Source organism: Opisthocomus hoazin, chromosome 7, assembly GCF_030867145.1.
Source record: "Opisthocomus hoazin isolate bOpiHoa1 chromosome 7, bOpiHoa1.hap1, whole genome shotgun sequence".
Classification (NCBI taxonomy): Eukaryota; Metazoa; Chordata; class Aves; order Opisthocomiformes; family Opisthocomidae; genus Opisthocomus; species Opisthocomus hoazin.
The window spans coordinates 59033157-59321514 of NC_134420.1; the positions used below are offsets into that span (position 1 = coordinate 59033157).

At 38.9% G+C, this 288358-nt stretch overlaps 1 long non-coding RNA gene across 2 annotated transcripts; it reads left to right on the forward strand.

Annotated features, from left to right (window-relative positions):
• Positions 1-57557: 57557 nt before the first annotated feature.
• On the forward strand, positions 57558-237162 carry LOC142361975 (uncharacterized). 2 transcript variants are annotated; one of them, XR_012764570.1, is made up of 15 exons: positions 57558-57746; positions 65051-65116; positions 65840-65925; positions 93538-93717; positions 128852-129003; positions 144241-144323; positions 144822-144888; positions 159663-159777; positions 194718-195518; positions 195901-196014; positions 200777-200993; positions 202909-204557; positions 204986-205143; positions 225556-225613; positions 228371-237162. It is a non-coding gene; the product is annotated as an uncharacterized LOC142361975 (long non-coding RNA). The 2 variants fall into 2 exon arrangements; XR_012764569.1 differs by having other exon boundaries at positions 194718-196014.
• Positions 237163-288358: the final 51196 nt, after the last annotated feature.

The window sequence follows — 288358 nt, forward strand, 5'->3', positions numbered from 1 at the left end:
ATCCAGCTCTCGCAAGCTGATGTAAGGATCTACAGCTTCACCAGTGATACACCTAGATCAAGCTGCTTCTGAGTTAAATGTTAATATGGCTGTACTACACACAGGAACAGTGTTAATTTAACATAGGTGACCCAAAAAATAGCTCTGCACAGGAATGAATTAACAATCACAACTGTAAATTTGTTTTGTTTTGCTTTTTATAGAGAGACGCCAAAGGTGGATATTACTTACCTGTTAATGAATCCAGCTGTTTATCCAACAGCTCTATTACATATTGTACAAAATGGGAAAGCAACATCCCTTATTTATGCCTTATTTAATCTACCCTCAGCCTTTTAGGGCCTTAGGGGAGAACTGGTGAGATATGTATTAGACGCTCCAGAAAGATGCATTTCTGAGCTGGAGGCAGAAGTCAGGTTTCCTCAATGTGTGGGTTAGCAGTTACTGCATCTACACATCAGTAGGGAAAGTGGCACCAGACTAGCAAAGTACTTCAAGATCTGCTTACCTCGAGCACACACGCAGACTAATTGATTTAACTGAGATTACATACAGGTTTAAAGTTAGTCATATGCTTTGCTGGATTTGGCTTTAATCCCATGGCCTGAAATCTACAGAAGCTTTACAGTGAACTTGAAGACCACTGGACTGAGCTTCCTAGAAAGGCCCCTTCTGCATCAAGGAAACAGGTTTTTTTTGTTTATTTAGTGTTTTCTTTTTGTTGCTGTTGTTTTTGGATTTTTTTTTAATAAAGGCTTCTGAGGGCTGGAATGCTTGACAGGGGAACGACTGACCTGTACTTTTAACTTTCACTGACTAACCCCATCCTGAGCCTTTCCCATCTTGCTCAGAGTATCCTTCACCTGGTCCCAGGTGGCTTCTTGAATCTTACTTGGCATCTAACTTAAAGCACATTTTAGTCAGTGAAATTATTGTGAGTGGTTTACTGTGAATGCTACTTATTCAGAAGCTGAAATGTATGCTGTTTCATTTTGATAGCAATTAGCATCTTGAAAGAGGGGTAGCTTACTGTCAACATAAAGTTGGCAATTTTATTGCTGAAGCATTAATTCTAATGGATAGCAAAAAACTAGGGTAAAGCAGTTTCAGGCATTCCACCTGCTCAAGTCTAATGCCAATTTTTGTGACATAATCATCACATCTTCTCAATTATAGAGAAGAAACAAAACAACAAAACTATTTCTTCAATGTTACATATTTCTGAGGATTTTGTTACACAGAGTTATTTTTCTCTTTGAATTTTTTACATTGTCATCTCCTGTTACATTCATGGCCTGGAAAAGCTCTTGTATTTCACTTTGAAAAAAGAAGCCCAGAAAAATGTAATGAAATTATTATATCAACATTTTTGTAGTCGTGGAAGTTGATGGCATTTCGCCTAGAGGGAACATAAAAAGTTTAGTTTTTCTTCAGCATTACTTCTACTTCCCTTGATATAGTATTTTTCTGAGCCCACTATTATATAGTATTATTCTGAGCTTTTCCTGACATGCCCGGACTGCACTAGCATTATATAAAAACAATGCAATTTTGGGGATCCAAACAAATAGAAGAGAATTGAGCCGTGAGATACCTAAAACTACAGCTTCTCTAAGGGACCACTTGACCTCATATAAGGTGGAGAATATGGCTGACTCACATAAAAATAATGATTAATTTGCTTCTCAGTATGATGTGCATTGCTCCTAGTTATGAATGTCATACTTTGTTCTGAAAAATAAGTCTAAAACCTTTGGCTCCTCATCCTTTACCAGAATGCTGAAACAGTGCAATTGGCCCCAACATTCAGGCCTCTCTCACTCTGCTGATTCACCTGTCACAATTTTCAGGATCTCTACTTCCTTTACAGAACTTTTCCCATGAGGAGAAAAATCTCCAGAAATCTCCACTGCTTGAAAATCAAACAAATCTTGATGTGTCTGCTGTTTGCTTCGGATTAGGTTTGTGGCAATGTAAATAGAGCAAGGAACACTCCTTCTGTCCATAAAAATTGTGCTGTTTCTTCTTAGGTCCACAGCATTCAGGAAATTACAAACCACCGTTTGATGTCTTAGAGCAGCGAAAACTCACCTGAAGTGTGTTCATCCTGAAGATTGTTTCAAAACAAAATGTGTTCCTTCCTTTTCCCTTTCATTATTTCTCGATTTTCCCTTCCCTTCCTTTCATGGTAATACAACTCACCAGTTCACCCAGTTCTGGAGAGTTTTGCAGATAATTTACTCTTAATTGTGAAGGTATAATTAGAGCAATCACTTGGAAGATGCTTGAAATGCTAGATATGCTTAGCTATTTTTTTGGTCTCAATAGAGGAAAGATGAGGCCTGCAGTTTTCCTCTTTGTTTGGTGGGTGGGATAGCAAACTCAGAATGCAAGAGATTCTCAATTGATACTACACTGGAAAAGCTCTGTATTTTGAGTGTTGTAGCACTGTCATGCAAGATTATGTGAAGAATTAAAAAACATAGACCTGTGTGTTAGGAAGTCAGTAGTTACACTTAGGAGTCCCGTTTTTCTTTCTAGTAGCCGTACACACAGCAAATACCTCAGTGATGTTGTTCCACTTTATCTGCTATCTAGCAATATTCTTTTTGCTGGTATTCCCATTTATTCAAGTGATTCTTTTTTGCATTGCACCTGTTGGTATCCAAGCAACTGGGGCAGTGCCAATGCACGTCCTGGTATGTGTGCAGTCTGCTACTGCATTTGTATTATTCGCTGAGCTTTACTAAAAAAAAAAAAAAAAAATCTAACTGCAAATTAAGAGTTTCTGCTTATTTTAGAACATTAAACATTTAGAGTTGCCTTACTGTGGCAATTTGGGAAACAACTAAGGTGGATTCAAGCCAATAAGACTGCGATGCCCATTCCATACAGCTCTAAGTTTAAGTCAATCCGTCTAAGATTTCCCATTTTTAGTGGAATAATAGCAGCCCACCACCAATCCCCGATGTCATTGGTACATCTGGTCAATGAGATGGAGTATCTGACATTTTCCCCACATGTGTTCTTACTGCCATCTCTTCTGCATGTTCCCTTCCATGGAATGTTCTGGGTACCAGCATCAGTCAGTGAGCAGGTCTGGATGATGAAGTGTTCACTTCACTGCAATCGCCATACTGTAAATGCTGGTGTAATTGTAAAACAACTATGGGTGACCTGTCTGACTGCTGAGAAATTTTGTTTGTGTTTGATATTTAGTCATTTGTAACAGCACCAGTGCAAAGCCAACATGAAAGTGAGAGGAAAAAAATATATTTAAGTAGCTGTTGTCTCTTTGAAGCCAACAGTATCTGTTTGGCTTTGCTTGTTGACTCCTTGCAGTTCATGGGAGTGCAGCTATCTCACAGAGTTTACACTGATTGGAAATTATGAACATTTCATCAACACAGAGGTCTGACTGAATGAAGATTTAAGGGTGTTATTTTTGTGTTTTGTTTTAGAGGAGGTATGGGACTATACAAAAGCTAAAGTATCCAGCCTTCAACCCTAGTGCCACTTTGCCACTTCCTGACATGCTCCTGGGTGTAATTTTATTAAGGCATGTAGACATGCAAGAGCATGACCCTTAACATGATGCCATCTTGGGACGTTCTAATCTAAGGCTAGCAAACAGAGCGGGCCTTAACCGGGGTCCTGCAGGGAGGCTCTAAACCACTCCATGGCTCCAACGAGGGCAGCCACGTTAACGGTAAAGCCGCCAGAGCCTTGGGGAGCTGGGGGTCTCGAACCACTCGTTTCCTTTGCCTGCTCATTCCCTCCCACCCGTGTGACAAGGAGGGAGGATGCACAAGCTCCTGCAGTGCTGGCAACTAGCACAATATGTATCTGTTGTTTGGTGTGAGTGAGCAGAAAGATTCACCGTAAAGCTGAACGAGGCTGCGTGATGTTTGATGCCTGCCAGCGTGAACATTTAAAAGACCTTTAAGTTACAGCACTGCTCCAGGCAGCAAACAATATGGAAACATTAGTGACCATGACTCTCACCTGGGGCTGGCGGAAGGAAAGATTGGTCCTTCTGCGTTACCACAGAAAGCTTCTCCTCTTAGCTAGCTTGCTCATTTATAACTGGGGTTGGAAAGTGCGAACCAAAATGAAACCTGCATTAAAAGAATTTTGTGGGCTGTACAAATCATAAGGGTAACTACTTCACAAAATACTGTCAACTGAGGCATATATTTAAAAGGTTAGATAAAATATCTCCTACCCATTTTTTTCCAGTTCTTTTCTTTTTATAGTCCACTGCAAAACAACAATAGATAAAAAGGCTGTATATAATGCATGTATATTTTGTTAGTTTTTTTTTTTTTACCTTTCCCAAAGGAGTCTCTGTGCTTCCCACACTAATTGTAGGTTTTTCTGAAAATGCAGCATGAATCATTTATAAATAAAGAGACTTTAAAATCCCTAAAAGACTCCCTGAGGTATTCAGTATTTCAGCATAAAATAACTGTTAAATGGAGTTATTCTGAATTAGCTTTTACTGGAAAGTGGTGAAAATAAAGTTTTCTTTTCACTGTGAATGTGCAATAATTCTTTTACACAGCTACCCAGGGTAATTGACAAGCGATTTTCATAATTCAGGTTTTAGCAAAGAAATCATCTGAAGTGGCTAACATTAAATGAACGGAGCTGCTATTAAAACATAGCTTTCAAGAAAAACTGCATGAGATGTCAGAACCAGGGGCTCTGTGTTGAGACCTTAAAACATAATTCGGTCTATAAAATACACAGACATTCAAGCTCCACAACAAATTCATACATACACCCTCCTCACACGTGCATGCACACACATACACACACTTAAAAATAATAAAGAATTTTTCATCTTTCTCTTAAAATCCTGTTATTATTTTAGTGCACAGGTAACCCTAGAAAGACAAGGCACTCAGAAAAGGAACTGATTTGCATGACTTCTTTGGACTTCATAACCTTGACTGTCCATACCCACTGTACAATCAGAGGTCACATTTGATCTCCCTGTGTAAAATTATGCACAGGAAGCTTCCTCAACACTTTGTAGTTGATTGACAAATTGGTCTGTCACTCAAATGCTCCTTCAACTTATCGTGAACAGTAAAGGAAATTATCTGTTCTGTGCATATGTGAGAAAAAGCCTGTTCATTAACCTCTAGTCTGCTGAAGCTGTGGAACATATAATGCTTCAAGGAATATGTACTCTATATGAAAAGTGTGCAAAAGATACAGGTGTGTGTATATATATATTTTTGTTTGTATACTTGTGTCTGTAAGATACATAAAAATGCATGTCCATAGTAGAGCAGTCTGCATGATACGTATATATTGCATATATACATATATATGTACATTTTGCACCAGTTTCTACAGCAAACTTTAGGCACTCTTTTTCATGAGTTTTGTACATGCATGGTAACTACAGATAGGTAAACACCTCTGACATGCTTCCTACAAGTATTTGGTATAGCGTGCTTCATAATCTAAGATGCCTGTGACTACGATCCCTCAGATATTCTGCCTACACGGTAGCTCTCAGGTGCCAGGTTATTTACAAACATCAATGTATCACAAGTGCAAGGATTTAAAAGCAACTGACAATAAAGGTAGGGCCTAATTCCGTTCGAATGTTAAGCAGAGGCAACTTGGATAATTTAGTGGAGCTGTGCCTGTTTATCTCCGCAGAAAATTCAGTTTTACATACCATGGAATACTCATCTGGCACCCAGTTGCTTCAGCTTGGGGAAATTCTTGCTCATCATGTATTTATATGTGTCTCTTTTGTACCCCTTGCTAACTACTAGTCAGTGTAGTTTTATTTATCTATCTGATCTAGGTGATAAAAATTAATGTCTCTAGGCATTTGTCACCAAGTACTCTATGCGTTCTGAACCTCAACTGTGAGATCTACATAAAAAATCTGAAGCTACAAGATAATGACCCTTGTGTGCCTTGTTGGCTTTTTTTTATCTCCACTGTAAGCCCCGCTTATTGGTACCAGAGAGCAATCCTGAAGCAAACTCTCCTATTTCAAACTTTGTGAAAGTCCTCATCAGGGCTCTGACTTGCCAGCTTCTGACCCACCTCTGGCAGCTCGGCAACATACTAAGTCAAACCTGGACAGAATGCGTCTCTTCTTTCTTGACAGGATTAGAGAGATTTTGGGCAAAGTGTTTGCCTCAAATCTAGGTTGTTAAGTGACATAGACTTAAAAAAAAAAAAAAAGCAATTGGTCTCAACATAATTTTTTTTTTCCAGTACAAAACTTTTTGCTTTTACTATTCAAAATGTTTTCTTTGACAGTGGCTGAGTAGCTTGAAGTCTTTGAAACACTGAGCTTTCTATAAAATCCAAATAATTCTCTGTAAATCAAAGTACTTGGCATGCTTGCTGCAAAGCCTGAAGCTTTTTTTTTTAAGGTAATCTCTAGAAAGTAGTTTGTACTCATGTTTTCACAGTGATTAAATATGCAAAGTAATTTTCATGATTATCACCCCGTTCTGAACCAAATCAGATGCGGCTATGCTTCTCTTTGTACAAAGCCAGTTATTGGATCAGATTCCAAAACAAATCCCCTGAATTTGGCGGATCATCATTTTAAAAGGGGGCTTGTTAAGGTAATGATTAAATTAAACCACCCCTTTAAGAATATTTAGATCTGGTCCGCCAAGCGGAACGGTCTAATGGTTTTTAAATTAGAAGCTTCGAATGCTAGTGAATTTCTTTTGTGGGTCAAGTGGGTATTAACAAATGCTAAGACTGTTCTCTCTTTTGTCATCACCTTGAAATCTGCAAAGAAAAGGGAAGAGTGGGAAAGACACAAGGAGAGAAGCAGTGTTAGTATTTAACATCAGCTCTTTTTAACCAAGGGCAGCCTCAGATTTACAAGGTTGGATAGGAGAACATATGAGATGATGTTGCTAATAATCTCTTTATACCTCGCTCTTGAGAGAGAGACTGAAGCCTGAATCCTCAAGGAAGTGCAGAACCCAAGTGCATTCAATTCTGGCAGTCTTAAGCTATTGCAGAGGTGTAATAGCCTGCTAACCACAGAAGCATGGATAACAACCCGTACCTGTGGTTTCCAGATTTCTTAACCCTGTCAATTTTGAATGTGCATTTTAGCCTCAGGTGCTGGGAGTTTGTGGCTGGGAGAGACAGCTGTTTGCTTTTGTGGAGAGGATGGCTGGGTTCTTTCCAGCACCAAAGACTTCAGTTCCTCTTTCGGATATCCTAGGCAAACTGTGTTTGTCACTAGTACTTTTCATCCCACAGTACTAGCTGATACTGGAGTTCTGTAAATATTGGATTTATGGGGCAGCACAATCTCCCTGGTGGGAAGAAATTCACATTGAAATATAAATCTGTCAAGTCGGGTCAAGTCACAGCTAACAATACACCAATGCTGCTGTGCTGTGCTTAGTCCCTGTTCCTTTTCAGTCATACATAAGTTTCTGAAAATGGTACCTCTTGAGCCAAATTTTTCCTGTACTGAGATGGTTTAAAAGCAAATGTTGGAGAGGTGGGGGCAGAGGTGGAATTTGAGCTACTCTGAGGAGAGTGAGGAGAGACAGAGCTTTCTGCTTATTCAGACAAAATCCTTGTGACCATTTTGTTTATAAATGGCCTTCTAAGCAAAATGGATAGCAGTGGAAAGCAGTGGAAGTGGCTTAGGCTACCGAAACAACCATATCGGGAGAGGTGCACTTCTGCAGGTGAAAAAGTCAGTTTTCAGTTCACTGCATTATGACCCTTTAGAAATTGCATGCTTTGGACAGGTAGTTCGGTACAGTTTGTGTCGGGCTTTTTGCTAAGCTTGTAAATTGTGCACTGAAGGAGAGGCAGGCTCTGTGTGTGTGTGCCTATGTGCTAAGGGGAGGGAGAGAGGGTAGGCTAACTTTGCTGTGAAATGAATGATTTTCTGACCTGACAAAGTGGTTAGGGGAGATGGCTTACTGTGTTGAGTCCTGGGTTCATTATTTTCAAAGCAATTAAGTAGGGTGATCGGGTAAAGACTGATCAGTATGATGTAGGATTTATAGAAAAAAATATCACTTTGATGAATCTAACATACTGGGTTCATTCTGTTTCCTACAGCTGTCTTACCAACCCGCAACAGTTCCAGTGAGGTGCTGATAAGCAGTTTTGAATTATGAAAAAAGTAATTAGGGGAATGTTACTGTTTAACACCCGAGAATAAAAAAAAATCATAATCAGCCTTGATAAACAACCTTAACTCTGCCCCATGCACATAGACATGGCAGTACAACATTTTCTGGTTCACAGTGCTGGTTTTAAACACGGGTTTGCATTCTTGCGAATTGTGGACAGTTCTCTATAACCTTTCATACACTGTGCAGTAGTTTGCAATAAAGCAAACAAAACGTTTGGATGCATATCGCACTGAAGATGATGCTGAAGGACTAGGAGACAGTTATGGTATGTTCTTCTGTTTAATTCTCCTCATCTATAAAGCTATCGCTGATCACAGCCAGATTTCTCTCACATAAAAACAGTAAGAAGTTCCAAAGAAGCAGCACTGGAAATAATTAACAGTACACAAAACTGAAAAAGTAAAGACTGTAGTTTAGAAAGAAACAAAGACAAGATTATGATAGATATACAAGAAGTATGGTTACATATATTAAGTTGGGCTCCCCTCTTTACCCTTTTAAATAATAGAGGAGCCAGTAAGGCTGATCAGATTCTATTTAGCATATGAGATTGCATAATACATAAAAAGCCTTTGGCTCACATTGCCACTTGTAATTATTTTGGTCAAGAAACCATTACAGTGCAAAATATTAAATGAAAATTTAAGTTGTTAATAATATTAAATTTCACTTACGCTTTTTTGGAAGTGGAAAATTTCCCTCTCACTTAAAAGCTTTTTTACTATAGTTTCAAAATTGGTCTCAGCAAGAATATTCCTCATAAACCATAGAAAGGTTGCAATGGGATGGACTCAAACCATCGTACCCTGAAGCCTAATCTAACAACATAGTGACCAGGTTATAATGAAATTCCTTCACAAGGAGGCCCAATTCATAATTAATGCAAGGTCACAGCAGGTTTTTTGTTCTTTCCTCGAAAGCACAGGGCATTGGTGATTTTATGGTCTGTTTGGACTGTTCCCTTATTCCCAACTATATTTTCCCTAAAATACAAGTTTTATCAAAATTATCTCCCAACATGTTTGGTGAATAAAACCGTGAAGCCGATCTGCTTTGTACAATATCATCATGGGCTCAGTTAGATTCAGAAAGAATCTGAAGTGAAGTTCATTTTCAGATAACAGTTTTCCCAAAGTCCATGCCCACCTTGACCCCCTCTCCTTTTTAACTTGCAGTTTATTGTAGAGACTATCTGTGAGCAATCACTGAGCCTGGATCCTCATTCCTGCCTTCACCAAAGTAAAGGTGCGATTGAATCTTGCATTTTGGTTGGCGCTGAAAGCTTAAAATTAACTCATCAGTAGGTCCCTATTTTCTAAGGGCAGAGAAGATGGTGTATTTCTTAACTACGTCTTGCAAGCTCCCAAGGAAAAGGGCTGCATATTCTGTCAGGCAGAAGAGGGTGTTTTCGACAGTGCAACTTTAGAAGTGCATGCAAGTATTATCTCTATTTCTAGCAAAAGAAAATGAGAATGAATAAAGCATATTGGTCTGAAATATTTTCATCTTCTCTCCAGTGCTCTGGCCTTAAACCTGAGAACCGTCTTCTCTAGAAGTAGACACTGTAAAGTGAAGTTCTGCCTCATAACACCTTTCAGAGCCTGCGGTTTTGAATAGGTTGCTGTTGCTTCATGGCAGTCATGGACAAAGCTATCCAAAGGACAACACTTGTTCCCAAAACTGCAGGCATGAAATCTGTGGCCAGAATTATTTACAGGCTGAAATGTCTAGCATAAGGATAGAAACCAGGTTGAGAGTCTGTTTTAAATTCAGTTACATTATATCTTAAACAGTTTTCATAATGAAAGTGCATGATAGCACAAAGAAATAAAATGGATATAAACCCCATGTAACAATTTTTGGCTTATTCCATGTTTTGACAATTTGAGGTTTGAATGTGAATATTTTTAGGGCACCAACATCTCACCTGGCATCTAACTTTCTCTGCTGAGGTGTAAAGTCAAAACTCTGTTTTTGAGTTATCTGCAGAGGGGACCTTGACTGCATATTGTGCCCTTGATCCCTGTATAAACAGGCTATTGTTGTCAGTATGAGTTTCATGTGCAGATTAGAGCTGTATAAGCTCTTCACAACAAAATGTGAAGTTATGCAAAAGCCTCTAGTAGTTTGGAGGTTGAATGTGGAAATAAACCCAGAAGAATTATGTGTAAAACTTGTCTGACTAACCAACTTTTCAAAGAAAAACCCAAACTTGTTCCTATCGACAAATGGGATTTTTTTTTTTTTTTTAATACTCAATGCCATAGTTTTGCCATTTGGTTTAAGTTGGTCTCATGGAAGGCATGTGTATTAAATAAAACACAGTCGGAAGCAATGCCCATACTTCTGAATTTCCCCAACCTTCAGATGTGCAGTAGATAGAACCTGCATGTTTTGGATCAAATTTTGAACCCCGGAAAATGGGGGGATAAGAAGAAGAAGGAATCACATGGACCAAATGATCAATTTGAGTCATGGATTGCAAACATTCTTCACCCTCAACTTAACGGGCTGGAGTCAGGTATTTCTTTGTCCTGGTCAGCCCCTACCTGGATCAGAGCCTGGGGAATATAAAGCGTATGGTTGGAAACTGCAGGTTGGTCTAAGAACCGAAACTGGTAGCCGTTGCAGTGCTCAGTCAAAGTCATAAACCTAAAGGTACAGATCTGTTGTGACAGATGAGAAAAATATCTTTTCCCCTAAATCTTTGCAAATTAGGGACTCTCTTTGTGCAACATTTTTAGTGACTTCTGAGATGCGTGAATTTTGCCTAAAGTGATGGATTCCTGATGTTTGTGGGTGAATTCTCTGAACAGGGAAGGCAGAACTACACACTATGGACTCCTATCAGGAGAGTTGTTTTCCCCTATCACTAAAGTAATGTGACTTTTTTTAAAATTCTAAAGATATATTTACCTGCTCAGACAGAAATAGCTGCCTTTAGAACAGTTCTAGTCTATTAGTAAATAAAGTACATTTTAAAAAAAATTTATAAATATGTATTTAACCAAAGCAGTCATTCTAGTCTCTTAGATAATTAACATGCATCGGAGAACTTTTCATTAAAGACTTCTGCCTCTCTTCTTTTTACTTTAAAAAGCAAAGAAGTTAAGTGCAAAAAAATAATATTAAAAAAAAGAATTCAACCCACTGAATAATGATAGGCTTGGGACATAAACCATAAAAAAAACAGGACACTGAAACTTCATTAAAACTTGAGGCTGGAGAACTTGTTCTATGAAGCTGATTTTCTTTTTTCTTCTTCTCCTTGACAGCTAGAATTAAAGGACAAAGTATCAGCTTAAATTTAAACTTCCTGGCTTTTGTCCATTTGTGTTGCAGCCTTAATCAGCAAGAAATAGTTCTGTTAAGCGTCATATTATTTTTGGTCCGTGGGAGGGATGTTCAAGGCGAATAAAAGGGCACAAAGCTTTAGGCAGGATGTTGCCGGAAAGGAGCTGAAGACCACATCTGTCCCCTCAGAAAAGTTATTGGCATAGGGGTACTGCCACACAAAGCTGGGGCTATTCTAGGAGCTGATGTCAGCAGCACCTAGGCTTCTCCAGGTCAACTTGGCTTTCTGTTTACCACCAGCCAACTTACAACTCTCATTTTGGGCCCAAAATATCTGCTTTGGTTTTCTCAGCTGCGGGTTGGCATTTTCTTAGGCTATGATCATCTGATGGTAGGACTTCGTGCTCTTGGACAGAGAGCCAAAGGAACAAAGGAGCTCTGATCCTAAATGGCACTTTCCAGTTACTCCATAAATGAATGCTTAGTGACTGTGCTTCTTGAGGAAAGTGGTGCTTTGAAGTTTGGCATGTTATTTGGAAGAAATATTTCTCAAAATCTTTGCTTGAAATAGAAATGTTTGTGCTTATATTAAAGAAGAAATGAGGAAAACTAAATAATACAGTAGAAGGAGGTCTGATTGAAGTTACAAATACTAACATATTTTTTATTTTTTTGTCCTGGATCAGATCTATCCAATTTATTAAGTAAATTATGGAGAGATCTGTAACAATGTTCAGTGCATCACAACCAAGTAAAGATTTATAAAATCTGTAGAATTCTTAGATAAAGTGTTTTAGTGTTTGATAACAAACTCAGACTAATAATGAATGATTCGCAAACATCTTCATACCACAGGGCATGTTTGAAAGCTCTCTAAAATCAATAGACAGAATCCAACTGATTTCAGCAGATTTTGCACCATGCTCTTGCTAAATCATAAGATTCACTCAGAATTTACTCTGCATGCTGAAAAATACATAGCTTTTTTTGTTTCCCTGGGCACACAACAATAATATGATTTTATTCCGTTACATTACTGAGAGAGTGATACACTCACTGAAAGATGAATTCTGATCTCTTAAAGGTGCATTAAGCCAGGAAGTCTTTTGCATTTTCATACTTACATGTGGGGAAGTGCTTTCTACTTCATATGGAATATTAACATCATGGCACTGAAATTTAGAGTAAATATACTTCCTGCTGTACCAGGACCCTTATGAAAGCCACAGCTTAAATATGAGAAATAAATACTCTTCAGTTTTACAAGAGCATTATGCCTCTCTGCTCTGGATTTTTTGTAAAACCCAGGACAGTGTAAGAAGAACCAGTAATAGGGAGGTAGGATTCCATAGCATTATATCAGAGAACAAATGCACACAGATCTTTATTAAAGGCCAAGGACGTTCGTTTGACTTTTTAGTTTGTTTTATTATAGGGATGCCATTCATGCTTCTATAATTAAACTTGTTTCAGCGCCTCCATTATAAACTCTTTTTTTTCCTGCTGAAGCAAATGCTGGCATGCTCCATCTGTTTCAGTGTCCTGGAGTGTCTTGTTTTTACGTTGCTTTTTTGAGGGGGTAGTTAATTGGCTTTTTTTCTTCATTTTGGAAAGGTTTAGGCTGAAGTCTAAGAATGAAAACTGTGTAAACTGCTTGCTAGCTCCAAAACTCTGCTTGGTCCTGAGGAATTTTAGCTGAATCTCTGAAGGTGTCACCATTCTTCATTCTTCATTCTTATGACAGAAAGTGTGGAAGTTTAATAGAATCCTAGACTTGGAATTAGAAAACCCAGCATCTATTTTTAGTTCTAGCAGAGATTGTCTTGCTGCTCTTCAGCACTGTTAAGCTCAGCAGGAGTTTCTTCAGCAGCTTCCTTCTGTGTCTTGATGCTGTGACTCACAAGCTCTGGTGATACTTGCTGAGGGGCCTGAAGAAGTCTCCAATGCCATAGCAGAGAAAGCTGAAAACTGAATGGGCAGTGTGCCTACTCCACAACCACCACAGATCCCAGTCTGCATGAGTCTCCATAAAGCAGAGGCTGAAGAACAGACGCTTTACTTGGTAAGGACGGTAGGCAGCTGGAAACCATAACTTTGGCACTTGCCCTAAATCACCAGAGCTTGTCAGGCAGTGCCCTCAGTATCTTAGCCTGTAAAAATACTGTTTTGCACATTTCTTTTGTCTGTTCTCCCTCCCTAGATGCCTTTTCAATTTAAAGCAGGAACTGGAAGTATGTGCACATGTGTGTGAATGAGTGGAGAGGAGTTATCTTTAGTTTCTCATATTTCTTACCAAGGTAAAAGATGGCTGTCAAGCTTGGAGAGACTACATCTGTTCTATACGTGGTTTACCTGATCCACGAATGTTTTGCGTGGAGTCTGGCCTTAAAGCTTTTCAGGTATGTAAACCCCATTCTTAACTACATAAACACTTTTGAGCTCCTTCCACCAAGCTTGAAAATTAGTCCTTGGACCACACCAACATATTTTCCGTGTGTCACTCCCCTGAGTCTTAAAGTCTTGGATGCCTGGCGTACAGATGCAGGCAGGCACTCCGTGCATGTTAGGAAGGATCAATACGCAGTCAGTGCCTATTCAGGCATGTGCACCCACCTGAGGCCCATGTCCTAGAGTCACACTGTATTGTTACATTACTGTGTTCAGTGGTTTGTGTTTCATTTTTAAAATGAGAGAGGAGTAGGGAATAAGAGATGCAGAGACTAATATCTCATTTTTGTGGTTCCCAGAGCTTTTACCTGTTCACACAGGTTTCAAAAAAGGAGTCTTTCTACTTTGGACTCATCCTAATGTGCTATTTGGTCATACAAGCAGAATACTTTTGAGAATTTTTTCTTGCATTCAATGGTTTGGAGCAATGGCAATATACAGTATTCTTGTGCAGATAATACTTAGTGGCAAACTAGAATAGATCTGTCAACCAGAAAACTGGTCATAACTTCTGCTGCAGAAAAAAAAAGCCAAAATGACCTTTCATATACCAGTTATCAGGCTTGAGATCTGATTTGTCTTATCATGTTTGAGATATGATTAAATTTCCAGATTATCTTACTTGTACTGAGTAAGCACACTGTTCCACTGCCAGTCTAGGCTAGTTTTCTCTCCAGCTTGTTTTTCACCATTTCATCGGACGCTATTTTTATAGATTTCTCTCTTCAGTAAAAGTCCTTGCTTTCACTAATATAACATTAATTTGTGATTGATCATTTCTGAGGTGGAGAGATAAGGTTGAAGCATATATTGGCATCCTGATGTCTTGAGCTGGTCACCGCCAGCTCTTGATCAGCAGCCAACTTTTCAATTACGAGGTGAGAGTGAGTGATCTGTGCTGGTTTTGCCATTTATCTGATCTCTAAGGAGTGACACATTTTGCCTTACTGAAAACACCTCCAAAGACTTGCAGTTCAAGTGCATTTTGATCAGTGGCTGATCTCTGCCTCGTGTCTTAAAAGCTCACTGTAGTTCTCAGCACCGTTCAAAATGCTTGGGTGTTGTCCTGGTTTCGGCTGTTGGATGTTGTCCGCCTTTCAGCTGGGATAGAGTTAATTTTCCTCCCAGTAGCTGTTGTGTTTCGGATTTAATATGAGAAGAATGTTGACAACACTGATGTTTTCAGTTGTTCCTATGAAATCAAGGACTTTTTTCCAGTTTCCTATATTCAGCTAATGAGCAGGTGTGCAGGAGCTGGGAGGGAGCACAGCCAGGCAGCTAGCCCAGGCTGGCCAAGGGAACTGTTCCATACCACAGATATCATGCTCAGTTTATGAATGGGGGCTGGCCGGGGGGGGCAGGAATCTGCTCTTCTCTTTGCCATGAATTTGAATCCTCTCTTGTCCAGGAGTTCAAACTTTTCCAAGAGTTTGGTCTTTTTCAGGAATTTCATGAAATTTGGGACTTCCAGGTTCTGCTATTGCTTCTCAGGGACTGGCTGCAAGTCAGTTGTTGGGTGGTGAGAAAATCATATTGTATACAATTTGTTTTCATATTCATCATTAGTATTAGTATTTACTTTATTGCCTTATGAAACTGTTTTTATCTCAACCCACGAGTTTTACCTTTGTCTATTTCTCCTCCCCCACTGAGGGGCAAGTGGAAGGGTGAGTGAGCGGCTGTCTAGTGCTTAGTTGCCAGCTGCTGGGTTAAACTGTGGCAGAGGTGAAGGTAGGAAACACTGAAAATTATCAGAGTAGTAATGATGATAATACCAGAAAAAGATAGACTGGTGAAGCAGCTACGATATTATAATCCAAAAAAATGTCACGGGTAATTTTCTTCTCATAACCTGAGGACAAAAACTTTATTACTTTTTGAACTCCAATATTGCACCAATTAAATTATAGCTTAAGAACTAAGGTTTCCAGTCCACTTTTCATTTGAAAGTGTATCTCCTATTCTTGTTCCCAGATGTCCCATAAGAACAACTTTTTATTCTTCCTTTTTTTTATCTTTGTATTTCCTGTAATTAAAAAGCATGAAGGAATATTAAGTTATGAAACTTTTCCAGTGTGCTTTCAGTATTGCAAAAGCACATACTTAAAATAATACTATTTTCTCATACAGGAAATAATATATATTGAAAAAGAAAGAAACGAAATTTCAAGCTCTTTTCTTTTTTCCTGCTGCATTTAACTTTTCTACCTCACAGCTCAGATTGCTTTTTTTAATCAAAGCAGTAATGGAAGAACAGTCCTTACACTCAATTGCAATCACATTTAATCATATTTAATATCCTTATTTCTCAGCTGATCAGACTTTAAAAATTTGATTGCTTTAGTTTGATTTAAAACTTAAGGTAAGTCAAACCCAATAAAAAAGTGTATTTTTGTTGTTAGTGTGTTCTAATTGTGTGGTTTCTTACGGTGCTTGAGCTTTTGGCTGTTGTGTTACAGAACAGAGATTTCTGAGCACCTTCTCAGTGGAAATGGGCAGAGATTAAAATAGTATAACTCTAGCCAAACATACTACAGTTTTTCATAAGAAAAAAAAGAATTGATTTGAGGATGCATTAGTCTTTGTCCTACAAGAGACAACCTCTGATTCAGTGTGAATGTATTGTATTATTGCATTGTCCTCTTCTGTTGTTTTCCCTGAACTTGTTTCAGGACAACATCCAATGGGATGAAATTCTGAGTTCTTTTACTCACTGATAAAGCCAGAATAATTCCAACTGACACTGAAGTATCCCATGTCTGTCTGCAGTTTTCATTTGCAGGCTGTAGCTGAAGTGATGACTCTTGTCAGGTCTTTTGACTACACTAAAGTCCATTTTATTTGCTGCAGCTACCTTCTAATTTCCAGAACATAATCTAACACACAAAATGCTTTCTTCGTACTTGTATTAATGTAAAGGTAAACTGTTGTCATGGTTTAACCCAGTAGCTGGCAACTAGTACCACACAGCTGCCCATTTGCTCCTCCCTGCTGCAGCGGGATGGGGAGGAAAATAAACAAAAGGTAAATCTGATGGGTTGAGATAAAGACAGTTTAATAAGACAACAGAGGTAATAATAATAATAATACTAAAATGCAAAACAAGCTATACAACTTTTCTCACCACCCAACGACCAATTGTGCAGCCAGTCCTCGAGCAGCAATCATGGATTTCTCAGAAGTCATGGATTTCACAGCATTTGCAGATTTTGACAAACTCGCAAGTTTTGCAGAATCCACCAAAAAACGCCAAACTCATGGGGAAAAGATTGTACTCATGGAAAGAAAGGACCGAGCTCACAGAAAAGGGAGTTCTTGCCCCCTGACCAGTCCCCATTTATAAACTGAGCATGAAGTCTATGTTATGGAATATGGTTCCATTGGCCAGATTGCTTAGCTACCTGGCTATGCTCCATCCCAGCTCCTGCACGCCTGCTCACTAGCCAAACCAGGGAAACTGAAAAAAGTCCTCAATTTCTTATCAACAGCTAAGAACATCAGTGCACTATCAACATTCTTTTTATGCTAGATCCAAAACACAGCAGCTACGGGAAGGAAAATTAACTGTGTCCCAACTGAAAGCAGGACAACTGTGTACTCAACATGTCAGACTTACTTTTGATGAACAGTATGTGTGTTCATTTATTCTTGACTGGGTTATGCCCTTCATGTGGGAGCACGCTAGTTGAAAGCCCTGATCATGACCACCAATCATAATGGTGAAACAAGCTCAAAGACTACGTGCTTTAAGAACAAAACTTTAGAGACCCATTTGCCCTGTGGTGAGGTGAGTGTAGATAAATACTCCCTTGAAATCTCCCAAGTGCTTATACTACCTGCAGTCTTAATTCCATGAGAATGAATAGAACAATTATGCTTTTGTACACACTGAGACGCAGAATATGTTAAAACTTGATCCTCCCAGTCCAGCAACATACATAAAATTTGCTAAGGCACAGAACTGAATGAAAATAATGAAATGTTCCATTCCTTGTTAATATGATACACGTGTGTTTTGAGTGGGTGAGAAGGCACAGAGCAGGAAAGAGCAGGCTTGTGCCAAAGTTCAGGGTCAAGTCACTATGGAGTTTTAGCACAATCTCAGAGACTGATCTTTGGATTTCTGGAGCTGTTAGACCATGACAGTTTGACAGGCTTATGTAAACTGTAGGAAAGTTCCTTCTGAGATACAGCTTAACAACAATGAGCGGTAATCAAAAAGGCCTGCATGTTGTCTGTGTTGGCATCATGGATCAGAGTCTTATACGAAAAGACTATAATTTCACTAACTTAGCATGAAGGTGAATTTATAAAATGATGGACACTGTTTGGGAATCTGGTATGCCTCAGACTTTAGCTTTGTAACTTCAGGGTCACATTAACATAGTTTTATGATTACTTTCTTTAGTGCAGACCCGTTATCTGGAGAGCAGATATTTTCTTCTGTGAAATTCATTAGACGTGGAAAATCAAAAAACAACAAAAAAGCGAGTGTGGAGCTCTGCTTGGCAGGGAATGCCGTCCTTATTGCGCATTCCTGGTTGCTGCTGATGTATGTCTACCTAGTCATGCCACAGCACCTATGAAACAAGGCGAAAAGTGTACCATGCTAGAGAGGAAAAGTTCATTGCGAGTATGCAATGTGACTGTACTCCACTAGCTTTCACTAAGTCCCCTGTGTTCATAGTTTGGCCATTTGTGGGGTATTACTCACACTGTAATTAAAAAAAACCCTAAACTAGTACATAACCTTATGTCTTGGTTACGTTCCAGTTATCTGGTAGCACTCTGCTTTACATTGTTCGGCCTGTTGTTTCACTCTGATGCTGTGTCCGAGTTCATTTTAATAGCCAAAATTATTGTGTGAAGTTGCTTCATAGTTTCTATATGCCTCTCAAGAGGTGGATGAGTTTTGAAGGTAATGTGAAATGATTATCTCATAGCTTGTAATGTAGTTTGGGACAGAAGGCACTGCGTTGATATAAGATGATGATTTAAGGCTTTGCAGAAGCTGAGTAACAGTTACCATGCATTTTTCCTCTAAATACTGCTAATTCAACTTAATAGGCAAATCATGTTTTCTCTCTGCTTTCCTGATCATCCTCCATTAACCTGCAGTCTTTGATAAATATGCATTGCCTCACAGTGTTGCATAAACACTTTTTAGATGGCAAATAGAGAGTAAACAAAACCCAAGTTAAAATGATATTAAAGACTTTGATGGCTTATTAATCATTTATACAAAGCTTATTAATCAAATGGATACTTTAAAACAAAATGCTTTCTTCCAAAACCAGAGAACAGAGGTGATGCTGGCCTTATCTCTCTTAGGAGGTGAAAGCTGGCAGGACCCAGTTCTCCATCATCCCTAATCCACTTTTAAAAGTTCAGAATCTGGAAACAGAAGTACATGCCCATACTAATGCATTTGCTTTGTCTACAAGTGAGTCTTTGATTCAATGGCTTTGTGTGCTCCTGGTGAAAAGTTTACCATGCACAAAGCCTGTCTGTTTCCTCCATCACAGTTTTCTTCCCCTTTCCTTGGACCTTCATTTACGGTTAAGTTTGTCTATGTCTCTGTCACATCTCTTCAGAGCCTTCTGAATAAATGAGTAGTGTTAACTTTGCTTTGTATACCCAAAACCTGATTGAACTGAAAAACACAAAGAACCTCCAAACCCAGATGAGGTCTCCTCTGCTAGAGGTTTCAGCACCCCAAATGAGAGCATAGCAATAGCAATGGCTGGTTCACTACTCATGACAGTTGAGTGAGTGCCAGGTTGGCACACAAAAATGAGCCTGGAGGCTGGGGAGAAACCACTGATGGCAGGACTACTCCTGATAGAGAAGGTGACTTCTATCCCAGCTTATTGAAAGTCTTTGGGGAAAGGTGGAAATAAGCAGCCAGGATTGTGAGGAGAATAAAACCGGTAGACTTTTTACAATTAATCTTAAAAGGTGAATTGTCTACTATTTGTGAAGCAATACTTGACATGCTGGTTACTATTCTACTTCTGAGCTTCCACAGCTAGAAGCTCTGGTTTAACATCTCTGTGCAGTTGGGCTAGAGTGGTGTGGAATCACAGTGTAATTCTGAGCTCCTAAATCGGAGCTATAGTAAGAAGTAGGCGCTCTTACTCAAGTTGTTCTGATTAATGTATTCTTAAAGTTACAGGGGAAATTCTGGGTCATTTGAAGTCAATAGCAAATTTACGTTGATTTTGTAAGGGCCAGGATTTTACCTGTAATTTAAACAAGGGAGAGCATCTTTTGGCACATGCTAAACTTGTCATGTTGAAGCATAATTTCTTCTTAAGTGTTTAACTTGCCTGGGTGAACATGAGTTAAAGGATACACAGCCTGGTTAACATTTAAACATGTTAGCTGGACCATGTTAAAATTCACTCTTTAATTCCTAGTCTAGACAAAGTCACACTCAATGAGAGAGGGAAGAAGCTGTCTACAATCTGGGTGATTAATGGGCTGAAAGCAGATGTGAGATGTAAAAGGGTTTGTAAGCTTCCTCTACTACCTGGAGGTAAAGTTTTGCTGTCACAGGCAAGAGAACGGGATAAATTTCAAAGGCGGCTGAAACTGCAGCCAAAATGCATTAAATGATTACACGGCCAGAACTGACTTTGATCACACCTCAAAAGTAAAACAAACACAACCATGAAGAAGAAAGATTTTTTTACCCCAGAATAGCTGAAAAGGATGAATTCATTAAAGAAAAAAAAAGCACTCCAGGGCAGTGGTACCAGAAATGACTCGGTGTCTTAAATCCGTCATCCCCACTGTAAGAGTGAAAGTAACTCTGCTTAGGGCACTGGTATAACCCTGCAGTTTCACTTAATCCCCAGGGAGAAAAGGGGATTGCTATGAACCTTTGCATACATGTAATCTATCCAGAAGCAAGTGTGGTATAGGTGTTGCATTTTGTGCAGCCTGGTATGTATGTAATCTAACACAGAAGTCAAGAAATAACTGGAGATCAGTGCCAATGGAAAAAAGAAGAAATCTACAGAAAATTAAATAATACCAATTTATGTGGAAAAACATCTGTGCATCACAGAGCTGCAGAACTTGGTGCCATCATCTCCATTTTAAAGGCAGAAAACTAGAGAATCACAGAATCACAGCATCACAGAATGGTAGGGGTTGGAAGGGACCTCTGTGGGTCATCTAGTTCAACCCTCCTGCCAAAGCAGAGTCACCTACAGTAGGCTGTACAGGACCGCGTCCAGGCAGCTCTTGAATATCTCCAGAGAAGGAGACTCCACAACCTCCCTGGGCAGCCTGTTCCAGTGCTCCGTCACCCTCAGAGGGAAGAAGTTCTTCCTCAAGTTCAGACAGAACTTCCTGTGCCTCAGTTTGTGCCCATTGCCCCTTGTCCTGTCACTGGGCACCACTGAAAAGAGCTTGGCCCCATCCTCCTGACACCCACCCTTCAGATATTTGTAAGTATATATTAGGTACCCTCACAGCCTTCTCTTCAGGCTGAACAGGCCCAGCTCCCTCAGCCTCTCCTCGTAAGAGAGATGTTCCAGTCCCCTCACCATCCTTGTAGCCCTCCGCTGTACTCTGAAGGGAGATGTGAAATGGTTTATTCTAGTCATCCAGGCTGTGAAAGGTAAAAATCCCAGAACTCAGTTTCAATGTACTGCTGTCTAATAAATACCTACTAGGAAAGAGAGAGGAAAAGTATATTCATATATATTCTAGTTTGGACTCAAAGGAGCAGGCAGCATGATGAAGAAAGTAAGTTCTCAATTTGTGGTTGGAGTTTAGTGAAGATAATTTTGCAATTTAGGAAGGCAAAATAGCTTGCCTGCTTGTTTAGGTAGTTTAATTCCCAAGATCAGAGAATGGCCCGTCCAGAAACCAAGTCAGATTCTAGATCACTTCAGTTTTAAAATCTTGCTCTGTATAGTTTGTTATAGGAAGTAGTCAAGATTTTTTGGTATTTATAGTTTAGAACAGATGTTTCTGTTCAAGCCCACATCTGATAATATTTGGCGCTTTACACTTCCAAACCTTTGCAGGTATTAAGTAACTTTATAATATAATTGTGAGACATGCAAAAGACTGCAGTCTCTGCCCTGCTTTTCCTGAGTATTGAATTTGCTGTGTCCTCTATCTTGCGTAGTTTTTCTCATCTGTAGATTGAAGAAAATTCTACCAAGAAAGAAGGTGGGATCTCCAGGTTTCTTTGCTCTTCTCTCTGGAGGCTACATCATTTTGTGCATCACACACAGTCTCAGACCCTCAATTTACCCATGTTCAGAAAGGTGGGGTGACATCTTTGCTCTTGCTAAAAATATCTGAGAGCTAAGGCTGCAATGTTTCTTTTAAAATGCCCAGTATTACTTAGGGATGATTTATAATTTATGCTACGTATCTTCATGTGATTGTGTGGGGAAAGAGGTCCTCTAAAATCTTTGTAAGAAAAAGTAGAAACAAATTCAGCTTACACCAGCAATTCCCTGGAAAGCTATGCTAGTTAAGATTGTTATTTATTTGTTTATTTATTTGTGATATTGTTAGTAAAATCTCTAAGAAAATAAATAATACGCCAGCAAAAACCTTCTATCTGGATATTTAACTGTGCACAAACTAGGAACTTTTTTCTGGCATGCTAGAACCGGGAAAACTTTTGTGGTGAAGACTAGGTCTACAAACACATTTTAAGTAATTCCAACCGCTGTAAGTGTATCTAATTTGAAAAAGATTGCTCTGATAATATGTTAAGAAATAAACATAAAACAAACTGATCCTGTAAAAAAAACAATTTTTTTTTTTTTTTTTTTACTTAAAAGAAAAATTCTGATGTCAAAGTAGCACTAGACAAAGGTTTCAATAAGCAATACAAGTATTACTGACTTTTTTTGCATTTTTACATTTTAAGGAAAAATACCACATAATTACTGTCACACTTTTACCAGTACCTTCTTCAACTTTGATGATAGTAAGTCATATGACAACCTCAGTTCTTATGTCAAAGACAAGGATGATGTCTTCATTCACTTCTAATATAATAAACTGGAGAATCCATTTTAGTCAGGGAAGAGGGGATGTTGGTAAAGTTATGAGCTTTCTGCACCTTTTAAAATGAAATATTTAAACAAGTGGAACCTTACGTGGTTGATGCATTAAGCTGACATAGGATGTAAATCAAACAACACCTAAATGTCCTTTAACAAAGTCAATTATATTATGTAAGCATAACAGAGATGGAACTCCTTTATCCTGTGCATCTGTCATTTTTTTCCATTGAGATAAAAAACCTTTCCACAGATGCAGAGTATCATTTATAACTGCTCAGCATTGTGCTGTAAACTTAAAAGAAATTAAACAAAAATGTATTCTTTATTAATATTACTGAAAAATGCTGTTCCATAATCTAAACATCTACTGGAAACATCTACTCAGTTCCTGAAATCATCTCTATTAGATTATGTAGATACCATCTATGAAAATACTTCTAAACTTAATCTGTCAAGACTTCAAAGAGTCTATAAGCAAATACTTAGATTTGCATTAGATTTTTGACTTTGAAATCCATTATTGTAAGTTCCTTGCTGACTTTGATGTGCTGCCTTTCCACCTCCTCACTGAGAAAGGAGGTGTAAAGGCAGCACATTAGTTTATAGATGTTCACAGACTGTTTTTCGGATAAGGCTATTTAAATCTCTTTTGAAGGTCAATCCCAGCTCTTATCATTCAAGAAGTAATAATAACAGAGAGAGTCTGCCTAGAGTAAGGACTGCTTTAAAACACAAAATAGCATGGGTGGAATGAACTTACTTAACTCTTGACCTAGCACAATATCAGCATTCTAGTGTTTTGCTGTGACAATGCCCTGCTAAGGCATAGTGTGAAATTTCAATATAGGTGTATGGAATTAAATGATTAAGGAGAACAAGAGGGTGCAGCTGTTTACAGCTGGTTTATTTTTTTCTTTGATTTCCTTGATTTCTTTGTTTTTGTTTGTTGCAATTAATAATGCGTTGATTAACCATTAAAATACTGCTTGAAACATACAGCAATATACCCCATGTTGAAACACAGGGCGAGAATTTCCTTTATGCATAGTCCAACATTTTCAAACCTGGCTGACTAAAGTTGGACTTTGAAAATAATCTGGAAGCAACTTGCTTGCTTTTCTTGGGCCTGATTTTTCTCTTCACCTGTCCCCTCTACTTATTATGGAAGTAGGCCTGTTTTTGATGTTTTCTGCCCTGCTGGTATGGACACCACATCACTAGAAGTGATATAAGTCAATCTTGAATCATTTTGCAATATTATTGTTTTTCTTCTTATCATTGTTTTCCCCTGATCAAGAAAAATGAGAAAGATCTATTTTTCTTGTTTTAAGAAACAGTCTTTGTCCAAAGTCTGTTTCTAGTCATTTTGTTTAGGTTCATTTTGATTTCAGTGATTGTCTGCCATATGTAGCAGTCGTATCTAGACAAAAGATTTTGGAAGTTGTTTCTTCCACATAAGGAACCTTATTCTCAGAGGATGAAGCCTTACTTCTGAATGCAAAATTTGGCAAAGCAAGCAGCAGAAAACACAGAAAAGACTGAATTTATTAAATAAAGTAGTGAACAATATCTACCAGTTTTTTTTTTTTTCTTTTGTGGGTTTCGGATGAAGTTTGGTAGCGGTCATGGTGTTACATGTTCTGCTAGTTGAGTGCTGACAACTCTAACTTTGCGATAAGTAGACTATTTGCACGTGGTTTATGAGTAGGAACAGTTAGTTTTGAAATTAACCTTGTCCAGATGCATTTTTGTCTGGTTTCAGCAGCGCTTTCTGTACTGCTAATGAACGAATAGAGAGGAGCTACAGAAGGTCAATGCAGTGCAGTCATTGTGTAAGAAGCCTTGTCTCTGGTGTTCTAATGAGACAGAAGAGCTGTGCTCCAACAAAACAGTGCTATCATAATGACATCCAATAAGTAACAGAAGTGACCAGTATCACAGAAATTTGCAGGAGAATACGCAAACTTGCAGGGATCCAAACCACACCTACAAAATGAACAGGAACAGACTGATTTCAGAAATTTTATGCTGGCATGTTTGCCATTGTGTTTGGAAGTGCTATGCATGCTTCTGTGTCAGTTTTCCTGTGATCAGGAAAATACAGCTATGTATTGTGCTTCACAAGGTTTCTGGAGAACGTAACTTTAGAATGGGCTATTTTATTTGTAAAGGGATCTTCTTGCCCAAACTCTTTGCAAAATATCACAAACTATTGTAAGAAAACTGGTCATTTTAAAGCTTATATTTAAATAATGGTAACAGTGAGAAAAGTCAGATATGTCGTTCATCAACCCACTTACATGCAAGCAGCACCAAAAAGTGCAGTTTCAGCATATTACATTTGTGCTACAATCCCTTATGTGTTTTCTCACATAAACAGTGTCAGAACCCAGCTTTGCTTCTGTTGATTTTAGGTGCTTATCAAGTCCACATTTTGAATGATTCTTGTGCTTCTCCCCAAATCAGCAGAGGCATGGAAGATTTGTCACACACTTTTCTGCAGATGGGAAGTGATGCACAGAGATTAAATGATTTAGTGTTTCACAGTCACTATGTCAGTGCAAGCACTTGGGATCACCATTCCTAAGGTCTAGCTAAGTTTATATCATTGCAGTAGCCTTTCTTTCTTGGTCTAGAGCCTACTTCATGGCTTATGCAGCCGGAAGAGGAAAATTTACATGTATGAGCCACTCTTCAGCATGTAGCTGTAAGGACTGCAACAGTTGTTGTGGAATGCTTTGAAAGAATTTTCTTTAGAGGTAGTGCTCTGGTGATTTTTGTCAGTACAATAAGTGTATTGCTCTGAGTGCTGTAACTTCACAGGCAGGTTGGAGCATTTGTGCCACAGTCTGTACTGTGGAAGGCTGGAGGAAAGCAACAGTTTGTGGGTAGAAAAGCTACTAAGCCCTCTGCACACCGGGAAACCGTTTTTTATGCTGAACTTTCCAATCTGGCCTAGAAATAAAAGCAATCCTAATGTAGGTCAGGAGGAAAAGAAGTAGTTTAGGCCTCTTACCCTAAGCTTACATGCTGTAGTAGGGATCATTTGCGTCACTGATGTCAAACACTAGATTTAGATAGTTAAATCTTTAACTCCTGTAGCGATGATGAGGCATATCCAGGATCTACTTGAAGAAGTATAAGCTTATATTTCTTCAATGCAAATGAAAAGGAAGTATGCCTTAAAGTCTTAAGACACTGGCTGAATCTGACTTAGGAACTTCAGTGTGTATATATATAAGGATCAAAGTAAAATTTCTTTTACAAATACTTTTCTAAAGATTCATGATTTTAAGACTCCAGGGTTATTTCTTTAAAACCTTTGTATGTATCATATTCCTTCACTTCTTACTTAAAACAAACCCAAACAAAAAAACCCCAAACAATAAACCTCAAAACCACCCAGCAGGATCATTGCAGAGGATCTCAGATTCCACTTGTCTATGATGTAGTTCTGCTTGGGGTCCAGTTTTCCTGTTTTCCTGCTGACCTGAGAACAGCAATGTATTTCCTGTCTGCCTGAAGATCACTGGAGAAGTGCCAGTCATAATCTTCCACTTTATTGATTCTGGTCAGCAGCTATTGACAACTTTAAAAAGATTATGTTTTAATTGGGGATCAGATAGATGGCATTTTAAGGTATTTAATTTCACTTTGTAACTCACTATAGATTATCTGAGTGGTTCCACAACTCAAAGAGGATAAAGATGAATGTGTTGTCCTTTTCTTTAGGTGACCTCAAGTGCAAATGCAGCTCAGGCTAAAGTGACTGAAAATCTTTTTCTATCACTGGGCTGAAAAGGTTGAATGTGAATTCATTAGTGTTATCTTTGTTTAAGGTACAATGTCTACACCTCACCAAGCTCACATCTTCAGTGGTTGTGCTTGTTCTCATGTGGTTTAAGGGAGAAATAGACTGGTGAGGTAAATGAAGAAAAATCAAGACAAAGACTTAGAATTCTCGTTGTCTCAAAACTTGTATGTTCACTTCCATCTCTACAAAGTGGTTGTGCAGCAGTGCCATCAAAAAGATTGGATGGAGGTCCCTAATTTTATGCTGATTTCTTCTTCTTCTTCTTGCAAAGGAGGTTCAAGGCAGTGCTGGAAAAATAGGCTTCTAAATTTGTTTTCTGCATGTTCAAAGGAATGAAGATACTCTTACAAAGAAAAGCAATTCAAGAGACAAGCAATCAAACACAAATATTGAATTCTGAGATCTACACATCTCCATGTAGCTCAGCCTGAACAGCCAAAGTCTGATCATTCTGCATTCAGAATTGACTGGTGGACTGTCTGAAGGTTCCTTTAAGAAATCTAGATCCATCTCACCGGGAGATGCTTAATAACACATACTGATGAAGTTCAGAACCTAGTGTCCTGAGTATGCTGGATGCACTAAGGATTGTAATTTCAAATTTACTGGGCCAAAAATTGGAGGACATTTTTCCCAAAGACACCTTTTTTTTCTGTCCAGGCTTGATTTGAGGACTCTGACAAACTGATCAGATTTTCCAACCTTCAGCTAAGTATTGCAGAGAAATTTATCGTCTTGCATGTGACAGATCTGATGTGTCTCAAAGGTATCACATTCACTACACAATAACACCTAGCATATTGTTGATGATTTCTGTGAAGTACTCTATGTAGGAATATTACATTTTTAGTTCAGATAAAAGGATGAAAGACTCTCTGTTGCTTAATTTCATCATCCAAGAACATGGTAACCACTGTACATAGCAAACTAGAGCTCACTGAAGAATTACAGAAAAAAGTTTGTTTGTTCTGCACAGTGGTTGTAATACACATTTGTATGCAGGTAGGCAACTATTGCATAGAGTTAGTATTCCTGACACATCAGTAGGTAAAAGGAAGACCCAGTCTGTGTGATAGGATGAGGATCTTAAAGATCCCTCTTAAAGGGTGATGTGAATGATTGGAATATAGAGACATGAATGTCTGAAATATTTACTCTCTTGATAGTCCTTATATATTTTCAAAATGTGTGTAATAAGTGCCATATGCACATTGTGCTTTATCATCCCACTTCTTCCAAGGCACCAAATGCAAGTCACTAAATTTCTTCTCTGTCTCCTAGACCTTGCAAGCCAGCAGACTCCCTGAGTTGCGTGTATAGAGAAATAAAGTGCGATCTGGATATCTAAAAGAGACCATTGAATTGCACGTGAAAGGTCTCTAATTCCTTCCTCTGACTATAGAATCACCTCAGTTTTGGACAGCTACAATTATGAGATGCATCCCACATTCTTTTATCTGAGGGTGCCTACCATGGTTAGACTTTGGCCTCAGCAACACAAGAGAAGTCATTTATTGTCTCTGCAATGCTTCCACATGCCCTGCCATTTCTCCCTCTGCTCCTGTTGCAGATCCTTAGGACCTCACAGGGAGGAATGTATTCCTCCTCACACAGTTCCTGTGAGATGGGGGAGCACTGTTATCCTTACATTACTGCTGGAGACTTGAAGCATGGACTGATAGGCAATATGTCCAACCTTATAGTGGAAGTCAGCAAGACAGAAGGGATCTGAGAGCCAGGATCGCATCCTGACAATAAGATAATTTCTTTTCCTCAATACCAGTCAAACTAAATAGCAAATGTAAGGAAATCTGGGATGACAATGACTTCTGTAGATTTTGCAGAAGTGGTGAGCCTAAAAGTTAAAAATAAGATGTCCCTGACTCTGGATTCAAGATTTTGTGGTGCTGGCATAGTAGCAGGTCTTTGTTTTCCTTGTTGTCTCAAGGAGCTGGCTGAATCAGCATGAGTTTATAAAGCCTTACAGAAATATATAGAAAAACTGTTTCGGTCCTGTGGCTTCCTGAATGACTCCCTACTCCTAGTTTATTTCATTTTTTTTATGTACAGACCTTCCCTCTTCTTGCTGGATGTCAGAGAGGGTGCAGGCTGTCTATTTGGCAGCAGTGTTCGGATGGTCTACTGAAGGGTGACACGGATATGACGGAGGGAGAAGGAGGCTGTAGTAATCAAAGGGAGAGATGAATGTGCTGCAGAACTTAAACTACCCACTAAGGACAGCCTCCCAGAAATACCAAGAAATCCAGTGTGAAGCAACTACTTTTGTACAGAGAATTTAACTGAAATAACCTCCAAGCCCATGTTGAGAAGGCAGTATTAATTGGCTCTGCCAAACTCAAATGGTGAACAGCAATTTATATTTCATGCACTAACTCTCATATGGGCCAAGAACCAAAGAAAACAGGCTTTCCTGTAGCTAAGGATGAAGATGGTACTTTTTCTCTTTACATCAGATGTTACATATCCCAGAGCTATTTCCTTGCATTTGAAAAGACTTTATTTGTGGCTGAGGTCAGACTGACAGACTCCAGGGAAACAGCATCAAACTGTGCCCATACATTTTATTCTCAGAAAGTGAGTGACTACATTCCAGGAAGGTTTGGCTGGTGCTTTTATTGTTGTCAATCCTTAAAAACAATTATTAATACCATAATTAAGTGACTGAATTTTAGTCATTGCCCATGGTTTCTGTTTTCACAAAACGGCTCCGAGGAGGAATAACTGCTCCATCCTGAACCATTTCTTTGGCCTGGTCTGAATTCAGGATAGTCCTTCACATCTCCATGTGAAAGCCAGCCTCCTGGTCTTTCCCAGCCTCAGGCTCAGCCAGCATTATATTCATTTGCTTTTAGTGGTCAGCAAGCTCAACGAAAATCTGTGCTCAGCTGCTCCCTGCTGTTTAATGGGCTGATTCAACATCAGAGAGGGAGAGGTCTCATGCATTTTCCTCAATTTTATCCTTCTTGTTCCTGATTCATTCATTCAGCTACGTTAGTGATAGGAACTGTGGGACTCCACGTATATAGATGCAATCCCAGCAGACACTGATATTTGAAGCACTGTGTTCTATAGACCTGCTTTGAGCAAGGTTAGTCAACTCAGCACTTAAGAAGCTGGCAGCCATCTGGAGCCCAGCCTACACCAGAGTTCAAAATTGTTTCCTTCACTGTTGGTAGCAACAATGAGGATGGGGGGTTTGGTTGAAAGCTTTCTTAGAATCAGATTTGCAGAAGAGGAGTATTCACTGCAGGCTGAAGTCACGAGGTAACCCCAGATCATAGAGGTTCATGGACACTGTGCCCTGTAGTACAACCTCTGCTTAGAGGCATCATTAGACTCCTGATAATTAGTAAGTCATTAGGTTTTGACTACACTTAAAGGTTAAAAGGAGAATCTTTGGTGATAGATATTTTGTAATTTTCTTTCTATTGTGTTCTTATGTATTCTCTTTGTACTAAGTGGTTCTGGTGTCCACCTCTCACGCGCAAGCTGAAACCAGCTCACATCATTGAAAATCTTCTCTGAAAAACAAATCAAAAGTTATCTCAGCTTATCTTAAATTGAGGCCACATTTAAAAAATGTTGCGGTAGGCAAAGTTTAACACCAGCAACTTTAATTTTTGATCAGAGCCTTGGAGATGTGTATTTGATAGCAAGCTAGAGAGCTGTACTAAAGCACTGCAACACTGCACTGCAAAAGTGCAAGATGAATATCTAAGGCTTGATGAGATAATGTGGAGCATGTCATTTCCTGGAGTCAATATTTGCTGTAATGACTCCAATATGATCTTGCTTGATTAAGTGTTGTTCAATGACTTCTGTCATGTCCACCTGTCTATCCACAGACTAGTCAAAACTGTCTTGCTGCATTTGGAACAAACCTTAAACAATCCATTTCGGGCTCAAGACAAAGACAAAGTGTGTCACCCCAAGTACTCCCAAAGAACTACGCTAATATTCCTAGGACACTTTTTGTAACAGGTAAAGTTCTGTAGCAGTATAACTATAAAAACAGAAATAATTTGCAACATACTTTACACTTCGGGGGTAGAATTCTCACATAGTGAGCTCTGAAAAGCACGTGCGGAATCTTCTGTCTGCTTCTGACTTTTAAAATGAGCAAAATTCAGTAACAATTCTCCTTCAAAGTGTTGAAAGTATTTCAGTTCATTCCATGCTTGTAGGACAAAGAGAAGATTAAAAAAAAAAAAAAAAAAAGAAGAAAACCCCACAACACTATGATGCCGTGTAGTGGAATGAGTGGAGTGGAGGATTATGAGGGATGGTCTGTATGAGAGCAGGCTTTCCAGGCCTGCCGTGCGAACAGAAGGGCAAATCATGATTTGTCTGTAACCCTTTCGAACTGCCATTCCTGATATAGTCTACAGCCTCCCTGAAAGCTTTGGCATTTGTGGAACCAGCTCTGTGTCCTATCCATTCAGCAGCCTGTCACAGGCAGTATCAGAAGATACTCTTGTGTCCCAGGAGTTCTTTTTGCTTCTGCAATAACTAGAACATGTCAGAGTTGCTCTGGATGGCTGCATGAAAGCTTGACCCTGCCCACAGTTACCAGCAGATCTTTGCAGAAAACATCCTAAGGGTGGTGTGCCTACAGCTTGTCATATTAGAGAGAAAACATTCCTCTCAGCCCTGTGTGAGGGATCTGTATTTTCATTCATCCTGCCTAGACTTGGGGGTTTTACATGAAATTGTTTGAGGCTGCAATTAAACACAGAAGCTAAATGCTTGGCTTCATTTTCAGATTTTTACTCAGTAACAGAGTATTTTACCTGCAGATAGCAGCAAACTCCTATGCATTGCAGAATGATATCTTAGCCATGGGGAAGTACCTATTTATTTTTTAATAAAATAAAAAAAAGAAAAGCAGTATTTCTCCACCTAATTGATGAATCGTGGCACATTTACTTTGTTAACAGGTTTTAGATCATATGATATCACACAACCTGATACCGCTGCATGCACTTGCTGTAATAGCTGCTTGTACTATACTAAATACTTCTAAAAATGTGTAAGAGGAAAGGCTGTAAGTGTTGCGACTCGCACTTTACTTTAACCAAGTCTGAGATAAGAGACGAGTCTACCAAAAAAGTAGTTTCCATTTTGTCATAGAGTATAAATTGATGTCTTAAATGGATACAGAAAAAAAACATTTTTGAAATGGGGACCATCTGCAGGTTTCGTCCCTTAGATATCAATAGAGAATAGTATCTACAATCCAAGATGCTATTGCAGCAAGGGGCTGTAGAGAGGGCTGAGTGGGATGACAAAAAACTTGTCTGTTACAGTAACCTCCCCACAAAGCACAGACATCTTTTGCTTAGCTTGCTGAATTGTTGCTTTTAGTCACATTTTAATTTTTTTTATATTTTTAATTTCATTTTTCTGACAGAAATTACATTGTTAATATTATACAAAGTGGACCTGTTCATACACATTATCCGTTTACTTTGATCTGACTTACTTGGTACTGAAAGAGTTTTCTGAACCCTTGAAGAAATTGAATGTATAATGAGTGTGAAGGAACAGAAAGAAACTGTGTAGCTATACAATACTTTGGTCCATGAGACCTGGGTTCTCAAATATGACACACTTATGGTATGGATTTTTGACTTTTTTTTTTTTGACCTCCAACTGCCTAATAACAATCGCCTTGGACAGTCACAGCAAATAGTGTTTTATGGCACAGTATAGTATTCTCATTCTTATTGGCTGCCAATATTTAGATTGCAGTCACTCCAGAAAATATATAGGCAGGTGCCACACAAATACATTCCTCCACTCTCTGACATGACTTTGAATTAGGAAGAGCTGGATGATCACAGAAATCCCTTTGTCTTCTCTGGTGACTGTTCTTTTTAGCATCCGTGGCATGGGGTTGAGTGGTACATTTTTCAGAGCATGGTCCACAGGCACACACTGGAGGTTGGTCATCCAGTTTTAGCCTCCATACATGAAAAGGGGATTTTCAAAGCTGAAGGTGGGCAGGGCTCTGACTCTAAAATCGTGCTGCAAGTCTCGGGTGCTCAAGGGCTCAGGCAAGCAGCAAGTCAATGAAAGCTTCAGCACAGCCATGCCCTTGAATGAGGTTGGTTTTCAGTAGCTATTCTGCTCCCTTTTTTATACTACAGGTGCACTTCACATATAAGTCAGAAATGAGAGTTCAGTTTGAAACAGAACTCCATGAGTTCACACATTTTCACTGTTTTCACTTCCTGCTTTTTGGAGCTGTATATATTAGAAAATCCTGTACGTGTGAAAAGTGGATGAATAAAAGATTTTTCATGTTTGCATTTCCTATGTCCTGCTTTTTATAAATTTAAGAGCTTGGCTTTGCATTAAGAAATTATCTTGGGGCATAGATCTTCCGTTGGTAAACTGTCATAGTTCCAGTGAAGTCAGTGGGGCCGAGGACCTACCTGACTTTGCAATCAAGCAATCAAATAACCATTTCCTGTTGTGGATGATCTATTCGGTAAATAAGGAGGGTTTCACCTTACCAGAAATAGTTTCATCCTTTTCCTTTGAATTTTTGAACTTAATACTATAAGACTAATCAATAAATTACTTGATCAGTTGCCCACCCACACAGAAATGTGCTTAATGCTTTCTGTAAGTTTGTAACAACCCTTTGGCACCAGATGTGGAAGTTCTGGGAACCATCTGAAATGAAAGGACTGAAAATGTTGCCCTAATGATAAATGCACTGCTTCTAAGTGAAACGAACTTGGACCAGTGCACATTGCCAGGTCACGCTTTAAAACCTAGCATCAACAAAGGTGCCTCTTTGGCAAATTTTCTAATTTAATCAATTGTTTATATTTCTTTTCGGAGCTGTTGGTCTTGGTATCAAGGAATCCTTCTTTGAAGGGTACTTTTTTTCTGTTTTCAAAGTAGATTATTACATCCATTTCTAGCCAGCAGAGTTTGGACTTGTAGCCAGAGCCTGGCTAGAAGAGATGCTCTCAACCCACAGCATCACAGAATCACAGAATGGTAGGGGTTGGAAGGGACCTCTGTGGGTCATCTAGTCAAACCTTCCTGCTGAAGAAGGGTCACCTACAGCAGGCTGCAGAGGACCTTGTCCAGGCGGGTCTTAAATATCTCCAGAGAAGATCTCAACCCATATTGCTTTGATATGTTGTTGAAAGATTGTATCCCTTGATAGGACCATTTCTACTTTATCTGTCTGCTTCAGTTATTTTTCACCTCCAATACCTTCTTTTTTTAACATTATGCTCCTTTCCATGTCTGAAAAAGAGAAGCTAATGAGAAGTAAAGAAATTCCATGGCCTATTTCTGTTGTTACTTCATTTATGCTCTGCAAGCTATTTAAGCCTGGTTTTTTTATACGTTTCTTCTTTCATTTTCAGGGCCCTGCACAGCTTCTCTCCAATCCATACCTACTCCTTTCCCTGTTTCTTACAGCCCTGCTAAGCTGTCCTAGTAGTCATTCGCATTATGAGCAAGCAAATAGTTGACACAATGTCTCCTCTTGCTGTGAGAGTCCAACAACTTCATTGTTGGATCAAGCTTATTGCCTGGTCCACCACTGAGTCTAAACTGTAAACAGCTGTGGATCTTTGTAGTCATTAACAGACTCCTCTCAAGTGGTGCATAAGCCTGAATTCACCAGGGAAATAGACTTGGCAACATGCCTAATGGTGATACTTGCAAGTTTTAGAATGGGGGAATCTGAAAATGGGCCAGCAACCCTGTTAAGCTTAATTTCATTATTTATTTTTCTTCTTAATGCTGTGTATTTCCTGGTTCAGTGAGTGCTGCTGGAAAAGCAAAGAATTCCAGTTTGTACCCATCACGTTACAATCCACAAAGAGACTGTAAGAGGGCAGCTGGCCACAGTGACCTTACCTGAGCAAAGTGTTTTCCTCTTGCTAACTCCTTGGAGGTCACTGGCTGTGGATGCAGGGGGTTTAATCCCTTTTCACAGCGATTCTCTCCTGTTGACAGGATTGAAGTAAAGAATGGTAATTGTTTTGATTTTACAGTATTAGCAAAGATAAAGTGGAAATGGCTTTTGCTTCATGCAAGATATTGAGCTGTCAGTAGCATGAACTCAAGACCACATGAAATTTTCACAGGAAAGTGGGGTGGGATGAACAGAGAGGTGGTGGAGTAAGAGGTCACTCGGTAATCTGGAACTGCTGACATGGCCTGGATGGGGCCTTGCAGAGACAAGGACATGTATCTCTTTTATTAGTTCACAAAGTGTCCTGAGTGCTGACCTGTTTGTTAGTCAGGATGTTCCAGCTCTCTTTTATACCTGAAATACCACCTTTACTAAAGGATGCCCACAAAACATGTCAAAGTGATGAACTTCTGTTTCCTGCAACCAAAACTTTTCATCAGAATATTCCCAACAAACCTGAGAGTCAGTGGGTATGAAACTGACCCTGGATTCCTTAAAGAATATATCTGGAATTTAATTTGCTGGAATTTAGAGAAGGATCTTATTCATTAGATGACCCAATCTATAACCTTACACTGCAGTTTTAATGGTCACAACGGATTTGTTTCTTGGCTGTCTCTGTGTTACATTACCTGCTGTGAGGATAAGTATGCCCACTTTCACTGCTGAACAGTTGCACTTTTATCAGAAAGGGGTTTACATAATTGCCCAGAATATATCATAAGCAATATAATGCAATAATTTATTAAAAAAAACAATTACCAAATAACACAAACTCTGATCTCTATTTTCTTTCCTTGTTTTTTATTCTTCCTGGTTCTTAACTCGTTATATATTGAAAAATCCAGTAAAATATTATCAATACACTGTGTCTTTAAATTTCCGGAAGTATCTATAAACACCCTTTCATGAGGTCAAGTTGTCAAAACCCAAGAGATAATCTTGTGGTAGCTGAAATATTGTTTAATGACATGCTAGCTGATGTTATAGGGTAGCTGTTTTCTCCATTAATATGTTACTGTCTCCTCCTGAGCTGTCTGCACCTGAATTCCAACACTCCCTGCATCTGTCTTAAATGATCGTGTTTAAAAGGGTAAAGAGTATTCCAATAAAATGCACTGAAACTGGAGAAACTGCCCTAGAGCTCTTACAGGTAGGATGCAATGCTGATATACAGTTAAGGTAATATCACCACCCTTCTGAGGTTTTATTTTATTTAAAAAAAAGTTGACAATTCAGGCAAGCTTTGTGCACTCTGTACAAGGACCATCAAAGAGTTTAGGAAATTTAAAAGTATATCCATTATTTGTACGTTTTTTAGTTTGTAAGAGCAGCTCCAAGCAGACTAGTATTAAGCATTTCACTCTGAGGGTGACGGAGCACTGGAACAGGCTGCCCAGGGAGGTTGTGGAGTCTCCTTCTCTGGAGATATTCAAGACCCGCCTGGACGAGGTCCTCTGCAGCCTGCTGTAGGTGACCCTGCTTTGGCAGGAGGGTTGGACTAGATGACCCACAGAGGTCCCTTCCAACCCCTACCATTCTGTGGTTCTGTGGTTCTGTGATTTTATTTTATTTATTTATTTTTTTAAGTGAGTTGATCTTCAAGGGTGTTACGTATCAGGTGAAGAAAGTTAAAAGGCAGCTTGGGATGATGCATTCTGGATTTGAGTGAGGCTCAGTTAGAAAATCTAAGGAACATGAGATTTGTTCCTGGGTCTCTGATTTGCTAAAACCTACTGTAGTAGCATTCTAGGGTCAGGAGGATATGCTTTAAGTCATCCTTTTGCAAGGAAGCATCTGTCTTTGCCCTTTCTTCCCTCCTGTTCTTTCTAAAAGTCGTTTACTTTCAGGCTTTTGAATCTTTGGTTTCCCACAGCAAGAAGTCTTAGAGGCCTATGCTGGTGCATTTCCAAAGCAGATGCCTGTGGAGCAAAGAATTGCAGCAGGGGAGCATCTGCTTCTCTCAGAAGAAGAAAGAGGTGAGGGTTCTCAAGAGTAGTTTTAGTTTTGAGTATTGGGCAATGACCCATCCTGCAGGGTGTAGAGCCCAGACGTAATGCATGGGAGGAGATCATGGGGATTGTTAGCAAGCCAATAGACTTTCTCTTCCTCAAATTGGGCACCAGCAGTTTGATTTATTCCAGCTGTGGCCAAAGCACCCAGTGGTTTCAGTGATATAGTGATTAACCCTTTGGGATGGTTATTTCAAGCACAATGCTTTTGTGTTAGGCATTGTGTTTGTATTGGGGTTTTTTATTGTGGTAATGTCTGGAGCTCCGTGTAAGGAACACAGAGGGTTGTCTGAACTTCAGCAATCTGAGACACTGGCCTTTGCTTTTCTTGCTCAGGGAAACTTTTGAGGGTGGATTTCTGGCTTGCTCACTCTTCAGTGTAAATCACCTCTGTATATCTCTAAAGTAAAATGGGGACAGAGCTGCTTGCACAGGGAAATAAAATAGTTTTCTCTGCACTTTTTTCTTGGGAGTATGCAAAAATCCCATGTGCATTTTTTTATGAATTGGACCCTTCTGTTTTACAGCTGGTAGTATTCATGCTTATTACAATGTGATATTATGGCCTTAGACACTTTTTATGGCCCTATAACATAGCACCCTAGAGAAAGATGCTTCACTAAGCAAGAACCAGTAAACTTGCTACAGAATCAGCGGAATACTTTTCAGAAAAGTGCATAAACTTCTGTTCTCAAACATTGTCATCCTTCACCTTAACAAGCACAGAGAAAGGTTCCACTGGTTTCTATGCCTTGTTAGGTCTATCATCTTTTTAATTAATAGTGTTTTTACGAAGCCGTCTGAACTGTGTCATTTCCATTATCAGAAAACCATTGCCATTAATGAATAATTTTCTTTTCTGATCCTTGATATCATGCTAGTTGATCTCCTGTTTCCATGCCGCCGAATGATAGCATCGTTTTCTGCCCACGATCAAATTTAATTTGGACTCTGATTATATTATGCTGTTGCGACTGAAGTGTCAATTTTTGTCAGGCAATTAGGAGCTATAACCTGTGAAGTTAAGTTTGATAGGCATTGTAATTGGATTGTTACAGTAATAGCTTGGAACATTCCCTTTTTTTCTTGCTTCTTTGATTCTTGATGCATACTTTAGTTGTGAGAACAAAGGCATTTTGTTATTATGCAACCGTAGGATGTTCAAGACAACAAGAGGGAGTTCAGGTTTTTCCACTTTCCCCAGATGGACTCAGTTTGGATTTAGTTTTGACCACAAATTATGCCAGGATTTAAAAAAAAAATTCAGGAGTGTGTGCGGGTCGGGGTAGTGTGTCAAGGAAACAGTGTAAAAGAGGGCTGTGGAACGAGAGCTGCTAGGATTATAATATAGAGGTATTCTTCAAATTAAAAGGTTAAAAGGGAAAAAAAAAAACACCGAACAATCCTCAGACTGGAAATGTGTGAGGTTACTTCGGCTACTCTCGCTCTTTTCAGTGGCCTGCATGGTTTATGTACTTTGCAAGTATTTAGGAACATAATTTAAAGTCACACCATGACCCAGATTTTCTCTTGGTGTAGATGAGGGCAGCTGTATTTAGATGAATCTGCAGAGCATTTGGCCACGTGGAAAATAATCACAACACAATAGCTAACATGTAATGGAGAACACTTTTTTTTTTATTGGATCCTTGCTGTCAGGCTGGAAGTTACCTGCTTTTCCGTTTTTTGGATTTTTTTCTCTGCAGACACAGTAGTTCACAGCCTGGCTGTTCATCAGAGAGTTCTGTTCTGAATGTCTTTAGGGCGTGCTCAGCCCCTCTCCTAACTTCATCTCCTGATCATCTCTAATCTCAGGCACAATGAATGTCCTTTTAAAAGGACAACGTAGAGAAGATAGTTTTTCCAGTGCTCGTTTCATTGGACGATTTTCATAAGCACTGCTATGTGACAAGCAAAAGGTAGAGGAAAACAAAGAAACTCCAGCTGCTGTGGAATATAAGGGAAAATCTCACATGCAACAGGGTTTATCTGGTGAAAAATGAAAATTAGTACCAGAGATGTTAGGTAAATGGTAAAGAGACATTAAACCTTTAAAATCAAGTACAGGAGGTTTTAAAAAGTTTCCTATGCTGGGCAAGGGATAGTCGTATCCTCAGAATTAGCAAATATTGACCAGGATTCCACCGTCCTCATGCAGCAGGAGTGATACCCACCTGCTTCCTACCACATAGCATCAGCCCTGCCTCTCATTGCATCCTTAGAGACGTGCTTTGTTCTGATAATTTTGTGATATCCAGTCATTTCATGATGTGGCTGGCAGGGTCTGCTCCTTCCTACTTCAGGCATGTGTTCACTTTTCTCTTCTGGCATTCTCAGCCTGTGGTCAGTGTTTGGTCAAGGAGTAATCTGGTGAACTTCCAGCATTCTTCGTTAACAGCCACCTGTGCCTAGCGGATCTGTCCCCTGCTCATCTCCCAAAAGTGCTCCTCCTCCTTCTGTTACTTCCCAAAACTAAGAGAGGGATTTTCTGTCAAGGCTAATGGATTGAGTATTCACATCCCGTTGCTTCAATAGTGTGCTCCCTCAGCAGCTCTGTTCTGGCTTGTAATTCCACTTTGCAGTATAAACTCACTATGTTCATTTCGTGTTTATACTCCTGTAGTGGTCTGCAAAATTCACCATGTCTGGTGCCGTTTCCTCAGTTTCTGCAGGGCTTAGGTGGACCAAGTGTTCTTGTGACTGCCCTCTCCTCTGCACTCTCTTGGGACACCAGGATATGCAGGCAGCAGAAAAAAATGGAAAGCAGCCATTACCAGACTCTGTAATCATCCAGTGGGACCCTACTAGTGGGACCATTTAATTTTGCTTATACTTTGTACTAATGCTAACATTTGCGTAGATGCTAAAATTCTGGACTTTTTTCAGAATCATGCTTTTTTTTACGTTTTTTTTTTTGGGGAGTCTTGTTATACGAAAGCTATTTACGACGAATTTTTCCACTTATACCATATTTTCTCCCCAGTCTCATTTATTTGAATATACGGAGTCTAAATATGGGGGCTAAGGTTCCTGACATCGCTCCCTTTAGTTTCATGGTATTGAAAACTAATACTAAGAACCTGAAAGGATGCATCAGGGCTGTTACTGAGGGAGTGGATTGCTGATGTGACAGAAACAGCTGCATATGAAAAGGTGATATATGGAATGGAAAGTAAGTTAGATGAATTTGAAGGTATTTGTAATCTATTCTTCAGCTGCATCAGAAGAGATGTCCTGAAATATGATAGAAGACAGCGGAGAGAGGTTGAAGGGTGAATGAAAGCTTTTGTTTCAAAAGGTAATAATAATAACTTATCTCCCTGCTTTTCTATTGCCGTACTTTCCTTTATTTTTTGTTTTTCTTCCTCCCTGGGAGATAAGGATGGGCTGCAGTTATACCTGAAAAAGGAGTGAAAGTCATGTAAATTTTTCTGTACATATGTTCTGTCTTCATAGACTTAGAATCTGATGAAAAAGAGCAATAGGAAGACAAATGGGCATGTAAAAATCCACCCCAGGCAGTAGATATATGCAACATTCTGGAATATGATAGTGAAAAAGAGTGTGTATTAAATTTGTACTTTTCAGTTGATGTGATGCAGGTGTAGCAATTACCACAGACCGATGTCATTAATTGTAATGTTCTGTAGGAGCAATCAATGAACTCTGTTTCCTGAAAACAGTTTCACCTTTGTGCTATCAGTACTATAATGAAGAGGGTGCAGTGTATACTTACAGAAGGAACTTAGAATCTATTAGCACCTGTGCTGAACAGTAAAGCTGCTGATACTTTGCATGCAAATTGTAGTCATCATCTGAGAAGAAGCAGAGTTCATAGGTTCAATATTCTCTCACTTTCAGTCTCCTATGTCAGCTATGTCTTAACCAGCTGGGGGCAGAATTACATTCTAGAAATTAGTGAGAAAAAAGGTTAAAATTGAAAATCTACTGTTTCTGCACCTAGCCTCACCATTTATCTGTTATAAGACAACATGTAAAATCGTAGCAAGTATAAATGATGTCTGATTTCACATTATATTTTTGAAGTGTCAGTGCTCAAGTAGGTTTACATTTGACAGGTGATTTAAATACTTCAGTACATTTCTATAGCCATAAGAAAAAAATCTTTATCAGGATAAAAACTTGATGAAACTATTCATTTGTGTACTAATGCAAGAAACATTACTGCTTTTTTTGACATGCAGATATATGGGGCACTATATTCAGCTTCATAATTTTTCTAAATATTTCATTGTTTGAGGATATTTCAATGACTGCTTATTTATGTTGTTTTTACTATATTTATCTTCTTTACCGATTCTTGAATGCTATGCTCTGAGTACATATCTGATTATGACTGGTACAATCTTTCCATCATGCTGAGATAGACATACCTGTATTTCTGTAACTCTTCTAATGAGTTTACTTTTGGTAAAAAACATGGGGGGTTTTTTCCTCATACCAAAATAACGTTTTTAGTGCCTACAGCAAATATATGGCTTCAGCCATCTCATAAGGCCCACCACCTTTACCTCCACTTCTGTCTCAAAAGAAGCAGTTGTCAAGGTCTCTACGTCCAGTTTTCGAACACTTGTGAAACTGTTCTTTGTGTAATCTTGTCTGAAATCATATTAAGATGTTGTGAACATTGTGACACAGAAAGGAGGTGTAGAAAAATTACTGCTGTAGACCAGTAGAGTAAAACTTTTAATGAAATAGAACTGAGAAAATCACACAGAGAAAAAAGAAAATAGCACTCCTATGGACCACAAACATTTTGCATCCCTGACTTACATTGGCAGTAGGTCCATGATAGTTTGCCTGTAGGATGATGCCATGAGTGTTTCACAAGTTAGATCAGTTTCATCTCCGGCTGTGTAGACTAACCAGGTTGAAAAGATGGGAGAAAATTCACCCTCAAGAGCATAATGACATATAAAGATACTGAAATAAGACAGTCAGTATAATAATGAAACTAGATTAAAATTCTGACTAGATTAAGACGGAGCTTCTTCCACATTGTTTATGAACATAGACTACCATATTTAAATCTTCATGTGAGGTCTTCCGAAATATGAGAATCTGGGCTTTTTCTTTAGACCAGTGGAGATAAGAACAATCCATGGAATTTGGATTGCCTTCAAACTTTCTCAAAATCCAGCAGTTTTCAAATATTTCTGAAAATTCAGGAATTTTCATTTGGGCTTGTATTTAGCTAAAAGTGTATCTCTTATACATCTATAAGAAACACAAAACGGAGAAGAATACTTCACATATACAACGACTGGTAGTCTCAAACAACTTTATCTCCTTGAGATTTTCAAGTCAAAGACAGACAACAGCACTATGACTGAACCACAGGATTTCTTAATGCTTGAGTAGAGTGGCTTTACCATATGAGGAAGGTTGTCCTGTCAAGATGTTAGTTTAGGTAATAAACAAAGGATTATCATTCTGGGCTCTCAAAATTCAAAATTGCTCTCAACATTGACCTGACTCTGCCTCAGTGTATGTTGAAGTAGGCCATCATGAGCACTTCTGGATAGTTCATTATCCCCCAGCTATTATCACTGCATACAGCTAAAAGTAAAAAAATATAGGATGTATTACTAATCAAAGAAATGGAAAATCACAGAAATCTTTCATCTTTACTGTAGTTGTGGCTATGTGCTTCCTAAAGGTCTGTGTTTTGAGCCTCGAGTGAAGGCAGACTGACTTGCACTGATCCAGGAGAAGACAACGATGTGAAGCAGGCCTCCATTAGGCCAGTGAATTGTCCATTTATTTCTCCACACAAGGAAACTGAGCCCATGAAATCTAAAGCAGCCAACCTGTTCTGCAGCTCAGGCATTACAAATAGTAATCTCACACCAAGTTTTCACTTCTTCTATAACTTTCTCTGTTTTCCTTTAGAGGAAACTAGGGCAGTGATTTAGGTCTTTCTCTCTTATCTCATCAGCTGTCTTCATGAAACCAGTAGGAATATAATTTTGGAGATTTTTAGCCCGCAAGTTCAAATTGGTTAATGGTTCAGTCTTTTGTTGAGAGGAAAGTAAAGAGGAGAAAAAAGAAAGATGGAGAGACAGACAAAATAGTTACATAAAGCTTATTTCCATAGCAAGCCAAGTTAAACTGTCTTTATCTAAAGGAATTGTAAGGCCTTGTTATATAACTCTTCAGCGTATTTGAAGAGGTGATAAACTGTTCCTAATTAAGCTTTCAGATACAGTCCCATTATAAGGCATTTTCCCCTCTCCAGCAGCTCTATAATAAATAAAATATTAAGAAGTTAAAAACCCCACCAAAACCCCCATAAAAATCCCTGTGCATTCACATTTTGAGGGTTAAAACTTACTGATAACCAGAGTACTTGAGGAAAATTGTAATTAAATTGAGTGAGTACTTTTTAAGATTAAAAGACTTAAAATAGCTTATTTTTAAAATATTTGCAATGTCTATTGTTCTTTTGTATCCATCTCTCTGTCCAAGAAAATCACATAATACCACGGAGTTTGAAACATAAGTAGATTTCAATAGTGACTGTGCAAGAGTCAGTTTTAGGGGCAGGAACAGTAAAATGTTTAAGGAACATCTCTATTTGAAAAAAATCAACTGATTTCTCTACCTGTGAAGATGGCAAGGAAGGAAAAAAAGCCCCAGAAAACAAAATACTTTCATTACCAAGCTCTGAAGTGCTCCAGGGTGTTTCTGAAGTCTCTTTTTAAAGCTCCCACTTCTCTTTAAGATTCCCCACAGAAAGCCATTTTCCAGGCAGAATCCAGAGGAATTAGAGAGCAGTGATTTCCTAACAAGGTGGCAGAGCTGGGGTGGGAACCCAGATGTGTGTGTCCTTCCTTGGCTGCTTTTGTTGGCAGCAGCTGAGGAAGCTGAACCACCTGTGTGATTCTCTGCAGACTGCATGCACTGCAATAGCCGAAACTCATGAATGTTCTTACTCTGCAGCGTTTTGTTGTGCCTTGTAAAAGCCGTGGTGAGTGGGTACCTCATTAATACTAAGGGATCCTGGGTTTTGTTTTGCAGCAGTCATCAGCTGTGACTTCCATTTAGGTAAGATGCTGACTTCCATGTGGTACTGTGCTGGTGTGATTTATTAGCTTTCACCCAGTCTTGCCTTAGTAATGGGAAAATTAAGCCCTTATGTGTTCTCACATATTTTCTTCTGTTCTCATTATGCCTTTTGCACTATCTCAATTTAATTTGTCTTGACTTACATTAAGGTTTTCTTCCAAAAGCCCTTTCCTATAGAGCAAAGCAATGAATTCAGCATGAGGAAGGCTAGCCATCATCTTTTCAATCAGAGAAATAGACCACAGAACAGGAACCCTTTAAAATGCTACTATCCATCTCTTTACCTGATTAGTATATAAAGAACATAGTACAAAAGTAAAAGCTGAAGAGTTAATCTGGTACATTAATCTCCTTTGTTACATTATATTAAGTAACCTCTTCCTCAAACAAATATACAATGCAGTACTACTAGTAAAATAAATTTCGCATCAGGATTTTGTAAGTATTGAAGTCCTCAGTTTTGTTTATTTAACTCCATGACAAAATTGCATCCCAAATATTACACAGACATCTGCTCTGAAACTTCCTCAGACTGGTGGGACTGGCGACTCCCTTTGCAGCCAAAACATTCAACAGAAAGATTCCTCAGTTTTCCCTCATCATGCACAATTATGAGTTTTGACTTCAAATACTTACATTCGTAATTACAGTATTCTGAAAAGATGTCCTAAATATATGTTTCCCAGCTTGACTTTGACTTCAAGTAAATTCTCTTGTCTGAGGTGCTTGGTAAAGTAAAACTGAATTAGTGAGAGTGCAATAAAGCAAGTTGCAGTGTTTAGACACAATAACCAAAAATAAAGTCTATTTAATCTTCCAAAGTAGGACAGCTTTTCAGTGTATTTGTCACTATGGAGATTTAACAGTTGATTCCAACTTGCATTTTAATAGCAAACTTACATAATTGTGAGTCCTGGTGTGGTACCGCTGAGCGTATTCAGGCTGGAATTACTAGTTAGACAGATCCTGCTTAGCCTTGTAGTTAAAACATGCTAACAGTTTACACATGTGCATGACAGTTGTTAAGAACCATCTTTATAATCACCTTTGGATTTCTCTTCCTCACTCAACACTATCTAAAAGAGAAAATCAGTATTAGTGGTCAAGGCTGGGGATTAAAAATCAAGATTCATGTTTTTTATTTTTTTTCATTTTTAGCTTGTTTTGCCAATAAGGATGAGCAGATATTCTTGCAACTTGTATTTTAAATCTATTATCTGTTTATTTGTTTGCCTGTTTATTTGTTGGTAGATAATATATTTTCCTGGATGTGTTTAAAGATGTTCATGTGGAAAAAAATTCTCAGAAGTATTTAAGAGATTGCTGAGTGCTCAAATCTGGGAAAGTAAATAAGACATTTTTTTGTCTTAACCAAAATTATTTGGTTTTGGCAGTATTATTTGCATATGCTCTCTTCGCTCCTATGTGCTTGCTTTGTAACCAGTTCTAGTAACTATGTTACTTGAGGCAAATGTTTTGCTTTAAATTGTCTCTGCCTTAGTTTCCCTGGCTGGGGAATATTTGAGAAAAAATCACCCACTTTTTAGGGTGTTGGAAGGCTTAATTAAGTGTTTATAAAATACTTCAAGACTTTTGCATGAAATGTGTTACGGATGTGTAATGTAACATTATTATTAATGTATATTGCAAATTATTTTTTATCTCTGGCAATTTTCCATTATCTTAGAAAATTAGTCTAATCTATAATATTGGCCAAATAGGCAGAATTGCTGCAATTCCTTTAGTAAAAGTTCAGTGATGGAGTCATGTTGACTTTTATCTTCAACTGTCTTCCCTTAGAGTCTCCCAGAGACACAGAACTTGAGCCATGCTTCTAATTGTTGGCTTCAGGCTAAAACTTTTGATCAGTTTATTTCTGCTACTTTGTGTTAAACTCACTGAATGAAAAGGCTTGATAACATTTTATACTGTCTAATTCCTTATTTTGGGGAATATGAAAGATGAATTTGACCTTCTGAATTTCTACTCTAAACTTGGTAGCAGGGAGCATCCTCATTCTTGTTTTCATTCATATTAATACTGCATCTATCTCTTTTGCCCTATAAAAAGCTATTAATATTGTTCTATTAACCTCTTTATAAGTAATAATGACCTTTCCCCTGAAAATACAATTATTGCAGTTTTTTCCCATAATAAATCTCATTTATTAGAAAGTTTGGCCTTGTGCACTTTGTTCTCTGCCATTTCTTTAAAAAAAAATCACGCTTTATTTTCAAATAAATACATTATTTTTATTCAGAAAAATATTCTATAATGCATGCACTTGGTCATAATTTGAGAAGAGGTAATGGCTGCTTGGTTCATCTATGCCTCTGCCTTCAGAAAGAAAAAGGTTGCAGTGACAGTGCTCTATATTGCTCCATCACCTGACTGTGGTCTGGCCGCTTGCAGCTGTAGTAACCTCTATTTCGCAAAGAATTGCCCACCAGGTCAGCCTGACTCTTGCTAATGTCCAGTCTGAATGGTCTGTGCCTGGTTAGGCTGATTCCTATTCCCTTTCTGCGGTGAGTGGTGATTTTTGAGGTGTTGCCTGACAAGCTTTCTGTATTTTGCCTGCGAGGAGGAAGGAGAAGAAATGCTGGACACCTCCCGTTGTGTGCGGCAGTGCAAACTTCTGGGGAGACAGAAGGGGGGGTAGGGGAAAAGCTCTTACTGCATTTCTGCTCTTTGAGCTAGTAGCTTAGTCAAGGGAGATGATGAAGAAACTTTTCTGTATTCTGAGGAATACAAAGGTAATGAAAGCATCTGTAATCTCTCCACATCCTCAGCGAAGCAGTGGCTGTGGTAGAGGGATTTTTCTTCACTCTGGTAAAGCAATGCTAGAAAGCTGTGCAGAAGAGCAGCATTCTTGTCCTGGTTCTCCTCCACTCGCCACTCTTCTCTTATTGGAGGAGTTTCCAGCTGCTTGAGGTCAGAGAGAGAAGGAAAGTTGTGGCGACTCCTTTCCCTGGCCATTTTCTTCCGTTATTATAAAGAATCCTTAACTAAGAAATGTGAAAATCCATATAGGTTTCCCTTTCTATGCAGGCAGAGAAACGTCTATAACCACACGCAGGGGAAGAATAGTTTTGTGGTTATATCTATAGGCTGGAAAAGGGAAGAAGTGGATTCAGAGTCTTGGTGTGTTGGTTTGTTTTTTTTGTAGGCACAGGTAAAAAAAAATGTTGTGGTTTTTTTTTCTGGACCCATCAAATTAGAATAAAAGTTTCTTAAAACACACACTGGAATAAAGGCAGCAGTTACAGACTGTAGATTAGAAATTAGAAAGTAAGGCTCAACTTTTTTAGGATTCTGTAAGAATGAAAATGGGTGTCAAATTCGTAACATGGACAGAGAGAATGTTCTTCTGTGTATTCTCCCTACCCATCTCCCAGATTAATCAGACATACTTCCAGGAAAGTTGACACTAATGATTCCAAACAACAGAAAAAGGACTTTGTACCATGTAGGTAGGTAGACATGAGCTGTACCATTTGCACAATTTTAAGATGAAGAATTATATTTTTAAACTTTGTTTTTCGAACATTTGTTTGAACAGCACTCTTCAGAAAACCGCATCTTCTTTACATTTCCTGGCTCTGTGACTCATCAAAATGAGCTGTGTTAGTCACATCAAATGATGTGTTTCATAGAAGAAGACAGGAAAAGCAGCACACTGAGTCATCGTCACAGGGAGGGTGGCTGCCAAGCCGCTATCAGACAACATACGGAAAAGCAAGCATATTAAATGGCTGGGGTCACAGAAACACAGCCTGGTGACAGGAAATCATTTACAACCAGGTGAACGTGAGCCTCCTCATCTTTTTAGTTTGTTTTTTTAAGGAAGTGAGAGATATGCTATCACGATGTTTACCTGCCTGTCAGCTTCTGTACCCCAGTAACTTTGTAAACCGTTGGCCACTTTCAGCCAGTTTTGTTGAAGTAGAGGTCTCAAAAGTATGAAGTTCTTAATGCATTTTCTAAAACTTATTGCTTTTATCAAGCAGGGATGTGTCTTTTGTCCCCTCCTGAGAGAAGGGCTGTAGTGCTGGCTCAGCCTTCTCCTGGCCACCATGAAAACTGCACTGGCCAGCCTGGCCGTGCTTATGTGGTTCTCAGTCGACCACAACACATCCTGCTCCTTGCTCTGCCATCACAGCAGGATCCGGATTATCCTTCTGGATTTGGGAGATGAAGAGGAAGAATGAGGTGGCAGCAAAGCCTTTACGTAGTGTGACACAAGACCTCATGATACACTCCAACAGAAAGAGGGGTGGAAATAGGGAATTGCAATATAAAGCCAGTGTAAACCTGGATTCGCTTCATGGAGTAACTCATTTATAAGACAAGATTCTGTGCTAGGTACTTTTTGGGAGCTTTTTTCCTAGTGAAAAACTTTCGGTTCTGTCTAGGTTCAGCAAATTACTGTAGTTTAATTTATAACCTAATCCTGCGTGCTCAGGTTATGGTCCTTGCTAGAGAGACTTCAATTTCTTCTTCAGCTCCCTTAGGAATGAAGGGGATGCAACTGTACTGTCTATCTGTCTGCCATCCCCAAAGTCAACTGAAAGCAAGGCCCAACTTTGACAAACTTGATTGAGGAGTGGAAGTTCCTATTTAAATTCCTGTAAGTTTAATGAAAATGAGTAAGTGGCGAGAAAAAATAGTTTATGCTAATTACCTCTCAGCAAGTCAATTAGTAGACGTGTACTGGCTAGCCAAAGAGTCTGCTTGTGATTCCAGACTAACTGTAGTAAGGATTATCTTTTCCTTGCTGGGGGGTTGCACAGGATGGGGAGAGAAGAGGGCTGGTAGATGAAGTGAGGTTATTTGGACAGGGGAAATGAAGGACAGAGGGTTAAATTTTTGTAAGACGTTGGGGTTTTATTTGTTCTGCTTCTGATGAAATAACCTGACTACTTTTTCAAAGCTTTGACAATATTTTTCATGAACACTTTAAAACTTGTAAAGGGAAAGAAAGATGACAAAATATTATTACAGCACACAATTCCCCCCCCGCCCCGATTCAGCTTTCACACTTGTTAACTATCCGGATTATTTTTTAGGCTGCTGACTTTCATAGAAGATTATCTTGTTTCTTATGCAGAAAGCAACAAATATACTTCACCTGCTTCTCCTTAATGATTTTTATTTTTTAGCAAACTCATGAACAAAGAGTTAAAATGTAGCATTTCCAGTATTTTAGCATGTTGAGGTGGATTTGATTTTCTCATTACTGTAAATTTGCACATTGCTTCAATAAGGCTGAGGAGAATCAAAGGCACAGGAGCACATAAACGCCATAACAATCTGGACTCCAAAAACATAGAAATATGAGCTGTCATGCAGAAGATCCACTGTTGGCATGACTGGGATGATTTTATTGGTGTTTTGCTACTGGTCTTCTGTATTCTTAGGGAAATACGTTTCATAGTTTTGAGGTTAGTACTTATAAATATGAGCACATTTATCTTTCGTTCTAACAGCACAGAGGATGGGAGGGATAGGTGTTGTATTCCAAAGATTTGAAGGAGATGGGAACGGTTTTGTTGCATCTGCAGATCCAGTTTGCAGGTACTGCTCTTTAACTGGTTTCTGTTCTAGGATGCATACAAGAGGAACCAGTAGCAGCTTCTGCCTGCCTACACAGAGGTCTGATATTTAGAGCTACTAGGATAGAAGGTCTGTGATTGCTCTACTTTCTTTGCAGGCTGGCTGATCTTACCTGAAGGGTGAAGCCTACCCTGGAAGACTTTATGAGAAAGGATAGCTCTCATCTCCTCTGATGAATATAAGAGGAAATACTGAGTGTAAAAGTCTTAAAAATTCTATAGAGGTGTAGGAGGTGGGGGAAAAGTAATGAGCACTGAGCCTCACAGTCCCTGAAGGAAGGACCTCCTGATATTGCTTTTGTTAGTGAGCTCAAAGGATTGCAAGGACTCTGGCTGTCTGAAGGTGAAGGTGGTGAGAAGACAGCACTGGCGTCCATGACATACATTTTTGAGCATAGTTCAAAGGTGCCTTTCCACTTATCTAACTTGGAGGTGTCAGGCAGCCTGAAGTCATGGAGAAGGAAACACCAACACTTTTTATCTTATACTAGTATGGTTCTATCATAATTAATTTATGTTTAAAAATTATTACAACTTTAAAACACACAGAACAAAAAAATACAAAACTCCTGTAACTCTCAGCTAGTAGTTTTGTGGGGTTTTTTTTAGTTTATGGCAAAGAACAAAAGACTATTAATTCATACTTTTTGAATGTTTGGAGTCAACACTACTGTAATTAGGTTCTGTTCTTGCCTTTTCTACAGATACCGCTATGTGTTGGTGGGATCAGCAAGGCAGTGTTTGTAACAGTGATGTTCTCTGAAACACTTTCAGTTGGTACAGCTGGTTGCTTTTTCTCATGGACCTAATTTCATTTGAGCTTTTTGTTTTGTTTCATTTTGGAAAGTCATGTTGTGACTCTAGGAAGGATCTACCTTTCAGTAATTTTCAAGAGAGCAAGCTTAATCAGGTTTGATATTGCCCTGTTCTGATACACACATGTGTGCACACACATCTGCGTCATTGATTTCAAAATGCTTCCCAAACCACTCATTGTGCCTGCAGACTCTGCTCATGGTGTCCCCTCTAGATTTTGGTATAAAATTCATATAAAAAGAGGTTACTATGTCACTAAGTGTTTCCCTGACAACCCTTGTTTTGAGTGTATGTGCAGTTGCTGCAGTAATGTCATTTGGTAACTGCTTTGGAGGGTAAAGCCTTCTCCTCCCCACAAATTTCTGACTGTAAGTCTACACAAAACTGTGACAATTCACCTTAAATATATTTGTTTTATTTCCAGCAGAACATTTGCATCCTGGCACACTTCCTGCCCTTGGAAAAGATGATTTCAGCACTTGTGAATATGTGCAGTATGACAGACCTCCTTAGACTTGCTCCTGCCCGTATTGAAAACTGAGCTCTGAATATTTCTCCGGGAACCTCAAACGTGGAGAGTTAGTACAGTGAGCAGAGAATGTCTTCCTGCCCCTGCAAGAAAAAAGGAGTTGACTGAGGCAGAGCCACTGTTAAAAGCTGAGAATCAGCTCTAGAAGGCTCAGAAGTGAAAGGGAGAAATGAAACCAAAGCCTCCTCCAGCATATCTCCTCCTAACTCTGTTCTCCCTTTTCAGTACCAAACGGTATTGTCTTAATCCGGGAATGTGATTTATTTGTGAAATATCTAGTGGGTGGCAGAGGTGGAGAGCAAAGCTGCGCAAAGCTCCCCAGAGCTGCTGACCGAGGTAAATACTGTGTCGTAACACATTTATCAAATAATAATGGAAACAGTGTAAAACATATAGGAGAGGGAGGGGGAAAACCCATTCACCTCTGGGAAGTTACTGAATATTTCAGCCAGTTTATAAAAGTGTGTGTACGTGTGTTTGGAAAGAGGGAGGCTTTCCTAGCTTCACCTCTGCCAATAAATCATTGGCCTGGGATGTCTGAGCAGACAAGTGAAATGGATGAGCGCATTACGGATCAAGGAGGTGGTACTCCTGCCTTGGTTAGTTTGAGAGAGACCACCCAGGCACTGTGGGACTAAGGTGAGACTGTAAGTTGTGTCTGTAGAGTTCTGAAAGGCTCATGCTGCTGCCTCTGACATGGTAGGAAGATGGGAAATAAAATTAACGGTATTTCTCAAACAGCAGACATGACTAGTCATTTATCTGAACTGGCTTTGTTGCTAATATTTTTTTTTTGCCTTTGACTGGATTGCCAGCAGAGATAAAATGAAAGAAAGAAAATAAAAAAAAATGCAAAGGTGTAACAGTTATGCCTATTTTGGAAATAAAGTGATGTTTAGGTGCAATTAAAAAGAAGAAAAAGTTCTTGATGATTTATTACATACATTTTTCACTGTTTGCCACTAGTGACTTTCAGAATACAGAAGCCGAAGTCTGATGCTTTCATTGACATTGGGAAGAATCTTGCATCAGACTGGTGTGTTGAAGTCAGTGGGAATTATTCATGGAAAGAGGTACCCTTTCCACATGGATAAGGCTTGCGGAATGTGGACGAGTGTTACCAAAAAACACCTAGTTAAAAGGAGCATGGCAGAGACAGTATCCTTATAAACATACGTATAGTTACATCTTTCGACTTGTAAGGGAGAAGGAGATATGAGTTTTGGAATTATCATCTTTCACAGGAAAACATCTTAGAGTGCAGCTGATCACCTTTTTATATTTACGCACGGCAATAGTGATTAAAGTCTTATCTGTCTATATGTAGTAAAGAAATAGATGTATTCTGGGTTGTAAGGAAAACCAGTAGGAATCAAAAGGCAAAATATGAAAGGTATCTCTACAGAAACATATCCTCTTTTTTTTTTTAAGAAAAAAAAGTCTTCAGATTTTTCTATTATATTCTAAGAATACGTAATTTTAAAAAAAATTAACTGAAGGAATGTTGGAACTTTATATTTACCAGAAATTTTTTTCTCTTGTAGTAGATAATCTTACATTGTTTTAAAATGATTTTAAAACTGTTGCTGCAAAAATGCATGTTTTAAAAAAAATGCTGTGTTTTCCACCCATGGAATGATTTTCTTCCTTGCTTGATCACCTCTAATAGCAATCCAACAGCCCTTGCAGTCAGATGCGGGGCTCTGCTGTGCTAGGTCAGCCGTTGATGTGCGTTGGAGATTGGGCCAGCAGCTCTAATGTGAAGCCTTGGGGCAGCTCACCCTTAACTCTAGTCAGGGGACCCCGTGACCACAGAGGGGTGATGCTGGTGGTTTACAGACACTCTGCCTCCCATAATCAATGTCCCAGCGGGGTGTCATCTGTGTTCCTGGCAATGGGATCTTTGTGGTGACGTAGGAGACTGAGATGCTGAGCACATGCCATAACTAAAGTTCCTGTATCGCATTTCTCAGGAACGGAGATGTTGACTCCCCATGTTCAGGCCAGATTTCAGCTTCAGCATTCATATTATGCCTACCTAAATCTCCCCTGAAGTTTTGATTCGATACAGTATCGTTCATTTGGTGCCTTAAATGGTACAGTGCAATGTGGCTGCCTGCACCATTGAACATCTGCTCTGCTTCAAACGTTGCTGAGTTTTCTCTGCGAGAGAAGAGATTATTTTATTTTTTTTTTAGTTTTAAGGGGAACTAACTCCACTGGAACTCCAGCTCTCCCTGGGCAGGGGCTAAACAATTGGTGTTTGTGCTAGAGAACAAACCTGCAAGAGGCTGGAAAGAATCCTTCTCCGCCCAAGGGCTTAAGGCACCCAAGCAACCGATCTACAGCTTGTATTATAAACTGTGGGCTATAGTTGCAGCTGTGATTCACAGCCCGTGGATCTGCCTCTGCTGTGTTCCCAGCCTGCTTAAAGCAATTTGCTGCATTCCCAGCATGTCCCAGCAGAAAGTGTTGCGCATCTGGCTGGGGGCTGTCTGGAGGCTGCTCCACAGTCTGATCAATTCACGTATACTGCCCAGAGCCTGGCCACTGGTGGAAAGACTCTTCCTTGTCTCAGGTCCATTCTCGGAGGAAAATGTTGTGTTATACAGGAATCTAGGTGCTCAGCTACTGTAGTGACTAATGCTCTAGCTATTAATAAAGAGCTAAATAAATGCTAGATATTGTTAAAGTACAAGGAAAATTTTGTATGTATAAGAAAATTTATACGGGGGTTTATTACTACTGGAACTATATGAATGTCACCTTAAGATTTCCACTGCTGATAATTACGCCCATTGCTTTAGGAGTTTAGCAGCGTAGCAACTGTACAATGGCAGAGCAGACAGCAAAGAGAGCCCAGAGACCTTCAAAGATGCTGGGTGGAGAGGGTGTAGGGGGGAGTACAGAACCGAGGAGGATCTGCGACTGTGGGAACACTCGTGACCTCTCTGTTCACCCACGCAGAGATTTCTCCAGCAAGGGTTCCTTCATAGAGGAGCCTTCTTGCTATGTGTGCCGGTGCCCTTTCTTTGCACCTCCTCAGCTCTTTATGTTGTGAGGCAACCTCAGTGCATGAAATGCATGCCTGATAATTTTGCAGTTAAACTAATATGTAAGAAATGTCGTGTTAAAAAAGGGCCAGAAAAGACCAATTTGTTGTTGAAAGCATTGTCTAATGCATATCGTTGAAAGAAATCTTGTACGCAGAGAAGAAGACAGGTTTCCTTGACGTAAAGAATAGGCCTCGATCCTGTAATTATTTTGGCAGGTGCTTAATTCCCAAAGTGTGAGTTATCCTACGAAATTCAATGCACACAGTGAAACAAAGGAGTGGGTAGGGAGGAGGAAGGGATTACTGATGTTGAGAGAAAGGCAAGAGGGGCTTTCTGAACAAATGGGACTGAAAGAGGGATTGAAGGAGGAGAGGAAGGGCGACTGGCAGATGAGAATAGGAAAGCAATTCAGATTTGAAGTTGAACCAGCATTTGCTGACAGGAATATGACACTAATGGAAAGGATTTGGGAAAAGAATAGTTATAAGCTAATAGATTTGTTCTCTTCAAAACATTCTGTATGCAGGTAATAACATGTAGACTTTGTTTGTAATAACTTAAAGTGACATCTTTTGGTTTCAAAGAGAATTCACAGTCAGAAACAAGGAATGCCACACTCACCTGTTTTTCTTCTTCCTCTTTTCTTCCTTTGTGAAATTTATTTCTGGAAGTCATTAAAATTCAGATCCCATCATTTGTAACAAATGATGTGAAGTGTTAGGTACAGTACTTGGAGTATATGTTTGTTAAAATGAAGGAAGAGCCTCTTCCAACACTTTGGGATTTTATGAATGATTTACATCTGGTGCTAAAGTTCATAAATGAAACGTGGGAGAACCAGATGCTTCATTTCTTGACTGCGTCGTGTCTGTACATACTGATGGTGAATTGAAAACAGGAATGTCTCATAAATCAAGAAAATCTATTTTTGTACTCTTGATTTCTATTCCGAACATCCATATAACACCCAAACAAATGTGGTAAAATTGGTTCCTGGAGAAACCCTTTATGTTTAGTAACAGTGTGGACATGTTAATAAAAAAAAAAAAAAAAAGGGAAGAAAAAAAAGGAATAGAAACCAATCTGCAGAATAAAAAATGCTCAGAATGAGCAACTGTTCCTGGAGATCAGCATCGAAGGCACTTCGTATAGCAAGAGAAAGACTGAATGGAACTGTGAGGCAAATTCTGGCCTTTGTACAAAGAGCTGAGGTGTGTCATAAGGTGACATTTCACCACTTTTGACACTGAGAAGGAAAAGACATTAAAAGCCAAATTCTTCCTTTGGTTATTACATGATAACTGAAGGCAGAATCTGGCCCATCGTTTGAACACGGTGTGGAGATTAAGGCTCATGAGCAGACATTTGCAGAGAGCTGAGTGAAACTCAGATTTTGTTTCATTTTTCATTAGTGTTCCAGAATTATGTTCTTTTCCTACTCTCCTTTCTTGCTGCCATCTCCTATTCACCTAAGAACTGTAAGCAATGCTTGTCATTAAGTTCAGGTGTGACTAAAACTTTTGTAGACAGGTTTTTAAATTATCATTTAATAAATTACAATGAAAGAAAAAGCAAAAGTCTATTTGTCTACAGGTTTGGGTTTTTACTAGAACTAATAGATTCAAGTTATCCTCCCTCACCCTTCCCACCTCCTTGACTTCATAATATGTGTTTATCCACACGTTAAATAATTATATTACAATTCCAAAACTACCTGTGAGAAATGGCAGGGTGGCAATAACAAGTGTGAATGAACAAGTTGTGCACGAAAGGGTTACCAAATAGCAGCTGATGCGTGGTAGCTGCCCATGTGAGTCCTCTTAGCCTCCAACAAGGTAAGGCACGGTAATCGGAGCAGTCTTAGCCCACGCTGCCGGTGTGCGAGGCCGACGTGACCCACCTTGCGTTTGCTGTGGGGGGATAGTGCGCATCCAGCAGTTCTTGCAGCTCAGCACAAACTTGTTACTCTGTGGTATCTTGTTGGTGTGTCTAAGCCCTGGTTGTGCTTCCCTTGCTAGTTCTGTTAACAATTGAAAACAAATGTTTATTTAAATTTATTTACACATCCTACACTGATTGAGTGTAGGTGTGCTGGCAGCAGGGAGACTTTAGGAGGGATTTCATAAAGGTGAAGGAAATGGCTCAGCAGCCAGGTTTCAAGGAGGCACCCCAAACGTGAGGAGCAACATGGGGCTGTGGAGGCACGTGTGCTGGTATCAGGGCAGGCACTGCTGGCAGCGCAGGTGGAGTTTGTGAGGCAGGGGAGCTGACCTCAGTCTTAAAGGTAGGTACGCAGGTTGTATAAACACACCATTAGCTCATGCATCTGCTACTCTGATGTTTCTCTCGTGGAAGCCAGGGGAAGTTTTGCCATTTATTTAAATGAGAACAAGATCAGGCCTTTCTGAGGGGAATATTCCCCCATTAGTGGGGGCATTGCACCCACTTTCAGGCTGAGGTGGAGTTATTAAACGTGACAGAAGTGCTCTGCACTCCTCTTAGTTACCCTCCTGCTCAAAATATGTCCCTAACTAATACAATTTGCTATATGTCATAAAACACAAAGGAAAGCACTTTTCACGCCAAATATCAGAAAAGCGCTCTCTTTTCTCAACTGCAGAAGTAACAGAAATGATGTGTTCATTTTAAATTCCATTCATGTAGGCCCTAATAAAAGCTATTATAAAATACAATTGTGTGGAGACAAAAAGAGAGATAATATCACTATAGCTCAATATAAAATTTAAGTAATTAAGACATGAAAACTATTACACAATTTACTATGAACGCAATGTGAATAATAAAATGTTTAACCATTTCGCTTCCAGGTTTTTTTTATTTTTCATAGTGCCTTTTGTAGATGTTTGAGGTTGAAATTTTGATAAAGATCTGAATTCCGTATTACTTCGGAAGATGAGCAGGATTGAGAAGTAAGCTAGCTGGGTTTTCCAAGTAAGTCTTGTGTATATTTTTAGATGTTGATGTAAATATGGCACTCTGCCACAGAATGGATTCTACATGAAGAATGTCAGTTTCAGGTGATTTTGACGGCGGCTGTAAATAAAACAGGACACGCTGAGTGAGCTGTGGAAGTATTTCAGCAGTGCAAGCTAAGCAGCTGCAGAATAGTTATGAAATTGTGTAGACAGACTGATGGATCCCAAGATTAAAACAACAGCGTCCGTAACGGTGCTGGGAAGAGAAGTATTTTTAAACAGGAGCTGCTTAAGCGCTGCATTTTTCTTTCACGTCATTCAGCACTGCGTCCTCTCTTCTGATGGCCTTCAACAACCCTGTTGGTAAACGGGTGGGAGAAAAGCTCGGTCTAGCCTTTCTCCAGCCGAGCGAGTATCATAGCTCAGTATCTTTGATAGACGCATTATTTTCCTGAGCGCCGACAGTCTCAGGCGTGTGCACCGGCACTGCCCGGTAACACGCAGCAGCCCCTGTTTCCCGACCCAGCCCGACCTTTTCACCTCGTCCCAGCCTGGCTGTGTGCGCGTTCGCTTCCTGGCTCGGACTCGCGGCGCACGGCTCGCCCCCGGGCCGCGCCCGGGCTCCCCGCGGACGCGCTTCCCGGCGCGGCGGGCCGGCCGCGCCCGCCGCTGGCTCGGCAGGGGGCACTCTTCCCCTTGGAGCCGGCCGCGCCGCTGTCCCCGCAGCGGCCGCGGCGACGAGGGCCGGCGCAGGCCCGGCGCGACCCGCCGCCGCCACCGGGGCCGCGGCCCGGGCCGCTCTGCGGAGCGTCCGGGGCTCCTCTGCCGCAGCCCCGGGCGGAGGACAGAAGCCAGGGCCTGCGGTGCGGAGCGTCTGTGGCGTCCGGGCAGCGTTTGCCCTCGGGACCCGGGTTTGCCCAAAGAGCTGCGCAGGGAGTGGAAAGGAAGCTGGGAGGCCGGTAAGGCACAGGCGAGGTCCGGTGCGTTGTCCAGGCTGGCGCTTTCGGAAAAGGCTCGCTGCTTTTGCTCAGTAAATTCGAGGAGGGCTGCTTTGCTGGGCCTTCAGAAGCTGAAGATCTGCAGTTCCATTTAAAGTGGTTTTGTAGCTCTCAGACGTTCATCAGCCAGACCTCAAACGCCTCAAACTGGGCGCCTTTGTTTGTAGAGTGTTAATCTTCACTGTGCCTTAAATTTCTTGGCTGTGAAATGGAAGCACCAAGACTTACACATTGTGGCTTCCAGGCATGTGATAAGGCATGAAAGTGTTTGTGATGTGCTTGGCAAAAAAAAATGGAATTGAGCATTGTGCTCAATTCGCTGTTATGATGAAGAATCTCTTTATGAAGTTCATCTCCTAGACCTTTGGGTTCTCTGTCTTTTCCTGTTGTTACGGCTTGTTTCAGGCTGGGCTGAATCCTCCCTGAAGCCCCAGACAATTAGAAATAGTAAGGAGCAAACATACATACATATGTGCGCATGTATGCATTTGTGGGTGTATATGTGTGCTGTATTGCGGTCATTTAAAAAAAAAAAAAGCTCTAAGTAGACCAGACTGGAGAGGCAAAGTCATAACAAACTGTAAATGAAGGAACGATAAATGGCACGCTCCAATTTTGGCCCATGAGATTTTTATCTAATTTGTATTTAGTTTTGTACATCATGATTTCTTCTTAAAATTGCTGAAAACTTTTCGCTAATAACATTTCATAAATCACTTAACTATTTACATACTTTAAGATCAATCATTAAAACAACTGAGAAGTAGATGTTACACAGATCACTCTCACAGACTTTGTAGAGGAAGAAGTTCCTTGCTTTCCCCAGTAACTCATCCCATACATAGTTTACTATTTGAGATATAAATTATTCATGAATAGTTTTTAGCAATCAGTGAATTAGCCACCTGCAATTAAAAAAAAAAATGACCTCCTCGTCTTGCATTTAATTTGACTAAAGTCAGTGTCATTGCTATATGATTGGGTCTCATCTATTTTTATCTGCTGTAGGAGCTCTTTTGATCCAAAATTGACAAAACCAATCCAGAAAGTTGAAAAAAAAACAGTCTTATACATGTATCTATATGTATATGTGATAAGACCAGGACTCAGCCCATTGTGTGAACTACATAGTTAAGAAGAAAGCCTGGCTCTTCACCCACGGCAAACTTTCTGGAGAACGCCACACAGAAAGAGAATGCAAGCCCTCGAGAAGAAAAGCAATCCTTTTGCAAAGGTACCAGGAATGACTAGAAAGCCAGATCATACTGACCAAGTATTCTGACACCTCTTTTTGGAAAAGCAATGTCATTTTACAGTAGATGAGGCTTCTGCCCTTTTACCAAATAGAAAAGGTTTACTTTTAGCATTTGACTTGAAAAGAAATTGAAAACACTCTTTGAAGATGTTTGTAAGACATTAACAATGGATCCTGCCAAATACCATGTTCTCCATTTTGCCAAGACTGCTGTGCTTTGCTGCCTCATTTTTTTTTCGTCAAACTCAAACTGCTGACAGAATGTCACTCTAATAGAAAACGACATCATTTGGAATAGTTATTAATGTAAAAGAAGACCATGTTAGAAAAGGGTTAGCCATCTAAATGGCCAGGTTCAACAAGACACAATTAGGGTTGCATTATCTCCCTCCCCGGAGCGCACATGTGTGAATTTATGAAGCTTAGAAGGGGGCTAATTTAGCCTTATGCATACCTTTTTTTCACTTGGTCATTCAAATAGTTAACACTTCTTTTTTTTTTTTTTTTTTTTTTTAATTAAAGCAGCTATGAAATCTTTATCTACCATAGCTTTGATTTCTTTGTGTCTTCATAGCTACTACAAATATTTATTTATTCGTATATATTGCATTGTGGAAAAGGTGTTACAAAAGGCTGTATGTTACCTTCTGTATTAGCTCGGGACAGGAGGTCACCCGACACCGTAGTGGATAGAGACGAGGAGTGTGCACTGTGAGACATCGAAGGCATTGTTTACAGAGGTGGAAGAACAGAAGGAGAATTTGTAGTAACAAAAACTGACGAGAACAAGATTTCATAGAGAAAGGACGGCCAGTTATGTGAAAAGCTGTTGAGATGTCCCAGGGAGGTGTAAGAAAATTCACAACCTGAAACTTGACTAGGAGAAGAATAGAAAAAACCTTTAAGAGAGGTTTAAGTGGAGTACGGACTGAAAATCTGATTGAATAGGTTCAAGAAGTAGGCTGCAAGAAATTAATTCAGCAGGAAATTGTAAATGATGTAGACAGACAGAAGTTCAATAAGCTTGGCAAGAGAGGCGAAAAGCAGGCTGGGTCCTGATGGCAGAGTACATAGGATGAAGCATGGACGTGCTAAAGGTAGAAGAGACTTCTGGCCATACGCTTCATCATAATTGCTATAAATCAGTGCAAGGGATTTTGGTAAAAGCTGATTATGCTCCCATCAAAAGTTCTCATCTTGGGACTCATTTATGCTCTGGCTTCTCCCTTAAAATTTCTCCTCTGGGAATTCTGTAACAAAATTTATCTTCATTTCCTATTAAGTTTATTAAATAAAACAATCAAAAAGTTTAATCTTATTTCTGTATAAAATAAAATCTTATTTTCCATCTATACTAATGAATTCTTAAAATGAACATTTTGTTAATTTTTATTATTTTTTGCTAAGCCCGTAAAGGCAAAACTTTTTTCCTCATTCATCATTTTTAAATGGTAAGTAGTATGGAATTGAATGTATTTAGAAGATAAAATGAAATTCAAATAAACCACAGCATAAAACATTCATCTCGTTATTCTCATGCATACACATCTCAGTTATGAAAAAGAGACTATTTCTATTAATATTCGTTTAACCACTCTTTGCTACCTTCGCCCTGTTGTGCTGGAATGGATGTCTGTATGATGGTAATCACGGGATGGTTTTGCGAACCTTACTGTGTAGGAAGAATGCACTTTTGGCCAGCAGCACTCTAGCTAGCTCCGCCTGGACAGCTCGCCCACTTTCAAGCCTGACAAAATGCCTTATGTTTTCTGTGTCCAGACAGTGTAAAACTTGAATCCAAGAGCTTGTGCTTTGTGTTTATAAGATAGTGGGCCAGCATTCAAGACAAGAATTTGCGTTACACATTCCCCAATGTGCTGTGTCAGTGCTAAGAGTCCTGAGCTGGTGCATCCTCTAATTATCTTGGGTTCTTGCAAAAGTCAGTCACAGAAGTGAAACTTGTGCAGACAACCCCCTCCTCACTTACTTTGCTCCATCTTATAAATGACACTAACTATCAGCTTTGCTTCCAGAGGTTTTCCAGACCGCTGCTGTTTGTTTTTGGTCTGCCTGTCTTTGTCAGTTATTTTTCTCTAAGTCGACATATTCAAAGCAGAGCCGAAGAATGCAAAGATTATCCACTTCCAAAATCTTCTCTCCATGGACAGACCCAAATAGCATCTGCTGATGAATGACAGCTTATTGTTCATTCTAGTTACAGTAACATGTAAATCTACTGACTGTGACTAGGGAAGCTGGGAGCTTGTTTGCCCTATAAACTTTCTCAAGTGCCTGCTGGGTGCACAGTGTTTCCCCAATCACCGTGCTTCACTAGCAATCTCTGAAAATGCAAACCAAACAAATAATTCTAGTGCTTGTAGCACAGAACAGGCAGGAAGGATATGTTTTAATGTAAATTGAGTTAAAAGTTCTCAGATTGAATTGCCTGAAGTGGTTAGGAGTTAGCTGATGGCGTGTAATAGCTGCTCAGTGTTTTTCTTGCTTCTTGGTGCAGACAGCATTGATTGGCCTGGCTGATTATAGCCCTCATGTCCAAGAGGTGCAAGTTGTTCTTAACACTAGAGGACTGGCTCTTGCGTGAACAGGCTTAATGCGTGGTAAGCGATACGGCGTGGGCATAAATTTTGTGTGCTTGAAACTGAAATGAACTTTGCTTGTATGACATATCCGTGTAGATATGGCCAGTAGCTGTTAGAGTCTGTTGTAGCTCATATTTATTGCTTGTAGTTAAAGTAAAAATCAGTGCCATGCGATTTTATTCAATTCAGGGGAAAAAACTAATTGTCCTTCTGCCAAAGTTTAAGTGCTACATTTTTTCATTAGAATTTAACAAATGTTCATCTTAAAATAGACTGACAATGGGTCATACTGTTCCACTTTATCTGTTATGAACTTAAAATTTATCAAAGCTAGCACTTGCTCTTCCCAGAGCAATTTCTATTTTCACTCCTGGATTTAACTATCAAATTCTCCTTTGAAACTACTGTTTAACAGCCACGAAATCCTAAACTGTTCAAAAAAGGTCACTGCAATGGTCTTCTACTTTCACCTGCTGTTCACAACATGTTACATAGATGCTTTGGGGCTTTATTATTGTTTATAAATCTTTACCTCTGATGCAGAACTGTCATCTTTTTAGGGACTATTCTTGAAGAAGATAGCTGCTACCTTGTCCAAGATCTGATACCCATCTTTATCTTGGCCAGCAATGACCATATAATGAATGTGTGTGAATCAAAGCTAGTTTGGAGTGTAAACTAAATCTTCCTTCTCTCTTTTGCATTCCACTTCATCACTTGCAGGCCCTCGTCTTGAATAGGGACTCTTCTTGCTGTCATAATGTAACTAATGGTAATACTTGCGGAGGTAGGTGCAATCCAGGATGAGAAAGGCTATCTTAATCTTGCCCTCTCATGGTAAAATATATTAAATCCAGGATTTAAAAAGTAGACTAAGCATTGATGGGATTAAACTTCTTACATATCTTTAAGGAAGGCACATTTATTCTTTAGTGTTTAGTGCTAAGTCCCATGTTGAACTGAATCCAAAACCGAGATGTAGATTCTGGCGTATCTAAAAATGTCGAACTGGATCTCTTGGTTCTTGCTTTGATGTGGCAGTATTCTTTTAGTGTCTGAACAACATCTTGGGTAGAGGTGAAAATGTAACACAGAACCTTTTAATTTCATTGTGTTATTTATAACAATTATCTAAGTCAGATTAGAAGTAAATGGCTACAAATCTTCTTGTGTGTGTGTATGCGTACCCAACAATTCCTAAATGCCACTAGGAAATTAGAGTAATTTTGATACTAAAATGATTACTACCACTTTTGTAATAAACTGATGCGACTTTAGAAGTCTGTCCCTGATATCTTTCATGATTTAGACATCACACAAGCTATAATTGTGCTATTAAAGGAAAGGGAGCTAATCTTTTTGCATTTGAAGTAAGCCCTCATCATCAGACCCGACAAAGCCAGACAGATCAAAAAAGAGTAAAAAAGAGCATTTAAGGAAATTAGTACAAGTGTCAGTTAAAAGGTAAAAATTAATGCACTTATTATTGAAATACAGTTGAAACCTACGTTCTTTTCATTTCTTTGATATTGCTAAAGCATAAAACATTCAATTAACTTTCCATTGTGTTTGGGGGGTAGTGGGGAAAGGCAGAGCATTGTCAGTGAAGTGTTAGGTGTGTAGGTGGTGTGTGCAAGGCAGAAATGATTAGATATGAGCAGAGGGTACAGCAAAGGCTTTTACCTTGCAGTCGACAAAGCCAGTCAACTCCTTTAGCGTGTTGCAGGACAATGTTCTTGCATGTATACTGCTTTTCCTACAGATACAGTCCTAAGCCTCTGAGAAGGTAGCATGCATTCCTTTCATCCTCACTCAGGGAGTGTTTCTTTTCCTGATTATTATTATCTGCATCGTTGAAACCTGCATGGTTGTGCACCTCTTTCCTAATAAAAAGTGAATACAGATAAATTGATAATATTTTGGACCATTGAATAATAGTACTTTGCAACATAAGTGAAACAGATACATTTAATTCATGCCATAAATATGAATTCCCATGGCTGTATTCTTTTATTCTTTGAAAGCTGTTACTAAGCGTGCTTATTTGTAAAAACTGATTTAAGATCTTTGAAAATATATCCTTGATTTACAACTGTTATATGTTGGCAACACTGAAGCTGCAAATAATTTGTAATAATGCAGTAGTTTTTCCCATCCTTTGTGCTCTTTAAAGTGAAAGCAGCAGCTTTTTTTTTAATTTCTTTTTTAATGAGAGCACTGTAATGATGTAAAATATATACAAGGAAAATTTTAAAAATCATACAAAACAGGAATGCCTCTGAACCCATTTGGCTGGCTTGTTAACAAATCCTTTCCAATATATTGATGAAGATGTTTTCTCTCTAATTCCACCATCCCTACATTTTATTTGAATTTCAGTAATATTAAGACGATGCCGTAATGTTCAACATGCTTTAATTAAAAGAAGTATTTGCTAATTGGCATAAAATATCTGTGTGATTATTTTTCCATATATTTACGATTTTGCAGTAAGAGAACAGCTGCTAAATATTTTCTTACATGCTGATTCCACTTAATCAACATTCTTCTTAATGGAGGCGACAAAAGTTAGAAATTGTGTTTTACAAATGTGTTCCATGAAAACATCAGCATGATGACAAAGTCATGCCCTTTGGGGTACAAATGAGCAGGTTTACCGCAAAACACGTCTATATATATAGGAGATAAATCTTAGTTTAAAAATCCTTTGCAATATTGAGCACCTTCCAAGCCAAATGTGTACTAGCACTTAAAGAAAATATTACCAGTTTTAACACCCAAACTCACTTGATGTTTTGATTATTATTCCTATTAATATGCACATGATAGAAGTTAATGCCATACTGACAGATTTAATGCTTTGTAAATGTGCTGAATTAAAGTAGAAAGGTAAAAGCAGCCATTACCCTAAGACCTAAAAGAGAAACGCTAATCAGCTGGCTTTTTTCCTCCTATCCTTTTTACAGATGGCTGGAAATGCAGGTTTTATTTAAAATGCAAGGCTGGAAAAAGCTTAGCCACAGGAAAAAGAAAAGGTCTTGACCCTTAAATATTGATTCTGTTCTATTGATTACAAGAGATGGGTGTGGAGAGACTTTTAAAAAATGTAATCCTAAAAAAGGCACAAAGCAGATTTAGGTAAAAATCAGCCTGAGCTTTGTTCGTTACAGGCCTAAAGAGTTACAGAATATAAGGCAAAGTGGAGGGAGATCAGGGCACGTGCGGACTTCAGAGCCAATTTTCAGGCCTCATAGACTCAGAATACAAAAGCTCTTGCCTCTCCTGGCAAGAGCGCTCTGCCAGTAGACTATGCCGTTACGGGATATCCAGCAAGGTCAGGATCTACATTTAGTGGTAAAGTCCCTGCTGTGGGCGAAGGGGCCTGTTGCCAAATCTTTCTTTCTTTTCAGACATGCTGAACAGCAGAGCAAGAAGAAAAAGAGCCCCCTGCAGTCACTGACAAATCAGGAGAAAAGGTAACAAACAAAGTTTAGAAGCTGCGTCTTGAACTGAACTTTGAAGTGGAAAACTGGAAGTTTCAGGGATGAACAGAAAGACTATTTAGCATGATGTTACCCAAGAGAGGCTTTATTGGAGGCCCTCAAAATCCTAGGGCAAGCAAGCCTATGTAGTACAACTTCTCTGAGAAGTGTCAAATCTACGTGAATCCTGAAGTGCCTGATTTACTGGAGTAAAAAAGGCTCTGTAATTCTCATTGTCAAAGAACTGAAGCTATTCTGTAGATTACTGGGAGGAAGAATGGCTCCCTTGCAATGTGCAAAGCCATAAAGAATTCGCTATAGATACATTGACGAATGGAAACATAAACACAGAAAAACGTGTAATCCAAGGCAGTAACATACATTTTAACCTAAACCACTGCTATATTCTCAGCGTGTCTACTTAGCATTTCCACACTGCGTAGCCTGGGCTGCTGACACGACTTTCCCCATTCTTTTGCCAAGAAAGCACAAAATGTGCTAGATTGTTTTTTTGCAGAAGTTTCTCATAGACTTGTGGAATTATGCAGATAGACTCTCTTAAAGACATTTAAAGTATACAGTATTTGATGAAGGACTTCTAATCAACAAAATCTGATTTGCGAAGTGGGCAGATGTTCTACGATCTGGTCTGGAGACTTGCTGTTCTCCTCTGCTGCATGTAGTATTCCCGTTATCTTTCATGGTGTTTCTTTGCAGGTGTGTCCTCACTGCACAAGCAAGCCTTCTGTTCACCAGTGATGCTGTTACTGACTAATCAGTCTGTCCAGAGAGGTTGCCATAAGGTATGTAGAGTCAGAAAAGTAAGGGTCAAACACTCTATTCAGGTGAGATGCAGCTAAAAATTGTGCATATAAAGTATGTCTCAGTTTTAGCAATCTGTGGTACCTTTTGGAAGGAATCATGAATCTGGACAGTCAGTATATCCAGGGTATGAACACACAGGAGCTAGGCATGAGTGATCTGAGACAGCATGGTGCTTTGCAGGGGGTGATTAAGTCCTGCTAAAAAACGTAGTTTCCAGAGGGTAACATGGTGTAACATGACTGTTGCTGTAAGTGACCGTCTTGTATATTTCTACACTTCATTCCAAAGTGCCATATAGAAAAATATCCTAAACTGTCATGCTAGGTGATCTGTTCTCATTACAGTGTGCCTTCACCATTGCTCTTCATTTTTGCTGTCTAAAGACAATCCTGGGTAATATGTTCTTAAATAAGTACTCGGTTAAGAACGGTCCCTGGATTTTAAAAGCCACATTTCTTTCCAAGTTATTTTCTTCTAGAAGTTTTTATTAGTTGCAATATCATCAGCTAATTCTGCAATCAGTGATCTGCTTCACAGTGCAGCTTTAGTGCTAACAAACATGCAAAAATAACTTGGTATAGAATCAAAGGTGGAATAAAAACATTTAGAGATTTTTTTTTTAACCCCGGTTTACTTCTGCTTAGTTTCTCCCCCATCAAAAGAAATCTGTGAAGTTTTAAAAGACTGACAATTTCTTTTGCATAACAATTCAGAAATAGGACTTCTTTTGTGTGTGCCTACTAAATTAGAACATCTGGGACAGTTGATTTCATCAATAATGAACTCCCTTTGCAGCAGTTAGCGACAAAAAATGTTTTTCAAGGGAAGTAAATATTTACCTACATATTTATAAACTTTCTCAGTGCTTTTTGTGAAACTCCTCAGCAGCTCCTGCAAAATAAAGTGGTAAATTAGAAAATGTACTACATAATAATGGATATTAATATTTTTCTGTTTTACCTGTCTTTTAAAGAACTAAGATGAGAAAAATGTAAAATTCATAATGTGAATTGGGGAGCTCCAGAACGCTTTTGCACTTTACTTGTGTGTTGAGCTTCGGCTGTCACTGTCTGATCCACAACGCAGCCTGGTCTCCGCAGCATACCCGGGAATCACATTTGCTTCAGGTGCAAAACACCCTAGCCTGAAGCTGGGAAGAAGCTCTCCTGCCCCGAGGTCGGGCTGGTTGGGCTGGGGGACAAGGTCGACCAGCGCCAGCTGTGAAGGTCAGCTCGGGCGAGGGGCTGCCAGGGCTGAGACCCGGGCTCCGCTGCCCCTCTGCCCTGCAGCTGGGCAATGAGATGGCTTCCTCGCTTCAGAAGGACGTCACAAAGATAAAATACATTAAACTAAGCGATGTACTTAGACATTACAGCTTTGGAGGAGGAACACGGGATCGTTTAAGCACCTTAGGAACAGAAGTCCATTAATACAGACTCAGCTTCGCTTTCTTTGAAGTAAACGTAAAAGGGGAAAAACGCCTTACCCTTCAAAAGAGAAAGGAGTATAAGGTAAGAAAATGAAAGGCTGCTATGATGGTGGCAAAGGCTAGCGCAGTATTATTGTAACACCGATGATTAGGAATTAGGGGAGGCCCTATAGCCTCATTATATATTACAAACAACAGTGGAGTTTTTAATGAAACCTTTTAATCTTCAGAGACAATTTATAGGCTTCCTGCTGCTGGGTTTCCAGCCACTCTCTCCTCATAATCTCCCCTGAAGCCTGGCCCTGGCCCTGGCTGTCTCCTCGCGGCTGTGTGGCACTGAGCGCAGCTGGCAGCGCCGGGGCTCAGATGCGATAGCGGCGGGCCCCTCTGCCCTGTCAGCGCCGCAGAACACCCCGTGTCTTCCTGCTGCCCATGGGGCTGGCTCCTGTGCAGAAGGGAAGTCAGAGCACATGCCCCAGCTCGCCATGTTGTGGCTGCGGGGCTCAGCTGGCATTTCAGGGTAAGCCCCGTTCCCTCCCCAAGAATAAACACTGTTTCTTAGCAGCTTGTTGATGTTCAAACGGACAGGGTACCTCAGCAAGGGCGTGGGCTCTCTCCTCCTGGTAATCTGCTGGGGGCAGCCTGGCCATTCCTGGCTGCCATGTTGTGGTGCAGGCAGCCTGTCGGGCCTCCAGCGCTGCCTGCAGGTTTTGCCTACCACTGCCCAGTCCTCAGTCACCTGCTCCCGCCCTTTTTTTCTTTTTTTTTTTTTTTTTTTTGAAATCACTTGAGGTTGAGATAGCTCCTCATGCTCTGGATACATGCAAGTTTCCAGACCTTTGCCTTAGTAAAGTCCCAGCACAAGGCACCTGGGCTTCTGTGAGTAAAGCCTGGAAGACGCAATCTACATTTAAAAATCAGTAGAGTAAATTGATGCCTGCAAAAATGCTGTATAAATCTATACCAAATAATAACAATAGAAAGCTATTAGTTTAGGCATATAGACTCCCTTACTGCTTTGCCACCATTATGTTAATAATGATGAGTGGAGTGGCAAGAAAAATGGAGCCATTTTTCCTACTGAAATGCACTGAAGGAGTTGATGCTTCTGTAGGAATGGAAAGAAACATAGTGACTTTTTCCTGGACAAAAATGGGCAGGGAGTGAAGCTGGCATTTACTATATAAAAATATTCTTCTAGTGAGGTTCATTATTTTCTGTTTCAGTAGGCAGGGAAGGAAGTTGTGTTTAGAGGGAAGACCAGTTAATTGGATATGTTTTTCACCTGCAAAAAGAGGTGGGGTGACTGCTTTAATGTCAACCCAGTCCTCACATTTTGGTTAAAAAAAAAAAAAGACTTCTAGCAAAGGAATACAAACTCAAGTTAATATTAAGTTGTGTTTTTTTTTTTTTCTCCAAGAGATAAAAATGAAGGCAGAGAAGGAAAGGAGAAACCAAAGGGGTACTCATGTCTGGAAAGTTATTTTGCAGCAAAGGGAAAGGTGCATGGAGGGTAAGTTGTGCAGAAGGACTAGGTGTCTCCTCCTTTCCAAGTGCATTCAGTGCTGTGTGCCCAAAGAAGTGTAAACAACAGAAGAAGAGGTATGTAACACCTTATGCTTTTATTAGACAGTTTTCTGCTAAAAAAAAAAAGTAGTACTGGTAGCCTCAGATGTCTGTGTCTTTTGTTTGTATTGGTGTTGTTTGAGGATACTGGCCTAAGGTTTCATAAAGTAGCCTTGGGCCTGTTATGCCACTTAGCTGCGTGGGCCAGAAGTTCAGGTTCCAGATATCCATATGTTTACAGGCATACAGCTGGATCTGTGTAAGGCAGACCCTTGCGTGCATCCTATATCCTGAAATCAGGACCAAGAGTTGTGTATTTGTATGTCTCATTACAATTTCAGGATTACAGAATGTATATTTTAAATATTTAAGTGTCACCCACAGGCTGCTCTATGTTTTCTGCTCACCCGTCCTGCCCAGCCTTAGAGACGCACTAATTTATGTCCTGATCCGTGTGCTGGGAATTAGTGTCATGGCACTGAGTAAGATTGTAAAGAAGGAAAATCTTCTTTTTTTTTAACCTGTGTATGTTGAACATACTTATCTTGTTGCATGAATATGGATGATAGTTTCCTATGAATATGGAAAAGACTGGGGAGGGATGGGTCAGTGTTTAACATTAACTGCTCTTAACATTTCCACCAAGTTGACCCTACCACAATGTGATGCATAGCAGGGGTCAGGCTTAGCTGATTTTCTGTAGAATGCCATTAGTAATTTTTTGCCACATATGTTTGCCCTAAAGCCTTGTTTGCCACCTATATAATTATTAGAAGACTCTTATAATTGTATTTGAAATTCTAAGTTGACACTTATGTCACAGTACCATGGCACAGTATTATGTTTAATTTCTCTTTTGTTCGTCTCATTTAATGTACTGAAGAATTATACTCAAAAGAAGATCCCACACACTTCTTTTCCTTACCATTACCAGCTACGGGTTCCTCCCCTACCTGCTAGAACCATCAATTTAATTAAAAAAAGAAAAGAAGAAAAAAGCATGTATAGGTTTGCATGCTCGACATATAAAGTGGGTAAACACCTCATATCATATGTTGTTTTCTGAAGCTGAAGTAATAAGGCATTTATATTTCCCTGATAATTCTAATAACCTCGTAGTATTACAGGATGATGATGCTAAATTAACCGTGACCTTGACATATTGCACAATCTGAGCTGTTTGGCCCATATTATGTTCAGTCGATCCTTGTGCAAAGCCAACTTTTTTTCAGTTAGCTTCCTCCTCCACCCTGGCAGACTTGATTGGGTGTCTCCTGCAGTGCTCCCTTTCATCTCAGAACTCACAGGTAAGGCTCCTTAGTATGAAGAGTCATGAGAAAGTGTTAAATAGCAGGTGACACCCGGGCTGCATGTTTATTCTCACTGGGCCAGTCTTGGAATGGAAACTCCTGGTGCAGCCATGAAGTGGTCATTTATGAATGGTTATAACAGGGTCATACTGCATGGAAATGGGATAGGATGATCATTTGGCCTCCTCAGCTGGTGGTGTTAGGTCTCCATATGGTTATACCTGATCTCTCGTGAAATCCTGGAAATTCACATCAGTGTTCAGTGTCAGTGGGGGGCGTGATCTGGATTCCTTTCAGATATGAATGTAGAGTGGAAAATATATTTGGATTTAACGGAGGAGGAATGCTGCAGTAATCTTTTGGTTTTGTGTTGAATTTTTAAAATTTTAGTATTTATTTTCAAGTTTTCTAGTGGGTTTTGGAATCAGGAGAATGTAATATGAAGTCACAAAGAGTAAGCACTATTCAGCCACTATAAAAGGAGTGGAAATGAACCTTTACTTATTAGTCACTTTCTACTTAGCCATATCTTTTCGAAGAGCTGAAAACTTTCATCCACCTGCTGTAATTACTATCTGGATTAACTGTTCCAGTTTGAATTAGTTTTGCTGTGGCAGCAATCCTGGTTTACTGTTGTTCTTCATCTGTCTTTAAATATTGAAGTTTTGCAACAAATTTGTCAACCAGTAGATATTTTACACTCTTTTTAGTGATTGAAAATTGATGTACTAACAATGTAAGCTGGTTTTCCAAAGATAGGTAAGCACAGGAAGTTCTGATTGGTTTATTGGGCTCATGTGGTTAAGGTGTGCCAATTTCTGTAGCCAAGAGCAATGCAAAGGAGGGGTTAGTAACAGATGTGTCTCTCTCTGCTTTCTAGCCTAACAAATGAGGTTTCCAGTTGTATTAAAGTAGCAGAGTTTTACAGAGGAGCTGGGTTGGAACTGAAATTTACAGATCCACAGTAGAATTGTTTGCCCCTGAGCAACAGTGGATGTAAATGGATACTTTTATGTGGCAGTGTCTTTGAAGTCAAGCCCACATGTTTGAACAGTTGCTTTTTGCAGGTTAAGCAGAAGTCCAGTTGTATTATATTTTTATCATTAAGCATTGTAGTAGTAGCAAGGTACTTAGCTCAGTACTGTAATTTTTTTTTTTTTTTTTTACTCTATGCACTTCCAAGATAATTCAATTAAGATAATTCTGTCATTGTGTTAATTACTGTGGACACTTATTGCATAATACAGAATACTTTGTGAGTAAAATAGCTCCATGCTCCTGTGACTATCCTCTCCTGTTTCATTTAGAGGTTATCAGTTACTACATGGTATGCAGAGTAGACATAACCACAGATGCTGTCCTGCAGAGTTTATAGTTTAAACATGCAAAACAGGTGAAGAGTAGGAAAACAGAGAGTTTCCCATGATCTAAAATAGTCAGAGATGATGTGCACAGCCTTCAGAATCTAGTCGCTGCTCCATCCATATTGCTGTTCCTTTGGAAGAGCAGTCTAGCATAGATTAAGATACTTACTCACACTCGCACAAAAGGGGGTTTGTTTTTTTTTTTAATTATTATTGTAAAGTAAATGTCAGCTATTCCATCTGCCCCTCAACATAACCGTCATTAATTAGCTGATTTCTTTTAGACGTTGCAGCAGAGGTGGATTTTTAAGGATAGATTTCAAAGAAGCAAGGACAATCGCCTGACAGCTCAGTTCAGGGAGGGCACTCCATGTGTGAGGGGCAGGGTGGAGCTGTGTGTGAGAGAAGCTGACAAACAGCAGAGAAGATTGTTATTGTTGGTGGATTAGAAGAAAGTGTGTGTGTGTGTATGTGTGTGTGAAAGAGAGAAAGAGAAATGCAATTAGAGACAAGAACAGACAAATAAAGAAGGGTGGAGTTTTGAAGAGCCTTGAAGCTGAGGACAAAAAGCATGAACTTGCTGTTGTGAAACCAGGAGGGATTGAAGAGAGGGATGAGTGATGTGGTCAGAGCAGACAAGGGATATAAACCTCAAGTGGAAAAAAATTTTTTAAAAAATGATGTGCTATCTCTTGATAAGCTCAGAAAGCGCAAATTGGCAGAACAAGAACAACCTCTGCTTCCAAAACCTTTTAGAAGCTGAAAAATTTGTGAGGAAGAAAAGAGAAGAAAGATGGTATCCAAAATAGCACGTTTTAAAAAAGGAAAAATCTGAGCAAGGGCATTTGCAGCGCTAAAGCAGAATGTTAATTGAAATCCTACTGTGCCAACAGGAACATTGGAAAGAGACCAGTCAGGATTAGACTAATTAAGATGTCTTTAAAAGAAAACAGAAAAAAAGTCTACTGAAAAAATGAACAGGTTGGATTGTCTTAAAGAGGAATTTACCAAATACACAGAGAATTCTTAAAGAATTTGTAAAATGTGTCCGTCTTGCGTAACATGAATCGAAGTAGACTGGAATGTTGACACAGTTAAAGATAAGTTGCCTTCTAAGGATCTTTAGGAGCTGATGTCGGGGAATGGGCTGAATAGTAGCAATTTGTCCCCTACATTTTTATTTCGAGGAGAGATGCTAATGGCCGCTTTAAGGAAGTAGGTGGCTTCTCTATAGCCTGTTGTAGTGGGTTTTTCTGACATAAAATACTAAAGACTCAGCACCCCCCACCCTTGTCTTCACTTGCTCACTTTTGGCTTTGTGTGCTTGACTGTGGAAAGGGGCAAATTCTTGAGCTGGTGAATGGAACTTCTTCTTTTACTGAGGTAAGGATAATGTCTAAGGTGACCTCATCACAAATGTGCTAGAGAGGAGATATCCTTCTTTCTGAGCTTTCACTACACAGTGCTCTTGGGCACCAGAATGCTTGCGTGGCACAAGAACACGAGCAGTAAAGACAGCAATAGCATTTCAACTTGTCTTTGCTAGGACTAGTGCAGTGTGGGGGACACAGATATGAGTCCGAGATCAGTGGTAGAAGCAGTGTTTTCCAGGCAGCTTCCACAACTGGAGTTGATGACCCATATCCAAATCTCCTGCAGCCCTTGGGAAGATAACCATTGCTCCTGACATTAGAGTGATAATGACATTTGACAGAAGAAACCACGAATATTTTAATCCTTTAAAAGGAGTGAGGAGTGTGTCTAGTGTTGAGTCAAGCTGTTTGAATTATGCAGTGTGAATAAGTGAGCCAATTTATTGGACCTTTTCCTTGTTCACAGATCACTCACAACCTCATCCTTCTTTCCATGGCCAGAGTTGCTTTTCTCAAGTGTTCTGCAAATAGTTTATACAAATGTCAGCCAATGGAACTTGTGATCTCTTTCATTCAACCAATATTAGCTGTTAGCCTTGCATAATTTTCCAAATTATTGCTTTTCTGTGGTTGGATGGCAGCACTTTTAAAGTGGGAAAAAAATGAAATAGTGACTCTTGGATAAATATACTTCTGTGCAAATACTGTTTTGTACAAAATTTCAAATATGTCTATTTGTGCAAAAAGCAACCATTATCTATATAATCGTATGAACAAATAAGCTCTTAGCTGACAGGTGGATTTTACTGAGGCTTGAGTTGTGTAATAGCCCAGCAGGAGCCTTCTCATGAGTGAGGGTCTCATGTTGCCCAGATCTGCTTGTGCTTAGCCCTGAAAAGGTCTCAGCTATTCAGAAGAGAACAGCAGCTAATGTACACTTTGTTCAGTGATAGTTTTAAAACCTGGCTGCACATTTTATTGTAGCTGAACAATTGCAAATTTGATGAAGAGTGAATATGAGAGGTATTAATATAGTTAAATCAAAGAGAATGGTAAGGAATTTTTCAGAGCCATGGTTTTATACTGCTCAACTTGCTTGAGTTTTGCACTGGTGTATATATTTATTTATTTACCAAAGCCACAGTCTTTCTACAAAAGTACTCTCTGTAATGACATTCTTGGGAGGTCTACAGCTTGTCTCGCATTTGTGCATTTATGAAGTCAACCCAAACATGTAAGTCTGTCAGTGTAAAATCTACATATTAGTATAGTACCTTTCTTAACATTGGATATGAAACTACACGTAATAGGAAAGCCAGAATCTTTCTAGAAAATAGCACAGACAGTAAGTCCCATTCTAAGCCATTTATCTAAGCAAAATGGAGTGTACAAGGTACTAAACTAGCCTGACAACCTGTATTTAGTATAATTTATTTGCTCTTTGGCAAGCTTTAACCATTTACTATTAACTATTGCAGAGGAAAGGTAAGGTTATTATTACCTCATAAAGTAAATAGTGATACTTAACAAAACAGAACATCTGCCCCCCTTATTAAAATATTTTGACATATTTAAACTGGTTAACATTTAATCTCATTTGTTAATTATGGGAAGCGATAGTATGTGTTCTGAAGACACAAAAATAAATATTTTTGTGATTAGGAAACTTGTTACACTCCAACAATAATTTTTTTCTCAGGGTTCTTTTCTTAATTTGAAAATAATGTAGACGTTACTTTGGCATTCTTGTAAATACTGAGGCTACTTGGAACTAAGCCTACTAGTTTTAGATGTCTTAAAAACCCAACCCTTATTTATCTTACTGGCATAGAAAAAAGGGAACAATTTTCCGTGTTTTGCAAAATAGGTTGATATATAGAAATCTAAGGGGATAGGCCACAGTGTTTTCCTGTCTTGAGAATATAATCTGAGTGCTTCACTACTGGATATTTAAAGACTTTTTTTTTTTTTAAAGAGAGTCTGAAAATGTCTTATCTGTATGTTTTAAGGGCTGCGGACAAAAATGGAAATCTAGCTCAGTAAAAGGAAATCATTAGTTTTTGGCCAGATCTGTTATTTTTTCCAGTCCACTATATGGCCACAAGACCACAAGCAGGTTGCCCCAAGAGGGCAAGCAGGAGCAGGCAGGCAAGAATAGCTAGACCTTCCCGGTCGGTGACTGTGAATTCACACTAGATAGAAATGACTCTCTAACTGTAGCTTCAGATGTGGCTTCCAGAAACTTGAGCTAGGCTGTGCTTTTGTAATTTAAGATGCTGTACCTTTTTGGCAAGTAACTCACTGCTCTACACTTTTTCTGCCTTTCTTTCCTGCGCCAAATGTTTTTCTTGTCTATGTAGAGAAGTTTTTAGCAGTAGGGTTTTTTCTCTTACTACATTTGCACAGTATCCAGAATAGGTCTGTTTCACAGCTGAAGGCTGTCAGTGTGGAACACAGACTCAAAAAAATTGGATGTGACTTTGTGTAAGTGGAACTAGTTTACTTTGCACCAGTTTCATTGTTACATGTGGTAGAATGTCCGAAATCTCTATGCTCAACAACTTTGTTTTATATAGCACTTTTTCTACAATGTGTCAAAAGCATTTTAAAGAACAATAGCTACTGAGTTGAATAATCAATTATAGATAATAATACAGTACAGTGCAGATAGCACAAAGTGTATAATTATAGTATTTGGTTCAGTTAGAAGTCAGTGGCAATTTAATGTTCGCATCATCAGTGGAAGTAGGAAGCCCACTGTAGATAAATGCTCAGCATAGAGTTAGTTGTGAACTCTGTCTGAGCTATTCACAATTGTCCCGTAAAACTTCAGCTGAAGCTGGATCTTTCTGTGTTTAATCCTGCCTCAAAGATTATCTAGAGCAGTTTAAGGTAATACAATTTTATCTGTTTTCAATTTAAGTATTGACTTTCTGGCCTCTCTGTGGGCTGTATCTGTATTTAAAATATCATCTAAGGTCTGTCTTTACGGCCTGGAGTATAATCTACATGGTAGACTTCACCAGTTCTTGTATAATATTCACAAGCAAATTGCATTTTTCTCAACACTTATTCTGTTCTTAGAAATTCATGAAAACAGCTTTTCCTTAGCAGTCCTCCCTACCCTTTTCTTTTAACCTGAAACTTACAACTAATCCCTAATACACATAAATTAGAATGCATAGCTTAGTTGTGACTAGTGATGTGATTTTCATGGCCTTGTTTGTACTTTAGCTGGTTAAGTAGAAGCCTTTAAATCTGCTTTCTGCTGCAAGGATTTTGGAAAGTGTGATTTTAAATTGTATCTCAGTGAATTGTAGAACATAGAAGCTGAAGACTCACGGTCCCTGAACATTTGAGCTAATAAATCTTGATTGCAAGACTACTGTGAGAAGAGGTCTGGAGAGTGTTTATATCTAGATTTAAATGAGTTTTTGTATGGTTTTATTCATTATTCTCTCCACACAATTAATAAGTTTTCAGACTATAATCTGAAAATCTTTATGTATGTTCTTCATGCTGTTCTGTTTTATTTATGTCTGTTCTGGTATTCCTTGCTGACAAGATCTTGTTACTAAAACCAGTAGGACCAATAGTCGTGGACAGGATTGGACTCATAAATTGTACATATTCCATTGTCTCAATCTCCAGATTAGTTCTCCAAGTCATGATCTCATCTTTGCCTGAATGAGGTTTTGAGTATTTCCTTCCTTGTTTTAGCCTGAAGCAATTGTGACACTCAGGATGCCAGGAGATCATATTCTAAAATATAAGACTTGATCCTTTTAATTATTTCCATTTATTCCACATACAGGTTTGGTTTTTTTAATTGAGGCCTCATGTAAGCGTAGAAGTATATATATTCTGTGAAGTTGTTTTCATTTTGTGGTTTCTTCACTTCTACGTAATTTTAAGCTGCTTTCTCTGTGTATAGATTTTTGAAACTGCTTTAAATGTGTCAAAGACATACCTCCTTTGTAAGAAGTGTATAGGTGAGCTCGTGTAATCGAATTTTAAGAGATAGGTCAGTTAAGAGCTTATCCTCTGTCGGCCATGTTGGAAGTGGTAGAAGAACAGAAGCTGGCCACTTAGTACAGCACATAGAACTGTGTAGCAGTTACTGCTGTATTGTGAGCTTCAAATCTAGACTTACAGATAATAAAAACTCCAAAATATTAACCCTTCCAATGCTTCCAGCCCATGACTCAATCTTTTCTCCCATTTATTTTTTTAGATTCTTTTTTTCCTCCCACACTTTGGTTTTACAAAAAAATAGACATTCCCATCCTAAGTAATTACCACCCTTCTTTTACAGCCTTACAGCTCCATAAGATGAGCTATTGTGCTAAATAATTAGCACATGCCATTCAGAATATTATAAGAATTATATGCAACATCAAGCAGGAACTATACACTGACACATGACCATATTTTCCATGAAGCTGCACTAAATAGAAATTAGGTATGAGCAACAGGTGCATTTAAAACAAATTAATTGTTAAGGGGGAAAAAAAGAACGAGAACAGTAAAGCGTTTCAAAGTTTGCAACAATTTGAACCATGACCTCTTTGAACATATCCTTTGTTCATTTGCATACACAAACATTAATCCTGTGCTTGAACACAAAAATGCATTTACATAAAAACTGCGTAGTGATTTATAATTCATTATGTAATTGTGGCTGAGATGTTATTGGAAACAAAGAAAACAACCATATTTAAATGCCAGGCTCTATGGGAATGTAATATATATCAACTTTTTAATAAGGGAGAAGAAATCTTTTCCTTCTAGCATGTCACTAATTAATACAGATTTTCTTTTTGATATGTATTTATTTTTCATGGAATTTTGTGCTCCGAGAAGAGCTATCCTACAATATACTGGAGACCCTGGAGATCGTATTCTCTGCTTAAATAGTGGGTAAAAGAATATCAAAAAATATATCCTTACACTGTCCAGCTAACATTCTACGTCCAGCCTATCAGAAGATTTCTGCAGGGTGTACATTACTTGTGGATCTGAGTTGAAGATGGGCACTAAGCCATGCAGTTTGGAGTAATTTTGGCATTTGGAAACTGAGAATTCAGTGCACTGAGGGGAGGTAAGGTGATCGTAAAGGTGTCTGGTGAATTCTGGCAGCAGATGAGCAAGGAGATTTTACCTTTCAGTTTTGGGATGAGATGCCAAAAGCACCAGTTTGATAGCATTGGAAATAGTAGGGTTTTTTGTTTGTTTGTTTGTTTTCTTATGAAATTAAGCTCTTTGTGTGTGTCCAGATCCTCTAGCCATTCCTGCCTGTACAGAGCGTACGACTTGGCTAAGGTAGTTTGAGCTGCATCCTGGGATCTCCAGAACACCCCTGTAGCAGAAATCGAGCTCCTAGTTTCCCCTTGGTGTTCCAAGCACAAGTTATTACTGCGAGGTGAGGAATGGCTTCAAAATGTCTCAGAGAAAGACCCTGGGCCTTATTTACTTGGAACTTATTCCTTGTGTTTTTCTCCCTCTTAAACAGCCTCCAGTCTCAATTTTTATCTAATGCTGGGTTATGTCATAGACTCCCTTTTGTTCTTCCAGTTGGCTGAGCATTTGTTCAATCTGTATTTGAATCAACTGTATTTTAATTGTTCTGCAGGCTTCAAGGCATACAGTCCCTTGAGAACACAGGAGGGAGAGACCTGAAGCCAGCTTGGTGTTCAGAGCCACTGCAAGACTTTCCAATTCTGTAGGCAAAATTTAAAGGGATAAGGAACCATAGTCCCAGCTGGGCTTTTTCTTTTGTCCGAAGGAGTAACAGTAAGAGGTAGAGCTGGGAGGAGAACTTGGGACAGTCACGCTGCTGCTGGAGAGGAGAGCACTGCAGCGGAGAGCGGATCTCAGCAGCAGCCTTTTCTCTTCCCTTACACTGCTCGTCCTGACCTTGGACATGTTTTGAGCCAGACCTCAGAGGTAACGGTCCTGGATTCCAGGGATCTGGCTAAAGCAAAACAAGGCAGACATAAGTCTCCATCAGTATCGTTTGTGCTCACAACTGTTTCTTGCAATCATTTATAAAGACAAGCTTGACCCCAGGATTGAAATGGTCTTTAGAAGTTCTGTGATTAAAATATTTAGGGAGCTGCTGAACCCTGATGATGTCCTTGTTGACCACGTACAAAACATAGTGGTATTAAAGGCTTGGTAAGTGACCAAATGTAGAAGAATTTCCACAGTGGTGCAATAAGATGCAGCAGTGACCAAAGAAAGACCCTGCCTTGAGTAATTCACTGTGTGAAGCAGATGGCTAATAAATAATATTTCAACCCAAATGACTAAAATTTGGCAAGATACTAGCTCTGCATGATGTCTTAGCTTAGATCACCAACCTCATCTCTAATTGTGGCTATAGGTGGTCTCTGAACTTGGCACTTTATGCATGTCAAAGGCTGCAGATTGTGGCCAGATTTGCATTCTCAGCAGCAGACTGCAGGCGCATAAGTTCTGTGGTGGAACAAACACATCATTCTTTAAACTATCCCACTGAACTATTAAGCTAGAAATGAGGTTTAAATAGTTCTAGGTATTTGGTGATGTGAATATCACTTCATAATTTTCTTTCGATAACACCTTTCTAGGCCTTCTAGAAAACTGAAATTTGTTTGATTACTAAAAGTTCATTTTGCACATATATTCTATTTAAATTTCCAAGGGGGCTGGGAGGAAACTGTATAGAAGGCAAATGAAACTAAATTATAATTTGTGGTTTGCTGCTTTTACATCTCGAGCCCGTGAAGTTTCAGATGGATTTATTGATACTTTGAAAAATACTTAAAAATAAATAATCAGCTGTCACTTTCCATATATGTGCTCTGTTTTCTTTTAACATTCTTATGTCAGATTCTGTAAACTCCAGCAAAAGTCTCTGTATGCTATCTACAGCTTGGCAGCTTTAATGACACACATTAACACTTTTGGCAAAAAATGTTTTGAAAGCCCCAATATAACAAATCCTTTGGATTTTTTGGAATAAAGTGTTTCAAGGTGACAAATTCCATGGAAAACGTTTTCCAGAGAGGTGGGCAAGCAGCTGCAGGCCAGCCTGCTTCTGCTCTGTGTAAAACTCCATGGTGAAAATATCTTTCAGTAGTAAGGAAGTCAATATAGTAAATCAATTTACTCTGTCTACATATAGAGTTACAGTCTTTCACAGCAGTATTTTTTAATGAATTTTTAATAGGGAATTACTGTTTTCTGTTTTTATCCCCCCTTCCCATCTTCCTTGTCTTTAACCTCCAAAAGGACATTGTTTATCTCTATAATAGAAAACTGGAATTCTGACCATGGTCATACTTGTGTGAAATTCCATAAATGACAGAAGAGCTTTTCTGGACCACTGGTTGTGTGCTTGAAATCAGTGCTGGAATTGTTAGTCACACAATAATAATAAGGATGCTGAAGAAGCCAGGTATATTGGAAAAAAATCAGATTTATAGATGACTCTTGGTTATGCTTGTGCTTGCTGCCAGATGATGTGTAGATCTGTGCTGAAGGACAACGGTTTGAAAATTCGGGTCAAAGTTTTTGCTTATGATTTACATTTATAAGACCAGTTTTGCTCACATACACATTTACAAATTCCTTTTTAAGTCACAACAGAGATTCCCATTGTGAAATCTATCTTTAATGTTGAATTAATATTAACTATGCTTAGTGTCAGAAAAAAAAATTTGAGAGGGCATGCCTTCTAGAACAATCTCTTCATTGTTTGTGACAGCTGAAAGCGTAAAGATACTTTTAAAATGTTAGTCTGTAACTGCAACAGTAGTTCCTGATGCTGTAATATAACATTAATAATTAAAAGAAAAATAACTACATAAAATTTTTAAATTCTTATCTCAAGTTACAACAAAATCTGTTATGTAGGAGGTTGTCTATAATGTAGCTATCTGGCCCAATATTCAAATAATTCTTTTTATTCTCCCAGTGTTCCTTGTCTTAAATGAAGTTAGTGGTCTTCAGCGACTTGTTCTGAGCCTAGCTGACCTGGCTGATAAGATTGCCATCTCTGCCTTTCCTCCGTCCATTTGCCATAGCTCGCACAACAGAAGTTACCACTACTTCAGTCCATTGCATAAATTTTTTTTTGTGTATTCCTCCCTAAACTGTATTAGACAAAATCAGCTGTGTTTTAAAAGCCCTAGTTCCTGTCATTTTGATAGGAGAGGAATTAGAGGGCAGATACATGTGCAGTTACGCTGGCCAATTTGAGGGAGTGCCAATCGCTCCTTATCTCAGCTGCACTGTGATGCAGCCATAACTGTAAAATTGCTCAGCTAGACAATACTGGCAAAAATCAGGAGTTTAACTCAAAATTCATGAGACTTATAAAACCCAGTACACTTGAAATTTTTTTTATTTGCCTTCTGCTTTTTGGAAAAGGGAGAGTTCACATTTCTAAACTTTCTTCAGTGATCCTGAGGGTTAGGAATTAGTTCCATTCTAAAATAAGCTGAGGTGCAATAGTTAATGATTTGATTCCAACTGCCATGAGTCAAACAAAAACATAATCAGGTTCTGAGAGCTGACATCAAATCACTCAGGTGTGCAGCATAGGGGGACAAAGCATTCAAGGTGAAATTCTGAGGTTGCTCTGTCCTGTTAAAAGATCTAGAATGATCTTGTGAGCTCCAAAAATTGCCGTTTCTTTGGGAGGAAGGTCTTTCCACAGGAGTCGTTATGGAATGAGGACTTCTGAGGACATCTTTGCAAGCCAGATGGTACCAAGGACAGAAAGAGCCCAGTGAGGGAAATGTTGTAGTATGCGGTGCAATGACAATTTAGCAGATTATAGTACAGCCTCAAGCTGCTAAAGTGATGCCTCTAAGGTGATCTAGGTTAGACTATTGTACAGAAGCAACATACTTCAAGTTATCCAGACTCCTTCTGGACTCTGATTGCCTCAGTCCCTGTGCTGGCTCAGCAGAGCTTTTGTGTACTACTTTAGCAGAATGAAAAAAAAAATAAGAGATGAGACAAAGGCAGCTGTGCTGAAATACTCGTAATTTTTGAGGTTGTTCATGTTTTTTTAAGGCCAGCATCTCTTTGTATGTGCATATGTAGTTATAGTCATGTTCTGAGACATATATATGACATAGGCCACCCCGAGGGAGATGTTTTCCCCTTAAGAAATTTCTCTTCAGAGAAAGAGAAGAAAGCGTGGACAGAGGCAGGGAACAGGTACTTAGAGGCAACAGCGAAACTTGTTGTGCTAAAATTGTGATTCTTCTCAAGGCTCCAGCAAAATCCATTCTCAGATCATGTTCTGCAGCCAAACTGCATCTCACACAAATATGTTTGGCTTTGTTTGTAAACTGCCATAAAAGCACTCTTAGTTGGGGCTGCCAATCATAACCAAAGGAAGTCTGCCTAACCAGCAGCGGCTGAACATCTCTTCTCAAGGGTCAGACTAGCTTTTCTGGGACCATGCTGTTTGAGGAATGAGATTCAATTTAAGTCTAATATATTTGGGAAAAACATGTGCCTCTGCAGGGCAATATAGATATACTGCAGACCACCTACTTGGGTCCTTTGCTAGTAACTTGCAGCTGCATAGCCCCACTTTTGGCCTAGTATTAAGGGAGGTGCTAAACAAAGATGGGTCAGATTTTAGAAGAAACTGAATTCATGGAGGTACCTGAAGTTTAAATGTGTGGGCCTCAGACAAAAGTAAGCTAGGAAAACTATAACAACTTCAGCATTTTTAAGAGCTATGACTCCTGTGTTGTTGGGGATTCATGTATGAAGTATTTTTCTCTGTGATTATATGGATCCATTTTGCAAAGTTTTGATCTGCAATGTAAAAATCTAGTGTAAAGGTGCAAGTCCCTAAGTATGGCTGAGTTCTTTTATGCAGTGCAGTTTATAACAACCACATCTGAATTCTTACCTTGGACTATTAGCTGCATGAGTGAAAAAGTTAGAATTAGAAATTAGATCTACTTTTGTGCCTGGATAATACAGAACAACTGTTGTTACAATTGCAGTCGATAATCCCAGTTATGTATGCTCCTGAAACCAATGACCAGTATGACAATTCAGATTTTCTTTTCACTTATTACATAGGCAGCTTACTTCTCTCTTTAATGCAGCTGATGGATATGGTAGTGAGAGAGACCAAGCCAAGGAGGAATGGTAATGACTACATACATTTGCTGTGCAGACAAGTGAAAATGAACAGCTTAGCCAAGAGACAATACCTGCTGTTCTGCTAAGACTTACCTAATTATCATTAAGCTTGTAGCAACCATATAAGTTGTAATATTTAAATGTAGTGATTTTGAGCTCTTTTAAAGAACTGTGTAGGAAAAGGAACAATTATGCCTAAGTTGAGCTGTATTAATGTGGTTGTTGAATACAGATTTTTTGGTTAGTGTCATACAGCTCCCATGAGAATCCTTGTATAAACTGGTGCTCAGAGGTCCTGAGTAGGTGTCTGAAGTGTCAAGCTGCATATGGATATGTCCATCTCACTTAAAATAAAGTCTGATATATTATGAAAGCTGTTATTTATTAGTGAAAATTTTGGTGCCATGTTTAAATATGCGTTGGACAGCTGAAAGCAGATCTTTGTAGAACAACATTTCTCCTGAAGTTGAAACTTCGTAGTGGAAGAGGCAAACTTTACACTGTATTTATAAACCTCTGAAAACAGTGTTTGAAAGGGAAATACTTCAGGGTGTTTACTACCATGACACTAACAGAAACTATATGATACATTTAATTGGAGAATTAATAAATATTGCCCTTTTTTGAAGAGATTCTGAAAGTCATGCACACAGTGAAATTAATTTGAACAAGAAGAGATGTAGAGGATGAATAGAGAGCTTTTATTTTCCACTGAAAATACAGAGAATGAAGAGAAAAGGCTATTAGTAAGTCTGTTTGTGTATGTGATATATAAACATGATAAGCAGAATGAATGCAATAATAAATGTATATTTACTGATACACATTCTTTCCTCTGAAGTGTTATTCAGTATGTAACGAGAGAGTTGGTGCATTTTGTAATAAATTCATGGTTGAAGTTAATTGTCTTGTATTTATAGCCCATAGAGGTGGTTCTCATTTTAGATTAGGACTTTCCTTGGTAATGTTCTAATAACCACAGGTTCCAAGAGTCTAAACTGAGACAAATACAGAAGAATTCAAAACAAAACATGCAGGGGTTCTACATAAAAGTCACTGAATGGAACAGACAAACTCCTTAAGACAGAAGAGAGGCACACACGTGTAGAAGGGAGGGATTGTACTTACTTTCAGCTACTTTTATTTTGCTTTATCCTTTTCCACTTCAGAATAGTGTATTCTGGGCATTTTGAATTTGCATTAATGTATGTATTATATATTATTAGTTCCTGATTCATGGTCCATTTAAACTTCAAGTGAGACAGAAAAATTGTAAAATAACATATTTTCTCTTTGCCAAGAAGAAATGTATTTCAGTGTAGGAATTACATGGTGACTGGAAGTTACATGCAGTCTCGTGAACTTGGGATGTGTCTGTTTTCTGCATCTCGTTTTTAAATGTAGTGTCTTCTCCAATATATTAAAATGGAACGTAGAAGGACATATGCCCTTGCTTGTGGAACTGACTCTGCCCTGGGCTTCTGCTTTGATTGCTTCTCACAATATGTTTCTTGCTCCATTCTGAAGAAATACAATGGATATTGCCCGACTGGCAGAATTCCAGTAGCTACATATGTGCTGGGCAGCCTTCTTCTGTCATCCAGCATACAGTTTTGCTTGTGGTCTGTGGGGAAATATTGCAATAAACTGATACAGTCTCATGGCTGAATTCCTATCATGCTACTCATTTTATTCAGGCAAAATGCCAACTTACTTGAGTGGGAATTATGCCTGAGTGGGAAATGAGTATAAGGACTTTAAGGTTTTGTGTTTGGAGAGTAGAACAAGGCATTAAGCCATAGAGATATACTTTGCTGTTCATTAAAGGAGGCTTTTTGATTTTTTATTTTTTTTTTTTTAGTGAAATTCCGGCACTATTCAAAAGGGAATGTAAGTAAATGACTAATTTTTTCATTGTTAATGATAATTTCTATGAATTACAATGGAAAGATCTCTCGGAGAATTACAAAAGAAAACCTGAATTGGAGAAAATCCCACTAATAATGTTGATATTGTCTTGAAAAAATTTCCTTTCCTTGAGCAATCCCAATTTTAAATTTATCCCTGTGAGGAAACCCATGTATCTAAGTTACACGCTGTTTAATTCTGTTTTATGCAAGCATAGTATGCTTTAGACTTTTTAATTTAAATATTTCAAAGAACCAATTTATGGCAGAGGTGTTACTTTCCTTCTTAAGTACATATTATGCATTTTTTATTACAATTTTGCTACAGCCAAATGTCTTAAAAGCCTGATTCACAAACCACTTCACTGCTCTTCAAGAATCAAAAACAAAGAGTATACACTCAGAACGTGACTTACCTTTTGAAATGTAGTATAGCCTTAGAAACTAGAGTAATTGAGACCTGGTTCTTTTTTTAGATTTTGGAGTATTTTGGCATTTGGTTTATTTGGTTTGATGATTATCATTTGATGTAGCGGTGGTTATTTTAAAATGCTGTCTCCATGACAGCCTAGTAAATGAACCTTTTGACTCATACACACTCTCTTTCTTTTAAAAATAAATCTTATTCAGAGGAAAAGCTTGCAAGTGAAAATATATAAAATTTCTTTTACTGTAGGAATATCCTGTGGCTTAACCCATGGTTACCGTTGAATAAAAGTGATTCTGACACTGCATATTTCCATGTGATTCAGGGAGAAAATTAATCCACTAAGTGATGGTCCCCAAAACTGACACACCTTAGGAAATAGAAATGTTTTTGAAGAAGAACTCCGAAGGTTCAGAGGAACATCCCAAGCTTGGCTGGTAACAGAGAGTGATTTGCTTTTCATGACTGAGCACTCATAGTTAGTTCTGGGAAAAGTTGGTCATACTGGATGGGACTGGCTCGAATCCTGATCTTCAGGTAATCAGCTCTGTTGTAGATTTGTTACCCAGCATGCCAGGCTGCGTGTTTCTAAATCTCTCTGGTCCAGTATCCTCTCTCTAACTGGCAGAAGCTGCATCAGTGGAGGTTATGGGGAACTCCAGGACAGCAGCGTAATCCAAAATTTGTTAGGCCCTGTGTAAACAGTAACATAAAATTTGTGTTTGGTGAACAGGAAACCTAAGCTGAACTTTGCCTTCAGGACATGCTAAATTAGCCATGTGCTCGTCTCCGCCAAGAAGTATAATCTGCTAATTGGCTCAGGTTAACTGAGTTATACTAACTTTATGTTTTGGACAAGGCCTTCCAGTTGGTTCATATCTGGTAGTATGATGAAGTATACTGATTGTTTTAATTGGATACTGAATATTTTCTCTGATGTTAAGTATATTTCTCTCCATATACATTTATAATTAACTTATTTTAATCCTGCCAAACTCCTGTTTTCAGAGGAGAGTGTTGGGATTTTTTTTTTCTGGCATGGAATTGCTGTTATCAGTTTAAAACTTGTTTTTTTTAGTTTAATTCCATTGAGCTTTGTTTTGCTTTTGTGTTATGGCAGAGAAATTTGAAACTGTAGAGTTATAATGGAAGGAAGAGGCTCCCCATTCTCCCATATATATGGCTGTGTAGTAGTTACTCCTTATGTCCAAGCCCAAATTATTTGAATATTTTTTACTAGAAGCAGTGGTCCATGTTCAAAGAAATTGTATTTTAGTTGGATTGTTTGAAAATCTTTACACTGTGTAATATAAATGGTGAACAGTTAATACTAATCAAGAATTATTAACTGAAATATCATCTCATTAGGCCTAAAAATGAATCAAAAATGTGTAAAAACAAAACTGTTTTACCCTCTCACATTATCACATTGCCCATTATTAATCAGACCAGGTGATGGCAGGTTTGTAATGAGTATCAATAAACATTACTATTTATAATGCAGCTGTAAGTAAAGACCTTAACCAAAACTACAGCCTTGTCATGCTAGACATTCATTAGGTATATAGGGTGAAGTCATTCTGTGCTTAGAGAGTTTACAGTCTTTATTGACCAGGCCAACAATCTCAGCTGGAAAAAGCTTAGAGATGTTAAGAGATATTCCCAAAGTCATGTACTGTGACGTTCGTAGCAGAGAGATGAACTTACAGAAAAAACCTGGTGTATGCTTTCACAATAATTTTGTGCCACAGCAGAGGCAAGGTTTTAACCACAAAGAATGATTATGAGCATGACTGTGGAGTTTTCTTATGATTAAGTATGCTGATAACGTCCATTAAGAACATGTGCAGGAAAGTGAAACAGACTTTTCTTATTTCAGTAGACTACTGACATGTAACTTTAGCTACCAGAAAAATTACATAATTAGCAGCAAGCAGTCTCTTGTCCATATGAAAAGGAACACAAAATTATAAAGAAAAATCTGAACTGCAGGTCAGTAGTGAACAACAGTGATTGAGGTGGCTCTGACAGAAATCATAAATAAGGAGAAAACTCAGAAACCATCTGGAGTTCCAAAATTGACACTCAACAGTGTGGTAGTCATAAATCACAAAACCTGTATCCATTTTAGGGTCTTGTCTGAAACTCTTAATTATTCAAATTCTGTGGATTAGTGTGTTCTGAATTTAAAATGTCTTTTCTCACTGATTGTAAAAGATTCTAGCAGAATTATGTTTCATCTGTATTTTGCATCTGGAGTGAAAGAATAGTGAGAAATGTAGAAGCAAAATAATTGTCTGGGAGGAAGCATTGGCAGAAAGGCAAATGAGGAAATGTAAAGTAGAAAGGAGAACAACCTTCTGAATCATTAAAATTATCAGATTATAGAATGGCCTTCAAAGGGGAAAAAAAAAGATGAGAAGAAAAATCCCGAAAGAAAATCTAATTTTGAAGAGAAAAATATTTATAGGTGATATATGGGGAAATTTGAAAACTGGGCAACTCGGCATTATCTTTTTAGTTAACATGATCTGTTCATCTCTTCTCTTAAAATGTATATTTAATTATCTTTGACGGTTGTTTACCTAACCTGCAAGGTAGTGCTTTGCCTAGTTTTTTTGCCATTTTTTTTTAGTCCTATACATAGAAATATTTTTAATATCTAACAAACCTTTTTTTCTGCAAATTAACAGGTTGCTTTTGTCCTCAGTGGGCACTAAGCAGTCTTGCTTGCCATCTCTATAATAATTTTTATGTACTGGGGAAGGCTTTTGTCATGCTCTGTCTTAATTTTTCTCAATTCTAAACATACTCAGTCCCTTCAGATTTTCTTTACAGCAGATGTTTTTTAAACTTCTTGCTAGTTTTGACGCTTGTGCAGATTTGGTCTCATCTTGGTTAAACAGAGTGCCCCAAATGGACACAGTTTATGCTGAGGACACTCCATTCCTAGCTGGGGAGAAAACTCTCTCTTACTATTGAGATACTCCTGTTGATAATTCCAGGATGACAGTGACGTTTCTTGCAGTACCAGCAATGGTTCATTTTCAGTCTGAGATCTACTATAATCCCCTAAACACGGCATGCAGTACTAGCATAGCCAATTATTGCTCATTGTAGATTTCTGCACGTTATTTTTTTTTATCCCTGTGTGAAGCATTTTGCACTCTTTCTGGTTTCAGGCCATTCTTCTAATTTACTGAGGTTGTTTTGAATTCTAAGCTCCTCCTTGCCGTTCCTCCCAGATTTTATAAATTTATTCTTTATTGTATCATCCAAGGTATAAATGAAAATTTTCAACATTGCTGGATTTGGAAAAAGCTCCTTAGGGACAGTATCCCAAGTATTGAATTAAGTCTTTCAGTCAGTAGTTGCCTTTTCTGCAGTAATTTTTTGGGGTCATATTTCCATTGGATTTTAGCCGCTAATTCCCCAAGTTTTCTGGATTCTTCTTTGGTGAATTCCATTCTGCTACTAATACTTTCTGGTTTTCCCTTGTTTTTCAAATTACAGTCTTTTCACAGTAACTTTGAAAGTACTTTGTACATTCAGATTTTCAATCAGACTGAACAGAATTAGATCTGAAATAGCTTTCTCCTTAGTTACCATCTCCATCTAAATCCAGAGTACTTGGTGCTGTGTTCCAAGGAAATTTTGGATAGCTTGTGTCCTACAGCACTGCTGATCCAATAAATTGTATCCTTATTGTCACGTGGTCCTGGGCTCTCTTTTTTACTAACTGTTCAAAAAAATGTCTTACCTACCTGTTTCTGATTTAGTGGACAGAATAATACTGGGCTACTCTGCTGTATTATGAAGTTGATTAATCAGTTTCCTGCTTTATCAGTCTATCAGCTCTCACCAAGCCTCAGTTATCATCGTAATCTCTCCCACTCCATGTCTAAATGATCAGTGCAGATGCCCACGTTGTATTCAAGAAGCCACTGAGAAGGTTACCAGAGCACTTTTTTACATGCCATCCTTCCCATATGAGGAAAAAATCTTACCTATTTTGTATGGCTGCATTTTCCATTTACTATTTTAAAAGTAAGGACAGGTGGGAAGAACCCTGGGGAAGAATCTTGAGAAGAATATCTATTTACTTCTGAAGGGCAAGTGCAGGCAAGCATCTCTCTGGTATGAAATAAGAACGAGGTTCCAGAAATACTAGATGGCGTGGCTTGAGATCTGCAAGGCACTGGACCATTTTCTCACTATTGAGGCACTGTCCTTCTTTAGGATGGTGTAGCTGACAGCCTCCACAATGAAGTCCTAAAAAGCATAATTATGGAAGTGATATTGGAATGAGCAAAGACGATGTAAGTTGAGCCCTGGTTTTGGGATGACATCAAAGACACATTTTCAAGTCATCGTAGTATCATATTAGATATATGGCATATATATCTACCTCCGTAGAGTCCAGCGGAGGGCTACAAGGATGGTGAGGGGACTGGAGCATCTCCCCTACGAGGAGAGGTTGAGGGAACTGGGCTTGTTCAGCCTGAAGAAGAGAAGGCTGCGAGGGGACCTTATAAATGCCTACAAATATCTGAAGGGTGGGTGTCAGGAGGATGGGGCCAAGCTCTTTTCAATGGTGCCCAGTGACAGGACAAGGGGCAATGGGCACAAACTGAGGCACAGGAAGTTCCGTCTGAACATGAGGAAGAACTTCTTCCCTCTGAGGGTGACGGAGCACTGGAACAGGCTGCCCAGGGAGGTTGTGGAGTCTCCTTCTCTGGAGATATTCAAGACCCGCCTGGACAAGATCCTGTGCAGCCTACTGTAGGTGACCCTGCTTCGGCAGGAGGGTTGAACTAGATGACCCACAGAGGTCCCTTCCAACCCCTACTATTCTGTGATTCTGTGATTCTGTGATATTGCAGTAGTAAGATGAAAAGAATATTGAAAAGATTGTACTGACTAAAATTGCTGAATCTGGGCTTCAACAAGATAAACGTCCCTCAAACTATTCCAACATTAGACATACAGGAGCAAGAAAAAAAAAAACACAACTCCAAATCCGAAACCACAACTTTACCACCAGAACTATCCAATCTATTTCTTTTCAAGGGTTTGCAAGCAAACAAGTATTATTTTTGTTCTTGAACAAATGCAAGTGAAGTGAATTAAAAACATGCTCTGAAGAAAAGTGGACTTGAAAAATTTATTTTCATTGCCCGTACAAAAAAAAGCAACCAAGCTAGGTAATTTTGTATTTTAACCTGACTGAATTTCTTTTACTTTACTATACATTGCTGTATGTTTTTAAAATTTTTTAATTAATGGTTACCTAATGTCAGGATTTAACCCGCCAGTCGGCAATTAGGACCACGCAGCTGCTTACTCGCTCCTCTCCCTCGCCAGTGGAATGTGGAGGAGAACAGACAAAAAGTAAAACTTGTGGGTGAGATAGAGATGGTTTAATAAGACAACAAAGGAAATATTAATACTACTAATAATGAATATGCAAAACAAGCTATACACAATACTTTTTTTCCTCACCACCCAATGACCAATTCACAGCCAGTCCTGGAGCAGCGATAGTAGAACTCGTGGATTTCACGGAACTCCTGGAAAGAAAGACTGAACTAATGGAGAATTTTGATCTCCTGAAAAAAGAGTGGAATAGTCAAAATTCACAGAAAAGAGGATATCCCTGCCCCCCAGCCAGCCCCCATTTATATACCGAACATGACGTCGATGGTATGGAATACTTCCATTGGGCAGCTTGGGCTAGCTGCCTGGCTGTGCTCCCTCCCAGCTCCTGCACACCTGCTCATTAGCTGAATATGGGAAACTGAAAAAAAGTCCTTGATTTCTTAGCAACAACTGAAGACAACAGTGTATTATCAACATTCTTCTCATACTAAATCCAAAATACAGCAGCTACTGGGATGAAAATTAACTTCATCCCAGCTGAAACAAGGACACGTAAGTAGTCCTGTAAATTTAATATTTTACCGTAACTGTTGTAACAGGGATCTTGCCCATTTGCTTAATATTAAGAAACTATTGCTTAAATGGCTCTATTATTAAAAATAAATGCCTATTTTCAGCAGTTTAGATATTGGTTGTCTTCATAGAACAAGTGCATATTCTTGCACCCATCACCATTGTTGTTTAGTAATAATGTTACTTTGAATCAAACTGGAAAAAAGAATTCCCTAAACTTCTTCCTATTAAAGAATAATGTTAATTGGTTAGTGTATACAGAAGAAGGTTATATGGCCCATTGACTTTATATAGATTGAAATGCTAAGCAGGGCTAAGTAGAAGCATCAGTAGGGAATAGAGGGTAAGCGCTCATCAGTTTTATGTTCTCTTTCCTATTTACTGGTTACCTCTTACAGTGTTTTACAACTAGATAAACAAAGTTCTCTTGGGTGCTTCATAAATAAAAATGTATTTTTGCTTTTCTTGGCTAGCCTGCCAGGTCAGTTGTGAGAGGAATAATGCCTACCAATAGGATGCCTAGGGGTGGACAAAGGAAAGGTATTTACTAAGAAGACTCAGCTGAGAGCACCCAGGCTAAGAAAAGGTGTCACCATTCAAGACCTTTTTCAAATCTGAGAGACACCCATTGCAATGGCAAAAGTATTGTAGACGTTTGTAATGGAGACGGGCTCTCAGGATCTTTGCTAAATGTGTCGGTTCCACCAGAGAAAAGTGATGCAAAAATTGAGAGTAAGATCAAGTGACAACAACTATCTCTTGCTTTAATGTAGATGAAGAGGTCTGATTTTGACCAAAGAGTACAAAATGAAAAATGGAGGTGGGGGCTGGGGTGTCACTGTGTAAGGAGGTAAGGAGTTACTGCAGTTAATGAGTTATTGATTGTGCACAGAGTAGCATACTGGAAAAAAAGGTTTTCTTTGCAGTTGGTATAGTTTGGAGTACACATATGTTGGGTTATCAGAACTCAGCTGGAGGATGGTAGTATTAGGACTCATGGTAACTCAGCCTCTGTGCTTTCACACAAGTTTCCACTACAGTTATTTCTTCTTTACTTGAGCATACAATCAGAATTAAGCTTTCTTATCTGTACTTCAAAGACACTAATGATAGTCTAGGGACTGATTCTTGTTCAGGCTTTCTCCCACCTTCAAAAGGATAATGAAGCTTTCAGCCAAATATAACTCATCCAGTATGGAGTGTGGTTATCTGAGCACAGGACTTTATATCCTACTAAATACAGTTTGCGACACTTTCTCAGGCCTCATAACATTGTGCTACTGAGACCTTTTATCCAATGTGTGGGGTCTGAGATTGAAATTTTTCCTAGCTAAAAAATCCATAGCTAAAAAGTAAATGTTGCAATTAAAGAATCTCAGCCTTTAGGAAATGCCTTTATATCATGCTTAAAAATGTGGCCTAGTCCTGGTCTCAGTGAAAGTCAACAGTGAAATTACAAAGGCAAATGAAAATGGATTCTAAAACTTTTTACCTTGTTAAAATAGAAAACCAGCCTTTGATATTCCTCTTGACATCAGAAAAAAAGCTTCTAATGTTGATTTGTGAGAGTTGGGGATGATGCAGCAATTCTAACTACCCTGGATTCATAGACAGATTTTCTCATTCTACCATCAGTCCCCCAAGAAGATGCGTTTCATTCAAGCCTAATAAGAGGAAACATTCTCACAAAGAACTGACATTGGAAGTTGTGAAGGACCTGACACATTATAACCATTTGCTGTCTCTAAAATGCAAGATACAACTGAGTTCAACCAATACTTGCCTTTTCCCTGCAATCACCAGAGAGCGCTTGTGTGGTATACACGCAGCTGGTACTAATGGCAGATTCCTTTCTCAGTGCTCTGCTGGGAATCCAGCATAGATGAATCCTCTGGAATTATGTGATTTGCTGCTACAGCATTTTCCTTGCATCTAAGGAAACATTTCCTGAACGTATGAGCACAGATTGAGGGGTGCTGAAAGTTAAAAGAAGTCATGATCAAAGAGGAAGCGCTGGCAAATGGAAGTAACTTTCCTAAAATTAGTCTTTTTATTTTAATCTCTATTTCTTTTTTTTCTTCTTCTGTTTCTCTCCCTGCAGAAAGTCTTCCATCCTTCTTGGAATTCTCCAGAGCCAAGTTCAGAAATCAGTCACTGCCTCCGCTAACCTTTCTGGAATATTTTTCCTCTATTCTTAACTTAAGAGGCTGGTGTTGTGTTTCTGGGCCTTAACTCCCACTGGAGTATTAAGATGTACAAAGATAAAGTATCAAGACAAGAGGTAATTGATGTTCTTAATAAACTTCTACTCTCCTTACTATTAGTGAGAAATGATTTTATTATTATTATTATTATACTGTATGTCAAATATATAACATGTCATACCTTGGTGTATAATTGTTGTTTAATTGGTGTTTTATTCCTTCCATTGAAAATGATGTCAGGAATAAAATGTCAATATTCCTCTTGTAATTGACAGCTCATTCCTGTCATGTATTAAGGAGGATTAAAACATCAATTTAATGATGATAGTGTGACATTTTAGATATTTGACCCAAGCTTCAAATGACAGAACAACTCGTAGGTGGAGGAACTCTATTCCTCTTATAGAAATGATGTTAATTAGTTGTAATATTTATATGAGGAGTAAAAGAGAGAACATGAATTTGCCCTGTCAAAATGTTTGCTATTTAATATCAGTGTTGGCAATTGATTATTAAAAAAGCAGAGAAGCAGAAAAGTTTGCAATAGCAGGAATATATAGATGATCTGTGTAGCAGTTGGTACCTGGAAATTCTTGGGTTTTGTCCACCAGTCCTCTGTTTCTTGAATCCTCTGTTCTTCCAGGTGACAAAGCTCACAGCTTTTAACCCCTGGTTTCGTCTTAGATGGAGGAGGTGATGTTAGACAAGATAAAATACTCTGTGTCCTCTCATGTCTGCACTAGGGATTTCACTATCTGCTTCCACAGAAAGCGCTCGTGGAGGTGGAGTGAACCACCATTTGAGTAGCTGAACCTTCCTGTCCAGGAAGCTGAACATCTGTACATCGTTATCTGTATCAGTTTATCTTTCCAAATATTTGTCTAGGATTTTTTGGCTTTGAAATGGCTGAAAATAACCAGTGGGGCATTTTCTGATTAGTTTTGGCACTTGACCAGTGTCAAGGTAGGTATAGATGAAGCATGGATGACAGAGCTAAGGTAGTAGTAGGCTTCTCATAGAAGGTAGAGTAGATCCACGCTGGACTCTTTTGATGTCCAGCTGTCTGAGAATCAGCCAAAATATAGCTCTACTCTCCAAGCAAAGTTCAGAAGTGGTGGAAAGCTGGAGCTGATATACAGATTTCCATTTTCTGTATTTGGAAAACCTGGTAAAACGTTAAAAGACTGAAATTTCTGCCCTGTGTTGTAATGGCTTCTCAGTTCTTTTTTGTCACTTAACCTACTTGAATTCCAAAGATTTTGCAAGTGCTTGCTAGTGATATTCGGGTGTCCCTCATACAGTTAATATTTTGTCTGCCTCTGTATGTGAACTCTTCCTCACTGCCCAGATCTTATATTCTCCTCCTTTACTATATCTTCTACCGAGGTTTCATAATCACTGTCGTGCCTTTTCCCAGATGGCGTCCTCTGCATGGTACGTTGTTACTAGATTCATCCTTACACATTAAAACTTCTCTTAAAGACATGGGGCTTTGTGCCGCATACACTGAAGCCAAATGACCTAGGTATCAATTGCCTATTGTTCCATCTCTTCAGCTTCTGTAGTGACCTGCTTTTGAATGAGGAACAGCCTGGAAAAAGGAGCACTGCTGACAGGGTATTAGAAAAGTAACTGTCCTCTTGCAGTACTGCTATAAATCAGCAGTCAATAAGTAATGATAACGGAAAGAAGAATTATCTGTTAGATGCCTGATCTATCAAGTGTGTAGTGAAGTAAACTGTCCTTGCTCATGCTTACAGCTCTACAGATTTAAACATGAAAGAGTAGCTGTGTACAAGCCCTTTTCCCTTAACATGTGAGATGCCAACAGCCTGATCTCGAGCTCACTGGAAACATTAGGAGTCTTTGTGTTGACAAAAATTCATTCTGCTTTAAACATGAATAAACAATACATCAGAAGCTCTCAAAATTCCTACTTGGTAATTGTTATTGATACAACCAATCTGATTCCCTATCAGAACCTGAGAAGTAAACAAATGCAAACCAGAGGCGTGTATTTTTTGGAATCTGCCTCACGTGTTCCAGTTACTTGTAACTTGAATCCTTAGTTGCAGGACAGCACTCTGCTGAATAATGTGTATTTCAAGAACCTGTTACAAAGAGTTTACTGTCACTGAAGCCATTTTTCTGTTACCTAAAATCTAGGTTTTAAAGGTTTTGAGGTTCAAATAAGTGAGAACAAAAGTCTCGTGGCTGCATACAATCACCATATGTAGGTGATCAGACTAGCTTGTTACAGAGATCCTCCTAAGCTCATACTCTAAAGAACCATTCTCTGCTGTATTGCGAATGACACTTTTGTAAAACAGTTGTAATTTTTCCCCTCATAGATCTTACATTCTGAAGAAAGCTTGTCAAAACATAATTGTAATTATGTAGCACAATATTTTGCAGATTTAAAGATGTTTTAAAACTTACTATATTTCTGAGGCTTCCAGATTTGAAACTACAGAAATGTGTAACTATGTTGCTTTTGTCTTTTCAGTTCTCAAGGCAATTGTTTAACCTGTTTAGTTTCATACCAACGTTTATCCTCTGATTCTCCTCATAGTACTGCTTCTAAATGAACTCTCGTATTTTAGTAAAGTGTTGTCAGTACCGATATATCCATGTGAACTCTATCAATAATGCAAAGACTAAATCATTCCAGAGTTTAAGAATTACTACAGTTACATATCTCACCTTTTCTGTTTGTATACTGAAAAACAACGAGTAGATAATAGGAAGCAAAAATAATAAAGGCATATCTATAGTCTAAACAAAACAGTGTATTTTTAATTGAAATAATATTCAGTAGAACTGAACATCAAAACATTTAACTTTTTCAAAGTTTTCAGCATTAAAGAATTAAGATGAAACACAATTAGGAAACAGAAAACTGCAACATTGTAGAGGATGGTCACTTTTTGTATGTCATGTGGCTTTAAAAACAAGTCAGATAAATGATGATGCCATTAAAACTGAACTAATTAAAGAAAGCTTCTTTTAAGAACTCATTAACTGCAACCTCATTTGCATAATGATGCATATTAATTAAGTTTTAATGAATCTGAATTTGCACCAAGCCTATTCATGTTGGCTTTGAAACAAATTGAACAAATTAGTTAAAAGCTTTTTGGAATCTACTTTTCACACCAAACAGGATATGAATGCAATCATCTCCACAAAAAAGAAATATTTTTCTTTTAATTTAATTCAAAGGTATGCAGACCCATCTATTAATTATTTTTAAATGCAATAATTTCCACCTTTTCTTTGCAAAATCAACAGTATTACTCATTCTTGAGTGGCCTATATTATAAATGTATGTTGTGGGATAAAATCATTGCAGCCAATTCATTGAGAATAAGGTGGAAACATTTGACTTCAGGGTGCATTTAGTTTACTTAACACAGGGGTTTCAATTTTGTTGGTAACCTTTAGGCATTTTGGCTGTCTGCAGAACAACCGCTACAACGGTATTTTTTATGTTGCTATCAATTTTTCAAGATATATGTAAAATGCTATTTACTCTTATAATACCCATTACCTAATGTAAGATTTCACAGCATCATAAGTCTCATAAGTATTATAGGGGGAAAAATGATTTTTAAGCTTTTAAAAGCTGCATGTTCTTCTTTGGTGGTGTTGGATCTTAATTTTTTTTTCCATACACACAGGCATACACACACGAGAAGCAGAATCCAATTTTAACAAGTTTGCTTTCAGCTCATAATAAAAACAAGAATTACAGCAGAAACACTATTGATTTCCTTATACTCCATTGTGTCTTCATCAAGAATGAAGAGATTTATGTAATTACTGCTCTATCTTTTGTTGTTCGAAAGCACTTTTTTGTAAGTCAGCAGATACAAAGGCTGGAATGCTTTTATTGTTGAGATTAAAAGATCATTTTTTTTCCTTCCGTTAGACTGTTTTTCTGTGATAGGTTCTGTAGGGAGGTTGACAATTAGGAAGATACTATACAATGAAACCCCACAATTTTTTCATCATTTTTCCAGCATTTTATCTTGTCACCTTCTTAAAAAAACAACCAAAATACATAAATGCTCCACACACCCCCCCCCCCAAATCAACCCTCTCTCTTTAATCTCTTTTGTTTCATTGTCCATGGTGGCATCCACTGACACTAAGCTGATACCAGTGTGGATTTCCTGCAGCAGAGTACTATGAATCCTTTTATACTTACTGGTACAAAGTACTAAGATGTCATATTATCACCTGCTAACGATTTTACTTTTTGGTTTTCCTTCCCCTGCCATTAGCAATTTATCTTTCCCGTTCATTAATAAAGTTAAACTTGAACATTTAATATCTGACAGGTTTGAGGACTAGAATTGTGTTTTCAGCAATGCAAATCTCTCCTGAGTATCCATTTCCCTAGTGGAAACTAGCTGTACTGTAAAAGGCAATGAACCTACTGCCAGCATTTTAAGGAACTGCATTACTGGGTCACAGAGGCAAACAAGTGACTGGCTATGGTGAGGTTGTTTTCCTTCACAGTTAATGAAGTAACTGTATGGAAAAGTTTGGAGTGGAAAAAAAAATGAGTTAGATTGTGGTTGTGAAAATGGAGAGGTACATCTTGATTTTCTTCAGGTTTATTATCAGAATTCCTTCAATATGACCCCCTCTTTATCCATAGATTTCAATTTGAGAAACACATTGTCTTGAGTATCATTGTTCAAGCTAAGAATGTCATCAAGGCTAAGGGAAATGTAGACTTCTCTCTGATTTTGAGGGCAATGGGTATACTTTACAGTCACTTTAAAAGAGGACATTTTCCTATTTTTAACCTTTTTTTACTCTTGTACTTTTATAGCGTATTGTAACTTGAAAACAAAATGAAGGTATTAAATATTTTAAGTACCATCTGATTTCCAAATAGGAATAAATTTTTATGAGATCACAACCTGGAATAAAGAAAAAGAATTGCTGTAAGTTATAGAGTCATCATTCTTTTCAATTTTAGGATCCTGGATTAACCAGTGAACATTAACACCATTATAATAACCTATAATTAAAAAAATAATAAAAGCATTTGGGACCTTCCATTACGGTCTCTATTTAAGTAGACAGATATCATTACAGATAATAGTTCTATATGTGCCAGATATGTAGTCACCCCAACCTATAGGCTGTTACTGTAACCTGTCATGTAACCCATCGCTTTGAATGTTGTACTTGAATATTCATGGTTTTAGGCTTGAAGATATGAAGCTTCTTGGAGATATAAAGCACAATTTGATAGGGGTGTTTGGTTTTGTTCAAAATTACTTTTAATCTTATTTATCTGATTGCAGGAATTGCAGGAGGCTTTTCCTTTGGGAAGTGGTGGTGTTTTGTTGTTTTTTTTTTTAATACAAATTTACTATGTAGAGCTGGTTTCTTTTGGGGGAATTTTGACAGAAAGTGTCTTCCTTGGGGGAGGTCAAGAGTCATTGGTATTAAACTAGACAAGCTGGTAGTGCAGTGTTAATGGAAATGGAAAGCAGATGTTTGGTAATTAGGGAAGATGTGAATGACAAGGCTTGAGAGGTACGGTACATGCGCTAGCTGGCACAAAGCAGCTGTTGTTACCGATTTCACTGTCAGAAATGTACACAAGTCAGACCATCCCCTGCGAGTTTGCCATAGTAGTGACAATTAGAAAAAATTGTATTTGATTAAAATAAGTAATATATCATACAAAGTAATTTTTGTAACATTTAGAAATGGCCTGGGTTAAATCCCATGAAAATAAACTACATGTAAGCGAAGCTTGCTGAATCGACAGTCTTTAAAAGTAGTGAAAGTCAAGATGGGTATTGACAATTGATTCTAAGGCTTTCTAGCCTGACAGAGAGAAAAGAAAATTATATGAGCTTCTGCAGTAGGGTAGAAAAGAATATATCTGATATTTGAGAATTAAGAAATAAATTCATTTTTCTAACATTTCTATTTTTAGCAGAGAATATTCTTATTTTAATTTACTGATGCTAATATGTTTATTTAATAGAATTTTCATTCCTCATTCATTCATTTTCTATTAACAGAACTTCCGTTCATCTTCTTGTGAATTATTTACTATGAATTGTATGGAACAAATTTTTTATTGTTATACTCTCAGAAAACTATTCAGTTGAGATGGACTAGCAAAAACTGTGATAATATATTTGTTATGGCTGATCCTAGGTACGTGTTACCCATTAATTTAAATGAGAATTATACCTCCAGTTTACGTTAGATAACTTCAAAAACTTCTGTGGTAGGTGCTGTGCAAATACAAAAAATCACAGTCTCCGCCTGTTTTTGCTTGTCTTTTACACTGTTTGAGAGCATGAAAAATAAAACCTAAGTAAGTGTATACTCTTTAGTATGATTGTTTCAGTAGTGCCTGTAAATGCACAAACATGAGTTGGAAACACATTCTATTTGTATGGGGTTCAATATGTTTCTGCCTGGGTGGAAGGGCTGTCACCTCAGTCAGCAAAAAAGACTGGGCTCATTTCTGGTTTAATACGGTTTCCATTCTTCCTCCATTTGAAGTCGGTGGTGTTGCAAGTGGTATTAAAGGATTAAAAAGGTTCCAGCCTTTCAGCTGTTAAGCTATGCTCCATTCGGCCCGTCTGTATTGGCCGCCTTAAATAGAGGAAGATTCTTTCTTACCCATTGGTGTTGGGAGCAAACGTTGAAACTTTTCCTCTTGGCAGTGTTTTCCCTTTATCACTAAAACAAGCTATAATTTTTAAAGTTAAATTCTGGTGATATTCATTTCCAGTGTCCACATACACGCAAGATACTGGTTTCTAAAACACTTTGGGGAACACTGGATGTGAAAGATGGTGCAATAAAATGTACATCTATTTATGAATAAATGTTATCTGAAGTGTTCCTTTGATAACTTCCTTTGTGTTAAGGAAATGTAATGGGCCAAAAATATTAGGAATTATTTCTTGGTGCATTGTTTTTAACTTGGTACTTGCAAAAGGGATATCAGAATTAGATCTTTTTCTATACTTGCAATTAAATTCAATTATATCTGAGTATGTGTCTTAATTCATCTATCCATTTGTGAATGAATATTTCTTCCCATCCGTAGTAAAGGCTATTAAAAGTATTAGCATTCATAAATGTGATTTTAGAGCACTTTTTTTTATTTGCTTGAGAAAATAATTCCCTTTCCCTGACACATACATACATGCACCCACATGCACACATGCTTTCTATGTAGTAATTTTGCCATTTTATTTCAGAGGTCTCCTGGGAAATAACAAAAAAAAAAAAGTAAGTTCAATATAAAGAAACTATCTATTTTCTCTGAGGAAACGTTCACTTCTGAAGTTTGTTATAGCACAAAAGTTTAAGTGACATTAAAATACGTTCCCTGAGTGGAAAATAATCACTTTTCTTTGGACATGTCAAAAAGCATGATATATTTGCAATTGTAGACATTCAAATTCTGATAGAAATTGCAACCTCTACTTTTAAATTACTTAATTCCTTATTTTAGTTTTTCACCACCTTCTGCTATATAATTTTATATCATCATGTAGGGGTAAATTCTGCCTTTAGATGTGCCCCTGGAGCTTCCATTAACTTGAATGGTGTTCTGTATCCTAAATCAAAGTCAAATTTTGGCCAATACTGTGTAACCTTTTTCCTCTTATATGTTCACCAAAATGCAATGTTAATTAAAAAAAAGGAAAAAACTAAAAAAGTGATTGCAATACAGCTGGGTGAAGAACACATAGTTTTAGGCTTGAGGTCATAAGTAAAAGATCAAATGTTTGGTGACTACTTTATGACAGTTCCTTGCTCAGTCAATGGCGATTTTTGAAAGCCTTTGCTGTTGGACTTTATATGACTGCCTTTAATGTGGCTGTGATTTGTTAAGCCAATTGAACAATACAATCATAGAGATTATATCTAGAGGGGATGTTAGATCACATAATCTTCAGTGTGTCCTATAATCCCTTTTTAAATATATCTACAGATGGTGTTTTAACACCTTGTCTTAGTGGTGGTTTAACTGTTGGATTGTTCTTACTGCTGACTGAGCTTATTTCCTTTTAATTTTGAGCTGTTTACTTAAAGAATTATTGGTCAATTTGAAATTAATCTTAAATAAGACAGAAATTAAAGGCAGAACATGGCAAATTGGAGCCAAATCCTCCCTCTCTAGTCATGAGAGCAGAAAGGCTGAGATCAGATCTTCATGTAGTATGAGTTGCAGTAGTTGCACTGCATGTGATGATGTGTGGTGACAGAACTGGAGAAACTGCTTCCATGAAAGCAGCAGCTTCTGAAATCTGGGTTCACAAAGACAGAGCTCGGAGACCCTGCCTGTGTTCATGTCTGCTGCAGGACAAAAGACAGGGATTAGACAAGAGAGGGTCTGGAAGGTGGGTCCGTGATTATGCTTGTCCTGCCTAAAGTGCTATGGATGCTGCTTACGGGTGCTACTTTAGCCAGGAGCTTGTAGTGTCAGCTGGCCTCATCCTCTGTAGCTTGGGTTAGGAAGAAGGCAACTCAGTTCTTTAATTCCCTAAGAAAATTCTCTGTGATCAAGGCTAATTACCGTTGTGAAGATGCATGGGGTGTTTTCTTTTTGTATCAGTGTATAAAGTAGCTTTTGGTTATTTAGACTATTATGGTTACTGTGAAAAAGGGCCATAACACAAGAGTTAAAACTAGTATTTCATCACTGACATTGGTAGTTCTTAATAATCTCTCAAAGAAGTGTTCAGACTGATCATTTAGCTTCTGTATATGACATTATTTAATTTCAACTGTTTAATACAAAAACAATTGGAACTTACTCATAAATGCAGTTCACATCATTTCTAGAGGAGGGGTAAAACCAGGGGAATTGACAACCTCTTTGTTTGGTTCAGTATTACCGTTCTGTAACTAAATGTTCAGTTGGGGCAAAATGAGTGTGGAAGTCCCTGGCTGAAGATCCTTTCCTTTACTTCTTACCTTTATGTAATAAGGGCCAGGCCAGGCTCTGGGTTTACCTGTGAATGTTGAAGACATGGATTAGGATGCTAGTGCTGTGGTTTGGAGAAAAGCAAGTGATGAAAAGGATTCACAGTGAGACAGGTGCTGGGACTCCCTCCATCACACATTGAATAGGTCGATGAAAAATCCTGAGATTAATTATGGGCTGTATTGTTTGAGGGGTTTGGGTGGGAAGGGGTAAGAGAAGAGGGTTAAGCGGAGTGTATGGTGTGAGAAGTGCCTTTTGAGAACTGGATTCTCTGTCCCTGCTTGTATTTGGTATGTTAGAAAAAGGACAAAATGAATATACTGAATTTGAATACAGTCACTCTGGTGAAGTATAATAAGTGAGAGATTACTTTCAGTATATTACCTGCATAGCAATGTTCTTTTTAATTGTTGCTTGGAATTTGTTCTACCTACTTTTAACGGTATGTTGATTCAGCTTTTATTGGAACCAAATGTACATACATTTCTTGTATTTTGGCATAGCATTTTTCTACCCAGTGGGAACCAGAAAAAAAAATCTAATGTATTTAAAATGTGATGTGTAGAAAGGAAAACATAAAGAAATGATTCTGAGTTGGCTCCTATTGCCTTATAAATACAGTATAGTTACTTGAATTCCAGAAGAATTAAACTCAGATCTTTTAAAATACATGCAAATTCTTGCAGAATATATATGAAAAAGTCACTATAACTGTAGAGGCACTTCTGCTCCCTTGATAAATGGGACTTCTAGACCACACTTTATTGAGTCTCTGATTTTTAATAATTTGAATCCTGCAAGATTTAATTCTGCATAATTCTGGCTGAAATCAGCTTTTGATTGAGTTGTAATGGCTGTGTTATTGTAAATATCTCTGCATGCTAATGTTGTGCTGGAATTCAATAATATTTAGATGAAATTTCTAGCCCCAAGCAGTGTGGAAGCTGGATTTACAAAGCCTGAAAGTTTGTGTCAAAAAGTCATTTATTTTTGGGAACCCATAACATGCAGTGTAACAAATGGTCATCCCAAGGTCCAATTTAAATATATACAGTAGAATAGAAGACAGTTGATGGTGTATTTTTTACACCCTTGAGCTGCTGGACTGAATAGTATTGATTTAACGGGGTTTTGTAGCCCTAAGTGATTTTGTACTGTAATCATCCACAGTGAGGATAGAGTTGGTGACACCAGATGAGCAGGAATAAATCATGCTATCAGAATAGGCAGCCCATAACATACTGTGCTGTATTCTGATGCTATAGCAAAAATAATCTGTCTCCAAAAAAACTTATTCCACATGTGGCTTTTCAGTCACATTTTTTGCTTCTCAGACTGGAAAACACTGCATACATGCAGGGTAAAGTTTTGTAGTCCTTCTCTAGTTTGTATTAATATGTTTCCTTTCTGTGTAATGATGGAAAGGCTTAGCATTTGGTGGGGGAGGAAATGTAGAAATTAGATTAAAAGAACAAGGTTAAAAAAAAATCCAAACCAAAGTTACTGAACAGTTTTTGAAATATTTGTAAGGGAGACAAGAAAGATGTCTGGAGTTGAAAAAAGAAAACAGAGTGGAGATATAACATGAAGTTCAAGAAAATCAGGATATTTCGCTCTTACCTGTGTGTACACACAGATTAATTAACACACATACCTGCCTTTGAGCTTGGTGTTCCGTTATGAACCATGGGGCTTCAGAGGGGCCCGGTTCCCTGACTGAAAGACAATGATCTGTGTCTCTCTCTGTAAAATGAGCATGAGAAATAATGATTTTCTACCATAGCCCTAAGTTTTGAGAGTAATAAATGTGATGTATGCTGTGTATATATGAACATTGTGAAATGTCACCATTAGTACAAGTAGCGAGTTTACTTAGACTTACAAAGAATAACAACAATTACTTATGTAGGAGCAAAGTACCTTTACCAGATGACATCCTGGTCTGCTGACATCAGTGACAAAGCTCACGCTGATTTTCCTAGAGTCAGACTTTTCTCCCCTATGTTCCTCTTCTTAGTATTCTTTAAGGAATAAAATATTCCAGTTTAAATGATTGTGTATCTTAGATTGTGTATCTTAGATTTTTTTACAAAAAATTAGAGATATCCTGACACGTTTTTGTTCAGTGCTATAGTTCATCATTTCAATTAGGACCATATTTTTTTTGTCATCAGTCCTTTTAGAATATATATTGAGTATGTCTCAGTACATTCTTATCTAAGAAGGATTTTGCAGTTTTAACACCTCTCAGCTGTGTTGGTTAGTTCAGATTTTAGGCTCCTCAGTCAAACACAATGCATACATATGTGTCACTACTTGGCTCGTTACCCAGCAGAGCAGTTCACATCTACTATAAAAAAAAAAAAAAAAAAAAAAAAAAGTAATTCTCTAAACATATCTTCAGGTTCAGATATACAACCTGATTTGGCAGCAATATTCATACCGTGAAAGGTGGGCAAATTCTGGACATTTGAGGACATGCCTACCCTGAAATCCTTGCTCTGACATACCCACATATCTTGAAGTTAGCTGCTTTGGCTACTGCTAGCTGTATAGCTGCAGCAGTATGCAACTTGGCATGGTCTCTTAAAAAATCTGCCTTGCAGATCTCCACGCTATTAGCAGCATTGAGGCTTGGCTGAGTAAAGTAGATCTGTATGAAAGACTGTCAGAACAAGGACTGCAGTCCAGATCTACCCTTCAAATAACAGCTAGCTTCAGTCCAGGCTTCTTTACTGGATGAAAGGCATCTTCCATGTACAGCTAGTGACAAGGCAAGCCCTTATAAACTATTGAGTCAGTTGATAGTGTTGCCCTAACATTTTGAATGATAAACAGAAGAAGAGATGAAATGCAAATGTATCTTCCTTGTAATGTGTAAAAATATCTCAAATTAAAACTCCAATTAATACTGCAAGGCATGCCTCTCATATCATTAAAAAAATGGAATTATTTACCTCTGCATCTAAATACAGGAACAGCGATTAGGAGACAGGGTCTGCTTCTGCAGTGGGTGTCAATGGCACAGAAGAAAAGTCACTTTTATTTATGTCATGGTCCTTGCACAGAAAAAAAGAAATGGTGCTCAGAACTTCTGTAGAAAATGCTTATTTAGAAAGATTATTCTCCTTTCACTGTTTTCCATCCCCCCTTCTCGCCTTAAAACCTGAGGTGAAATGAAATTTAATCGTCAGCTTTGGTTGTTGGTTGGGGGTTTTCTGAGCCAGTATCTAATTTCCTTCTTTTTGTCTGAAAGGAAAAGGTGAGACTCTTTGCAAGACTTCTCCTATTTCTCTTATTCCCTGTATCTGTTAGTCAGCCGTTGCCGATTATTTTTGGTGTATCAAGCTACAGTATATTAAAAGTGCTCTCCTCTCAAATGAAATGTCTTACAATTTAAATCTCTCACTAGGAGTGTCAGCATTGCCATGGGACATCTCCATTCTCCCAAAGCAAACAAAATTGACACAGTTGATTTGGTGTATAACTGTCTGCAGCTTTATTAAATATGCATTAAAGTGCAACAGTCATAAATGACGTGCACTCAGCCCACTCTGAACATAATGTGTACAGCTAAATAACTTTCTGACTGTACAACCTAAGCAATAAGGCCAGCCTAAAGACTGACTGGAAGCTGAAATTCAGTTCCCTAAAGTAGCTGCTATTGGAGTATCATTTTATCATGCTGTTAAGCACCTCGGCTCTCTTGTGTGGTGTATATATGAGTAGAGGAGGGAGGGGAAGGGGAAAGTGAGATTTCTGTATTACTTTTACTTTAAATTATCCATTTCATTTACTTGTATGTGCATTCCTTGACATGGAAGGATGGGCAGTTTAGTTCTCGGATCTTTCTGTTTGGCCTAGAGAAAGAAAATTCTCTCAAATAAGGAAATATTTGTTACAGATTGTAATAATACTAATTTATAGCTTGTATTTGTATGGCAATTTTATCAGAAGATGTTAATATCTTTCAAAAGCTGGATATGTATAGGGATCACCCCTTCCCTTTAAAAATGCCCCATTTTCTGTGCTATAACACAATATAAATTGTATGCACTTCTGCACCAGAGTGGATTCTATGAAAGAGTGAATTCTCAGGATGAAACAAAAGGGATGCCTTTTTTGAAAAGACAGAGTGTAATTACTTGTGTTCCTGAATACATGCCTATTAGACAGTTAAGTGTCAGTCTTTTTGATGACTGCATGTACCCTAGTCCTTTTCCAAATTTCATCTGAAAGCTGGCTTTAGTGGTCTTCGTGCCTACCAATATAATAATTTTGCAGAGGATACAGATTGTACGGATAACGTTAACCACCATGCTTTGTAGTACTTGGCTTTTTCTGAACTTCTTTTTTGTGATAACTGGCCAATGTCAGCCCAGCTTACTTTCTGTTAGCGCACAATATAATATAAACATCAGTTGACCATGTTGCAGTCTTCCCATTATCACTCGATTTTTTTGGTGGTTTGTTGTTATGGTTTTGGTTCTGGTTTGGCGTTTGTTGGTTGAGTTTTTTTGTGGGTTTTGTTTTGTTTAAAATCTCTCTGCTCAATACAGTGTTTTTATTTGCCTCTTTCTGCTTATTCTGACTAAAGTCCCCTCAACTGTCCTTAGGATCAATGCCATTTTTTTTAGTAAAAATCCTTTGTAAAAAAAGCTGGAACATTTATGAGAAATTACTCTGTATTATGAAAAGCAAGATAGCAAGCTACTAACTTTTTGACAATATCTGTAATTTGTGTTTATTTTATTTCCTGTTGATTTATTGCCATAAGTCTCTTGGCTCTCTCCCAAGCATCGCCTGGCAACAGAGTCAACCAAATTAATTTTGTACAAGTCTGTCTTCATCATCTTGCTAATGATCTCTTGTGTGCTGCTTTGTACTTGGTTTATTTTCCCTTGCTTGATAAACGTGAAAGGAAAATCTTGGGGTGCACACTGTAGCTGAGACCTTGCTTCTGCCTTTTGAGAGCACCTTTAATCCCCTTGATCTGTCATGTCGGAAGGGGTCTTTCTTGAACAATTTTTACTACCCTCTATAGATTAGTTCCTCACTATTCTATTTCTGTTTCATAGCTGATCCTTGTTTAACATTCACCATTTCCTGCTATATGTTGCAAAATATAGAGTAATTTGTTTCTTGCGGCTATTACTAGCTGAATTTAAACAAGTATTGTGTTCTGAAGTGTGAGTTGATCCTGCAGCTTTAACTATATTTCCTCAATAGTTACTTAAAAGAAGTGGTCCCCATTCAGACAGTAAGTGAGAAGTTTTTACCTGCTGTCTGGTTGTTCTGACCACTTCTAAAACAAAGGAAACAGACATATGTCAGTATAAATTTCATGTCGTACGGGAAATATATATAGGCTAGAGGTTGTTTTGAGCTCAGGTTGGTTGCTGAATGAATAACCCTGCTTCAAACCAAGTCCGTACCAGCTACTCAGAGGTAATAACTATACTGTTGTAAAATCTTTGGCTGATTTCAGCAAAGAGTTTCCATTTTAGGCATCTCTGCATTATTCTTTACATGATGTACAAGGCTAGCATCTCTGTATCTGTTTCTCCAGACTTAGTGAAGCACACCTTTATCTTCATGAAATATAACTGATAATAAGTAAGTTGTCTGAAATTTGTTACTCCACTAACACAGATGTTCTCTGCATAGAGATTGGCAGTTCTACCAAAAAATTCCAAAGGCAATAAAAATATTCTGTGGCTTATGACTATTTTCAAATCTTTTTATTGCCAGCAGTATGCTTTGCAATTGTTCAGTTCACAGTGTTTATCTCTAACTAGCTGAAGAAGGCACACAAAAGGAGAACTATATTCTCAAAGAGATGACCAAAGAGGTGATCTGTAAACATGGTAATTAAACCTAATCATGAAATGTGGACCATTGAACTCTCTGTAGAAGACATGCTCTACTGAAGGGCTTGCAGTGGTAGAAAATCAAAACCAATGTTTAAGTAATAGACTTTTTCTGAATAAAATGTGGCTTATGGGTGGTTGTGAGAGCCTCACAGTGATGCACTAAATATATTCAAACAAGATGTAAAGAATTTGTGACAGACCCTCCACATTTAGACCTCTGCATATAAATGTCCATATGATAGCCATTACAGTCAGCAGTGACCTGACATCAGAAGGTCTGAGAGACATTGACATGCCCTAAGACCAATAAGGCTGGCAGTCTTTTTTTTTTTTTTATTGTTTTCTGTCTGTGGCTTGTGGTGGGAAGAGGACCATTATTTGACTAAACACTGTGTCTCCTATATGAACCTCCGACCTGACCTTTATCTTCTTCCTTGAAAAGTTTTTATCAGATGACCTCTGTGGAGTTCTGTAACCTTCTGACCAGCCAACCCCTATTGTCTGAAAATCCTTGAGAGAGAGCAGAAAGGTTATTCTTTGTATGTAGGAATGTATAACTGATGTTGTATCAAATTTTTGAAAAAAAAGCACCGTTGGTACACTACTGTTAGGATTGTCTCCTAGAAATACAGAAATTTTTTCACTTTTTTTATGCTCCTAACAATAGCATTACAACCTACAAGGTATTTTTCAGACAATCTATGTGCCCAAACATGACCGAGTTTAATTATTGTCATGCTTTTTAAAGAGATAGTGAACTAGTTTCAGGTATGATGTAGGAGAAAGATTTCAAGAGGGAGAAATACATACAGCTACACTCAGGCTATTAGATAAAGTCTGAATAGATTTTGGGCCCAGGAAGAAGGAAACTGGCTTATCCCTACATATTGTAATCTCTTAGTCAACTACCTGGAATGACAGAGTAAAGTGTAAAATTTTATAATTAAGTAATTCAATTTTGTAAGTTGAGTGTGCCTGAAGGAAGCCTTACAGAGTGTAGCTGTATGCCAAATACCACTTTTAGCATGCATGTTGATGTTGTAGAAGTGAGTAAATCATTCACACTGGTGAAATTTGCAGAGAGTGGCAGGGGAAATATGTTTTAGATGGAAAAATAAACAGCTGTCAAAGTTAAGTTCAGGTTCAATTTCAATGGCCAAAGGTAGTGTTGTGTATCTAGGAAAAAAGAAGTGTAGGACAAAACTGTTGTGTGAGAAGCAACTCCAGAAAGGATTTGTTGGTGAGTATTCAGATGCGCTCATCTTCTTAAAGCAGTGCCATGGTCCAACAGGTTAATGGCATCTGTAGGGACCAATACAGAATAATTTTTTAGAAACAAAGGAATAGATTCGTTATATATTTGATGTAGAAGGACTAGTTCCTGGAATAATGTGTCCATTCCTGATGTTCATGATAACAAAGAATATTGAAATATGGAGAGCTTGAGAAAGAAAACACTGCATGAATGTTTAACATAATGAAAGACACCTCCTACAGAGAGTAAAGTTTAAACTGTTCGCACGATTTTAGATATCTGTTTTGGGAGCATGACAGGAATATTTAATCTGTCAGGTAGAACTAGAGCAAAAACTCTAATTATTGATAGCTGAAGCTGGACAGAAGACGTCAAGGAATTGGGTACTCTTTAGCAGCGAGAATAGTTAATCATGAAATAATTTTCGCTATGGAAGTTAGTAAATTAAGAGGGAATATTTTTGTCTAAAGATGATCTGTGAATCTAGATCAGCAGATATGTCATTTTAGTAGAATGGAATATTAAAAACCTGGACAAGCTGGAGAGGTGGGCCTGTGTGAACCTCATGAGGTTCAACAAGGCCAAGTGCAAGGTCCTACACCTGGGTCGGGGTAATCCCCGCTATCAATACAGGCTGGGGGATGCAAGGATCGAGAGCAGCCCTGCTGAGAGGGACTTGGGGGTACTGATAGACAAAAGGCTGGACATGAGCCGGCAATGTGCGCTGGCAGCCCAGAGGGCCAACCGTGTCCTGGGCTGCATCAGGAGAAGCGTGGCCAGCAGGTCGAGAGAGGTGATTCTGCCCCTCTACTCTGTGCTGGTGAGACCTCACCTGGAGTACTGCCTTCAGCTCTGGAGCCCTCAGCACAAGAAGGACATGGAACTGTTGGAGCGGGTCCAAAGGAGGGCTACAAAAATGATCCGAGGGCTGGAGCACCTCTCCTATGAGGACAGGCTGAGAGAGTTGGGCTTGTTCAGCCTTGAGAAGAGAAGGCTGCAGGGAGACCTGATTGCAGCCTTTCAGTACTTAAAGGGACCCTATAGGAAAGATGGGGACAATCTTTTTAGTAGAGACAGCAGTGACAGGACGAGGGGTAATGGTTTTAAACTAAAACAGGGTAGGTTTAGGCTAGGTATAGGGAAGAAATTCTTTACAATGAGCGTTGTGAATCACTGGAACGGGTTGCCCAGAGAGGTAGTGGAGGCCCCATCCCTGGAAACATTCAAGACCAGGTTGGACAGGGCTCTGAGCAACCTGATCTAGTTAGCGGTGTCCCTGCTCGCTGCGGGGGGGGTTGGACTAGATGACCTCTAGGGGTCCCTTCCGACCCAAAAGTTTCTATGATTCTATGATTCTATTACTAGAAAAAATAATTTTTGTGAATTGGAAATAATCTGAAGGAAAGACCATAACCAGCACCAATAGCATTGAGTAGCCTTTGAAGCTGATTATTTTCTTTTCTTGAAAATATTAAACTACAGTATGCTTTTAGCCTACAATGCCAAAGCAAGTCACATATTGTTGGTGAAGTATTGAAGCCTATGATAATGAACATATTGTAGTTTCTGTTTGCATAGGCCTTCCATGAAACTGATTTATCAAAAGAGTAAAATACATATAGTGCTTATCAGCATCTCATGCACTTAATTTCTATGAGGTTCGTGTCAGAATGCCTGGATAAATGGATGAGTAAAAATTTATTGTAATTATGTAAAAGGGCACAGACATGGTGAGCAACAAAATTGTTAGATTTGTTTTATGACTTGGATAAGGCTCTTAAATAAAAAGCACCAGATTGTTGAAATCATTTACACTTAACTTCCACAGTTAAGTGTCACAGCACCTAAACACCTTCACATTCTTTTCCTGAATCCTACTGAAGGTGATGGCATTTAACCATTTCGTACTGTTATTCATCCCTGTAGTTCCTTGTGCAATTAGTGCAAGATGCTTTAAAAAAACTAACTGATTTTGAAAGGGTTTTTTTCTGACATAGCATTTTAAATTAAGGATTCATTTTACCGCACCAGATTCTCAGTTTTGAATCCTTTCTAAGCTTGGTTCTCTAATTTAGTCCTTCACATATATTCACTGACTGCTATACTTTTCTGCTTAACACAGATTACTATGAGCTGGTTTTCTTTAGATCAAAGGCATTTGAACATTTTTCTGTGCTGTTTTGGGGGAAGTGACTGCTTGGGCTGCATCTCTACACATAAGATTTCCCATGAAAAATAATGCTGCCCATTTTTCACTAAGGCTTCCATGTTTGTATTCTTTAAAAATATAATTTAATGTTTGTGTGTTATCATACCAAATGTGTAATGTGTAGCATCTTGTTTCTACAAAACCCCTGTGGAGACAATAATAAGACATAAAGTTGCAATTACATGTATTATATGGGATCGATTAGACTAGCTAGGAACACATATCTGCATTTAAAGCAGTTCAACCTCATTTTCAGTGCCCTTGATAAATAAAATTTCTATCTATCTTTAGCATTTTTCATCAATTGATTTCAGTGTATTTGATCATTTAGGGTATCATGTTCAGAAGCATACTAAGAAAATGAGTCTCAGAATAACAGAATCCCTGTAGCACAGGGTGTGATGAATACTTCTGAAGTTCATGTCAAGGGAATCCTCAGCTGATATCACGAGTCAGGCCCATGGACGTACTGCCTCAAAGTCAACTTCTTTGCCTATGCAGGAAACAGACTACAGTTGCATTCTGCCTTTGTAATACGTTCTTCTCTGTTTGCTCCTTGTAATACCGTTTGCCTCTGCTCAGATTTTTGTGGGTTTGTTTGTGTTTCGATGTTTAGAGAAATGAATAGCAGTAGGGATGCCCCTTGCAGTGTAACTGTCCAGAAAATCATAATGCAGTTTTGGTCAGGAAAAAATAGAACTCTCTGTGGAAGAGAGAGAATACGTCTGTCAGGATGTATTCCCTTGGTTTTTGCTACTCTGACTAATATAGGAGGAAACATTCATAATGTTTGTAGCTGGCAATAAGAACAAATAAAAACATAAGTGTATTTTAAGTACTGTTTTTCTGAGACACTTGCCTGAGAAAACAGGATGTAAGGCCTGATGATCTGGATGAGAGACATGAACCTTCTGCTCCCAGGTCTGTTGCTTATGCATTAACTGTAAGAGAATCAAGACTTTGGTGTATAGAACACACATTTTTGCCTGCATACCCTTAAAGGACTGAGATTATTCTGTTGATATGTTTTCATATTAACTAGAGATAGCCACGGAATGGATCATGAATGAATGAAAAATGTCAGTGGATCAGTAAATAATAATGATAACAACAATACTAATAACGCACACACACAAACAGCTTAGATTGTATACTTAATGCAGGCTTCCACAATTTTTATTTTGTCCAAGGGGTTTTTTTTTCAATATTAAGGCATAAATAAACTATCAAAGAAGTCTGGTAGCAAATACTTTTGCTCTGCTATTTGCACTTTTTGAACATGTGCAGGAAGTACCCTTTCTTTGAGAGAGACTAGGGGAAGTGTCTGAGGGAAATTTCAGTCATGCTTATAAAAAAAGTACAACGTGAGTCAGTTAAAAACGTGTTGTTGCAGACTAGTGAAAATTTCAGCCAGAACTGGCCCAGGTTTCAGACGAAGTACTAGACTAATCTTGTCTAATCATGCCTTTTAAAATCTGAAAGAGGTAGTGCGAGTTATTTGGTACACAATGACTACAAACAGTGTGTCTGCTCTGAATTTGTGTTTCACATTGAGCCTGGAATAACCACAGAACGTTAAACTGTAACTTCTGTGCATAACTGTGATTTTTTGTTCAAGAAGCCTGCTGCGGAGTCAAGAGTCTGATTAATATCTGGTATTTGTGTTATGTGTTTTATTCTGGACACTACTCTTATGGACATTCTAAGTGTTTTTGCCCTCGTTGCTGTGGTTTCCTATGAAATACAATGAATCTGCAGATTTAAAAATAGTGTAGAAAATACATTAACTTCTTAACTTGACAGAGTACAATAACAAAAGGCTATTCTTTAACTTATTGGGGTTTTATTTTGTTTTTCTTTTATTGACAACTTTCCTGCATTTTTTACATTTTTTTTCTGTTTTAGTCAAAATAAGTATCAGAGTCAGTTAAAATAAAAGACAGATACAGGGCTGGTTTAACATGCTGTATGTAGCTCTAAATTTGATCTGAAGATATATGGATTCTTTCCTGATCGTGTTGCCACCTGACAGAGAGACACCGTGTCATTAAATTTGGGAAGGCTGGAGTTTTCCTCAGTAAAATATGGCCAGGTACATTTGGTTTTATAAAGTGCTTTCAGATTTTTTTGGTGTAATGTTACATAGATAGTCAAGTTATTAGTATGATGTGATGCTTAACATTAGACTCACACCGACATCTTCTTGAAACAAATCCATGTTTCACTCAGAATATCTCTCAAGTAGACATTTTGCTTTCTTTTGATTTACTAGATACAAGGTGTTGCTGTTTTGTTTTTAATAACTATGAGAAATTATTAAAAATAATAAATTTAAAATTGCTACCTATCCAAATCATGAGATCAAAATGGCACTAGCAAAAGAAATTATCTTCACTGTGGAAATACTTTAGAAATTGAATGTACACAAGTTGGCAACAATTTATTATTTGGATCTTGATTAATGGTCAGATGTTAGCAAAGGAAACATTGCCCTTTATGGAAAAAATAGTTGACAATAAATATTTTATCTGAATGATATCTTTCCTTAACACTTACCTTTGTAATATAAATGACACATTTCCAATTTATGACAAACAGCTAAATTAATCTGGCACAAATATTCAAAAGGTTATACAGAGCATACCCTAGAAAATAACGACATAATCGTCTGAAGTATTACAACTGCAAGGATAGGCTTCAGTTCAGACCATGAGTTTTACAGAAAGACAGTCTTTTTAATTAGCTGCTTAGTACACAAAATATGCCGTAAAGCTATCTGATTATTTTACAAGATTGAACAGATACATTTTCACTGGGTAAGTGGTAAAGTGTTTGATCTCCAAGAGTAGCATAGTATACTGTTTGAACAGGAAGTTTTACAAGCTTTAGTAACTCAGCTGCCGCATATATCTGAATCTAGAGCTATTGGTCCAACATTACATTACAACAATCTTCTTACTGACTTAACAAATGGAGGCATTTTTAATGGCTTGTATAAGGTTGCCCTGCAAAAGCAGAATTTTCATTATAACATGTAGCCTGGAACTATCTGATGGAAGATTAAAACATAATCTAACAGCCAGGTGAAAATATTTCCTAAGAAGAATTAAAAAGTAGGAATCTAAGAGTCACGTACCAAGTAAGAAGAGTACTGATGGAATAGTCATTTACTCATTCCTCTAGACAGTTTTTGCCCTTTCCTATTAAAGGGCTGAGTTTAATTTATAGAAAAGTACTTATTCCCAACCTGCTTATGTAGCGATGTTGGACTGAAGTCTCTTGTGCACCTTGTTCTCCTATAAAGAGTGTTATGATAAATGAAACATATGTTTCTAATTAGAGTCAATAAAACAAAATGCTCAACCTGTCCCTCTATTATTGAACTGGATGTAATTGTTTTTAAAATAGCTTAATCCAGTATTTCAACATGATCTGAGGTTTAATCAAAATCATGATTACAGTGTATTTTATGGTAATGTCTCTTTTACTCCACATTTCAAAACACAGTATCATAGTATAGGAGTAAAGGCTAAACGACTGCTTCTATCTCTGCCACAGCTTCCCTGTGTCCGGGGAAAGATGTTACCGCTTTGCACCTCATTTTATAGGTCTGTGAAATATGGATAATTATACCCTTTCTTAACAGTTGCTTTGTATTCTGTCAGTGTGCCACATATTATACTATCATCTACTTCGATTCTGTGATGCTATTCATTATAACTTGGAATGATTAAGAAAGCTATTAGGCTATAATTAAGAAAGCTGTATTGGAATATGCAGAGGTCCAAGCGAAGGCTGACACAGATAGCTAAAGGTATTGTGTGTATTTTTCTAAAGATTTCTAAAGATCATGCTCAAAGTCTGTCCTGAGGCTTAACAAGCTTTCGGAAGATTCCTATATGGCTTTGCTTTGTCAAGAGCGGATAGATGGCTTTGACAGTTAATGAGAGAGTAACTTGGCTGGCTGCTGAGATAGTTTTTCCCTACCCAGCAACATTACCTTGCTTGCCCAAGTTAAGCTGGAGCCTCCTGTTTCTCATCCATAAGGATTTCCGATGTAAGAGGCTGAAGATGTGCATGTTAGGGATGTTTTATATGGAGGTATATAGCAAGCTGTGTGCAACCATTCTTTCAGTGACAGTAGTTTTTTTCTCCATGTGTTTGCTGTGACAGGTCTACCTATTGTAGCATGGTCATATATGGAGGGTCACTTTGTAATTGTACCATGATATGATTAATCATGTATGGAATATATTAATCATATGTGGAAGACATTATTATAAGGCATAATCATATATTGAAGGACAGTTAATCTCTGAACTTCACAGCTGGTGTCTTATGAGCGGTCATCAAAGTATCTGGGCTTTGTTCCTTCAGGAGTGAATGAAGTCTTAACACTGTTATCTGTTTGTGCTCTGGTACTATCCTGTGATCTGCTTTGTTTTAAAGACAGCTGATAGATCCCACGATGTCAGTGCTGATGTGAGTCTCTTTCCCCTGGCCATAAGGACAACATCCATCAGTGCCATCAAAGCTAGCATCCTGCTTCATGTTTGTGAGGGAGCTGTGTGAATTGTTTATACCTCATAGTTTGCCAGTAAATGACAAGAGACATCAGTTTGTATCTCACAAGTTTGAAACTTTCATGAAGATAAATGGAGTGTGTCACATCAAATAAGCTCAGTGCCCTCCACTACTGTATTGGGATCCTTTCGGAGCTCCCCTTTCATGGAGTGTATTTCACCCATATTGAGCACAGCTATTGAAATAGCATAGCTGTTTCAGTTGAAGCATTCATTGCTAAGAGAACATATTGGTACCATTTACTGCAGGCTGATGTTTTTTTTGTGGGTATTTGCAATCTTTAATCAAGTGGATCACTAATAATGATGTATTCTTTTATATTCCTGTGTCTGCAAAGGTCACATTGGTTACGTCTTCAAAAAACATAAAAGGCTGTGTTGAGTTCATTTTCTTTTGCGTGTATGATACATTTTTCTGTCAATATCACATGAGCAGATTTTGGTCAATTTTGTGTTAACTTGCTGTATTGGAAGTGAACATCAAGAAGTTTAAACAGTGGGAGCTGGTGGGAACATATCTACACACACTGAAACCTTTAATGCTTTTTTTTCACAGAATCATAGAATGCTTAGGGTAGAGGTCATCTAGCTGAACCCCCTTGCAGTGAGCAGGGACAACTTCAACTAGACCAGGTTGCTCAGAGCCCCGTCCAACCTGACCTTGAATGTTTCTAGAGATGGGGCCTCCACTACCTCCCTGGGCAACCCTGCATCCAGTGTTTCACCACCCTCACAGTAAAAAATTTCTTCCTTGTATCTAGTCTAAATCTACCCTCCCTTAGTTTAAAACCATTACACCTTGTCCTGTCACAACAGGCCTTGCTAAAAAGATTGTCCCCATCTTTCCTATAGGCCCCCTTTAAGTACTGAAAGGCCGCAGTAAGATCTCCCTGCAACCTTCTCTTCTCAAGGCTGAACAAGCCCAACTCTCTCAGCCTTTCTTCATAGGAGAGGTGCTCCAGCCCTCTGATCATTTTCGTGGCCTCCTCTGGACCCACTCCAACAGGTCCATGTCTTTGCTGCTATGAGGGCTCCAGAGCTGGATGCAGGACTCCAGGCGGAGTCTCAGCAAAGCAGTGTAGACGGGCAGAATCACCTCCCTCGACCTGCTGGCCACACTTCTCTTGACGCAGCCCAGGATATGGTTGGCTTTCTGGGCTGCAAACGCACATTGTTGGCTCATGTCCAGCTTTTCATCCGCCAGCACCCCCAAGTACTTCTCCACAGGGCTACTCTCAATCCCTTCATCTCCCAGCCTGTATTGATAGCAGGGGTTGCCCTGATCTAGACGCAGGACCTTGCACTTGGCCTTGTTGAACCTCATGAGGTTCGCACGGGCCCGCTTCTCAAGCTTGTCCAGGTCCCTCTGGATGGCATCCCATCCTTCTGAAGTGTAAGCCACACCGCTCACCTTGGTGTCATCTGCAAACTTGCTGAGGGTGCACTTGATCTTGCTGTCTGTCATTGATGAAAATATTAAACAGCACAGGTCCCAGTATGGACCCCTGAGGGATACCACTTGTGACCTTACTTTTAATGCAGAAACACTAAGGAAGTCAGCAGTGAGTTCTACACAAAAAACTGAAAATCACTTGGCTGCTAGCATAAACTGAACAAATGTGTTTTCCTCACGTATTATAGAAAGCTCGCAACTTCCTTTCATTCAGTCTATCACCCTTTTTGTTAATGGATTCTGAGAATATTTTAAGCACAGAATATATCTGCACATTTTCTGTTTCCTTCTTTGGTATATCTTTTCTTTCTCAAAGTACAGCTAAAATCTTGCCCTTCTGGTTTTTCTAACCCTTGTTTTGTCTCAAACTTGAAATTATATTATAAATTCTGTGTGGCAGGGTCCATTCCTTCCTACAGTAGTCTGAAGTGCCTAGTAGAATTTCATGTACTGTAAAGTTAATGGTTAAAGATTTTCAAAAAAGCCCTTTGGGTTATGTGCAATTCTGTGGATAGCTGTGATGCTGATATACATGGTTTAAATGAACAGGCTCTGTGACAACCATTCTCATTTTAAATGATCCTAAAAGTGAGTTTTTCAGGACAGTAAAGCAAGCTGAAAGAAAGTAGGAATGTAGTGATGTATTTTTAATATAAATAATAGCAGGAAGTGTTTGAATTGTGTTAGTGATACCTTGCCATGACCAAAGATAACCTATACCAGAGTGAGAAACAGACCTCAGCTTCTTTAGATTTCAACCCAGTGGTACAAACACCAGGAAACAACATTTAATTTATTGTACCTCATTCACTGCTTTTGTGTTTTGTGCAAGGGAGCAGAGAGCCGCATGCAGTTTCACTTTTTGGATCCTGTGATCTTCTAATTAAGACAGTTCTCCAAATTACTTTTATTGCTATTGTACTGAAAATTAGTATTTTGTGTGACATTTTTCGTGTCTTTAAAGAAGAAAAAAACAAAGAAAACTGCCGTCATGCAAAAACATGCTAGTGTTCATAGGTTTAACAGCAGTGTCAAAATTTCTTGGTTCAGCTTCTGGCTTTGTGTGGAAATGTGGTTTGGTAACTGCGGAGAGCAAGGCCAAACACATAGATTTGAAACGCAGCTTGGCTAAGTGTGTGCAACTTGGGTCTGCTCTGTTAAAAACCTGGGGTTTGATTCCTGCTGCACCACAAATGACAGCTCATGAGCTAATCCATCTGCAAAATATGGCAAATGATACTTGTCTCTTTCTTAATGAGGCCTTGCTGCATAATAAGGGTTATGTAGTGCACAGAATTATTAACGTCACATGAAGAGCTGCAACTAGAACTTGTGGCTCACTGCCCATCATATTTTTGCTAGGCCAAAGGGTGCTTTACAGACATAATTAGCTTGTATACTCTGGAGCTGTATATGAGTTTGCGCAAGACTCGGAGTATAATGGATGTGATCAGCATATCGGGAGTGCCATGGAGCTCTGGGCATGCATAATGCAGTTAGTAGTTCAGTGTGCCGGGAACAAAAACTCAGAGGCATTGGCATGTCAGGAACTGTGGGGCTTAAGTACTCTTAGTGCAAATTTATGGGACTGACTGAGTGACTCCTGTTGGAAATGTAGGGAGGATATAGAAGAGGTAACTCAGACAGAAAGTGTGGATGATTGTACAGCAAAGTATTAATGTTTGGCAAAATTAAAATTCTGTAATTAAAGTTGATGGACATCTATTGAAGTGGCTTATCCTGAGGCTTTTTATGTCGCTTCTTTGTAGGCGAAATGTATGCCAATGGGATTTTTTTCTGAGTAAGGAGTGCTGGAATACATTGTAGTTAGTAAGGCCTGTTTTGCATCAGAGATTGTTGAGGAATGGTTGAACTGGGCAAGTATAACTTGTAAGGGCACTAGCAAGTGGTACAAGTCCCTGTAAGCAGATCCCTAGTTGACGTTAGTTGCCAGAATTTTGCTGAAGTTGATGGAGATGCAGTGTACATGCCAGCTGAGGAACTAGTCCCATGAGAGAGAGATTCAGGATGAACTCTGCTAAATGGGGCGGAAAGAAAGTGGGAGCATCTTCTACGTCTGTCTCCCTTGTGTTACCTCTTCTTGGTTGTTGATGGTCTGAAGAAACCTAACTGAAGCTGGGTCACTTATCTATGGAGAGGCCAGGATAAGACTCATTTATACCTGCTCACATTTGCCTTCATGAATCAGTAGGTAACTGCCTAGCCCTTTCTGAAGTAGTAGGGTTAAGGGGCATTTAATAGTGAGCATTCAATGTAATTAAATATTTGCAAGTATGTTGCACATATTTTGTTTTCACTGAAGTAAAGCCCCACATTCCATAAGGTACTAATGCAGTATGGCAGAGCTAAGTATATCATAGAGGGAAGAGGAGAGCTAAAGTTCTGTCATGTGTAAGCTATTAGTGTAATTATATTTTTTAAGTGGTGCCTTAAATTAGTTACTTGAACTATGTTTCCAGTTTATGTAGAAGAAACAGTAGAAAATAATTTATATGAAGGCCTCAACCTTTTGTTTAAGTCAACAGCACATAAAACATTTTAAGTTTGCTTTTTTATTGTTCAAGTCCCATAATCTGAGGCACACTTTGTCATGAAGTAGCTTGTTATTAAAATACAATATCATGTTCATCTGTGATTCCTATTTTAATTCAGTGCTCAGTTGACTTATACAAAGCTGCCTGAACTCTTTCAGTAACCACTCTCCATTCGCCTACATTACATTTAATTTATACCAAGATGATAAAAAATTTGATTTATTTTACAACAGATCAGTAATTGTGCTCTGCAAATAAGTCTGTAATGATAATCAACAGCATTTTCAACATAATTTAATTTGTCTTCTCCCGAGAGGTAGTTAAATGCAGTAATAATAACACTACTGTTATGGACTCTGCTGCAGTTAATCATGGCCTGAATATGCAGACAGCCCCAATATTGTATTGACAGAAATTAAATTAACCATCAGCTTGGGCAATCAGTGGCTGTACAGCTATTAAAAGTAATAAAAGCAACAAACCCCAACCATAGCCAATTACATTTTGACATATAAATGAAAAAAGACAGATGCTTTTGATTTGAAATTTTTATTTCATTGGGAGTAAAGAAGACATATCTTTCCATATACATTTCCCATGCCTTAATTGACCAATACTACACATCACAGCCTAAGAATCATACTGACATAATGTAATATCACAGGTATATTTTGAGTGTCCCCTAACCCAAACATTTCATTATCTCCATGTACAGTGGCTTGGAATAGCATGTTGTTGCAAAAGATCTGTATCAAAATGCATAGACAAGACAAGGTGCAACCAACATTCAAAAACAATCTGAAGATGTTAGAAAAACATATCTCTGTGGGTCGAGATGGGTGGCATGTTTTTCTTATAAGCCTGCTGAGGTAAGAAGCAAAGCTTTCAAATTTTCTAAAACGATTAGTGATTTGAGTTGTGTTTTGGAGGGCAGAAGGGAAGAAACAGTTAGTATTTTCATTATGTAGGTGGCTAGCACTTCATAAATTTTTCTGTTATGTAAAATGAAGCATCCATAACTTGGTAAAAGTTATTTTTATGTTGTGTTCATTTTAATATCTATTTTGTCTAGGAAAAATTGCACATATAATTGTATTCAAACATGGCTGGTTACTACAAAGTAAAGAATAAATAGTTATGCACTTGTATATATAATATTAAATTATGAAATTTAAGTATATTGAAGGGGAAATAGAGTAGTTTGCACTTAAGACTTATGGATGTTTTATCAGGAAGCAATGTTTTTACTTTAACAAACCAGAGGAATTAACAGGTAACAAAATCCGAACATATCACACAGAATCACAGAATCACAGAATGGTAGGGGTTGGAAGGGGAATTTATGAATTTGAATATGAAAAGGGGAAAATATGAATTTGTTTAATTTACCTTGAAGTAGTTTCTATGGGTTTACAGCTTGAAAAGTATGTATTTCAGCTTATTGTGATTTATAGTTACAGAATCACAGAATCACAGAATGGTAGGGGCTGGAAGGGACCTCTGTGGGTCATCTAGTCCAACCCTCCTGCCAAAGCAGGGTCACCTACAATAGGCTGTAGAGGACCTTGTCCAGGCGGGTCTTGAATATCTCCAGAGAAGGAGACTCCACAACCTCCCTGGGCAACCTGTTCCAGTGCTCCGTCACCCTCAGAGGGAAGAAGTTCTTCCTCATGTTCAGACAGAACTTCCTGTGCTTCAGTTTGTGCCCATTGCCCCTTGTCCTGTCGCAGGGCACTACTGAAAAGAGCTTGGCCCCATCCTCCTGACACCCACCTTTCAGATATTTATAAGTATATATTAGGTCCCCTCTCAGCCTTCTCTTCTTCAGGCTGAACAAGCCCAGCTCCCTCAGCCTCTCCTCATAGGAGAGATGCTCCAGTCCCCTCATCATCCTTGTAGCCCTCCGCTGGACTCTCTCCAGTAGCTCCTCATCTTTCTTGAAGTGGGGAGCCCAGAACTGGACAGAGTACTCCAGAAGAGGCCTCACCAGGGCAGTGTAGAGGGGAAGGAGAACCTCCCTCGACCTGCTGGCCACACTCCTCCTAATGCACCCCAGGATGCCATTGGCCTTCTTGGCAGCCAGGGCACACTGCTGGCTCATGGTCAACCTGTCGTCCACCAGGACACCCAGGTCCCTCTCCGCAGAGCTGCTCTCCAGCAGGTCCACCCCAAGCCTGTACTGATGCATGGGGTTATAGTTTATTGTGAAAAGATTACCTCAGGGTGCAAGTGAAATAATATAGCATAATATGTCATTATTCTTATTTAAAAACAAACTCACTAGGTATAAGAAGAGTATTTTGAGAATTACAGACTTACCTGTCACTTCAGACAATGTTTTGTAATCTTACATAGGAGCTACCTGTTGTACCAATAACTTTCTGAGGAGTTTGAAACACTTGGCATTCGTACAGCGACCTCCTGACTTGACTTTTTCAGACTGATGACCAAAGTCATTGCTTTGTAGAAGGGTGAAGCTTTATAGATCAGAACTGAATTTGGTTGCCTAACCCCACAGCAATCCGTAACAAGCTTAGTCCAGATCCACCGAAAAACATAAATACCTGCTTAATTTGACACGTACTATTACTGATTGCATATGGTTTTTCCAGTTCCTGAACACTTTTCTGGATAGGGTCCTTAGCCAAGAGATGAGAATAATCCTTCACCTCTAAATCTTTTTGCTCCTTAGGCTGCTTACATTCAATATAGTTCACTTATATAGAAAAGGAGGATAATCCTGCAGGAGCTAGGAGATAAAATTCTGTGGCTTGTGTTATGCAGGTCAAACTAGGAGCTCAAGCTTTTTCGAAATTCCCTTCTGGCCATAAAACCCATGAATAGAAGTTCCTAAAAAGAAGTTTGCCCAAGGCAAAAGCAGATTTTAGAGCAGCCCTGACTGTGCAATTGGAGAGACACAGAAGATGTTTCCATTTTCAAAAATTCAAATTGTCTATGGGCAGCAGAACATGCGAGACCAGGTTTCCTAAGGTACTCACTGGGTGTTAACCAGACCCTAGTGAAGGCCCAGGTTCCCCCTTGCAATGCCCCTGCAGACTTCAGACAACCTATGTGGCAAACTCACCGTGCGCACATGCTGGCTGGCTGGCTGGCTACTGCCAAGAGGGATATGTAGTAGCCGAGTTCTCCCTGTTATTCCTAGATGGGAAATCACGAGGGACTCCCCTTCTTCAGCCACTGATTTTCACAAAAAGACTAGGAATGTAATAATCTTTAAAAGTTTTACTCTTTCAAATGTAGCTGCAGTTGGTCAGTAGTTTGAAAAGGTGCAAAGAGAGACTGACAGGCATATGGGAGGGGTTTCTGTTGCTCCATAAGAAAGCAGGCCAAAATTCAATCGTCTCAGGCCATTTTGAAGACAGTCATTCTGTAGTAAATGTGACAGATCACAAAGTTAAAAAGGCTTTATTGGAACTCATGTGGAATCATCTTTGTAGACAGCATATTCTTGACTCACCCATTAACAGTCTAGCTATAATAAATTTCTTCAAAGATACAATTTTGATGTACCATGTTGGTGCATATTCCATGTAGCATGTGTACTTACCTCTAGGCGTGAACGTAATAGTATGCTGTCACATGTTAATATTTAGATGTAGGGTTGGGTTTAGGTGTGTCATGTAAAGGCAAAATTCAGACTTCCGTAAGTTGTACAGGACTGAAAAATACCTTTTCTAGTTATGTTTCTAGCCTTTAATTTTCTTAGACTTTTAAAATAACTTTCTTTTCTGAAGAACAATGGTTTTTTAAATAGGTAGTACGTGAGGGCCGATATCTATTATGATACTTCTTCTGAGGAAAGACAGTTACATGGCTATTTCAGTGATGAGTTATCTCTCCCCTCTGTAGCCATGAAGATACATGTCATAACAGAGATCAGCTATCATTGTAATGTAATTTTTCTCTATACGGCATGTGCTGTAAATGGTGTTGATTGCTGACAGAAACTCAGAGGGTGGGAGATACAATTACTCACAGGGCAGGAAATACAACTTAGGCAGTGAGTATTATATTTGATGCATATTTGCTGGCATCTTATAACTTTCTTCCAGGTTGTCTGCAAGTTTCCATAAAGCAATCTACTGCATTAAAAAGCAGTCTGGAAATTCTGTTCCCTCAGACACTAATACACATTCATTTGTATTTGTTCAGAAGAGCAAGGTATACAATATGGAAATAAGCAGCAGGTTGCAACTATATTAATTGTAAATTGATTCAACAGAATGGGAGTCCTATTATAATGAGGGTCTATGGGAAAATTAAAACCAATCTTAAACTGGTGTACCGAATGAAGAGGCTACTTTTTGCCTACTTCAGCATTAAATTAAACTGTGAAGTATTTCAGCCCTTACTGTCCCTAAGTTTATAGACAGGGAGCAACTTACCATAAACAAGACGAATCTAGAAATTCTATGTTTGGTACCAGCCACAGCAACAATTCAGTTGTTATTTCTTTCTGCTGGCTCTTAAACCGTAGTGATCTAGGCCACCAGAGATATTTCGATAAACAGAAACAGCAACCAAGTAAACTAAGCCGAAACTAAACCTAAATTAAACCTAACCAAAAAAGTTTTCCAACATATTTGTGGCAGTTTTGCTTTGTGTGAAAAATTCCTCTTGAATTTCTTCAGGCTTGTTTCAAAATGGTCTGATCAGTGTAAAAGAGAATCTAGCAGAACAACTCTGCTAATTGTGAGGAACCTCCAGAAAGGGCAGGTGAAAGCAAAACATGAAACCAAATGGTGTTACAGCCAGGAAATCCGTAACTACCCTTTTGCCTCACAAGTCCATTAGAGCTAGAAAATTAGACTCCTTCTTACCGTTTTGCTGTCAGTGATAACAGGGACCTTGATCCCTAAACATCTTTGCCACCTTTTTCACCTATTTAGGAAGTTCTAAGGGTTTTTTTCCCATGTCGCACCTCAGTCTACTGCCGGGCCCTGTTTGCCATGACAGAATTCCAGTGAGTCTTTGTCTCCAGTTGCCAGAGACTCTTTTATTGTAAATGTTACTCTTTAAGCCCTATGAAATGAACCATAGCCACCATTAAACAGTTCTGTAGAACTTCAAAGAATGTTTTTCACTCCAATGAATATTTCACTGAAAAGTGCATAAAGCTGAGCAGTATTGTCTTGACAATCTGTATATATAATTAGTCCAGTTACATGATTCATATTGAATGGTAGAATATTTGTGGAATAATATTGTACCAAAGCCTGTAAAAGTTTTACAGACATTTGCATGCATATAACCCCAGAAACATTTCAGTGTCTTCAGGAAGATGGCACTCACTCTTTTCTTCATTTGCCAATTTCATGTATTTTATTTGAAATATTTAGACAATGCAAAACCTCTTTGTTGATATTATACTAAGTAAATAAGTAAGTTAAAATTAAGGTCTGGAAGTTAAAAGAATAGATCTCTTAAAAACTCCTATCTCAGCTATCTGTTAGATGGTGTTTTTCCATTCCAGCTGTTCTTATTGGACATGTAGCTTACTATTATTACTATTTATAGATAACATAAAATGCGAAAATATTAACATTGATTTAACAATATTAATGCTGCATTATCACGTGTTTATCTAAAGATGTCTTCAATGATAAGTAACTGTTTCAGAAGAATTAATAAGTATAAATTTTGAAATTACTATGTATGCTTGATATATACAAATGCACTTATATAGTATGTAACATTGCTGTGCTATTAACCGTGTTAGAATTAAACACATTTGCTTAAATTAATAGCAATCAAGGGTATGCATATGGAAAGAACAGAGAGGTTAGTGTGGACTGAAATTTATTGCAGGGTAATTGTGAGTCAGGGCAGAAAGCTGTTTAAATGACCTGAAACTTTCAGTAAGAAACGAAAGTTATTTCTTCATGTTCCTTATTTTTTTTCTGATAACTAAGTTGTAAAAAATACTTGATTGTGTGAGAATATAATGAGAGCTAATGAATATAACTTCAGTGAAAAGAAGACTTTGGCTCTTTGTTAGAAAGGTCTCTAAATGTTCCTATACTTGATAGTTTTATGATTTTTTTTTTTTTAATAAATTATTTCCTTTATTCCTGCCATCCTTTCTGGACTTGAGAAGTATTGACCACATATTTGGATTGCCTTTTGACATCTTTTGAATTTTGATGTCTTGTGAAAATTCAGTGACACCTCGGCAAGGTAGACTCCAAGAGGAGAACTTCCTGCATATCTTGGAAAATTGTAGGCTGAAAGAAGCAATTGCTTCAGGATGTATAGCTTACTGTCTAACATTAGTGAAAGCATGCCCAGACGGGTACATAAAGAAACTGAAAGGCTGTGGACACAAGCTGGTACTGTTATTTCAGACTGCACCCTCTCAAAGAAATAGAATATAAAACCACATGAGTGGATCGCAGATACTGGAGTTGATCAGTCAATAACTTGAGGATTAATTAACTATCCACTTTCAGTAAATACAGAATCTTATCATACTTTCCTTGTGAGTGAGTATGTTGAGGCGGGTGCCACAACCGCAGTTTCTGTTATCTAGACTGCATGTTTGAGCTATCCTGTTCTTAACATTACTGCTAACCTCTACATGAATGCAGCTACCTGCTTGCCTCACAGGACATGCCATGGGAATGGCAGCTGGCATTTGACTGGCTCTAGAGCTGCAGGCTGGCTGCCCAAGTATACGCGTAACATAACCAGTAAGAAGAAATGGTTTGATTATTAGCAACAGTTGAACACTAAGCACCATCCTTGTTATGCTGGTATTGTCTAGAAACCTGAGTGGCAACAGATCAAAACAGAAAACCATAACTTAAAGAAATGACATGATATTTTGATAGCACTTGTTTTAAGAATGCAAGCACATACCAGCTTGATTTTAAGAGTGTTGTTGTTTTAGAACTGTAACAGCTGAATGAGCCCTTCTCTGGACAAGTTGTTTGTATTAGCTGTCATTCCTCAACTTCTGTTCGTTCCCAAAAAGTGCTAAAGGACGAATTCCCTTAATATTCTTTTATGGCTATGTAGTTGCTAGACTGATTCTTCTGCTATTTAAATTTTGCCATAATTATAAAATTGTATGATTTTACTCAAATAGCACAAACAGCAGACTTGTAATGCAAACTATGTAATCTCCTTGTAAAGAGGGATGAGAAATTAGAAATAAAAAATATTAAAGGTAACATATTCACTGTAAGCTTTTACTTGGGGTTTATAATTATGAGACTTCACTGGGGAAAAGAAGTAACGCAGAAAATGCCACCTCAAACTACTTCATCATCCTTCTTGAAACCTTCTATTTTTAAAACAATTCATGGACATATTATAAACTGCTGCTTTATCATTTCCCCCTCTTTCTCTGGCTTTGCCTTCTGTTCCATTGCAGTATTTCCTTTCCGTCCATGACATCATCTTAACCCTCACTAGGGGAAGGGGGAAAAGAGACAGAAAGAGAAACGGAAAAAAAAACCTAACAAAAAACCCCCCCTCCCTTGGCAACAGAAATACCTTTAAGTGTAACATAATTACCATCTCTCTGCCCTTTCTCCCCCCGCTGGGACTATTCAGCAAACCCTACAACATACACTTAAATCTTCAACTTCTCAGAGACACTACACGCAGATGGGAAAGATTTGATTAAAATTACAGTGCTTTAGGTTCAACTTCACCTATTAAGAAAAAAAAGGATCTCGTGCTGGACTTTTTTCCCTGAGAAATAACTAGGCCACAGTAATTACAGACAGGGCCCTGCTGTGCACCATGAATAGGATCCCTGGGGTGGTATTTTCCTGTTACCTGTCTATGCAGGGCTGTTGACATCAACATGAATGATAACTATGCCAGGTTTCCCTTTTTTTTTTTGCTTCACTTTTTTTTTATTTATTCTTTTTATGCCTTAGAAAAAGAAGGGGAGGAGAAAGAAAAGAAAATAAGTTGTAAGTGTTGTGATTTACATTTTTTGTGTCAAGGATGCTTTTATGTACTTTTCTATATGTCTGCGTGATTATTTTCTTAAATTATTTTTCTTGAAGTTGAATTTTGGCCTTCAAGCAAAGAAGAGACCAATACAAGGTGAGTAATAGGCACAGAACATTAAACACTATGGAAGTTTAAATGTTAGCACTTTTCCCACTATCCAAATCAGTAGGAGCTTTCATTTTTGAGCACTGACCCACTTTAAGATGATTGACTCGTACAACTAGATATTGCCTATCAAATTAATTTTATTTGCATTTCAGGTCATATTGGACATTAAAGCTGTATTTTGTTATTGTTTTCAGCTAATAAAAGTCCTGAACTACCCAGCAAAAGCTTTACTATGTATTACATTGCACTGGTGAAACGAAGACTAGAATTGTAGCTGATGTCACACCCCAGGAATTGAACAGAATTGGTGGAAAGTGTATTGGAGCAGAGTATCTAAATAAGAAAGGTAAGGAAACAGCGATAAGCATATCATTAGTATGTTAGGATGGGACTAAACAAAAGTAATGGAAGGTTAGATTGAGCTCTGACCATAACTGGAAGTGCATGTGGGAGACTCATACGGAATGTAGAAGAAGAGGTACTGTCTGGAAGTCTTGCAAAAATGGCAAAACCTTAAAGATGAGAAGGGAGAATGACAGTAGGAGTTGTAATGGAATACATGTAATGTTTGTTGGAAGAAGAAGGCAAAAGGCAGCAAGGACAAAGTCTTTCCCTTCACTTTTGTTACTCTGTACTTGCAAAATAAATGTAGAGCGCCAAACTGTCCAAAATGACCAGCAGAGAGTCTTGCTAAGCTCAGATGAAGCTCAGGCTCAACTAGTAATGGAAAGCAGAGGCACCTCTTACATCATGTGGTCAACTCTACCTTCTAGAAGATGGCCTTCATGTTTTGGGAGTCTGAGGAAAAGGCAAGATAAGTGAATCTTTGTTCTACTGACTCTTGACTGTTATTTGCCTTGAAAGTGTCTACTGCTAGCTATTATAAGTAAATGCATCCCTGAAGGGATCGTAGAATCATAGGTTGGAAAAGACCTCTAAGATCATCAAGTCCAACCATCCACTCAACAACACCAGGCCTGCTAAACTATATCCTGAAGTGCCACATCTACACGTTTTTTGAACACCTCCAGGGATGGTGACTCCACCACTTCCCTGAGCAGCCTGTTCCAATGTCTGACCACTCTATCGGTAAAGAAATTTTTCCTAATATCTAATCTCAACCTCCCCTGACGCAACTTGAGGCCATTGCCTCTCGTCTTATCGCTGGTTAGTTGGGAGCAGAGACCAACACCTGCCTCACTACAACCTCTTTTCAGGTAGTTGTAGAAAGCAATAATGTCCCCTCTCAGTCTCCTCTTATCCAGACTAAACAGCCCCAGCTCCCTCAGCTGCTCCTCATAGGACTTGTTCTCTAGACCCTTCACCAGACTCGTTGCCCTTCTCTGGACACACTCCAGCACCTCAATGTCTTTCTTGTAGTGAGGGGCCCAAAACTGAACACAGTGCTTGAGGTGCGGCCTCATCAGTGCCAAGTACAGGGGCACGATCACCTCCTTACTCCTGGTGGCCACACTATTCCTGATCCGAGCCAGGATGCTGTTGGCCTTCTTGGCCACCTGGGCACACTGCTGGCTCATGTTCAGCTGGCTGTCGACAAACACCCCAAGATCCTTTTCCACCGGCCAGCTTTCCAGCCACTCTTTCCCAAGCCTATAGCATTGCAAGGCGTTGTTGTGACCGAAGTGCAGGACCCAGCACTTGGCCTTGTTGAAACTCATACGATTGACCTCCTCCCATTGATCCAGCCTGTCCAGATCCTTCTGCAGAGCCTTCCTACCCTCAAGCAGATTGACACTCCTGCCCAACTTGGTGTCATCTGCAAATTTACTGAGGGAGCACTCAATCCTCTCATCCAGATCATTGATAAAGATGTTAAACAAGACCGGACCCAAAACTGGGCCCTGGGGAACACCACTAGTGACTGGCCGACAACTGGATTTAACTCCATTCACCACCACTCTCTGCACTCAGCCATTCAGCCAGTTCTTTATCCAGCAGAGAGTACACCCATCGAAACCATGGGCAGCTAGTTTCTCCAGGAGGATGCTGTGTGGAACAGTGTCAAAGGCCTTACTAAAGTCCAACTAGACAACATCGACAGCCTTTCCCTCATCCACTAGGTGGGTCACCTGGTCATAGAAGAAGATCAGGTTGGTCAAGCAGGACCTGCCCTTCATGAATCCATGCTGGCTGGGCCTGATCCCCTGGTTGTCCTTCACAAAATCAGGAGCCTGTCTCAAAATCAATTGTTAGAGTCATAATCTGGGAGATGTAACCTGTTCCCCGTCAAAAAATCCTCATCCCATCCCAAGAGGATCCAGGAGCAGAAGAGAATCAGGACTAGTACAGCATCAAATTGGCTTTTTGTATATATCAAGCAAAAAAAGAGGTTTTTGGGAGGGATTTTTGCACTGGAAAGTCTCTGAGAATACTAATAGGCAAGTGTTTCATGCTAGGATAGCTGATAATCTGCAGAAGGAAGCTAACATCATGCATTGGTCAGAATTGGGAGCTATGACTGAGAAATGACACGCAGGCTGAGGACAGTCTCTGCTGGTCTATGGAAGGCTTACGTTTGATGTAATAACATAACGTGGAGCCAGACAAGGGGATACAGAATGAGGAATGACATGGTCAAAGCAACAGCCAGAGAAAATGATCTTTGAGAAAATGATCTTTGCAGCAGAACTGTGAATGGATATGAGCAGTGCATGACTGTATTTGTCAAGATTTGAGAAAAGGATGTTGCAGCAGTCAAGATGAGAGATGGGAGTCTGGATATGTTGTTTAGAAGAATGGCGTGCAGAAAGAATCTCAGCAAGACTTAAAGTTTCACTGCGAAGGCATAGGCAGAGGGCCCCGAGCTGCAGAGGTTTCTGACTTTATGGGCCTGAGTAGCAGGCAGACTGTGGATATTGTCCACAGTGATTGGGAAGAATGGCAGAAGAAGGTCCTTCTGCTCCATGCTAAGCTTGAGCTGAACAATTTTCTTCTACAGAGATATGTGAGAGAGAGAGGCTTAGATTTTATTTCAATCAGAGATAAGCTGTTAAGGGAAACAGGGGAATGCATAAGATTTCTGAGATCTTGGAGCTCAGCCATGAAGCGATGCTGTTGGCTGGCTGCAAAGATCCAATACTATAAATGCAATTGTTTTCTTTCTATTTTCTATAGCCATGATAAAGATGAGTTTCACTATTGCAACAACAAGCTAAACTGAAGGAATTGTGACCGGATTGCTATAGGAGTTGGAGTATCAGGAGTTACAGAATGAAACTTCATGGTGTTTTTTAGAGGTGCTGTGGGAACTCTTTAGTGCCTTCCAGGAAAGCCACTTCAAGGGAGTGTTGAAGAGCATGAAGAAGTGTTTGGGTGAGGCTTAGTTCCCTATGTACCTCTCATATGGAATGGAGATTAATGTTTACGACATTTCCTCTCTAATTATTGAAAGGGAGGGGGCTGAAAGTGCCATGCTTGAAAGTCTTGTGGGAGGGAGCTCACCTCCAGACGTGTTGAGGTGCCCTTGCTTTCTTACTTGGAGCAGTCGTGAATCTAATCTGCACAGTGCTGTGTTGTGCTTATGAGTCATACTCTCCATTCAGGTGTTTTTTTCCATTCCCTTTGGACTTTCATGAGGTCCTCCATTACTGATTTTATTTTCTGTTTATTGTCCCGAGCTTCCATTCTTGTGCAGTATCTTTGTGCCTTTTTCTGCCTCTTATGAGGTGGTTCAGCTCTCCTCTTCTCTTCCTTATTTGCCACAATGGCTATTCCTATTGCCATCTTAGGCAATTGAACATTGTATCAGACATTAAAGTCCTGAGATGGATGTAAACACTGTAAAGGCAGGGCAGAGCCCTTTTTAGCCTCTTTGTTATCTGGAGGAATGGCTTCTGCAATTGACAGATGCAAGGAAACACTTCTGCAGGGCAGGACTACTCCCCTCCCTCACGCTTTTCAGCTCCCCCAGCCTCTGTCCATCCTTCCTTCCTTAGTTTCATAGCAGCAATTCAAGGTGCCTGGCAGTGAAAGCACTGCTCCTGTAGCTCTTAGATATCCTTCCTATTTATTTATTTATTTCACACCTCCTGGCCAAATGTGAAATATAATACTTCATGTCATAGCTTGCCCTCCGGACGGGTGAAAACTGTCTTGGCTCACAACACACCGGCTTTGACAGAAAGTCCTCAGCACAGTTAAGATCTTTCATCTGAACACCTGCTCTGGTGGTTTGTCAAGGAATTTGCTTATCAAAGATAGGTTTTCCAAAGCACTCTCACAACTACAATGATAATAGGTTTGTGTATACTGTAGAGTGGTGCTGAGCTGATCCAGTCGTATTTAGTTCACATTAATCACACCCTTTTACTCAAAACAGTGTAGCTCTGATCTAAACCAATTAAGCTAGTGATGTTTAAACAAAGAGATTAATATAGCTCAGCAGAGCATAACCTTTGTCCATAGAAATGTCTCAACATAACAAATTTTATTCAGTGAGCTGGATTTGTAGAAAGGTGTGTTTTGGATATAGACAACTAATTGTACATACTAAATCAGCAGGAAAATAAGCTTGTGCAGGCAGACAAGTTTCAGCTGCATACATGGAGATATAAAGATGAAATGACCTCTGTTTAGAGCTGATGCTTAAGAATATACAGGGAATTAAGGACAGGACCCACAAAATGAAGAGATAAATAGAGTAACAGGTAAAGCAGAAAAAAAAAGTCTTGTGTTTGAAAATATGCTTTCTCCTTCATGCATCATGCTGACTCAAAAAAAGCGCAAAACTTTCAATTTTGCAAGTTGTTCTAAAGACACATGTTCTCTTTTGTATTTGTAATTTTTAAAATTGCATTAGAGCCTCACCACGAACAAATTCGTGGACCATCTGTATCTGTAGGATACCATTTTTAGTTTAAGGAACAGATGAACCAGATGAACTTATTTATTATATTTATACCGTAATGTAGTTGTGACACCTGACGACAACTGATATTAGATCAGCTAACAATTTGGAATTAGAATTTAAGTGAATTTTTGAGTTAATGAGATATAAATTAGATATTAATTCACTAGATGTTAGATCTATGTCAGCTCAAAGAGCCGAAGTACTCAGAATAAGACCTGGTTTCAATGGAGCTTCATACAGTGTTAGGTCATTATTATTTAGATTGTTCCTGAGTATCCCAGAAATTCACATAAAGTCAAGCACCTGAGCCCCTAGGACCTAATGTAGCGGTCAACAAGTACAGAAATGGAATGGCCACTGTTCCCCAGTACCTGAGCCCCTGGAAAGTGAACGAAGTGGAAGAAATTAGATGATCACAGGAAATTTCAGGAAATTAAACCTACTCCAGGCTGCAGGGAAAGGCAGAAAATTTTTGCTATCCCTACCAGTTTGAGTTAGTCAAGAAAGCCAGATCAGTCAGACATCTGTAAATGAAAATTCACCTTAGATATATATTATCTAGTGTGCTTGTCTCCTGTCATAGCCAGTCTGTGCTGATTCAGAACAAGGCAGTTCACTCCTGCTGCTGAGTACTTATGCATTTAGAAGATATAAATCTTTCCTGACCGGCCGAAGCCCTGAAGTATGGCTTTTGATATTACTGCTTGTCTGAACGCAGAATTTGTAGTAATTTAATAGAACTCCTTTACGGATCATACAGATGTACCACTCAAAACAAAAGTCACCTGCTGCATTCTCCTCTGCGTCCCAGTTGGGATTTAAGATGTGGTCCATGCGCTTCGCTCAACTGTGGTTGTTGCCACTTAAAATCTCCAAACAGGTGACTCAGAACATTTCCCCCCATCAGGGCAGTGATGGGCCTGAACGATCCTGCCCATCTCCCCCCGGGTTTCTGCCACTCTGCCCACAGCCCAGTCCATCCCCAGGGAGGTGCCCAATGCTGGTGGCTAGGGCTGCCACTGATGCCCCCTCAGCTGCCCTGCTTCTGGCTGGGGTGGTGGGATGGGCCCCTCAGCTCCAGGCTTCCTGACCTGAGGGATCTGTGCGTCCTTGCTGTGTCCCCCACACCTCCCATCTTTGGGCCGCTTGCTGTCTTCAAAGAAGCCATGAAATACACAACCAGTATTTTTTCCATTGGTCATATCCCACTGAGGGCTTTCCTCCATCTGTCCCCTTGTGATGCCTAAAGGGGATATTCTTTATTTCAGGATTTCCATGGCTCACATGGGAGGCATTCAGAAATTGTTTTCATCTTTCCCACATCAATAGGCTGTGGCTGCAGTGGGTGAGGTGTCCCCATGCTCAAAGGCAGGATGGGAAGGATGGCATTATGAGACTTGAAACTGGATCCTATCCCCAGGTTTCCTCTCACTTCACTTAACTCACTCAGTCGCTTCAAACATCAGACAGAAACCGACAACCTGAAAGTCCAGGCAACTGCTATTCTGCCCTCTGGTACCACCACATCCAGAAAAAACATGTCCTTCTCCCTGTGTCGTCTTCTCACTATAAAAAAGATGTTCTGCTCTACCTAGCAGCAGTCTCAGTAGCTGCATACTTCCTCTCCAACCTTTTGGCATTCATCCACTGCTCACTCACTGACCTTGGAAAGAAATGCCAACTCATGGAGGTTGAATGCTTGTAACCTATAATTTGTGGATACATATACAATGTAAGGAGCAAATGTGTATTGTTGCATACACATCAACAAATACCTTGTGTTGTAATGGTCGCAAGCCTTGGAAAACCACGTCCTAAATTAGTTTTGGGTATATGTCTGCTTAAAGGGCCTTTCTTTCCCCCCAATCCCTATCAAAAAGACTATCTGCCATGGAGGATCCAACAGTCCAGGCTGGGCCAGCTTGAGCCGGTGGGGGTTCTGTTTGAGTACCTGTCATCTGAATTATATGAACTGCTTAAAGAACAACTTAGTGAGGGGAGAAAAAAAAATCTCAAGCGGTCTTTACATTTGTGCAAATGTGTATAGCACATTGTCTTTTCTTTGCTATAATTCTGCCACTTAACGGGAGCTGTCTCATTATCATTGTATCTTTTGGGTTCACTGAGCATTGTGTTGAATTCCTCACACAGTGCTGATCCGTTACTCTTGCAAGTAATTCTCTTGGCTATACTACAGGTGCTTGGTTGAGGTACTGTTTACCATCAAGACTAAATGATACACAGTCTGGTCAATAGCAATCCTTTGCTTTAAAAATGAAAATGTGGATTTTTGCAGATCAGAGGTGTTTATTGAATCAGTACTGAGAGTAGAGAGTCCTGTGAATCTCTACATTTTTGCAAATGAAATATAACCTGATGTATTTGAATCTGATTTGTGTCTTTATAATGAGTTTAACTCAAGGGAAAACTAAGTACATTTGAACCTGGTGCTTCATGACTTTCAGTACTAAGAACTTATGCAGCTGGATTCAGTATAAAAATAGTATGAATCCATTTTACATTAAGTGTAGAAGTTTTTGCACAACTTTATGCAAAGTAACTTTTTATTATACTACAGTTCTGTGCAGTTTACTCTGTAATAGTGCTTTCAGGTAAGCGCTTGAAATTGGAGGTCATGTTTGCTCCTCATGAATATTAAATATCCCAGGATTATTGTCGTAATCATACAGATTCATAGTATGCCCTTGAGCAGAGCTACCTTTCCACCAGTACTGGGTAGTTCTGCACCCCTGGGCAATCAAACGAGTGTCTATAAATTGAGAAAATCTTTGAAAACAGTCAAATCAGAGGCATGATATAAATGTAGAGAAGTACATGTGAACAATGGAAAATCAATTGCAAAAACACTTGCACAGCATAAATCTCTTGGATTCTGTGAATCCTCTCTTCCCACTGTCTGTATGTGGAGGAGCTCTGTATGCTTGGACACAGCCTTGCTCAGGAGTGGGATATAGAGCCATATAGTATAATTCCTGTCTTCTCCTCTCCCATTTGCAGGAACGACTATCTGTGGCCTCTGGGCTTAGATCATAGTGAAAAGGATTAAATACTGGGTTTGTACTGGGATATTCCCCCTTTCCTTGCTCTGCAGAGTGTTTGGATTTTATTCTGGGGTTGCTTTCCATAGAAGCTGGGCTAAAAGGGAGCCCTGTTCTTTCAGTCTATGAAATTATTCTGCTTTAATTTTTCTTTTACTGCAAAATATTTTGACCTGGAAGCTGGCTGAACTGTTAACTTTACATCATATAGAGATAACACTACACTGGAAGGAAAATGGGCTCCCCTTGTTCTATCCTACAGGCATTCTGAAAAAATAGAGCTGTGACCTCTAGTGCATCTCTTGTTCTTTAAGCATGTGTTTTCTGTTGTCATTCTTGCGTCTTTTCTGGTCCTAGTGCACTTTAAGGAGAGAGACACGAGTCGTAAGGATTGGATCTTGACTGGACTAACTCTATAGTTGGAGGAATTCTGAGGATGCTTTTAGCCGTAAGACAAAAGGCTCTTCTGGCTTAGAGTAAAGTTATTTCTTTACCTTCTTTAGCAAACACGATGGTAGGGCAAAATGCAGAATTGTTTTCAGTGTGGAGGAAAGAAAAAATCCTTTTTGCAGAATTATGTATTTGTAAATTCTGTAGAGAGTATAGTCTATATTGTTTGGCACTGGACTAGACAAGTTCCAGGCTCCATCTAACATGCATTCACAAATACAGTATTTATGAGTATTTGTGACTGTATCTTACATGTATTTGTGACTGTATCTTAGATGGGATCTTCTTCAGATCTCTGCATCTCAGGAAATTTTGCAAAACTGACCTAAAAGCATCTTCTATGATGTATGCGTATATTTATCTTATCCTCTCTCTGCCAACTGAACCTCGTAGTTGCAACATCTTAGCATATATTTTGTTTGTATACAGTCAGCCGCCTATGAACATATATATATATACACACACACAGAAAGTATTCGGTAGCTTTGCGACCTTGAGATGTGAGCCTTTCATCATTGACTAGCCTAAGAATACACAACCTGGTATGTTTTATTCATAACCCTATATGTGTGTGTAAATATACACATATATGCAAGTAAATATTCATTTTGTACATATTACACATTATAATGAGCGCAACGTACAATATGAAAAAAGAAAGCCAGTGGGAAAAATTCTTACAAGTGACTACTGTTTTCTCCTTTGATACCTTTCCAAATTGATGTTTCCATCTCATTGTTTTTGTATTTGTTTTTAACTTTATCTAAAAGATTTTAAAAAGGGGTATTATTTAACAAAGAAGAAAACTTTACCACTTTCTCATGTAAAGCTAATGTGACAATAAAACTGTCAACAAGGAGGCAAAATCAGTCTCACAAAAATCTTGAAACCTCTAAGTGGAATTTGCATAAAATAGTTCTGGTATTATTATTCACTGTTCTTTCAGTGACAGATATGTCAAGGCCTTAAAACCTAAAAGAACAATTATGCTATTGTATCTCTCGGAGGATTCAAGGGGTGTGTCTTTGGTGAAAAAGTGCTATTAGAGCTTTGAAAAGCAGTAAAAAGACAGCCCAAGGGGCTCTTTAGCTAGTCATTTTAAAAAGAATGCCTGGGCTTTAAGTGTCTTAAAGTACATTTATTCAACTCTTACTTTGTGCTTTAAAAAAACTGCTAATAATTAATGGCTGTAACTTTTTTTTTAACATTTGCATTAGCTATAAATAAAAACTCTTGATAAAACCTGTATTGATTAACTTAAACTGTGATTCTCTCGTGTATGCTTCTGTATTTCTGTCAAGCATATTGCAAAGAATTATATATAAGCTTTTTGGTTAAGCTAATACTGAGGAAATCATTGAACAATTATAGACCAAAACAGGAACTCATCAGTAAATCCATTACTTCAGCAAGCTAGCTTAACATAACATGTCTGACATTAAAAATGAGGGATTGGTAAGTAATGTATCATTACAGCTGGATATGCTATAAAAGTCAGCAATCCAAATGTAATTTTATATTAAGCAAGTTCATGATTTTAGCTTTAGACTTGTTGGAGTTTGGGTAAAAATACATGTTTTGAAGTTCTCACTAGAGAACAAGTTGGAACAAGCCTGTAAAGTACAAAATCACTAAGGAAAGAAAGAAGATGTAGAATAAGTATAAAAACCAGATTGGATTCAAGCATATGGAGCAGAGACATCAAAAATAATTTAAATAGGGAAAATCAAGACCTGAACTAACAAACTTTAATTGTTGCTGATACTAGCCAGCTAATAAATGTACTTTAGAGTAGGACCAAAAATGGCATGAAATTAATTTATTTCATACCCTTCACTGTAGAACAGTGTAATTATGAACTTGGCAGCCAGGTACTGGATTGGCCAGAGACCAGGTTAATATACAGTATTTGATTATAAAATGATTCATGGCAAATATGGCAGGGCCATCTCTTTCCTATCAGGATTGTTATATATCAATATAAAGTAAATGAGGAAAAAGTGCTGGTCTTAGCCAGCTATTTTTGTTATAAAAGCATACATTGTTATTACACATAGAATACACTGACGTGATATTCAGTTCCCACAGGAATAAGCTCTTTACAGCTACTGTAGATACATGGAAATTCTTGGAGCAGTCTGTTTAAAACAAAGAAAACAGGGGAAATTATAGCACTTTAAATTTTAAAACAGACAGAATACAGCAACTTCCATTAAAATTCTTATAAATAACAGTAACTTCATCTTTATATTCTTCAGATATTCTATACCCTAACTGTAGAAAATACCATAAAAGCCAGAGTAATGCTAGGTGTTTGGAGAAATTAAGCTGTAAAGTTTTTAAAGGTGACCACTCTAACAGAGTGTGAGTGGTTAGAAAGTCTGATGAGGTATATATAATGTTATGTCCATATAATTTCGATTTTGTCATGCCAATATTTAGATAAAGCTGGCAGCAGTCGATTTCTGAATCTGGATATTAATCTATATTTTATGTGATATTCACTTAGTGCTTAAGTACCTATTCTAATTAAAGTCAGTATGAATCTTGCAGGGTATAGCATGCAGGACTCAGGTTTTTCACGATGCAGCTCATTTTGTATTTACATTGCTGGAAGTTTTGCCATCTTACAGACGTGTAGAATCAGGGCTGTTGTTTTGTGATTTTGGTTACATGTTTGCTGTGTGCATGCAAATGCGTATTTGTGCATAGAAAAATAAGCAGAGCTATGCTTCTGTATAAGAACTTAATTTATTGCAACATTCTGATGCTGGCACTTGGACCAATATGCATTTTATCACACTATTAGGTGATTTAGGATTCTGCAAAAATATATTATGCAAGTGTGGATGTATAGCACTTTATAAACATAAGACTGAACCATACCTCTTATCTGTCCTTGAATTTTAGGATTGTCATTGACTTTGCATGAAAAATTCTCCCTAGCCTTCCTCAATGTACAGTAGTGTTGTCTTTTAAAGATTAGAATTTATAAAGCAGAACGTAATTGTCAGATTTTAAAATACAGTTAGGCTTTCTTTCCAGCTGCATTCTTTGTTAAAAGCTGCTTAAATTCCCATATATTTAATGGTGTCTTTTTAATGACTTTTCCTGATTTAAACCCGTTCTCCATAATTTAATTTTTCTTCTCCTTGTCTTTTTGTCCCCAGCTAATGTAAGAGCATTCTGACAGGATCATATTTAATTAAGGAAACAGGCCAAATACTGCCCTCGATTAAAACCCATTCAACTTCAAAGTTGATGGGCAATGTGGAGATGGAGACTGCAGTGGCATTTGTCCTAGCTGATAGATTCTATAAAGCAGCAGGCAACAAGCTCGGTCAGAATGGGGCAGTGGTCAAGCACAGACCTTGCTCTGCAAAGCCGAAGTGGACAGGCAGGAGGGAAGCACTTGCAGTTTTTGCTTTGAATGCTTTAGGCAAAAGTAGTCTCACAATCTCCATCCCTACCCCAGTGTTCTTACCAGCCTTTGCTGTACTTTTTTGTGTCGACATTTCATCAGAAGAATGTACTGACAAGGAATTTAAAAGAAAAATAGGGCAGTAGCCTTGCTATTTGGCTAAAAAAGGGTGGCAAGGAAGAGACCGTTATTAATTTGACAGAGAAATAGGGAGTCAGCTGTCAAAGCTGGAATTGCTGCCAGGGTGGTGGGGAAGAGGTGCAACTTGAATAAATAAGCAGAGCAAAGCTCTGAAATAGGGGGAAGGAGCTTAAATGTCATAATCAGGGGAGTGATGGATTCAAGGTGTGGGAAAGATAACGTCGGGTGAGACTCAAAGGCGAGGCAGATATTCCTTAGCTGTAGAGGACTGTACAGAGAAGAAGGTGACATAAGTGTGTGGGAGGCTAGAAAGGAAGAGCTGTATTGAAGGAGGTAATTAGGGTAAAAGCAGAAGATAAGGGCCTGAACAAGTTGTTTGAGAGATATGGTCAGAAAGAAACATCTGACTGCTGAAGACACAATTGAAGGAGAAATCATAGAATTTGGATACAGCCTGCTTACAGTGGAAAAAAAGAGAAGAAAGAAACCAAAGAACCTATCAAAGCTGTGGGCCCAACCAGGAGAAAAAGTTGTGGTTTTATTATACACAGTGAATGATGTCAGCATGAGAGGCACTCACAGTAGCATTTCTGAAATGTGACAGTGCTAATGGGTTTGCAGCCGTGTGACTCAGAGACGTTGGCCAATTTTTTTCTGAAAGAGGATAGACTTATCTAGATGACAGATACAGCTGTTGTCCCAGATGTACCATCCTTGCTCCCACAGAATTCTCTAGGAATGGCTCTTTCAGGCATAGCATTTCTGTTCTCTAGAAGAAAAGTCTTCCTTTCTCTAAAAGTCTCTAGAAGTCAACATACAGCCTTTGGATAGGTATATGTGAGTACAGAATTATACCCCATATGTGTCAGTAGCTTTGTTCACTTCGACATTAGTATGTTTTCTGTTTGGTGTAACCTTTTACATTAGGAATAGAAGCACATATGGCAGATGCTTCTCTCAGCCCCTCAATGTCCCATTCTTCTGAATGTGGACGAAAAATCCCAGGAAATATTAATTAATCTGTTTAGATCACTATACTATAAAACTTTTGTTTATGTCTTGTAGCACCTTGATGTAAGTGAGGTATTTACATTGGTGTGGAGAGTATATTAAATATTTAAGGTTGTGTGCCAGCTTACTGGTTTTGGCGCTTTAGGGACAGGGACTATTATTTACTGCATATCATGAACAACACCAAGTACAAGAGGGCCTCGACCTGCTAGTCCTCCAGGAGTTGTTGCAATAAATAATAGCAGTTGAGGAACAGTCTGCCATTCTAACACATTGCTGTTACTGTTGCAGTTTAAAGTGAAATGGAAGGATCATCCTGGCAGTACTTTCTGGTTCTGGTTTTTGGTGGTTGATACTGTCCTTGTTACAGTTGATTCAGTAAGAGATGTTGTGTAAAGCCCTGACCCTCGTAGCTGCTTAAAATCCCGAACTTCTAATGAATGCAGGTGTGCTCCAGGTGATCGGCAGCCTTCATTATCAACCCCCTATTCGAATACATTCATGCACACATACACACGTGCCCCTACTATAAATTGGTCACAACACTTGATCATCTGTGGGAGACAATAATAATATGTGAACTCTGTGATAATACCATTCATTCTATAGAGGGGTAATGGCTCAACAATAATACTAAACTGAAGCTGAGAACATTGTGGCACACTAAATGTTGTGCTGTGCTTTACTATGCAATCCTCTGTCTTTCGTGAACTGGATCGATCTCCTATGGCATTGCTTGGACTTGCTATGCCTCTGTTCACATATTCTTTCCAGAACTGGGCAGTGCAAGCTGCATGTTTGTTTGGTAGGTGTGGGAGCTGGAGCTGCTCTCCACCATCCAGCTGAGACCACTTCTCTCCCTCCCACCAACATGAAAGGACAGATCAGTGCTGCCCTGCTTATGAGGTCAGCTGTGGGTTTAAGGGTGGGCTGAGCTGCATGATCAGTGCCACAGGAGAACCCTGGAATTGGTCCTGTCTCCCAAAAAGGTCAAAGGGAAGATGAGGAGGGAGTGGTTAACAATGGAATGAGAACAGACCCCCAGATTTGCCTTCTCCAAATCCAACTGGGTCCTTGCCCAAGAGGTTTAATAGCATATCTTAACTTCAGAAAGTGTCACCTATCATTAGTCTATGCCTCGTCTGACAGTCAAGATTCTGACATCGTCTGTGGGTGGGTAATAAGAGATCCAGTACCTGAAAAGTTTCATTGTGCTCCCTACTGTTTCAGATCTGAAGAAGGGCTTGCATTCCTGAAAGCTCATCTGTTTGTCTCTAACTATGTCAATTGGTTTAACAAATTCTATTACCTTGCTGTACTAACCCTGCTTCTAGTTTCTCACTCATTGCGCTGTGCTTTTTCCTCAATTACCCTTAAATACAATCCTTTCCTCTTCAGTTTTCTACTTTTTTCCTGTCTTCCTGTTTTTCCTCCTATTATCATATATTTATTTCCCATATATGCTACCCTGTTTAATTTTAAAAACCAGCCCATAAAATACAAGTTTAAAAATTACACCTTCCAACTCTGCTGGTTATACTGTCTTGGCCTGAATCGTCTTTCACAACTGTAAGCCTTTGTCTTTTTCATTCCATTAATCTTTGCTTTTGAAGGCTTCAGCATTCTCCTAATAGCAGCCTGTTTCGATGGATAGCAGCATTGCAGGACAGACTCTGAAAAAAAGCTGGTTAGAGAAAGATTTGTCTTGTCAAAAATGTCAGTCAGAAGAAGTTTGATCTGACAGTATTTTCATCTCATGATTTGGAGGAAAAAGTACTTTGAAAATTTTCAGAGGAGACCAGAAAATCATTCAGGAAGGTAAATATTGACGTTTATTTGATTTTGTTTTTTTCTTAGTCATTGAGAGAACATGCCATTACTAACAAAGGAATTCACAGAAATTACCCAGTCCAGAGTGACTTGTCTATTATAATGTTCAAATGCACTATGCAAATACTTAACTAAAAACATTTTTCATCTGGAAGGAAGATTAGTAGTATGCAACAGTTTTTATAATTGACACCATTTTGTAATTATCAAAAGGTACATAAAAAATGAAATTTGGGAATGAAGTTTACATTTTAAAATATTTAAAATTGCAGAAAAGCTCATTCCAGGAATCTAAACACATTGAACTCTTTCTTTTGGAAAGTAATGTCACTTGTCTTGTCCCCTTAATATTCTGTTCATTCTTACTATGTAAGATCTTATTTTTTGTATTGAGGGCTTTTTCTAAGGATCCTTTTTCTAAGAATATGACGAGGAATTCTTAAATATGCAACCACACTATTCTATGATCCTACTGCTGCTATATTATTAAAATTGGAATGGTTACTATAAAACAAATGGATTCTGTAATTTCGTGACCATTCTGGAACCTAATGATTTTATAATTTCTCTCCTGAGCTTCCAGGACAGGCAAAGTGGGAGATGTATTTTGTTATTTTCCCTGAGGCTTGGAAGTTCTCTCTCAAACTTCAGTGTTGATTTGGAGGAATTTTCTTCTGCTTTTTAGGTGGTTGTGTAACTTTCACATCTTCTGGAGGATTAGTGTTTTGAAGAACTTGTTGGCAATGCATCAACTTACAGCGCCACGAGAAGTCTTGATTTCTGTATCTCCTGTATTTGCAGTGACATCTCTTATTCAAGAACCCGGAAGACAAAGAATCAAGAGCAGGAGCTTACCAAGAGAGCTTTGAGGACAGCCTCTGCAGGTCAGCTTTAGGCGTATTGTTCTAGTTAGGTCTTCATTTCCCTAGGGAGAAACTGGTTGAAGAAGTGGAAGAGAGGTTGGCATTTTTGGTGTAGTCACTGAAGAATGACACCTTTCTCAGAAGACTGTAGGTAGAATAAACATTTATTTCTCTCTCTGATGAGGAGTGAGAACAAGGAAAAGAAAGAGAGCAGGTGTTTGAAGTTACATATAAAGGTATAAAAAATGGCAAGGGAGGGAGTTTTGGTTGTAACACACATTTCATTTTCATATTTTCTCCTCAGACTCTGTGTTACATTATGTTTTGAAGAATGGATGATGAAGGCTTAGAAAGATAACTTTCACCCATATGTATTTGAAGTTTAGACTCCCACTAGTAATTCAGTTGTAGTTTTACATACAAATCAATAGCAAGTAAAGTATCATGACATTTTCAATACATCCTTGAAAAAATTCCTGATTATTCTCTTTCCTGTCTCAAAATTGTTCTTACCTCCAGAAGACATCACAGAGAAGTTAATGTAGACATGACCTGTTGGAAGATTTCTAAGGAGCTGCCAAATCAGGCAAGTAACTAAAGGCAAATTTTAACTATTACTGTAGCCTGTCACTGCCCCATCATACTGGAAATATCTGTCGCTGAGTGTACTGAACAAGAGGTATTCAAACCAAGTTGTTGCAGTAAACAATACTGCAGCAAAAACAGTATTATAAAATTTCATGTGACCTTTGGACAAAAGTGCTAATTTCATGGGGAGTTCTAGGAAAAACTGTCAATTTCATGCAATTTCAGGGGGAAAAGATAGATTGGAAGGTTTTACTTGGGAAGTATAAGCTGTAATGACTGTAAAAGATATACAAGCCTAATAATCATGAAAACCACACTCTTTTACTAGTCTATATTAATCGCCTCATATCATGCTGGCAAAATGCAGAAACGTGATGTTTTAATCCATGTATGATGAAATGCAGCTTTACATTAATTTCCAAACAGGTCTAAAAATGGTTTCTTAAATCAGTGTCTTTTGGAGTTCTCTGCAGGCTGAAATAGCTCTGCCTCCTGGTTGTAGCCTAGAAGTATCAAGGTCATCCTGAGTTTAGATGTCTAGCCCATGTGAATAAACAAGTGTGGTTGATTATCTGAACAGACTATACAAGCATGAGCCTTCTGTTATTGCTCCTTCTCTTTTTACTTTTTGAGGTTTGTGGGTGCATGGGCAGAGCACACTGTATGAAAGCAGCACATTCAGCTAGTGGTGGGCACAGTTTACTGTTGAATTTGAAATGAATGTAAAATAAAAGGCAAGAAAAATCAGAATAGGTTTTGTGATTATTTAGATTTTCAGTGATTTACTTGACTTCTCTGCTATAATGTAATCAGCGAGAGAGATGAAAAATGTAGCATGTATGCTTCAAAAGGGTGGAAATTGAGGAATTTGAATGTGTCTATTCCCAGAATTTCATTCAATGCTTCTCTGGAAGTCTTGTCTGCTTCCAGTAGAAAATGTTAATAGCCAGACTGAAACTATCACAAGAATAGAGACAGCTTAGTATAATTTTCACTAGACAGGTAGCTATAGCTGCTTGTATGCATTATGAGCATTCTACTACCCTCAGCACTTTAACAACTGAGATTAGCTCCAGAGCAGTGGTCAAATTTCAGGTAGATTTAGGCAAATTTTTGAGCCCCTTGGTCCGGAAAGCTGCAAAGATTCTCTGTGGGGTGAGCACCAAATTATAGAAATCTCTAAAGCTAGTCTTATTCATGATGTTTGTCAACGTGACATGCAATTGCATGAGAATGAATGATATTGCATGTTTTTAGCTATGCTGAACTGAAAAAAGAAATATGTTTTTATAGATTGGTATACAATTGAAATAATAGAATTACTGAATGATGTTTACCGTATCTGATTTGGTATCTCTTTTCCTTTGAGATTTGCTCTTAAGGCTCCCTCATCTACATTATGTTTGCTGATTATTAATCTCTCTAACTGTGCTTGAATTGGATTATAATTTGCCTAAAATAGCCACAAACTAAGAGAATCTTCATGGTACTCCAACAGTTTCTCTGCAGAGTCACAAAACAAAAAAGGAATGTGTGTCAAAATCAGAATGTGTGACCTCAGCTATCCCCAAAATCATTTGAAAAGCACTTTCAGAAGAATGAGGAGATGGACTATAACCTGGATATAGAGTAGAAAGAAATAGTACAGTGTCCCTCATACAGAATGCTTAATAGAGAGATGACTCTTTATGGAGTTGTAACTTTAAAAGGCAGTTTTATTGACTTACAGAATACCTGTAAGTCCAGCAAAAGATTAAACATTATCTCAGAGAAGTCCACTATAGTTTAGCAAGGGATCAAAGAGTTCCATTAACAGTGCACTAGGAGGTAAAATATATATAGCAAAGGATTATGTAGCTCTGATGAGACCTCTCTAGGGAACTGAAAGAGACTCAGTAGGTGAGAAGGAGATATGGGAGGGGGGAGATGGGTGGGCAATTATTGGCAGTCTAGAAGGAGAAGGCAGAACAAATTATTCTAATGGTAGTTTTTAAGAATACATCTTGAATACACAAGCTGATAGCAATAATTGAATGTGATAAAATCCTAGACAGTGAACTTTCTTTCAGCATAAACATGTCAAGACAAAAATATCAAGTCATGTAAAGACCCTCCACCCCCTTCCTGACATCATGGTTCAACATTAGTCGTGGTTGGCAAACTTACTTTGAACTTACTGAAACAAAATTTTTAAAAAAGCCACAATGGGAAAATGGTGAAAACTGTCTCCTATTTTTCCACTAGCTGTGGTTGGGAGGACTTCTAGAGGTGCATATTTTATGTAACTATTTAATGAAAAAGAAGTAAAGAGATAATATCGTCACAGTTCTAAAATTCTGGAAATATGGAGGGCCTAGGTAAAGAGCTGAGGCCATCGATCTACACCAAGAACTAGCATGCTAAAACTACAGATATAATTAAGAAGTTATACTTTTTGCCTTTCATGATTGTTTTTAGTAAAATCTAAAACCACTTCAGAATAGAGCACAGAATATAATAATTCTCTTTGCCTGAAGATGAAAGGAAATGGAGAGGGCTGAGGAGCCAAACAGACTCACCTTGAGTCACACTGAACTTTTGACAGGGCTTGAAAGAGCATTCCTGCCTTCTTGCTCAAGCTTGAGAGCCAGACTGCCCCCTGTGCACCCAGCACAGTGCATACTTTCCTCCAGGAACCCAGCACAAATGGTTTGTGGGCACAAAGCTGAGGCTGTCTGTGGATTTGCACACAGAAGATAACGATTCCAGAACATCATTCTGACCTGGACAACCACATGTGACAAAACTGTTATTTAAAAAAAAAAAAAAAAGGCAGGAAGGGCCATAAGGATAGTTATTTTAACATCAAATGACTCCTTTAAAACCTGGAAATAACTGATGAGGTCACCAGTCAGGGAGCGAGGACAACCAGGGCTCTGTAAGGGTTTTCTCGTCATCTGGGTAATTGATATATACAGTTTGATACAGTGAAACCTTTGTCTACTGGTTACTGGAGACTTGACATACCAAACTGATAGTAATAGCATACCTGATGGGAAGCCAATGCAGGTCATTGGTACAGGTCACCACTGATGAGCTCTGGCTAAAGGCAGTGAACACAATCAACTGCATTTAGTTCACAGTAAACTACCCCCACAACACCAGCTGAAAAACATGTTTCCATTTAAATCTGCCATAAAGATTTTTTCAATTATCTCAATATTAAACTGCATGATATTAACTGGACATCGGGGTTCAAGATCTATACTTGGTTTCTGAGGCTTTAAAAGTACATTTATCATAAAATCATAGAATAGTTTGGATTGGAAGGACTTTGAAAGGTCATCTAGTCCAACCCCCCTGCAGTGAGCAGGTACATCTTCAACCAGATCAGGTGGCTCAGAGCCCTGTCCAACCTGACCTTGAATGTTTCCAGGGATGGGGTATCTGTCACCTCTCTGGGCAACCTGTGCCAGTGTTTCAAAACTCTCCTTGTAAACAATTTCCTCCTTACATCCAGTCTAAATCTTCCCTTCCTTAGTTTAAAACCATTACACCTTGTCCTATAGAAACAGGCCATGCAGAAAAGTTTGTCCCCACCTTTCCTATAGGCCCCCTTTGATCACTGAAAGTCACAGTAAGATCTCCCCACAGCCTTCTCTTCTCCAGGCTGAACAAGCCCAACTCTCTCAGCCTGTCCTCATAGGAGAGGTGCTCCAGCCCTTGGATCATTTCTGTGGCCTCCTCTGGACCCACTCCAACAGGTCAATGTCTTTGCTGTGCTGAGGGCTCCAGAGCTGGATGCAGGACTCCAGTGGGGTCTCACCAGATCAGAGGGGCACAATCACCTCCCTTGACCTGCTGGCCACATTTATGGGAAATAGTGCCACTTTTCTGCCTCTTTCTCCCACCTTGCCCCAAAAATCCCAGTAGCTTTCTTTATGCTTGAATGAAATCTAGAGGGTATAACTTCATATATATTGAGGATTTTTTTTCGAAAGAATTAGATCCTTTGGCAAATGAATCATCTACCATGCAGCATCTTTTCTCCCTTAAGTGGGTAGAGCCTTAGGCCTTGCATCAAATTGTGGAGTACACAATTTGTGAAGTTGAACCAATTTTATTTCTAGTTCACAAATTATGTGATTGAGTCAAGTGCAGTCATGAGGTGGAAAAGTGGTGATAGATGACTATGATAAATGCACTTTAAAGAAAAGTGCCCCAAGAAAGCTGTGCAGATATATTCAGCTGCATAATATCAGATTTCCCTGAAAAGGGTAGCCATTGATATGCTAGAAGATCTCCCACTAATGGAATCATAATTAGTGCAAGCTACTTGCATTCTGTACAAAGTCAACTTTCCCTTGTCACAGATAGAAAAGTAATAGTATTTTAGTAAAGCTTGATGCTTTGCTACTTTTATTTCCAAATGGACTTTAAATTGAACCCTTTCTCAGACAATAATTGGAGATGGGAATTGCCTACTAGAGCTATATTTGGAATTGTGCTTGCTATGTACATAGCTTATGAGATGCTGAAATGAAGTTTTGATGTGTGGTGGTGTGGGTTGTTCAAGGACCATGGGCTGTTACTGGGGCAGCTAATACCGTGGCCTGCAGGTTCAACTGCTGTTTCTATCTGAATTAGGTGCATCAAAGTTCTTGGGTAGTCCACACGGAAGTCACTTTTCCATTTACAATCTGGATGCACCCATTAAATAATGAAAGCATTAAGTGAAAATAAAAAAAATAAGTGAAGCTGATAATTTATCCTGGAAGAGGAATTTTTTTTTTTGGTCATAGGATTTTAGTGTTAGATGGAGGAAGCAGGAAGAAAACTGATCAGTTTAGAGTGAGGGTTGTCTCCCTCACTAGAGCTGCTCTTCTCTGCAATATATGCATGGATGGCTGCATCCCCAGTCAGGGAAAGGACTTCTGAACTGCTTGAAGCACTGCTACAATGAGCATTCATTTCTAGAACATCAAAGCAGACCTGGTCATTCATAAGCGTGAAAGCATTTAATTTGGGTTTTTATGGGTATACACTTAGTTCTTACCTGTGCTGCTGATGGCTGTCGTCTCACTGAAGACTGTATGAGCTATAGTACCATGGCTGAAGGCCAAACAAAGAGCAGTTGCAGTGCATTCAGCAGAGGTCCATGTATAGCTGCCGATTGAGAAATGGGTCCTATTTGCCAATATAATACAAAGAATACAAACGAAATCTAGAAAATTGTTTTCTATAGGTTTGGTGTAATGCCACTGCAAGCAGTGGAGCTTCTCTGATTTACAGAAGATGAGCATCTCAACTGTAATATTTTATTATTGCATTTTAGTGGATAATTGAATATGAGGAAACAGTGCACATTCTATAGATTTTTTTTTTTTCAACAGTAAAACAGGATTTTGCCAAACTTTTAATGAGAAGTCATTCTTAGTGAGTAAATTCCATTATTGTCAGTGGGTGCATGTGTAAAGTGTGACTGAATCAATCCCGTAGTCTTTATTTTAAACTGTTCAGTATTAGTTACCAAAGTATTTTCTGTAGTTTACTACCCTGCTCAAACAGCAGGATTTGCAGCAATATTACTTGGTAAGAAAGGGTTAAGAAGTGAAAGATAAAGTGCTCCAAGTATCATTGTTTTAGTACCAGTAATGCTATGTCTATGCTACAGTGCATAAAGAAAAGAAGAATTGCTGACAAGAAAAAAATATCACACTTTAAAAACTTTCCCAAGTCTAAGGAATGTACTTTTAAATTTGTGCCAGTTACAGTAATTAGTAAACTTGTTCTTAATAGTGTTGTTAAAATGTAATTTTTTCACACTTCCTCTGACTTTGACACTGCTGCTTTTTAAACTTCATTTTGCACTTTGTTCCATTGTTCTTTAATCTGCTGCACTTTGCATTTAGTATCACTGAAATTTCGCACTTACTATGTCAATAACATCTGGCAAAATTGCCACCTATTAAGAGTAAGTGTTCTTTTTTCTCCTGTGAGAAATGTGATGGTGTATTATATTGGTTTCCCTTGAGAGGCTAAGGAGACAATTTTAAAGCAGATAAATGCATTAAAGAAATAACCTGAACTACAAGAGAAGGTTAACGAAAGTCAGAAACTTTTCACTTTTTTTTTCACCCTTTTTTTCCTTTGGTAAAGAATCCTGTACATGTGGGGAGTGAAAAAATAGTTCAGTTATGCAATCTTTTGGACATTTGGATGTATGTCACTTTTTATAATGCTGCTGCAGGACACAGGATGTTCTCATAGGCTTTTATCTACGTCAATATTCTTCTGCCCAAGTTGGATACGTGTCAGTTTAATGATGTATTGCAGCAAGTGTGCTGGTAAGTTGAGCACTGTCGGATCGTTGTGAAAACATGGGAGTGCTTTTCCAGAGATGCTGTAGACAGGAGTAGGCCTGGCTTTGAGTTCTTCACCTCTGCGGTCAAGCACCGTTCCAGTTTGCTTTTGCACAGAGTGAGCACCAGGCTCTTTCTCACAGCAGAAATGTTCTACTGAAGCAAGATGGGATGGGTTGAAGTCATCACTCTAGGCTCCTCTGTACTTGCTAGCCCAGCTAGAAAAGTTCGTGACTTTTTGCCATAGTTCATAGCTAGAAGATTGACCCTCTTTGGGCATACTGTCTTCAGTAAGACCTTCTTGAGTTAGGACATACACATGCATGCCTGCATATAGTCTGGCCTTTAAAGCCTATAACATTTTCCTGAACTACGGAAATATTTTGAGTATGCCTGTGATTCTTATATATACCTTGCTAATAAATGAAACTGAATTTACAGAACGAAGTACAGCCTGAGTGACACACTTTTCCTTTGCCATGGAGAAATTCAGGGTGAAACGAAGCCACCACATACATATGGTGAAACGATACTGAGCTTCAAATAATTGCGCATGAGACAAGGAAGGAAAAAGCTTTACAGAAGGATATTCTGTAGCACTGTTTACACTATGGGGTTGATTTTCAGAATGCTGCTTCCCATGGCATAGCAGGAATGTGAGCTGGGAAGGGCTAGGGGAAATGCAGCGTGTTCAGAGACCATCAAAGATGCAAGGAATCTTTTCATTGACTCTAGGAGAGCTTTGGCCTCAGCCTGCGTTATAAATGCAAACTATATGGCCTGACTGAAGTAACAGGAGATATGGGAATATAATGAACTGAGACACAGGGGTGTGGGATTTTGGTACTTTGGCAGATGGTGGAAGGGCATTCCATGTCTGTAAATCCTCATGTCAGGACTCAGTGTTGCAAACAGAGTGATAGCTGGCTTTGCATGAGGGATGTGAATTTTGTGTCCAGCTACATGCACAGCTCCAGTTAGCATAATGAGAACTGCGCATATATTGAAACACAGAGAGAGCAGACATGAGCAGAAAAAGATCCGTCCCCGTGGAAAAGCAACTTAACAATTAGACTAAAGAAACGGATTGTTCTAAAATTGGTACACTTGATCTTTATTCAGCATATTGTTAAAGAATAGATACATTCTTCATCTTCTCTGTGCAGATATACATATGAGACTGAAAAACATAAATGGCTTGAATTGTATGTTTGAATTCAAAATAAATTTTGCTTGAGTAAAGCAACATAGGGATGAGTTCAATGCCTTAATGACTTTGATATGTAAGATTACTATAGAATACATCCTATGTGAAATAATTTGAACATATATTACATATAATATCTGTAATATTGAATATTACAGATATGCAATCTGGCTATAGTATAATGCATCTTGCTATGGTTTTCTAGTTGCACATAATATTTATAATGGCATTTATTAGCTTGTTTCAGTATAAATCTACCCAGGTGAAGTATTAGTGCTTAAACTTGGAATGTATGTCTTTGAGGACACAGAAATAGCAAAATAAAGCATGCTTGAACATTTTCACCATTTTCTTTCTTCCACGTGTACAATTAAGGCTCAGATATTTGCATCTGAATTGATCCTGTATTATAATATGGAGTTTACATACCACTGGCTACAAATAATGAGGTGGTGAAGAACAACAATTGTATTTCTCCTCCCAGATTTTCCCTTTTCTTAAATTTCTCTTCTTCATTCTTTATTGACTGCAATTTAAAAATCTTTTCCTGACATGAATGTATTTTCTTCTGACAAAGTGAGTCTTCTGACACTATTTATTTTAAAATAATTTTATATCATAAAAGATTATCCTTAACAATATACAAATAAGACTAATGAGCATGAACATGAATCAAATGCTTGTGTGTTGTCCAGTGTTATCCAGCGTGATACTGCAGGGCTCATTGTGAATCTTCCTTCTAAAACTGTCACCTCCAATTTCTTAGTTTAGAAAAGACGACTTGTTTCCTTATTCTGAAAATCCACCGAGAACTTGCAGTGGTGGTTTATTAACTTCCCATTGGAGACAGAACAGGAGACTCAAGCAAGTTCTTAAGGGGCGTGATGAAACTGCCCCAAATAGTTTATTTTTCTGTTTAAAGACGTGTTGTAGTAGATTATGTGCAGCTAGCTCATGTGAACTTTGTTCACACTTTGTAATGCTGTTCTTGGTAGGTAGTTCCCATGATTTCCTGGGGAGGATTCAGAGAGTAAGTCAAGGTTTGGCAGCTTTTCAAAGTTGAGGTACCAGATGGTATTTGTCTTTCCCAAATTAGAAGTTAAGCGTGCTGTTAGAAACTCAGCAAGAGCTGGGAGATACTGCCTTTCACAGAAGCAAGATGCTGCCAGTCACCTTATTGGAGGTATCATCTCTCTGCACAAAGCTGTAGTTTCTCAGCCCCTGTTGAGCATGGAAGATGGGGGAGCCTCTGCGTCGCATAGGTGCCCCTCTAAAGATGATCGTTTCCTCCCAGCTCCCAAGCCCGCTTGAACCCTGCAGTGTGCCATTAGGAGACTGCCTGTGGACCAGCCTGGCCATCCAAACTGAAGGCTGGTGATCCCTAGAAAAAGAATTTTGTTAATAGAGCAGAGATGCCATTATCTAACCCTAGTCGGGGGAACTGGTTTAGATTCTTTCAGTGGTGTCTTCATCTAACAGTTGTTTCTCTGTGTGCTCTTTATTTTTGTTGTCTCCATGTTGTGGCTATTTTTGACTTTGGTTGCTTTTTCCTCCAAATTCAGATTTAAATAGTTGACTAAAAGGTCAGGCCTTCAGCCCGTAGGGTGTATCTTTAGGCAGTTACATTCACAGAAGATGCTTCAGGGAAAACATATTTGTTGCAGGTAGGCAAGTGATTTAGCTGCCAGCACCTATTTTCTGACACCTGAAAATTGGCAAAGATGATAGTCTACTTCCCTGTTCAGCTGCAGCCTGTCAGCTGAAAGCTGCTGCATTTTGCATTTCTGAGTCTCTTTCATGTCACCAGAGGTCACGATCCTTTGTCTGGGAGTCACTGAACTTGTTCGTGAGGGTGATCTTGCCAACTGGCAAGCACTGAATCTCCACAGAGATGCATCATGGCGTACGATCATTTAAGTCTCCTACTCTGTGAACTAACACGAGCAAGAAATGTTAGAAAAATGCCACCTTTTATAACCTGTGAACTTAGAGGTTGTCTTGCACAGCTAACCAGTGCCTTCACTCAATGAAAGGGAAACACAAACAGGCAAAAAAGAGAGGGGGGCTTTCTGAAGCAAGTAGACACAGATCTATAAAGTTGAGCTGGCCTGTCCTTCAGAACAAACATAGGCTCAGCGCTCCTCAGCTGCTTGAATGAAGCGGCCATAGCCAAGCTGTGGCTCCATAGAGGAGTCTCAGTAAGTGCTTACGTGGCCCCAGTGACAAAGTCCTCTTATGCAACTAGTAGGAGCCCCGCTGGGTTATTTGAATTCATGGTGGCAGCCGGGTACCTCTCAGGTAGCAGAGTGGCTCACTGGTTTCTCAGGCATGAACGTGGCATTTCTCATGAATGTGGACCTCTGACTAGAGGTTGGGCTGTGTCAGAGGACTGTCATCAGAAGTCCAGGATCTCTTGGCTACTCCCAGCTGACAGCTATTCTCCTACCATATCAGACAAAAAGAGTGCAGAAACCTATACTGATGATTTGTCCATCAACCTACCAACTTAACACCAGTTTTAAACAAAAAGGAACGCAAACCAGCTTGACATTTAGCAAGATTGCTGTGATACAACAAATATGTTGCAAGCCTGAAGACAGGTGCATTACCACTAAGCAGGATTTTGTTATGAATGTTCTCATTACAGTGTGCCATGGATAACTAACAGCATACAGTTTGTGCCTTGCAGTTCAGGTTTGCTGTTGTTATATTGTTGTCACATGTTTTTATGTTCATTTTTTAGATTAAATGGTAAATATAGAAGTCTTCATTCAATTAACAAAGTAGTCATGAAGAGATGGTGATTGAAATAAAATAGTGATAAATTCTGTATCCTCTTAAATATGAAATTAGTGCCTAAGAGTGAACACATGCAGTACGGTAAGTGATGAAATAAAGCAGGTAAAGAGCAAAAGCAATCCTGAAACCTGCCCCAGCTCTCTGTTCAGCAAGTAAATGTTCAGCATTTACTTAAGCTTTTTTACCCATTATGTGTGATACAAGTAATGTAAATCCCAAATTGTGCATGTGAATATTCACACACAATGTTAGGTATTTACTGTCGCTTTGGTTTCAAAATGACACAGCTTAAAGTTTGCTGCTGATTATAAAACTCTCACTGTAGTTTTTATCTGAAGTAAAACAATGGACTCTTTTCCTGTGTTTATCTGTCTCCCTTCTAGTAACTGACCCAATTGAGGGATGCATTTTAATCCTGGAGTTTTGTTGTAACCTGTATTCTGATCAGATCTGACTGTAATAGTTATTATTATTATTTAAGTGATTTCAGTAGACTACTAACAGTAACTTGGAATAATGTAGCATGTGCACGACAGTGCCAGCCAGCAAGGAAGAGAACCTGCCTGCAGAGCCAAAAAAGCAAACTGCAACCCACCACTCTACTTATTAGACAGCTAGGAAATGTCTTCTCTGTCCTTATAGCAGGTAGGCAGATATGAAGTGTGGTAATTATCTGTCCCTTATCAATAATTAATACTTTTCACTTGCATTCTGTTCTGTTCTTTGTAGTTACTACACCTTGTTCATCACCACACTCGCTGCGTGTCTCGTTATGTGCATTTCCACAGCTGTCACGTGTTTGTTTTCTTGTACTCTTCTTGGGCAGAAAGGCACACAGAAAATTTTGTACTATTTTTTATAATCTGCAGATCTCTACATGTATGTTGCTAAATTTTTTGAAAGAAAGCAAGATCCTGGTCATCATCATGGGTTTGGGAGGGGATGGTTTTCTCTGCCTTTCTCTGCCAACAGTATGTCAGCTGCAAGTGAAAAACAGTAAGTGCTTGGAGAGTGAGTCTATATTGCTTTGCAGGTGTTTGGGTTATGTTGGTTTTTTACTTTTAATAGTCCTCTGACATATCAGTTGTCTTATGCATTTCAGCTTCTTTGCACTGCGCAGGAGTGTGCAACCTTACTGTAAATGCCCACCAGGGCATTTAACTCAGCACCTTATTTGCCTCATCCTCAGAAGTTCGTTTGCTGAGGATCTTTACGTTTATCCTGATGGTGACAGTAGGACCAGGGCTGACAGAGTTCAGATTTTTTCTGCCTTTCCATCACAGACAGAAGCCATTGAGGAACCTATATGACTGGTGTAACTTAGCATAGCTTGGCAACAGCTCAGTGCTGCAGTCAGACAGCCTGTTCTGGCTGCAGATGGTACCCTGATTTCTCCCTGTTTAAGCATCCCCTCAGCTCACACCCAGGCTCCTGCTGAAAGTTACTGCCTCCTCGGCTCTGCCAGCACGAGTCACAGAATGGCTTTCTAGTCCAAAGCCGTCAAACTGATACAGATTAAGGAAATAGTTTTTACTGAATCAGGTTGGGGAGCAACTAGGTGAGCAGGCAGTGGCAGCTGCGAGGGAGCAGATAAGAGGTGAGCAGGTGAGGGGGCTTCATCTGCAGTAGGAAGAGGGTGCCTGAGTGCTGCCTAAGTGATGTCAGAACCCCTGCTACCCTTCTGAGGTGGGAAAGGGGAGAGATTTTCTGTGCCCCTCCTTCCCTTTTCCTGAACCAGGTCAAGATCCCATATAGAAGTGTATCAAACTCAGTGCTGAAACTTATTTATTTATTATTTTAAGGACTAGAACAGCTCTTACCCCAGTCAGTGAATGGTTTTTCTAATGTGCTAGTCACAGATCAAGTATAGAGGTTAGGATAAACTATTTTTTCCAAGCAATTGCCTTTATTTCAGTTCTGGTTTTGTATAATAGGTTAATCAGTTACATCTTGTTCATTTTCCTTCAGCTGGTTAATATCTAAGGCCTATGCATGTTACAGATAGCTCACAAACATTCCATTCTGAGCAACAATCAGCTCAAATCTCACATGAAAGCTATACATAGTTCTGGTCAGAACTTCAACAGTAACAGCTTTAGGAGAACAAATTATTATAGGAAGTGATTGATGTACTGACTAAATAGGTTGCAATCTTCCCTTGCAGTAGGTGGTGCTCACTGCTTAAATAAAATTAAGAAGTGACAGTGATGGGTATACCAGTTTTTACTTAAGTACTAAAACCAAGGATGGACAATTAGTGATTAAAAAAGAATGTGTATGAAAGAGCAGAACCTTGTTGTACAGAGTGCGTTCTATCTACCTGATCTTTCCTTTTGCAGTTTCACTTAAAAATACTCTTTCTAAAACTTCTCTGTATGCTCTCTTGTTGCAGGGACGCCTGGTATATTTTGTTGTAGGGGTGGCTGCTTTTCAGTGGTTTGTGAAATACTGTATGTATTTCAGCACACTTTGCGAAGGTCTCAGAATACCAGAAATGTTAAATTTTTGTTCAAGCAGTGCTGTTTATGATGAGAAAAATTGATCGGCTATTTATATAAACACTAGCTTTGCCTGTTTAGCTGCTGTTTCTAGAGCCTCAGAGCAAAGTGAAATCAATGAGAATTTGACCCAAATGCTTTTCTATAACTCTCTGTGTGTGTTTTAGACACCAAAATACCTTCAAAGATGTGTTCTTCAGCCCTGTGTTACTTGCGTGGCTCTGTGGAGCTTTAATTTGTCCACAGATCCAACTAACTGCACAAGCCTCTTCTCAGCCATGATGCTCTGGCAGGCATCCTTCCTGCAGGCTTACCTGGCATCACTGCTGCAAGTCTCCACAGATGCTGAAACCTCTACCTTGTCCTCTCTGGCTTTGCCCATTTCAGTGCCAGCTTTCTGGTTTCCTGAGCAAGCCTAGGGCTTTCACCAGCAGAGCAAGGACATTGCAGATAAGGCATATGTGCAGGCTTAAGTGTGATGATGAGAAGCCTGTTCCAGTGCTAGATCTTGAGCAGAAGTGGTCATAGAAACTAAATGTGGAGCCCTACATGTTCCTTTGTACTAAAATTTTGAATTTCATACTGGAATTTTGGATCCAGGCCATCCTTGAATTTGTAGGAAAGTTTGGATCAAGTTCTGAATTTTGTGACATATTTCTATAATGGTCTTGAATTGGATGCCAAATTTGTGAGGTTTGCCCTGCCTAAGTATTTGGCTGTTGGCCAGATGCTTGAATATTTTTACCTTAAAAACTAAATCCAATTTTCTCAGTCATGAAAACCTCTGTTTTGAGACTTTTTTCGAAACAGCTAGTCTAGGTACCACAGCAGAATAAAAATGAGAATTGCATTAAAGAATGCGTGTTAGAAATTTTGAGTTTGATTTACTATTTATAGATTTGCAGGTCATTATTAATGTTCCATAATCATACTTCACCTGGTCATAATACATATTCATTCCTTCATATTTCTAAAGCCCTGTGAGAACCTAGTAAGGAGCCACTAGAGAAGTGCAAAGTGTTATTAAAGGAGTTGAATATTTCAGCTGTTTTCCTGCAATATATTTTGCCTAAAGTAAGGATTAATATTAAAGAAAAAATAGAACTTTTTCTAAAGTGGATCACATTTCTTGGCATGCTGTCCATCTCTTTCTTGTTGATACTTAATTTTAGTTTGGTTTACTTATTACTTCATTATTTTAATAATAAAAGTTCACCGAGGCTGGCACTTGTCTCACTAGGTAAATCTCCACTCAAGTAAAAATGAAGTACATCTCTCCTTTGCAGTCAGAAGAGTATTCTTCTGTAATGTTTTTTTCATAAATATTGGTATAGTGTTTAATAATGTCTTCTGTATAGAAATCATGCCTCTCTTGAGTAATATTTTGGTCTAAGAGCCTCAGAGATATAAAAATAAAATCTTTAGCTCATTACCTTAAACCTGGCATTTTCTAGATGCGGTGTTCTGCATGGCTTGGTTTTGTTTTGTTTGAAACCATAGTATTTCTATTACTATAGAACCTGTTGAAACCCAGGCTGTCAGAGTGCTAATGTAAATTGTAAAAAAGAAACTCATTTATGCTGTTTCCTTAGGACACAAACAGTACTTTTTTATTTGGAAAAAATATTACAGTGATGTACAAGTCCATGAGTTAAACTGCAAACCCTTTGTGTAACAAGAAAAAAAGCCACCTGAAAATATGTGTAAAATGTGTTTTAGACTGCAGCAATGAACTCTTTCAAAACAATGCTGTCACTGTTTCAGTACTTTAAAGTGACACTGTGATTTTCAAGTATTAATAAACATCCAGGGGGAGCTAGGGAGTAGGAATTTTGCTTTTCCTGATGGTATATAAGGAAATATGAATACAGAGAAAAGTAGTATAAACGACTAATTCTTGTTTTGGGGTTGGGGCTTTTTTTACTAGGAACTTTTGATGAGAAACTGGTCAGCCATTCTGAGAGTGGTGGAAAGCCTGTCAAGGTCACTGGCAAGGACAAGAGAGTCAATTAGTATGCAGATCAGAGCCAAGGAGTTCAAAGGTATTGTTCCAATTCAATCACATTAGCCAGGCCAGTAATGAACAAACGGCATGACCTTAATCAGGGAGCCTGAACCACTCATTGAAGGGAAGTATGTGCGTCTGTGTATGTACTGAGGCGGGGTGGGGGGGGGTGGAGAGGCAGAAGGAGGGGTTATAGTTGCAAAAAGGATGTGGTTTCTTTTGTTGTTGTGTTTTGGCTTGGACTTTTTCTATTTTTTAAAGAGACCGCAAGCCCAGTTTGCTTAATTAGCCACCAGTAATGGAAACTTATTTCTGGATCCCTGTGTTCTGAAGTACAAAATTGCTTTTATTTCTGGGTGATAACTGAAACAGGCTCAAATGGACAGGTGGCTAGAATATTTTAATAACATGCATTCAGTGGTATGCTAAATGGTATGCAGGAGGAGGGAGATAACCTTATGTAAAACACCAAACCAAATTTTGCAGTTACAGTTTCTCTCCCACTGTGCTAATTTTCTTAAAGTCTACGTGCAAGGAAAATTCTGGGTAACTTTTTTCCCTTAGACATAACATAAAGTAATCCACATTCTAGTTAATAATGGAAAAAAATATTTATTTAGAACAAAAAATATTTCTTTAGCGCTTTCAGTCTGGCAAATACTGCACCCCACATAATTATATTTTAGATATCCAAATCGCTATGTTGTTTCGTACACTCAGCACAATGAACACTGCACTTTTCAGTGTACTCAATTTAGTACAGTCAAAAAGCAGCATTCTCTGTGATTTTCACCTTAACAAATGCCCGCTCTAAACTTATAAAGTAACTGTCTCTGCTATTTTTCATATATACGTAGAAATGCTCAAATACTTTTACAGAAATGTGTACATACCAATGACAAAATAATAAAATGAGAGGACATATGTGTACTCATTTATATATTATAATGTCTGCACATTTCTGTAAAGTGGTTTTTGAATGCATACTTAGGACTCTCTTGAAATCTCTACGTATATCAGGATTATGTTCCCTTTCTTTAAAATAGCGATTGAATTTGGTAGTCAAATACATTGAAACAACACTTCCAAAGGTTATAAATTTCTGTATTGGAATAATAGAAATTGTAAACACATACTTTCTGCATGTGAAAAGATAAAAAAAAACCTCTGCAAGAAATCAATATGAAGTATTGAAAATGTGAATGATGCTTAAAATATATTCACACAGTTTACCTACAAGTTACTGTTTTGTCTTTATATATACAACAACTTATAAGTTTCCTGTACCTCTCTGGTTAACATTTGCACAACGATTACTTCAGCTGGAGCAGATTATCAAAGAAAGCTGCAGGCTTCATTGGGGAAACTGCAGAAATCATTTCTCGATAAACGAATCATGATAGGCAACTAAGATTTTAGGAATCAAGGGGGGTTTGATTTTTTTTCACTCTCTTCCTCTCCCTTACTGGGGAGGTAGTTCATCATATCTCACTAAAACGGAAGATGCATAACAAAAAAGAAACTATTCTAGGCTGTGAAGCACCCTAGGGGTTCATGAATGTTGGGGGAGGAACACTGATTATACAATGCAATAACATATTGAGACACTATTTCAGTTTTACACTTGGTATCAAGTAAATACAGGATATCTCACCCATGAAGGGTGATTATCTTTCATGAAGGGAGGAAATGAGTTATTAAGGTCTTTCTCAGGAGCAAAACAAGGATAAGAATCTTTATTAATGTAAGAATCAATCTGCTTCCCCCCCCCCCCCCCCCCCCCAGTAATACGTTTCCTTTTTAGCAAAGATCTGGGGTTTTTTGTCTTTAAATTGTCTATATCTCAGAAAGGAACACATATCAGTTTTAGCTGACATCACTGCACTGCTTGGGAATATTGTTATAAAACATGTGTTCATTGCTATTTTTATCTAGATCACAATTAATAACATTTTTAAGCATGCAGTGTCTATCTAGTCCCATAAAAACACTTGTAAAGTATTTTATATTTTATGTGAGGATATTAAAAGATTGTTTAAAAATAAACATATACCAGCAGAGCAGAATTTTTTCATGATTATTCAGATAGTCAGTAGGTCTTCTTTGATCATATTGTTATGATGCTTCTGCTGGATTTCTAAGACAGGCATATTTTTTCCTGTCTCTCTCTCTCTGTCTCTGTCTCTCTCTCTCTCTTTTTTCCCCCCTAAACAAGGTCATAGATTTTTTTAAATGAGGACTAGAAGTTCCAAGTACAAGATTAAGTAAGTTCTAACAGTGTTATAAAAGTAAGTGCTTTTTTCTATAATAAAAGGTGTTTAAAAGGTTCGCTACAGCTTTAAACAGAATTACAATTTACTTCTTTCAAGTGTCCAGGCCATAAATTCTTCTCAATTCCCTCTCTCTCTCCTTGTCGGAATTAATGAGATCAGATTTGATCAGGGCAGTGATGTGTTCAGAGCCAAATCACACAACAGCGCGCGTGCGGTAATGGAATTTGCATCTAATGCATACATAAATCAAACATCTTTCTGGACATTTTCATATGCATAATGTCATTTCATCCAGTTCTCTCTGTGCAGAGGGGGAGATTTTTCTCTCTGAGAGAATGACTTTCTTTAATGCTTTCATTTTATTTTCGCTGACTACAATCCCCGAGAATGCGCTCGGTCGGAGAATCTTTCGGGGCGCGGTTGACAGTTCCTTTTCCAAGAGGGGTCCTTCACATTTATCATGCCTCTTCCTCGGGGGCTTTGTTATGCAAATGTGGCTGAAATTGATAATTCCAAAGTGCTTCATTTCGGTTCCTTGGCGGTTGGAGATGGTAGATAAAAAGAAACTGACAAGACACACTGATTGCCCTCAATGCTTGTAACTCTCTTGCTAACAAGGCTCGATATTGTTAAAAATTCCTATTGTTATCAGGGTGGCAGTTCCATTATGCAGGCCTTGCAAATTTCTCATTTGAATATTAACCCTTTAACCACCCTGCTCCCCTCCCCCCAGCCCCAGAGCAGTTGCCGTGGAATGGGTCAGAGCACAAAACAGTAAATTATTGCCCTGTTGTTAGTGCAAAGTGTGCGATGTCTTTTTTTGGTTTTGTTTTGTTGTTGTTGTATTTTTAAAGCTACCTTTATTAATCATTTTTCAGGGCAGCATGAGATTTTTTTACTGTAAAAAGATATGCTTTAACACAACAGGTCTAGCAGAGACAGACAGAACTGGGTTGTTTCAAGTTAGGGTTGGGAGAATATTTACATGGAAATATCTCTTTGCAGAAGTCAAATTCAGTAGCTCCTGGAGAGCGGAGAAGTTTCATTATTTTTAACTTGTATGTACTTGCACTTTATGTTCTAACTGAGGTAGGCCTCAGGGAGGGGATAGCATGTCTTTATATAGCATAGTTACACAAGATTTTTAGCTGCCTGTCCTACTGGCTGCAATATCCCTGTCTCAGGCTAGCCAGCAATGAACTTCCAGCCTATAGGCAGGTGACTAGAATAAAGGAGTAGAGGAAAAGGGAACGTAAAAACTACAAGGATTGCTGGAGCAGTGAGTTTTTAACCTTGAAGGACACGCGCCTATAACTTTACTTCCACAGTTAAGCACTTCTTATATTGACAGATTTCACTTACGTACTTATAAAATACTGTTAATAAGTGGAAGGGGAAAGACGGTTTCAGAGCCCTGATGCTGCAGCTGCTGTGATTCACAGGAACTGTGCCGGTATTTTCAGTGACCACTGCATCAGGCCCTGGAGATGACATACAACTGGACAATGGCAAGTTCAAGCTAAGGATTAGGTCACACTGCAAAACAGCGTGACCGGTTATTAACTGATTTACTCATTGATTAATGAAATTGTGATGTCTGGAATTTCAAGTATCCCTCTAACTTTCCCTTGTGTGTCCGTCCGTAGAAGGAGAATTCTTTCCCACAAAGCATGCCTTCGGGCTCATATTACAATTATAGGTTAATTTTAGTTTGTCATTTTTCTGGGGACACCTGACATGGTTCCAGTTAAAGTAAATCTTGGTGTGACAAAGGTAAGTACTGCAGATGCTGGAGGGAAGAGGAGAAGGGAGGAACTGATGCTGTAAAATGAACCATAGTTCACTGCTTGCACCAGGCAGCTACAACATTATAGTATTTGTCTACAATTACAAAGAAGATGCATCTCAACCGGCTCATGTCAAAGGAACATCAAAGTTTTCCACTTTCTTAGTTCTGAAGTCTTGCAGAGCTGTGTCTGCCAAATTATAGCAAATAAAAAAGACACTTGCACAACAGTAACCACTTTAATATCGGACTGAGGATTTCTCTTCCTCTCCCTGTTAAAAAAAAAAGAAAGAAAATCCTCTCATGTTATTGTAGAAACTCTTGGGGAGCTCATACTTCTTTCTTTCATTTATAGGTGTGATGGCAGATTAAATCCATGTCAGGAAACAGTGATAATGCCCACTGTAGAGCCGTGTGAGTTACAACAGCTAAGTTTCCCATGTCGATACTTTTTCTTTCAATTATCTGAAAAAATCCTGTTAATTTTTAATGTGTTCTTACCCTCATTCTGTTACCAAAACTGTTACCTCCCCCCCCCTTCTTACTTCAGAAATAGATTTCACTAAACCTGGCTGCCGTAAACTCATTATACGCTTCTATCATTTATTCTGTCCATTAGAGTAACCAGTGTTAGTGCTTTTCCCCCCACTTGAGTCTGTCAAGTACTGTTATTTATGCTCAATAGTATTAATATCTCAGGTTGTATTATGGTTATGCGATCAAAATAACTAATACAATCTAAACTTGCTAATAGTGACTGAATCAGCTATCAATAATCAAAAAGTCTCATGTAACTTGTAAGTATTAATAAGAGTCAATAATTACATAAATATAATTAACGTCTTCTGATTGCTATAAAGAATCATTAATAGTGCTCATGGCTTAAAAAAGATCCCCCTTTTTGGAATCAGAGAGCTTGTCTGTATTATGAACAAGAGAATTAAAGATTTGATAGTATGATTTTGAATGTTTCTTATTTTCAGTTACACTTGGCAACGACTCTGGTGTAACCTGGCTATATAATGATATCTGCTGTCTTTAGGTAGAAAAGAGCTTAAAAGTTGATTTTTCTTTCACTGCTTGATTTCTGTGGGTTAATTTCACCAACAAAAGGATTTTCTGTTTTTCTGTAACAAGAAAACCTGTTAGGTAATTTGTGACCATAGATTTAGAGCAATACAGCTAAACTAATATATACGCAATGGCTTCATTATGCACAAGAGCAGGCAGTCTTTACTTTGCAGCCCAAAACACACAAAGCACCCATTAGAATGAAGAGGCCTGTGATGTCTCTTCATGTGCAGAGTGTAAAGGTACATGAATGTCCTTGCTTGTTGGCATTTAATTTACCAGTTGCCTCTGTAGTGGAGCCTTGGCAGATTCCGCTTGAATCTGAAAGACAGGCTGTCATACTGAGAGTCTGCTGCCTACTGCTGAAATTGAGAGGCTTGGCAGATATGCAAACAGTAACTGGGTTTGAGTTGTTTTGATTACAAGTTAAACAGAAAGTCATTGGCAGGGCCATTATAAATCTGCTGAGGTTTTTTGGCAAAATCTGTGGAGGTATTTCTATAGATGCTGCAGAATTCTGTAGCACCTTGATTTCACATCAAACAGTGTCCACCTCTGAACCCATTCCGTGGATAAATGTGTCAGAAGCATGAGTGAACATGTTTAAGTCACTGAGAGCTTCCAGCTTCAGAAATACGAAGCACATTAACAACACGCTATACCATACCACCTTTGTACAGTTGTTAAATTCTGGAACCTAACGTTTCATTCAAGTTCAGGTGGATATTTGGAAAAGTAAAGTGAGGCGAGTTATAAACAGCTGAAACAGGAAGGCAAAATGGATTTTAATGAAAGTTTCAGGTGAAAAAATGAAAAAAAGGATTGGACCAACTCCTGAACTCAGCTATGTTGGTTGAAATGCAGATATTTAACCAAAATATTTTTTTATGACATTAATCGAGATTTTCTGAGGTTACTGCCTTCCTGGCATGCAGTGCTTTAACAGTGGTTCGGGTTGGTACAATTCAGTCCACAACTGGCTTTTTCTCACCTTCCTCAGTAACTTTGCCTGAAACATCATATTTGACCAAACATCCAAACCTGAAAAAATCCAAATGCTCATCCCAAATTTATGTCCTTACAGAGTTCATTTGTCTCCCTGCCCTGTCTACAATGCTGAGTTGATAAAAGTAACCCAAACTGACATTGTGTAGGCAAAAAAAGGAGTCTGTACACTTTAATTATACATGCTTTTACAATGCAATCTGTGCTTGAGTCCAGCTTAGTGTTTTGAACACTAACACATCCTTTACTAAAATTGCTTTGCAATTTTAAGGCAAAACCATATTAATTTTGGAGGGAGGGAAAAGAATACATATAATTGTCGCTCCTATTGTTTCTGTCTGGCTGGCTGTAGACAGATTTCTGCAAGGCTGGCTAGCAACAATACATTGATTTACAGAGGCAAGAATATCTCCACAATTACAAGGGCTAAGACACCTTTATTTGGAAACTGAGAATCTGCAAAATATGGCAAAGTTCTTGGAAAGAACCCAAATATATGGAATCTTTTCTTCATCTCTTTTTTTTTCCTCCACTTGTATCTGCTCCTTTGCCTATTACAGCTGTCTGGGTGAAAAAAAAAACCCCCAAAACCACAAAAACCCAGCCCACCTCTGATTTAGCACATATTATTATATAGATCGTGCTAAATTTTACAAGAACCTGATTTGGACACACTGATTAGACTATAAACATAATTATCTAAATGCTCTTTATTTCCAGATCTGACAAACTGAAAAAGCACATTATTTTCCTGAGAGAAGCAAAGATTTGTTTTCTTTGGAAATTACTCCACTGATTTTCTCTTTCTCATATTGAACGTCCCTTTCCCTTGAGCAAATGGAATAAAAGAGTTTATATGAATGGGCCATATTGCTTTCCGGGTAAAACGCATAACAATGGCATTTTAGGAATTTCATTTTCAGGTCCAGGTTGAAAAGATACACTGGCTTTTTGCCTCCTTTTGCTGCCTTTCATTGTTCTATATACTTCTCTTCAAAAAAGTGAATTTAGGAACCTTTAAACAGCATGCTCCCCCCATACTGCAACCTGATGCAAATTTTTAGAGAATGCTTACAAATGTCAAATCTCTCTGAAAGTGATATACTTTATTACTGTTCTTTCTTATAATACAAATATTTCAGTGCAGCTTGGATCTTATTTTTCAAAATACACAAGATTTTGATATATGGACAACAGGAGAATATGTATTTTAGATATAATGCCATAAGTGCTTAAAAGTTATTTCTGAGCTGATTTAACATGGAAAATCTCCAGGTAGATTAATTTTATAGGCTGCTTTTATGGGTGTAACATTTCAAAATGAGAAAGCCGTGCTTCTGAAATTTAGTTTCGGCAGATTTCATTGGCACCTCAATTTCCATCTTTTATTACCTTAAAGTTGAAATTTAATCTCATTTTTTTTTCTGATTTTTACTTAATTCCTGGCTGAAATGGCTGGGACTTTATTTTTGTGCTCAGGTTCTGTTGCTTATATTGCTGCCTCATTATTTACATCTCAAGGAAAAAAACATTGTTACAATAGAAGTGTTTAAGTAACATGCTTAGCAATTGCCTGCAATGTTGCAGAGTTTTACTGGGACAGGCAGCTAGAAGGAGGTTAAGCAGATGCCCCCCGAAAGCCTCTTTCCAAATGGCGGAGTTAGTTACTAATTCACAGTGGTAAGAGCAAACTGCCCCGAAACCAGTTGCTCTGTTGTGGTGAAGGCACAGCTTGCAACTGCAGTCCTTGAATAGGAAAAACTTCTGACAGAAACACGACCTTTTAAAGAAATACCTGTTTCTAACACTGCCAACAGGGGCTGTGTTGCAGTAAAAGGAGAATGTGGGCTATGTAGCAGAAGCATGTTTAGTAATGTTTCTGTATGACTCCTAATATGGATTCCGCACACACTTCAAAGGTGTGTGTAGCGAATGTCTATGAACAATAGTACACGTTTGCGTATTATGTACTTTTTTGTGTTTCTGAAACATACTCCAGAATGCATCACAACTCCGTATGAAAAGTGGCTTTTGTGCATGTGTTAAGAATGCTTTATAAATCTCAATACCTCAGCCATTTGGTTGGTCCTTCTTGTTGTTATGTTTTTTCTTTGCCTGCACTACAGAGATTGTCTGTATTATGGCCTCGTGGCCTGCAAAATTGCTAAAAAGGAGGAATATTTTTTTAGATTTCAGGAGTGCAGGTGAGGGGAAAGAAAAAGGAATCATTTTAAATCAGCAAATGTGTGTGTGTGTGCGGTGTGTGTCTTTGTGTGCCTGTGTGTGCGTGCATGTTTGGAAATTCACAGACTAACATTTTCAGGCTATGGTCTCAGTTTTTATGACTGAATTGCATATCTTAAAAAATTGGTCTCACTAATATAAATGCTGAGGAACTCTCGACTGTTGTGGTGCCTGCTGTAATAAAGAAATTTGCTGGGAGAGAATGACAGAGATACAAAACAGTAAAGAATGATGATTTCCTCACTACCAATACGATTGCATAAATTAGGTGTACATAAGTTCCCAATGATTTATAGCACTTGAAACTTACAAAAAATGATTACATTTGATGTTTCCTTAGAAAATACAGAAAAGCTGATGCTTATTCACAGAATGGATAACATAATCAGGAGCTAAATTGAGATTATAGCAGATGTCTTGTAGAGATCTTTGTATACCTTTTATATAAATTATTTTCTGCAAATTTTCCATGAAGACATATTTCATTAGCCAAACTTGCATATACTATGTGTTAATTTGGAAAAAAAATCCTTTTAGTTTTTCTCCTCTTGCCCTCCTCAGTGTTAGCCTATTAGTGGAAGTGGCATTTTATTGATTAAACATTTAATAACAGTATTTTTCTATATTTGCTCAAATATTTAACTGTTTGCATGGTAACTGGTGTAAAGGTTCCTAAGAATGGCATAAGAGAAAAGGGAGAATGAAGAAATGTATTGGCTATGACAAGACGAAGTAATTGCTTTTCCTCAAAGAATCAGATGTGGAATAGTTGTTTGCAAAACAATCTAAACAACATTTTGTTCACCATTGATTTTAAAAGCATTAAAATTAGTTTTTATGCAGCTATACTCATTAAGCTTTTATGTATACTGTGTAGGGTGAATAGTTAAGAAGCAATAAAGCATTCTGCAATAAAATATACTTTGCCAGTTGTCAGAAGAAATAAAATACATAGATTTGGAATGTTTGTTTCCTGTAGAATATTGTGATATTTGCCATGTTAATTACAATCCAAATAAAGCTATTTTATTTGTGTCTTAAACAGCCTTGTAGCTGTAGATGGCTAATACAACTGTTACTGAAAGTGTCATGTTTGTTCATACTGATGAGAAACAAGCATTAGCCACATTATCCCAACAATTCTTGCATTTTAAAACTAAAGCTCCTCTTAGAAATTAGTGTTCCAAAATCTTAATGTAATGTTTAACCTCAATAAGCAGAATGAGAGTGCCATTCTGTGCAATTTTCTTCTGTACTCCCTTTAGTTTCTCATGTTAATATCTGCATTCGTATACAGACTAGTTCCTCTAATTTCACTGAAGTAGTTAAACGGTTTATTAAAAAATTCTGGAATACAGCAGCAGACTAGCGCATGAGGAAAGGAAACTTACTTGGTTATTACTCATAAGAGCATAACCTTTTATTTTGTATCTCAGAAATGGAGTATGTGTAGAGTACAACAACATGCCATCAGAGAGAATAATGCATATAAAAATGAATTCCTGTTATTGTGTTCAGGTGTGTTTGTGAATAAAAAATGGAATTTTGAGAAGTCAATTAACATGCATTTAAATTCTTTAACACCAGAATTCTTTAATGTAAAAAAATTTGCTAGACAGTTTGTCAGTATCGCTGTAAGCACTGTGCTGTGATCATAACTGGTTTCTTCCACCTATGACTGTTAGATGGCTCAGAAACTCATTACAGCTTCCTGTTCCAAAAGAGGAGACTACTCTTGAAAACGTGGAAGTACTTATAAAGTAAATAAGCTTTAATTAAATATCATTGTCTAGCATTAATCTTTATAGCTCTGTTCCCTATGGAAATAAAAGTGGATATTCAATTTGTTTTGATTATGCATGAATTTTAATAGAAGCGTTATTTGTATGTTGCTGTGTTCTTCAAGATAGAAGCATGTTTGTGTCGGCATAAGCCATTAAGAAGCTTCCTCATTAATGTGAAATAAGAGTGACTCATTTTTGTTGTATATAAATAGATTGACATTTAGAAAAACTAAGTATTATTTTTAACAATAAGCAACAATTCTTATGTGGCTGGTGTAACTTTGCCTTTCAGTCTGAAATCCCAGTTATTTTCTGAGTTAACTATGAAGTTAAATACAAAGTGTTTCTGCTGTTAAATAGGTTTTATTTTGGTACCTGCTGATTTCAAGGATCTTTGGTCCCACAAGTCAAGATACACTCTTATCCTGACCCAGGGTCTGCATAGTGTGTCTGTGTGTACATGCACAAGAGGGATCAGGGCCACACAATTGAATCCTGCGTTCATAATATCTTGGAAACAAACTCCAGTCAACAAGGTATCTTCACCTTCATGAAATTTCATTCAGCTTTACCAGCTTCCCATAGAAGAATTTTATGACAAGCAGGTTAGGAAGTTCCACCAAAGTCTGGCTCAGGGCTAGGGCACTGTGCCACGGTGCATCCCACTTCGTCACACTCTTGCAGCTCTCATCAGCAGGTTCTCTGCTTTTGGCAAAGGGAATTTCATTCACTTTTGGTAAAAATAGACCCTCTAATGCTGCTGAGCTAATGGTGTCCCCTATGCTAATTATTGCTGAGAGGAAAGCAAAGACAAAAAGAGTGGTCTTTCCAACTCCTCAGTATGGAAGAACAGTTTATGCTCTGGCCTCTAGCAGTGTAGTGAGGAAGGCAGTTTTGATGATGAATGAGGAGGTAGACCATAATCCCTATAATAATGAAGTTCTGCATGCTATGGTTTGAGGATGCTTGTCCTCAGTGCAGTAAACTATGGGGCTTTTTGTAGCTGTGCTGTAAGACACACTTTGCCACTACACTATAGCTATGCATTTGCGGGAGATGTCAGAGGGTGTTTAAATAATGTGTAATGGCGTGTTGCTCTTTCATCACCTTGGGAAGTGGCTCTCCCCTGTGACAGTCCTTATATGCTCAGTGCTGAACCTTAGAAAACACTCCTAATCCTGTCTGTTGTGCCCACACAGCTAGGCCAATGCATACATTCAGCACAGAAACATTATCCCAATGCATAACATGACGTTTAGCACTGAAGCCTGTACAAGCCGTGCCAACACAGACCCTGGGAAACATCCACGGCAGAGGCAGACCCGAGGGCAGCTCTGTCAGGGTAGAGGATAGCCCCAGGAGCAGAGACCACTGCGCCAGGGTAGAGACCCCAAAATTCCTCTCGCAGTCGAGTTTTGTACTCTCCAAACAATGTGCAGGAGGGAGAGGAACAAATGACAGACATGAAATGACAGATAAAAGAAGGACACAGCAGAACAAGAGTTTAAGGAGAAAACAGAGAAGCAACATTCCTTTCACTCTTTCACATATAATTTCCATCACAGTTACAGGAAAAACATAGAGGTTTCAATTCAGAATGCTTTTGGATGGCTCTTCATGCCATCACACCTTGTATGATCAGGATCCCAAACTTTCTGTACAGTCAACAGAAAGGGGCAGGTTCTTAATGCTGGTATTTTGAATTGTACTTTGGAAGCTCTACTGGCTGTGTAGGAGTTCTTGACACTGCCAAAAGTTGGACAACAGTGGAAGTAGTGTCTTACTGGGTAGGCATTCAGTGACTACCCTGCCCTGATGGTCCCCCCCTTTCTTTAAGTTAATGGCAGTTAGAAAGCTGGGATTGGAGCTGTTGGCTATGCAGTGACTAGGTTGGGAGTGTCACAGCCACAGGGCACAAGTGTTCTCTCTACAGGGATGGGAAGAATTCCAAAAATTGGTTTTGGAAGCCGGGGAGAGCAAATCTAAAATTTCGTCTGCATATCCCAGGTTGTAGAACTTCCCTGGATTAATTCCTACTTCAAAGCTAATAGCTGTGGTTGGATAAGATGCGTATCAACTTTTTCAGCTATCTAATAACACTTTTACTAGCTGTAGTGGGGGAGAATCCACTTTAAACCTCACTGAACTGTCTCAGTGCTGTTAAAACTGTACGTCTGATTTATAGCTTTAGTCTTTAGCTATTGATTTTTGCAATCTCTTCTTTTTTCTTCTGGATGAACATTCCTCTAGTATCAAGTTCTTGTTATCTCTAGAGACATGGCTAAACCATAATCAAGTTATCTCTTGCATTTCTCTAAACTAAATAAATAGAGGTATTTATGTCTTTCACTCTAAGTACTGTTCTCCAGTCCCCTAGTTGCTCCGACATCTTTCCTGCTCCAAAGTCTTTCCAACACTTCTTAACTGGTCCCACTGCTATTAAAAACACATGTAACTTTTCTGCTTCTACTCTGTATTCCCATGTTTATTCATCTAAGGACCAAGCTAGTCCTTTTAGCTACAGTGTCACACATTAAGCTCATGAGCAGCAGATGAAAGGGATTAATGGATCTAGGAGTCAATTTTTAGAAGTTTACACCAGAGTGAATGCTATTATAAAAGCCTTTAATGAGAATGAATCTGTGCAAATATCACTGATGGCACCTCTTCAGCATTTGTTTTACAGTAGAGATGATTGCACATTAGATGTCTTTTGGCAAGGGACTTAAGGATTCTGCTGGGAGCAGTATAACATCTACCTTTCGGTACTCTATTCCTTGAGAGATCACATTGTTTCCTACTTGAGTAAGTCTATTGAAACCTACCATTGCTCTGAAAATGCATTATTTAGTTAACACACATTCTCAATCTTTCTAAATTTGCCAGTGAAATATATTTTAATAGGCTTCTTCAGTGTAATATGACAAAAGTATAGTTAGCAGTGGCTAGAAAAAAAGAGTAGAAGCAGAAGCTGAAAGTTGCCCTGGAAATGTTCTTATCTGAAACTCAAAATGTTGATTATTTGCCATAATGTCTTCTCTAAATTATAACCAACTGGTTCTACTTCACATGTTACTTCTCAGTGTAAGTGAAACTCTCTGAGGAGCAGTGATAACTCAGTGAAAGTGTATGGAGGAGGGGTGAAAGAAGCATAGTCAAGAGGATATGGTGAGAGGAAATGATGAAAGGCCATAATAACATAGCAGGAAACAGCAGAACATGTGGCAAACATACCGAGGACTGCATGCATTTTATGTGTCAAATTACCTCCAAAGAGGTTCTTTGGAATTTAAAGCATAGTAAGAAAGTATATTGCAAAGCTCACAGGACCTAATTATGTGGGACAAATTAGTCTACAAGACCTTCATAATCTGTCTAAAGATGTGGATGTAGTAGTAAGTTAATGAGCAGGCTATTATGAGTGAGTGTCTGAAATTCCAGTTGTGCCACATGTAAAAGAGCTTACGTGCAATAAACAGAAAGCTGCTGGAGGTTTTAAGGCATACCCGAAACAGCATAGTGACGTAAGGGAGATAAGAACAAGAGGAAACAGTTCACAGTGGTTTATTTGGATAAAATGGGCTCAAGTGTCTTTGAAGACAGGTAGCAAATGTTATAGAGATATAGTTTAGAAAAAATTCTATATCCTCATAATCAAACACATTTTCCATGGTTTAGATGACTCATCTACTACCTCTAAATGCCTCGAGGTATTTAAAAGGCCACAGCAGAATGAAGATCTAAGAGCAGTTAAAACAGATGCCGTACCTGCAATGGTAGCCTTCAATTGGGAACCAACCGGCAGCAGAAGCGTATGATAAGCAAAAGCAACGACTTGTTTTTTGTGAGAAATTACAGATCGATGGGGATAAAGGTGTCTGTGAGACAGACTTAGCAGGGACCCTCACAACACTGTTTATCTCCTTGCTGCCAAGAAATATGGAAGAGTGTTAAAAACTATAATATGGTTAATGTGGTTATTGCATGCAAGAGCAGAAAAAAGATCTGTAGGATGATGGTTGCTTCGCAGAGCCAGAGTCAAGGGTCAGCAGCCATCATGCAGGACCTGGGATGGACACAGTGCTGCCTGAATCACAAGCTTGTACTTACTGTCCTAGGAAATAATTGTGGAAGTGGTGAAGTCAGTTGTATGTACTCTTTGCTGTCCTTCGATGGCTGGTCCCTGTTGACAGTGGCAAATTACCACCCATTTTAATCTCTCAGCTAGTTCAAGTAGTAGCACCCTGTGTAATCCAACCACTCTGAGAAGGCATGCTGGGGATCAGGTTACATTAGTTTTTCAGTGTTTAGTCCAAGGTAGCTTAAAGCATACACAGTTCAAGTTTTGCCACTTAAGCATGAGAGGGTATTGTATTGCAAGGGAATACCAAAAATCTGTCTCATGGTGATATATATACATACATGGGTGAGGGAAGCAGGGAGATGAAAGAGAATGATTGTCAAAGAATTCAAATTAAGTATCTCACAGGTTATGTACTAGGAAATCTGATTCTTACTTCAAGATGAAAAAGTGTTAGTAGTAAACTTAAACCTTAGACCAGTGATCAAGCCAATCTTCTGCATGGAGCATTTAGTGTGTTTGAAACTAGCTTTAATTGTAAAAGGAGTGAAAGATAGTTGAAAATTTCTATTTTCATTGTGTCTGTGTTTTTCTTTTTTTCCACCACCTACTTTTACTGTTCACTCTAGTCCATGTATCTGGAGACATGACTGAAATGTGGTCCTTCAGTAACTCCAAGAAATTTTTGTCTGCTGGCTCAAGATGTTTAGCCAGCTTCATCTAAGACATAAATAATTTGTAATTCATCCTGACACAGTTACATCTCCAGAAGAGCTCAGGCAGCATACTCTTCAAAGAAAAAGTTTCAAAAAAATGCAGGATCTAATTCCCAGCATTAGTCCCTGTCTGGCAGGAAGCGTGGTAGTGAATATAGTCCTTTTTATAATTAAGACAATTTCCTCTTGTACAACAAATTATAGGTTTGTGTGAAGCACTGTTGTCGCAAGAAGAGGATATATCTTGAGAGGTGGACTGTAGTAATTTTTTTGCCTATAATTTTTCTTTGTTTTAAGTATGCAGTTGGTCATAATTGCCTTAGAAACTGTACATTGTGTAACAATGTTACACTGGTTCAGAAAAATGAGAGCAAAATGTTCTTTGTTTAAACAAACAAAGTGTTAATCCTTCTTCTATCTGTTGATCCTCAGTGATCTCACTTCAGTCCATCACCACTGAACCACCTGTCAGCCAGAGAGGCATCATTTTAAGCTTTTTTATCTGGTTTTAAATTTAATGTTTATAGGGAGTGTACTTGCACTCAAAATGTAAATAGGAGTTTTACTGGAGCTCTTAAACCTCTTACAGTGTCGATGGAACTGTTCACTATACGCCTGTAGTTACAGTTATCAGCCTTTCTGTTGTGAGGCCTTTTACTGAAGAGAGATTTGGTTTAAGATAGACAGAAAGTATTTCTGCATTGTCATACTCTCTCCAAAATTCTAAAATGTGTCTAAAATATTTGAACATTTTTATCATGTGGGAACACATAAACATATATGTATCAAGTTGCTTGTCTTGTCTTTAATTTTTTAAGGTGGCATTTGATTGGGTGACAATCTAGAAAGATACTACGTGTTGAATTTTTTAATGTTAAAATAGGAAATAGAAATTGTATGACATATAAAAAGATTCATTTAATGAATTTGTGAAGCTCTACACAGCAGGATTTCCAATAGGTCTGATAGCAGTATGAATGTACAAACCCACATGCACTTCAGGCAGTTGCACAAAAAAGTTAGTAAATAAAAATGGAAGCTGGTTTTATGAGTGAATATTGAAAATGATGCTCTCTTGTGTAGAGACCACTAGTGCATGTGAAACCCTATGTGCTTTTTACATAATATGCCTGTCTAGTTAACATATAACATAAAGTGTCACAGATCTTTTAGAGCTTGATTCACTATGAAAGAAACACAGCCATCTGTAGTGTGAAAGTTTATGACTCAATTGTCCACACCTTACAAAGTGATTCAGCAAAGACATATTTGGGCCGTGGAAACTTTTCCTCCCTTATTCCATTAGTTCTTTCTTTGAAAGAATAAAAAGATCTTTGAGCTGCAGTATGCATTTTAACTCTTGCATAGTATAACAATGTGCAGATTTTAGCATGTGCTTTTAATTATTATTATTATTAATATTATTGCTTCGCAAGGCTATTTCCAGCTTCTGAGTCATATTTTGAATTTTCAAAGGTGGATTAATAAAATGTGAAAAATGGCAAGTCATTTTCAAAGTGATGGGCGTATGGATAGATTAGATTAGACAGAAATCTGGACAGACTGTTGGAGAAATGTTGTTAGACAAAATGGGACTTCTGCAATTACTTCTAGTCCAGTAGTGACCCATTTTGTAGAGGCTACACAGTGCTATTTTTTAGCTTTCTTTATCTTATAGATGCAAAAGCATTATGTAGAGCCTCTGTTATTATCCCATCCTCAGCTTCTCATACAAACTGTGAGCTAGTATCCAAAATCGTTAAGTGTGGTATTATGTGTAACATTATCTTTCTTTCTCTCTCTATATATATATACAAAATGCATAACTTCGCTTTGATGACAGGCCAGCCTATCTCAGCTTTACTTCATATTTGTTGCAGGCAAACAGCATTCATGTGGATAGGTCTGATAGACCAGCTGACGTACACTAACTGCAAGGACTTCTCCATTTGCCCTCTTTATTTAGTGTTCTTGCTAAGCTTGGCTGTGTGAAGAGTTTCCCTTTAGGACTCCTCGCATTTTTTCCTTCTTCCTATTTCTTTTTTGATAGGGGTGGATCCACACCTGACATTGTGAGCGTCTGAGCTTCAGTAACTTTAAGTCCCACTTCAAGTCTTACTGAGTTCTAACACTTCCTGACAGATTGGGGCAACCCTGTTACATACCCTCTGGAAAACTGGTAAATCTTTTTGCCCTTCATGATAGCTGCCAAGTAGAAGAGGCTGAGTGCACATCTAGCCTCACTTTGGAAATCACCTTGCTTCAGGAACATGCTATTTCTCTCATTTGATATTAAATCTTTGCCAGAATCCAACAGTTTCAGATGAGCCAATTTTCTGAGATAGAAGAGCAAGAAAAAGTCAAAGGTATCCCTCTTTTTTTTGGTTGTTTTTAATCTTGGCATTCTGTTCATGGGGAGATCTTTGTTGCCAACATGTCTGCTGCTTCTCCATCTCTCACCCTTCAGGTTTCTTAAAATAGCTAAGAACACAGAGTTTCTAAGCCCAAAAAACACACTTACTGGGAAAAAAAGGTCTGTATGAAGTTTAAAAAAATATATTTATACTGTAAGCCCTGCAGCCTGGCTTTCTGCCCATGTTTGGGCATCTGTGATGTCTCTGGATACCTCAACCGACACACGCATGCCAGATCCAAAGAGGAAGAAATAAAGGGCACTTCTGGTTGAATGCTGAGCCCATGAACACAGTGCAGTATCTTTGAGAAGTGGGTTTTGCCACCATTAGATTCTGTTCATTATCACAGGTCTCTGGAGGGTGGGGTTCAGTCTTTATTATCTGAAATTAAAACTTCTTTCATAATACATGCTGTCACTTCAAGCAGAATTCATTCATTCCTTTCATTCTCTCACTGCAGATAGTCTGGAGTGTGTTTTGAGGAGAGCACTTCCCCAAGTGCTTATCCAAAAGAAGACATGCAGGGCATGGCGAAAGACAGAAGATTTGATGAGTTAAATCATCATCTAAGTTAAGGTATCTAGAGTTAGTACTGAACTGATGGAAATAGAAACAAAAGTTTCAGAAGGGAGTATAGCAATTCCTCAGGTCCAGGCACGGAAAGCAAATTCTCCTGTCAAGCAGTGGCATGGGTTTTGAGAAGAATAAATTCCAGCTGGAAGAAAGAATGCTGGCATATGAATGAAGAGGAAAGATAAGAGGAGAATTTCTTGATACATATGACAAGCTTCAGAAAAGCATAGCGAGTTTGGAGGGCTGAAGGAAGAGTAACTGCATTCACGATACAAGATGCATGCTATTTCATATCTCTGAACTATTTCTGACTTCTCTCTTTGAAATTTTAATAGATTTCACAACGGATTTTATTTATGGTCAACAGAGATGAATATTCAGCACGAAGCAAAAAGAAGTTTTTCCCAGATGGAGGAGTATGACTAAGCTTATTGATTGCCCTAACAGACAGTCCTGAAGCCCCCAACAGCAAACAACACCGTGTGCCAAAAACATTTCTAATAGTACTGCTTGCCCTTGGCTCATCCCTTACTACCTGGAAACATTTGGCGACCAAGGCTTTTGGACTTTATGTGGTTTGTGGGACACAGAACTGTAAAAATGTAAAGACTGTCAGCTCCAGAGATATTTTTATCTTCTCTTCAGGATTCAAGGATATGCAAAGAGAAGTTAGCAGATTTATGTTGCTGAGTTAGGAACCAGTTCTGCACTGGCTGAAGAGCTTGTTGAACTTGTACAGTACAGAGGGTACAGGCTAGGTGGGTTGTGCCATCTGCTTGGAAAGAAAAGGCAAGGGAGAATTTTAACAGCTGTTTGTTGAGTCAGATACTCATCCCTGATTGTTTGTGCCACAGTGGCAGATTACTGCCAAAGAAATGCATCCCCTGTTGCTTAATAGACCTGACCTGGATGTTATAAAGCTACACCTGCTGGAAACAAGCCTTATGATGTACTGCTCATAAAATGCCAGTGATTCTACTAGAGAAATGTCCTGAAATCAGCATGTTGAGTTCATCCTTGTTTCTTTTTGTAGCTAGCAGTGATATAGTAGGAGGCTGCAGGGATACATCCCAGCTGCTTCTGCAAGGTGATTAGGGCCTAGAGCATGATGCACCATATCATATTCAGGTTTTCCCCAAGTATACTCAGTTTTGTTGGGTATGACATACTGCATGTGAGTCACTCATATTCTGCATGAGTCATATGTTGAAGTGTGAAAGCATTGCTGTATCTCTGGCATTGTTACCCGTTGCTCAGCTGCTGCCATACTGTACAGCTCAAGCCAATAGAGCTCACCTTCCCAGCCTGAGCCAACTCTCATCAGCTGCCTGAACCCTTTAAATGTGATTCAAGGTGTTGCCCAACATACAGCTAACATGAATGCCATAGGTGCTTGGGTATGGGCTCTGAGTTACAAGTCTGTGGGTTAGAACCTCCAGGTGTTCTTCTGAAGAGATAAAAAAGTGTCTAGAAAACCTGTAGGCATCTTCAAAACTTATTTTAAAAATGAAAATAATTTAAGGAGTGTTTTATAATACACACAAATGTAGCACTAGGTAGCTAAAGTATGTTCTTTGTCTTCCTCATATACCTAATGACTTTGTATGACGACACACTGTTGCGTGTTTGGTGGATTGCCTAAAGATCAGATGAACCAAGAGCGATTCACACCTTCAAAGTATGAGAAATTCTGGTGCAGTCATACCCTGGAGATCATTACTCAGACATGAAACATCCATTGTGGACTAACTGACGTGGTTTTATTTCACCGATGAGAAAACAGACCTTTAGTTTATGGGTGAGTGGCAAGAAGTTGCAGGATTGATTTTGGCTGCAGCCATCAAGCTGTTCCCTTCTGTGGCTGTGGTCATCGTATAGACCTTTGGTTATTTGTGACATAGGAATTTTATTCCAGGTAGATGGTAATTAATGCTTCTGAATTAAATCTGTTTAACAAAGAATACAAAGCAGAGAACAGTTTTATTATACCTGTCATTTCTAAGTGTCCAGTGATCCTCCAATATTGTGTGATTCACGGAGCTGAAAGAAATTATTTGCCTAAAAAATTGTTAGTGCTCATTCTGCCTGCAGAACCCCTTAATTCCTGTTACACATGTCAGCATATTATGACTGGGAGCTGTCAAATTCTAATGACTAAAATTTCATTTTTCTGTCTTTTCATGCTGTGTTTGAGAACTATAGGTTGGGAATAATTCCCTAGCTGAATTTCTTAAAATGGTAAAAACTCAACTGTTTGCTCTCTCTCTCACTCTCTCGGTTTCTTTCTAAATTTGTGTTTACGTTAGTGCCTTTCTCTTTCCTTATGTTTCTCCAAGAGAAAAAAAAATTGATTTTCTTCCCAGAACCACTGTCCATTTTAAAGAACATAATCTGAGTTGACAGCAGACACATTTCATGCAAAATATTTTTTTACCCACTGATTTGATCAAAACATGGATTATTTAAAGAAGGAGTAGGAATAGGCAAGGTTAGTAGGAAACAAAATGCCCAAAAAACTCTTATCATTTCATGTGGTTAAATAACTTTGACACTGGAAAATATTTTTGCCATCCTCCTTGAAACAGGAATTTGTTGACACAGTGTTCAATAATAGAGGTACAGGACTAATGTTAACACACTGCAAATATTGCACCAAGTAGTATCTATTGATCCACCTGTTATTATGCTTGTTACTGAAATGCTGTATGTAAAGCAAAGGAAACCAGTTTCCAATTTAAGTCATTAATAGATTGGGTTTGAAATTTATGTTACACATGTCCAACAAATCAAGAATAAAAGCATGTGAAAGGCTGTGTAGTCTGTATTGAATTACTCATTCTTTCCACAGTAAAAGCCTTTAGCTAGAGATTGACCAAAGAATTTTAAATATCTCATTATATATATGTCATTGTTCAAAGTGTCCCTAAATGGGATTAAACAATAGTCACTCAAGAGTTTCCTGCAATGTCTGTTCCCCTCCTCGCCCCCCTTCCCCTCCTCACCTTGACTTAAATTAAAGCTAATGATATGTTTTCAGTGTAAGGTAAAAGAAGGATTTTCCTTCAATGACTTTCCAACATTTTCAAATCTAATTCATTATGAGTACTTTTATCGAATGATTACTTATTTCATCTCATTGTCTTAGAGGATTTAACTCTAAAACACACATTTGATATGGACTCAATGACCGTGTTATAAACTGAAACCAGCTGAACCAGTATTCGTCTACAAATTTCTGTTTGTGCTCAGAATTAAAAATAATGCTAGGACTGTTTTTCAAAGAAAAACAGATTTTTTTAACTACTGTTTTTCCCCTTGTGTGTACTAGTTTGTCTTGGTTGCTGAGTCTTCAGTAAAAGCTAGGAGATAGCCTCAGGGGCTGCAGGGAGAGGGAGGTAAGGGGACAGCAGAAGGAACAGTGGGGAGAGGCTATTTTTGGATAGTGGCTATTTTTTGAGTACCAGTTCAATGACACTACACATTTGTAAATAAAAGCTCTATTTAAAAAAACATTCCCCTTTTCTGATCCTATGTAAAAAATATTTTTACAATCATAGGCTTAGTAACACTAAATATTTTTTTAAGGAGGGTAGAAGCAAATAGTTTTGGTTTCTCACCAAAAAAAAAAAGTCAGGATAATTAAGGTAGCGAACATATTGCGCTGCTATATTGGTTCAGTCACCTGATCTGTCTCTCCGATCACTATTTGCACGACATACATGGTTTTGACGGGCTTGTGATAGACTGCTGTCTGAAATTCTTTAATCTGGGTCTCCTGTTTGGCAGGGCAGCAGACTTTGCTATTTTGGGTTTTTGAAACAGAGCCATACTCTGGGAGGATGAGAGTGAGCTGCGACTCTGTACTGACTCATCAGTATGAAGGAGAGCCAGGTAAACTTCCAGCCGCCAAGGGTCCTGTTTGCGCTGCTGCTTGTGTGGACGTGCAGCAGAAGCGATCCCCCTGAAGTCCGTGGCGTTACACCTGTGTGCATGCCTGGACACACTTCAGCATCAGGACCGAATAGTTTCAGTTTAAGGATGGAATATGAAGAAAATGAGCATTTAAGCCTGCAGGAGGTGTTTGGGGAAATATGACCTTTCTGAAGCTTTGTTTCAGGAGGTGAAACTGTTGAAGTCCCACTCTGAGGACAGTCTGTGTTGCTGCGTCGAGGAATGGCTTTATCACAGGAAGACACATACTGCTGAGTCTGTCCTCGGCCTGTGTAGAAGGAGAGAAATTCATTAGCCAGTTATTCACAGCTCAAGTCTGCCTATGATAAGAAGAAAAAACTTGCCCTCTGCTCCCAGATCACAAAAGATAGCAAGGAAGACTGAGTTTTATCAAATAAAAAAATAAAGAAAAATTAAAAATCTTCTGACTTTGTACAAGGAATAAGGATGTGAAGAACAGATCAAATACAAAATGCCACCACTTAGTCTATTCAAATCTATATTTTACTGTAGTTATTTGCATTCTGACTTTGAGTGGAGAATGTGGATTTCTTCTTAGTGACCCTGGCTATACAGGCTGTGTATAACTCTCCAGAGCTCAGATAGGGCTGCAGAATAGGAATGCAAAAAGGACGAGAACTGAGGGCAGAAGAGCCTTGACGACATGGCCTTGCTAGATGGGTCTGTAGACGTTTCGTCAAAACATTTTTCCTGTGTAACTTAAGAATGCAAATTGACTAGCTGGCTTTCTATGCATGGATTTGAAAAGGTGTATTGCTGAAGGTAGGTAGCATTTAGGAGGTGGGACCTGCCAGTTCCCTGTTGCTTTTATTTTCAGGGACTTCTCAGATCTTGTCTCTATAATGCAAGTTTTTTTATCCAGAGCATAACAAGAGTGTTTTAAAACCTTAACTAGGATTTTTTTTAAAGGAGATGAAGAATTAATCTACAGCTAAAGGGGCAAATGGAGTCTGCAAAGTTTATGTGAACATGCTGTCAATGAGGAAGATCTCTAAATCAGTCTGCACACGACAATTAACTAAATACTGTTTTCCTTACTTTGGTTTAAGTCTGTTGTGGTTATCTCCTGCTTGTGTGCACGAGGTGTATAAAGAACCTTGCTTCTTTTAAGGGGCAGGATACAACAGAAATCCTTGGGACAGATCCTTTTCTTCAGCACTTACACTGGATCTTTCTCTGATGTTCAGCTGAGGGTGCAGCAACTTGAACATTGTTTTGAGGGCAAAATCCATTTATTATATTCCCCATTTCTGCTCTGTAGTTGGCTGCATTCTAGGTTGAACAAGACCAATTGTGAAGATGCCCTGTGAAGTGACTCTTTGGCACAGCCTGTCTTTAATCCATGTTTGCCACCAAAGAAAAGAGCATATTGTCAAGGCCTGCTTCTTGCTCACATCAGAGAAGCCTGTAAGCAATCAAAGTAAGCTTTTTTCTCCCCTCTCTTTCTCTTAAACAGAAAAACAGAAAATTTGTTGCAGGATTTCTCTGGCTGTTGTTACTAAACAAGAATGAAAGACTTTCAAAGGCTGTTCCTGTAAGGCTGGGTTATTCAACACTGCTTTACTCCTATAGACTCCATGGGATTTCCCTTGCAAGTTAGGAAGAAAGGTATTAGATGCCAAATCAGTTTACACAGATTGTTATCAAAACAAAAACAATGGGGGGGTGGAGAACCCCAACACATTTGGTTCTGTATATCTCCCAAGTCAACTCTGAATCAAATTGCTGATTTTGTTTTGTAGGAGACACAATTTACTAGCTGTGAATGTGTAGGGCAACTGCCTTGTGTTTCTGAAAGCGCCTGTGAAAATGGAAAGATTCACAGAGTTTGCAATGAATGTTTCTCAAAATTTGCATGAAAGTGTGTAATTTCCCTCTTGTTAATCGTTATTTTCCTTCTTAAAATATTTTAGTTGAGTAACAGCAATGATGGTATGACGTGGATTAGCTTTACATATTTGTTTACATTTAGTATTTATATTGCAGTCAAGCGTAGCAGCTCTCCTCAGGGACTGATCTCTATTCACTGCCTCTAGTGCGAGTTGCTGAGTGCTTTTGTCCTGATCTGGTTCTTGTAGCAGAGCTATTCTCATGCTTGGGTTTCTCTGCTGGATGGGGGCACAGACGATCAGCATCTTGCAGCTCAGGTCTGGGGCTCCTTACCTTAAAGACTTTATAGGAGCTGGTCTTCAAATCCTGCAGTGCAGCAAAGATTTACGTGTGTTCTGAACAACCCATCTGAGTTCAGGCTAATCTTTGCAGGATTAAGATCCTGAAATTTAAGTGACTAACTCATGCAACATGAATGGCAAATAATCCATATAACCAGTCAGTGAACAACCTAAAGGCAGAAAGCTCTCGTTCCTAGCCTGTGAATGAAGTAACAAACACAGAAGACTGGCTTCAGTTCACAAAGATTCACTAAACATAAGCAAAATAGAGGCAAGAGAGGACGGGGTGGTGATGAGGGTGAGGAGACAAATTCTGAGTAAATAGTTTCATTTGCTCAAATGTTTCTTTGTTGTCAGGGTTCAATTTAACTGCATGGCATTCAAAGTTATAGAGAGGCTGTGCTACAGAAGAAAATGTGCATATGAGCTCCAAGGGCAGTAGGCAAATCTGAGAAGAAATCATAGCCCTAATGCAAAATTTATGGGAGCTTATTTCCAAGTAGGTAATAGTGTACAAATTCCTTAGGACCAAAGATGAGTTAAAGGAAGATGTCATGCAGGAGGACACTGCAGAAAACAACCCATCAGCTGCTGCCCCACGTGACAGACCCAGAGGCAGCTCCAGAGCCATTAACACAACTGCCTGGGGAGTCTGACAAGGAAGAAGATTCTGACACTGGAATAATATCTGCCAGCACTTGGCATCTGTGTCCCGTGACAGCCAACCATCCTCCATGGGTACTGACTCCACTGCTGGAAAAAGGAGAAAAAGGAAAGCAGTAGCAGAGAATTCTCTTTTCTCATACAAACTGGTAATTTTCACAGTTATTTAGAATCAGGGCCTGGAAACACAAATCATTTTTTCTATTCATATTTGCACAGAAAAAGCAAGCATCAAAAAATATATTTGAAAAATATTCTGGGATATTTGATTTTATAAGTATAACACACTGAGTGGCAAATGTTTTTTTTGCAGGTCCCAGGCTTCACAGAGCATACATGACCTGACCCTATGCTGGCACTAATTGCTGATTTCTAGGGTGAAAATTATTCTTATTTAAGCAAAGTGTTTGGTTGTCATACACATTTTTCATGTTTGCAGTCAGATCGATAATCTGAACATCAGACAAAGCGCAGTAGTAAGAGCTAAATCTGACAATTCCTATGCAGACATCACTGGTATTTGGGACACAGGCAGGACTAGAACCAATTTCCATTTTGAAAAGAGACTTTTCAGCCGAGATGCTGCAAACAGCTGAAGCTTGGACACTGCCAGTATTGTGTAATGCTTCACTTCGAGGGGATACCCCAAACCCATCAGAAATCTGATCACCTGGCATTTTGAAAATTGCAGACTTTGTTTTTGAGTATGTTGGCTATTTGAAATCTTGGTTCAGCACTTAATTCCAATGCCAAAGTTTTTCTGGATAGTTTTTCTACTGCTACTGAATCAGGCCCTACAAACTCCCTGAGGGATATGACTGGGTGCTTGTGCCCATGGTTTCTGATGCCCAAGTGAAAGACTGGTCTAGTAGATCCAGCCCCCACAGACTTTTGGATGAGCATGTACTTTCATAAGCTTGTTGTGCTCATATTGTTTGTGAAAAACAGCAAAAATGCCTGTAAATATCTTTTGAGCCAGTCTGCAGTTTTCATCTGAACTCACATATGAATGCCTCTGCAGCAGCAACATTTGTCCAGCTCTTGTCATCCTAGCAGGATACAGCCTGAGGAAAGGCAACGTGTGGTATTCTTCCTCGCTTGAGCCAGCGTCCTCTTTGCACCTTACAGTTTGAAAATTATCCCCCCTCCACTCCCAAACCCTTTATCTTATTTGTTGCTCTTGTGATGCTGAAAGAGCTCCCCGCTCATCGAGGCTGCAATTATCGTTATGGCTGAACCACCGGTACTGGAAGTAGGAGTTCAGCCCTTGAGAATAGAAGGCTATAGCCTCCAGTATGTTGTTCCAGTCCACTGGCATCTTAACTAGACAGCATTAGTTTTAGCATAAAATCCATATTCCTAACCTTATGGAGGAACAAGGCAGGTTCTGTTTTTTTTCTGCCTTTTACCAAAACCATCAAGCAGCCCAGCACAAAGTTCACGGGATTAAAGAATGTTTTTCTGTCGGCTGTTTGCCTCCTCATCTGTGTCGTTTACCTGTACCCTGTGAAGGGTGCAGTTCACTCTGTAACAGCAAGAGGTAGTGAGAGAATAACCCTATCCTGAGAATAAACTGAATAATTTATTATTTAAATGAGATTTTGTGAGGTAAAACGATGAATCCAGTACAGCCCCCTTCTGAGTTTTAAACATTGTTTCTTTGAAGGCATAAATTTGCTTTGCAAAGGTTGCTTGATCTTCTGTAGATGGTATTCCTACTTATGCTACGTGGTGGCAAAACCTAAAGAGGGAGTCAGATGTGTGCTCTACAGTACTTGAGAATTTAAGTTAAATCTGTAATTTTTCCCCCTGCATTTCCTCAGAGAAATTAGCTATTCTATTCACTGCATAAATTTTCAGGTTTTGCTAGCACGACACTCAGGGTGTTGAATTTTTTATGACAAAAATGCTGTAATAATTGTTGAACAGATGTAAGTGTTGGAGAGTGGGCTCTGGCAGACCTCATGAAACCTCTATTAGCAATTTAACCCTGTCGTTACTTGAATGAAAAGGAAGCAGAAAAGGACAGAATTTTGAACTGTTTCATTCAGACATACACAAGGGGTTCGCAGGTGGGGGTAAATGACCTTTAATTAGATATATTCCTAAGGAAAGCAGGGATATAAAAAATCTTAATGAGCGCTAACTCCATACTGCAGCACTATTAGGACTTTTCACTGTGGTGTGCGGAGCTAAGAATAATTCTGGATGGAGATATCCCAGTCCAGTGATCTGTGCTGTTTGAAATGTTCACAGGACCTAATCCTCCAATTTTAGGTCAGTCTCTGTAACACGTCTCCTCTTCACTGCAGTTGAATTAGCAAATGATGACAAGACAAAAACTTTGAGAAACTGGAGGAGCTTTAGATTTTCCTCATCTGCCATATTAAATAAATGGCTTTTGAAGCCTGCAAGGCAACATTTAGCAGTTACACCTCAAAAAAAAAAAAAAAAAAAAAAAAAGAAGCATTTATGGAAACGCTCTTGATTCACTGCCTAGAAGGAGATGTCATTAGGGTTTGCCCAGGAACTTTGTTGCAGACTCTTCTGAATCACAGAAGAGAATTAAGAGAAAATGGCAGCCCATCACCAGCGTAGTCACAGGGCAGGGCTTGTGGATCATCCAGAGTAACTGAGGCAACTGCCAGTGGTACCTACCCTACAGACAGGTGATGTCAAAACAAGGCATTTTTCCATAGCTTTGTACCTGAAGCAAAGATTTTGTGTATTTGTGTGTAGAAATACAAACATATGCAGACGAACACTCATAAAGGCAGCACATAAACACACCCGTTCCTAAAAATATGCATGCATTTAAAGCTAGTATTGGTAAAGAAGTCTTATCTTGAAATAATAACTGTTCTTTGGTAGAAGACGGTAACTAGTAAACTATTACTACTTGAGTCCTAAGATGAAATTGTCACTGTGCTTGGTGGGGAAAGCCAGACTTACGTTCAACTGCACCACATATGGGCAACTTAAGAGTATAGGATTGTTTTGAAATATTATGTTGTATGCATATGTTCTGAATTTTTAACGTTAGCAGATAGGTTTGGTATGATGAATCACACTTTTCTATTGCAATTCCACTTAGAAAGGAGCTTAAAAGAAGAAATAATGTGTTAGGAACTAGAACAGAGGTAAAGATGCAGAAGTCTGTCCTGAGGAATCTTACCTATCTCAGGAATTAAGTTACTTCTCTCATTTTAGCTTGAGTGTACAAAAAGCTAAAACTTATTTAGTTTTTTTGTGTGTGTTGATATATATAAAATCTATGTGTGTTCCTGCTCCATCTGCTTTTGTTTTACATGCCCCTGTGGTGCTTAGTGAGGCATGAGTAAGTTTAGTGCAGTGGCTCAGAAGTTTTCTGGATAAAAACAGGCAAATTATATTCTGGCCCTAATTTATGGCACACATGATAGCGTGCATCTATAGGGCAAGACAATAAAAAAAAATAACAAATACAAAATTTGTGTATGCATTAGGTATGCTAACTAGGCTTCTCTGGAATGGAAATGCTTTCCAAGTCTGAAACATCTGGCTATTTCTTTATACGCATTTACCCTACCAGTTATGTTAGTGAGTGTGAACAGAGGTATTTCTGGTGCACCTACATTTTCAAGAACATATTCAAACGTTTGTAGATGAACTACTTCAGATATGTGCTTTCTTTCACAACCCTTCCCTATGTGCAGCTTGTTTCCCACCTGGTATTTTTTCTGCTTCTTTTTGTTGTTCTTTCCTATGCTCTGTTCTCAGAGCCTTGTAAGTAAAACAAGCTTAAATAGGAAGCAAAGTCCAGTAGAAGTGCAGCAGAAAGTAAGATAATAGTGTAGAGAAAATGTCACTAGTGGATTTGATTATGTTTTCAACTTATTTGCTGCCTATTGCCTATATAGATACAGCAACTCAAAGAGTTTGTTTTGAATGATTTATTGGCAGGATACTGTTCGTGTCCCTAGAACACAGCATTTCTGGTTACATTTTCATTTCAGATTTAATGAAATAATTGCTGAACTTTGCAAGGTGCTCAGTTGAAATGGGGACCGTCTGTAGGTGTCACTCTATAAAGCTGATGTGATGTCATGATTTATGAAAGAACACATGCAAAACTTGCTCAACAGTTGAATTCTCCCTCCCCTAAAACAAAACGCAAAACCCAAACTGTGATTTCTGATGCTGCAAGCTATCTTGTGGCTTTTGCAAATTTAGATGATCAGATCTTCTTATAAAGGGCTCATTTGGTTTGTTATCAGTTTGTCAGTCAGTATTGAAATCTCATCTTATTTTCCAAGCATCGAAGCAAGTCTTTATCACACCCAGACTCACAGAGGGACCCTTTGCACATATTACAGCTATTTACATTATGTGTTTAAACAGTGAGAGTATTTAGGAAAGCATGAGACATCTGAAGCTGTCTAGCTTAAAAGAAATTGGATACCTAAGAACGAACTTGCAAGTTTGAATTAATTTCTTCTAAATTTGCATATTACTTCCTCTGATTTCCTGGCCCAGACGTAGTTTAGCAACCCAGTGGAAGTGAATTGAGCATTGAGCTAAAAACACAGAATGTCACTTACATGTACATTCCAGCCATGCAAAAAAGAAAAGATGTCTTCAGTAACTATCCTGTAAAACTGGCAGCAGGGAGTATTGACCTTTACAAGCCTATATATAAATGTTTTTATTGCTTTGTGCTGCACTAGAAGAGTTAGCAGGGGTTAACTTTACAGATATATACCTCAGGCTTCCAGGTCATTTCTGTTCCCTCAGGTATAGTACTGCACTTGGACACCCAGATGCTGAAGCAGCTTGTGCTGTGTTGGTACTCTGGAAATGAAATTTAGTTAACATTGGTGTGAAGTGATGGGCAGCATCCCCTCTCTAAGGAAGGATGTAGGAATGTGCTACAAGTGAACAGTTAGTGAGCTGGAGGCTTTTCGCCAGTGACACTAAAACCTGAACCCTCCTTAAGCAGGTGAGAGGACTGCAGCCATGGATTGGCTACCAAGCACTCTCAGTAGCAAAATCCAATATCTTATACTCTCACAGGCTGGAAGCCAAAGTGAAGCAGCCCTTTTCTGAAAAGCCTGTATGCCCCTTGCTCGAGGACTGAAGGAAGGGAAATATAGCATAATATGTTCCTGAGACCAGGTCATTACAAAGCTGTAGATTGGAAACTGTAAAAATAAAGAGTCCTAAGGAAATGGCACTTAAGTTAATGAAAACTGGAAGACTCTTGTCATAAGTCAGAGAATTAATCTACAGAAAAAGTTCAAACTTCCTTTTAATCATGTCATCTGCTTATAAGGTTTGACTGAGTGGTTAATGCAGAAAAAGAATATATTCCCAGAATTTCAGCTGTAATTCAGTCCAGCCTAAATGAAAAGTGATCTACGCTTTGAAAAAGTTTAGTTACTGATTTTCAGAATTTATCTTTGCCCTATAGGAACCAAATCAAAGTGGGATTCTCACATATAAAAACAAGAGGAAAAAAAAATAAAAAGTGAAAAACAAAGTCCAGTCCTCAAAGAACATTGCCAGAGAAGTCATTCTCTTAGACTCATACATGACTGAAGCATGGCATGGGGAAAATCTCAAGGCCTTTCTCCTGAGACTTTTGCCTCAGCACTCAGCTATGTGACCGATTGACAAACACAGCCTTTGGACTGTTGTTTGTACTGGTATGGTCAAAGAAAAGGACATGTAAGTAGAATTTATTGATTTTTGGTGCGGGAGTCTAGGTTTTACCTGTTTCTTGTTCTCACCTGTTGTGAGTTTACAGGCTCTTTTATTTGCCATGATATGATGGCTTGGTTGATTACGTTCTTGAACTTTGAGTGTTCTACCATTACTGTTGCTTCTCAGCAGTTATGCACTGACTTTTCCTTCGGACAAAAAGCCTCAGTTGGTATGGGCTCAAGGGCAAAAAATGAGCTAATTTTTCTTCAGTGTATGTGAATCATGCCTTGCCTAAACTCAGTGTAAATCTGGGGTCAGTTGTACTATGTGTAAAGTTCTCTTTATACCAGTGGAGTGTGTCTGCTTTAGAAGTTTATATTGCTGTAGTTACAACAGCGTAACTTCACTGGCGCAGGAGTCAGTGTAATTAGCGCTGGGGGCACAACAGCCCTGTTGGTTTTATTCATAATGAAGACTAAAGATGGAGCTTTCAAAAGTGCTGAAGTGACTTACAAGCACGACTTTCATTGTATTGCAGGTCACAGATTCATTAATCACTCTTAAACCACGTCTGCACTAGGAGATTATATCCCCAACAGCCAGAGTACTGTAGTCATATGGATATATTCATAGTACAGAAGTAGATCCATGATTTCAGATAAGAAACTCTATCAGAAGTTATTTTTATGGGACTTACCTAAATAATGTATGCATCCATATTGCAGCAGTTGCACCTCTTGAACTGAAACAGCACAGCCCTCCATGTGAACAAGCACTAGTGGATTTTGATAATCCCACACTTTAGCAGTGTTGTTCCTTTTGCTAAACAGCCAAGGTTTTAGATCTGATCACATTTTGTTGGTGGTTGTTTTTCAGAAGGATGAAGGAAGAATCTGTAAACCACTGTTGTCTGAAAGAAGAAGATCTGAAATCACAGATCTTCCTGGTTTCCTCTGCAGACTGACATGCAGTTGGCCAGCTCTGTCCTCATCAGCAAATGTCACTCGAGTTACAGGGAATCCATATCAGGTTTCAAGGAAACGGAGAGTTTTTGCAAGAAGACCATTTTGTTGCTACAGGTTACTGTATTTCTGCTAGCAGTGCTAGAAAAGCAAGATTGTGGGGTGTGTGTGTTTAATACAAAAAGTAGATTTGCTGATATAACTGTTATTTGCACTGTTTATATTCAAATGTCCTTTAAAAAAAAGCATCATCAAAATTTACGGATAATAAGAGTGTGCAAATCAGAACACTTATCTTCTTTTTATAGACTAAAATCAAATTGTTCCTCGCATTTTTCTCAGTTACAGAATATAAGATTGCACTGTCTGTAAGTTACTTGCTTTTTTTGAGAAAGGTATATTCCAAAACTAAAATTGAATACCACATCAAGACTTTTTAATGTTTTTAAAAATTCTCAGCAATGATTACTTGTCCTGCTGTATCAACCTACTATCATTCCTAAAGCTAGCCACAGCAGTGGAGAGTACCTCACATGACAGTCAGATTCTTAATTAATTACACTGTAGCCTGCTATCTTAAAAATACAGGTCGAAAAATGGTATGTTAACCTTTTACATTTTTTTTAACCTAATAAAATAACCAACTTGTTTTGTGACCTGTAATTCTGAATCTGATTGAGTTTTCAATATACTGTAATTCACAGATTTTCTCCCCTCTAGCACTAGGTTTGTATCTGTCACATGGTTTTCAGTGTTCCTAATGAGCTGTTAACAAGCTGTCAATTACCTATGCAAATGAGGCAAGCAGAAATGGAGGGGTTGCTGTACCTAGAGTTAAAGTGTGCTACCTCAGATTGTTACGAAATAAATCATTTCAGTTTTAATAGCTATCTGTGCCCATGTGGCTTGTGTCATGTAGGCACTTTTTCATTATATTATTTACCCAGTAATAAAATGCTGCAGGGGACTTCGGGGTGATTAAGAAGTTGAAGGGGGAGGGGAGCTCGCACAAGCAACTTCATTCTTTCCTGGTTTGCACCTTCTGCTCTTCTTGGGTCGGGGCTACAAGGCTACAAGCTGTCAGGTGCCCCCAGCCCTGTGGGAATCAATGACAATTCAGGAGTTTAGCCCTGATTCTGCCAGAATATTTAACGAATATCCTTGCCGAGGTATGTAATGAAACCTTATGAGTATATAAATTTAAATATAGGAACTAGAAGCTCAAAACTTGAATTTTGGAGAGAAGGGTACATTTTTTATATATGTTCTTAGCCTCCTAAGAGTTTTCCACAGAAAAGCCTGGCAGGAGGAACCTTGCACTTTTATTTGTGTTATCCTGAAAGAATTCTTTCCTCCTTGCTAAAGTCAATGAGATTTTGCCTTTAAATTCTCTTTCCCTTTCCTTTAGCTTGCAATTGATGCTCACTGTAAAACACTTTGTGATACTTTATATGAAGAATGTTACATAAAATGAAATTGCATTGTATTTATGACCAGCACTATAATAACGGTCTATCAGTGTTTCCATTACAAGTCCCTATTGTTGAGGGCTTTAAAACTCACCCATAAAAATTCACTCAGGACTGCAGCATGGTCTGCAAAGGGTAAACAAATCCCTTTGGCTATTTTTGAGTTAGAATAAGTGAAATCAAGAATGGAAATTAGACTTTTAGAGGTTTCCTCTCATTTTGGTGTGTGCATGTGTGTATATACATATTCACATTTTAAAAGATGGGTCAGAAGCTTTATATCCATTATTTAACAACGTGTTATTAAAAAGCACCTACAAATGTTAATGGATTGCATTGTTTTGCTCCAGACCATACCTAATCAAGGATGGTTGGTAAATCTTCTGGTAGGATCAGGATTAAACTCCTGAAATGTCATTGATTTCAACAGCGGTAGGGACACCTGACAGCTGGTAGCCCCAACCCAAGAAGAGCAGAAGGTGCAAACCAGGAAAGAATGAAGTTGCTTGTGAGGGTTCTCCTCCCCCCTCCACATTTAAATCACCCCTAAAATCCCCTGCAGCATTTTATTGCTGGATAAATTTGCACATTCAGCTACTCAGCTGAAAGGTCATTGGCTTATGTACTATTCTTATGTCCCTATGTCCATTATGTTTAAGGTTTAGAGACCTGAAAATTTGCACATTGAAGCCAGGAAGCCTGGGGTGAAGCAGAGAGAAGTGTTCTGGTAGGAAGCCAGAAGGAGAGGAATTTGAGAGATATGATGACATGAAAACCAGTAAATAGAAATGAATTAAAGAAAAATCAAGAATGCCTGCTCAGATGGGAGAGACCCCAAAGAAACAGTCTGTGGGGGAATTAGTGGGCTAAATCTTTCACCGATCAATCCTCATGGAAGCTTTCTGGTCAAAATGTCAGTGGTAACTTTATTTTCTTCTGGTACATACAATAATCCTTTTGTTCCATCTGCAAACACTAGGGGGTAAATTTTTAGCGTGATGCTTAGGGATTTAGCTGTAGGACTCCCATTAACGATAATGGGAATCATGTAGCTTGAGCACTCTGCATCGTGCTGAATATTTACCCCTCAGTTCAGAGCACTCTCTCATTGAATTTTTAATTATATTTACAGATAAATTCCGTAACCAAATATCATCAGCTCTCAAGCAGATTGTTTTATTAAAAGGTGCAGATTTCCAACTTCGTTTTGAGCTGCAACTTACAGTGATTGGTTTAGCAGCTGAGTAATTTTTTTTAAGTGTCTATTTAATAATGCTTGATATGTCAGCTTCAGAGCGTTTGGGAGACAATAAATATTAGAAATATCCCACCCTGCATGTGTGTGCCAGAGAAATGTGAAATGTGAATATTCTACCTTGTACTGAGCTTTCGAAAGGTGTGTCATTGTACAGCTTCTCTACAAGCTCTTTCTGGGAAATCCTACTTCTGCATAAATCTGTGGCTACAATCAGTAGTAGTATACAAGCATTCATCACTAATATGACATAGGCAGTACAGTTTTATTTGCATTTGTGAAGATAAATGATAGGAGTCAAAGAAGTTAGGAGATTTGCTGAAAGCCAAAGGGGTTAATGTATGAGAGGGTGTTAGAATTTGAGTCCCTCACTTCTGTGCTCAGTAGCTTATACTTACACCAACATCTAACGCCAGTGCAAGCAGATATAGAAGAGATGGTACACATACAGATCTGCTTAGCTCCTCCCTGAGGCATGCTTCCTGTTGCTTTTGCAGCTCTTAATTCCTGAAGTAGCTACAGCTGTCTCTGCTTTGACCTGGTTGAAGTGACCTGTCAAGTAAGAATGATTCTGCTGGAATAGTTCATGTTTGTCTGGCTGGGACAGTAGAGATGCTCTTTGTTTTAAGATACAGGTGAGATTAATCTCTCTCTCCAGGTCTTTTCTAAAGGACACTTAAAACCTGCTCAGCTAGTCATGGAGGGTTGTGGTGTAGCTATTTTTTCAGTGCAGCTATTCTAGGGGCCCCCATGCCAATCCTCAGATGCTGTCAGCACAAATGTTTTGAATAAGAACACAAATTATTACAGCTTTTTAATGTCACTCATGACTGATACACTTCACATGTCCCTTTAGGTTGTGCCAGAGGACTAGACTGATACAGAGCAATCCCGAGATCAAGAAGCACAAAGGCATTTTGACTGAGCCTTGTTGTCCCCTCCAGTTTCTTCCCAGACGATGATCAGATGCCGTCTCTTGAAATGGCTGTTTCAAAGTGTGTGCCAATGAAGGATGCCTGCATAGGAGGTTGCCTTTGAAGATTGGTACTCTCTAAATGGACCCTGGAAATCTATAAACATAAAGTTTCTGCATCAATCAATACACAAGAACTTCCCTCATGTGAAAGTGCACACCTTGGCTCCTTTAGGAAGTGTGACATTTTCTGTGAAGGGGATAACTGCATTTGGACAACTGACTCGCGAGCACAGACCCTCCCAGGATGCGTTTACACTTAATCCATTCAATTCGTACTACAACTACCAAAGTTCAGATAAAACACATACTGCTTCCTCACCCTTTCCAGTCACCTCCCAGTGTGTGAAGCGGCGGTGCGGTGCCTCCGTATGCCCCTGGAGTTCGGTTTTGCAGTCCCACTGTTCCCTGCCCCCCTGGAGTGGGACTGGTGGAGCAAACATCTGACTTGACAGAACGTAACTGAACACCCATCTCCATTCATGGCAGCAGTGTTGAATCAGGATTGATTCCTTGTCGAAGTCAGTGGAAATCCCCATTATGGTCGATAGCCTGAGATGAAACCAGAATATCCTTCGGAAAAAAAATGAATAGTGATCAGTCTCTCTTCCCAATGCTGGTGATTGGCAGTACAAGACAATGGGAGAACCTCCACAATATTTTCCTGAAGAAAACTTATTTTTTGTATGCTAATCTTATATCTGAATATATACCCTAATCCTAGTATTCATATCTTTGCCCTCAGTAATCATCAGCCCAGCTCTAATGTTTCTTTTGTTCAGAAAAGGTAAACTCTTCTTACTTTTCAGTAGCAGATTACACAAAAGGAACTTTATGGTATATATTACACTCACAAAGCAGTTTTCTCCCTCTTGCAATCACTTAAAAAAAAAAAGAACTTTCTTCTTATCTCATCTTCCTTCCTGCATGAATGTCTGAGATAATCAATGAAGTTCCTGTGTAGAGAATAAATTGAGCTCGAATGGCTCCTCTTAAACTGTACAATCAGAGAAAGAGGAGGTTTTTTGCTGATGATTTTGATATTCAGTTTAACTTTCTTCACCAGGCTGTCAGCTCAGTGAAAGTGAGGTCAATCTGACCACACTCTTCCTAAAGGATCCTCTTCTGAACCATCTACTTGAGTATACATCTCCTGACAAATCAATGGCAGAATCGAGAGGTACGTACTTTGCCCAGAAACCTGGGGGCTGATTGTCCTTTGCTGTGCGTCTAATGTAGCCGTCTAGGTGAGTGCAAAGTGAGCGTAAGACAGTGCCTGATAACAATAGTAATGTTTGGCGTCTGCATCCCCGTGATGTAAATGCCTGTCTGAAGATGCGGGACAACAGAGATGCAGACCTCTGTCCTACAATGTGAAGAGATTCAGATGAAGGCAAGTGTGGGGGGATACGGGCGCTCACGCACGGCCGCGCGCACACACACACACCAAGAAACTGTTTCTGTGAAAGGGTGATAACTGGGTGACATTTTTAGACTGAGATTCTGGAGTCACTGATTCAGAAATCTGATGTTTTTACAGGACAGAATTTGGGAGGCAAAGCATTAAGGAAAAATAGGAACTTACAGAGACCAAGAAACCTGCCCTTCCCTCTTTCAGTGTAATTTCTGTGCATTTCTTGGCCAGGAGCACTTGCTGGAAGTTCTGGGTAAGGGCTGTCTCATTCCTGTGAGGCTATGGCATGGCGGGGCTGCTGCACAAGAGCAACACAAGCAAGTGTAACAAATGCGAATAAACCCACCCCAAAGATTCTTTTGCTGAATTATCTACATCCAGCCAAATTTCTCAGGAACGAACAACAGTTGCTTGAACCAATTCAGATCTGTCTCTAGGGTTGCTGCCCTCAGATGTTTAGCAGTATGGGACTTTCCTGCTCACGATGAGAAGAGAGTTGTAAAGGAGGAATAACACTCAAGGGCAGATCTGGAGCACTGGAAAACTAGTTAGCTCGAGAGAGTTCCTTATAATTCACACATCTAGTGTTGCTGAATCTACGCCTTGCACTTGGGCCTGAGAGGTTTCGTTTGTGAATCAGATTCATCTGTTCACGGACAAACCCTCGTCCCTCATCCTCCCCCTTTCCTCCCACAAGTTCTCTTCTGAGCTCGTCTGCATCCTGATGTGAAATGAAGTGGTATGTATGAGAATAAGGGTATTACATCCTGGGTAATATCCATTATGTTGCTCTCTATTAGCTCTCAATTCTTGGGAGTGCATTACTGCATTATTTCTTTTGTGCCAACGCTATTCCATCAAGGCCAGTGCTCGCTTACTCAGTTGTATCAATGATTTCTTCTAAGGCGGCCTAGACAATATGTTGTAATGTATATTATACTATGTGATTTTTAAATCAGCCTTGCAAATGTATTCTAAAAATTTTGCAGTCCTTCAGACAAATCCTATTGTCCATAATTTCTAATGATGGTTGCTGATTAGCAGAAAACAAATAAAGAAGTGACTTTCATACACACAAAAAAGATCAGCTGAGTGAACACAATTCTTTAGGAAGCTTAGGAATGAGAATTTTGCTTTGACTGATATTGTAGAAAGCTTTTCACTTGTCTTATAAAAGAAGAAACAAAATACATTAAATAATTTTGGAATTGTGTATGTTACAATACAGAAGTGTCAAAAAGTTAAATGTGAATTGAAACATATTTTCACTTACTCTGAATTACAATTGTGTTCAGACAATTTTATCATCCAAATAAATGAATTAAAGTTTATTCTTTCAATTTTAAGAGCATTAAAATAATGCTACTTTTCTGTATTGTGAATGCAATTTTAGACAACTAAGCTCACATTTCTATTGTAGAAATGTTACAATATTTTAAAATAATGTTGATATTTAGGAACATTATAAAGCTTTTTTTAAAAAAATGTTTTCTTACCACGCTTATCTTCTTTCCAGGAAAAGTTATCTTTGTTGGAGTGCTTTTAAAATTCCTTTGCATTCCGTATCAGCAATGAGTGATGCTAACGTGCGGTTGTTTTTCGTAGCAATGTATATTATATAGTCAAACTTTCTATGAATGGTGAGTGATATTCATTAACTAAAAAGTCTTGAGCCAAATACGGGGGACAGGCTGATCCAGGCTATGTTTGTAGCTGAGTTGTCACAACCAGAAAGGGCAAGAATGTGGTGTTACTCAGCACACCTTGGAGAGAAGTGTATCACCCTCAGCTCCACTTGTGCCATTTACAGCCGCCCTGGGGGTTGCTCTGGTTTGTGCTAGACAACCCGGAGCATACAGTGTAGTAGCTGGTCAAGGCTGCAGCACAATACGTGTACATGCCTGCAGAGGAAAGTGCTGCCAGAACCCCATGGGCCAGGAGGTCTCTGTCCCAGCTGAGGTTGCCTTCTCTGGGTTGCCTTGCACCTGCTCTGTGCACGTAGGCAGTGCAAGGGGCGGGTGTAGGAGAGGTGGTATTTTTGAGTGGTCACATTAAACAAGGCTGAATTGAGGATGTGCAGGACTCAGGCATGATTAAACTGGATACAAGGAAGAAATTTTTTGCAGTGAGGGTGGTGGAACACTGGAATGGGTTGCCCAGAGAGGTGGTGGAGGCCCCATCCCTGGAAACATTCAAGGCCAGGTTGGTTGCGACTCTGAGCAACCTGATCGAGTTGAAGATGTCCCTGTTCACTGCGGGGGAGTTGGGCTAGATGTCCTCTCAAGGTCCCTTCCAACCCAAAGCATTCTATGATTCTGTGATTTTATGATTCCTGGTTGCTGGCCGTGCTCCACCCCTCAAGCCTCAGCTGGTGAAGTTTAGGAAGCTCCTTGCAGTCAAAGAATCCTGACCTCTCGCCGTGACCACTCAGCCAGCCCAGGGTTTTTTTTGTTTGTGCTGGGGACACCGTTCTATTCAAAGACAGCGCTCACCTGCCTTCTCACACTAAATTTTCACAATGTTTCATTGTATACTCGACAAAATGGTGCTGCATGTTTATTTGAGAGATGAAGCTTTAGAAGTGTGTGCAAGACAAAAGAGGAAAGAGGGCTGGAAGCAGAGAGAACTGTTGCTGGTAAGGGTAAGTGAAGAGTGTGAGGGATGCAGGATATTTATCAAAAAGACGAAGCTGAAAAGCATGTAAATCCAGTTAACAGCTTGAAAACAGGTAGCCACATTAAAGGAAGTGGAAATAAAGTCAATTAGTGGCAAGAGGCATTAGCTGAGGGTGTCAGCTGGTGAACGGTGACTTAATTTGATATAGTCTAATCATATGGTTTGGCTAATTCAGATCCAAACACTGCTTCTCCCACGGCATTCACTTCAGAATAGAGGGTAGCTAGAATCGTCATGAGATCTGATTTATTCCTTAATTGAAATTAGTTTTAAATAGTGGTAACATATGTGATGTAAAACCCAAGAAGCAAGTAGTTGCTGAGACGTGATGTGAAACGTGGCTGTTCAGGGAAGCTGAGGATACCCGAACAAGGCCTGGGATTGGGCTAACCTGTCAACATGACCATGGAGGTCCACACGCACCTGCGCCGGCAGTGAGCCTACAGCGACGCTTCCCTGTCTGCTGTGCTCTCAGCCTCTAGCTCACTCTGTATTGACAGTTGCTCCCATTTTGATGAAATGGGTCAAGAATGACAAGAATCATCCCACTTCTCAGTGACTAGCCAGTGGAGATGAACTAATACACATCTGAAGGTTTTGTGTACCGTGTACACCTGCAGAAGAGCCCATGCAGCCTCTCTAGCACTGGTTTCTATCTGGCATTAATAGGAATGGATGGTTAGGAGAAAAGCAGAGGAAACAGGAGACATGTAAAGTGATTTTTTTTTTCTGTTAATTAATTATTTAGAAATTTCCTGAATCAGAGGTTGTATCCAGACTTAAGAAGCTATCCTCCATGAATTTGTCTAATCTTTATAAATCTATTAGTATTTTCAACTGCTTATAATCATCTTGTAGCAGAAAATTTGCACAATTACGTACTCTGTGGAAAAAATGGCTTCTTCTATTGCAAATGTGGTGCTTGATCATTTCATCGGGTGCTCCTTCCTTCTGATGCTGTGGGAAGAGAAGTAACCAATGCCCGCATGCTTCTGCTGTGCCATCTGTGGCCTTACCCGTCTCTGTCAAGTCCTCCTTAATTATCTACCTATCTTGCTCACTAAAAAATGTGAATTTCTCACATACCTTTTATCCTCAGTCATGCTGCCCTTCCTTCTACCTTTTCTAGCTCTCTTTCATATTTTGTGACTGGGTCCGGGCATATTGTTCCAGGTTTTCCCCCCTCTGCCTCATTTGACCATCCAGTAGTCGTTGGTGTACGCTGCAGGAAGAGGAAGAGCATCCCATGGAAGAGAGCTTCTCCATCAATTTTGCCTTTGCATTCCTGAAAGTGTTTTGCCCATTCTGGAGCTTACCTCAAGACTGGACACAGCAAAAGCTCTTCCCCTATCATAGGCAGTATTTCTAATGTCTGTGATCTGTTAAGTAGAACACGAGAGTGCAGTGTGTATCTCCTTTAAAGGACCTATTGGATGTTACGCTGTGTCTGTAATCATACAGGTCACGATTCAGCATGAAGTTACCCATCTTTGTGCAGAGAAACAGTCTCAGAGAGATGCTTTGAGTTAGGCATGTGCTTAACTATGCTGCTAAATTGTTTTAAACTACTGATGTGAAAGGTGTGCGTGGGACCAGAGAGGTGCAAAAGGTTTCATTCCTGCTTGCTAGCACACATCGTAAGTACAGACAACGCCGAACTTATGCTTTAGAGAAACAGAAAATCACCCCCTAAAGACCTCCATGTATAAGGGAGTTGCTACAGTTGACACTAGAGCTGAAATGTAACCAAAGTTCTTTTTCTTTGCATGTAGGGATGAACATCAGCCGGGAATAAAAGAACAAGTGAAAAAAGTATCCTAGGCAATTTTTGCAAATAGTTTCTTTTTTTTAGGTTAGTCTGGGGATCATCAGAATTGGACCTTAGCACCAGCAACCTCCAGCAGACTGCAATGGCTCTGCCTTTAATACACTTCCACCCCTGCGTGTTCTACAGCCGTAATACTGAACACACAAGGCAGACAGCTGCCCTGAGGCATTCTCCGTAAAAACTTTCATATCTCAATGGAACTGAACATGCCATTATAACACCACGTCACCTCTTCTTCACGGTAAGAATTGTTCTGAAAACCAGGCAATGTCATGGAAATGTTGTAATAGACACATCCAGAATATATGGGTGAGTTAGTCGTCCCCAGTGATATATTTAAGCTGTTCCTTCTACTACACATAGAGCAGGTTAAATATAATTAACATTGGTCAAAAGGTCCTTTTACTTTACATACTTTATGAATCTATTACCTCAATTATCAGGAAGGAAAAATGAGAAGTGTGTTTCTTAATATCTGCTGGTATAAGCTCCTTTAAGTCATTTCCGTCGCAACACGCATTTTTGCACTCTGAGATGCATGAATATTTTCTCTCTCCCTAAATCCCATAATTGTTTTATTGCTACATTAAAAAATGTAAATAATCATTCCCCTCCCCATAATAAATTAGATGCAACCTGTCTAGCTCTGAAAATGAACATTTCAATATCTTCAGACACACAATGACATCGTATCAATATTTAAAATCATTTTATGCATGTATTCCAGGTTGTCCAACTTCATTAAGGGCATTCATCAGCCCTCCAGCTACAGTGTATTCCCATCGGAGTTGTAGGCCTCAGGCCCTACCAAACAGAAATTTAAACTAACTTGCCTTTTTAATTCATATTATTCTCAAATATTCTCTTTTTTTAACCCCCTGTCATGACTAAGGCATTTAGACCTGGCTAAGATTTTGTGCACATCAACATTTAACAGACAAAATCCCCATTTTTATGTCAGAACTTGAGTACATGAAAATAGTAGTCTTTCCCCTTTAATTTCCCTTCTCTTTGCCCATCTGTAACTATTTCCTGGGTGCAATAACTGTGATTCTTTTAATGTTGTACACTAAGATAATAATATGAGCTACAGGTTGATAGGGATATGGGGTTTTTGGGTTTTTATGTTTAAAAATTTACAAACATTTCAAACATATTAAGTTTCATTCTTTTTCTCTCTCTTTCTCATTCCAAACTAATAGAAAAAAACCCTCTTGATCTATTTTTTATACAGCTGAGGATGCGCAGCATGAATACATATCCCTGCTAGTGACATCAAACACTACTGTATTAGTATAAAACATTTTTTCCTCACAAACAAAACAAACAGTTTTCCCATTGTTCTGTTCTATGGGGTGACTGTAGATCTGCCCCCAAAGATGTTTAATGACCTTCAAAATTCCCAGCTAAAACAATACAAGCACAGGAAAGAAAATGTGGTATCAAAAAACCTGTCTTTGCCACTGGCCAGACAGCATAGATTTGGCTGAAGCCTCTGACTTATCCTCCCAGACTTATGTGGAAAGGGTTTAAGTCTCGATCATTTGTTACAAAAAGATGGAAGCATGTGTAAGTAGCCAAGTTAATACAGTGTACATCTGGGATTGTAACAAGCCTGAGAGAGATATTGGAGACTGAAAATGTAAAAGTTGGTGTAATATAGGTCAGTGTTATTAGCTCTTCTGTCCAAAATGGTCTAACCATGTCATAACTGTGTACATGGCCAGAGACATGACAAGTGTATGCTGATGAGTTATGATCTGTTTGCCTCCAAAAAGGAAGAGTGAAAGAAGGAAGAATTAAGAGAAAAAACCCGGTAACTGCAGGGACAGCTTTTGGATCTTTTTTCTATAAGTAGCATTTTTTTAAACAACTGTACTTCTCTCATTTTCCTTCTGCTCTCTGCACCTCTCTTCCCTCTCCCTCTCTGCCTTGTTCCAGTGTTCCTGCAGTCACTTTTTTCCCTATGTCACTCCAACCCTCTTCCTTTTTTCGTTTTGTTCCTCTGCCTTTCACAGCCCTCTGGATTGAAGACCACTCTTAGTTATGACACACAATGTGGTCTGTCAAAGTAAGGGAAATTCAACCTGCCCTGGATACCTGGGGTTCCTTTGGCGATGGTACAACTAATCATTGTCTACATTTTGTCCTTCTAGAAAGAAGCAGGTGCTGTCTCTTCTGTTGAGGTCCTGGATACCATTCCCATCCAGCAAAGCTCTGAGGCTCAGTTTCTCAAAGACGTAGAAATCCACAAAAAGGTTCAATCTCCTGAGGCCAAAGTTTGCTGTCTGAAAACACTGTTCAGCTAAAGGCAAGAGGAAGCAAGTCAAGGGCTTCCATAAAACTGTACCTTACCAAAGCTGAGAAGTGACTTCCACTGCAGCCCAGAAAGTTCCACAGTGGTGTTTTTTTTTTCAAACCTGATCATCATCAGACTTCTTTAAAAGTGCTTGGGAAAATGTCCCACTCTCCAGCTGTGAGGTGCTCTGAGTCATCTTGTCTCCTGTCGCAGTGGAGATTTTCCTTGTTATGGTGGAGTCTGCTGTGTCAGGCATGTGTGGATGTCTTCACTTGCAGTCTTCGTCTTGATGGCAATCTTAGAGAAGTGTAATTCTGCTGGTGGCAGCCACCCAGTCAGTGAAGAGCCTGGAGTCTGCCAATCTGGTTATTGAAGAGTTAGAGCTGCTGGAGGAGTTTGTGTCCTTTGAAACTACTGGCACATACTTTGCAATAAATGAATTGGCTTTCTTCCTGGATATCACGTCACAATGTGGCCCCTTCTCTGTGGACTCCAGGCATACTGCCCTCAGAGCCAAAACCTGTTCTCCCAGTATACTGTATGGACAACCTAATACTAACATTTCCATTGCCAGCCAGGCCCTACCTGCAGACGTAAAAAAAAAAGAGCTGGAAAAGCGAAGATGTTTGAGACAGGGAACACCCCTGACTGTTCAAGCAGGTGACTGGTGAAGGATGATGATGGTGGTGGTAGTGAAAAAGACAGTTAAGATTAGATCTCTGGGCACTGTTGCAGTAAGTTATATAAATATGAATAATAACAACAGAAAAAGAGAAAGGGAATGGGGCATGTGAAGTGACCACAGTAACAGACAGGATGTGAGAAGAGGACTTTGAAAACAGAGCTGGGACGGAAAAGAGTTACCATCACAGGGGATGAAGAGAGAAGGCAATGGGTAAAGAGGAAGAGATGTATGGAAAGGGCAAGCAGACAGACAAAGAACAGAGAGGACGAGACACAGAAATACAAAGTAATGAAAAGAAGTACAATATTAGAAAAACTGGAGAGATACTTAAACTGCCAAAAGTCTGAAACTGATGCTAAGTGAGAATAAAGAGGACAGAAGAGAAAATAAAAAGCAAAAACTAAAAAGAAGGCCTGATAAAGAAAAAAATACAGAAAATAAATCTAAAATGGAAAATAAAAAACCAAAAAATAGAAAGCGATTCTATGGAGATGGAGAGAGAATGAGTGGGAAACTAAGGGCAGTTTTCTGTTTTGTAAAGTAGTGGAAACCTGCCCATAAAAAGGGCTATATAAAAACGTGTCATTACTGTTGGTGATTTATGTAGCTATGTCCAGGCCTTGGAAGAGGATGGTGCTATTTTCGATACTAGTTTGGATAAAGAGGTCTATATTTTTTTGCAGCAAGACTTGTTTTCCTTTGTGACTGTGGCATCCTCATAACTGAGACCTGTGTGGTGCAAATGAAAGGAGTTTGCTGGACTGACAAAGCAACTTTTTCCTCCGGGTATTGGGCTCCACGTCTGCTCCCTGCCAGGACAGGTACGTCCCACACATGTAATAATCGTACGGGTTGTTGACAACTCTCTCCCTCCATGAGGTCATGGACATGGTGAGGAGTAACATTTCGGGTCAGGCTTGAGGTACATTGGGAGAGCAGGGTGCATGGGGGAGGTTGCAGAGTGCCAGGCTGCACCTGGCTACGGCCAGTGCGTTTTGCTCTCTCATTTTCATGAACACGTCATTCATTCATAAATTTTTAAAGGTGAAAGAATCATTGTTTAATGAACTTTTGTGAAGATAACGGAGCAAGAGAGAAAAGAAAAGAAGCATGGTGAGCTCCTTACTCCCTAGACTTATGACCTGCATAACTCCAGTCATTGTGTTATTTAGACAGCCTTCCTATTTAGCCGACATTAAATTTGTATGCTCCCACATGATTGAGTTGCTACTTTTTTTTATCCCTGCAGCTGGGATTCTCTGAAGGAACATGATGGGTCAGGGGGAGGAGCGGAGGCGAGGACAGCCATCTCCAAAACACGGTGGATGTGCCTTTCCGGCTCCACGCTGGCTGCACTCAGGCAGGTACAAGCTGACGGGAATCGGCGGCGGCAGCCATGCGAACGAGGTCAGAGTCGGTTCCTCCGCGGCTTTTTTATTCTTCTGAGCACTCTGAAAATGTGGGTGTGCATGTTAAAACTGCCCTCTGAGGCAGCTCTGACATGTGGGGCTGCCTGGCACAAACACAGCACATAATAACACAAAGTATTTGGCAGCGTTACAGGGCTAATCTTTACGTAACTGTTCCCGAACAACTTCTCTAGCGCACTGAGCACAAACAAGCTTTCCATCAGTCTTTGGCTGCATGCAGATTGTCTCGTGTCACCTGCTTCTCTGCTGAGCAGATACTGGCTCTGGTCATGGCAAGGAAAACCTTCTTTTGCATTTGTAACTGACTCTCCGTAAATTACCTCCTTGTTTTCCAAAGCTATTCATGGGTGTGTTTGTCAAGAATGTCTCTTTTTATAGAATTTTTCCTCTTAAGCACAGATGTATGCAGGAAATTCTGTTGTGGATTGTTTTCAGGAGAGCAGTGGGAAAACAGTGTCTGATTTTTCAATGGTTGCTCCCCTGTTCACTGAAGTCATAGGAGGAGGGATGTCTTTTATAGTTAAGACATTGGTGTGGGACTTTGGGGACCCGAGATTGGAATAATAATGTTTCATTCCTTCTACTCTTTGCCCCTCTTGTCAGATTTCAGTGTAAGCTCTTTACGATTATCTCCTATGGTTTTGTTGCTTGGTTCAATGGGGCCTGGTCTCCATTAAGGCTTTTGTGCTGCAGACAGCAACACCAGGGCACATACTGGCAATAACAAAATCAGGGAAGGAAAATAAAGACTACAGTTTCCCAAGCACCTTTGATCAGTGCTGGTAACGGGTCTCCTGCTCTTGCACAAAGGCGATCAGGTACAAACCTTTTCTTTGGCAGGCAGGAGATGAGTGTCTCTAGCTGTCTCGTCTGACCTCAGGTTCCACCATCCACCCAGTGCTACTCGGTGCCACCTCCCCACCCTCAACACTCCTCCATTTGGGTGCTCTTTTCACTCAGTGTTGCGCAGCCACAACACATGTGCTGCTGCACAGCAAAGCCATGTGGCAAATACATAAAAGTATGTACGTTTCTGAATGCTGGAAGAGAGCCCTAATTTTGTTGGCAGCGAAGCTGACTCTCCTTCTATCCTCGGAGCGGGGCCTGCAGCATTCCTTGGTCCCACAGACATAAACCCTCCCTGGATTTCTCCCGGCGCGGCAGCAGGCTGCCAGCCTGCATGTTCGCCCTCAAGAGGGGCAACGCCTCTGCCTCGATGCTCGGGGAGGCTGAGCTCCCGGCTCCAGGCTCATCTCTCTGCCTTCGACGTGGTGCAGGTCACGCCAGCGACCCGCTCCTGGTTCTCGGTTTAATCTTAGCTCTTGAGGAAACGTTGCATACCAGGAGGGAGGCAAAGCAAACGGAGACTGCCAGACCCAAATGTTCCATAGTGGCGAAGACGGTTTCTAAATACTGAGCTTTGAAAATAATTTGGTTTGCGTGGGGAGGGGTGAGAACGGGGAGATCTTCCTATTTGCCTGCTGGGATTTGGAGTCTGCAGTTTCCTGGGGACACATTTCCAAGTTTTTATCATCAACTATAGAGGCTAGAAAACACACTCTTATGTTAAATGAAAGCTGAAATTCCCCCTAGTCCTACACACTGAAGATCTGGAGCTTTAACCCTGATTAAATCATAACAAAATCTTTAGAAACGGCCCATGTAAGACATGTCTCACCAAAGAAAGTAAAACCTGTACAAAAAAAGTTGTTAAGCAGTCCTGGGCAAGTGCAGCTGTTAAGGGAGCAGGCACTGAGGTACAGCCAGAAAGGAGGAGAGGCATTTTCTGTCATGTAAAGGAAGTTCATGTAGCCAAAAGTGAGGAGATATGGTCACCACGGTCTATTCTCGAGACCATCCCATCGTTCCAGTGGTGTATTGATTTGTGGATCTCTGCAAAGCGTGTAGACCAGGTCAGAGATGTCCCTACAATTCCTTTTAATCCCTAGAAGGTATGGATTTTTTCTTCTCTTGCCTACTTTTTTCTCCATCTCCCTTTCACTTTCAGTGGGTTTCAGGGCAGGAGGGATTAAGGTTATTATTTTAATCAATCTCCTCCTTTTGTTTTACACAGGGCTCAATTTTTAAATCATTCATGAGTTTGCCTACAATGATAGAATGCTTTTTGATTTGCTTCCAAAAAGAAGTGTGTGTTAAAAAAAAAGGAACTGAAGTGCTCCAGTAATTTTAAATTGTTTTGTGTAGTGCATGCCCAGAACTCCGATCCTTTCCAAATGCGATGCTTCGCTTTTTTTTTTTTTTTAAAGAGCACTTCATTTTGGAAGTGAAAAGGGTGCTCTGAGCACGGGCAATGCAGACCAATTTAGATTTCCTAGATTGCTTCAATAATCTGAAGAGTACTCCAGTCATTTTTAACTATTCTCCACCACATGCCTGTAAACCCATTCATTTTTTAACTGAAGTGACTATACTTAGGATAAACTCCGTTGTTCATTTGAAATTGTTCATTCGAAATTGTTCATTCTGCATATCCATAGACTTCAAATTCCAATACACAAACTTCATACAACATTTTGCTGTAAGAATGTGTTAACACTTCACGCCATAACGTAATTGGTCAACATTTTTTATGCAGTGCTCCTTGCTGTCTGAGGCAGGGCCATGTCACCACTGCCAGTTTGCTGCAGCAGATATTCCTGTAATTAGTCAAGGCAATGTTTACAGTTTTGGGGTTTTTTCCCCAGTGTTTCTCTGTATTCAGACCTGAGATTAATTTTCTTTTATGGCTTTTTAAGCCACAGATCAAAATGCTTTGCAGCTAGGTAAAACACTGAGGTTCTTTATGACACATATATTTCATTTTTAGTTTTGGTAGGGAGTGAAGTGTATCACGAAAGATCTCACAGACCATCAGTGGCAGAGGCAGGAAATAGTAAAACACATGCAATATTAATCCTTCTCCACCTTCCTGTTGTACACGCTGTGCTTCTGTCATACGGGGTACAGCACTTCCTGGAACTCACGCCATTGCGTCTAGGCTGTTACTTGTTGCTGTTCTTTGGGGAGTGCTTATATTTCTAATACCACTCAGAAGAGAAAGCTCATGAGCTGTCCTGTGAAGATTTCGTGCCTTGATTCCCTCCCCTGCCTTTACCTTGCATATAAAAAAAAGTTATTCTTAATTCATATTTCCATAAAAGAGTGTCCGCATTTCTAAGAAATACGAGCATCTTGTTCCAGGGAGTCTCTATGCTGCCTCAACTAATTAAAGCTTTACAGTAGGGCACTGTCATGCTATAGTTTGCGGTCCACCTGATGTCTTATTCAATCATGATCTAGCATTAAAATTATTGGAAGGCGGCACAGTTTGCATTGATCTGCTTCTGGCATAACTTTGTGCTAAATGAGTGCCCATCTTTCACCAGAAACATTAACAGGGCACGGAGGACACACGAATATGCTCTGGATGATGACCTCTACGGCAATCCTGTTCTGCTGCTGGGGAAACAGCTGCCCTAAGGCTGGTTTTACTGTCTTTCTCCTGCAGGGAGAGGCTTTGGTGATGCTTTAGCAGCTCTGTTGCTGAGATGCTGTAGCCAAGACCATGACTTTTTTTTCCTCACTTTTTTTTTTTTTTTTTTCTAGTGGAGATGCAGAGTACTATGCATTTGTAGCCTTAAAGGACAAATACTTGTGGTACGAGTTAAGGACTTTTTGGGATTGCTATGGCATGACCCTAAGGAGAAACCAGAACTGAAACTCAGGTTCCAGAAAATGTTCAGTTTGAGCCCACTTTGCCATTCGCTTCAGCTGAATTTTGTAGTTCTCAGATGTTAAGAGAGTTTTAATGAGAAAAAAAGTCTATTAGAATAGGAGCATTTGATGGACACAGAAAAATATTGTAAACTTAAAAATGCTCTTACCACTTAACAATTATTGATGCAATCTACATAGGAAACTCAGGTTGTTTTCAGGAATCTTGCAGGCGTAGGGTTAGTTCTTCTGTACTAGATACTTTCTTTTCTTGCCGTACAAGATTTCTTTCTAAGTTTAGTGTTTCAAGGAAAGAAGCAGCCCTAGGGGCAAGAGAGACGGAGAATCCAGAACTTGAACTTCTCTGGTATGAGGATTTCAGCCAATGATGGCTACTTCCTCTGAATGGCTGTCCCTGCCTTTTTAGGAAGTCTATGCTGTTTGCAAGGTAGCACCTTTTGAATGAGATGTTAGCTTGTTCCTAGCCGCTCAGAAAAACTAAAGATCTCACAGCTGAAAGAGGGGTGTGCCAACCAATTTCTGATGGGATGATTACATTCTCCCTACTTACGTTCCCTGAAATTTCAATTGGGTACAGTCTTTTTCTTCACTTAGAATCATACTTTTTTATGTGTTAAGTGCTTGCTCTGTTTCACCTCTGAGATGATTTTCAGGAATAGCTAAAGAACTTCCGTCGTCTACACAGAGCTTTGCTTTTTTGAGAAAAAGTTCTCTAAAGTCTACATATTAAAGATATGTTGTTGTTGGTTTGTTACAATATTGTGGCCTGAATAAGAGAGAGACAAAGGAATGATTTCATGCAGTTCAACTAATTTTGAAGAAGAAAACAAGAACATTATCCTTACCTTCTCAAATAATGTTTCTAATGTCAGATTCTGGGTAATAGCTCCTCAGTCAATTCCTCATATAAATATTAGGATAACATTATTGTTAAATGATATTTACTAACCTTCTACTTTTAAGATCAAAGACACATTTTCAGAAAACAAAACACAATATTGTTCCCTTATGCTTAGCTTTGCAGAACTTAATTTTCTTTTAGTTAGCCTTTTTGTTTTTTAAAGGAATATAACTCCATAGACATCAGTGAAGTACTGTGTTTAACTCCAAAGTAAATGAAGCATCATTATAAGCCAGAGTTTCCTTCAGAAAGTTATATATGAAAGCAGCATTTGCTAATATAGTGATGTATTATCATTCATCCTTGCACCTGTCCAGTTAGCCATAGATCCATCCAAGCATGAGATATAGCGTAGGAGGATTCCATTCTGTAAGATTAAATTTTCAGTTAAACAAACCTGAAGTGGCTTAGAGTGTGTCTGACACACTATCCCATTGAGAAGAAGTTAACAAAAAAAGGGAGGAGGGGATAAGCATGTCTTTGTAAGGCTATGTCTACACCCTAGAGACAACTCTGTGTATTTCATACTGATTTCCTTGTACTTCTAAGCAGTGGGTACTTGTTCGAATCTAAGATATAAACTAAGAATAACCTCAGTCTACTCAGTAGAAATACATGACTGTAAGTCTCAAATGAAGAATAAGAATCAATTGCTGCTGCTAGACCTGCTCGTGTCCTGTAAAGTACTGGTAGATTTAAACTTATTGGGCGTCAGGTAGCAACCTCCATACAAAGAAACAGAGGACACAGTCTTCCAGTTACTCAAGACTATGCAGAAAGATAAACGAACTACAGTAAACTAATCAGCTTCAACTCCCCAAATGATGCCTGTGTCTTAAATGTCTCTTATCAAAATAGCACCTCCAATTTTGTTTTTTGTTTTTTGTTTTTTTCCCCATGCATGTTCTCTATCTGTAATTGTCTCTTTGACAGTTACAGGGTATTGGAACTAAATGAGAAAAACCTGCTGGAGTCTGTGCAGACTGAGATGTTTTCCATGGGGGAATGGTTTAAATGACGCTGGTTCCAACACAGAGTTATTCATTGTCTCCATCCTTGGAGATGTTCCAAACCTGACTGGACAATATGCTGAGCAACCTGCTGTAGCTGACCATTCTTTGACCATGTAGTCGGAGTGGATGATCTCCAGACGTCCTTGTCAACCTCAACCATCCTGAGATTCAGTGATTGTCAGAGTGAAAGTGACAATACTAAGTGGTAACATGGAAAGTATTTCCTTGCTTTCATTTTGACAGGCTCTGTAACAGATTGCACCAGCGAGTTCAGCCACAGCCAGAAGTGCTGGGAGATATGAGGTGACCATGTCTGAGTGACTCCAGACTGAAACGGTCCCATAAAGAGTAAGGGACTCATGAGGTGGGAGGGAGACAGGGCAGCCATAGAACAAGTGCCAAAGAGTTCGGAAGCAAGAAGAGGGACACAAAGAGGAACTAAAAGCCCAGTCTGGGGGGGTGGGAGTGGGATGCAGGGAAGTGTTACGCATTGCCAATGTTCTCAATAAGGCTTGACTACAGAAAATTTGGGAATCATTGGTCCGTGATACACAGGCTTTTTCGACTGAGCTGTAGCAGAGGAAAAGTATATATTGGCAGAAGGGGACTTTTTTCTTCAACTACCTTTCTGAGTGACATAAGCCATGCCAGCAAAGGGATTCTTGCATCTATACAGAGGGTGTTGCTGGCGTATCTGTATCAATTAAGGTTGTGATTTTTTTCATGCTTGTGACTGAAACAGCTTTGTCAACAACACTTTATAATTTAGACCTGGCTTGAGAGCTGTCCTGGCTCTCAAGCAGTTGCAGAATGTTGGGGATTTTAAAGTGAACTCCTTTATTGTTGGCAAAGAAATAAAAGGACACAAATGCAACATAGTCGTTTTGAATAGACTTTTTTTTATTGTTATTCACAGCACACGCAGAATTTCTTTTTTTTTTGGAAAGGTGGTGACTGAAGAAGCAAAAATAGTACCCTCATAGCAGCTGTGCAGCTTCATGGGAGGACATCCACCGAAATATAGGCTTTCTTTATAATCAAAAGCTAAAAGGTGCCTGTTATGACCGTGTCTTAGCTGGAAAAGGTTGAGATATAGCTAGACTGTCAGACACTTTCATTGGAGGCTAAGTTTGCACTGGCACAAAAAGCTGATAAACTGATACAACTTCCTGAACAAGATAAGTATAGGACAAAAGCACTCTTTTGTAGATAAAATGGCATATACGTCAGGGGAGTTGCTGCCATAGCAGTGCTGGTTAGGAAAGCAAAGTGTGGTTTCCGTGCTCTTTGTCTTTTTTTTTTTCTTCTTCACAATCTTCATCAACACAGCAATGCCAGCAAAACTCAGCTGCCAGACTGGTGTATTTCTCTGTGTAACTTCTACCACCCTGAAAAAAACCAGCTGTTTTTGTGCAAGTCTTGCCTTTTATTCTTACCAGAGATCCTGTATTTGGTCAGAACAATAGCTCTGACATGACAAAAGTGATAACTCCAAGTACAGTGACATAACACTCTTTAAGGGGGTGGTTTTGACAGAGCACAATCCTAAAATCCTGCTGACACTGGGAAGAAACAACCTGCCTTCCTCCGTTCGTATGCTAGCTCTGGAGCTTGTTTAATGCCCAAGTAAGCTACTGCAGCTCACTGCACAGGCAGAAAAAGAATGCAGCAAATAACAGTGCACCATTTTCTGCCAGTTTAGTGAACTAAATTGGTTAGTGTAGAGACGAAATGGACACCAGTGCCTCTGTAAAGCAAGAAGCAGCAGTGTACATCTGAGAGCAAGTCATATCAGTGGAATCATTCTCTTTTTTTGTCAGCACTAGATTGGTTTAACTGTCTTGCAAAACTTCCTAATGCTGACTTAAACCTGGGTCACAAAATGATAAACCAGTGCAAAAATGTCCATCCACACTGAAATGTGCGTTTGTTTAGCTGATCCTGAATATCAGAGTTCTTAGGCTTGTCTGCACTTGAAAGTATTTCTGTATGGCTTGACTGGCACTCTCCCATCACTCTGAAGAGATGCCGTTTATGAGAGTCACTTGCTGAGGCAGCTCAAACCCAGTTCCAGGAAAAGGACTTCCTTTTGATATCAGCATTACCAAGTGTCTGCCTTAAGCTCCTTGTTGCCACAGTCATTTTGATCAAAAAGGCAGGTTTTTTCAGGCTTGTAATCAACAGAAATGATTATTGTACTGGTAAAACAGGGAAATGCGGAGCAAGTTAAAAGCAGTGTACTTAGAGTTCTTCTACCAGATAAGAAAATAAGTGTTTCCTTGATCACACAGAAAAGGGACTGTTGTCTTTAAGATGGAGTGCCTAGTATTTAGCAGCGCACCATACAGCAGTTTCTGTTAGAGCAGCAGTTGCAGAAAGTGATGCTTCTTTTCCATGCAAGGTATTTTCTTTATGTAAAGCTGTTAGCTTCATTTTTTTCTGTAAACTGGTAGACTGTCAACCTTCTGATCAGTGAATACTCAGGGTTTTTTTTAATTGCGTGCATTACTTCGCTGCTACCTTGTGTGTTATGTATGCAAAATCAACGCTCCTTAAATTTTAATTGGAGAAAGAGATGTGTTTGGCTAGAAGTCCAAATGGGGGTAAAAAATACCTGAACAAAAACCAGTTTGGAGAGTGCCTGTTGGAAGGTTGCTTTTTTTTGTGAGTCACAGAAAGCTCTTTAGTTGGAAATATTCAGACAGCTGCCCCATGGCAGGGTAATGTTTGTGAATGCTGAAAGTTACACAGATATTAATACGAATCACTGCACATCTGCAAATTTCTCCCTAAAAATACACAGTCCATTGCTTATTATTAGTTGCTATGTAATATTCATGCATCTAAAATCATCCAGCATGGGAAGAGAAATAATTCCCTGTGTTTGATCAATTTCTCTGTAACAGCAGTGACTAAATTTAGTGGATACTGTGCCTGTCATGGGGCAGAGGTTGGAGTATTTCTTACCTTTACCTGAGGGGCTCTTTTAACAGTACTTTGTGTGTCATAAATACTGTGTGCTTAGCACCAGAATAGGAGAGACTAGTGAAAAGCTGAAGCAAAAAACCCACCGGCTGAAATGGTTGGGCGAACTATTCAACAAATACCTGTGAAAAATAAAAGCAAAATCCATTTGCAAATTATTTGTTAATCAAAATGAGCTGAATTCTTAACTGGTATAATTTGTAGCTAACAGTTTGTGAAGCTTTAACGTGCAAACAAACACTTGAAAGAAATTAAATACCATGGCTGATTTTAATTAGATTTTTTTACTATTAATGCACCCAGAGATATTAATTTGCTTCTCATTATGAGTGAATTAACTGAAAACATACCAGACCACGAAAAAAAAAAATATATATTTTGAATTACAGACATGGGAACAGCCACAAAGAACAGGAACTTCTATTTGTTGTCTAGATGCTTCAAAACCGAACAGCCCCGTCAGCTGTCACAGCAGAGATGTATGGTTCCCGGGCACTCACAGCACCACCCAAAGTCCCTTAGAGGTATTTGTGACCACACTTCCCAAAGCCCTTTTTACCCATCAGAGCTGACAGATTGTCGCTGAACCATCTACCAGGGCAAAACCACCCCAAACCCGTCTCTTCAGCCTCGTGCAGCCTAAACCAGCAGTTCCCAGGCTGTCGTCGTTGCCCAGTGGTTTTGCGCAAGGGTATAGCAAGAAGTCTGGCAGAGGCTAACTGAAGATTATCAGCTTACTACATCTGCATGGTTACTTTCTGATGGCTTAGAAAACTGTGTTCAGAAGTTTGGGAAAAACTAGATAGAGACTTATTTCTCAGCCTTTCTGAAACGTGAAGAGTGCTATCACAACCATCCAGTATGTGTATGCATTTAAATGCTTGTATTGGGAGTCTTAGAGGTGTGCTACAAGAGACAAGAATGCCCATAATAATATCGACTGTAGATGCCATTTAAGCAAATATTTATGTGGTTGTCTGGCAACTGAGATCTTTAGAAGTATAATTACCTCTTGGCTGTGAAAGCAGAACTTTTATTCAGGTCGTTGTGTTAGGATCAAAACATGCTCTTTCAAGGTTTATTGAATAGTATGTGAATCACTGTATTCCAGTCTTTTAAGATTTGCCCTGAACCACTATTGAAGTAGAAACCAAAATGGAGCAAGGCTCGTTGTAACTTATAATAATTTTATTTTTCACAGTCTTATCAGTTTCATTTAATCTGTGTTTGCCTGCTTGATGTATAGCCCCACTGTCTTTTTGAGACGTGGATGCAAACTGCAGATAAGAGTATGCACACTTTTTTTTTTCTTCTTATGGCTGCTGTGAAGTTACAGTCGCAATATAAAGATGACAAGAAGTTCAAGACAAGATAAAGGACCCCAGTGTGATTGGACACTGAGAGGTGCACCAGACTTCCTCCTTTTGCTTGGCACTTCTCTTTTTATTCTTTGATTAAAGTCTTTTTCCTTTACTTACATCCTCCATTAAGATGTCTCAGTGTCATTTAGGGTGTTAATTGAGAGGAGGTTTAAGCTCATCAAGGCGATTATAAGTGATAGTTAAAAATTTCTATATATGGCCTATGCTGGAATCAGCACAGTAGGATGCCATTTTTCTTTTATCTAACTGACATTGGTAATAATAGATGAAATTATTACTAAATCGCAGCTGCAGAGATGATATCATGATTTTTTTGTGTAATCTTTGATGAAAAATTAATTTTTGAGAGGGATAATTTAAAATGATTTAAATAGTATTATACTGAAGTCCTTACTGGTAATTAACACCAATCTTGTCAGAAGTGAATCCACTTTTGCAGCTGTTTCTAAAGATACCTACAGTATTTGTAACTTTTCTGGGAGTGAAATTATAGTGTTTGGACTTTATTTTTACTGCATAAGGACCATTAAGAGAAAAGGATGCTAATAGAGAAGGCTTTGTTCTGCAGCGGGGCCAAATTCTAGTTCACATTTGCAGTGTTTCTTTATGTGTGCATTTAATTAGCTACGCTCAGTATGTAAGCAGAGTTTAGTATATGCAAAGTAGACTTTACACGGTATTTATATGTATGTGTTCGCATGCCAGTGTACACATAGATATGTATATCTTTGTGGGTTAACTATAGATATATACACAACTTTATTTGCGAGGGGTTTAATTGGTTGAACAGATGGCTGATCAGAAATGCTTCTTCATCTTCATCAGTGACTCGTCTTTCTTTGCATCGACTTTCATCACAGTGGCAAAAAAAGTGCTCTAACGAGAAACAGCTGAAAATAGATTTTTCTTTGGTACTTTCATCATGCTTAAATGACAGAAGTGGATTTTTTTGTCCTATATGTAAAGACCTGCAGGAGAAGGTTAAAAAAGGAAATACAGTGAAATCTAAATAGAAAAATTTGAATGAGAATATGGGAGAGCCTCAGATTATTCCTCTTATCTTCATATTTTACTTTCTTCTTTTTTAAAGTGCATGCTGATTTTTGACAAGATATATAGTCGTGGTTATTCACGCCAGCTACAGTACCTGCCAATCAGTTTTTCTTTTCCTCGAGTCTGGTGCAGAAAGGGGGAGGGAGGGACAAGAGTTGAAAGATGACACAATGGCTTAGAGGACTGTTACTTTAGGTATTCATTACAATAGGAGTTACGTGGCCAGCTTCTGCTGTTTCTGCAATTTTATTATATTCAAATCAAAGTCTGGCTTCTGTAGGCTTTGTAAAGGAAACAATGTGCCTTATAAACAGAGTGCAGGGTTCATGTAGGAGTGCTTCACTTACAAGCAGATTTGTGTCTTGAGTTTATGTATAGATATGTGAATAATCTATCTCATTTTTAGTTTGAAAGAACAAGTTATCCAATGTTTTCTTTCGCCAGCGTTGAAGTCTTTTGCAAACAGTTACTTTTCTTCTCTGCATTCCTGTAGATACTTCACTGTTCTTGTACCAACTTTGCAAATTGGTAAACTGAGGAATGCTTTGACTGAGGGAACCAAGAAAATCATGCAGCTGGCTGAGAATCAAAAGCAGAAGTAGAACTTGCGGATTCTGGTCTCCTCTCCCTTCTCTCCAGCAGCAGACCAAAACCACTGGAAAAATATGGTTTACAAAGCAAAAAATTACTTTTTGCATTTTTAGATCTGTTTGAACTGAAAATGGAAGAAAGACCCCCATGGTTTCAGTGTAGTAACTTGACTTTTTCTCCATGTAAATCCTAGTTTTCACATAAATTGAGTCAGAAATATTCCCTTGTGCTCAATGCAGATGTGGAAGGACCATGTGCCTTGACAAGTATATGGGGGGCCAGAGGAACATTTCTGCTGCAACATGTGGTGAAGCCTAGGGTTGCAAGCAAAGGTTTTTCTCAGCAAAGAGGGAATAGCATTAAAAGCACCAGAGTGCCTCGCAATTTCAAGGATATTTAAAGTTCTTCAGTACTGCTGGCATGGGTCAATCCAATGCAGATACTTTAGAGATGAAACGGACAAATGTGTAAACAAGAGATTTTTGGACGTTAAGGATGTGTGGGCAGCAGCCAGTATCTCACAAGCATGAGATACAGGAATAGGCCACTTCTGTTTAAAGGCTTTCCAAGAGAGAGACTGGGATTCAGGTAGAAGTATACATGTCCATCATCCTGCTCTTTAGTTTCAGTTCTTTGGACTGGGACAGTCTGGAGACAGAGAAGACATAATTAGGACTATAACCTAAAAGCTTTGGTGTGGCTGGCTGTATTCTTAACACATCAGCCAAAAGTTGTATGGGAATTTTCTTTTTCCCCAGAACAGTTACTGCAAGGTGAGGAGGATGTCTGTGTCATGGAAAGAAAAAGAAGCTGGGAATAAGAACAGCAGCTTCAGATTTTTTGAGCCTTTCTTTTCAGATTGTGACCCCTTGTTTGCAGGCTTTGAAACCCTGATAGAAAGGGTGTGGGTTTAGAAGGAGGTAATCTTGGCTCAGAAGGTCCGGCAGATGGTGTTGGCAAATGGCATTCTGAGATCCTGCAGTGTGGTGCAACACTCTGGAGGTGGGTAGGGGAGCAACGGGGTTGTGGGAAGCAGCTGGTGGCAAATACACTCAAGATGGCTCCAGCGAGCAACCACAAACAAGTTGATAGGGTGGAGAAGGAGCAAAGTATAGCTCAGAGTAAATGAACCAGTGCTGCATTTATGCCCCACTTCAGGAGGAAGTGTAGAGTTGAAGGTCGGTAGCTGACAGAAAGGAGGATAATGCATTGCTGTCCTTTTCATCCTTACCCTCTGCGGGGTAAACCTTTCTTAATACAAGCCTAAGGTCTTAGATCCCAGAAAGGCTGCCATTAAAAAAATCTATCTTCAGGATTGGAGGCACTCAGTTCCCTATCATAATCACATAAATCCATACGTTTCCCACTGAAGAGTGTGACAAACCCTGCTGAAGCAAGGATAAGTGAGAGGTGGTCAGAGGACTAAGCTGCCTTTCTTCTTTCACTCTTTCTCTCTCTGTCTCTTTTAATGTTAAAGCTAATTAAAATAATCTAGGAAATTCATATCCACCACTTCTTTTTCCAAATAGATTAGTGGCTTGGAAAAAGTAGCAGGCAGTTCTTTCTAATCTATTGATGCTGATATGGCTTCAGCTAGAGATGTTTTTAGGTGGTACTTGGGGATAAAGCAATAGGATGGAACTAAAACAGGCAAGAAACATACACTTCTGTTCTGATTTGTTCAAAGCACTAAGACAGGCAAGAGGAACGGATCTGCAGCATTTACACATCAGGTAGCACCAGCGAGGAGCTAGAATAATACAGGCACGAGTTTATGCAAAACAACTTCACACAACTTTGCCAACGCATGTCCATCCAGAACTGCAGTACTATTCACAGCAGTGGACCTTCATCTGCAAAGCCTTGCAAAACTGATTAACTTAGTTATATATATATTGCAAAAAGATTTTCTACAGCAATGGAAACAAGCAACAAGAATGTCACTAGTCTCCTGCATTTCTCAAAGGCTCAGGATCTCTCTGGATATTATTTATCTGGCCTCCCTATCTCATCATGATTGTCTTTTACTTCATAAGTGCATCATCTTAAGTACTGGCTATGAAGTAAATGGCTATTAGGTATGCAACCCAGAAGACCTCAGGGTCCTGGCTTCAGACATGGGGAAGTTAGACAAAAAACACTCTTGGTTGATGAAACAGGACATCCTCACTACAGTCCTCAGACGAGTCCATGCCAAACATGCCATGCTGTTGCTTCCGAGACGGACAGATGGGGACCTTATGTAATAAGATGGGATACCCCTTCCTTGCCAACATCTAAGCATGCTGCCTCCATACCTGCTCCAGGTGTTGATGTGAAAGAGCAAGGTGACTCTCTTGTACATCATGTGTAACATGCTTGGTTAAACAGAATTGAATATGAATTGTCACATCTTTTGCTATTGCAAATCAGTGCCATACTTCTTCAATCCATCCCCAATTAGAAAGAAGGACTATTGGTTAAAATGCTTCTTAAAACTGAACTTCTTGAGATCATATCTCTATACATTAGGCAGTAGGATTGTGGGTTTTTTAGGAGTGAGTTAAAGATAAACAAGGAAAAAAGTGAATGTTAGCTTGGATTATATTTTTAGTAATTTATTAAATTTAAAAGGGCTTGACAGTTATGAATTGGGGTTTTTTCCTATTTCTGTTCCTTCTTTTTCTTGTTATATATCCCACTCCATTTACTATGATCTATGCCTGAAATACTGGTGAAATTATGATGTCGTAACAGTCAAAAAGATAAAGGGAAGAATGAATCAAGGAAAGTAAAGGAATTTTGATGATAATCCGTTTTACTTTTTGTATTTTTCTTTTGTTAACACCACTGAGCCATACTGCAGTACAACCTTTTGGAGAGAGTAAGTTTAAAATCTTTTTTCTTTCCCCATCTTCTTCAACCATGCTGATATGTTTTTTTAAATAACTAATCAGTTCAGTGATTAAAATACAGGAAAACCAAACCTGACATTTAAAAGTATCTCACAGAAAAAAACCCCAAAACCTCACTCAAGTAACAAGAACAAAATAAACGGTATTCTTCATTCATTAATCACAAAGTATGAGCTATATAAAACTAACTCCTGGTACATTATTTGTAGGTCACCTTTAAACAAGCTCCTGAGATAGTAATATGTCCCCTGAAATGAAGAGACAAATAAATTTTATATTCTTTGTATGAGGTATGCTTACATTTTAAAAACATTTTTACATTCGGTTTAAAGAACGATAAAGATATTTCAGTGTTACGTAAGTTACAGAATTTTCTAATGATCTTAACTCCACACACATAAAAGTGCAAAAACAACCTTGAAAATGCTTTGGCAGACTTCACATGTTAATCACTGCAGAATGGTTTCAAATTAATGAACAGAGTGGAATTATTTCTGTAGAAGTGCCTCGCTCTGGGATGTGAGTGAAGTAGAAATTTAGTGTAGTAGTTTGGGAGACAATGATTAATATTTACATTTATCAGCTGAAAAGCCCCAAAATGTTATAAAAAGGTAACTTTATAACAGTAAAGTACTTGTTTCCCTGCTAATAGGCAGCACTTACCCATCTAAAGTCAGTCTCTCTTTTCCACTTCCTTTCTTACCAGAACAATTGTGATGCTGAATGTAATGCCAAAAATCATGTATGTTTTCCTTCTTGTTATGCCATTAAGGTGACTCATTTGCAGTTAGACTATATCGCTTCCTCCTTTTAAAATGTATTTTGTTATATCACAGTTGTATGTTACTTTTTAACATACATTTACTTGATTTTGTGTATTTTTTTAACTCCAGACACGGTGCTAAAAACCTTATTTATTCTAAGCTGTTCATGAAGAGAATTTAAATGCATCACGGAATAGGTAGATGTACTTGAACACTGATCACCCAATATACACCAAAATATTGTTGTTCATTGTTCCCTTGTACATATTCAAGAAATAGCTGATCCAAATGTATAACAAATATGAAAACATATAAAAGCTTTGAATTTTCTATGAGGAAAAGAAAATATGGAAAAATAGTATGGTATTGTACTATACTTAGGGGCACTGGTTAGGGTGTTCATGCTGGAGAAAATAGCAAAACACACAGAGTCTAACTAGTTTCTTGGAATCGTATGTTTAATACTTCTTCAGTATGGAAATCATGTAAAATTACTTGAAAATGGCTGTCAAGTGTTTGATCATAGCAGTATAGAATCCCCAAGAAGAAAGAAGAAAAGAAATCCTGGTAAAGTTTTGAGAAGGTTTGAATATCAAGTAACAGACTGGGCTGCTGTCTTCATACTTCTGGTGCGTTTTTAACTAGGCTACCTTGTGTTCTTTTCTTTCCTTTCCAAACCCAGTATTTAAAAGTCACATATGGCAATAGATATTGCTGGAATAGAATGCACACTGTGCTGGAATCAATTTGATCTGAGTTAACTTTCTGTATTTTAAAAGGCAGCTGAAATATTTTGCCTTCTCCACATTTTCTTTTGACCTGGTCCTTATGCCCTCTCCATCCTTCTCTCATCTGCAGCCCTCCATATGGGTGTTTATGTAACATACAGAACTTTATTTTTCAATCCTGTACAGAGGTAGAAGGGGGAGGTGGGAGGGGGTAAAGGGCATAGTGTAAGAGTTCCTCTGCCCGATGGCATATATATGCTTAGATAATAGGTAGGGGGGGTTTGAAGATGACATGTTCTATATGAGATGATACCAGATGAGACACATTAGGTATGTGGTCTTCCTTAATGGGACAAGGAAGAGAAAGAGTGTGGATAGAAAGAACAAGATTTTACTTGGCACTTGTTGATTCCAGAAGCATTATTTAACTTTTGAAGAATGAAGTTGATGCTGAAATTTAATTTTCCCTTGTGATCTGGACTGATGACTATGCCTTTTGCTGGCACACCCTTATCATAGCAGTTAACTCATGCTTGAGGTCAATAAAAAATCTGAACAGGGATACTATTAAGGAATAATCCAAAAACGTGCTTGTTTTACTTCATATCCTGCCTAACAGAGACTCCACTGCTCATGACTGACAGCTCTTTTCAACCATCAGAGATTTTGTGTCAATAGGTCAATAGATTTAATATCCTGGGGATATCCCCTTCAGATTGCTGATCAGCACCTTACAACAGCCAAAGGCCTGACCTCAGACCATTTGCAGATTTAAACTGAACCAAGTGGATGTCAAACTAGGACCCTCGGAGCCTAATCAGTACAAGGTGCGTAGTCTGGTAGCACAGCCATGATCTAAACAGGGCAGGTGCTGAGTTAACCAGGACATCCTCCTTCTGTAATAAAACTACAGACAAAAGAAAGCATATATTCTTGAGCTGTTCTTTGCTGGGCAAAGATGTTTGCAAATCTGGACTAATGTCTACAGCTATACAAAAGCTACATAAATTTCAAAAGCTAATTGTTGGTGGGAAGATACTTGCTTGTTTCTTAATGTATTTTTAATAGTGTTTTTGATTGATATTGCACATATGCCATGTGTATACTCTCTTCTTGTACCTGGTGTCATACAGGAAGTAAATATGACATTATTAGTGATGTAAGAACCACAGAAAATTTCATCAGATATCTAAAATTTCCAATCCTATCCATAGTTATTTTGAAATGTTTAAAAGGCAATTATAACTTCCAACTTAAATGAGAACTCTCTAGCCTAGCCAGATTTCTACTGGAATTCAAGCACAAGAACAGACCTTTCTCAGATTTATTTTGGTTTTAATTTTATTTTTTTTCCCCCAAGGTGGCTTTTGTTGGTGTGGCTTCTTATTGTAAACCAGCTGATGGTGATTTTAAGGTCCAAAGACATTTCGTTCCCAGAAGTTTTAGGGAAATAGGTGGAAGAACACAGAAGGGATACCCAAATTAGGTTCCTACTGCGAAAGATACGTCTTAGTAAGCTAAAGTACGTTACTAGTCAACAGAAAGTATATATGGAATAGAGACACTACCAATGCCCCATTACAGTAAAGGCTTCGGACTTAGCTTGAACCCCATTAGATACAGATAATACAAACATGAGTCAGGAAGCCATAAGCTTCATGGGCTGTGCATCTCAGTGTTTCCTTCCCTGAGTCCAAAGGAGGGTCTTGTGCAGGGTCACCAGAAGCTCAAGGATGTGTCACTGACAGCTTGAGGGGAATTGGAGCTGTTAGTGTGAGTAGCACTGTCACAGGAGGATGTTTTTTTCTCTGTTCCCAATTGATCTCCAGAGCTTTCATACACTAATTAATGATGGAGGCTGCTGTTGTGGGAAAATAATATAAAGGCCCAGATTTTCTGCTGCAGGCAAGGAGCAAGGAGTGCTAATTGAGAGGGAGGTGTGAGCAAAGATGCCACCTTGCACTGACTGATCATTAGCCAGCTTTTGTCCCTTGCCATGAGTTAGAGCAATCTGAGGGTGACTGTAAATTATGTGGACTGCTAGTGGCACCAAAGGACCATTATGTTAGCTAGGCCTTGCTGGTGTGTGGGATATACTCGCTACAGTCTATATATTTTCTGCCAGGAAGCAGAAGTAAAGAACATCATGCTTTGATTTTTGAGACTGGGATAAGGGTTGGTTTGGAGAAATGGGAGGAAGCATTAGGTCAGAAACTAAGCCCTTTACTGGGATTTCTGCTTTAACATAAATCTTCGAATCGTTCAGATGCTTAGGAAAAGGCTCTTTACAGAAGATGTCGATGAACAGAAAAGGCTCTCTGGATGAATATATAGTAGCGCTTTAACTTCTACTGCCTGAGTATAATGGGTACTGCATATGCTGAACATCCCATGCAGTGCATTAGGCTGTGCCTCCAGACCAAAACCAAGCTTCTCGGATGCTCTGCTGTAGAAAATCTCTCTTCAGTGTCTATATAGTGTTCCTTTGACAAGCTCGTTTGGGCCTTGGTCTTCTTATCCTTCAGGTGTCTGACAGGGGTGATAAGATTTGACCAATATGTATGCCAAATATGTACAGGTCAAGGTTGACATGAAGAGGGAAAAGACAAAAAAAGGAACAAATTACATATGCTGTATGTCTAAAAAACCAAAGGCCAGTTGAAGATACAGAGCTCTTGCTCTGATTATGGTTTATGAGATCTAGAAGAAATGTGAGCTATCCTGTCAGCTTTGCATTTGATTTTTTTCTGATCATATTCTATCACAGAGAGTCTGTGCAGAGATAGAGTCATTACTGTTCCTACACGTTATGGTACTTTGGCACCAGGCCATTCTGTGCATACGTGCCAAGATGCTTTTATAAAACCATTAAAAAAGCAGTACTAATTAGATATTTAGAGGACTAGAAATCCTCAAGGTTAAAATACCAGTGAAGCAGTTATGACCACAAGTGTATGTTACATAAGTAAGCCCATACAGGGCTTTCTTCACTGGTGAAAGCAAACATTATGAACCCTGCATTTCTTTTATAGTAGAACAGCTCAGACTGTTAAATGTTCTTATGTGTGTGCTACTATTCTGTACATTTGTTTTCATTTATTATCTTTTCTGCACTCATATTTAAAGGCCCCACAATTATACCTGTTACTGCACACACAAAGATACAGTCTTTACCTTATATTGCTTGTAATCTCTTAACCTTTCAGTCTACAAACATGTTCTAAGGCATATTTTAAGACAGTAGATAAATATTATTGATGACGTTGCAGAGAATGAACATAGGCATGATGTGAAAAGTTTTTTATTTAAAATTGTTTATTTTCATGTACCAGTTTTCGTACCTTGCAAACTTTGAAGAACACTAGGCTACTTAACTGGGTGAAAAAAGATAACCAAGGAGGGAAAGCCTACTATGCCATGAATGGCTTGGAGAAGTTGGAGATGGAAGAAACATTCAAAGAAGAGAAACTAGGGGGCAATCAGTGAAAGGACTGGGAAGCAATTTGAAAACAGAAAAGAGGACAGCTGCTTGTATTTTCTCACAAAATTGTGACTGGGTGCTAGAGAATATTATTGAGACCAATAGGAAAAATGACCTGAAAAAAAAAGTTTTGATAAAGTCATGTAGGTCAAACAGAAGGTTACTGTGTCCTCCTTTTGGAACTGCTAGACACGTCAGCCTGATTTAACTACCTGAAAGAAATTTGTTAGTCTCCAAATGCTGGAAGCTAGGAGGGTATATTTAGGGAATGGTCATTCTATTATGTTTCTTCCCTAAACATCTGACACCATCAATAGTCAAAGACAGGATACATGGACCTTCGGTCTGATCCAGTTTAGCAGCTCTTATACACAAGATGCTTATGTACAGTTGTGGCTGACAGACCGTGTCAATAGTGGTGATAAGGTCTAGGCCTTTTTTTCACTCTGGATACATTTTAGAGGCTCTAGTTCAAAGCTGAGGAGTGGTCTGAGAGTACAGGCACTAGCCCTTCATTGTAACTACGAGGAGCAGCAAACACTCCTGCAACATGACATGAGACTGCAATCACAGAGCTGTGCCATCCTCCTCTCCCCATTTGAACTGTGTCTGTATCCATTCCTACATTCTCTGGTTCATAGTAAATGTGACTTTGTTCTGAAACATGAAAATCAATCCAGGAAATGGGACTGAGCCTTTCCTTGCAACAACATTTGGCCACCCTCTGTATTAGCCTAGTCTTACACCTTTGTGTGGAATTAACAGGTCCAACTGGTCCAAGACTGGTAGTAGCTCATCTCTCAGCTTTCTTGGACTGTAACCGTTCTACCTTACTGACTAGCTTGTTGTTCGGTTTTTCAAGGTGATGAAAAGAGTGGCTACATTCCCAGCTGAGTGCAGAGCACAGATGAGAAAGAAAGGTGAGCATATTTTTGTTACATGTCCTGATTTGCCTCTATCTCTGTATGTTTGATATTCTGACCCCACTGTTCTGTTTCACAAATAACTTCAGACTCGCCCCAACAGCTGCAGGAGGTGTCACAATCACTCAAAATAGTCTAATATAAAACTACATATCTGAATTGCGGGGTAAAATTATTGTCTAGTCTGTGGTGATTCAGCCTCGCTGTATTCGCTGTTACATACCAGCAAGTCCACATGGACACAGACACATACAGGCACACATACAAGCACAGAAATGGCAGGGGGAAAGAAGAGAAAATTACACAATTATGGGACTAATGGAAAGCAAGACAACATTGTCGTGATATTGTAGCTACAATGATGTTTGATTCAAAGACTCTTTGCCTTAAATGACATATATTATCAAAGTTTTCCTGTGCAGATCTCTCTTTATTTTTGTTCCCTGGATTTTGTAATCCTCTTTCAGCTTGATACCTGGTTTTCCTGAGGTGCGGGATATAACAGGTATACACACATAAGATGCACTTAAGCGGGTATGTGCACTATGTGTACATATACATAATATTTTTAGATAATATATAAATGCGGTACATATATAGGCATATATGTATGCACACACAAATTAATACTTTGATGTATTTAGCATTTTCAACTAATTATACCTTGCAGTCTCATGTTAATTCCCATTTGAAACATTTGGCACTATTCCTCCTAATTCATTTATATTAATGAGGGGAGGATCCTCTGAGCAATAATCAGTTAAAAATCATGACTAGCTTTGTTAATAAATACCAGATTGGTACATGATACTGTCTTGGCTTGTCCTTAATTAGGAAGAACTGGAAGGAGTACCAAGAGGGAAATACTCATAATTTTTTCTTTTAAAGTCTAACTGCTCTCTTTCTGATATTTGCATCTTTGAAAAAGAGAGAAAAATGATAATTTAGAAATTTTTTAATATTCCTTCACTTAAAACAGCTTATCTTTAATTAAGATATACATTTGATATAGAAGTTTTTCCATCCAAGTCCATGTAGGAAAAGAAAAATCAAGAGAAACATAAACAACATTGCTAAGTATTATGTAACTGAAATACTTAATTTAAATATTAGAAAACTAGAAGTTTTATGAAGCATTTGGGGAGGCTGAATGTCTCAGGGAACTAGCAATGAACTAGTGAAGTCTTCATTTCTGGGTGATTGATTGCAGTTGCATCGAGGAAAGGGTAGAAAGTCATTCCCATAAGCCTATGTGCAGCAGTGGCTGGGCCCTGCTCTCATAAACTGAGTCTTAGTCTAAGCCAGGAGTCCAGGAGTGAATGGGCAGAATTAGCGATGTTAGCAAGGACAGACATTCAATATCTTTGGAGCCTGAATGGTCTGGAATGGTAATGGGTAAGCTGCTCATATGGTCATGGAATTTTTCCTGGGTTTTTCAATCTCAGAATCCTTTAAAGTGGAAACTTTTTCTGGCTTCAGTACAGTGATATTTTTTTCACCTCATATCTCCAAAATACTTAACATCACAGTAGGCTTGCCAATGTGCAATCCACTGGTGCTCGTTTACGCCAAATACTCCCAGCATATGTATGCTTATTTGATCAGTAATCAGTAATATGAATTACTAATACAGAATAAACATAATTAACAACACTTAGATTTTGAGATCTACCGAACAACAGAATGGCAGGGACTGATTGTCCTGTTTTGTGCCGTGGTGGATACTGAAGTCACCACTTCTTCTTAGAAGGATCTTTAGAGTAGGTTAGTGCTTTGAAGCCTGAATCATGGACATGGTGATCTGGAGTGCAGCAGCACTGAACTCTGCTCCTGCCAGGACAGCTAGAGAAGGTATTCCAGTATAAGCCTGGTTTGTGTTGGTCAAATTGGCTTGAAGATGACAGGGAACTGTACCAATATTGCTTACACACTCATTTTATCTTAAACTCTTTTTCAATCCATCTGCAGCATACCCTTGCAGCCCTACTCTCTTCCTCCTGTTCATTCATATCTGTACTTTCAGAAGAGCAGTCTTTGCGTGGTGATGTTCACATGTGTGGGGAGGGTGGGAGGAGGGTTATTTGTGGGCAGACACTTGGCACAGTGCTTAGTCTAGTGAAGCACTTCTGACCTGGAAGGCAGGAGACCACCCTGAGGCGCTGTTGTCAATTTGTGAAGCTGTGCCTCCATTTTCCCCTCCAACATTTGTTTGTCCAGTTTGTTCATTCTGGAAACAGCTTGGAGCAGAGACTGTTTCTTACAGCTCCTGGCACAGTGAACTTCATCTCCCTTTGGACCCCTAAGGATTGTTAAAGAATAAAAATTCTTTCAATGGCAACAAGAGGAGAAAAAACTTCAGGGTCAGTGTGCAGAGTTAGGGGCACCATGGGAGGGACGGGACCGTGGGACCATCCCATGTAATTGTGGGTGTGAAGAATGACTTTCCAGGGCAAACCAGGGACAAGCCCATTGAGACGAATGGGGTGGTGACAGTGTCTTCTGGTGTAGCTATGCTCAGTGGGGATGGACCAAGCCCTTGGTTGGTGGCATGGGATGGCAGGCCCTTGGCACTGCAGGAACAAGCAGAGGGCTGTCTTGAGAAGGCACAGGTAGAATGAAAGTAGATCTGTTTTGAGAAACTGTGATTTCCAGATGCTTCCCTGTATCAAAGATTCTGTGATTCTCTCTTAGCCTTCTCCCTCTATGTCTTTGCAACTCCTATTGTCCTTACTAACCCTCTCTTTTCTCTTTCAGGACTTCACGTCTCCTGAATCAGTAGTTTAGAAAAGCTGCTGTGTTTGGGATCAGAGAGGCTTGAGGAGATTATTGCCAAAAGCAGAAGAACCTCTGATGGGACTGGGTTTTATCTCCTGAGCTGACCAAGTCTGACTTCCTGATGGTCTCTCCTTTCTCTCGTGCTGAGACACAGTATCATTTTTCCTTGAGTGGTAAAGGGAGCCTTGGAGGGAAGCACCAAGGGACGAGGGAGAAGAGGGATTGCTGAAGCTGGATGCTGTGGGGTGGATGTCTCACTGAGCACTTCCCAGTCTAAGCATCTTATCACCTGAATCAACAGTAGTGTTTATGACCAAAGAAATAAACATCAGTACACTACCAATTTCAAACTCTGCTCGGCAATCCTGAGCAGAAAGTCTCGCTGTTTGTCAAATAAGACTGAAAAAAAAATAATTGGGAAATTAATTACTTTTTACACTCTTTTTATTGCTCATAACAAATGATAAAATATTTCTAAAATAATAATCTGAAAACTGTTTAAAAAAATAACTTCAAAGGATCCTTTTAAATTTACCAGTGACAGAATGATTGCAAATGTATATCAAACAGCTACTTTCAGATGCAGGTAAGCTGCTATTGGAAAGAGATTTAATCCTAACTGTTTATGCCTGCTTTTGATGATAGTGCAGTTGAGTATTGTGTTATTTAATAATGCATTCAAGCACCTGTTTAGAGAAGGTATATTCCGCTATGGTCCAAAATGAAAACAACCCCATTACTTGTCAAGGTTTTATTCATAATTCTTGTATCATGCTCTGATTAGAGTATACATTGAACCTCAGATGAGCATTACCTAAGGCACATTGAGTTAAATGCACTGTATAAACTAGGCACAAACCACAAAGCTACCTTTAACTTGCACAAAACAGCAAGAAGGAATTGATTAAAATATGCATTCTACTAATATAACGGCTGGTCTCGGTATAAAAATTAATTAATGCTAATAGTACACAATCAAAACTGCTTTTAGGAATCTTCCTAGAACATTAACTAAAATGTTCATCTTTGTAATGCATTTGACTGAACCTCTGAGACTAAAAGCTTTGCTTCCTTCATGCAAATGTGAAAAAAAATCACAGCCTGAATTTTCAAGTGGTTATTTTATAGCAGCCTCCCCCAGCCATTTGCTTTTGGATTTCTTGTTAACCTGAGCCTGGTCCCAGGCCATGTGTGAGGCTGTACTATTAGCTACTACAGATTAAGGTGGCAGCCCAGGGAATCGAGGCCAATAACATATGCAGATTGAGCCACGGAGCAGAGAAGGAGATAACTAAATGAAAAAAGGGGAAAGGGTATTGTGTTTAAAGAGGCAGCTCAGCGATATTCTAAGCTTTCAGCTCACAGTTATTCTGAACACAAGGTATGAATATTTGTCAAAAAAACCTCCAGAACACTCCCTTCCTCACAATCCTGGTTAGTTTGTTCGGTTTTTATATTTGGGCAAGGCATTTCACTTTATTGGGATGAAAGTTTCTTAGCCAATTTCATTTCCAAGATATAAATCTTAAAAAGCCACTACTGTGGGCACAGCAAGGGTCTAATCCTGTGGCTCTCATAGGATCTTGTGAGAGGTGTCTTGGACTGGCCTTGGACTTTGAGCCTCCAAAGCAAGAATTCCCTTTGGATAGCATCAAATCTGTCATATCACTGGTACGTGTCTCCAGGAAAAAACCTTCAATCTGGGGTATGAGTTATTTAATAATAGAACTGGTTTTGATGCACATATTTTATGTATATACACACACCCTAACACACACAGATTTATACATATATATATAAACTTATTATTCACAGGTACTGAGTTACTCACTTTCTTCTTCTCACTGTTTGTCCCCTGTCTTCCTATTTCACCTGTCTTTTCCTCTCCTTTTTTTTTCAGTTCCTCGGAATCCACCTCAAACCTTTCTGAGTTTCAGGTCTTTTTTTCCCCCCTCATTTCCCCAGATAGCTCTGCAACTTTCTAAAAATCCACAGAGACTTAAAGACAAAAATGGCTGGCCTCAGAGATGTGCCACCAAAACCTGCAGAGACAGGACCTTATATGTCAAGAGCTCCAGCAAGATTCCTCAGAAACCTGGCACCTTGACATACGTGGTTTTTCACACTTCAAGCACCCATCATGTTTTTTCCCATTTATTTTTTTAGCAACATGTAGTGATGCAATTTGATGAGATCATTAAAAAAAAAATCTTTTCTCTGAATGCTATAAACATAAGCAAATGCCCCACTTTGTTGATCTGATCAGCAGTCATGGAGAACAAGAACACTGGATTTAGTTTCTAGCTCCTACCTAAGTTGGAGATGGCTGCTTGCACTCCTCATTTGTCAGCTTCCCGCTTCAGAGGACAGGACCATAACTTGTTTCTCCTTTGCATCTTCCCATTTTTGTGGAACCAGTTTTGGTTACGTTCCTCATTTCCATGAGGAAAGTTCATCCGGAGCAAACTACTTCCTGGCTTTAGCACCCGCTCCCCTCTTCTTGTGTGCTAGTATGGTCAGCTTCACAGTGCCGTCTTCTCAGCTTTGTTTTGGGTACATATTTCGTTGCCCTGAACTTTCTTTACAGGTACATCTTATTGTCTTTGTTCTTTTCTAGACTTACAGTGACCTGGGCCATCTCAGCTATGAGTATCTGTCATTGCTGTCAGAGAAATCCAGAGGGCTGTTCCTCCATGGAGAGGTACTCTCGAGGCAATCCCTGATGCTCTCTGTTCCATGCTTTTTCACTGCCCTTAAACATTTTAATAACCAAAACATTAGCGTACAGAAACATTTCATCATAAGCCAGGTGAGAGTTATCTAGCTCTTTTCTTTTGATCTGCATTTGTTCCAAGTTTCAGAGACAGTTTAACATTGCAAAATCTGAACAGATGACTAAAGGAGACATTATAAATGGAATTATTAAACAATTAAAATCAAACCTTTGAGGTAATTGAACAAAATGTTCATCCACTCTGCCAAAAGGAGTGAGTAGTTACAGGTTTTGAGAGGACAGATGGATGTGTGGCAAGCCATCTAACTTCCTGGGTAGCTAGAGATATCAGCAAACTACCTAGAAAGACATGGATAACTGGACCTGTGGGATACTCAGGGCTAAATGATCCTAAAAGGAGGACAGCTTTCTTTCAAACGTATTTACTGTCACATATTAGAAAAATTGTTAATCATTAAAGAATTGTCTATAAGAATAAAATACAGTCGATGATCATGTACTTTACAGTTTCTGTCTGGGGATGATAAATTATTGGTAGTCTGGAGAAAGGCTCCTTCCTGTTCACTGTTTCAAAGCAGACAGAGATAAAGTTGTAGGTGAGGAACATGGTTATAAGATTGGTGAAAGTAAACTGTGAAGGGCATGACCAGCAAGTCTTCTGGCTTTTGCTTGAACCTATTTGAGAACTAGTAAGAGCCTGACTAACTATTCCAACTGCATTAAGCAAGATTGCTAGTAAGTACTTCAACTCAAGGAAAAACTCACTGCTTTAAAAGAAGTGCTTACCGTAACACTGGTTCGATGGAGCAAACATTTGGTACAGGGAATCCTTGTACAGTGTGGATTTTATTTGAAAGTTTTCCTTGGTCATATAATATCAAATTACATAAAATCTAATATAGGAGTGGATATACTGGGAAAAATCATAGGTCCATGAAGTCTAGGCTACTGTGTTTCAAAAATAGCTTGTAATGGATGTTTAAAGAAAGAATTTCAGCACAAAGCAAATACAGATGCTTCCCCAATGTAGTCTCTCAGTTTCTGGTAATATCTTGTGCATGGGGATTCTGAGCTGAATGGGACATCTAATGTCTTAAGAGACTTCTTTCATGGTTTCCAACTGTTCTCTGAAGCTATTTATACTTTTAGCATCCAAAACATATTCTAGCAAGGAGTTGCACGCTTACATCAAAAGATACTTCCCTTGGTTTGTTTAAAATCTGATACTAGGCATTTTGCTTCAGACTGGCAATCCAAATTACTTTGTCATCTTTTTTTAAAAATTATAATAGCTAGTATAGGACCTATCATTAGTTATCTTTACTTCAGAGTCTTTTCTTTTGTATAGACTTACATTTTACTTTACTTGTCATTTCACCGCCCAGCTACTCAGCATTGTACTCTTCTCATCTAAACTTAACTCTCTGAATATCAGATACCTAGTCTAAGCTAGATCTGCCCTATGACAGGCATCTAAGAGGAACAGAGTGAATCATTGGCTGGAAACACCTTTGCTTTATTCATTGCTTATAGCATCTCCATTAATTCATTTCTCCGTAAGCCTGCTTATTCTGTTTTTTCTTTGCAATATTTCCAACCAATTTGCCCAGTAGAGAAATTAGACTTACTGCTCTACAGCAGTGCTCTGCACTCCAAAATGCTTTTAAAAATTTTTATTGTATTTCCCACCTCCATTCCTTTGGTACTGAGGCCAATTTAAGCACTAGGTTACACACCACAGTGAGTAGTTTGGCAATTTCATATTTGAGTTCCTTTAGAGCTCTTGCATGAATACCATCTGGTCCTGATGATTTGTCAGTATTCATTTTATCGATTTTTGTTCTTAAACCTCTCCTACTGACACATCAATTTAAGACAGTTCCTCAGATTTGTACCCCCATAAAGAATAGTTCCACTGTGGAAACCTCCCTAAGCTCCTCTGCAGTGAACACTGATGCAAGGAATTCATTTAGCTTTTCTGACATGGCCTTATCTTCCTTGAGTGTTCTTCTTACACCTGTAGGCCTGATTGACTCCCTGGCAGGTTTCTTGCTTCTGATGTATGTGGAAAAAAAAAATTATTATTTTTATGCCTTTAGCAAGTTATTCTTCAAAATTTGGTATTTCCTACATTATTTTGGTTTTGTGTTTAGGCTGCTACAATTTATATTCTTTTCCATTATTGTTTGTCAGAAAACATAGCAAGATATACAACAAATAAAAGAAGCAAACAAGTAGGTTATTTGGGACAGTGTAAGAGAGAAAAAGTAACAAAAATACAAGACTGTTAGCTAGTCTTAAACCATTGACAACACCACCAATGTCATTGCTAGCCTGATCTCTGGATATTGTGAAAAAGGTAAATTCTAATGACTTAGAATGATTACTAGCTAATATTTGACAAGTTCACTAAGGATCTTGGAAAAAAATTACGCTCACTTCTAACTTAACTATTTTTATCAGATTTGAGAAAAGTTGCCTTATATTTCTGATATCTACCATTCAGTGGAAAAACCACATCAAAGGGCAGTAAATATTTTTTGTTTCATTTTAACAGAAAATGAAGTGATTTCAGACCAAAGAGCTATTGCAATGAGCCCCATAATTGTATTAGTATCAAACTTTTATTGGTTGTCTTCAAATATTTTCATCCAGCTTTCAGCTCAAATTTACAGTTTCATTTGTATGTTCTCTCTTTCAATTCATTGTCACCCTAGATTTTCAAGAAGGCTTCATTAAAGTCAGCATCTTTTTGCCTTCTCTTTCTCTCTCTGTATTTTACTTGGAGAAACAGATAATAGCTGAGTGTAAGTGAAACTTTCCCCTCTGTATCTGAATTCCACCAACTAAGCAATAACATACATAAGTGGAAGGGCCTCTGCACATAATGCTGTGGTATATTTGCTAATGCAGTGACATAAAGGTTGCAGAAAGAGTGCAAAAAAAGACAAATAATAGGGAGAGGGAAAGCTGAGGCAAAGCTAACCATGGGTTCCCTGCTGATAGATCTTGTTTGCAGTAAATATTTAGGATCAGGCTAGAAATTTGAAGGAGGAGCAGAAAACAAGGAAAGAGATGGCTAAAAATAAATATTTTCCAGTAATTCTGTTCATGCTGCTCACAGAGCTTGTTATAAGTCCAGACCAAGGGCAAAGACCTAGGACAAAACAGTAGGGGGCAAAGGTAAGTCTTTCCCTCCTCTTCTTTTCATTAGTGCAGGAAAAAAACCCCAAGTATTATGAACCAAAAACCTGTAAGAGGTGGTCCACATCCTTCAACACCAACTATGGAACAACATAAAAAGAAAACTGTCTATCTGAGAAGTTTGTAAGAGGAAAGTCTTTCCTCCATATTGTTTCTCCTCTGTGAAGCCCCTGCATACCATGCCTGATGGCCAGACTTTTGTCTTCTAGAAGGTCTTTGTGTGAGGCATCAAGGGGCTTAAATTTACATCATGTCTTTAGCTTGAAATTTACCCCCTTATCATTCCTGATGAGAGGTTCAAGAATATTTCTGCTTTATCTTTGAAACTTGGAAGGGCAAAGGAGAATCATCAAGGCAGCTTTTATGGTCCACTATGAACATGAGAGCATCAGAAAACTTATGTGTGTGGTTTTTCACTGATCATTTCTCCATCAGAGGTTTTAATGGACAGAACTTGTTGTTTGCAGTTATCTGCCATGTTTAAAATTTGAAAGAAGAATAAATCACTCTCTTTTTTTTCCACCTTTACCAGCCCAGCAGTAAGAATCACAGAACTCATGTTCTTGTAATAACTTCAGTAATGCAAATTGCTTGACTTTCATGCTTATTTTAATTGCTTTTAATGGGGCTAGTTATGTCAAGATGTTCTCACTCGTGGAATAGTTTTCAGGATTAGATTTTTGGATAATATCAGGTAGAAAAAACCCAGTTTTGGACATATGCCTGAGGCAGGGCTGAGAAATAATTAAGTGTATAATTCTTGTTAACAGACTAGTGCAAAAATATTTCATTTATTCCTTTTGTGCATAGCAAAATTTTACTGTGTGTAAGCATTGAAACAGGATTAACATCAACTATTTTCTGACTAGATTGTGTCTTTCTGAACTCAGGAAGCAGTGGTTCCTTGCATTTGAGGAATTTGCCATTCCAAGGCAGTATACAAGTAACTCAGTCATCTTGGAAAGGAACAAAAAGAAATATTTACCATAGACTGACTATACTGGGAGGACACCAGTTACTGAAAGTATTGCTTGTTTCTAAAAAATTAATAAGAACATAAATGACAGCCGAACACATTTTTTATTTTACCTGTGTTTTCCTAGTTTTTCTTTGAAAAGCACATAACTTCCTTGCGCAGCAAGCAGGTATCTTTGCATTATTGTTGCAGAAAGAGGTGCAGATAGTGGGGAGAAGGTCCGGCTAAGGTGACACTCCAGCTCACATGACCTGGTCATGGCCACACAGCTGTGCAGAACCCTTCACTCGGAAGGCATCAGGATCTAGATCTGAGAAAGACTAAGCAGGATATTAGTATTTTTTCATGTTAATAACAAAAAAGGAGGAGAATTAGTCACAATTTTTGTCTTACACTGCTTTTAAATTATAAAATTACACACTCAGAGTTAGTGTTCAGATGTTTGAAGTACCTGTAGATGCTTCTATTCTCACCTGAAATTGTGGGTGCTCTCTGACATGGAAAAACAGACCTTTTTCAATTTACTGTTTGCAGTGTATCTAAATAATTAAACACTAGATTTCGTATGTGATGAACAAGTTTTTCCTCTTTAGTTTATTAATATATTTTGCTTGAGAAAGTAATTAACCTGCTGAAAAAGCAGAGAAAGTATATGTAGGTGTATTGCTGTTGGCCCTCTACTGTCTAAAGTTCTAGAGAACACCTTATTTTTAATTTTGCTGCATAAGATTCCATATAGCATAGACTGTTATTAGGGCTGCAGTGTACAATATCTTAGTGAATCATCACTATGCTTATAGGTCTCATAGTCAATGGTAAAAAAGCTTATGGATTCTGTACCATAATATATTTTGCCTCCACTCTTCATCTCAGACACAATGGAGTCCATGTGTCTACCATGGCATAGCATGTAGAGAGTTTGATGAGTTAATGTCTTAACTTGGCATTCTACAGTTAGCTGTTTCTCTTGTTTATACTGAAGTTACACTAGTTTAATGATTCTGCAATTATATCAGACCACTTGAATATCCCCTACTAGTATTCTCATTCATCTTAGCATAACAATCTCAATTACAGTAATATATGTCTGATGATTCACTTTACTGCAAAACTTAATCTCGATTTGTTATTAATCTATGTTGCGTGATAGTTTGACATCAAATATAAATAAATGCCTTGGAAATTAGTTGTCAGAAATAAAAAATAGTGTTAATCTGACTACTTGATAGATTCATTTTTATGTACTAAAGTTTGTTATTTGACTGTTGTATACTAGCCTACTTCCCATAGGCACAACAACGCCTAGTTGACTTTCTGAGAAGGAATGAACAGATTTCTCTGAGTCTGTAAGTAACAGTGGTAGTGACAGAGACATCAGTAACCCGTTTCAGGTCCGGATGGTGATCATCTCATTGCAGAGGAGTATTTGCGAGCATTTTCTAAAAGAAAAAAGTAACAGCTGCACTGCGTTTACAGAAAGTTATCTTAGCTGATTTATAGGCTTGCACTCAGGACAAGCCTTTCATCTGCCCTCATCTGCGAAGCCAAGTTATTGTAATGGAGGCCACCAGCAGGCTAAGAACGGAAGGAATTTAAAAGTATGGAAGAAATGCATGTCAAAAGCTGTTTAAGACAATATGAAAAACTGCTCACGTACATACGAATAGGTGAAAATTCTTCTTCAGCTTTATTTACCTGAGAATGAATTTCAGTTTGAAGAGGCCTCTATGTCGTTTCAGGCAAAGCACCTAAGATATAAGCAATTTTCAACAGGAGTACTACACATTTGTCTTTATAACAATTTGTATGTAACAGCTTTTATGCAAATGACACTAAAGTGGCACCTTTTTTCTAAATTGGACATTTTTATGGTTATAATTTTCTTCTGTAATAACAGCAAAAAAATGGCTGTCCCAGTGGAGTTGAGCATTTCATCTCTAGCGCTATTTTGTGAAGTTGGAATGACAAGTTTCTTTCATTTACACAAAGAATGACAAAAAAAGTATTTTTTGTCATTCTTGTCTGACTTGGTTGAGGCAGTTAGACTTGGAAGCAGCACCAGTCCCCTGACACCAACCTCTTCTCTGCCAGCAAGAATGGTATCATAAAGTCTTAATAAAACTTAAAGGAACTAAAAAATACTGCATTCTCTCTGTTTCTGCTCTTTGAAGGACAAAAATTACTTTGTTAGTTTAAGCAGTTGCTTCTTTGGTTTTGTCTTTGGCATTGATTCTCACTTGTTTTCCAGATGTCAGACAGGTGACTTCTACAGACCATGGTCTCGGATTTAATTAACTACCATACAAGAGAATTTATGTATTTCATGCAAACATCCCAAGGCATTAGTATAATAAACCAAGTAAAATAGGAAAGTTCTTGTTGCTTAATTGCCTATGCAGTTCTGCAACAGCAATGTAAGAAATTCTGGGTCTTTAGCAATAATTAAACTCTATCCCAGGTACCAATTAATTAGTGATCTGTAACCAAGAAACTTTGTGACAGCGGATTTTACCCCCATGAAGTGATACATTAGTAGACTTTAACTGAGGTGTACAATAAGGTTAACAAAGTCAAAGATGAAGTCTGACACTTCATCTCACAAAATAGAATCTCATAAAATATAATTAACTGTACTATTTAGTGAAAAACCCACAAATGTTTATTTTAATGTGAACAGCAAATAAATGCTAAAATCTCTTGTGTCTCTCTCCCTAAACTATGCATATAGTATCTATATACTTTTGCTATATGAACTAGTTACATTTGAAGTCTGTTTTTAACCACTCTTCTGTTAGTGCTGATTTTTGTTTCTACTGCTCAGACATTACCAGTAGTGCTCCTTAGCACTCTGCACATTGGCTTAGGTAACTAACACTAGCTTAGGGAAGCACATATGTACCGGAGTGCAGCACTTCTTCAAGAGAAACTGTCTAGCTGGCTCAGCCTGGGTCCACAAACCATGTCCTTCACGATACAAAAGCCTAGGGCCACATGGAAACAAACTCATGGTTCAGCTGCACCTTGAATCCCCCAAGCCCAGGGTACACTGTTCCTGCTCTTATCACCAGCAAAGACTATGCAGGATTCTAGCACTGCATGAACCATGGAAACCCAGTTACACTCCTTGTCTTGAACACAAACAGAACAGGGTACTTAGTCAAGATGGCAGATTTCAGACTTCAGAGACCAACGCTACTTTATGAGGAATAGTTGTCCGCTTCTTAGCTCATCCTCCTATACGAATGGGAGAATAGATACATTACAGGAGAAGAAAGGTCTAGAAGAGGCCTCTGGTTCTCTTTAGCTTGGACTAAAGACAGGGGAAGCATCCTCACAGCCAGAGGATGCTTTAGGAGTAATGGAAGAGCAGCTGTAATTTTCTGAAACAGAATGCAGCCATCCTTTGGAGAAGGGAGATCAGAGTGCAGTCTTCTTGTAGCCCAATCAAAACAACATGCTGCTTGTAGTTTGATATGTATGGCACCAGAAACTTTGATTTTAAAGCTGCTGTGGTTGCTGATCCATTTGTCCCCAAAAAGTAAGACATAGGTGTTGATACTTTCTCCCAGGGACTAAACAACTGGACATCCAGCATGGATAACTTGCCCCACTTCCATTGCAGGAGATGGAGTCACTTTTGAAACAAATCTTATGTAGTTTGTGATCCATAAGCCATGGGGTACGTCATAGAGCTAACCTTAATTATTGTATTAATGAGCTGAAAGGTCAAGATCAGCACTCCTTTTTTGCAGAATGCTTATAGCCTGAAATGGTTTACATCAGAAATATAATACGATGTCATCATCGTTTAGAAATTTCGGTCTTTGAAGTTCCTGTGTTTTGCACTGTACCTTCTACTTCAGCTATACAGTATCTATACATATAATTGCTGAACTGTCACAGTGAAGCATGACTTGAGACATCTTAGAATTCTAGCCAAGAGAAATCTTCAAAGCAGATAAAGCAATAAAAGTATGCAAAAGAAATTTCCTGATAATAATGACTGGGAGGAAGAGTTGATTACATTAATAAGCCTATTAGAATATTAAACCTGAAAAGTTGCTTCTAAAACCCCAGAAAAAGCTCGGTCCAGAATCACTAACATTCCTATGGAGAGGTACTGGCAACCTCCATCCTGCTATCCCAGAAAAAGAAAATAAAGCGTTATGGATACAGATGAGTAGGTGAAGGGTTTTGTACATTTGGGACACTCCCACAGAAATCATATCTTGTCTTTAATCATTTGGATTACTTAAATAATTTCTCAGTACACCATCTAATTTATAAATACCTCCTTACGAAGAAGCACTTCTGGTGTTATGGGGTGTGTTAATGCATTATTTACATTTTAGAAGCACCAATGTCTTTTTCTCAGCATAGTATTAATTAATAAATACTTTGTGCGTTTAGTAGTGCCTTTCATCTGAAGAGCTCAAAGCATCTCTAGAATTTTACAAGTGGGCAAACTGAGGCAGATAACTACTAGGCTGCATTTTCTAGATCACTCTGTACGTTCCTGGTGGAGCTAGCAATGGATGCCCTTGTGCATTCACTACGAATCCTGAAACCAGCCCCCATGGCCCATTGCACTGCGTGAGCAACTCTATGCATACTAATAGATTATTAATGTTCTGACAATCTAATGGTTTACTTAGTTTGATGTACATTTAGGGCTTTACAATTAAGGAAATATATGTTAACATTAGTATAAAAAATACCTGCTTTTGTCAAATATTCAGTGGAATGAAATTAACAAATGCTCAACTTACTGTCCCAGAAAGCTAGCGATGAAAACAGATCATACAGGATATTGAATGAAAGGGCTGATTTCACAAGAAAAGATTTTTTAAAAATTCTTCTACATAAAATATTAAAAAGAGTTTGAAGCACTACATTATCACTAATTAAGCAAGGCTAGGAAAGAACCCAAGTTTTGAAAAAGAATTTTTTTTTTTAAATTATTTTGAAAGTCCTTATCACTTCAGGGCTATTTAGGGTTTGAGCCATGGCCTCTTTGCACTCTTCTGGCAACATAAAGGGACCTAGAAATGTGGGTATATGTTAATATATTCTTTTTTAATTCTCTAAAGAGATTTGAAGAGTCTGGGAAAAATATACTACTTCAATGTTACCTTCTCCATTTCTTATTACTTTAACTGAGTAGAAAAAATAAAGTAATATGAGTTCTTCTGATAATGTTTTTAGTTGTATGTGCTATATTTACCTCTGACTAAAAGGCTTTTTAGTGCAACCTCTGCTAACCAGAGTGATCACTGCATCATGAATAATCAAATGAGATTAGCCAACTGTGTCCAGGTCCAATTGTCCTATTATTGTCTACAGAAAAAGCATCCTTTGGTTTTATACCACTTTATAGTCTACTACCATAATCCTTTCTAGCCTATCACCAAAAAAACACCCGAATTCTGGGGGTTTCGCTTAAAAAATTGAATGTTCTTTATCCATTCTTGTTTATCTGCTGCCTATCTGTAGCACGCACGACAGTTCACCATCCCTGTCATCCTGGTGTGTTTTGTGCTTCGTTAATTATGAAAATCACATGGTGATTACAAAGCCTTCATGTGCAAATCAGAAAACATGACGCACACAGTTACACATAGCCATTTATTGTGCTCGCCAGCCACTGCAGGATTTCAGAAAGAAGGCTCACACTTCCCCTCACAACATTATTTTGCAAAAGAGTTCATTTTCTATAGCAAGGTAATGGTCTGAGGAAGGGCACAGATCCTCATCTCTCCTACCTTGGTGTAAATTAGGAACAGCCCCTCTGAGATCAGCGCAGTTGCTCTGAATAAGCAATGGAGATCAGAATTTGGCTCGGGAACTTTGCATATTCACTATTAAATTTGGAAAAGGGAACCCCTGTCTGTCTCAATTTCTGAAGTGCTATCTGTCTGTTACCAGGCACACACACACTAATTGTGTGTTTTAAAACTTTGTTTGGTTGAACCTGTCATCCTAGGCTAAAATTGTGTGACCTAACTTGTAGTAGCTTTTGCAGTGAAGGTATCATTTACTGTTGAGTATATTTTACTGTGCTGTTATAGATCTTTTCACTCAACCAGCTGTCTAACATGTTGAATAGTCTTTCATCTTGTCAAACACTTCCATTCCCCTTTCTACAGCTTTCTCAGCCAACATGTACACACCTAATCAATCTAATGCCACTGTCACCAGACTTTAAAACCAAAAAGCACTGCCCAAACTACTTTTTTAAAGAGACAGTCATCCTTTTCCAGTAAATTCATCATCAAGAGGACCGATAAATTGTTAAATGAGAAAAAACACTTTTCTGAAACTGTTACTCTAGGTCCAGCCTTAGAGCTCTGGTTCACTCACTGAATGAGTCATTCAGTAAAGGCTGTTGGGGGCTTCCCTTCACACTGATCATGTATATGTTAATGTAATTTAATTTAATAAGCATGTTGCCCATGGAACTGAGCTTAAATCCTCTTGCTTTTGCTTACATATACTTTTTTTTTTTCCATTTTTACGCAAACAAGATTAGTCTGCCTCAATCTGTTCAATGCCATTTTTCTTCCCCCCTCCCCCCCCCTTATCCTTCATCAATGGGAACTCCATTAGTAGATTGATATTTACATCATACAGGAGGCAGGTGAAAAAAAAGCCATTGGCATTGCTTTCAGGTGGCCCCTGCTATGTGATATAGTATATACCTTACATGGTATGGAGTATTCATTAGGGCTGCTTTTACTTTTATTACTTTTATTTTTATTAGATATATTACCTCCTGAGACTGTATGAAGTGAACCATGTCACTGGGTGAGATTACTACTCAGTTAATAGCAGTTCTGAAATCAGTCAATTGGGAATAGGCTATGTTGCAAGAACCTCTAAAATGTGTATATGTGCAGTGGGGGACAGGGTCGCTCTCCGAAGGGGAAGGTTTTTCTTCTGTTGCCAGACTCTCCGGTGGAACATTTTTCAATTGCATGCTCATATCTCTATGTGCTTTTAGTTAAAACAGATAACAACACCTGAAACAAACACTTTCATAGCCGGCAGGTGCGCATGAAATAAAGAGGCCTGAACAAACAGGTAGAGGTGGGTGCTTTGTATTTTCAGTCTGGTTTTGAATTACTAAGGATGGAGGGAGGTAAAGACACTTCAACCTTTAAGCCCCTTTGACATTCACAAAGTGCTAAAAGTCAGCTGGGGTCTCAGTTCTGACAAATTTGCATCTCTTTGAATATGACACTTGAAAAGCCAAGCCGCTAGATTAAATTTTGCCATGGAGAAAATGAGAAAGGCTTCCATCTCCCAGGTCTACTGGGAGGATCTTTATGGTTGATTTATTTTTTTTAAATAAATGTTTCTTTATGTGTTTTCTCTAGTTTGTGTCCAGCCTTCCTCTGTCATGCATGCTGTAACTTCTGCCAGTTATATCAGCCCACAGTAAGTCAACCTGGGCAGAGTACAAGGTGAAAGAATATTTCAGTCTAGACTGCATATCCCTTCTGTGTTTTCTGATTAAAATTTGCAAGCAAACCTTGGAATAAACTAAACCTGACATGACTTCTAAAATAATTTACGCAGTTTATAAACCAGGGGCTAAATCCTACAAACCCTCCCCATGCCATTTGTATGCAGAAGTGCTGCAGGTTTGTAGGAGTGGGCCCAGCTATGTAGCTGAAACCTTACTATAGAGGACAGCAGGCAGAATAATGATTATAGTGAACCCATAAAAATAAGAAACTGATTGTCCATTGAAAAAAATCTACTAAAGTATGAATTATCTAATGAGGTGCTGCTGTGGTTCAGACTGACTTATCCTGCATTAAGTCAACAATGACACCTCTGACTCCTGTGGACTTGCCGCAGGGAGAGTGAGAGTAGGGTTTGGCTCTGGTTTAGGTGTGGAATTGTTTCAGTTAATGACAAGTAAAAGGGTGTACTGTTTCAAGGTTTATAGAAGCTTATAATAGGGACTCCATTTATTTGCTAAGTATTTATGGCAACTCCTGAATTTATAACCGTCTCAGGAAAAAAACTTTTCACAGATGTTGAATGTAAACATTGTTTTAATGTTCATTGAAGAAATCCCAAGTACACTGCTGTTGTCCTTGCATTATTAAAGAAGGCTAGTGCTGGAAAACATACCAGATTTCATAACAAAACTGAATACCACTCCCTTGTCTCTACATTTGCTACTACAGGAGACTCATTATTTTTTTGAATTTCTAAAGCAGAATAAACATTTTTTGTGAGCCAGGAGAAGTATTCGTCAATGCTTTACTTTACTCTGTCTTTGTTTCTCAGTATATGTGAAATGTGTATATAATAGAGATCATACCCAGAGACAGTAGGAGATGTTGTGTGTGAAGGTTTTTTCCTCTACACAGAAATTCTTTGCAAGCTCTGTGCGCAGCATAAGTTATGAAAAATCACATATAGCTAATTTTTCCTTCTTAGTTTTTATTTCCTTGCTGGGTTCTTATAATTTTCTGGAAGATCACGTTACATTAGAGTGAAATGTGGTCTGTAGTTAGGACTTAGCGATGCATCCTGCAGTTTTAACTCAGTCACTTGGGTTCCGATTTAGCCCAACATGTGTCTCTTGAAATAACTCAGGAGAGCAGATTGATGATATACTTAGCAGAGGAATAACAGCGTTGGAGACTGCCAGTACTAAACAATCCAGTTATTAAATGTATCTAAGCATCAGAAGAAGAAGTCTAACTTTCTGGAGAAAAAAAGGAAAAAGACCTAGGAACCCAAAAAAACTCCTGTTGATGGGAACAGTGAAGTGTACAGAGCATTTTTTAAAGGACCTGAATGTGTGTTCAGTTACTGCAAATGGATCCTAAGCATCTTAACCTCAGAATCTTACTGTCATATCAGGGTGTCATTCAGGTGTCTTTGCTTCATTTGACACAGCAGCATTTCAGTTCCAGACACAGAAGTATTCTCCCTTTAGAGGAGGAAGTAAGTCCTTTCCCGCAACTAAATGGGTTAAAGCTTTTATGTAAGCTTCTTTGATCCACCCAAATTTTCTCACACATTTCGGCACCCATTACTTTTAGTTATTGTGTTTTCCCTTCTCAAATCCAGTTGTTCTTAGTGGTCTCAGGCAAGCTCCCACCCGTGCTCATGCTGCTGCTCTGCACATTGGACCTGCTTGTTCCTTCGTGTCATTCCCTACCTTCAGAAATCACACCTAAATGTGGCATTTTTCTTCGTGTTGGAGACTGCAGTCACCTCCAGAATAGCAGTGCATGAATAGCAGTGGGACTGCAAGTGCAACCTTGCTGAAGGAAGAAAAGTACTTCAGTCCACCCAGCTACACACCTCCACAGACCAGGAATGTTTGGGCGTGCAGTGAACCCCTTGCCCCCAGCCCTAAGCCAGATACTGCGGGATGACGATGAAACACACAGCCTAGCAGATTCAGCACAGGCTAGACATTTTGTTCTGAATTAGGCTCCTAACTCCTGGCAAGTCCACTTCCCAGGATAATGACTTGGATGCCTTTTTTTAGGGAAAGAAAAAAGTGAGTGATCTGGGAGCCTCTGAGAAAAGCACTTCAATACCTCATTTGAATAGAGCCTTATGCAATGTATTGGAGTTTCTAGGACAACTCCCTTACAAATGAATCATTACAGCGGTAAAAGCCAGTTTATTATTTAACCAATTGAGGCTGAGTGGAGACTGGAGAGCATTAGCACTTGCATTGATTGTAAGTGAGAGTCTAGTAATTAATGATCAGAGTTTTCAGCAACAGTCTTGAGGAGAGAGAGCGATGTGCCCAAAAAGGTATGACTGAGGAGGTGTTAACTGAATTCAGAATGAGCCAGAAGACAGGGGCAATGAAAAGCAGGACATTCCCACAACTCATTGCCAATATTTTGTCCACACAAGTACTATTAAACAGTGAGTGGATTAAACTAGGCCCTTTTGGTCTGGATTGACGCAGTAGTTTTCAGCCGTTATATGCTTCTTTTCACCAGTAGATCCCAGAATATTTTACAGAGGATGGCAGTTGCCTCTAAAGCCACCTGGGAATTGCTGTGAGTCATCACAAGTCATATTAAGGGGGTGAAGAAATGTGTCTGATAGCCAAAGTCTGGAGGAAAGACAGATATGACTGGAAAAGGCCACCTTTGTCTCTGTCCTGGCGCGGAGCTCTGGGCAGAAATGGTCAGACTGTGGCACTATACTAATACCGTTGCACGTATATATATATGCACATTATAGAAGGGTGGCTTAGAAATAGCTCTTTACTGCACCTTATTTTGAGGGGAACAGCTAAATTCTAAAGCTTCAGGATTTACTGTAGTCACATTTTCACACTTACAGCAGTAGGCATATTCATTTATTGTAATGAAACCAGAGGCGGTTAAAAATTCACGTGACTCCAGGACTTCAACATTTAGGAAATCTTTTTTCCTGCAAGATTATATGCTAAAGGGACACACACATTTAGGACACATTTTGTCCACCCTATGACAGTTATACAGCTGTCTTTCCTTGTCCAAGACTCTTTTAAAGATTAATTTCTTCTAGAATCCCTACAGTACAGGTCAAAAATAATAATAAACCCCCCTAGGTAAATAATTAATAAAATAATGTAATCCAATTAAACAACAACAACAACAACAATCCCCCTAGATCATCTTCGTGCTTGAGCTCTTAACAATGTTATGTATTTTCTGCATTTGTCCTTCAGATGGCATGATCTTCAGAGTAGTAGCTTGATTTCTGATTCAGTCATCAGAGAGTACATGGTCAGCATATAGCAAAAGAACACATAATGCTACGCAGATTTGTGATAGGTGCAGATCCACACACCATGTGCACTTCTTAAATAGCTATAAATCTGAATGCATATATGGTTGCTCACACATTCAAAATCACACATGTAAGCAAATGAGGACAGGCACATGCACATGTAATCCTATCGTCTTAGCACTCATCTCAGGGTTATGCAAATTGATTGCTTTTTGTATGTGTTTATGTGTGTGTGAGACCAAACAAATACCCGCAATCTTAAATGAACTCTTTCCAAATAATAAAAATCTTACTATTAACATGGCATGTTTAAATCCAAATGGACAAGTTTATGTTCCATTCTGCCCCTTTCTCTCTCTTTCTCACTCCCTCTCTCTGCCTCTCCCTCTCTCTCTTACTTTACCTTCCCAACGGCACTATTTTATTTCAGAAGAAAACTTATGAAAATTGTTGAAACACACACTACAAAGCATTTGCTTTTTTTTCCTCTTCTTTTTTTTTATTTCAGCAGATAGCCCCCAAAAAAGGCAGAGATGTCAAAGGCTTCGAGTCCCCCCTTTGACATTCACGCAGTGCTGAGAGTCAGCCGGGGTCTCAGCTCTGACAAATTTGCATCTCTTTGAATGTGACGCTTGAAAAAAGCCGGAGCTGCTAGATTAAATTTTTTTTTTTTTTCCGTCGAGAAAATGAGAAAAGCCTCTATCTCTCCGCCGAGTCTACTGGGAAGATCTTTATTCTGATTCTTGTTAGAATTGTTTATCACCCTGACAGACCAGACTCGGACGAGATAAAGGCGCTGCTCCATCACGGGGCCTGACAGTGGTAGGACATGCAGAGAAATGAAAGGAGCAGGGGAAAATATTATTAATAGATGCCGACTTGATTTGCCTCTATGGCACGTCAAGGAAGGAAGGGAGGGGGGAGCCATGGCTTGATTGCAAGCCTATGAAGTTCTGTCCAAAAAAGAAGCTATTTTTCATTAAGTGATAGAAGGGCTTTTTTCATGTTCTTTCCTGAGGAGCTGATAACTTATGCAGTTTATTCTAACCCTGCTGATTTCTGTCAGGGAAAGAAAACTCCTGAAAGATGGCTCCAGCTCGTCCTTTTCAGAGAAGGAGGCTGTCTTGTCAAAAATGGTAGCAAAGCATTAAAGCCCCGGCCTTGACTGCTGCAAGGTCCCTTGGATCTGATTGGGGGTGCATGCGTCGGTGAGCATGGGGGGGTCGGAGGAGGAAGGCGTTATCATGTACCCACCATGGCCCTCTGAGGGCAAAGAAATCAAAATATGCATGCAGTGCTTGCACATATGCACGTGCACACATGAACCACGTGCACAGGGGCTATATGCATGCAAACATACATGCAGAAACATTTGTCCCGCTGTTAATTACTCTGCAGTTAGTAAAGATTTGTCCAATAAGAGCATGTGCTGAATTTGAGAACTGGAGGCTGAGTGTAAACTTAGAGCAGCCTCATTTGAAATGAATGTTAAAAAATAACCAGCTCCCTGCTACCTCCTGTATGTCAGGTTTCACATAGAAACATGACTGGCAATATCAGCTCAAGGGCTCCTGCAGTGACTCTGACTCTTCTGTGACTGTCCAATGTGTTCTGGAGCAAAACTCTCTCTACAAGATCATTATTTCTCTTAGGCTAGATTTCTTTTGATGGGGAAAGTGGGAGACAGGAATACTATTTGCACACATCATGGCTGTGCTATGTCATTCTTGGATCTTTCCCATTTGCATCTTTGACCATTTGGGGCATTTGCTGCAGTCGCAGTGTTGCATGAATACAGTTCCTCGCTTGTAATTACCCTGTTCTTCTCTAGAAAGGATTGTATTTGATCACTATCCTAACTGAATTTTGAATTCTGTACAGATTATCTACTGGAAAAATGCTTGCCTCAGGGCAGTAGAGTAGGTCTGTTCTGTGAACCTGTTCTTCGAGATCACTTCTTGCTGGATCCGTCCTAAAACATATTGAGCATCTCTTGAGAAGCTATGAAAGCTGTTGAGCTCTCTCCGCTTTCAGTAGGATGGAAGTGCATAGCAGCTCAAGGGAACTACTCAGCACTCTGCTGGAGAAAGGAGCGTGACTTTTTTTCTGGAAAGATCATGGACAGTCTGAGTGCTAGGCAGTCCATTTTCTGTTCCTTCTTTAGATTTTTCCTGAAGAGTTGTTTTTTATAGTAAGATCAATAAATGTTAATAAAAACTCAGATCTTTTCCATTCAGGTGGCAATAAAAGAGGAATTACTGAGGTTGTGTTTAAAAAGTGAAAAAATTAAATGCCACTAGGTACCACGTCCCCACAGTGACATGTCCATTGAATTTTAATCTGCATCTTCTGTTCCCGCTGTTATTTGTTTCCCTTGTTTGCTGTATCATATCCAGAGCTAAAGGGAAAATTTCGCAATCTTCTTTTCAAGGTGCTTAAGAAAGACCTGTGGCATCTATCTAGCTAACTCTCTGGTGTGTGTCTCCCACACAATCAGTGGCACAGTCAAGTCTGGAATGGATTCATTTTCAAATTCAGGTGTAGAAGATAAAGGGTGGCTGCTTGGGGGAAGTCCTGAAAACACCAAACTTATGAACTACGCAGATGCTTAGGTTGAGCCATTGTCCAGTTAGGTGTTAGGAAATATTTTTACCATCTACTATTTGGGTGATCTTCCTAACCTCTCTCAAATGCTTCTCTTGATACACTGCAACTGTTTTCTTTAAGATCCTAAGCCTGTCATAAAGCATCAGGAGGATTATGGATTGTTGTGTGCTAAATATATGTGGCATAGTTATCTGTACATTGATAACTACATGAGACCGGGTTTGATAACCCAGTTATCCAGCCATCTATTCCTTACTACATTGCATGAGAATCCTCATGCAAATCAATTGATTTAAAGTTGACATTTTAAGCTAGTTCTGAACGGTAGTGTAGTTATTGTGTCATAATAGCAATAACTAAGTGTAAGGGTGCTGGAGAACTTGACTGGGAGCATGGAGGGGGAGCACGGAGGGGGAGCACAGACTTTGTTCAGAAGATCTCATGGTAGGTACAAGGGATCTGCAAGCTGGGGAGCGGGTAGCAGCTGTTGTAGGTCGATGTTCTGATATGCAAAGAAAGACACTGAAAAATTTAATCTCATGTAATTTCTACATTTTCTGTGGTTATTCATTGGACTGATGTCTTGTGAATTCCCAAGAATCTTGTGCATGGGTGATTTGTTCTGACTTCAGGGCTACACAAAAATGTTGAGAAATCCTATGTTGGCTCTGTATGACGAGTCTTCCAGTAAAACACAATGACCGTTTACAATAGACAGCTCTATTTATTGATGACGAAATGCTAGAAGTATCAGGTGAGCTCAGGATGATGTTATACTTGGTTCTGTACAAAACAAAAGACAGTCTACACACATCAGACAGCCAAAGGGTGGGAGAAAAGACATGCCATGACAAACTTTGTAGCTCAGGAACCAAAGGCTATTGATACTGAGCAGTCCAAGATCACACAGAAATTCTGTGGAAGGGTTGAATGGTTGACCTGAGATCTTTAGTCCTAGTTCAGTTTCTTAACCACAGCACAGCCCTTCGTCAGTCCATCTCAGGGTTGGCCCAGGACTGTTTTGGCTGAGCCGCGCTCACCATATCACATTTCATTGTAGTATAGACATGCAAAGCAATTTAGAAAGGCCCCCTTTATTATGACTACAACTAATTTACCCAAATTCTGTGAGAAAGTATCATGACGTAGGTAGGGATTTGCCTCTTTTTTCAATTGCAATTGTTTACATTGCTCCAGTGACAAAGAGGGATATTGTTAATGAAACTTTGAGAAAGGCAGTTGAGTTATGCATCCCCAAAGTCCTCAATTTGCATAGTTTTAGAAAGTGGATATATTTGGCAGACGTTCTCTTTATTCAGCCATGGGTTTGGCACATGCCAGAGTACAGAGGCTGAGTGAACAACATGCAGCAATTTAAACTGAGAAAACAGATGTGGTTTTGCATTTTGGTATGTGTGGAGTCTCAGGCTACCATGAAAATATCTTTGGGTAATCAGCACACCCAAACTGCACAGTTCACATGTTGATACCTTACAGTTATGCTACAAAAGGAGATGTTGTACTAAATCTTTTTTTTAATTTTTTTTTCATTCAGTTACACTGCTCCAGATTCACTCAGTAAATTATTATAATTGATTTTATGAGGATTCATTTTATTTCACATAATCATCCAGAAGTTTGGGTCCTTTTATGCATTATCCAGATCCTTGGATCAACAAAATGGGAATGAAAAAGGATGACATCACAAGATTTTTTGTAATAATTCCATATGAGCAGACTGCAACACCCAGAAAAAAGAATTTTACTTCTGGTATTTCAGCACTTCTAATTCTGAGTGGGAGCCTACACAATGTGCAAAACCTAATGAAACAGTGAGACAGCTGAACTGTGTTCAACAGAGCAAAAAATATTTGCTTAGAAATCAGTCCAAATACAGACTAAAGAACTGGTGATAGGAGTGCAAATTTAAAATAAGGGATTTAAGGCCTGATCCCATATCACTGTCAGAATTCCCTTGATTTAAATGCCTGTCAGTTCAGGTCAATAAAAGGCAATAACTTTTTCTGCATGATGATAAGTATGAAACTCCGAATAATGTCTGGAATGTGTTTATTGCTGATTTTTGTCTGAATTATGTAGGGAAAATAGTAATTTTTGCATTGTTATACAATCTCTTAGTAGATCATGTTAAGTGTGATGGTTTCAAGTTGTTAACATAGCAAGTTAGAGCTATTAAATCACAGTTTCTGTGTAATTATGGAAAACACGCATTTGTACTTTATGATAGCTATTTGTTTACTAGATTTTTACAAGACTGCATAGAAACAGTACTATTAACATGTTCATAGTGCTAAATTTTCAACTGAAAAAGCAATTGTCGATCACCTCAGGGCAATCTGCAAACAATGCTTAAAAAGTAAGAGGCAAAGTAGCTGTCAAGTTACTAGCTGGCCAAATAAAATGCATTCATCCACACTGACTGTCCAGTGTGGCTGCTACAGTGAAAGTTTCTTCTTCAGTTCCTACTTTAATCAATCTAATTTGTTTTCCCACAGAAAGTTTTGCATATATGGTTCTAATTTATAAATGTGGCCTTAAAGGAATTAATTAAGATGGTGTTTTTAATATTACCTGTTACTAGAAAGGAGTTAGTACTTCATAACCATTTATCTACAAACTTGGCTTTTTTTGTCTCCTTCTGGAAAGGTCTGCAAGCAGACTGCAGGGTTTGCAAAAAAAGGTGTCAGCAAAAATGTTTTAGCAGATTATTTTGCATATTATTTCTGACATTTGGAAAGCAAATTTCAGTAGACGTAACGAATGTAACTGTCCATCACAACTGGCTACTTCAGCTCCGGTGAGGGCCAGGTTTAACAATGCCAGTTCAAGGAAACATGTACAGGTCCATCTATTTCTGCAAAGCCTACAAGAAAGTCCTTCTGAGACATCCTGATCACTCACAGGATCCTGGATAAAGGCTTCATTCATCTCTTCTACTTCAAGAACTCATTGAAACTTGGTTTAAATTTTGTTTCTCCCCACATATCAAAGTATGGAGGGGTCATTCATTTGCTTCCAAAAAGAAATATATTAAGGTAGCTGAAGTGGCTTCTTACCAACAGCCACAATATGCACCCTTCCCCTCCAAAAATGTCATGAATAGAAGAATTTTTTAAAAACTCTCTTAAAACCATTTTTCAGTATCCAAGTAACTCAATTTCTTAAGTCATCAACTTTAAGAGAGGAAAGACTGACAATATGCGTGCTTTTCTTGTGGGGAGTAAAAGAGCGGGGGAAAGCTGTCCTTTGATTTTGGTTCATATTCAGGGAACAGCCTGGGTTAATAATTTAAAGGTAGGAAGTTAATTTATGCATCTCTGAAATCCTCCTTTTGTGCAGTTTTAGAAAATGCATACATGTGACAGGATATCTCATTGTTCTCGGAATGTGTTATCGTGTATATGTGGAGTAGCTTTAGTGCGATATGAAATGCAAATTTGCCTCACTTTGTTCTTGCCATTTTTATGAATATTAAAAATATGGATAAAATAATTGTGAACAGTTTTTGAAAAGGTCTTTAGCTCCTAATTTCAGTGCTATAAAGTTTTTATATTGGTGCAGTAGAAAAAAAATTGAAAATTTTAGCAGCTTATATTGGCAAGAATGTAAGAAATTTAATTGAAAATTTGCATTTTGAGTGCACTCTGAGTGGAACTTTATGACGGCATGAAACCCTAGTGCCAATAAATAGCACAACAACTTCTCACGCCAAAACGATATAGTTCATTCATGTTACGTCAAACAAAACACAGTAATTTAGGTGATTTTAGACTGGCACTAACGTCCTTTAACACCAAGTTTACAATAAAGAAGGGGTTAAAGCAGAGGTTATCCTAGACAGATACAGCAGTTAGCAAGACGTGGGGTACCACCAGTGCCATCATTCTGAGTGCTGTAAGACTATATTCTTCGTAACACCAGCCCGTCTTGATCCTCCCTGCTAAGTGGATTGACTTGATGAGAAGCCTTTATGTAACACAGTTTCCATTCTCACTAGCAGATTCACAGTTGTAAGGATGGCTCTAAGGCTGCCATGGTGTGCCTCATTTAACACTGTTAAGCACTACCTTTGTAAGCTATTCCTGATTATAGGTATATGCTGAGCAGAGCTCCAGAAATTGAAGCTATGTTAAATCAATGGAACAGACTTGTTTAAATTATAGTGGGAGACCAAAAGGCCAAGTCATTATTTTTGCATATGATTCTTTAATGTAAAAATAAAAACCAGAGACTTTGGTTCCCCAGCATTCGTTGATGTTATACCTGTGTATTAAGTGCAGACTCAAATACTTCATAACGCAAGACAAAAAATTATAGTGTAAGTACTAGAAAAGACTACTGCTCTGCAAGACTATGGAATTGGTGCTTTAATTTAATAGCAGTATAGTTGGGAAGCTGCGGATACAGAATCAGTGGTCTTACTTGTTTAGATTATTCAAATAACAGCGTGGGTAATATTCACAGCTTGGGCTGAGATTCTTCTCTACTTTAACTCTTCTGAAAGCTGAACCTGTTTCAGGAATTAAACATCTTTTCCTCCATGCAGCTTTTAGGCTGCAGTTATAAAGCTCTTCATCAGCATGTAGTGACTTTGCTCATTTCTTTGACAAAAGGCTGATAATCTGTGCTAATGGCTTTGGCTGACTCACATGTTTAGTTCCCAACTGACTTTGACTGACACACTGAGGAATATGAGCAATATGGACACGAAGGTTGATCACGGAAGGAGACGGACAAGCATGCTGGGTGAAATCCTGCATATCTTTACTTTCATTAGAGTTCATTTCTTTCTGAGGTTGGACTATTCTTATATTACATTCCCTTTTCTGCTAACATGAATTTTCAGGTCCTAGACTGTGATCCCTGCAGTTAGAAGCTCCTCTCTAGAAAGGTAGCTCTTTGGATTATGTCTTCTCAGATGCAAAGTTTCCCTTGAGTATGAACAGACTCTTATCCCTAAAGAGGAAGGTATGAAAGGTGTGAAAAAATCGTCATTTTCCTTTGAAAATCACTCACATCCAGTACCTGGAATTATAACCACTTGCCTAGTTATCCACTTCATGAGCAAGGAGAGGATAATTTCCAGCTTGCACTGGGTTTTTTGTTTGTTTTGAATTTGGGGTAGTACCTCTGGGATAGTTCAGTTCGGAGCTACGCTTCTGTGGTAAACACTTGCAAAAGCTCATGCAAGCAGGATATCACACCCACATCTAATATCAAGTCCCATGCAAAGTAACCATTTTCGACAATGACAACAACTGCGTGTGAACTGCACACCACCTTTTATTCCGTGTATCAATATATGAATACATACCCTGAGACATAAAGATGCTGATAAGTTCTGTACAGAAGAAATTGCAAATAGCGTAAACTCGTAATAACAGGTGCCAAAGAATAGAATAGGATTAAATGAACAGTGATTTAAGATGCATCTACACATAAATTCAGAAAGATAAACTTTGGCTAAAACTAGGCCTGGCACAAGAAATGTCCTTGAGCAAAAGGGTTGGAGGTTGAGGGATAGTTTTTACTACTAATTTAGACAACCCTTAAAATAAAATTTGATAAAAATATAATATAAAATTTAAAAATAAATTCAAAGTAAATATTCGTCATTCAAATTCTTAAAATAAACAAGGTGCTTGGGTTCCGTGGGCGATTAGAAATTATTTACAGGGAAAAGGGGCACACATATAAATCAGTAAAGGTCAAGAGGATCTTACCTGTGCAAAGGTTAAAACTTCTACTGAAGTACTTTGCTTGCATTAGGCATAAGTATCCCTTCCATTTCTCAGCAGGATCTCCACAAGCACGGGCAGGGAGATGGATTTTTACTTCTTAGAGGTGGCACAGTATGAAACCTTTTTCATAGCCAGGAGAAATGACTATTGGTGGATCTAAATGGAGCTTTTGGAGTTTTGCATGACAGAGGCCTCCAAAGCGTGCACATTTGGTTATTCCAAAGCAACAGTAAGGAGAGTCACTATGTGAAATATTTATTCCTGCTTTAAACCCAATTTCTTTCCTGGAGAAAGCTACATGGTCTTTCACATACAGAAGATTCAGGCGGGTGTTCAAACTTGATTCTAGTTCATTGGCAGGTCATTTTGATGAACAGTACACTTAATAAAGAAAGAAAACATTAAAGAATTCCCATCTAAAAATACCTACCTATCTTAATAAAATAGTTTTACATAAAAATCTGAAGCTTTTTTAGATTAATGAGGCCGATTTACTTTCCATTTCATTTTGAGCCTCCTCTACTACATGCGTCGAATCAAAAGACTTTAGTATGGGAAAATGCAAAAGAAATTGATAAAAAAGGAAAAAGCTTGTTATTGAGTTGGATTTGAAGTCTGTCTATCTCCCTGTCTTTGCCAGGAGTTGATCAGAAAGACTGAAGACAACTGTGCTTTTTCATCTGAAAAAAATAAGAAGGAAAGAAAAGCTCTCTGTATCTCTGTGGCTCCAGGGACAAGTACATATACATACACACAGAAGTATAAAATATGTGTGATATTGCATATCGGTTTGCAGTAGCACAGTGGTTTTGTACAGACGGGGACATAAACCTGTCAATTCAGGTTTTATTGCTAGGAGTGCCAGATGCACTGTCCAGGAGCTCAAACATACCAGCCTGTGCCACCAGTCCAAGAGGCCACATCAGGGATTTCCTCTGCTGCTTTCACAGTCTTCACACTTGATAGAGTCATGTTCCCACACTGTAAGTGCCATGGCCTCCCTCTGTGAATTTCTTGCTTTTGATAAAGATTGTATTGTGTATAACAACATTCATGTTTCTTAAGAGTTCCCATATAGGCTGTAAGAAACTCCTTAGGTGCTGACCTAAAACAGATGCCGTGAGGGTTCTTTTTTCCTACCCTTTAAATGTTTTAATGCTTTGTGTATTTTAATTTGACCAGTCACTTAGCCTTCTCATTACACCCTGCTTCGCTCTCAGCTGCCAACAGGGGAGACATGGAGAGATAACCTTTCACTTTCTCTCTTTACAAAGGCAAAATTAAAAGAAAAGCATAGGAAAATCTACATGCCATGGTGTGACTGTGGGCACAGCTCTGCTTTGTCAGGACCTATCAGCTCTGTTTCAAACATTGTACAAGAACATTGTGCTCGGACTGCCTGCATCCTGTTTGGGGAGGTGCAGTGATCTCTGATTCCTTGGATGTCACTACTGAAATGGCCATGAACAAGCCTGACAGCATGACCTGGGACCCAGAAAGGTGTCTGAATGTATAAAGATCTCAGGATGAAAACAAAGTGAAGACAGATTCATCTTCACTATCTTTCAAAAGACAGTTACAGAAAAGAGATCAAATTAGATTGCAAGAAGATTGGAAAGATGGAAGGCCTGTAGCCTACATTCCTGACACCATTAAACATTACCCTATGTTTGCACAGTTTTTATCACCTCTCAGCAATGTTTCTGTTCAATCATGGAAAATACAATTAAATAAAAAACACATGGTGGGACTTTAAAAAACATTCCTGTTTTTTTGAGACTCTCAACTATAAGTTACACTGACAACTGGCTGACAAAGTTTGATGTGCCATAGCTCAGTCCTTTGGAGTCACGGAAACTCCACAGGAGCTATCCTCCCATCAGAAAAGATTATTACACCTATTACAGAAAAGGAGAACAAAAAAAAAAGCCCGTAGACACACTCAAATCCACCAGGCCATGAGAATTTCGCTTCCCCTCAATGACACTTTACTGCGACAGTGGGCAGCAGATTGTGTTTGGATTGTCAGGGAAACAGTCAGGCCATTATTGTTGTTGTTTAATTTTTGGTGGTTGAGGTTTTTTTATTCCCTCCTAGCCAAAGTATTAAAAAAAAAAATAAGACGGGGGGAAAAAAAAAGAAGTTGATTTCTTCAACAAGCAGCTGCAATGACAGATGGCTGATGAATGCACTACCAGCAGTTCCAATGGAACTCGACTCCGTGGGAGTCGGGGCACCGCGCACCTTCCAAAGGGCGCCACGGTAGTCGCTTGGGAAGGGGAGTGAGAGTCGGAATTTCTAGCCATGGTGAAAATGTACTGAAGGAAGAGAACATGATGACAAGGGGTGAGAAAGGGAAGGGAGTGATTGAGATCCATCCAGCTGAGTCTTTATCCCCAAGGATGAATTAAGATGAAATAGGGGCCTGGAGCCATAAAAACTTCAGGAGTACTTTAAAAATAATGCCTCCTCCGTTAAAACGTATCATCTTAACCACCCACTTGCCATTAGGCTTTGTTGATCTTTCTTCCCTAGCTCCCAGATGGACGACTCCTCTCTTTATTCTTTCTATACACTTTTTTCCTCTCCTTCCCATTCCTCCTTTTCCCATAGCTGTCTCTTCCTACCCTCATGACTGTATATGATTGTGAAGGAAATAGCTAGGCTGTTGGTATTCTCAAAGCTGTTTCCTGATGCCTGTCAGATGTCCCCCATGAGACTTGCTTAGTACTCTAGGGTCTGGCAAGCCCTGATCAGCCCTGCTAGGTGATCTACTGTGTAGTATCTTCCCTTGCAGTACTCAGACTTGAAAAAAAGATTTGCCCTGGGCAGTTATCATCTCTTGGTCCAAAGGTGCCCCATTGAAATGGGTAGTCAGAAAAAATTCTGACCTTCTACAGGGTGTCCTGTGCCAGGTGTCAAAATTTCTCCTCTTACTGCCTGTGAGATTTAGCTCACCGTGGAGGCAGAAACACCACAGGGAAGGAACACAAGCCCCAGTCTCTGAAAGGAGTCCGCAGGCAAAGGTAAGTAGACAGTTTCCTGCATCAAGCAGAATGTCATAACCTACAAGACCCCCAGCCTGTCATGGTCCCAAGACAGCATGGTTCCTCCTTTCTTCACCTCCCTGTGTGAAGAATGAGGTAAAAAGAGAAGAACTGGTGGCAGCTGGAAAAGCAGTAGGGGTTTGCAACAGGGCAGTGAGTAAATGAGGAACAAAACTCCTCGAGCAGTAAATGCACTGTGTAAACATAAACAATAGCAACAAGGAGGACACATATTCCAAATCCATCTCCAGTGAGAATCAATTATGTTATATCTGATGAATCAGGGGAGGGGGCTGTTGAGAGAGAATGGGGACCTATTATTATTTTCAAGTCAAGTCAACCAGCCAAGTCTGCAAACAAAAGCATTTTCTGTCTTTTTCTCTCTGTCTTGTTGATGGCCTCCCCTTGTCTCTCTTCCTTGGCATATTTCCTGCAGTTCCCCCACCCAGCAGTAGTTATATACATCTGAATAACACTGCAGTTCAAACACCAAAAGAATTGTTTTCCTATGGTTTCTAAATGTCTTTTCTGTTTCCTTGTATTCATAATCCTGGCATAAGCAGTGCTTATCAAGGGGTGTTCTACATCAGAAAACTCAAGCGTGAGACTGTTGATGTGTGTGTGTGTGTTTGTGTGCGCTCATGCTTGCATAAATATATGTGACCAAGGAGGCAAGAAAATACTGCTGCAGATCATTAATGAAATAATGATAGGTGCTTCTTTTATACTCGTGGTTGTAAAAAGAAAGGATAGGTTTTATTCTTGTATCTGCACATCACTAACTAGAGCTAACACACACCGAGTTTTTTTCTGTATCCCCAAAATCACAAAGTGGGAAATGAAAAGGGGAGGAGGAGAAAGAGAGAATTGCTGGAAATGATTGTCTCTTAGGGTGTTCTCTAATAATGAGAAAGAAGCCCTTCTTTGAACTCTTGATTCTTTGCCAGAGAACAAAAACCTTAAAGCATTTTGCTACCTTTAATTGTATTACTCTTCTAGTAATCAATAAAGATAAAAAAGGATCATTCTATGTACAATATGAAATCACACAGGGTTTGACTATGTGGAGATAGATTCCACTTATCTGTCTCTAGGGGTAGCTTCTCTTGTAGTAAAAAAACTCAATTTTTATTTGGATTTTAAAAATGTTTCAAATTATCCAGTCAATACTACATGCATATTAAAAGATTTATTACCAGATATCCTCATCTTGATGTACTGGATCTATGCACCTAATTCCCACTAATGTTAATGAAACTGCATTTGTAAATCCCTGCACATCAAAGCAAGACAGTACCCATAAGTATTGCAAATACATAGGTAGCTGGATAAATAGCACAAAGATTAACCATCTCTGGAATGACTATTTTTTTCTTCTTTGTGTAAACATTGGTCTCATCTTTCTAAGGACTTAAGATGTGACATAAGAAACTAAAGGTATCTGGACCAGGATCCCCCACACTTCAGCGTGGGTGTTAAAGGGAGACTCCTGACTGCCGAGCGCCAGCACCCACTCTGACTGAAGGAGTGAGGGAGACAGGTGCCTCCACAGGGTGACTCAGGTTTTAGGTGAGATGGATCATCCCCGGAGCATCTGTTCATCTCGACTGAGTATCAGCTGGGGGCATATAAAGAGCTATTAATTTAAGGACCTGATGGGAGATAGGTTACAACAGGCCTTAAAGCATTAAACCCCCATTCCTGTCCTCTGGTATGGGGTGATTTGAAGGATCCTACTCAAGGAATAGGCTGCTTACTCTCTGCTGGGATGCCTATCAGCCCTTCCTGTTAAAAGTGGGAAGACAGATGGAGAAAGGGCAACCATCCCATCTCTCTCATTCACACCTATATTAAAAAAACACATTCATACATCAAAGCCAAGATTTTAAAACATGGGTTCCTAGAGCTTAAGCCTTAAATCTCTGGGTGGAATTAATAAAAAAAAGCTTGGATTTCACTGCTCCAGAACTTGAGATTGGGTTAATCATCTAACCTTAAGCATCCATGTTTTGTAACGTTTGGATCCATGTTTTAAAATTAAGGGAAAACCAGTGTATTATTATTAAAAATGTTATTAATAGCTCTATTAGTTAAAATCCCTACCTATATGCCAATATAAACTGTAATTAAAGTGAATTAAATATACTGACAACAAAGTAATATAAACAACACATACTGTGTTAGAATCAAAGCAAACAAATGCATGTTTTAAAATGAAAAAACAATGAGGTAAAAGAAGTAATTACCATGGGGCCAATAACTATATTAATTGTCAGAAGAGAATACAGCTGCAATAAAATCACAAGGAGTGCGTACTACACTAAAAGATAGGTGGGGCAATTAGAACACAGACAGACTAATAAATGATAATTAATAATACCTCTGCTGCAACTTCCATTTCTTATCCTGAGATTTGCAAATGCCTTACAAAGGAAACATCAGTAGCCCCATTAGGCAGAGGAAGGAGGAAGAGGCATAGAGTAATGAAATATAGTGGCCAGAGTAACCCAAGGGTATGGCTACACAAACAAGTTACCGCAAGTTAAATTAGAGTATAGATTAACAGAGTCAGCTGCTTTGCTCTAACTTCCTATTTACCTGCTCTTAACCTGTGGTAAATGAAACCCAGCTGACCTCAGGGCTAATGAGAGGGCTAAGCCTTCTCTCTGGCTGCAGGAGGTAAAAAGAGAGTACCTGGTGCCATAAAGCCATGTTGGCTAACTTGCTCTAACTCCACCTTCGTAAAAACCTGACTAGTCTGTGTTTGTGAGATGGCAGCGAACATTTTGTGAGGCTCTGCTAACATTGGGATGAGTGTGATATATAAATGGAAAGGGTTGATGGGAAAGGAACGATACAGGGGGTGAGATACGTCATGCAGTTCAGCGCAGAAAAGTCAAAATCTGGTGCAGATCTGTGATGTGATGGTAGGGTTCCAGGAAAAGCAGGTGGTGTGGGAATGCAGCTCCCCATTAGGACAAGGCTCAGAGAGAAGGGGACCAGTCATAGCCAGAGCCTGTATTATTTAAAGCTTTAAAATCCAAAAGGGCCAACTTAAAATCAATCTGCCACTTCAGAGGCAGGCAGTGTGAAGAATGCAGCGTGGTGTAATGTGTTCCTGCTGGCTCACAGGGCTGAGCACACGTGCTGCTGCGCTCAGAGCGAGCAGCACTGAGCAGTCTGGCTCTAAGCTCTGCTAAGACGGTATTACAATAATTGAGCTTTCTGGTAGCAAGGTCTGTGTTGCTATATTTGTGATATGCATGGGATAAACTAAGCACGCAGCCGGTGCTTGCAGAATAACTGGAGGAGGGGGGGGAAAAGAGCCTCTTTGACACCGGAACTGGAAACCTGGCTTCAACTTAGGCAGTGGCGAAACTTCATTAACTTCAGTTTAAGTCTGTGCTTGCCAGGTACTTTTCCGGGAGCACTGTGGTCTAACATAGCACCAACATGCACCCAGCTCACGACCTTTGAAACACAATTCTTCAAAGTGCAGGGGAACATAATAGAAATAATTCCAACTAGTACAGTAACCCAACACCTGCTTTTACCAGCTCAGCGAAGAAATGTCTCCAGCTGCATAAAGACACACTTCTACTCCTCTATGGCTCCATCAGAAAGTTGATCGCATGGTAATATATATAAATTTCACCAAAAATATTTTATCTGTATTTTATCTTTCATCTATTTTGATCTGTCCCAAACTTCCTGCATTTCTCATGTTGTGAAATCTGGGAGAAGACCTGGCATACCCTGCATTTTCCCATGCACATTTTGCTGTGGATCATTTTCATTCTGAAAGCCCTTTTCATCTAAAATCCCAAATCTTTTGTCCAATGGCAGCTAATAACACGAAGTCTGAGTCAGAAAAATATTTAATTTTCAGTGTCCTCCTGTGAGTCTCGCATTCCTTCAGGTTCCAACGCAGGCAAGCACTTATAAATTCACTTGGCTGTGGAAACAGCAGGGGCACAGGCTCTTCCCAGCTCGTTTGCTCTCTGTGACCCACCTTACTTCCTTTTAGTTGTTTTCTGGTTGAGGCTTGATGCAGTAAGTGCATTTAGAGAAATCCAAAAGGCTGTGGATGTACAGTAGAAAGCTATTCTGGGGTTATTCTGGGAGAATGCTATCCTGAAGGTGCCGAGCAGGCAATTCCTCCACACTGCCAGCAAGATGGCCTCCTGGGCTTTCTCCTTAACAGCCGGGTCTCTGGGCAGTCAATGGGAAGGCCAGACACTTCCAGAGCCAGGTCAGCATGTTGAAGACCTCCTACGCTCTTTGACAGTGGCCACTGTGCTCCCAGGAATCCCTGGCAGCCCTGCTCTTATATCAGGGTTCTTGGCTAACAGATTAACATTAGGTCACAGAAATCGGGGACCCAGATATCTCTTGTGGCTTAAACTAGACGCTTACAGGCTTTAGTCTTGCTAAGCTTAAGTGATAGCGAGCCAGGGATTTGAAGATCAAAAGTTGAGAGTTAGACAGGATTTAGGCATGCAAGTCTTCCTTGGATTGAGCCCTTCGTCTAACCTTTTTGGCTAACATCATTTACTGCTCAAGAACAGGCATCTTGAAATTCTGTGGCCTGCCATGTCAGCCACAAATCAGAAATGGAAAATACATGAAAATAAATTATTCATAATTAGGCATATTATATACAGAAACTTGTGTGTGTATGTGTGTGTTTGTGCACCCTGAGCAAAACAAATAATTTTTCACAAGTAGAAAAGCATTTTTTAAAAATGGATGTATGATACTCTATGTGAAATCTACAGTCATAACAGGAAATCATGCAATTTCTGCAGAAAGATTTTATTTAAAAAAAGCAGAGTGCATCTCATTGACCTACATTCAGCTTCCACAGCATACACTGTACCTGCAGAACTTTTCTGCAGAGATACATATTAGATACAGATCAAAGGGAAGTGCTGGTGTCAGAATTGTCTAAATGTCCCTTTTTGGTCCTGAAAACCTAGATCATTGCCATGCATTTGCACTGACTCTGTAACTTTAATCAACCTGTAAACTGTTCCTTGGACTGCTGTCTTTAAAAGCCAGGTAGGCTGTTCATGCGGATAATGAATGTCTGTATCTATAGAGCAGACAAATTAAGCTCTCTGTTGCCTAGGAATGAAAATGTCTATTTTTTTAAAGAGCTATCTAAGATACATTGCAGCATATAACAGTAGCAAAATAAAGTTAGTGTCTGTGTTAAAAGAATTACAATCCACAACCAACTGGATTCATCGTGTTCAACACATACCTTAATTGTTTTGCAGAACATTTGTTCCCCTCTTTAGAAAAGGCCATGGGGGTGTTAAGCATCGCCTGTCAGGGGTGCTGGATTTTATTGGATGCATATCAGTCTACTCTGACTTAGACTGAGACCTGTCAATTCATTTCTCACAAGACCACTGTAATGGGCCTGGGTTCACGACTGTGTGTGTGGGTGTATGGAGAGCGGTAGTGTGAGAGAAGGGGCTGCAAGGTGTAATACCAGCCGCTGTAATGCTGGGCTTTTAGGCACTACAGTGCCTGGTGGGGGTCACACAGGGACATGCTCCAGCTCTCTGATGCAGTGCCTAACTGGGTATGAAAGAAATGGAGTTGACAAAGTAAGCATGCAAAGCGGGGAAGGGGCTAAGTTACTCTTCAGATAATAAGAAGCATGCAAAATACAAGATGCCCACAGACCCACTTGGTGTCTGTCCCCTTGTTGTGCAATCAAGTAGTTGTGGACTGCAGCTTTTTCAAGTGCAAACACTTTATGAACAAACTCTGTAAGATTGTCTTTTACTGCTAGACAACTTCATTAATTTGGGGGGTGGTGGTGTTTCCAATTACGACATCCTAAAAATACTAAAGAAACAAGACAGCCACATAAAATTTCTATTAATAAAAAATTTTAACTGAGATGGAATATATTCTCTCTGTTTTCAAGGATTCTTTTTTTTTTTTTAAATTTTCAAAAAAATTAACTTGGTAGGTGAAAAGAGAAGTTACAAAATATCTTCCTCCTCCAAAAGTAAATTCTTCAGCCTTTATGGAAAATTTTTCAAATCATGAAATATTCATGGACAGTATATATTACATAAATGTATAGTTGAGAAATGGCTTTGTATCACAAAGCATTACCATTTCCAGTGAGATTTAATTGTTACCAAGTTTCCAAACCTGTAAGGCCCTAGGATGCAGATCTGAACTGATCTGAAAGCATCCTGGAATTTACTACTAGAACAAATTCTGTTGGTTCAGAGTTGCCTTCCTGTTCTGCAGTTCTCATAGGCTTAGCAAATTTCCAATGTCTTTCATTAACCTTTAACCCTTCCCTATAATCATAATCTCTTTAATTTTTAAGAATTAGGAATTATTTTGTGCTACTTCTGCGCTAAAACTTTGATTAAAATAAATGTCATTGATGGTTCTCTTTCTACAGTGGGTACTACAAATTCCTCCTACTTGCCCTTAAATATCTTCTGAAGAAAATTTGAATTTCTCCTGACTTCCTGATGGCTAGTCACAACACAGATTTTAATCTCCTGGATTTGGCTTTCATTAAACCTAATCATCAGCCTCCTTCTTGAAGTTACACTGACAGGTAGGAAACTTCTGCCGGAGCACATGATACCTTTTCATGGGATTGTTTCTCCTTGGGTCATGCTGGATACAGATTGTAAGTGCTCTACACTTTTATCACCTTTACACAGTCATTTGTTGCTAGTTACTCAATGTGAAGACTAGTTTGTAGTATCTGTGCTGCCTCACCCAAAGGTAAAGCACTTCACAAGTCAGTCATCCACGTTGCTAATGCAGCATATAGGAAAAGCACAGACACATCCAAGTGAACCAAGGAATGTGAATTTGCTTCGGTGTGTGTAAAGGAAACGCTCTGTCATCTGATAAATCCATGTATTTCATTTGTAATAAATCAGCCTAAAATCAGGCACTTAAGGTTTATTTTTTGTTAAAAAGGGAGTGGGAAGGACATAGTTTCAGAAAATAGCGGGGTGGGAGGAGAATATAAGTATTAGCAGCTTTATTTGGGCAGTAGTTAAGATAGCAAAACTGGGTGAAAGAGCTAGGAAAAGATTTTTCACAAAGAGAGTCATGACAGGAAGGGAAGGTTGCATCTTGAGAAAGACCCAAAAAGGGTCTTCTTAAAAAGAATACACTCATTAGCTTATATGACCATCCTCTAGCATTCAAAAAACTGGCAACGATTTGAACCTGATTTCTCATATCAGGTTGTAGGAAACTAGAGATTGCTTTAAAAATTATTCTAAACCACATTAATATCAGGTTAAATGCTCCAACTAGAGTCTTTTCTGTTGAACAGGAGGGGGATTTTGGCTGTAGATTTCAGAACTCCCCTGTGTCTCTGACATACTAATGTCTGTTGTCCATACATTGTGCTGCAGTAAATTCTAGATTTTTAAGGGCTCAGGTAATTCTGAGAGGAATGGAACATTATACCTTTGCATTCATTGTTTTTGCATTGCCTTGAGTCAAAAATCCATTGTGGTTTTGGGCCCGTTTCCCTCTGCTAAGTATTGACAGGTTCACGGGTAAAGCTTTTGGCAGTAAAGTATGACGGAGTGTTCGTAAAGGTAGGAATATTCTGACCTATTCAGTTGGCCGTTTGCAATAAATGGTGGTAAATTCATTTGAACTACAAATTCCATTACTTATAATTAAGATTTCTGAATAGGGTCATAAAGTGTATTAATTATTTGTGCATAATACCTTAAAAATTCTAATTCCCGTGGACTGGAAGAGAGAACAGCTGCAGGTCTCTCTGTTCCAGAACAATGTGTATTTTATCATTCAGGAAATGCTAGAAAGTCCAATGTCCTTATGCTATAAATTAATGAAGAGTTGCCTTTTGGGGAGCAGCATGTCTATTTTTTTAAGGTTGTCAACTAATCCCAATCACCTCATTTCTCTGAAATATTCTGAAAAAGAAAGCATATTTTTCAGAAACTGTTTAATACTTACGCTCTGAATAATAATTCCCATAAACAACGTTCAGCTTGGGCACCCAGAACTGAGACACATGAATATCCTTAGCCACTCTAAAAATCTTACTCTTGGTCACTGACTGATTAAAGAAAAATGGCCTTTCCAAAACTGGTTGAAGTCAATGGTATAGACATAGTAATTTCAAATGACCTTGGACCACATGGAGGAGGAAACTTTGGGTGCTAGGAGTGAAATTCCCTTGTTTTGGTATATTCTGCAAGTGATAAAGTTTGAGAATTAGAGCACTGTCAATATGTGCTATAAAACCACATGTCCTTTAAGAGGATAATGCTCCACTAGACCTTTTGCCACAAATTACTCTGTATAATTGGACCTAAGATCGCAAAGAGTGCACATTTACAAGATAAATTGAAAATTAATGAACAAATAATACAGTAATTACCAAATCTTTATTATTTGAAGAGTATACACACTATGGGGTCTATTTCTTCCTTGATGAGCATGTGTAACCCCTATTAATTTTAATGGGAGTTAAGCGCGCACATCAAGGGAGGAATTAACTCATGAGTTTAAAACTGACTACTAAGATTAAGACCTGCACTTTTGGCTTTGAGTAGAAAATGTGGCATATCTTTTGATATTTATCTCTTTTTAATTGTGTATTTGTAGCTGAAGCAATTTGCAAATCATTGTTATCCCTATCAGTACAAGGCAAAGATAAATTGCATTATATACCCTACTTCTTGGACTCCTTGATGTTCTTTTCTGATTAAATTGAACTGTACCAGCAGTATCATAATTAATAATCTATGCTGATCAAGTTGGCAGTGCTAAGGCCATTTGGTATCTGATGGCAATGAAAAACTGTTCAAGCAAGGTGTGTCATTTTTTAATTTTTTTCACTAGTGTAAGAAATATAACATTAATAATACTGAGTCATGGATATTGTCCGATAATGTAAAACCTGCAGTTTAGTTCTGGACAAGGAACAAAACATCCGGTTTAGTAAGAATTCTGAGGCAAATCATGGACTATGATGTTAAGCCTATGTAAAATGATTTTACTCCTTGGAAAGAGATTATAAGACTCTCAGATGGAAGCTTTTGGTCCCAAATGAATTAGATACTGCTGCCAGTTGTTGTTTCTACATCTCAACTCACGGCAAGGATATTTCGATGTTCCCTTCTGCATTTATCCATTAATGAATATTAGTGAAATGGCTTCTGCAGTTGTTCATAGCCTTTTTGGTATTGATCTGGATGTTGCTCCCCTCTTAGAGCAGGAATAGAAAATCTTTTTGAAGTGTGAAACAGCATGGATTAGATATATACAGACAAAGAACTTCTAGTTTATTTTAAAAACCAGTAAAACTAAGTTTTTGCTTTTTTAAATGAATTCTTCAGTTCAATTTTTACATTCAAACATAGCACTATGTTGGAGGTGAAGGGTTTGGAAAAATGGCTAACAAGGTGATCAGTGTAATCTTAGTTTCAGAGCTGAATAAATTGCAAAAAATAAATCACAGAAGTTAAAATTTTAAAATTCATTTCTTTTTATGTAGGCTGTTTTTCATGTCATAATTTGAAAACTTACCCTAGTAGCAGATTGCAGTAAATGTGTGTCATAATCTCTTTTGCTTGTTATACTATTGCAAAGTAGAATCATTTTCCGTTTATTTAGCTGTGTGAAACTACAACTGAAGGAATGCACTGGCAAAAGCATTTATCCAGAGATATAGCCATTGAGTAACCCTTTTAAATTTAATTTTATTTTGTTCATCTATTCATTGAATTCTAAATATTTTTTTCTAAAAGTTTTGCAAATTCTAGCTGTCATTTGCACTGTCTCAATCATTCAAGACCACAGCCTACTACCGTTTGGAACTGGAGAGCCAGATAGGGGCAGGAAGCCCTAGGTCTCAGCAGTGGAAATCAGCCTAACTGATTTAAATCCTACCATCAGCTTTGTATTCTCAACAGTGACTAGTTATAGAAGGTTCCTCCACATTTCTGCACAGAGTATGAGATACCACAGAATAACATAATTTGCAAAACCTTCACACAGCTGAAATGGGGTGCTCAGTATAAGCAGTCAGTTATTACAATGCTAAGCAAGTCCCTTGTGGTCCTCTGGTGATACAGATTATATCTAAGTTAGCTTCACTGGTTGCTATGTCGGTTGATCAGAGGAAGAGAATTTAGAAACTGATCAAAATGAGAGTGTTTTGGGTGAGAGAATAAATAAGTCTGGACTATCAAAATGAGGGTTAGGTGCAACAATAAAAAAAAATCATAAAAGGATAACCAAAGCAACCAATGTATATCAACTATTTTGAAACAGGCAGTCCAAGATCTATGGTAGTTACAGTAGTGACATGAACTTGTCAAGATATAGTTGCAGAAGGGAGACATATTAAATCTTCAAGGTAGAAGGTGCATGTTTTATGATAGTGCTCTTTTGTCCTTCCTCCTTAGATGTCATGTGGCTCAAAAAAGTCTTAGCGGATCGCAAAAAACTGTTTCATAAAAATGACCTCCCCCTCCTAGGCTCTGAAGCTTAGAAAAGAAGTAGTCCAAAACCAGTCTGTTTCTGGTATTATTGTCAGGGTTTTTTGTTTTTCCTTTTCATATGATGTTAATAGACAGACTTTTAATCTTATTCAGAAGTGGATGATTCATTATCTGCCCATGAAAAATAGGACCCTGATCAACGTAGTCTTTCAGGAAATACTGTGACTTTCATAGCTTCCTTGCTCTGAGCCACAGCCCTGTCATCAAGGGTAATGTTGTCCACTGCACATGCTGCACCCTTGCTGCATTCTCAGTGCAGGTGCTATTGCAGTGCGCAGTAAAACTGAAGGAGGAATATGTTTGCCATTGTCTATAGAAGCATTCAACAATGTTTCATTCAAAAGTTTCTCAACAAAAATTAAATATGGACAATGTTTTTGTGAGACTGCTCTTTATCATCTTTTAAAGGTTATGACAATGTGCAGAGGTCCCTGATGACTGGAAAATGGCTGATGTCATGCCTAACTTCAAAAAAAGAGAAGAGGAAGAATCTGGGCAACTACACGCCAATCAGCTTCACTTCAATCCCAGGTAAGACTACGAAGCAAGTCCTCATGTAAGACATTTTTAGGTACATGGAAAACAAGAAAGTCTTTGGAACAGCCAGCATGGGTTTATCACAGGTAAGTTGTGTCCAAGGAACTTCACTGCCTTCTATGATGAAATGACTGGTGGCTCTCTGGATCAGAGGAAAGCAGTGTATGTTGTTCACCTTAGCTTTGGAAAAGTATTCAGCACTGTCTCCTGTGTCATCCTCGTTTCCAAACTGGGGCTAACTGAACAGGGTAGGGGGGAGGAAAGCTGGATCAGACTTAAAGGACAGTGATTAACAGTTTGAATTCTAGTTGGTAGCCAGGTTCTCAGCATCAGTTCTGAGGACAAACAACCGGGATGGTGAGATGAAGTCTACCCTCATCAAAGTCATTACGACACAAAATAAAGGGGCTGTTTGATATAATGAATGATGTGGCTGCCATTCAGAGTGATCTTAAATTATATAGAGCTGGCAGGAATATAATGAATTTTAAGAAACGTATAGGTAAAGTGCTACACTTGGTTGAGAACAACTCCAGGCTGAAGTGTAGATCGACAGAGTAGGGAGTATGTCTTCCAAAATGGACTTCTGTGTCTAGGTGGACCACAAGCTGAATGTGAGTCAGCAGTATGCCCTCACAGCAGAGAAGACGAGCCACAGTCCATGTGAGCAAGCTATAGCCAGCAGGTCTGTGGAAGCAATTATTCCCCTCTACTCAGTACTTTTGAGGCCACATCTGGGACAGATTTTTGGGGGTCCATCATATGGGGATCCAGTACAAGAGACAGACTGACACAGTGAAGACAGACATGTGGAGGGCCTCTCAGTTGGTTAAGAGGAGGGAGCTGACAATGAACGGAGAGAAGTTGGCTGGCCTTTAATTGTTTAACCTGGAGAAGAAAAGGCTAAAGAGGGAATCCAACTGCAGCACATGTGCAGCTCAGGTGCAGCTAAAAGGAGGTTCTAGAGAAGATGAAGTCGGCCTTTTCTCTGAGGATCACAGCAAAAGGGTGAGAGATAAATGAGAGGTCACAACTTACAGCAGGGAAAAGTTCAACTGAATACAAAGAAAAAAGTTTTCACAAGGAAAGTGGTTAAGCACTGGAACAGTGTCTGAGAGAGGCTGTGGATTTTCCATCCTGGATCATTTTCACACTTGCCTGGAAAGGGCCCTGAATGATCTGGTTTAACTTGAAAGTTAGCCCTGATTAGTGCTGGCAGTTACACAACTTTCAAATGTCACTTCCAATCTAAATTATTCTATGATTCTATAATTTCACAAGAAAGTATTCTTATTGTATTTTATTAAAAAGAGAAAAAAAAAGTTAAAATGTAGAATTCAAGAATTATGGTTTCTAGAACCAAGATTCATTTGGGTTTGCTATTTTTCTTCTTTTAAGAGGTTTTGGTTGAGTAAGAAAAAGAAGAGAACAAATATATGTTGATGATGTACTTACAGCTGTCTATATAGTTATCCACTTATTAAATAATGTTTACACAAAATATTTTCAAGATGAACGACAAATTTTTAAAAAATATTCAGAAAAAAGCCTGTGAATTAACAGCCTGCTTTGTACACTGATAAAGCCATGCATCTTAAGTGCATTAAGTGCACTGATGAAGGCATTACCCATGAAATCTATGATCTTTAGAACACAAAAAGTTATAAATAAAAGCAAGACAGTATAACTTAGAAAGACACGTGCAAAAATACTATTTTTATTAAATTGACTTCTGCATAATTGCTTATGCAAAACTCATTATCATTAATATTACTTTTCAGTGGACGTGAGAGTACCATTAAAGATTTTTTTTTCACTTGAATGTTACTGGTATTTAGTAAGAACAGGTGTAAAATCCTAGTGATTGTGAGGGGAAAATAATGTGCTGTGTCAGAAAGAAGAAGTGATTTTTTGCTCCATTTTTCATTGGCTTATGATTCAAACAGCCATTTGCTGAGAACAGTATCCAGTGCCTGGTATTTTATTTGGAGATGTGGATGAATTAATACCCAAATAGAATGCTTGCTTCCAAAAAAATCTTGGTGTCCTTTTGTAATATTTGTAGTTCTGACTGCTTCTGAGTTTCAAAGGCTGGATTGTATGTGTTATGGTGAAAATAGCCCGAAAAGCCACTTGAATTTCCAGGCTGCATCCCTGCTGGGCTTCAGATAATCACCTGAGTTTCTGAACAAAAGCATCAAGGCTTTAAAACAGCAAATCTTAATACTTGCCCATCAATGACTTGATTTAGTGCCACTGTAATCATTTGGCTCTTTTCCATTGTCTTCATTAGGCTCACTGTCATGACCCAGAAGGTTTCTACCATTAGCAGGAGAAAAAGATATTTAAGAAACCCTCAAATTTTTTCAGCTGTGGTGTGATTTTTTTACAACACCAGCTTTCTCTCTTTTTTCAAGCAGTTTGTGTTTGGGGGTCTGACACAGCAGGTCTGTCATAGCAAGACTTCACTATACAAATATCATTGAAAACAGCAGGAGAAAGGCTTTGTATAAACTTCCCCGTTTGTCTGAGCCATGCAGTTCATTATTAATGACACTGTCAAAGTTTGTATTGTGCTCACACTGGAATGGGAAGCTTCATCCTCACAAACCCAATAAAAGTTGATTATATACATATGAAATCTATAGATTAGGGGCAGGATTCTTGGATCCCTTACAAAGGAAGTGTCATGTTTCATCTTCTGTAGGGGGTTTATGGGAATGCATGTGTGAAGCCACAGAACTCCATATAGTCCCTTTCAGTAAAGATCATTCAAACAGAACCAAGTTCTCTTTAAAACACAACCATAGGATTATATTTAAGAGGGGGGAAAAAGAAAAAAAGATCTCTTTTTCTTTTCATCTTCAGTGCCACCTGAAGGCAGTCAACAGAAATTAATGACTTTGATCAAGGGAGAAAAGATAGAAGACATTCCTAGTTAATAATAATACTCCAATAAGTTATTTTATTCCAAGAAATTCAGAATGGCAGTTTGAGAGGAGAGGGATGGCGTCAGACCTGTGACTGAAGGGTTAAATCTTCTAATTGGACCAGTTAAACATCAATATCAAAATTCAGATTTTCAAAAGGAAATATTATGTTGAATTTGGTGGAAAATCCAAGAAATGCGTTTACAATAGTATAGGTATAAGAAACAACATTATTATCCTTTGGAACATCTGGTTCATTTGAAATAAAAAGCTTTGTGAAAGAAGGTGAATATACAAGCATGTGGAGTTACATGAAAATCGAAGGCTGGGAATCCCAACAAATAACAGTGCTCTCAGAGCAAAGCATTTCTGTTCTTTCATTTTCAAGCAGCTTTTCAGAAAACATGTTTGATTTTCTTTGTCATAATCTGCCAGATATTTATAGTATAAAAATGTAAAAAACTAAGTGATTTGACCAAGCTGACATAATTTTTCCTCCTCAGAATTTTTATTCTCAGAGAAACTTGAAATCTGCAGGATTTTACAATTGGAAGATATCCAGTCATGAAATTTCAGAATCTTTCCCAAGAAAGCAATTCCTATTTTTTAATATTTTTAATTCTCTCCTTTCATATGGACCATTTTCGTTTGCCTAAGAAAATGCAGAGCCTTTTCAAAACCTCTTCTAATGTTCAGTTCCAGAATACCACGTGTTTCCTGAGGAGATGTGCTTTGCTAATACATTGCTATTACTGTAGTCTCCCAGATTATCTTTGGGACATAACGTTCTACCATATATTCCCATCACCTTCATCCAAGTCCACTTTAAAAATGAAGCTAACTCCACAGCTAATTCATGAACCCGAATGAAACATGAGTGCAGCACCACAGAGAAGGTTTAGGACACAAAGTCAAACAAAATAGCCTTTCATAATGACAGGAGAGATTTTGGCATAGGCACTATGTAATCATCAAAGTCATAACGTGAATCGGATTCTAGAGGTTAGAGGAAAACACCTGGCATTGTGAAATGTGTGATGAAATATTTTTCACATAATCATGCATTTCAGAAAGATAGTTAGCTTGATTGTTACATTACCTTAATTGAAGGTAAAAGGTGAAATATGTATAGCAGTCTGGTAAAATAATATGGGGCCAAGTTACCTTTGTTCAATCTAATAGTGCCCTTCTTTCCTCCCATTGACTGGATGGGGAGGAGCAGCTTGCCTTCGTGCAGTCAGACCATTGGATAGACAGCAAGCTACATGCAGGAAGAGAAGGAAATCACTTTTACTGAAGTTGTAGACTGGTGATGCTCTCCATAGGTTACTGCAAATTTGGTGACTGTTGTTCTGTTGTTCCTTTCTACCTCAATAGCCACAGCACTCCTTTCTAAGATGTTCAAAGACGTTCAAGACTTTCTTACAGTAGCTGTTCCCATTTTCTTTCTCTCTGTTTTTCTTGCATTAAATTTATGAAAATGTCTCAGCTATCAAGGCTGTGGAAATTCATGGATAATACCCATATTTTCATGCTATAGAAGGACAGGTCTTTGGTATTTTCTACATTATATAATTGTAATCTGCGTTTGCTACCCACAGCCTCCAAAGCTTAACATTAAATAAGTATTCCAGGTTACTAAGTACAGCAAAAAAGTATAAATATGGTGTGGTTCCCAGTTCTCAAATGCAGAATCACCAAGTCATATGTCTAGATGCTCAGATGGACCCATGGCCATGTGAATACTGATGCTGAGCAGTTCCATACCAATCTAGAAGCTTTCTGTGAAGCAGTAAGTCTATTCTGCTCCTGGGGGAACAAAAATCATCACATATGACACAGATCCTTGTTTGAAAAATAAACCCTGAGAAACCTTAATCTGTGATTTTTAGAAATTGGGTAAGACTAGGTTGCATCTAGTTGGAGTTTGTTATTTATAGCAAATGGCCTTTCCTTGGAACACTGTTTTCACACCGGTTTTAAGGGATTTTTGCCCTTCCTGAAAAGGTACATTTCTGAAGTTCAGGCCTTCAAAGCAAAAAGTTCAAACATCACTACAAAATATGTTTGATGATAAAATATCAAACAATCAGTAATAAAGGCACAGAAATTATTATGTAACTCCATAGGTTAAAGATGACCCACTTAAACAAATAGCTAGGGCTAAATAAGAGTCTGTAAAATCAGTATATGTATTCCCAGTGCTCTGAATGACATATGCTTAAATTGGTCTCACAATCAACTCATATCTGATTCAGCACAGTCATCTGATAACTACTTAAATAAATCTCATCTAAGAGGTGCAAGATCACTCCTGGGTGACAATTCCTTCACATCCTGGTGTGTGTGTGTGCTAAGACAGCTGAACTCAGGGACAAATTCCTGCTGATCTGGATTTCATTGGGAACAGGAATTTGTTGTCTCTCTAAAATGAGAAAGATCGAACTTTGAAAGAGGAAGCAATCTGTTGAAATCTCCATGCACCTTGATTTCAAATACAGTCCTTGGTTTTCAGGGTCCCTTTTAAATAAGATAGGAAACTAGAATAGAGGAGTATCTGGACAGTAATCTCAAGTCATTTTTCAAGGAAGAAAGAATAAGAAAAAGAGATAAAAAATGAGGGAGAAGGGGGAATTTTAACTTAATTAGATACTTAAAATATAATTAAAATGTATGAAAAGATGATCAAATAATTCCATATATGTAAATACAATGTATCAAGCAAGCTGTATATATTGGCCTTGTTTCAAGGGCATATTCCTGTTGATTACTGTACATAAACTTCTGCTTAAGTGTTTTTCTTGGAGGGGTTGGTCTTAAGTTCTTATTTAAATGCTCTCTTGAAATAGGGCCAACATGTTACTCCATGCCATTTTCACTGAGACATGCTGCTTTTCCTCACTCCACTTACTTATTCCTTCTTGACTCTAGTGCAACAAACTCTTCCAGGTGGAAACCATGGCTCTGCATTTATTGATAGAGTACAGTCTTGCTGGCTTAAAGTCCTGAATGGGGTTTTCTGGAGTTTCTTCACTGAGCTGTTAATACTAGTAATACAAATAACAGTTAATAAATCAATCTGTTTCTTCCAGGAATTTTGCTAGGAGGCATTAACCCCTTCTCACCATCTCCCAGGCCACACCCCTGCACTCTTTACAATGAGTGCAGCATATTTTTTATTTCTTCAACTGGCATTTGCAATCTGTCCTGACATAATTTACACATTTACACATTTTACAGAGCAAAGCACAGTCATGCAATTTAATTCCAAAAAACATAAGCATAGGAGACTCGGCACACTCGATTAGCAAAGCATACGATCGAGTTTTGCCAGTATGATATCAAAGGCACACGTTTGATTTGAATTTGTGTCAAAATGTACCTGCTGCTCTTCATTTCAAAACAGACATGTGCTGATGTGTTAGCCCATATTCACACACAGGGGGCTTTTATATGCTGCAAACTGCACGTGTAGACCAGTGTCCTTTATAAATGCACTTTCTTTCCCTTCCTCTTCTCTTATCTCATGGCAGCTGGTCTCCAAATCCTTAGGGAGAGGGAAGGCCTGTCACTGCCTGAGAGACAGAGAAGGAGAAAGCAAGAAATCACTACTCAACCTAATGAAATAAAGTTCTGACCCAGATAAAGTCATCTGGGTTCTTCCACTGATCATTGCCCTATTGAGCCACCATTCCAGTTCTATTATTTCTTTTAAATAGGGATTTAATGCTCATGAATGGAAGGTGAATACTTGAAAATGAAAGGTGATCACTGCAGTAAAGGACAAATCAATACAGAACCAAAGTGCTCTACTTATCCACAGGGCAAACGAAAGTGAAAGGAAATGTCTTCAAGACCCTCTCAAGCAGTTGTACTAATAGAAACGATGATTAAATTCCCATACTATTACACTTGAACTTAAAAAAAAACCCAGTGATTAAACACTTACTACAAAAGGAATCGACAGCTACCTGGACTGCGGGCAATTTTTTGTTCACTTTTCTTTAGCCTGATTTAAAGGAAAGAAATTTGATTGAATTTTGTGAATTTTTAATTAATAGATAGCTGCAAAGAACACTCCTAGAAGGATCAGAAATAAAGTATCCCCCTGTTAGTTATTTAAAATTCAGTTTCTAGGAATGCAAGGGACTGAGTACTTTTCTTGGGTTCTGGGTCACATAAGTATAAATGAGTATATTTGGAATAATAGCTGGAAAGTTAGTTTGTTCAGCAAGTGTGAAATGGGCTTTTTTTAACCTCTACATGTAATTAGTGTCGGAGGCTGCAAATAACATGATAGTAAGAGAAGTACTCATGCTCACAGGTAAAATGTTTTTGAATTTCTTGGAAACTGTAAAAAAGGAAAATAGAATTTGGGCCACGAGCTTTCTGTGCTAATCTGGGACTGACATTTGGGGGCGCTGATGTCAAGAGATTTTGGTTTTAGGTCATTCTCGACAGTAGATGCAACAATGAAGGATTCACTTTCTTTAATCCTCCAGCAAACCCTGATTGGCTGGAAGCAGGGAGAGACAGTTAACTTCACATAGTCAATAAATGTGGCCATCTGGGAGAATGCAAATTTAGACAAATGTGATATATGTGGGATGACACTTTTTGCTTAGAACATGCCACACCATAAAAGCCTTAAAAATACATTCATATGACCCAGAGCATTTGATTAAATCCTTTAATATACAATAAATTCAGCCCCAAGCAAACTAAAAGGGACAACTGGTACAAATTTCAGATAGATTCATTCAGGTTTAGTCTTCTGCCTCCTCAGCCTCTTCTCTTCAGACGTCTCTGTGTCTCCTTTCAATTCAACTAGGTGAGTGTAATCTGTCTGAAAAAACACAATTCATTGTGCCACAACTCCTCCTTTATATGGAAAATCATTTTTCCTCTTTCAGCTCTTTACATTTTATCTTTTCAAGCCACCAGCTTGAAAAAAATTTGAGTATCTTTGCACATGGGTCACTTCTCCTGGGAGGAGTCCCAGTGTGTCTAACATGAGTAAAGCTGACCTGGTCAGAACTTCAACCCCATTGCTACTAGTAAGAATACTTCATGTTCAACAGCATGTCCTTCCCCAGCTGCAGGAAGGGCTCAACTAGTTCCCAGGCAGGAAGAAATCTAAAGCTGCTCACAGTCATTTTCCAAGTAGTACAATATGCCATGCTGCTACCTAACCCCTCCCAGATAGCTAGCTGTGGAGTAACATTTATCTGTCAATATGTGTCTAGATCTTTAGATCATTCCCAGTGTGTTTCAGCCTGATACAAAATGCTCATTCAACCCAAAGACCTTACTAAAAGTCTGTTTTAAAGCAGTGGGTGAACTAACCTGATCTGAAACAGTAAATGTCCTTTTTGTGGTGGCCAAATACCTACATTGTCTGTTCCAAGTCAGGCAAATGGGTAAAACCAGGGATCGTTGTTTCCCTACAATGTGCATAGCTGGACAGGCACATGGTACATTGTGATTTGCTGCTGATATAAATACCTACTGCACCCAGGACAGAATGGAAGATGGGAAAAATTGTGCATCGGAGTAGTGTGCCTGTGACACAGCACCTTCTGGAGATATTGCTGCTGTGGTCTGGTTTATGTAGCACTTCTCTTTGGGTGGGAATTGAAGGCTCGGAGCAGCCTTTACCTAAAGATTTGTCTTTTTTTTTTTTTTTTTTAATAGCAGACAGCGTAATTCTACTTAAAACAAACACAGAGGACTTGCCACATTCCTTTTTTTGTGAAATGTTATTCTTGGCAAATTACCTGACTGTATGAACAACAGTTATTGAACAACATAATTGAAGGGATAAGCTTGCAGCCTTTATTTATATGAAATAGTTCTTCTAAATAGTGGAACCAGCTACAGGAATCACACTTGTCTAACTAAACCTTTATCTCGCATGATACAAGATATAAGATAGGGAAACAGCTCAAGCAATCCAAAGTGTGAATCAAGATTACTGAAGAAGAAAAGCTGTAGCTACTTAGAGCTACTTGTTCCTTCTGAAACAAAACACTGCTCTGTGTGCCTGGTCCTCTGATGGTGTAACCTGTCATGGCTCCACTGCCACCAGTAAAACTGCTCCTGTCGCCCGTGGAACAGCCTTGGCTTTGCAGTAGGTGACCAGGCTGTCACACCGCGGGCATAGCTTTGATACCAAAGGGAGATGGCAGGTTGAGTGGCATTTACACATGATGGGGAGGCCTACTGGAAACCAGGGTGTTAAGCAGAAAGCAGAGGATATTCCTGCTACTATCTGTGTTTCACAAGGTGAGACAGATATAGAAAAATGTGAAGTTTTCTGAGAAGAAGAAAAGGAAGGGGAGGAGGAATCTGCCATTGAAAGAGAAAGAGTCCAGAGCCCAGTTTCCTGTAAAGTCTCTTGTGATCACATCTACTTGTGGTTAGAGAATTAAATATTTCACAGGGGAAGCTGTGCACTCGTTTGCTCATACTTTCTTTTCACACTGGTCCTTTAATGGCTCTGTGCAATAAAATACACAGTGCTAACCACCACAGCTTACTTCATCTGCACTTCATCAGATTAACATTAGGTTGAAATCTCCAAGACAATATAAATGAGATCAATAAATAGTGCAATCAATCTCAGCTAGTTTTAAGTGTCCAGAGAGAGATTTAAACAGGACTCCTATAGGCTGACATTGCTTTACCAGCAGAGAGAACACCAGACACATTGTATTGATGCTAATACTTGTGTTGCTTCTCACACTCATACAGCAAAGCCAACAGGACTCTCTGTTGATTTACAGATGCTTTGGAATACCTGCTTAAAACGTTTGAATTTGCAATGATAGAAAAAATGCATCTATAGAGTTCTTTTTTTTTCTTTGATTTTCCAAATGAATTGGGGTTTATCTTGTTTTGCATCTCTTTTTACATTTCCCAGGTATTCAAGCAGGGATTGAATAATCTTTGTCCAGCTCTGAGTGCACTGACTAAAGAATAACACGTATTTTCAGAGTTTGTAAAGGAAAAAGAAGAATGACCCAAAATGCTCCAAATGAAGAAAACAAACACAACTTCCTGATTCCAGATATTTGAAAGAACAGTGATACCATTTAAAAACTTAAAGCAACATAGCACAGTCACAAGTTCTGCAGATATAAAGGATGGAATTAGCTGAACTCCATATGCTGAAAATTGTAGAACACTGAGGGAAAAAAAATCCTGTGCATGGTACAGGTTTAGGAGTAATCTACATCACTTCATCTTTACACCGAAATCAAAGCAACTGCAGCGGCCCCAGTCTGGAACGATGACTCAAACCCTGACACACGTTCCAGAGCAAAACAGGGCAAGACAATTCAGAACATTCCAGGTTTTCTTATTATTGCAGTTTCTCCAGAACGGCAACAACTGTTTCACTGGGCTAAAAGAATCTTCTTTTACTTGACAAAACTCATAAAGAGAGCTTGTTTTTTGAAAAGCGGCAAAGCAGGTAGGATGTTTCTTATAGCCTTCCTTTCTTTTTACCTTTCTGTGACCCCCAAGAAATCACAGTCCTCTCACAATCTAATCAGCATGGGGAATTGCAGAATGAATGGGCTGGAAAATTCCTTTGAAAGGCAATAATAATATTTTTTTGTATATGAATTCCAGCTTAGTTCTTAGGAGCTCAACAAAGTGAAGTCATGGTTATTGTTTTTTAATTTTTTTTGCTCCTTCATAGAGCTTTTCAGAGCTATTCGCTTTTGCATAGGTTGTGAGTTTATGTTAAAGTCCTATGCTTGTCTGTGTTACACGTTTTAGTGCATTCTGTACTGCCCTGGGAGCTAACCCCCCTCCCCCAAAGAACTCTTTCTCAGCCCCTTCATCTGTAACCTTTCTGCAAGTAAATGCTAATTGAAAAAGAAAGAACACCACTAATCTTGGAATTTAAATGCATTTAACAAAACCAATCTCAATCTAAATTGTTGTTTCACCATTCCCTTTTCCCCAACAGATGTCGAGAAACTGCAATTCCTATTAAGAACACTTGACTGTTTACTCAGCAAGAGAACTTCAAGCTCAGGCTGCATCAATCTAAATGCGTTTCAGGACGTCAGTCTTTTGAAAAGTGCAGACTGTTAGTCGGTTATTTTTAAATGTAATCTTCACATAAAAGAGTTGCTGCACTTTTTCTTTTCACTTTGTCATCCCTCGCTCCCTCCTCCTTCTTTTTATTTTTTGTTTTTAATGATGGCATCAAACATAGATGTCCTGAATTTTTATGTCCCATACCATTTAAGTTTCTCTCCGTGGTGCTTTATTTCATTTTTTTCTCCCTTCTTTTCAGCTTTGACTGGAAGGAATATTAGTGAAGATTGTGAACATTATTGCATGAAAAAAATCATTCCAGACATGTTATGTAGTAAGAATGTTAGACATCAAAAACATGAATATGTTTTCTTATTGAGCTTTACAGTAAAGACCCCGTGGGCTTTGACCACAGACCTATGTAAAGTTATCTGTGCAGATAAAGGCGACTCTGTGTGGTTTTGTTGTTTTGTACCCTGGGCGTCGCTAGTTAACCATGATCAGGAAAGTAGGCATGAGTCTTGTTTTTTTCCCCCTTTTTTCTCTTATCTCTTCACACAATCCTTCAGTTAGTAAATGCAATATTAGTATTTGCAAATATATCCTCAAGTGATAATCACTGAAATGTAGCTTAGGCCTCAATTCTGCAATTACACTCTGGCTGTAAATATGAATAGTCTCCCTGGTATGAACCCCTGTTTAGCATGAGTCCTTCAGACATTTTTTACTGTAGAATAAATTTCAATTGCTTTACTCATCATGTTTTGAAATATCGTGAGGCAAGTCCTTCGTTTGCTACGGAGGAGCTGGCAAGGCTGAGGACTGCAGGCTGCGTTTTGCACCTGTGTTTCCACTGACAGGTCTGCTGCGGTGGCTGGGGCAGCCCCACATCGAGCTGTGTGTGGCTTGAATGAGGGATGCTGCTTTTCTAAGGTATTTTGAATATCCTCCATTTTCTCAGACAAAAGCAGGTAAGGGGAATGCTCTGGACCACACAAAGCCAGGCTTAGCCACATGGGTCTAAAACCCACCACTCATATACTGCAATGCAGAGGAAGTCAGCAAAAGCACGGAAAAATGACATGTAGGTAAAAAAAAATCTTAAATTATGAATACTAACAGGCAACAGATAATTGGGTGCATGGCTGTGTGTGTGGGTGAATGTCTGAAACTGAACTTTTGAACTCTCAGGCAGAAACCTGCTACTGGCTGGCTGCAATCTGCATGGGCTGGCTGTAAATTTTGATAAAACCTGGACTAAGTAGAAGTCCATCTTGAATACTCCTGTTATTAAAGAGGAGTTAAACACGATTAGCAAGTAGATGGATACTCATCTGTTGGCCTTCTGCATATAGACTATCTAGATAGTGAACATGGGGGACTTGGGTTCCAGAAAGAAGACCTGGTGCTAAAACAAAATGTTCCTGAAAATAAGTGGTCTCAGCAAGGAAAGGGTGGCCCAGAAAGAAGAAGGCTGGAGGAAAGAAACAGGAAGTAGGGAAGATCTGGGGGATGAAGAAGATGAAAATGCCAAGGGATGCACAGGGGCAAACACTCACCAGCACGACCTTCTGCCCAACCCTCCCAGGCCAGCAGTGATCCCTGGCTGGAAGCTATTTTTTCAAGATTTCTAGGAAAAATGCAAATATGCAAGTAGAAAATCAAATAAGTAGTGGAATTTGATTAAGATTCCAGTAAAGACTGCAATACTCCAAGGTAACCTGAAAATGGAGGCAGTTATAAGGAAAAATGACATTAAATCAAATGAAGTGCAATACACAAAGAAATCTCTCACAATGGCAATCTAATGGATAATTTTGCAGCCTTTACCTCAGTTACATATCCAGAAATCCACTGAAACCAATTACTTGTGGGTAAAGCAGGCAGGAAACCGTTTCCCATCCTCAACGCATCAAGATATCAGAGATAATTCCTTTGTGCATCATGAAAAAGAAGAAAAATAAAACCTTGAGAAGTTTTTCATGTGGTTTTCAAGTCTTTTTCATGGAAAAATGTGCCCAAGAGGTCACTTGGTCTCTGAAGGCTCCAGAGCAAAGTCAAGAAAGCTGAACTGAAGTTTATTCTTCACAGATGCAAATTGCAGTTGAAACAGTAGATTATTTTATAATCCAAAAATCTGTTAGTTAAAAACTCATCACGATTGACAGTCTTTTTAGAACTTAGGAAACTCTACAGGTATCATAGAATTAGCATGCTCATCTCTATAGGTGCAAACCTCCCCTCTCCCCTGATGCCACTCACAGCAGTCAAAAAGACTACAGATATGTTGATGGCCCATGAAGCTGCTGGATATTTCTGTCTACAAGTTCACAATCCTGATGTGGACACTCTGTACCTCGAGTCATGCCCCAACATATATTCAGAAGTCAATTTAAATGCAGTCTCAGAGAATATACAACGCCTGAACATTGGACCTAACACTGACATCCTCTTGCAAACTGTGGGAAGAATTTTTTCAATGTGCTCAAGTTCTGTTTTCAAAAATGATGAATGAAGTGAAGGCCAGAATCTAAAAGGAATATGAGATCTCCCAGATGAAGTCAATGGGAGTGAGATAAATAGCTGCTTCTCTGAATCTAGCCTAACTATAAGGTGGTAATCAGTTTCTGATTTATAGGGTATCTATCTATTGTGAAACATAAATACATGCCCTGTTCAGTGTAATTCTAAATTACAGTAACACAACTGATCATCCTCGCAGCCATGGCAAACACAAATGCCTGTTCAATAAGGACAATCTACTTTTGAGACACTGTGTTTAGATTACACAGTTTAAAATTCAAAACCAATACATAGATTCACCAGCACTTTCAGTATAGTTAAAATGTTTCTGTAATTCAGATATGTAATTTTTGTCCCAAAAGTAGTCTTGGAAACAAAAGTCATTTTTTGAGGAGAGTGAATTATAACTGAACAATTTTTTCCTTCCAAAATGTTAGAACTAGAGGAATTCAAGTTTGTGGTTATGTTTGGTTTTCCTTCAAAGTCAGGAATGCAGGTGTTTGGTCTCTGTTTATATATGGTTCAGCAAACACATTCAGTGTGATCACTGCAAGGGAAATTCCCCTCTCTGAGGGTGTACGGCTCACCTGGGTTCCTCTCTGACCCTCTTTCATTGCATCGTGGTCTAGTGAGAGAGTAGAAAAACTTGTACATTCTTGTTTTACATGAAGGATCATCACCCTTTTTCAAGTTCCTGATGTTAAAGGTTAACTTGTAGTATTTAGCTTTCTTCTCCAGTATAATTTAATTTTAGATTTGTGCTTTATTATGGGGTCAGTGGTCATTTTTTTTCTTCATTTTGAAGTGAGATGACCCTCAAATTCCTGATCTGCTCTCCAGCAGTGGGCTGCAGGCACATAAACAGCAACTGTGGAGGGGCAGTGGCAGGAGAGGAGAATGGCTGGGTCCCTGTTCAGATAAACACCCGGCTGCTGCATGCCAGGCTGTACTCACGACACTGTGAGGAAACTAGAGTCTCTCTGCCCTGTGTGGCAACACATCAAAAGCTGGAGCCTGCATCAGCGTATTGCTGCTGCTCTTTTCTCTGCGTGGTGCGAGGGATAAACAAGCTGGCCTTCCAGCTCTGGAGCTGAAGCATCCAGTCAGAGACTCAGGCACAGCCGCCTCATCCTACAGAAAAAGGATCTCCCAATAGCATTGCAAAAAAATCTTTTGTGCTGAGACCAAAAAGTTGTATTTTGAACCTGAAGCCCATTCAGAGCTGACTTCTCCCTCTTGCTGGCACAATGGGCCCCCTCAGCCCCCAACCCAGCCGTATTCCAAAGGTAATTCAAACGGGAAACTTGCCCCAGCCCACAGCAAAACACATCTCTCAGTATAAAAGTATTCACCTCCTTCACTGTCAAGTGCCAAACCCAAACTTTCTGTTTTCATCTATTAGTTGCCATGTGAGGTACGTGTCTATTTATCTGTTTGGTCCCAAGGTACTCACAACAGATCTGAGGAAAATTGTTCCTGCTGTGTGCAAATCAAGCCATCTCCCACTGATGGAGCACAAATAAGGCGCCACTTGTACTTCTTTTCTACTGAGGCTTTCTATCCAGAGTGAACTGATGTTTTTATTCAAGAACAGTTTGTAGTATGTTTGAAAACTGCAATTAGATAGAAGAAAATTTTCACTTCAACAATTAAACTTATGCTTAGACACAGCAGTAGAGAGCTAATGGGTAACGAGTAAGAAAATAGTGCTGAAATCTTTAGGAAACTCACTTGAAAACATTAGTTGATTCAGTTAGGAGTAAATACCTGCAGCCTTGGTAATTATTACAGCTACCCCAAATTCATCATGCTGCAAACTATGTCTGAGATTCTTTTGGAACGACCATTTTATATGGCATTCTTTGTACCTTGTGCAATGAAAAGGTCAGAAAAAGTGGAAAACAGTTTTATTTCCCATAGACAATAAGGTCTTTTACTTCTGGCCCTTCGTTCAACAATTGTATATGTTTAAGTTTCACTTTTATTCTGCTTGGCTTGATGTACTTAAATATTTGAATTAAGACTTTGATAGACAAAGCAACAAAAAGAAAAACACATACTTTTTTTTAGCAGCTTAATTCAAGTTTTCGAAAGAAAAGTCAGACCAGTTTGGACCCCAGCTGATTTCCTATCAGTAGTAGCACTAATACAATGGAATACAATAATTCTAATTAATTAATTCTAATTCTAATTAAAAATTTATAATAATTGTTTAATAGCAAAGTTTTAAAAACAAACTGGACATTAATTGACAGATGACTCTTGCAAGGCGTGTTTCTATCACTGTCTGCATTGGAGGTGACAGTGAGACAGGCAGATGTTTGCCTGCTGTTACAGAATAAACTGCTCTGGCTGGAGCTAGAAACTGTAACTCCTGTGTCATGATTAAAACCCAAAGGAGACTTTAAAGACAATGGACAGTTTGCTGGCCAATGTTGTTCAATAGGTAAAAGGTATTATTATTCTTGCCTTAGTCTCTGATTAGCCTGAAATTTTCTGGAAAGTTATTACAGATTGTTAAAAGTAAGTTTACCTGTTAGGTGAATCAAAATAGAACCAAAAAGAATTATAAATACTTATGATGAACTTTCACAGAAGATGATCCATTTGTAAAAATTGGTATGCATTTGATTTCATTTAAACAGCTGTTTAAAGTAATACTCTTCTCATTTAAAAAAAAAATACAACCAGATCTACAAGTTATTTATCCTTTTACTCCTCACCTCCCCTGTAAGGGTTAGTAATATGTATCCCTCACAGAAATACTGGAGGGCTCGTCTTTAATGCCGGATAAGGACCATATATTTCGTGTTATGGAGCACCTACTCAATGGAAAGCCCACATGTTTTACGGACAAACTATTCATTCACTTGTGTGAATAAACTATTCAGGGGTTCAGAATTCATAACCTGTTTCTTGAAGGTATTGTGCAATTGTGGATAAAAGATGATATTGCAGTGAAAAACACTTCTAATTACCATTTATTATTATCCATTATTATTTCCATTTATATCTCACTATTCTTATCTTGCTCATAAAAATTTCTCTTCCTAGGATTTAGTCCAGATTGTATCATAATAAGTGAATAAATAATGCTAGCACTTTCCTATCCTGTTTTGTTTTTTTTAATCCATGAAACCAGATTTCCAGATATGAATCGTCATTTTGTATTCCCCACCCCTCCCGAAAACACAGCTATAATTTTGTAGACATTGCTAAGTATCTGAGGTGAATGTTTGGTAGAATTCTGCTGGCATGTGACAAACAAACAAATACGTAAACAGAGTAAATACAAATACAATACATTCTCCAGATTTTGTCAGGATTCTGGGAACATTTTTTTACTGACCTGAAAAAGGATTTTATTTTTTTTTCTCATGTGCTGTCTTCTGTATGTTGTGTCACACAAAGCATATTCAGTGCAATCTGTGAAGCCTCACATTAGACAGAGTAAAAGTTAAGTGAATTTTAGGAGGATTATTTATTATACTGCAAATCACAGCCTGGCATAGTGCATTTCTTCACCAAAATATGTTTTTAGCACTTTGGAAATCCCTTTGTATGCATCTGAATCGATTAATTTCTCTGCGAGCATACGTGCTACTCAATATACTTGTTATGTGTTTGTAGCTCTCGGTGTGTAATGAGACATTTTTGCTGTTGCTGATAATTCTGTAGATTCCGTTATACCCAGACATATGGTGTCAGTTGTTTGAAGGCTTTAGAAACCCTCGGATTGGCTGTGATGTATAAATGCAATAATCCCCATAGAAAACTTCGGACTTCTTGAACCAGAGTTTAAAATCCGCATGCTCACTTGCAGACTGGGGAGTTTTAAAAGCAAACAGGCCCTTGTAGATAATTTAACATTAATGGCCCGAGTCAACAAGAAGTGTAAAACATTCAGCCCCCAGGAAGAGCAATACAAAGTCTGAGCTGTGCTTCCACAGGGTGTGAGCCAGATGAAAATATGTACAACCAGCATTTTGTCGGTATTCAGTATGTATTAAATTAGTGTTATTAAAGGACAACTTTTAAACACTTTAATAAAGAAGAATGGTGATCTGCCTTCTCTCTGTAGTTCTAATACAAAGCCAGCAGCAGCCTATCGAAAAACCCCATTGATTTTGATGGGTTTTCTATCGAGCCTTATGTCTGCAAGCTGGATGAAAGGTAGCTGCAGGGAATTGGAGGGTCCTGATTTAGCAGATGCTCCTGGCTTCCCCTTAACCCACTCAAGCCATCACAGGTCCTTCACAGCACGTGCATCTGGGGTGAGATCATGACTCCATCACAGTCAGTAGCCGTTTTACCATGAACTACAGGTGGATTTCAAATGCTACCCCTGTTGTGAGTGGGCCAGTTTATTTTATTTGCTCTGAATATTAAATATCCCTGACGAGGGCTGTCTGAGTGGGCCTGTAAGCAGAAAAGTTTGGCTATTGGGTGTCTATAGCTCTGTTACCTGATTTAGGGCATAAATACGTACTTTCGATGCTCAGAACCTTGGTGCAAAGCATTTGTTATTGTAGCTGCCTAATAAAATAAATATTGGTCAAAACCCGACATTTAAGAGAATAAGGACCATTTTCCCTTGCAATATCATGCCCTTAAACAGTGTTTCACCAAGGCTGAGTTCGAGTGCTATATGATTTGCTAAACATGACTGACTTCAGAAAGTGTTTGAACAGAGTAGCAACAACATTTCCATCCTTCTAACATACTTATGCACTGTGGTAAAGACTTTTTTTTTTTAGGGAAAACAGGTACATTCGTGGGGTCTTCCATACATTTTAATGAACCACTAGGCCTCGACTTATTATTATTCATTACTTATATAGCTCATGTGTTTAGGGCAGCAGTGCTCTGAAGTCCAGGTTGTAACTGGGTCCCATTGTTCTGGATGCAATACAAACACAAAGTTAATCAACTGAACAATGTATAACGATTTGTAACTTCATTGCTGTTGTCTATTGCAAGAATACCAGAGTGGGTGCAGTCCAGGGTTGTGTGACCAGCTAGAAATTATTCCCATCTTTTTCTTTCTCTGAGAAAGCTACTTAAAACTCTTGGATGAGAATTGGCCAGCTGCTGTCCAAAGAACAAAAGCCAAATATGCAGCACGGGAGGACAAATTAGCCTGGCTGTACAGCGTACATGTAGGTGCACAAAGAAGGGTAAGTAAAATGGGAAAGAAAAACAAGCTTTTTGTGCTTACCTTCCTTTGAATTGCTTAAGGCTAAATGGATCTTTTAGCTCATGCCAGTAATAATATATCTTTTTTCCCTTGTAATACCTTTCCACTTGCAGTCCCTCCTAGCATGAATGCCAGGGGAATTTTCAGATTAGGTGTTTACGAGTTTTTTGTTTTCTGTCTGCTGCTGGACCAGCACAAAGGGGAGTTACTTGCGCTGGAGGATTGACCTCCATTCATGTCTATATTGTTTCTCCCCGCGTGACTCTGTGGAAGATGTCCAAATGAGAAAGCTCCAACCAGAGTCTCCCAAAAACACAAAATGAGACTGCTCTCACCTTCGAAGTTGAGGTGGAAGAAGTGGAACTGAGCCTTTCAGTCTTTTTTTCTGAAGGCATCGTCTCTCAGCTAAACTTCAAAAGATTATTAGGAGTATCCAGGTAACGCACTCAGACAACGAAAAAATAGTTTATTCATGGGGAAATTTTTACCTAAATTTAATTTTACTCTTGCAGGATTGTTTTTAGACCACCAAACACAAAAATGATAATTCCACTGGAGTTACCTTAATGAGACAAACAGAATTCCATGATTCACTCAGACACAGAGGTCAAAGATTGCTTGCAAGGTGCGATTCTCCCTCTTCTTACTCTGGGTCATCAGAAGAACCAACTGTACCCTCATCTTGAGCTGCCACTACTGCAGTGTCTTGTGTTCATGCTCATATCGCTCTTGTTTGGAAGGGAAGAAAATGGCATATTTTACAATAGGGATCTGCCTCTCTAGAGCCCAAAATAAGCTCATCTGGGTATGTACTCTGTCCTTACCCTCACAGAAGTAGGCGAGAGATTGTAGCTGAAGTCAGAGGAGTTGCGCATGATGGGTTTTATTCTGTGAATAGGAAATACTGGGATTCAGAATGTTAGTTACTTTTTGCATGCAAATGCCTTGTTTCTCTGACATGAAGGGCTGTAGAAATTGCAGATAAATGTTTTGTGACTCAGGCCCTAAATCCTCTCTTTATTTTAACTGCAGACTTTAGCCAGTGGATAAGCACCATCAGACATTATTCAAACAT